We start from the raw sequence: 242,338 nt of genomic DNA on the forward strand, positions 1-242,338 counted from the left end.
GACCACGTAAACGGGCTCGCAGCCTGCACGTATCCCGGCATCGACGGGAGAAGAACCGCGCGACAGAGAGGACCGGCGAGAAGAAAAAGATAGCCCTGGCAACAGTGGCCACTCGTGCGTTCCTCCTCGTCTGCCGTTCGCGGCTCCCGCTGTCCCTCCCTGTTCCTCTCTATTTCCCTACGAGAGAGCACGGGGGCGGAGGAGAAGGACGAGGAGAGACATCCAAGAAGGGTGAGACCGAGCGAGATGCCGCGATAATTGGAAGAGGAAACCGCGGCGAAGGGAACCAGGAGAGACGGAGAACGAGCTGGGCGCAGGTGGAGGCGCTGCTCGATGGTTGGTGGGGGCTGGAGGTGGTGGTGGAGCCCCCTCAGGAGGTGGAGAAGGTGGAGGATGAGGCGGGGGAGTTGGAGGTGGTTACCATGGCTACCAGAAACCGCAGCCGCCGCCACCGACGATGCGAGAGGTGTCACTGACTCCTGGCAAAGCTACCACGCACTCATACACCTGTACGAATACAGCCGCAGACCCGGCTACCGGTACGCATCGCGAGATAATGCGTGTGAAGTACCTTCTCGGTGTGTCGCCGCTGCAACTGCCGTTTCCGTTGCCGTGCCCGCGTTACCGGCGAACCTGCCACGCGCTTTCGTTACAACGAATTTCGTCTTTGGCCCGTCAGACGAGCGATCCCCGATTAAATATCGGCCGATGTGTCGGGGGTGGTACTTGACACAATGTTCGAGGCTGGAATATTTCACGAGACTCCGGAGAATACGGAACATTGCCTGATGCATTTTTCGTATTAAATTCTTCGTATCGAAAGAGAGTTTCAACCGATTTCATCGGTTTCGGATGCTTCCCTCGAGAGAATCATGTTATCGATAAAGATTGCCAGCGCGCGACACGCGGCAAGAATTTTCACTCGCTGCGCGCGACACTCGGCGAATGGCCGAGCTCGCGTTGTGCGAGTGATCTAACAATCGATCGTCATAACCCGGACCCTCGAGAGGGAGAGAGGTCGACGTGACTTAAAAAGACCATCTCGACCAAGAGAGCGGCAAGAAACAAAAGATCCGTCTCTTAACTGCGGCCGTTCGTTCCGTTTCGTTCGCTGCCCCGGCCCGCCCACGTCCCTGTCCTCCTCTTTCTGCGACTCGCCCTCGGCAGGACGAGAATTAAATTAAGGCTTCTGAAAATAAACTCGGCGACATTCAATTGTTTCTCGCGGGGACCGAAACGACGCGTTACGAGACGGCGACGGCGAAACGGCGGTGTCGAGCCTCGTAAAAGATGAGAAACGATCCAGCAAGATGGCCGACGACGATGCCGGACGCTCGTTCGCTGGCCAACGTTTGCATCGAGGAGATGCTGGACCTCGGATCGCGATGAAGTATCGGGGTCCCGATCGAAGAGACGATTTAAACGGAGTAAGGAATGCGGCGACTGCGAAGGGAAGCGGGCTGAAAAGGAATCTCAAAATTTCTCGTGAAAGCCTGGCAGGAAAAGGAAGAAGTACTCGCTCGGGGGAAGCAGAGTGGTTACGCCAGCGGCGCGATGCTCTTTCTACGTCTTCGTCGCTTATCGTGTGTATAGTCCGATTCGCTTCGCGGTCTCCATGGGAACCCACGGAAAAACCTATCGATTCTCCCTTTGGACTCCTCTGAAAGAGAACTCTTTCAAGAATCCTTTGCCCTCCGCCCCCCTTACTCCTGGTTCTCCTCTTTCCATTCCTCTCTCATCTCTTCCGGATCTTTTTCATCTCCTCGTGCCGGGCGGAACATTTTCCACGGCCCGGTGAAGGCAACTTCTGCACTCCGCCGCTCGCCGGAGAAGGGAAAAGAATGGAAGAAGCAAAACGAAGGAAAGAAGAATGCAGAGGGGGCACGGCAACGCCGTTAAAAGAGGTTTATTTCGCTAATAAGGCTGGACTTGTGCCGTGCTTATTGAAACAATAAAGAATCAACCCCCGCCGTGGGCGGAAGGAGAAAACCCTCAAGATGGCGTACCTTCCTGGTCATGCCGTGGATATACCAGAAGTACGTGAGCTGGTTGCAGAGTGTCGGCTGATCAACTCCCGATGGATTTATCGCCGCGATATTGTGGTTCTCTTTCTCCTCTCGCTCGCCGCGTGTCTCGAGTTTTTATCGTATAGGTCGCCGCCATCTGTTTCCACACGGCGTCGGTGTCGAGGACACCCCGACAGCCCGTCGAGAGAGGGAATCCATGAATCGATGGTTGACGGAATCGCGATCAGAAGCGAACTCCTTGAACGATGGGAGTAAAGGAAACAGTTACGCGTCAGGTATCTAACAGAGTTTCGGTATTCGCCTTAAGGGCAGCTTTCAGCCGGCGTGGTCTATACGTGACCCAGTTTATCGACACGTAATTCGGGTTAGCAGTGAAAATGTCGGATTAGAATCACGAGGTCGCGAGTACACGGGTGCATGTCAGAGTTTGCGGTGCTCACGTCCCTAATATGCTGCGTTATCGCAAGATTTATCGGTTATCGGCTACGTGCACCGCCCCCGGCGCGGCCCGAACAGCCTTACCTCTACTTTTTCTCGCCATTTTCGTCACCGATGGGGATCCTGCTGCAGACGTCTATTACACGCGCCGCTCTTTAACATCAAATATTCCTCTCCAGGACGTTTTTCAAAGTCGCTTCGCTGTTAAAGCGTATCCTTTCCCCGCGCCACGCAATTCCCTCGCGTAACGACTTTCCGGGGACGCGCGGAAGAGGCGCTCTGTGAAAAAGTTCGAGCGTCAACCTACCGGTAATTTTTAACTCGGTCACGTCCCGACCGAGCGGAATCGTCAAGTTTTACGCCTGGCCCCCATGAATCCTTCCCTTATCGGGTCCCCGCCCCGCCCCGCCTCGCCACGCCACGGCGCGCCGTAACGACGGAACTTTCCTTTTGTGAGAACGGGACGAGCGGTTTCGCGGAAACGAGCTCCTCCGGCGAGGCAAGACACAGTCGGAGGATGGTGTGTCTCGTTGAGAATCGATAGAGCTCCCGCCTGCCTGCCGAGACTACCCCGCGAGACACGAATTCCCGGATTCCATGTCGCCACCCCTAAAAACCCCATCTACGTGAGCGCACTCGCCCTCTTCCGTCTCCCCCTCGATCCACCCCGTTCGGTGGCTGCTCCTCGAGGCACCGCATTACCTCTGGACGAGAGGACTCCGAGTATGGAAAGAGAGATCGACCGTGGCCAACGGAGGAGAACGGAAAGCGAGAGAGGAAGAGGGACGGGGAACCGAAGAGCACAGGGCAGATAGGGAAAACGGGGGAAGGAAAGGGCTGGAGAGAGCAACGCGCGAGGGCCGAGCACAATGGACCGCCTCGGAGATTCGGAAACGTCGGGACTCGGGATTCTGAATGGGAGACGAATGAGGAGTACGACCCCCGACTGGATCCCGGGACAATGCATCCGGGAAAACGAACGTTAACGTTGACGATAACGCGGTTTTCCGCGGAGATAGATGGTTTCTCGGGTCTCGTGGCGCGGGACGGTCGCCGTCCCTCGATTAACTTCATCTAAAGTGGAAGATTCTAAACGTCTTTTCACGTCAGACCTACCAGGCGAGTCGGAACGAGTCGCGTCAGATGTCGTCCTCTGCGGTGATTGATGCGATGAAAATGTTTTCATAAACAATGATTAAAATAGATGAGGATCAAAGTCACAGGTTAACAAAAATTTGTGTGCATTTTCTTTTTACAGAAACGCTGCGCTGATAAAATGCGTCTACCGGTGCTGAGCACATGGAAAACGCGTTACCAAAGGCGTCATCGACAGGGGATGCGACCCTTGTTTGGTTTCCCGTTGCAGGTCCATCCTCGATCGAGGTAAACGAGCCAATTACTTTGATAATGTGTTTGAACGAGTGTCATCGTTTGAACGCGGGGCTGCGCCCCTGAAGCTTCCCCGCTTGTTAGACAGCACAAAGTACAGTCCCCTAATTAGTACGGTGTACCAGCAATTTACGATGGATAATTGCGCTTTACGTCCTGTGTCTAGTGTCTCTCGAAAAACATAAGTACGACGCCGTTGTTGACGAAGAGAGGATGATCAATTATCATCGGACTGGTTAAACGCGAATGTAAATATCCTCAGTCCCGTGCAAAGAGGCTTGATCGAGCTTGAATCGATCCGATCGAAGTAATCGTCGATTATTCCTCGGACATCGCGCGTCGGGTCGCGCAGTCTTCGAAGCCTGTCGTCCCTGAAATTCACGATCCTCGCGATTCAGGGTGGTTCTCCGCCGTCGGGGTAGCCATACGCCGCGATATTATAGGGCGAAAACGGTAAATGGCCCTAATAATGCGAAATCTCGGTAGCCATAAATACGAGCGGACGATATCTGGTCGGTGATCTCGGTGGCATGTCCAGGAGCTGCGTTGCCGTGTCTCGCGGCGTTGATACCGGCTACCTGCCCCACAGGGTACTCACGTGAGTATCGTGGGTACTGGAAGTACTCACGTCAAGTATGCGCACGGCTTATCATAGTTCTCGCGACCAGTATATGGTCTTCCTGCTCTTTATGCGAATATACGTGTAGGACTCGCGATGTGCTCGCGCTTGTTTTCGATGAAAATACGCCCAGCCGGAGGGGACCGGCTGATACTGATTCTTTGATCTTTCTCGCGAACCGTTTCGTTCCATTTGGTATCGTTCCATGCGAAGTTACGAACGATTCGAGCTGGTCGGAACGTTTCCTCGTGGGCTGCACGGCGGAACCGATTCTCAAACACGAGCGCGGAGTCGGAGTCGGACTTGTAAACATGTCGCTCAAAGCCAGCCTTGTCACGACCAGCTTCCTACGCGGTGGCTCGCATTTCCATTCATTGTTATTCCATAATCTCTGATGAAACACGAGGCTGTCCCGTGTCGCGGAGACGGATGAAAAACGAACGTATTAACTGGTCGGCTCAAGGGTGAATAGATCGATGAACGGAAGGAAAGCGTACACATGGGGACGCGGATGGTTATTAAGAACCGGGCTGCGGCGCACGCATGAACAATCTTCTCGCGTTTGTGTTCGATCGGCTCGGAGATATTGTAATTGTTTTAACAATCAACGCTAATAGGCATTCTCGGTATCGCGACCACGCACCCGCAATTTATTTTGAACCGTGTGTAAATACTCGGCGGACGCTTTTGGTAAAATGATAATAGGTTCGATAGTAGATTCGATTATACGAACAGCGTCCGCGGCAGTCTAGATTCTTGCGTGCCTCATTTCAATTTTGCTCTAGAGTAGGCATACCCGACAATACAATGCTGCGTATATCGCAAATTCGTTTAGCAAAAGAAAAGGTTATGGATACATTTACACACGCTTGTTACATACTACCCAAGGCGATTTAAATCGCTCGATGCAACCTAGAGAAACCAGAAGGTTGAACACCCATACTCTAAACCGTACGCTTCCGTCGAGCTTGAAATAAATGTTCGATCGCTAATTCGTAACCCGTGTTTTGACGTATCAAGAATTTATCAGCGGCTTCGTCTTATAAATCGTGGAGCCCGACGCCGCAAAGAACGATGTTAAACACGACGTTATTTACGAGTGGTTCGGCAGTATTCCTCTTCGTGAGAGACAGCCGGGTCGGCGTGCGTGTCGTGGCAATTCTTTCCGCGGCCGAGGCAAAAATACGTTCGTGGGTTCTTTTATACCACCCTCCTCCGAAGACAATCTCGATGTCTCCGGTCGCGGTCGTGGCGTGTCGTGGTGGACATCACTCGGAGGGTGGAAAAAGGGGGTGGCCGGGAGAGTCTTGAAAGGGTGTAGCGTGTCCGGTATCTCGTGCTGGGATCGCGAGAGACATTTCGTCCCCCCGAGAAGTCAGTTCAGCTCCCACAAATGACCATCGCCGACCACCACCACCGTGTCCCAGTCGCCGCCACGTAGGCCCCGGCACGAAGCTACCCCTGTTCCGCCATCAAAACCCCCCTTTTCTTCCTGGTCGGTCGGCTTTCGTATCTTCTAGCCGCGCGTTGTGCAACCGCTCTAGCAGATGAAACGATAAACGAATTTATTATGCTCGAATGAACGAAAACGAGTGTCCTTGCCGGGTAAAACGTCGTCCGCGATTTACGGGGGCGGAGAGCGAAAAGGCCGCGGTTCGTTCCTGATGGTTCGATCTATCGGAATACACGGTGTTGCGTTCGTTCTTTATCGTTACCAAACGACGTCGGCTCTTACGAAGAGGGTCGATCGATGTTTATTACGGGAATGAGAAACGGTAACGCGAACGCGGGGGATCTCGGGACGAAGGTCCGCTACGAGTTGTTATGTCTGACGGGAACGACGAGGTTCTCCGGTTCGATAGCGTCTCGATACGCTGTGCACCTCGGTGACAAATACTCGGGCCTGTTCCGCTTTGTTCGCAGCTCGCATGGACGTTAAACCACGCGAGTTTGACGTTCCTTCTGCGCCCGGTTCGTTTAAACATTAAATATTTCCCTGATACCAAACGGCAGCTCCCTTTCGCTAATCGTATCGAAGATTGTATAACCACGCTTGGACTTTGATTCGATCAAGCTCCTACTGAACTCTATGATCTAAAAAACATCCATACTCATTCTACTCTATAATTGTAACCATTTCTTTTACTTATACTAAATTTCCCAAGTTTCCGTTCACAATAAACGAACAGGCCGCCATCTATCTTACCCCCTTAGCGACAAAGGAACAAATGAGACTAAGTAAACCAAACGATTTACAAATCATCCAACTAAAAACACACTTTTATCCTCTACATATTCATTAACATATACAATCCCCTAAACATAAATATTAAATTCACCTATATCGACTGATCTTCAATCCCACCCGATAACTCTGCACTTACCCACCCAGTGGATGACCAACGGTCAATAAAATCAAAACTACCAAAGAAACTTCCAATTACAAAAGCAATAGAGCCTCTCACATTAAATACCCATAACACACACAAAGATTCATTGACAGACATTAGTCAACCTAATATCAACGATCGGTGTGCCATGCGGCACGTCGTTCCCAAAGACCGCGCCAGGGTTCGCTGACTCGTCGGCTGCAATCGAGCTACCAGTCGCCATCTGGCGGCGCGTAGCCCGGCGAGCATAGAGTATCAGCGGTCGGGAGCAGGGATGCCAACGAGACGCGCGCATCCGCACGGCAGAACGTACGCGTAGTCGCGTCGTAAACAAGGGCTCGTTGCATCGTTTCCTCGTATTTGCGTGTGTACCGTGTCGCGTGTCCGTTTCAAGATCCGCGCGTCTCACGCGTGAACCCGGGCGCAGCTGAACGGAATCCGCGAGTCCCGGACATCGCGGGCCCACGATCGGCACGGTCCGCGACGATTTTTCCGGACGTTTCCACGGTAGTGTGAGTGCGCGGGTTGGCAAGCGTTGCTCGAGTGCAGTAGGGCTGCCATTTTCCGTGTGTTGCGGTGAACGGGAACGAGAAAGAGAGAGAGAGGCTGCGAACGAGCAAGCGAGAGGGAGCGAGAGAGACAGCCTGCCAGGGGGAGGGAGCGAAGGAGAAAGATAGATAGATAGACAGACGGACACGGACGTGTTCTCCGAGGGGGACGGTGAAGGTCCTGAACGCACGGATTTTCACGGTGTGCGAAGGACGCCAGGGATCCTCTAACGATTAATATACCCGTCGGGACTTGGACGTTTTTTTTTGTCGTGCCGTACGTCACAGTGGAACCAGACAAGATCCTGGCGAAGGTGGCAGGGCGAATCGCGGGAGCGCGCGTTCGAAACTGGACCGACCATCAAGGTTAGTTTCTTTTTTCCCTTTTGATTTCCTTCCTGGCCTGGCCTGGCTCAGCTGGGCCCAGCCTGGGACGCCACTCGGTGCGTCGCGATGGCACCAGGCCTCCGCTGTCATCCGTGTGAAATAATCGTCGGCCGATAACGATCCGCCGTACGGTTAGGCTAGCTGCAGGCTAGCGAGGCTTCATCGCGCGGGCATTCGTCATGATAGTACGCCGTGCATTGCATCAGAACACGGGCGTTTCAACTGCGTGCGTCCGCGTCTGGATAAAAATTCATCGCGAGCCGAGTCGAGAGGCGTGCTCGAATGCACTTCGAATTACACGCGACGCGACTGGTATTCTGTTTCGCCCCTGGTTTTCCGCTGAACGAGCAGTGTACCCGTCCAGCTCCGCGGGCGAGCGTTCCCGTTTTGTTCCGTCGACGCGGGGCCGTTGTTCATTGGCCGACCACGCGCGACGCGAGACCCGTAAGGACGAAAATGGTGATCGAAAACGGGAAATGACGTCAATCCGTGCCCCGGGCATTATCGCATCGGGAATCAGCTGATCGTTTCTTATTCCGGTTCTGGGCTCTTGGCGTACGCTGCTCGTTCCCGTCGATGGCACTTATTGCCGAAGCGCGTCGAGTAATGGCACTTTTTACGAGTAATCGAAACGAAATTGTAGCGGCAAGGAGTCATTGATTTCCTGAATGTCGCGCCATGCGTCACGTCTTTAAATAGAATCGCGCGCAGAAAATTAATTCGTCTTTCTTCGGGCCGAATGGGATGCACTGTCACCGGCGTGTTGACAGTGCGTTATACTTGTTGCGGTGTCGTGTGTCGTCTGCACGATCTTGCAACGTGAAAAATTGTTCTGTTTTTTAGGTCGCACGTTAGATGGTACCCTTGGGAAAATGGTAACGCGGGCGTGCGGAAACTAGCCCTTTGCACTCGGGAGGTGACTCTCAGCCACCGTTTGATTCGATGACAAATTACAAAGTGTTATATATAATATTAAGTTTTCTATAATGCATCAACACGTAAAATATTTATATGAAGTAGCTTTGTCTCTTAATTTATGTACGTTTTCTCATTAGTTCATTTCAAATAATGTCGTCTATGTTTCATCGGAAAGTGTCGAGTGTTTCTAGTGAAAAGCTTCCGAGTGCAAAAGGTCAAACTTTGTATAATGCCTCGATACGTGAAGTATTGGAATAAAATAGCTTTGTTCCTCAATGCATTGTTGATTTCTCTTCGGGTTAGTCTCAAAGAATATCGTTTTCGCCCGGTTAAAAATTGTTAAATATTTCCAGTAAGCAACTTCCGAGTGCAAAGGGCTAGATCAAAGGATAATACAGACGTTTTAGTAACCGGAGTTCTCGAATTTTCCCGAATTTTACTATTAACATACAACGATCACACATAGAATTTCATCAGATTCGTCTACTTCAAGTGTTAATCCATTTCGCACACGACTGACTCATTCGAAAAAATATCCGTACACGTAACTCGCAGCTTCGTTATCAACCTAAAACGAAGTATGCATACACGTGCCGTTATCCTTGAAGTTGTCGAAGATACGGGATCGCGTGGGCAGTCCGTTGAATGCAGAAACGCGAGTAACGATCGTCACGACGGTCGAAAAATTGTAATGAACCGCCGGCGTCGACGGTAACGGGAACGCGTCGAAACGCGTTTTTACAAAACAACGCGTACGGTTACACAACGTCCGCGATGGTAACGTAATCTCGCGCCGGGGGCTCCCGCCGTTGGCAAATTCGATTGCCCCGAAATCCGCGCGATCGGCGGTTCCGCTTAAAATCTCGTCGGTTTTAATGCGATCCGACCGGACGATCGGCTAATACGCGTCTGTCCTGGAAATCGCGCGGCTCGCAGCCGGCGGCGTCGGTCGCGACGCGCGTTGCGCTTCGCGCCCGCTATCTTGTCTCGTTTCATTTTGTTTTCCCGTTTTGCTTTCTTCCCGAGCGAAGCGTGCGCGCGTTTTTCTCCCCCCGCGATAGATTACGACCTCGTTCGCGGGGAATAAATGCTAAGCCGATGCAAACGGCGTATTCTCTCTCTTGTTTCTCTTTTTCCCCCCGTCCCCTCCGTTCGTTTTTTCCCCCGCTCGCACGCTACTTTTTACCGTCCGAGCACGACTTCGCCGGCGCGCGAAGCGGTTGCGTACAATTCACGAAGTTTTTCCGCCGGCATCCTTGATGCACCTCGTTATGCAACCGGACTGGTATCCACCTATCCGCGGTCGCAGCCCGTTTCCCCGCTGATTCCGAACGCGATAGAAATACCCGAGCCGTGACTCGGACGTACCGATTATCCGGCGACATTAAACGAGCGGCGCTGGTCCGGAGGGAACGTCGAAATTACGGGTGGAGCGGTTTCTCCCCGAGAAATTCTCCGGTTGCGCGATGCAGCGTGAAACGTTCGAAAAATTAAACGCGGAGCTAATCCGCGGTTTCGGCGCGCGTTACAGCCACGGTTTTCCCGAGATCGGCGGCCGCTCGTAAAGCGCGCCCGTTCGCAATACGCTCTCGCGCGAAGGAACAACGCGCGTCGGTTTTTATCAGCGGCGGATAAAGATTTTACGACCTTTCGAATTCCCCCGGAGATTTCTCCGTGACGCGATAAGCGGTTGCCCCGGAGGAGCAGCTCGCTTGCGCGCGGCAGAATTTCGCCGGGGATCGGCGGCCGAGCGAAACAACGGGAGATAACCGGTCACAATGCAGAAAAGCAATCAAATATCAATTTCGCGTCGGTGGGAGGGGTATCGGTCGGCGACGAGCGTCGAAATGGGACGATCGCGTTCCAATTTACGGGGAACGGTTTCAATTATGGAAACGATCTTGAAACGTCGCGCACGCGTGTACAGAAGAGAGAAAGAAAAGGAAAAAAAAAAGGAAACTGCGCGAATTATCGGCGAGGGCCACCAGCCGGGCTACGTTTCAGCAATTAATCCGCAATAACCGTGAAACGGTGTAATCGGCTTTCGCAAGAAGTATTCCATCCGGCGGCTCGTAAACAACCGTTACCGGGCCCGCGTTGTTGTTACCGTTTCGCGTCGGACTCCTGCGCGAGCCATTCCGGCCGGTCGCGATCGGTCTCCGCTTATTTTTGCCGATTAGATCCGACCGATTTCCAACTTTCCGTCGGTCGGAACGCCGCTCGGAGCCGATGGCTCGCGCGTAACGAGAAATGGTAATCGTATTATTACACTCGTACCCGGTCGTTTCTCGGTTGCCTTATACGCGGATTTCACGTTAATCGGCCGCGTGTCTTGTTCGAATAATCACTCCGCTTCCTGATCCACGACTTCCTGCTGTGACTGGATTTATTATACAAGACCGCTTTTGTTACTCTCGCGGCAGACAGAGCCGTGCCGCCTAGCCGCGAAGGTTTCTCCGGTGACCGGTCGGTCTTTTACTCGGTCGAATTAACGTCCCGCGGCTCCCACTTGCCCGGCCTTGGTAATTAGAAATCGAACGTGGGCGGCGGGCGCGGGTTTTATGTACCCGTGGAGAGCGTTTCAAGAACGGACGTGTCCCAGCGCCCAGCTGGGGACGCTAATAATAAACTTTTCATGCGAGTTCCCAGTTCCGTGACAGTTCCCGATCGCTTCGGAAAACGGTCGTTCCTCCGGGAAGCGCGTGCGGTCGTGATAACGCGGAAAGTTATTTTAACGAGATTCGATGGGAACGCGCGACCCCGTGGCCGGTCCCACGAACGGTGGCCGTGTCAGTCGGTTTTTCTAATTTAACCGAGCAGCGGGGAACTGAATTTGTGGTTCCGACGGTTGGACCGTTCTACGGGCAGATTGCAGCGGCGCGTAACCGATGCAACTCTATGCAATGCAGCTCGGATCTCACGGGCAAGCCGAAGCGGCCCCGCGCCGCCGCGGAATAACTTACGATTTAAAACTCATAAGGTTGCGTTTGCAGCGCGTTTACCAGTCCCTGCAGCCCCGCGGCTGCTTCATCTCTCCCCGGTGGAAACTTGGAGGGCGAGAGCGTGCTCCGCTTAAGGATCCTTCGGGGTAACGTCCCGCGGTGAACGAAATAGCCTCGCGCGTGATCCGGCGCACTCATTTTCCGGCCTTCGATCCCGCAGTTTCGTCTTCAGCCGGGAATCGCGGCTCTGCGCGTTTAACGGAATCGTTTAACGAGTGGAATTCGAGGGAAACGCGCGATTATCGCGGACAAAGTCGACTTTGACTTTGTCGCTCGGTGCACGCTCCACTCGGCTCGCTTCTCTCGCTATTCCTTCCTCCCACTTTCTTTCTCTGCAACGCGATCTCGGCATTCAATTGCAAACGGCGCGCGTTTCTCCCGCGACTGCTCTTCCATTATACTTTGTAGGTCTCGCGTTTCGTTCGCCGGTCCCGTTGATTATTTCATAGTTTCACCGTTGCATCGGAATGCATCCGCCAATCAGTGGCTCCGACGTCCACCACCCACCCGGCCCCGCCGCTCGCTATCGTCGGCTCTTCCTTCACAGACGACTATCGGCCGCTAGCCTGGACCGTGTCTGTAAGCGTCCCCGTTCGTACAGGCGCGCGCGCGCGTGTTCCGTTCGGAGGGAACGGGTCAATGGCTCGGCGGCTGTGTCACAGGAACGATAAGAATCGAACGTGAACTTCGGATGAAGGAAACTTTGTCACGTGTCGTAGATGCTCGCTCGCTCGCTCGCTCGTCGCTTGTCCCTGAAATTCAAAACTGCTGCCCGCCGTTAGTTCGGAATTCGTGAACCGTAGTTGTCCCCTGCCCGCTCACTCGCTTGTTCGCTTGCCGCCGGAGTCTGACGACGACGACGACGAGGAAGTGCAGCAAACTTTTCCGTCGGATCGAAGTAGTTTCCCAAACAGAAATTACACGTTTACGGATCGACCTCCCGTCGCGAGCATCCCCCGGCCGTCTTCGCGAATCCGAGGGAACTCGAAATGAAACCGGAATAACGAGCATCCGCGGATCGCGCGGTTTCTTCGCGAAAAAGCTCGTATCGATCTTCCGGTTCGTCGTGCCGCTCGTCTCACGGTACAGTCGCGCGGAACTTAGCGCGGCAAGATTTCTCACGTATCATTAGGTTCCACGGCGCGGCGATAAACTGATAAACCTTTGCTCCGTCATGCATTATCCTGTCTACTTTGCCCGGGTAATGCACGATCGTGAGCCCTCCCCTCGCCCTCCCGGCGGCAGCTACTACCTACGGAAGACACCGAACCGGCGACCTATTACCTCGACAGACTCTGAAAATAGGGGAATTACCCCTTTTCACGAGATAACAGGTCCGCGTGCCGTTACCCGGAGACCGTTTTCAAACTCTTTCTCGTTTCACGTCGAATAAATTTAATCGTCTCTTTCAATCTCCGCGAGCGGGATTCATGCATCCGAACGCCGTGAACCTGGAAACTGTAATTTAATTAGCGCGATAGAACGGCGAGAAGTTTTCGGGGCACAGGGAAACTCTGGATTCGGTTTCCATTAAGAGTTCCCCTCGAAGAATTACACGTTTTTACCAGCTGCACGCTTACTCTGTTCCGAATATGATACAGTTTTGTGGACGCTCGTGCGACCACTCGACAAAGATCATCCTGTACGGCGGAGAAACGATACAAGTGCTTCTACTGCGTTTTCCGTAAACCTTTTTCCTCGTTCGTGGAGCAGTGTCGAGTATAGAAGCGACAGCAGAAAACGAGTAGCACTTTGTACAAAGGCCGTGCCACTGAAAATGGCGTCTCCTTCTTCGGGCGAATGCATTTCCCGTTGAGTGGTGGCGTCGCCGGTCGGCGAGGTGTGTCTGTGTGTGTGTGTGTGTGTGTTGCACTGACCACGTTCAAAATCGTGTACACGGGATCCGTGCCCTGGACAAACGCGAACGAATTTCGGTGGACCGATGTAGAATACGGTTTCGAAGTCGTCGTACTTCCCTGGAAATTGTTTTATCGTTATTCGATCCGGGAGTTCTGCGAAAAATACTGATTAATTTATCAGTGGTTGTTAGAAGTTCTTACGTGCGCAAATCACCTTTGTGAATTGAGGAAAACTTGCTGGAGTAAGGCGATAAGCATCATTATATAGCGCATTATAAGCAAAACGTGTTCCCGGTTCAGGGTACTCGACAATGTTTCTACGATATTTCAAGTTTTAAGTGGCTGATATCGTCGTACTCCTTCGGTGGGATGGGTGGAACGATGGTTTTTCATATATTCCGGGTATATCTGAAATGATGCTCAGTTTCAAAGGATTTTAAAATATCAATGGCCACTCTTCTAAGAATTCATCTTAATGCAAATGTTCCGATACCCTTAAGAGTCCGTTAAGAATGCCAAAGGTTCGACATTCCAAGTGTTACGGGAATGCAGAGTGCTAAAATTTGTCACGAGTTGGAGAAAACGTAAGGTTTTAAATGCATACAGAACGTAATACACACAGACGTGTGTTAACATCGAAAACAGCTATAGATCAAAAGACTTTTAAAAGTTCAGCGACGTCCAATCTTTCCTCCGAGCTTTCTCATTTGCGAAAATGTATGGGATCCACGCATCGTAGGCGGGCACTTGTTTTAACCCAATTGCCTTGACCGAGATACATATGTTCGATGTTACATAAGCGAAACGATCGCCGGCGAATGTCGCGTGCACGCGGTGTATCGGCAGAAGCTGTAATTCACGTTTGTATGACACAAACGTGGAAAACAGATGGCGAACGGTTTCCATGCTCGTACCGCGGCTCGTTACAATCGATCAGAGTTCCGCCCCTCGCTAATTCGCTCGCTTGTCTCCTCGAAGGTGGCATTTCGTTCTTCGTTCGTAAACCCGTTTCTTTTCCACCTCCGCGTGGCTTCGTTCCGACGCCGAGGTGTCCAGCGCGCGCGAACTGCGGCGACCTCAGAAAAGAATATTATGAAACGGCCGGCAAGACGTAAACGTGCAATTATGCGGTTGAAATATTCATAGGGAACGGCCGACGATGGCTGTGTGTACATCAACGGCACAACAGAGACGCGGTGGAAAAAAAGATAGCGTTCCATTCGATACGGCGGCCGTCGTCCACGCCATCCGCGCGCGTATTCGTTACTCCTGCGGCTTTTTATATCGCGCTGTTAAGGTGAAACATTGCAACGATTTAGTTGCGTACGTACACAAGCCATTCTCTATTCCGACTCCGTTTTACGACACGCCGTAATTTTTTAATTCCGGCACGCTTTTACGACGCGGAATATAAACGCGCGATTAAAGAGGCGCGGCTTGTTACAAAACGGCTCGCGTTTATGAGTTTAACGAGCGCAATGACGGGTCGCGCCCGCGTTCGCGCGACCGGCGCCGATTTTTCGAGGAGGGCGTCGTCCGCTCGGCGAGGGCACGCGGTTTCGAGTCGAACGGAACGCGCGGACCGGGACCGCGACGCGTACGAAAGGGTTCGTCGCTTGGGAAACGGCGCGGCTGCGTTCGAATACCGGTGACGGTCGCGTACAGAATGCGCGATAGAGATGCACAGAATTCTTCGATATACCCATGCGCGTTTACTATTCGCCGGCGTGCTGAATAGTAACGCGTAAACCGCCGGCGGAGTTTTCTCACGGTGCACGAGCTTCAGGTGTTCCGATACTTTTCACGACAACAAAATATCAAATTATACGGGAAGAAACTAAATACTCGGCGCGTTTGTTGCCCCTCGACGCGGCCCCCGCGGCGGCGGCCAGTTAATTAACTAATAACGGTGGCATTTACGATATCCTTACAACCGCGGGTACTTTATGGAAATGCGCAGTCGACGCGGCTACCGCGTTTCCTTAATTGAATCTCGAAACGATGCTCACGGAGGCGTTACGATCGATTCTTTCGTTGCCTCGATCGAGGAGCTTCTTAACCTCCTGTCTCGTAATACCTTCAGAGTCGCGACGATGATTTCGAACAGAAATTGGGAAGAGTAAACGTCGTGCCGTTCCTTTGAGTTAAAATTGAATGTCAGTTTCCTATTATCGATTATTAATCTTCGCATCAAATGGAAACATGAGAACAGCATGGGATTCTCTGGTATGTCTGATGAAATATTAAGAAGGAAACAGTACCAACTATTACATTTCACTACTTTACCTTTACTTCTGGCGGTTGTAAGGGAGTTGTTAGGTCAGGGGGTTAATAGGACCGACGTCGAAGTTGTCACCGACGCTTCCAGCGAATTTATTATTTATCCGAAGAGTTTCGCGCGGAACTAGGTAACGCACGGTGACAGTATTCCGCTTGATTTCGATTAGGGTCAAATTATCCCCACCTGGCCAGGTTTCGCAACCGGCGTTTCACCCTACCGGTCGAGAATTACGATCGACCTCGTGAAAAAAAAGTCCGAGCATGTTACGCTCGGTGTTGCGATCCCGGTGAGCGCGGCTAAACAGTCTTTACACTCTCGTCAGCGGCACGAGACAAATCATATTGAACGCGCCGCGCGGCTCGCGTCCGCCGCCAAGTGGCGGTGAATGGGGAATGGGTCTATGCTACAACGTGTTTACAAATACTCGGTGCCGGTGCAAATGCGCCGGTTTAATCGGGAAATCCTTGATTACTCCGCTGCTTCCTGGTCGGCCTTTCGTTTTTCTAAAGTTCAATCAGGCAGCCGTAGCTCGCGGAAAGGTTCAGGCGCCCCCGTTTCTCTTGCCCGTTTCTTTCATGCGCCAGCAGTCGCCGGCTACCGTGAGCATCGAGCATGCTTGGCAGCAACGGACGCCGGTCGACGTTATTGGCAAGCAGCTCGCGAACCTAGGAGAAGAAGCTGTCAGCTTCCATCGCTGAATGCCTGCTGTCACGCAACGAACATCTTCGACGCGCTGATCACTCGTTCCCTCATCGAGCTCCGAGAGCACGCGCCCGGTAGAATGCAACACTATCGCGAATTATAATGCTCTCTCGGGTACGCCGATCCCAGCGTCTACTGGATACTCCGAAAAGTTAGTTTTACGGATACTTTTACTTTCGAACGTGCGCGCGGCTTAACGACTCGCCGGGGCAAACACACGAAGACGCGGGGCCCATTAGCGTTTCGTTTCGGAATCGTGTACGAAAGCCGCGCGTTTATTTGTTCGGCGTTGCTCCACCGCGTGTCTGTCGAAATGTCACGCGTGCCGCGTTTACGTATCGCCGTATTAACCGCCCGCATTGCTTTCGACGCGAGCGAAACTGGGGGGAAAGAGAAACGGGCGAATATCGTGGGCGAGACACCGCGCCGGAAAGAAACTTGTCAGCATCAACGTCTCGGCGCACAATGTTATCGACCGCAGGAGTGGCCGATACCACCTATATCCCGGCGTTATTTTTTCGTTTTTGCCGCCTGCATTGTGTCACCGTGCTTTATCGAATCGCCGCTTCGCCAGATAGGGCGCATAGTTTCTAGTGTCCGGCACTGGTGGTCGTTCGAATTTCAGGAAGCCGACCAACGCCTCTCGGTCGTCTCTCTTCTTCCTCTCAAATGCACCGAGGAGCTGGCCACTCGCCGCCGCTGATTCTGCGTCGATTACACTCGTCCTCCGAATTACACCCGTGTCCCCGTTTCTCGAGACGCTTGTTCGCTAGGAGAAAAAGATTCCTTAAGGGAAAAATATCTTCCCTCGTTAACAAGCTACCGACCGACCGGCTGGCCGATGGAGCAGAAGGAAACGGTCGAGCGTCGGAGTAAGCGAAGGAGGTCGATTTCCATTCGATAAGGACGCGGTTCAAGGCTGGACTGTCGCGCAATTAGAGTACACGCCGCGGTACCCTGGATCCGGAGCTATTTATGCACCATCCGTCCGCTAATTCCAGTCGGGATACTTGACCGGTGCTGCTGCGATCGGGGAATCTTGGGTTCCGTTCGCGTGGAACGGCCCCGTATTATTATTGCAGAGCTTATCGAGCGCCGGCACGGTCCGCGGCTCTACGTCCTATGAAATATAAATTCGAAACGACACGATTCCCGCGGAATGCCATTTACCATTGTAACAGTCGTGTTATTGGGTCCACGAGGTACAATGAACCCCGGCCGCGGTAGCTTACATCCAGGTGCGCGGTGTCCAGTTTCGAAGCGATTTAAACACCTGTATGTAGATCGTTCGTATCACTTCTGCACGCGCTCGAGTCTCTTATTATACGCGCCGATTTACCGCCTCGGCGTTTTATGGGGCAAACCGAATTTTGTTGAAATTTCTGTTCCGTCGGAACGTTGTTTCGATTATCTGCTTTGGATTTTGGCCAGTGCTGATTCGCCGGGGAACCGGTCGAGCGAGATTGTATATTAAATCATACTGATAGTATTAGAGTTCGCATCATTTGAAAGTTTGGAAATTTAATTATTCGAAGGTTCAACTAGTTGGAAATTCAATTATTCGAAGGTTTAACTAGTTGGAAATTTAATTATTTGAAAATTTAACTATTCGAGAACTTGACAATTTGAAAGTTTTAAAATTCTTTGTTCCCGCTTCGTAACGAGAATCACTTCGACCGTAAGTATAACTCGACGAGACACGGTTTGCCGATCAGCGTGTCAAAGGTGGCGAATTTCAACCGGGCCGGTCTAAAATTAATCGATCGCCCTCGCCTTGACCGAGCCTCCTTATCGCTAGCCGTACACAGCCATAATGAAACTGCACGTGCGCTTCTTTTCATGCAAATAGCGGTCGCTTTAACGAGCGTTCGTGGTCAGCGGCGATTCGCCATTGTTTCGTCCCCGTGATCTCGCATCGATTCAGCCGCCGATAGAAATGTTGCCGTTTATCGTTTTTCCATGACGAGGAACGATCGCGCCGCTAATAGACTCTCGAGGCGAGTCGGTCGTAAGCAACGGTTTTATACGACTGTGGATGGAGTTGTCAGATGGATCTTATTAACGACAGAAGATGGAGGGATTGATAACGCGAGACCTGAATACTTAGGCCGACTCTTTTAAAAAACGCCGGAGCGCGTGTGCGCGCGTGCCTGAATACGCGTTGCCCCGCTATTGCGTTTCTCTGTGCAAGCCCCAAAGACACTTTACGGTTCATTTACCCTGGCTGCGCGTCTACCTGAAACGCCGCGCGGAGCTTCGGAACCGTTTCGAGGAGGTTTCCTTTCTCGTCCATTCGAGCGACGCGGATCAAAAGATCGATGCCGGGGGCCGGATAGAAAGCAATTTTTAATCGAGGTAGAATCCGCGGATTGAAAGACTTCCCTTCCGCCCAGGGAAAAAATATTGATAGTTAATCAATCCCGGACGGGAAGGTCTTACCGACGATGTCTGACGTGGCCGGGAACGATCGGACTACGATCCTCTGTTCCCGATCTGGAAATTATAAATCGACTCGGAGCTCCGCGCGGTTAGATCCCGCTCGAGTGTTTGTCCATTAAATCGACGAGACGGAAACAAACCGTCGCGTTAATTCCTGTCGGCGAAACGGTGGACGCGGATCGCTCGAGCGGCTCGTCGTTCGTTAACACGTCGATTCTCCGCGCGGCAATTAGAATAAACATTCGTTCGTGTCCCGCCTAGTTCCGCAACGAGCTCCGGCAGGCCAAACTCCGCGTAAACTTAAAACCGGTTTCAAAAGTATCTACCCGTCGAAAGGCTCGCCGGGAACGATACAGTTTCGAGTGCGAGTCACCGAAACCGTTCTCCCGGGCCCGCCCGGTTCCTTTCCTCCTCCGTTGAAAAACGAATCGAAAGCGATCGCGAAAGGTCACGTTTAATTTTACTCGGATCGATACGTCGCCGTCGTGTTCTCAGTTTTTAACGCGTCACCGGCGCACGCGGTAAATCAGAAACGGATAAGCCGTACATCGGGGATCGTTCGATTGTCGGCCACGCGGAACGCTCACGTACGTATCCGCGAGCGCGTGTATGCGTTCCATCGGTTTTCGTGAATTTTTTACGAGTTACGCGCGGTCGTTCCGAGCGCCGAAAAAAATCGAAGCGGGCGAGGATAGCTTTACGAGCGGCCATTATTTCGCGAACTTTCGATCATAAATGTTCGGCCGCTCGTCGGAGGAGTCAGAGGTGATAGTCAATCGATGCTGATGTATTATCGAGCGAACAACTACCGGCGATCGCCACGGCGATCGTAAAGCAGTCAAGTACGAACCCATAATAGCGAGTACTAGTCATCATCCCGGTGAACGCGGCATTAATTTTCATTGCTACGAGACCTTGGCTGCCACCATGCCTTTCGTCGTTGTCGTCTCATTGGCTCGCTGTGTCACGCGATATTAAATTTCTGTCGTTCTTGCCCCTCAAGGAAAATGGATCTAATTATCCGACATAGTCGCCCGACAATTTTGCAATGTTGTCTATCGCCGGAGACGCGGCCAAGGAGGCGAACGCTCGGAAAATATTCACGGCGCGAACGCAGATATTCGCGGCCGAGCCCAGAAACGATCGCGGTTAATTCCTGTTTCCCGTGCGAGCCGTGGCTTGATGCTGCCCGAAGCCAGAGCCGGCCGGTCGAACAGTTTTTCCGGCGCTCATTAGGAAAATACCCTTAAATTCCACGCGTGGATCGCCGAGGACCGAAGCAGCGCTTCCGTTAATGATCTCCCGACTTTGGTCTCTTTGCTGAGGCGCGCGGACTGGAGCAGCGTCTCGTCGCTCGCTCGAAAGGAAAGAGCCCCGACGCGGCGCTCCGCCCGGATGCCAACGGACGCACCGTCAAAACAGGAGCGGGACGTGACCCGGAAATAGAAACATTCCCCGCGAATATCGGATTATGTCGCGCGGGAACGACCGGTGAACGTACGCCGCTTGGCATTAACCGTACCGCGACCGGTCGACTGACTGGTTTCAAAATTCGAATTCTGCGGTTTCCCTGGTTCACATAATCGTACGTCAGTTCCTGTATCGTCCTGTGTTAATTAGTTTCCCAGCGTTTCTTTCTCCTCTTATTTCAGTTTCCACGGCGAGAGATCTACCGTGTAAATTATGTACCTTCAGTTTACGATCACTCATTTGACTGGTTACGGTAGGAACAGGTACACACAAAGTGTAGCGTTAAGCCGCGTTCGTTGCGCGTTTCGTAACGATCCCTCTCTCGCTGACATTTGACGTATCCAGTATAAATAAACGATTGTGCTGCGCTTCCAGTGCAAATAACCGTTTAATAAATGCCACGTCTGTACGCACCTGCGGCGTCGAAACTCGACATTTGTTTCGCGCGCGCTTCGCCGCGAATGGACTCCATTCGGGGAGAGCCGATCTGCCCCCGAGGGTGCGAGCGGAGAAAGAGAATCGGTCGTGCGTAGGAATTCCTATGAAGGGGAGAATCGAAGGCACAAATGTCACGCCTAATTGCCGCGCTCACGTTTCGTGCGACCGACGTATGGTCGTTGGAACACCGGTGATCAGCGCGGAACGTTGGATCCTGGATTTTCCCGGGTCGGTTCTCGCGGATTCTCTGTACACGCTCGTGGATCACGCGATATCGAGATCGCGATCGCTCGTTTGTTGCAGACGGCACGATTCGGTTTGACGGGAAACACGATACGGTTCCATTCCGGCGTGTACTTTTTCTCGCCGGCGAACAGCGGGGAGCAGCTTTTGAGCGAGAACGCGCGGCTGGATTCGTAGAATTAGAGGCAACGCTTGGCGCGCCGGTTTAATACCGCGGATAGAGCGTTATTCCGGCTGCCGGCCGGTCGATTAAATTAATTGAATTCGTCGCTCGCGGCTTCAGGTGCAACTGCACGGCTTCGAAACTGGTCGGCCGGGCCCGACTTAACGGTGCAAGCGAGCGAGGGCAGAGAACCTTTGCTCGGTGCGCGCACTCGGAATACGTATCGGCTTCTTCAGCCGTGAAACTCCTAGGCGATGTCCTTCTACTTGATTGTCCTCGTCGTGGCGTCGACCTTCGTCAAACTCGACTGCAATCACTCTGGAAAGATCTTGTTCTTCCAAGCTTTTGTCTCGGAGCAGGCGGAGATCAACGGACGAACCGGCTCCCGGTGCTCGCCTCAATGGAACCGGCGCGACGTCGCCCGATATTCCGTTTAATCCCGCCGAAACCGCTGCCGCCGCTTCGCCTCTTTAATTCTGGATTACGCGGCGAGTAATTAACAGCGGACGGACAGGACGATCCCAGTCACGAGATTCGTAATTGCCTTTCGTTCACCGCGGTTCGCGAGCTCCGCTGGAACGGCGTCCTCCTTTTTTCCATGCTTCGCTCGGTGGAAGAGACACGTAGGTTTGGCGAACTCATTATCGACCGGCCTTTGAACTTTCCTCGCCGCGAGACGACGCCCGCGACCGGTCCACGCGAGCCGACCCAGCGTCCCATTCATTCATCCATCCGAAACGAGATTTATCTTCTGTCCGGTGTTTCGGTTACATACACACAGGGGACGCGAAATCTCGTTTATCTCGATAAACCGGGTCACCGGTTCGGCCCGAATGACCTAATAACATTACGCGACGTCCATATTTCTGGCACGCGAGCGAACTCGTGACGGACGGGTTCGCGGCGTTCAAGAAACTGCCCAGGAGTACAGGCACGAATGGCTTTTCCCTTTATTCCCGAAATAACCGTCGGCAGTCGATACGGGCTGCATAGGCGGGCGGGAGCGTGTCTGCGGAACCCGGCCACGGGGATATTGAATTTGTATCGACAGACACCCATCGACGATCGACCGACCCCGAACCAGTGGAAGTCTCCGGCTTCCGTCGAGCGGTGCCCATCTACAGCGAAAAAATTGCTGTCCTCTCGCCGCGATTCTATCGATAAAGCTATCCGAAAGAGTCCGTACGACTGACGAAAAATTTTCGAAAAGCACGAAGCCGAATATCGCGAGGTTTTCCTTGTTTTCTCGCGTGACGTGTGGGAATCACGAATTTTTCTAGCAAAACGATCGCGCGATATCGCCAAATTCCGGTTACTCTCGCCTCGTTTCTAAGTTCGTACGGTTCCGACGTCGTTATAGTACGTTCCTCGTCCGAGGCAATCTCCGTAGAGGATTTTTCCATCTTTATTTAGACACTCGAGTAGCTGCAACGACGGCTGAGCGGCCCGGGAAAGGCGTCGGAAGGAAAAAGTCCATTCGAAATCCTGTGTACAAACAAGGACGCCGGCGGTAACGAGCCCGACGAGGAAGTTTCCACATCGCGGATGGTAGAGGCGCCTCAAGCGGCGCCTGCCTGCGAGTCAATCGGGCTCGGAGCGTAGCTTCGGCGACCACCGAATTCAGTTCACGGTGTTGACTGCTGCTTCGTGCATCGCGCGTTCCCTCCTCGCGCTTCGTGGTCAAGGTGGACTCGTTGTCACGTGGGTGGTTTGTTCGAGCAGCGAAGCTGCGTTCGCCCGCCGGAGACGCGACACTGTGTGCATCGGTTCGTTTCGTCCGCGGGCACGAGCGATGCGCGCGTGGTGCGAGCAGTTGTTTCCTCGTTCCACCTGTCCTCGCGCGTCGCCGATTCGTTAACCGGTCGCGTGTGAACACCTGCGTGCCGGCTCGAACGCGTTTACGGTTCCGTTGTGAATCCCGAGCGGAGTTCCCCGACAGGATCCTCCGCTCCTTGGAAAGTTTTCGAAGATACCTGTTCGGAGGACACCTGCTGAAGCGGTCGTACAGGAAATTTGCTTCGGGTAAGCTTTTTTCGTGAGGTTGATCGCGATTTTCGACGACGATCGCAGCTTTCGCGGATAGGTCGACAGGACAACGCGTTTCCAATGGTTCGCCGGATCGTTGGAAAAGTTTCATTTGAAATCGACGCTCGATGTTCAATGGAAAAGATCGATAGAAGCGCGACTCCAGTGAAGCGAGGTGTTCCAAGCGGCACGGCCGTGTGACCAGGTTATTTAATTTGCAATTTGTTTCGCGAGTGACGCTAATGCATCGAATAAATAAGCCGGCCGTCCAGGTGCGTCGTGGAAACTTTCAGCCGCTCCGCTTCCGCCCCGGCGCCGTGTATCCGTCCGGGGCCACTTTCGCGGAAAATTTTCCCCCGAGAAAAATCCCTGTCGCGCTGAAATTTAGGCGACCCGGTCGCGCCCGCCCTCGTGAATAATCATAGAGTTTGAAAGGTCCGTTTTTCGCGTCCCGCCGTCGGCCGTCCCCACGGAAAATCCCGGCTTTCTTCGCGAGGACAATGAAGCCCTGCAGAAATGATTTCCCCCGACTTACATAATTTTCTTCGACAACTTCTTTCTTTGACTCGCAAATCCGTTCGGTTTGAATATTTAGCGAGGCTCCGGGTCCCTTTTTCATTGAAAACCCGGCCCACCCTCCCTTTCCTGCGCCCTCGGACGAGATCCACGGGAAAATGCGCGCGCGAACCGTAAGAACCGCGCTGGCGTTCCACGGAAAACAAAATATTTATTTGCACGGCGGAGAGTCGGAAGTTTTTCCGTCGTTCGAACGCAGCTTCCTCGGTCATCCTTTTTCCCGGCGTCCGGCTTACGTAAGGGGTTGGACACCGGCGATGAAACGTCGAAGCTTTGCCCCTATTGTTTTGCCGGGGCATCCAGCGGCAGAAGACCGGGCGAGCGTTTTCCTCGGCGAGCCCGTATTTGTTCGCTCGCGTGCAGCGACGTACTTACAGCTCGCGCGGAACAGTAATGAGAATTTATCGGTAAATTCGTGAAACAGCGAGAGGTGAACTCTAATGAATTGCTTCGTTATTAACACCGATACACCGGCCGGAGCTGGCGTCGACTGCGCTGGCGCTTGCGCTTCCGTTCCCCTCGTCCCCCCAACCTCATTCCTCTCTTTCTCCCTTTCTTTCGGCGTGTATATATACATTATGCTCCGTTCCATCCAACGCAACGGCTAATTTCTTTCTTTCCGCCGGGTTTCCTCGGCAATTGGAAGTACCGGGCGGTTTCCCCGTTTCCCGTTGGCCCGCGTTCAGAACTCGTTTTTAATAATGCCCCTTGTTTTTGCCGGGCCACCCATTAAATCAGTCTTAGCACACTGTTGAGCGCTAACGGTGTCTCGTTTCGTCGACTCGCGCCTCCTGATTTCGTCCTCGTTTTCTTCTCGCGCTTTTTTGCCCGGCTTTCCCGCGTTCCGTCGCGACGCTTCCGCGTCACATTTTCGCGACCGCGATTTCTCGACGGTTTTTCTAACGGCCTAGCATAGTGCAAACCGTAGGCTACTACCGGCGACGCATCGCTTCGAGTCGTATAATAACAATATTCAATAGCTTCGATAACTGGATAGCAGTATAGCCTAAGAATTCTGGTACAAAATAATTGATGACTCTTCCTTTTTATCTTTGCTACAAAAGAACAAGTGACGCACAACACGGCAGTTCTCCGTAGCAATCGACGTGTTCGTTAAATCGATAATCACTAGCTCCGGCTTTAGTTTCGACCAACTTCGATCGATAAACATTGGGAGTCCGATTCTTCGGATCCCAGTAGGAAAAGCGTTAAGAAATAGGAAAGCGATCGAGCATCGACGACGACGTCTTCGGGCGCGATGAAAAATTCACGGGCTTCCAACCGGCTCCGCGCACAGTTCGACCCGGCAGTTGACTGTCGATTGCGACCGATCATTTCGCGGCCTTCGACGTATCGAGGAAATTACGTATACCGGGAACGCGCGTTTCGATCGACCTCTTCTCTCTCTCTCTCTCTCCCTCTCTTTCCCTCTCTCTCCCTCTCTCCGGCTGTCTAGCCCGAAACGATCCGAGCGAATGGACGCAGTCAGCGGTATCTTGCCGGAGCCATTAACAAACGTTGTCTACGCTGACATGTGACGCGAGCGACGCGATATCTAGGCAAGATAACGCGCCTCCCGAACTCACCCGCCGGTTATTGGCTCCGGTCGTCCCGAGTCCCGGCAGAAATTTCACGACTCCGAAGATCCCCGCAGCGAAGATCGAGGTCGCAGCACAATTAGCGCGAGGTGACCGAAAAGAGTCGCGCGTCGGTCATCGAACGAGGCGGCAGAGGGGGAGCGATTAGGCGGAAATGTTTATCGTCGAGCGTTACGTAAGCTCCATTGAAACTGGAAAACTACGGCGAACGGCGAGAGGAGGATAAACGAGCAGACACTTCGGTGATCGCCGCCGCCGATACCGTTGCTCGGGATGATAAACACTTGAGCATGTTTTCAACCGGCGCGTAGAGAAACACGATCCGCGAGTCGCCGCCGGGAGACGCGAAAACCTTGTCCCGCGATAATCGCCCGGGGGCTCTAATAAGCGGCAATGAGCGACACGGCGCGAACAGAGTTACGATCGATCGGGTACACGCGCCGCGGTATCGAGAGGAGCGGAACGAGAAATCCGTGGTCGCCGGGATACAGTTAACAAAAAGAGGAGAGAATCGTGGAAGGAAGAAGGAGAGCTGGCTAGAAGGAAACGTGGAAAGAAGTTGTAACGACCGCGCGCGGCGCGTGCTGCCATTAATCACGGGCAACAAACGTTTTAACTCTGCCCGTTCATAGAGTAAATCTACGAGGAAGAAGCGCTCGCTCGCTCGCGCGAGCCGGGGGAGTTTCTCCGCTTGCGGCCGGTTGTATCCCCGATGCTTTATTGCCGTTCGGTAAAGTGGAAAGGCCGAGTTTCAGCGCGGGCCGAGCCGTTAAACCGGCGGAAGGAGTTACGAGCTCTCCGGGGCAGTCGCCGCCGCGGGCGACTACGCGCGTAATACACGCTTCTCGCCTGCTCCGCGGGCCCAAGACCCGTTCCGTGAATCCTTCGAACCGTTTCGCCGGCCCGGTGACAACGTTGTAAAATTTTTACGTCGACGAAAGTCATTCTCCGCGAACCTTCCGGCTTTACGAACCACGCCAGCGGCACGGAACTTCGAAATTCATCGGTTCCCAGACGTTGCGCGCTGCCGCGAGCTGTTTCCGCGGAAACAGCGCCGTGCCCGTCGGTCGATCGATGAAAAATTCACGGCCGATCGGGCGGACGATAAAGGAAAATTACGAACAAACGAGTCGTCGGTCGATCGTGGCTGTTCTCTCGCACGCTGTCCGTCTCTCTTTCCCTACCCTTCTCTCTCTTTCTCTCTCTCTCTCTCCCTCTCTCTCTCTCTCTCTCTCTCTCTTTGGATGAGAGATTAAATCAGCCAGAGCTCTCGACGTACGAGGCAATTAATTTTCAAGAGTGGAATTGATCGCACTAATTTCGGAGAAAGGCGTGCTCGAGGGTGTATGAAGAGCCATTCGTCGCGCGGGAAATTCTTCGAGCCTTCGCGAGTGATTATTTACGAGCCGCGGGTTATAAAAATCACCTAAACGTGTGAATTAGGGCGGAAGAACGATTGCCTGCGGTTCGTGTTTAAACTGAAACACCTTTCCCGAAACGCTCGGCTTCCCCGAATAGACTGTCACCACGTTCTACCGAGGAGTCGCGATTGCGTAGGCAATTTCGAGGTTACAGCCAATCCGATCGTCCGTCGCAGCGGCGGAACAACATCGCGCAGCTTCCTTCGAGTGGAAATAATCAGCCGTCGAGCGAGGCGAACAGAGTACACAGGAGAGTACCAAGTAATGACGAGTTGTAACGAGGGGAGGATCGAAAGATCCTAGACCGCGCGGAGAAAGCGAAAGGAAGGAGAGAATAGGCGTGCAGTTGCCAGCCGCCGCGTTCGAACGGTTCGTAAATTACCCGCTGGTTACGTCGCCGCTCGTCGGGTTCTCCTCGTTCTACTACGGGAGCCGCGTACAGGTACTTCCTCGCGTCGTCCTGCGGAAAATGCACACGCGTCGGGGGCTGGCTGTCCGCTGCGAAGATCTTATCGATGCGAACCGACGTTTTCATTAGCGAAGATCAAGTTCCCTTTCTCCGCGACCCGCTTGCAACTGATATTCGATCAATTCCCGCTACTTCTCTAATTGGTAATAAGTATTCCGCTGCTCAGCCGACTCGACGAAAGGAATATTTTGTTCGCCGACAGGTGGCGTATCGCTTGTGACAATGTCGATAACGCAATGAAACGCAGGAGGACGTCGTAGGAAAATATGTCTTATTTAAGAGGAAACTGGAAACTTCGCGTTTTATAACGAGCTCAAACGGAATATTCTACGACTGTTTATTCAGTAGTTACGGAGGTTCGGATATCGACGAGATTTCCATGATAATGTAGTGACTCTTCAATTTCGCGAAGTACCGCGTGTTCGTTATATTTAAAAATTAGCTTTCATTGCTACTTTCATTGCTACTTGTCTCTCAAAAAATTTAATGAACTACCAAACACAGTAATCCTGCGCATTCAATGTCAAATGCTTAATTTATATCCAACTATTAATATTCTATTACTAACGAACTTTCCCATGGTAACTGACACATCGAGCTAATCATTTTCCGAAATATCGCGACGCTCCACGTCAGGAGCGCCGTATTAGGCGCCGTCAGCAAACACCGTAAACATAAAAATGGCGTTCGAGTTAAGGTCGATCTCTAGAAGAAGCGCCAATCAAAGCGTCAAACACACTTAACTGCAAGCACAGCCTCGAAGGCGCGCGGCGAAAGAATTCCCTCGAGTTCGTGGGACACCGATTCGATTCCGTCGATATCACTTTTACCGCGAACACAGTCGGCCCTTCGATCGCCGGGCCAGGATTGAATTTCACGTGGAACGCTGTGTACGCGTAAATGCCGGAGCGCGACGCTCGCGCGTCCCGCCACGGGAATCGCATAGATAACTGCATCTCGCCACGAACCATTAGCCTGACCCCTTTCACGTTCGATAACGATATACGAGCTCGAACGCGGAATATTGTACAACCGCGCGGGAGCGTGCAGCCGGCAACCTGAAAACTGTTAGTCGCCTGTACGCGTGACGCGGCGCTGGTTTCGCGGGCCACTCGCCGGGAAAATATACCGAGCGGACCGTAAATTCTAATGAACACCGACGCGGACGATTACGAACGATCGCGCGAGGACCGGCCGACCGATCGAATTTCGGTTCGCGGCTCGATGACTCCCGATGACGGCGAAAACTCCGGGAATTCCGGCGGATATCTCTCTCTCTCTCTGCGCCTGTCCGCCCGCCGGTCGCTCGTTCTTTCATTACATCCCGGTAATGACTTTATGAAAACGGCCGAGCCATGCGCGCGCCTGCTTGTTCGTACCTCGTTCACCTTTATTTAAACGATGAATAATGACGTCGCGTGTAGCCGGCCGCGTTACACTTCCTGGACACGTATCGTTTGAATCGTTTGAATTATGGCGCATCGCTCGCGTCGCATTCAACTAATTTCTTCCGGCTTCGCCGTTGTCGATTCGAGGTTGATCGGACTGGACGTCGCGTTCGGTTCACGCGCACTTCGCGCCGCGTGTCTGCCCGTTCGCAGCTGCTTTTTCAGCTCCGCGTTTCGCGTGACCCTCGGTCTCTCGTTAACGGTGTCCACGATGGGAAGTATAATCGATAGCACCACCGAGCGATGGAATTGATTGTTCGGTACTTTTTCTATATCTCTTCTCGCTTGTATTCCAGTTAGGGTACTGTTGAACTATATAATAAACTTCCAAAATAGCGTCTGCATCTTTTAAGCATTGTAACTGAGAGAATCCAGGATTGGTCACGCTGATCCATCCATCAGTTCTGACGTTAACACCGTTCCTTCTGTTCAATCCTGGTCAACCTGTCACCGAGATTGATATTCTTCCTGTTTCCAGTCAACATTCTTCTCCTGTTTTTTTGTTGTAGCCATAGCAAAAGGCACGGGCGTAGAGCTCTACCTATTTGTGAGTCTAAAGGCGGTACCGTTAAGTACATCGCGTTCAAGGTTGATCGTTTCGCTCGTTCCCCTCGAGCTTCCCGGTGCTCTCCCGTGGCTTATGAATTCTATCACGGAAAAAGTGTGGGTTAAAGGGCGGGATAACGATTTTCGGGCACGGCGGATGTAACCGGACTCTCGTAGCCCGGTTCGAGGAGCGTCACGATCGCGGGATATGTTGGCCATAACGCGGCAGCGTGTATGCACGGGAGTCAGCTGTTTAGCAACGGAGGATCGTGTACTCTGTAGCCGAGGCAATTCGCTCGTAATAACGGAAGCTACTCCGGTCCGTAGCTGGTTAATCGGATGCCGCCAGGAACACCGACTTCGTTGTCGTACCGGGGAACACGTACGCTTGTTTACGATGCGCGATTCGTATGGAAATTTGATTTCGCTTTTCCAAACCCGGCGTCACGTCGTTAACTTCCTCCTCGACGAGATTGTTTGTTTATCTATGTCCTTACGCGTCTTGGGCCAATTTTCGGCGAGCTAACGCTGGGAGCGCTAAGCAACCTAATTAATATCATTACGCTCTCCTATGGAAACTTCGAGATTTCGAAATATTCAAATCGTTATTTTGACAAGACAGCGAAATCTTCGGTTGCGAGTCAATTTGCCTGCCGCTGGGTCGGTTACGTTTGCAATTTCTCGAAGAAGCGTCTGCAACCTTCCCCGTAATTGTAACAGAAGGACTCGGGAACAAGTCACTTTGACTCGCCCGGTGATTCCACTGTCAAAGAAGCTGTCCGCAGCACGAACAGACAAAACGGAGACCCTGCCATCCCCTGTCTCCTCCGAAGTAATATTCGCTCGAGCGTTGTTTCGTGCCAGAAGTTCGCCGAACGTCGCAGCCTTCCTTTCTAACCTCTCCGCCGTGAGCGGGTATATTGCCCGTCTCGAAAAGCGGGCGAACAAGAGCGAAGTAATCAGGCATTACCATAAGCCGGATAGTCACGACGACGCCGCTCCTAACAAAGCGTCGCTCGCCGTGATTCGCGCGATGATGCCGACGCGAGCTCGTCTTGCGTTTCACCGAGTTCCACGGATTCCGTTCGCCGATCGGCCCGATCCGGCGGACGAAAGAACGAGCGCCGACGATTTGTCCCGTTTAATTGGCCTATGGTCGGGATAATTAATTGCCCCGCGGGTCCCTGGAACGGTACCTAGCAATTAGCCGCGCGGCGATGCTATCTGGAATAACGTGCTCCGTAAGAAGAGTCTTCCGGACGAAGGACACAGTCTTGTTCCTCCGAACAACGCTGCTCCGGCCAGGAACCGTGTTCCGAACCGGGCTAGGCCGGCGTGCAGGCTCGGGGACCTCCTCCCCCGCCCGCGCCGCGAACAATTAATTTCGCTGTAGAAGGCTGCGTCTTTCCAGAAATTGAATTACGCTATCCGTAGAACAAGTTAATTGCATTATTTCTAGCCGAAGCGGTGCCCGTGGCTTACGTAAACGCACCGGCGCACCTCAGACTCGCTCCTAAACGCCGTATCGACGCCTGCTTCGTACACTCTTCCCGCTCCGTTCTTCAACTTCCTCTCACGCCGTCTCCGTTTCCCTGGGATCGCGTCTCATCTCGTTTCAGCGAAATTGAAATTTATTCATCGCAGACAACAGCGAGTCTTGATATTCCCGACGTCGCCGGCGAGCTCGCTGCGACCCGGACACCCGTTACATTTTTTCGAAAGCGCGACCGTTGCGTGGAATACAAATGGCTCGCGAGCGTCCGTGAAATATGGCGCGATGACTCGGAACCGAGTGGTTTTCGTTTTCTCGGCGGTCGATCGCGTGGCTACGGAACTAAATTATAAACGTTGAGAATCAGTTTGGTTGCTTAGACAGTAAATGTACGGTGAATATTGTATGATTGCGGCATCGGGGACCTCTTCAAAATTGCAATATCGTCATCGTCGTCATTTCACTGACGGATTCCTTTGAATACGCTATGGGCTCAGCGACCAGCCGCATTTGAATCGTGTAACGTGATCCGACTATTAATGAACTAGACGATTTCAACGTCACTTTCTTTTCTATATCCGAATCTTCAATCGTTTATTATATAAGCAATAGTGATGGTAATTCTATTGTGTTCTGTGTCGTTCTAATATAACAAACATGTGAAACACGCTGGTAAAAGTTTCATTCATCGGAAGTCAAAAATAGAAAGTTCGATTTTCGGATTAAAGGTCTCAAGCTCGTCACGAGCCATTAACGTTGCGACACGCTTCGACTCTCTCTTCTTCCTTCACTCGCGTTGTCCTCGTCCATGTCCGCCATGCTAAAATCTTCGTCTCTCGGGGTCGATCCGATTCCACCTGTTCATAACTGCAACATCTCCCATTGAGTGTCGCAGTTATTCAATGTTCATTGTACTCGGATGATTTTCCCTTTGTTTGTAGAGAAAAGATTTCATTGGTCGCTTCACGGTCGTCGATCGACGGTCACACGAAACGGAAGACAGCGTAGTAAACGCTGACACCGTGGACGGTTCACGGCAACTTTTCCCCAGCAAGTTCTCCGCGGTTTTTCCTCCGCTCCAGTGAAAAATAACGGGAGGGATCGGTGCTTTCCGACGGCCGGAATCGATCGTTTCCGGCCGCGGGAACTTCTTTCCGCCTCTCCGCCGACCGCTGCTCTTTCCCTTCTGCCCTCTGTAATTTTACGCAATTTTTCTGATCGAGTTATCCCGACGTTCCGAATCCCCGTGCCCGCCGATTCCATGTTTTCGAGCGGCCGGCCGCGGCGCCTCTCGTGCGCGCGATTCCCGGCCATTTTTCGGGTAACTCGGTTACCGGAGGAAAAGAGAAGCGTTCTGCCGGTTCCATTAAGCCAGCGGCTGACGTCGCCGGAGAAGAGAGCGAAAGGGAGCGACAGAGATGGCAGAAGAAAATCGATTACGGGGCTTCGCGACGCGTCCAGTCTGAAAGCTTTGTGCCTTGTACGATAAATCCTCCTCTCGCGGAGGCAGATATTGCGTTAGCCTCCCTCTGACCGGAAGCGGATTTTCACTTTTAAATGCCACGGTCCCGCGGCCGCCGCCGATTCGCCCGGGAAAATCCGACCGCGACAGGCGGTCGTCCGGCGTACGGCTGTTCGTCGGTGTAATCGTTAGACAATTTAACACGTTATTAACCGTTCGCCGAATCGAACGAAGGAGCGGCAAGGCGTGGCCGCTTTTTTGCGCGGGGCAAGATGGATGGTCGCCTAGCCGTTCGGAACGCAAACACGCTAATAATCCCGCTCTTTATTGCGCGCGCGATCGCGGAAACTGCGACGGAGGAGAAGGCGAAAGGAGAATGGAAATGAATGGCAGCGGGATCCGGTCCCGCAAATATTTGAGGGGCGATGTACAAGCGCGAACCGCCCGGAGCTCTCCCGAAATTGGAACGGGACGGAGCCTCGCGAGCGGACAACGGTAACGGAGCGCGGCGCGGTTAAATAAACCACGAGGAAATTTTGTTCGGTATTTCGCTAATAGCGCAAACTTGTCCCGCGGGCCAACAAAATTATACGGAGACGGCTCCTTTGTGTGTACCCGGACTTCCGAGACGGGAACGGCGCGCGCGCGCTCCGATTTAAAGCTGGATCAAGCTTCAAACGCGGCGACACAGGAATGGCTTATGTAATCATCGAATTACAACGGTATAACCGAGATGGCACGGGACAAAGGGCTGCTATTACTTTATCATAACACTCGTAGAACTCTTTCCCTTTTTCTATTCTTCCGTGCACGTGGTAATACCTTAAAGAAATTCGGAATAAATTCGAGTGGCGACAGATTCGAATCTTGTCGAATAAGGTATCCTCTAATTTTAAAACATCTCGAAAGCCTCTGAGTCTTTGAATCTGAAATTTCAAGGGTTCGATCGCCTGTCGCTGTCCGTGCTCGACGATTCGAGTGAATGAAAGTGGGCGTCGGTTCCCTAAACGAAGAAAAAAGGTAATTAAGAACGCCCCCGTCGGATTCAGGTTGCAGGCAGGCGTACGCAACGGCGGACACTCGATCCCCAAGCGACGCAGTTACCGATACCGCGATACTAATGAACGGAAGAGAGCGTCTCGCGTTTCCACGCGCGACACGCGCATGGTAGGGCGGTCACGAGCGCGCGCGCGGAGCAGTGCCACTTATCCCTGAAATGGAATTGTTTGCACCGACTTGCGGACCGTGTTGTCGCGCAGCTGTATCGCGATTGAATTGCCTGGTCGCCGGTGAGCGCCGGCGACGCTGTACGACCGCAATTTACCACTTTAGCTTTCCTATCGGATGACCTCTGGCCGCCGCTCGTCACAAGGCGGAAGTGCGTGTCGCGTAGCCTGGCATTTTTCAACGTGATCGGCCGATCTATAAATACGAGCACCCATCGGCGCGCGGACGCGACGCTCTCCCTTAAAAGGGGCGAATCTTCGATCGAATCGATAGTTGCTCGCGCTCCGCCGTGTCGGGAGAAGAATTTCCTTCGATCGTCGCTAGTCGAGTTCGATTCGATCCATCGCGAAAACGAACTTCGCCCCGGAAACTTTTTCCCGCTCCCTCCGCTCGTAATCTGCCGTGCATCTACCGTGTTATGGCGCACTTCGCATCGTGGCCCCGATTGTTCCGTCGCGGCAACACGACGATTGTTTATTCCCCTTAACTCTTGACTTTTCAGCGTTTCTCATCGCGAGCGGGATTCCTGTGCAATTTACATCGGCACAATACACCTTTACATAACGAGTACCCGACGCCGACACGTAAATACAATACGCTTTTTGCATAAGTACAATACGGCTGTTTACATAAGCGTAATGCTGCGCGTGCGTGCGTGCGTGCGGTCGGCTCCGCGTACGCGCGCTCCTCGAGATCGTAAATAAATCGCGAGTTATACGTCTAATACGCGGTTTCGCTTGATACGAGGAGCGGCGCGTTCGTCGCGCGATACGCTCTCCCCGCCCTCTTATTATCCGAACACGCGGGAGTCGTTCCATCGATCAATCGATAAGGCCCGCTCATCTATTTCGAGCGAACGTGAGGCGTTCCGAAGGAGGTGCGGCGGACTACGATTATTTCGTTACGAACGTCAATTAAATCCAATACTAACACTACCATTGATAAAATAGCGGTTTTTTATACAAATTGTAACAATAGATCGTTTGAAGTTTCTATATATTCATTACAGCACACCAAAGAACAACTACACGTAAGAAAAGCATGCGCAAAACATTTCCGATTCCATGAAGCGAACAAAGTTAACTCTAGTCTACGAACTTCTGGATCGTCGGTTCGATGAATGCGAAGCTCGAGCAGATGATCCCCTAATTATCCAGCGCAGCTTATTAAACGTCTCCGTTAAACAAAGTCCACGGGAATCGATTGAAAGCGCCGTCGAGGCGTGTGTTCGGGTCCCCCGCGTCTCCCCCCCGGCGTTAGTTAAAATTCAGGAAAGGGCACCGCCTATCGATTGCCGGATGCCAAGGGAAAATGGCACGGCGATTCACGGTTGCGTGGCTCGTGGAACGAAACAATTTCACCGATCGGATTATGGCGTCCCTATTATATGTCGGTGTAAAACGCGGCACCCGGTCGGCGTCAGCTTTCCAAGATACGTGACGAGAGAGTGTAAACGGCGAAAGAGAGATAGGCGCTCGCGGTCCTCGGGATTAAGTAATCCCTACAGCGCTCTCGGGTCGCCGCCGATAGAAAACACGGGGAGCAGCCGGAATCGATAGAAAGGGACGGAAACCGCTTCCGAAACTCGGTGAATATCGATGTCCCGCAGTCGGATTTCTTCGGCGATCCGATTCACCGAAAACCCGGTCCGTTCAGCGCGGAAGGCGAGGCGGAACGGGCGGGCTTCCCCGAGGCAGGCGCTCCTTTTAAGAAAATCAAATCGCAAATCCCGGGCCGCTCGTGGAAGGGGGCCGAACGGAATCCTTATAAATGGAGAGTGAGCAGCTCAGGCTAACTTCTGTACACTGTATTATCTTCCGCGTACGCGTGCACACACGCCGGGGATGCTTTGGCCCGGTATTACGCCGGAACAGATAATAGACTACTTTGGACATTTGCCATCGAGCGGTTAGGCGACTTTCCGCGGAGGCAATCGGGAATCGTGCCATCCGAGTACGGAACGACAGGTTCTCCGATCGTTGCTGTCGAGTATTCCGGTAATACGGGGACTACGGTGATACCTCGATTAACGCTCGAAATGTGTTTCCAGGGGAGAGCGTTGAACGAAACGGTTAAATGAAGTCGTCGCGTGACGTACTTACCGGGAACAAGGAAACTCGCGGCCAAGTGTGAAGAGATTTTACGTCGGTTCTAAGAGTTAGGTAATTTTCTATTAACTCGACAGCCAATTTTCGATTGTGAGAACCGCGTTGTATGCAGTCGTCTATTATTTAAAGCTTGTATAGAGAGAAGAACCGCGTCAGATGTATGTTGATTCAGGTGAAACGATCTTCTATCGGATCTATTTTATATACACCGACTCCGTTCGAATCAGGATTCCGCTCGATTCGAAACCATCCGCGGCACGTATCGAAACTGCGAATTGAACGCGCTCGTGAATTTTCCTAATTCCCGGCGAAGTGACCGAACGATCCCAGCCGATCGCGGCGTTAAACGTCGCGGTCACGCTCGTTGCACACGTCGATGCACATTGTGCCGGCGCACAGGTGTAACCGCCGAGATTTTCATCTACGTTCGCGGCACGTAGCAGGTTCGCGAGCTCGCTACGAAAACCCTATCCTTGGCCTCCACGGCTCGGTCGCCTCTTCCTCTCGTCGCGATGCGGTGCACGCGCTCGCGTATGCACCGCTTCGTTTCCCATGCACGCGTCCCGCGCCGGTGCCGCGCACCTTCGCCCGCCTTCGAGGCTCGTTCCCGATCGAATTTACCGCCTTTACTCGCGCCGTTACGCTCTCGACGAAAGTTTCTCCCCTTTTCCGCCGTTCCCCATCTCGCTTCCCGCGTTTCATCCCTGGTTCCGGGCTTTAATAATCTGTTTGCGTCCGGGGCTCGCCGTATTTCCGAACACGAGACTATCGTTACCCAATTCTTCCGTTCGATACGCTTTTTACGCGTTGCCTCGCTCGCTGCTCGACCTAGGAAGAATTCCAAATAGTTCTTCCGTAGTCCACAATATTCCAAGACTATTCTTTTCTTCCTCGAATCGATTAACCGTTTCTATTTTAACCACGTTCTCCGCCACTCCATTCAGCGACGTCCTTTTCAATTGCAGTATTCATCTGAATCCAGTAGACGCCCCAATTAAGACACTGCAGAAGTGAAACTTCAAAGACTGCGATATTCTGCAGCTCTAAATAACGATATTCATACCATAAATCTCATTTTCTTCACGTGAACTGTACGAATTAAATAATCGGTAAGTTCAACTTCCTGCTCGCAAGATTCGCTCGCAGAACTTCCTTATCCCCACACGATTTTCCCCGCCCCCGTCGAGTTTCACCGCCCCTCCGCCGGTGTTCCCCTAGGCGTCCGATCGGTTTACGACAAGATTCGAAGCCCGAGGCACCGGCTACGCGCCTCTGGGATCGTTCCGAATGTGAAATTATTGGATAACGCGTATTTATCCCCGCTTCGTAGCTTCCGCGCGCCTATTATCCCGAGGATGGTAATAATATACCGGGGAAAACGCGCGGACTGGCTTCTTCGAACCGATACGACTCGAACGGGATTTAGCCGGAGCCTCGCTTCAGGGGGATAATATTTCCTACCAGCGATTCCCTTACGTTTCTTCTGACCGTGATAATAATCGTCCGCCAGGAGAACACGCCTCTCGGCGTCGATATCACGGTTCCACCGTTGGAAACACAGAATCCGCTCGTCCGTCCAGGGACGTTGATTCGGGACAGCGTTCCTCTATGATCCCATCGGACGTGTTTATGACCGGCAGTTTTCGCGTCCGAGCTCCGCTCGTCAAGGTTACCGACGCCTCTCCTCCATTTTTACTGCCGCGTCCGAAACTTTTTCCGCCGCGCGCGTTACATTGTCGCCGCTTTTCCCCTGACCCATATTTCACCCGGCGAAATATCCGCGTTCCTGCCGGATAGCCGTCACCTTTCTCTTCCCTCCGCGATTTTTATCCGTGCTTGTTTACCGCTTCGCAACAGCCGCGCGCCGGTACGCGCGAGCTGAAAACCCGCCGCTCCCGATACGAAGCCGGCGACGCACGGGTTTCGCTCCTCGCTGTTTTTTTAGACGATCCACCGTGACCCGTCGCGCGTGACCAGCCCCGCCGGCTCGTATATCTTCGCCGAATGAATTTTATTCCAGCGGAACGGCGCGTCCGCCTTTCGATCACGCGCGCCGCTGATTAATCGCGTCGGTTACCCGCTTAATTCCGCCGTCAAATATTTATCGTTTACACGGCTGATTATAATACGTGCCTCGACGACGTGATTACGCCGCGCACACTGCCGCGAGCACGGGCGTAGCACTGGCTCCGCCGGGCAATCGCTGTAAATTATTTATGTCTCCTAATAGAAATTTAGGAACACTCGGAATTCGAAGGTTTCCTTTCTATCGTGCTCGCGCGGATACCCGAATTTGTTTGGCATTTTCTGAATTTCAATTTCCTTAGTTTTATCCGTTGGCACTCCAAGAGTTTTCTAGCAACAATACTCAAACTAGCTTAACGAGGAATCGTGCACAAATTAAAGAAAGAGACTGGTTTATTTTAATATTCCATATATTAATGCATCATAGGGAACTTAGCATTAAATGTTACACCTCATAATTTCGCTAGAACAAATCGCGTGGCGACTGAGAGGCGTCAATAGAGTGCAAAGGGTTGAACACAAGAATCATCTCCATAATCACGGCAGGTGAAGTGAAACTTTTAAATTGGTTCATTCCGACTCCTCCGCGCGATAGAAGCACAATGCTAATCGTCTACAACAACGATCGAAGTTCGGGCAAACCAATTTCACCCTTCCCCCCGAAAATATCCGCGCAAAATAAACGGGGCGACGGTCTTGGAACAGAGTTCCGCGCGACCATCCGCGGCGTGCGCGATATTAATCTCCCTTTCGCAATTTCCCCGGCGATTCGTCGATTTTAATAAAACGCGCGCCGCGTCGGGTTTCATCGAATTTTATCGGGACTTGGCTCGGATTCGGAGGACGGCCGCGCCGTTCCAGATGGCGATCGTGAAAGCGGCGAGCGCGAAACTTTCCGATCGCGTTGCTCACAGGAATTTCGCCGGGCCGCGACGACGAGGAGAGCTCGTCCGCGTGACGGAAAAACGAGAATAATATTTCCCGTGGAGCGATCGTAGGATCGGCATTACCGTTCACTCGTCGCGTCGCGTCGCGCCGCGCCGAGGCGTTCCGTCAATTTACTCCATGGTCGATTCGTTCGAACGCACGCGATGTTTCATGTTTTACGGCGAGCGGATACGGCCGGCCCGCTACGCGAACTATGTGCTTCATTCGCCTCGGTCGTCTCCCATGCACCGGGTGTCCGACTTCCACGCGATAACCGAAGGACCAGCTCGAAAGACGTCTGAGAAATTTGAACCCTTCGGCCGGCGAAGACCTCTGACCGGTTCCAGTCACGTAAAACTTCATATTCATGAATAATAAAATAAAATTTTAGACAAATTTCATGCAATAATAAATTTTTATGGGAACAGTAAATTTGATTTACTGTTTACAATCACGCGTTGCTTTGCACTGTCTGCTCCGTGGAAATTAATTTCGAAGGGTTAACTTTTTACTATACAGAGATTGGTGGTAGAGATCTTTAACTCAGAAACATTTTGCAAGCATATCAGTTTTTAAGGTAAACGAAAATTTTAGGAGAAACAGGGAATTCTCGTAAATCGTCAATGGCTAAATGAATTGCATGGATTTGGTCGTGAAGAACATGATGCGACAAAGGGTTAAGTGGTTTCACTGTGTCCGAAGGGCAGCGAGGATCCATAGATTCGCGTGGGGACGGCTGACCACGTTGTCGCGGTCGCAGGAAACCGTGGGAGTTGTTATAGTTTGGCGGCGCGTCACCGGAAGGATAACATTCCGCTCTGTCGAAGACTAAACAGTTGAAGTCATCGGCGTCAGCCCCGAGGCATGAGCCGGAGTGAAGCGGAGCATCTCCGGAGTATGGGAATATAAAACGCCGAATGGGTTTTCGTGATATTCGCGACGCGACGTGATCTTGTGTAATCACGCCGACTACTTCCTGCATTGACTCTGTTTATCTATACGTTCGAAATGCTATTAGAGAAAATAAAGAGAAAAAAGCACGCTCAGACTCAGGTTTCCCTATACAAAACGAGCACGCCACTCGAAAATGATCAACAACAGTAAATCGGACTGACTTTTCAATTTTTCCACTAGAAACTATAACCGTGCATTTATTAAAAATTCAATTAACCCATATTGCAGTTTGGACATCACTAACTCAATTTCTCCAACTTCTCAAAGCACCTGTATCTTAGCAATTCTAACGAAAAAAATCACGAATGGCTCATTTTCATCCATTCATTAGTTCCACTGTCAAACAAACGAAACAGTGCTGAAAAACTAAGAAAACAATTAGGTCAGAAATACTCGTGGAACTCGGGGTTACGATAAAGTCGGAGAGTGACGTCGAGAATATTCCAGCGGCATCGCGAAAAAATACCACTATTGTAATAACGGTCGATGAATCATCGCGATCCTCGGAACACCGACGCCCCTCGCCGCGCGACGCAAGGTGCAAGACGGGGACGCGCCGGAAGTGAGAGAATAGATAAGAGGATAAGAAGGGGGCCGGAAGAGGCGGCGTAGTGGGGCTTCCTTTCTCGTTGCTTCCTCGGCCCGGCCACCGACAAAGCGTCCAGGTGCCGTGAAACGTATTCCCCGGGCCCCTTGTTCCTCGGGACGCGAACGCGAACGCGGACGAGTGCGTTTTCACCTTCGCGAGCGGACCGTTCCCGAAAAGACGACGGACCGAGACCGAAATGCCCGAGCGAACGGCGCAGCGGCGGGATCCGGGACAAATGTTTGAGGAAAAGTTGGCTGCGCGACGTTACACGTGTATCGATGGGGGGACACGGGGCGCGCGAACCGCTCGGGAGCGGTGTTATAGTTACCCAGGCTAATCCCGGGGCTGCTCAGGCTTAACCTGAAAACTTGTACTCGCTTAATCCCCCGGGCGCATGAATTCTTGGCTTCGGCGGAACGGCTGCTCGGTCGGTTGTTCCAGTTTAATCGGCGGCTCATCAGATACACCGGGAACGAAGTCGTGCCGTCGAAATTAATGATCTCCGGGACGACCGTCGCGAATTCCGTACCCGTTTTCCGATACTGCCGAGATTAGAGGCCGCGCGCACGCGAAGAGGACTCGAAGCGGGAGGCCCGCCTCGTTCGAGCGTTCGCGTTTCCCCCGGTTTCGCCCTGTTCCTCGCTTTTACACGCCGTTTTCGCGATATCACGCCGAAGAGCTTTCCGGTACGCTTTGCATCTTCGCCGAGGCCCTCGTCCGCAGGACAGCGTTGTTAACCCCATCTTTCGGAACCGCGCTCGCGGAAAATTTCACGAGCACTCCAGCTTTTCCTTGAATTTCGCCCTGCCCGCCGCACTCCTTTTTACGGCGCGAGCTTTTCTTTGTCACCGCGTAGCTTGAAATTCTAGGAGGAGCCGGGCGCTGCCAGCACCGGCCTTGATGAGAAGCCTTTCCTCCCTCGCTCGGGGTCGCTGGCTCACGGAGGAGCCGTAAAAAAATACGAGCCCGCAAGCGGCCGTGCAGAGGAACGGAGAGAAAAGTACGAACTAAATGCTTCGCGACCCGGCCCCGTAGCGAGCCGCGATGAGAAACGTAGCAATAATACGGAGCAGCTCAGCCGCTTTATCGAAGCTACGGCTGCTCGCGTTTCGCCCGAACGAAATGCACCTGGCGGACTGTACGTCGGTTATTATTTGCGATTAATTCACTCGTTAATTCGATTGTCGAACCGCGAGCATCGCGGTGCAACGTTTAATTCCGAGTGTCTGCGGTCTGCTCGCTTGTTTTTCGCGAGTGCGCTTGTTTCCCGCATCCGATTGTCGACTCTGATCGCTGCAAATCCGGAACTATCGCGATAGTTCTCGGTGACGCAGCTTCCGTACAGAACACTGGAGCTAGCGATCAAAGTGAATTCCTCGATAGAAACTCTCTGTTGAGATTTCTAGTGACTTGACATTCAATTTCCGTATTTCTATATCAATATCTTCGGTGACTTCTCCGCAGAAGCATCGGTTATCCTTTCAATGCTCGCAAAATGACTCTGAAACGTACCGTTTCAATCTATTCCACGGTTCCAGCGTTAAAGACGACGCATCGATCAAAGCGGATCTTGGATTTATGAGTTGTAACATGCACATTCGCCGATAATTCGTTTCCTGCTCGAAGAAACGGAGTTCGCGTCCCCATCGACGCTTAACGATGCACGAGTTGGCAATTGTCTCGTTGCCGTTCAACGAGCCGCGAGGGTTCCGTATTGCTTTCAAGGCCGCGCGGAAGCCAAACGATGCACACGCGCGACCGACCAATCGACCGATCGTACTCGGAAGGGAAATCGGACTCCGGATTCGGTCGAACGACGACGCCGTGTCGCGTCGTCGCGGCCAGCTCGTCCGGAAAACACGGGACAATGCGCGATACAGGGCCCGTGAAGCTACTTTGTCGCACAATGGCGGGCCGGCGTTGTCCGTGGATCGCCGAGGGAGCACCGCCACCTCGAGCAGTCCATTTGCCGCGGCGTATTTGCAGAGGGTTGCAGCTGAAAGGGCATCCCCGCTGTCTTTTCTTTTGTGCCTCGCCCGTGTCTTCGTTCCTCGGACCCTTTTCACGGCGAAATTGGACGAACGCCGCGCAAGAAAGTCGTCGAGGGAAAGTGGTCGTCTCTCGAAGTCCCGCCGCCGCCGCCGCCGCCGCCGCCGCCGCCGCCGCCGCCTTCGGCTTCAACGCTCCGACGGTCGCTTACGTTTTTCATCGTTGAAATTCAATAAATGCTTCCGCGCCGCGCTGATCACCTTCGTTGTTATCCTTCGCATCCAGCGGCGGCAGCTTCGTCGCGTTTTTCATCGTTGAAAATTCAATTCCCTTCGTTCGGCCGCCTCGGACTCCTCGTTTCCTCGATCTTTCGTTCTCGGCTCGTAACTGACGGAATACGGCGACGACGAAGTCGCTGGAAGCATTTCAACCCCTTGCCTTATGATTTATTTCTTAACTACGATCGATACAACTACTTTATCGTATCATTCGTTAGGAAAGGATAAAATTCTCGTGTTTATTCTATCTCTGAAGTATTCCGATGGATAAGAGAAAAAAATTATTTAATTCATATTTTTTAAAAATCAGTAACATTTAGGTTTCTCGGATCCGTCGTGAGTCAAAGGGTTGACCCTTTGCATTTGAGGTGTGTACGTCACTTGACTCGGTATACCGAAATCATAAGTTACACGGAACGTTAAGCTTTGCGTAATGCACGAATGCATGGAATATTGAAATAAAATAGGTTTACGGAGAAACGTTCCAGCGCAAAGGGTTGAAATCGTGGTTAGCTCTTCTGATTAATGCAACCGACGAGGTTCAGGCAGAGACCCACGAAAATTTCAATTCCGGATTTTCCCTTTGACGATCGTCACTGCGTTTCTGAATCAATTAACGTCGGTTAACTCGACGTCGAAAGCGCGCAGCGCTGAAGCTTCGTTGCCCGCTGCTCGTTAAGGGTCAATATTCCTAACACGATTTCACCGGCATCTTCGTCACGTATCTCTTTATTATTCCCTCGGCGCGCTCCAGCAATATCCGCCGCGATGTTTCACAACCGTTCATACTATTTCAATATAGGCCAGGTTCACGCGGCGCGGACCGATGCCAACTCTTACGAATCGAGGCTGAGGTCGCTCCACACGAGTTCCACTGTTCTCCATGCAGATCTCTCGGCGTCTCTTCCTTCTGCCTCCATCCTTGGGCAGGCCGACTGTTTTATTAGCTCGGAGGACACATCCGGGTAGCTAATCCAAGTTCTCCGACGGCCACCGAGCAAATTCTAAATAGTACCAGCGAAAAGGTCAAAGGGGGACCATTCTTCCGGGAGAGGACCTCGGTCGTTACGCGATCGTTGACTTCGGATCTATCGGATAACAATTCAGGATGCGGTTGTATCCGTCTAGTCATCTAAGTCTAGTCTCGTTTTAGTTCTCGTGGGCAATGACATAGTACAGTTTATATATATATTCATTCAGACACGTTACACTTTCAACGTCCAACGTGCCCGAACGGCGACTGCGAAACGTTGGGACATACTCGAGTCGATAGTTGTAATTCATTGCGACCAGACTTTCTCAATCCTCGGGCGACTGTAAGGTTTAGGCTAGAAAACCCGTCTTTGCTAAGTGTAACATGGAAGCCAACGATAATTCTCTTGGAATCGAAATATCCCCGGGCTGAGATCAATAGGATGTTTAATACGTTGAATGCTATGAGGATCACCGGTGACCCCCAACCAAATCCAGTTACTATAGTTCATTCAATTAAACGGCGATTATTTGAAAACATTTGTATATTACAAACAATGCTGCCTAATGCGGCGACATTGAGCAAGATGAGCGTGAAGTAATAATAAATGATTTAATATTATATCTTTTCCATTTTGTGTATTTCGCTCTAGGAAATTGGCGTTCAACGTGTTAAATTGAAACGCGACGTCTCTGAGTAGATGGTATTATAAGCACGCGTTTACCCGGATGTTCTAGACTATGCAAAATCTGATCGACTCGCAGCAAAAGCGTCTCCGTCGGATCGGTGTTCAAGGTCCGCGAAGATGTTCACGGTCGGTTAGTCGTCTAGGCTCGGCGCGCGGAGGCTCTAGCTGGTAGCCGACAATTGCCAAGGATAGTGAAAGCCGCGCGGCGGCAGTGTTGCACGGCGGACGGTCAACAACGGAGCGCTGCTTCCTGTTTCGCTGGTACGATCTGCTCGCCGTTAAATCCGTCCACGTATTATACAATGAAGGAGCCGGTTTCACTTTGACGTAATCGATGCCCTGTTACCTCCTCGATTGTGTCATGCGTCTGCCTTTCCACGCACGTGTACTTACGTACGCGGTACGTGCGTGTTTATCCACGGCGAAAGGGGGAAGACAGCGTGTGTGTGTGTGTGTGTGTGTATGTGTTTGTACGTGCGTGTGTCGCGGAATCGAAAAAAGGAGAAGGAAGAAAGGAACTCTGCCGATCGATTGCGCCGGTAGCTCGGGCAAGCGCGCGTGTCGCGTTTAAAGGGAATCAGTAGCCCCGCCGATGATTTTATAGTAATTAGCCGGCTCGCCTATGCGAGCGTTGTATAATTACTCTGCCCGCTAATCGACCGGATAAACGGATATCGTTGTACGGCTTAATTATCGAATAATACGGTCTAAATTTGCCTGGGGAAAATAACGATGCCGGTTTAGGAGACGGCTCGCGACAGAGCTCGTTACATTAACGGGACTATAATTGATAATTTGCCGGGACGTTTTTCGAAATTTAACGCCGCCGCTTGCCACGGGAATCTCGAGTACTTCGCGCGCCTCCTTTATGAGAAAGTTTGGTAGAAGCAACTATTAATTATTTGATATCACGATTCCTGCGTTACAGTATTATATAATTACTTACGTTATCGTTACGCTAAATTTTTACACTATTATCTGATTACTTAGGTTATCATTACGCTACTGAACTTTTACACTATTATCTAATTACTTACGCTATTATTACACTGATTTGTATTCTCTTATTATCATGATATTAAGTTCTTTACTCGACGTCAATTATCTTACGTATTGTAATTCTTCTCAAACGATCCCTTAACGATTATCGACGATCATCGTTAACGTGTAAACACCATGGATCTCTCGAAAAGGAAACATAGTTGGCTTCACCGTAGAAAAATATTCCGCGCTGCGATCGCAGCGATGACGTACAGGGACGGCATCTTCTTTTGACTGTCGCAAGACGTCGACGAGCATCGCTCGCGACTCGCCCGCGAAGCGTATCCAACGGCAAAGAGAAACGGTCTCGTTCCTTTTTCTTATTACCGTAGTTTAAATGTCCCGCATTTCCCGACAGCTTCTCCCCCGCGCGCGATTTTCTACGTCGTTTCCTCTTTCGCTCGCTCTGACGGGTTTTTCCATCAAATTAGCCACTTTTAATCGGTCTGCCCTGTGTGCAACCCGTCCCCGCGCTCTTAGCCATATTTATGCATGTGCTCTCGATGCAACGGCCGCGCGTAACCGCGCGCACGACCGTTCTCCGCCTCGTCGAATCGATATCGCTCGTAGCCCAGTTTACCGACAGTGTCGGGGAAGGCTTTAAGCGAGATTCTACGGTTTCCACGCGAGCCCGGGCTGGCTCGTGCCAGCTGTGGCCGATTTTCGCGGCCGCGACGCCTTTGCCGCCGGAAATTTCACCCTGTCGCTCTCTCCGTTAACCTTTTGAACCTTACAGGTTCTAATATGCATCGATCGAAAGTCACTGTTGCACGCCACGGATACATACGAACTACTCGCTTGCCAAGATTAATAGCGAAATGCGAAGTGGAACAATTACACGAAACTTTGTACGCGAGAAGCTAATAAAATTACAGTACCGCGATTCGAAAACTTCTGATAATTAGAGGATATTCTCGGTTGTACACGTATTACAATCATAGTTGTAAGTATATGAGATCGATATTAGTTTCTGGCATTATTCAGTGACCAAACTGTATAACAGTTATCACCCAAATCAGTCGACAAGATCCATCAATTCTTCAAACGATAAATCAAGGAAAAAGGTGTTTCATCATCATCATTGGAGTTTTCAGCGCCGAAAGTGTTACGGGCGGCGCGAATTCCGCGTTTATCGGTGACCCGCTTATCGCGCCGCGGAAACGCTGTCGTCGTCGTTCCTCGGCCGAAAAAAATGGCCAAGATTCTTGCCCGTCCGACGCTGAATCCGCCCTTTCCGCGGCCTCCCCCGCGCGCCCCGTATGCCAGGGACAAGAAAGAAATTTGCGATAGCGGGGACTCGGTTAATTTTCGAGTTGAACGCCGCGCGGCCCGGCCAGACAGTTTCGTCGAATCAGCCAAATTCGCCCCGGAGGCGAGAGCCGGTCGTCGTATTAGCGGAATAAAGTGCATCCTGCCAACGGCAGCCACCGGTTTCGTCGTCGCGCGCGACTGTATTCGTGCCAGACGTCGCGCCGGCTTCTTTTATCCGAGACTTGAGAGCGCGCGCTGCTCGGCAGCGCTAATCGATCGCGATATCATTTTTTTCAACGTCCACCGGATATCGGACGCATTGAAAAATGCAGATCCGCCGGCGACCGGGACACTCGGAACAGGACTTTTTGACCCTTCACCCTTTGATCTGTAGTTCCTTTCATAACTGGGCTTGTTGGAATCACTTTGCCATTGATTGTTAACTCTTTGCACTCGGAAGCCTTTGACTAGAAATAGTTAGAAAGTTCCAGTGAATCGTACGCGACGTTCTTTCAGGCGAAATGAATCATAGAGCATGTTTAAGGTAAGAAACGAAGTTATTCTTTCTATTTCACGTGTTTATGGATTACGCGGAGTTTAATATTGTCTGTAAGACCTCATAGTTCTGGTATGGAAAATCGAATGGTGAGAATCACCTCTTGAGTGCAAAGGGTTAACATTCAGGGGAATTATATTATTTATAATATAATTTATAGGGATTCTATTAAAAGTACATCATCGAGAATAGAAAAACAGTATTCAGTTCAAAGTCGCACGAGCGACATTTATCTTTTGACATCAAACTCGCACGTGTTTAGGTGGCCGATTTTTCAGGAAGTTTAATGGTATTCCAGCTTATTACTCTTTCACGTTCGATTCTTCTTTACTCAACTTCCGGTTCACTTTCTCACGCTTCGAAATGAAACTTTGATCAAGCGTTAAAAGAAAAGAAAGATCGGTCTTCGAGTGATTATTTCGCGAGACTCGTTAACGAGGGGCGACCCGCGAGCGTTTTACTCGCGTGCAATTTCATGCGCGCGAAGAGCAGAGACAATTCCCCGCGGCTCGCGGAGCCGCTTCGCGCCGGCATTATATCGGACTATCTAGCGCCTCGGACACTCCGTTTAACGACACCGGCGGGACTGTTTATCTCTCGGTTTTAATGAAACCGGTCGCCGCCGTGCGGTCGAGTTTTCGCGGAGCCCGCCGCGCCGGTGGCCAGTTCCGGCGTATTTCAGGGAACGGTGTCGCGCGACGAAATTTTCCTGGCGTAACGCTCGGATTTCTGCGGGGAAACCGAGTCCAATTACTCAGCGGATTTCGATTTCGTCCTGCGCGTCCGTTCGATGCGGTCCGATTCGCTCGTCCGACGGACGAGAGATAGCGAATCGATCGATGCTCTCGCCCGGAAAGAAAGTTTACTAAAATGGACTCGGCGGCGTCGAGACTTAGCGCGGTGAATCTAATTACGGTCAAACCGCAATTAACCGAGTATTCTTTCGCGACCCGGATCGCGCGCAGCCCCAATTAAATTGACTCCCAATCAATCGGTTTATTAAATACCCGAGAACATTTACCCTGAAACGTTGCTAACACGCTTTCAAGAATTTCCTCTCGTGTCTCCATTTATCCCCATTCATCGGCCAATTAAATCGGATAATCGATGTTTCACAGTAATTAGTTTCTAATGCGCGGAGAATAATACGATCTCTCGTGGATCGAGAGCGAACCGGCGGGGCTCCGTCCCTCGTTCATCCGACGTCGAGCCAGTCGATCCGGGCTCTTCCGTAAAACGTCGAGCAATCATCGGGAAAGATATTTTCCCCGGCATTGTAGTTCGCGAAACGTATTCCGATCGGCGTCGCGGCATCGAAATCCGGCCGAGCGCGCGGAGAGTGGATCGGGAGAGGCAATAAACGCGAGAGTGTCTGCCTTGGCATCGTCTGGAAGTCGGCCGCCTCTTTTTGGCACGGCTTCGCAACGAGCCTCCGTACGTGCCTCGAACGTGCAGCTTCCTCAAGGTCACGTTACATGTAATAATTCAGGTGAATGTGGGTTTGCGTAATCGCGGTTGCCCGGCCGGGAAGAGAGGAAGAGAGAGAGACAGAGGGAGATAAACAGCGCAGCCGTCAACGGAGAATGCGCTCGTTGCGAACCGCGGAAAATTATCCGCGTCGTCCTCGTTTACTTTCGAACGACCGACAATGGGACTCGCGCGTCATGGCTGGTCGATGACAAATAATTTCGACGGGACTAAGTTGACTCGTCCGTTCTCGACCGTTGGAATTTAAAACACCGCTGGAATGTTTGCCAGGCGCGTCGACGTTTTTTCTTCTGTTTCCCCGTGTCGCAACGATCGCTTCGAAGAAGAGGCGCTAATGAGCCGAGCAAACGATCCTCGGTAGCCGCTGAATTTTGACGCGTTCGGGGAGCGTTCGAAGAAGAAACGCGGACGACGCTGTCTTCTAATCGAACAAATACGATCACAAAGAGACCGGAGAACGGAGAAAGAGGAACGAGGGCGGGAATGAGCCGTTCGCGGTGACGCAAAAGCGTTCCCGGTGTTTCCCGCGAGCGTGCCGCGAAATCCAACGGCGTCGTCGAGTGTTTGTCCCGTTTTAATTTACACCCCGGCCCGGCACTCGTGGATTTTTATTTTTCGGCGGGGGTATTAATTAATGGGGTTTCGTCGCACAAAGGGCAGAGCGGCGGGCGCAAATTTGCATTGGTCGCGAGCGCGTGCTTCGCCCCTGTATCACCCGCTAACGAGCGCACATCACTGGATATATCTTTCGGGCGTTCATTATAAAAAGCGATACAACGAGGCCGGCTTGTTCTCGCGAGCACTCGTTCACCCATTTATAATTCCCCGCGAGCTGTACTCTTTCTACCGGCCGCCTCCTCTGCCCCCGCCCCCGTCGTTTTCACCTTTTTCCGTTCCAGCCGGCCGGTGTCGCTTTTTGTCGCAGCGGCCAGCACCGCCGGTGGTTTTCCCGGTGACTAGTGATGGACGTTTGAACCCCAGTTTCGGGGCAATTCGGTGGCTTTAAATAGGACACGATCCGAAATTCAAATTCGGAACGGCAGGTGCTCGAACCGATTTCATTTAACAACGGGAATACTTCGTTTTAAGAGCCGCGGTCGAGATTCCTGCGGAAATCCCTCTCGCCTGTAAGATAACGACACGTGCGCTTTAAATAAACTATTCAGAAACGCCAACATTCTTTATCCACCGATTCTGAAGCCTCCCTCCGTCCGAACTTCAAAACTCCCGACTCGACAAAGAAGCGCAACGTTTCGAATGCTCAAAACATTCCTGGCCTCCGAAAGACCCGAAGATTCCGACGTTTCGAGCGACTCACCCCCGCGGCGAGGACTTCGGGACTTCCGAGCGAGCCGAGTGCCGAAGCGCATCGTGTCCCATTGGAAACGGCAGGAATTTTTCGCCCGGAATACCCGTTCGAAGCGATTCGAACTCCCGGGTACGTCGCCGGCGGTGATCCGGCCGCGGAATTCCCATCGCGGCGTGTCGCGTCGGCCAAAAGCGAACGAGCGCGAGTCGTCGCGCGATAATTATGCAATTCCTGCTGGAAGTTCCCGCGAGTTGAAGCAACGAGGTCGCCGCCGGGAATCGGGATAAGTTTCTTGCATTGTTCCGGCGAACGAGCGCCCCCGTCCGAGCGGCCGGGGCTCTGGCTTTTATTGTGTTTGCGCGATGTCTGTCGTGTCTCGAGAAGCGGGAGAGAGAGAGAGAGTGAGAGAGAGAGAGAGAGAGAGCAGTGGTGGATCCTGGTGGCTCGTAAATTTCACGGAGCTCCGGATAGTTACATTTCCTCCGGCGCGCGGACGAGCCTGGTCGGGTCGGTCGGTCGGGCCGGGTCGTGTCGGTACAGAGCGAGAGAGAGAGGGAGAGAGAGAGACAAAGAGAGAGGCCGGGTCGATAAGTCTAATAACGAACTGGCGTAAAAAGAAAATAAAGCAGCGCGGAGAGGAGCGAGATGCTTCTAAAGTTTTCCGCTTTATCCCGCTACTTTAATGCCCGCGCTCATAGATACGCCGGCACCGTTTCATTTGCATGCGGAGCACTTTTCACGGCGGCGAGAGCGAGCCGGATAGAAGGGCGGGGGAGGAAAAAAGGGCTACGGTGCGTAGCCAGGCGAGCCAGCGCAACCCTGAACAGAGGAGCGGATCGCGGCCGCCCGGAACGCGTTTATTTCCGCCGGTGCTTCCCCTTACGAGAAGCTATCGGATACTTTGGCGCAATTAAGATAATTACGCGACGGTGCGCGCGCATAAATTCGGCGCGCTAATAAATATTCACGCGGAACCACGGGGTTCAAGGGGGATGTTTGTTCCCCCGTTGTTTCGGCGATTCCGAAACGCGGCTCGCGGAAGTTCGCTAGCGAGTCTCTTCTGCTCCCTTAGAGCGAGATTAAACGGTTGTCGCGACGGGGCTGCGGAAATATTTATTTTCCTGATGGGAGAATAACGGTCGCGGAAGTTTCATAACGTTGCCCGGCTGCCGGAAATTTAATAACAATCACTCGCGACTATCTGTCGCCGTGTTCCAGGCGAGTCGTCCCGTGTTCGCTTTCCTGTCCGCGTTGTCTCAGCTGTGACGCGAGGAGTTTTGGAAAGGCGTTCCTCGAGATTGTATGATTTCCCGTTGAATGGACCTGCAGCTGCGAAAGAACCTGTGGAAGCTTCGTTTATATCGCGACGGAGTATTCTTCGGTTCGCAGCGGAGCCGTGATAATCGCGCGATTAGGCATTTGGATTTTAAGCGGAATCAGTGAGTCGTATGATTTGCATCGTTAATCGATTACCAGCCGTAGCTCTGCGCGCCGCTTCATTAACGCTTCCAGTACGAAACTGTAACGGAACGTCGCCGTTCCGCCGCGAAGCGTCCTAAACCCTGAAAAATGCGCGTAAGCTATTTACCCCTCTCGAAAGGGCTGCTCGCTTCCCAGAGACCGTGAAACCGCGAAACTCGCGCGGCGAATGCCTCACTCCATTCGTAAACGTCGCGCATAAATATTCAGTCGGCACACGTCGTTACCTCGACCCAGTGGCGCCCGTTCGCGCAGAAGTTCGCGGATGCAACCTGCTGCTGCCGCGCCGCTCGCTCGCTCGCATCCGCGGTATGCAAATCGCGCGGCGGATCTTCGCTAAGTGGCACCGACAACGCGGCAAAAGTTCCAAGTTTGTTGCCTTTAAATCAACCGGCGGCGCAAAGCGACTCGGCGAGAAGAGACAAACGGAGCAGCGGCGCGTTATTATTGGCCGGCCAGCGATTTTCCTGCTTTCAAGGATGCCGTGTAATCATCGAAGGAACGGGGACGGCTCTTATCGGTTTTCCGAGCGGCCGTCGCGCGAACGAGCCAATGAAAATTCAGATTCCAGCTCTCTCCGCAGAGGGAGAGCCGGTTTACCGGCAGTTTCTTTGACGTCGACCGCGTCCGGAGCGGATTTCTCCGAAGAATCGCGACTTCTCGCCGCTCGACGCTTCGCCGTTTCGTCGCCTTTATCGACACCGCGGACATCGTTATCTGTTTCCCTGCGCGAAGTCGACTACCTTGGCGCGTTTTATCGTTATCGATGCACGAACTTCCAGTTTCGCGTTATCAGAAGTCGAAACACCTGGTTCGCATTGACCTTCTAATCATTTTTACATCAAGCTCTCCTTCCTCGACGAATTATCGATACGCTGGTTGAATTTAACGCGGTTGCGTCATTACGGTTACAAGCCCGACCGTGATTACAACGCGCGTGATACGCGGACTCGCTAATTAACCGTGTAATCGCGGAGGAAACCTAGGAAAAACCATCCGCAAGGCCTGTTTCAGTGTTTCGCCGAGACACGACCATTCCACTTGCGCAATACGTCTTCTCGTGCGCGTGTGTGCACGTAAAGGGATAATAATCTCGTCGGGCAGTACCATCCAAGGCGCATCGTGCGCGGTCTCGGTGCTAGCTCTGTTCGACGCGAAACGTTCCGTGAAAATTCGTTCAACTTTCGAGTGCTTCGCGTTAACGATCTCTCGGGAGGAACCTCTGCCTGTCCGCGCGCGATTAACATTTTCATAAGCGCTGCTGCGTCGAGGATAAAAGATTTTTATTTGTAGAATGGAACGTCGCTAGCGAATGTGCAGTAACGATCAATTTATTGGTAGCTCTTCGATGTAGGAGAAATAACAATAAGATGAAGCTGAGAACAATGCAGCGGAAATAGATAAGAGGGTACAAACAATTTAGTTATTCAAACACCAAGAAATCCGTATGAACTGTCTTTATTCTCCAGTTCTCAAGAGTCACGCATAAAGCTGAATTCCCTGCAAAGATTTCAAGTACTCCAAACGATCATCGCGCAAGATCAAACACCTCGCGAGTAACTTGTGAAAACGATTCATCGCGAAAACCTGCGATTCTCGAACGAACGTTACAACGGTTACAACGTTCCTCGATGTTTCTCGCGAGAGATAACGGAGAGGATTGGCTCGTTTGGCTCGAAATAATTAAAAGTGCACGCTCCGTCCGGACGTCTATCGGCGGACTTTAATTATCTGTGTTTGCTCGACCCGGCGAGACCTCTCGCTTCCCTTAGGAAGCTCGGCGTGGGATCGTCGATCGGAAATGTTAATCGAGAGTTCTGGGAAGCGAAAAGGGTACGGGCCGGGAAGCGAAGAAGAGGGTAAGGACGTCGGACGTCGCGACGGAGGAAAAGAAGTGGCTCGCTCGGACGTATTTCGCGAGCGATTAGGATAATGGAAGGGGAACTCGATCAAAGAACGGTTAACGTCAGATGAAAGAATTTAATTCACTTGGTTCGGCCCGCTTCCGGTGCCGCTCCGCGGCCGCCGCTACCCGACCTAACATCTCTATTATCTTCTGCCATCCACGCTGAAATATTGGACAAATCCTCTCAGGGCTTTGCCGGGATTATTGGAAGCGGCGAACGATACTCTGTATCGTCGGTGTACCGGCACATATTCAACCTTTAAAAACCGTAGATAAATTTAAGCCGCCGCCCGTCCGGCACTGTGCTCTGTTACCGACGGTACGTTCACGGTAAAAGGATAATAAACCGGGGCAGGGAAGCGGGCGGAGATACAGAGAGCCCCGGGATCCGGGCCGAACGAAAGAGCAGACGTCCCGATAACGCGCACAATAAATGAATCCCCGATAAATGCACCGAGTGATCGGGAAAAGAGAGGACGGAATAACTCGCGGGCAGTTGTTACGCGTTCCGCGTTTTTCCAGAGCACCGTGTGCATTGTTACCTCGAAAAAAAGGGAGGATCGGTTTCTTTTCTATTTCGGCTTTTATACCGTCGCGCGCGACAACGCGCGAGCGGAGAACGGAACAAGCCGACGTTCGTTATTCGTCGTTTAACGCGTTAGGAAGGAGCGTTTTTTAAATTCCCAACTGTTTCCATGAAAAATTAAGTTACGCGTAGACTTTGAATATTGGGAAAGGAACTGCAACGATCTGTCAGTTAAGGGAATAATTAACCTTAGCGATCGAATGGAACAAACCCGGACGATAATAAAAGTTTCATAAGAAAGTATAGAAAAATTCATTTCACTTTTCGCTAGTGTGAAATTATTCGCCTGTAGCTTTCGATTTGAAATACGGAATCTCGTCGTTATTACCATGGAATCCCATCGTGTAGAGTTAAACGTACATCGAAACGCAACGAGTCACGTCGAACAGAGGGGAAGGTTCATCGTCGATGAACAGTTCGAATTCCAGACGGTAAAAAGCGCGCGTTCCGAGCAGCCGATCGCTGTTTCCGTTACGTTGAATTTAATATTCCCGCGATGCTCGTTGGACCGGACGGCGAACGAACAAACGGAGCAGTAGCACGCGGCGATGAGAGCCGCGAGGAGCCCGGGAACAATGGCGTTCGAAACGATTCGGCGGAGTGCTGAAATTTTCGTCGGGTCTCGGCGGCGCTCTCGAATCGGAACGGCATCAGTTTCCCCATTGATCCGGCGACCTTGCTTTCAACGGGTTGCGTCACGTCGCCGCGATTGCATCGTCGTCCCCGCGTTTCGTCCCGGCCGAAGGAACACGCTCGCTCGAACCCGTTTCAGGCCGATTTCAGGTACACGATTTCGCGATTCAGGCCGCCGTCGCGGCTCTTCTTACGCGGAATACGAAATGCCGGGAACGAAAGGCGGCGGGCGCGCGCTGCAACGCTCGCTCGCTCGCCCGCTCGCGCGCCGTTCACGGGCATAGCCGGGATCTTGCGAAATTCTTAAATAAACCAGCCAGCGAAAACAAACGAGAGGCAAAGAAGCGAGCGTGTGGGAGTCGTGGAACGCCTCGGGCGTGCGTTCTTTCTCTTCTCGCCGTCTCCGTTCGTCGGACGTCGTTTCGACTCGCGTTTCAATCGTTCTCGATCTTCCCGAGCATCCATATAAAACTCGATCATACCCTCGGACCGTTCAGAGAAATCGGACTGTTTTCGACGTTGTTTGCCGCGGAAGATTCCCGATTGTTTGAAAAAGGAAAAACCGACGGGGGAACCTGTTCCTCGCGATCGATCCGCTTTCCACACGGATTTTCTGCACTCCTCGCTCTACCTTGCTTCTGCTGCTCGCCTAATATTAACTGTACACTCGGAATCCTGTTTCAATGGTAGAAACGCGCGGACCGGCGGTAATTCTCTCGCAACGGTCTCAAATTCGAAACGAGACCGCGTTTGAACCGACGAAAACCGTGCAGTCGGAACGGCGCTATGAAAATTGGATCGAAAAGACTCGGAGAACCCAGCAGAGTTAACGCGAAGATGAAAGAGCCGATAAGGAATTCGCGGAGGTTACAGATAAGCTCGCGCCGTTCGAACCTCCTTCGGTCGCGCTGAGTCCGCTGGGACCCGCTCGCTCGCTCGCTTTATCCCATTCCGATGTTTGCTCCCGAGAAATCACCGGCGACAACGCTGCTCGACGGAAACGGATGATCCCCGCGCGTTGCCGCGGCCTCTTTTCTCTCGCGTCACGCTCGATTCCCGAACGGTCGCCGTTCGACGGTGTCCCCGTGTTTTTCGAGGAAAATCGAACGTCGACGGCCGGGGAACGAGACCGCGTTGAATTTTTAACGATCGGAGCGTGGTCAGAGAACTCGCGTTCGGTCTCCTTGTTTCGCCTCGGCCGCTTTCCGCTATCTCGGGAATGGACTCGATGTCCTTCTCAAAGAACTTGGATTCCCGGTGGTCCCCGATAGCACTGCGGAGAATTCTTGAGCTTCCGGCCACCGGATACACCGCGAAACTCCCCTTTTTCCGATCTGCTACCTCCGCTCGCCAGCTAGAACTTGCGAAACAAGTTCCCATCGACAAAGCCGAGCAATTCCTATTGTTTCCCGCGGCACCGCTCCAACGCTGCACGCTCGTCCTTCCGAATTCTCGTTTCCGTTCTTACGAAAGACACCGCACTCGACGGAGAACCCGACTGTTCGCCGTCGACGCCGTTTAACCCCTTCGCTGATGACGAGTGTACTATTTATTATAAAGTATAGCATCAAAGCGCATCATTGCACAATGTTCGCCACATTAATCCGTTTCCCCTCGAGTTACGGCTTCGTAAACGTTCATCGCGAGCGATGCAATCAACGAGACGCTTTACGTACCCACTTGGAATGAGAACACGTCGCTAATACGATTCCCCGTTGAAGAGAGCAGTTTCGAAATATTTGACGTATACAGAGCTTACGATACGATTCAGATAATTCGTACAACGTCGATTCGCTCGGTAAGCGTGAGTTTAAAAAATTCCGCCCAAGCGTTGCCAATGAAAATCCGATTATTCGGATTCCAGTAGGTTACGCGTTGAACGCTATCTATCCAGCCCCAGTGATCGCGTTCCGCTGTCTTCCCGTAATGGCCCGTCTTTCCACGCGCCAGCGTTTTTCCGTTGTTTCCCCTTTCGCTGGCGAGGGCTCGCGTTTCCGCCCCTGTGCACCTTGGCTCGTGTAACCGCGCTCGACAGGTATACGCGCCGTGTCGATGGCGTGTAGGGGCGTCGAGGTGGTTGACCCAGCGCGACGGACAGGAAACGAGCGGAAGAAAAGGAATACGAGCGGCCGGGGAACGGGGGACCAAGGTTGCGCGGCGTTCGACGTTCCCGCTCGTACAGGGGACACCTCGGTGACAGGTAGCTTCGAAATCTTCTCGCGTCGAGCCGTGATCCGGAATCATCGTCGGGACGGATCGCGACGTTTTAAAGAGGCTGCCGGAGAACGACGTTATTTTCCGGGCTGAATATCCTATTGACGCGACGGTATCCTTTTACTCGTAGCTGGCGACCCGCGCACTCTTTCACGGCTTAAGAACTTTTTCTCGCGAGCGCGACCAAGATTACCCCCTCGATCTGCCACGGCAAAAGCTGAAACGAGCGGTCCAACGAGAAGAAGAGGGAGGAGGTGGAAGAGGAGGCGGAAGAAGAAGAAGAAGAAGAAGAAGAAGAAGAAGAAGAAGAAGAAGCCTGATTGCTCCATCCATCCGGGGAGTCACGAAGTGCGACACGAGTCTCATTCAGCGCAACCCGGAGAGCTCGGTGTCCCGTCCCCTGCTCTACCCTGCATCCTCAAATTGCGTTTTCAACGGCCGATTACCCGGGTATCTTCTGCTTCCTTCTTCGACGCAGACTCCTTTATCAAGATCTCGGAGCGAAACGGGACGACGCGACGCGACGCGTCCCGGTTGCGTCGTGTTTTCTTTCCGCCACTTTAGCGTCTTGCCTGCTGCATCCCCGTCGCGAACAGCGACAATACTCTGTATGTCTTAGGACATGTAATTGGATGACACGCGGAGACACGACCGTTGTATGATCGAGCGACATCGAGAGCGCGACGGAGTCCATACGCAACCGTACGATGCAACGATAATGTTTGCTGACTTCGTACTTCCGAAGTCAAGGATTTATTGTAATCGCTCGCGCCGTACGTGCAGTGAAAGGAAAAACAAGCTGATTTCAATAATAAACATAGCGACCGATAAACACCGTGTTATCGTGCGAGCGTTTTCGCTGCCACTGGTTTCGGCGATCTTCTCAGTTCCATTCTGTAAAGCAGTTTCACAGAGCGTACAGTTTTTAGCTAATTGCGGCCACGTTCGCCAGCGAGATCGTCGATCTCCGCAACGCCGGTAGCAGCGAAAGCGTAAGATATCGGAATGCTCGCGGGGAACGATTGACCCAAAGGATCAGCTCCTGATATATCCTATCCCGACGGGACGTCACTGCAATTCCGATCGGAAACGTACCGGAGACTTACGAGGTTCTTACGTGCCGCGAACGAAGCACGTTCCACGACATAAAACGTCGCGGTCGATTTCCGGATCGCGCCCGTTCGCCACCAAACCGTCCGCCCACGTTTCAGCCCCGGTTCGGCCGGCCAAGCCGCAATCAGCGGCATGACGATGCACATGACGACCGCGCGTGTGCGTGTGCGTCTGCGTGCGAGTATCTCGGTGTATGCCGACTGATTGCACCTGTAATTAGGACTCGGTCGACGGTGCCCGGCAGAAATGGAAATTCCGCGGGAATTTGCCGCGGCAACAACGTTCGCGTGCGCGTCACGCGTTTCGGCTCCGATAGAATTTATCAGCGGAAGCGAACGTCGATGCAATATTAATCGCGACGTTAACGCGCATTAAGGATAAGCGTGTGCCCGTTCGGCGCCGATTATTATTTTCAATTAAACCTGCCCGCGTCCCGACCCCACGATCGCGTCGCTTCGATTCCCAATTTTCCGGATCCCGTGTAAACCGCTCGCCGATGCCAGAGTTCGTCCAATAGCGTTTAACTATTCATAAAGCCGTGTACCTCGTTCCCTTTGCCCCGAGATATTCGAAAATAGAAACTCGCTGAAGAATTTCAGTCGAACGAGAAGAATTCGAACCACTTTCGTGCGAATATTCCTTCGATTTGACACGAATTTCGTTTCCGTCTCGAGTAATGAATAATTTACGGTTACTTCTAATCCCGTTTATCCTACGAAAGGATAAGTAATATTATATTCAAGCGCCATAATTCTCGCGGCAGTCGTCGCGTTAACCGTCTCCCTTTGGAGAGCTACCCGGTGGTGGTTTCGGCTTGATTGAGAGCGGCGCGAAGTCTCGGAGCGTCTGGAAATTGGAGAATTCGTATTCAAAGGCCAGAATTCGGTCGGTTTGCATATCTACGATGCAGCTCGTGCGTGTCTCTCGAACTTGATCGAACGGGGCTTCCCATCGTCGCGGCTGAATAATTTCGTCGATCCCGGTAAACGCGGTCCGACGAGATTCCTATTTGTGTTCTTACTCACTCGGTGTCTCGAGGCTGCGCGACTGGTAGCCGGCGAGGATTATGCGACGCGAACGGTATTGTCGATTCCAGATAGCGGAATCTGTTTCGCGATACGATTAATAAACAGGACGTTGATCGATGCCTGGCTGATAAGATTAATTCCGCGATGGAAGAAGCCGATTAGGACGGCAGGAATGGAGGTTAGGGGATTCGACTGTCTGCCGGAGATAGGCTCTCGAAACCGGATCGCTTCATTGGGATGTACCTTTCCGGACAGGTGTTAATGAATTCAAATTAGGAAGGTGTGGCCGGTGTTGCAGCTATTGTTCGACGAACGGACGAGGTTTGTTTACGACGACCGCTTCGCCGTGATGTTTGCACGGCGGCAAAACTGTTCGCTTTCGATAGATTCTGAACAACATTCGTTCGAGTTGTTCGGGAAAAATTGTTAAAAACGTTTGAACATGTCCACCTTGGACAGGATTCTCTCTTATCGACGCTTGTTATCAACTTTCCTCGCCAACCAGTGACCACTGTCCGATATCAGTCGTTTCATAGAAACTGTTCCATTCGCATTTACTGTTGCATTGACTGTAAGACCGTGATCATAACGAGTTTTTGGTTATTTCTGTTTCAGGTAAGGGTCAACTCTCTGGATACTTGCGTAGAGAGCGCGGCGGATATCGGCGCCCTTCTCCGGGAGAAGGTAACGTAGATGTTGGAATTATCAGCACTCAGCTATCGATCGAATTTTTTAGCGGTCCTTAATATCATGCCGTATTACTGGCAACGGTTTCCAAACGCGATTACAGCAATCTCTTTCAAACGAATCGATAATAAATTCGTTTGAACCGTTACGGCGACTTCCAGAATGCGAATGGATGAAGTTCGTTTCTTAAAATATCGCTTCCGATCTCGCGTTTCCGATTATCGTTCGTATTGTTATTTTTAACGAGGTACTGTCTATCATAGTACGAATGCAAAAATTTATATGAAACTGCGCAACCGAGTAATCTCAGTTTCCTGGCGCGTCGCTGCGACCGGCGAGTAACTGCTTCAAAATGTTTTTGGAACCGCTGCCTTACCGACGGAGCAGGACAGGAAGTCGGCAGCTGCACGATTCGTCCTCGGATGGCGCCACCAAATCCGGCGGTGACCGCGGCGCGCGTTCGTTATCGACCTCCGCGGTACACGTGGTTCCAGTTTCGTCGACCCTCGACACGCGCTTCCGCCACCCGCGCCCGCCGCGTTCACGCAGGCGCTCACGTGGCCTGCGTGTCGGTTAGCAACCGGGCGGCACGTTAGATTGCATTTCCGGTACGTGCCTCTGCCAGGTACCGGAACTCGCAAACTCGAATTTCCCGAACCAATACCTTCTGCCTGGGTAATCCAGCGCGCCGCGTTTCCCTGGAATTCATTCGCGAATTGAACGGAACACGAAAGCTCTTCCCCGCAAAAACCTGAATCCCTGTAGTTTGAATCAGTCGCGACAGAAACTGAGATTAGATAATATAGAAACACGAAAATCTAATCATCGTTCGCTTGACATTCATCCCCTGAATCCACGGATGGAAATCATTGAACTCCACTTCTTTGGATTCTTCCGAATTGTGTACGCTTAAACGATCCTTTACGCGCGCAATGTTATCAGGTGTTATTACTTCGCGGAAGTTAATCACTTTGGCGGATGAGCAGCTCGTTTATGAAAGTTCCGCGGCGAGCGCACGATTACTAAGTTCCGTGTACGCCCGGGGTTCACGCCCACCGCGATTTCCCCTGCCGCCGTCTCACCGGTCGAAATTTCGAGTCTGCGGGACGAGGCGCGCACGGGAAACGCGAGAGGGAATTAAACGCGTTAAATTCTTAATACCGTTCGTAGTCGGCTAGGAAAAGAGGGCGATAGGGTTGCGCACGAGCCAATCCGGGGGGCAAGTTCGTCCTGGGGGAGCACGTTCCGCTCCACCCTCCTCGTTGACGATTCTGTTTCACTGCATTTCTCTCGCTCTCCCTCTTTCTCCCGAACCCGCCGCCGCCTTCTCCCTTTCTCCTGAGCGCGCCGTATCCTTCCGTCTCGCTCGGTCGATCGACGAGCACGCCATGTGACGCTCAGCTGTGTGTTAAATCCCGAAATTATTGCGGGGTCGAGTCGACTCGAGCGCGAGTCGATTACTCCGTAGCCCCGTTACATAAAGCCTCGGTCTGCGGGGGGAGCACCGCGGATCGACAGGGGTGGCCACGTGGTGACGAGAAAAAAAATCGGTAGCCCCGGCCGATTGTCAGTCGCACTGAGCCGGTTCCAGCTCCCGTCGAGCATATTCGATCGATTCGTGACGCAGAAACGCGCAACGAAATTAGCACGAGCCGGCTGACTCTAGAATCGTTACGAACGCGCGCGTGCAACGAAGTATTCGAATCGCTTCGAGTAGGATTCGGTACTCTTCGGCTTTTATGTCGCTGCACTGGCGGACTATCTGTATCAGCGACACTTCGAATTCCAGACTTTCTCGATAACTGGAAGTCAGAAACTACCACATGCTATTCGAAGTAATTCGAGTTTTACTTAGAGACTGTATAACTGAGATTCAAGTGTCTATCACTATTACAGTATACGATGCACGCGGGAGAGCTGTGCCAGATAACGCTGGGAACCCAGTTCCGATAGATTATCGCGCGACCGAAGATTTCGCTGCGAATTGCAGCTGCTCCGTCGAAAGAGCAGCTAAAAGCCTCGACAGAAGACAAAGAGAGCGATGGAGAAAGAGACCATCGTTGTCGAGCTGGTCTTTTCGGTGCGCTCCGGGACCAGCAGCCAAGAGAAGAGAAACCGAATAAAATTCGCGCACTTTGAACCGCTGGGAAAGCGTCGTCGACCGGTAACTTGACCCGAAACGCGGTGAATACGTGTGCACGGTGTGTCGCACGCACACGCGCGCGCCGATTAACATTTTTCGGGCTCGCTTTCGAGGCTCGCGTGGGTGTCCCGATGCAACGGGGTTACTAAAAATAGCGCGACTTGCGCGCTGGTAAAAGCTCGGTATCGCCGCGGCACTCGTGGCCTCCTTTCGCGGCCCGCTTCTGTGCTCGTTTTTGGTCCCGCAGTTTTTCGAGTCGGAGGCACCCTTGCCGCGCGAGCCGGCGCACGACTCTCGGAACCGCCGCGGCAAAGGAATTCCGATCGCGGGAATATCCGAGAATAACCGCGGCACCTTCTTCGTCTTCTTCTTCTTCTTCTTCTTCTTCTTCTCCTTCTTCTTCTTCTTCTTCTTCTTCTTCTTCTTCTTCTTCTTCTGTTGCGCCGGGAACAGGTGAGTTGCGCAACGCCGTTGGTTCCCGCGTTCGACGATCGAACGAGCGCGAGAAACGACCGCGTTACGTTAACGCGTCGGCCGTCACGTGGCCACCGGGTGGCCAGCTTTTTCGAATCGCCTGAGAACGAGGTGAACGAGCGGCTGCTCCCAGATTCACACTATTTCTGTGCAGGTGTTTTTAATGCTTCCATTTATCACTAACCCTAACCCAGATTCGACTTCAAGTGTTTACGCGAAGCAACACTAGGCGGACGGCAGAGGTTGTCGGAAAAATCCGCATTCGCCGGGAACGATTGCAACGTGACGAGGTCGAGTGGAAATCTGTGGCAGCGCGGGTAACCAGATAGTGTGAGAACCGAGACATTTGATAATTAATAATCGTTTCTAATGCCACTTATCTCTGTTACCGAGAAATAACTGATATCGCGAGGAAAGAACGTGGACGTTCGACATTCTTCAGCCAGCCAACGTGTTAATTCGTTCGACGCGTAAGCTCCGTGAAAATCCGTTTGGCCCTGACCTTTGATTATACCGGTCCCGAAGCTTCGCGCCGCGAGCATCCGGTGAAACTCGTAACGCCCGCGGTAAACGCCGATAAATATTCTCGCCGTGAGTATCCCGAAATTTATGACCGCGGGGTTGCCTTCCGCTCCGTCGCGTCTTGGAACGATTTTATTTCGCTCCGATGATCCATCGCCGAGATCGTTCCGCGGTATCGGTATCTCTCGAAGCGGCGGGGACCGTCGAAAATTGTTCACCCGCCTGGTGCAACGAGCGAAGATCGCCGAGCGTGCTTTACGAGCGTGTATCGCGGAAGCGCGAGCCGAGGAGCGCCGAGAGACGCTTCCAGCGAGGAATAATCGTCTCTCCCGTCGGGAGATAAGCGCAGAAACGTCGCCGTCGTCGGGGCACGATAAAAGCGGGCCGTTATCGCGACGAAGACGAAGAAGTGGAAAATTAACGAAACGGTGCCCGACGTCCGCCGCGAACGCGAGCGCCGCGAAGACTCCGCGGAGCGCAAATACCCCGGGAGAATCATATTGTCACGCCGCTCGTATCTCTCTCTAGCGGCGAGGAATGTCGCTCGGCCGCGGTCTCGTACTACCTGATAAATGATCGCGCCCGTGGAATATTAAGACTCTCCGGGCCGGCTACAGCGATACAAGCGACGCGAACAAATGTTCTCGCTCGCGTAGCTACACGAAAAGAAAACCAGTCATAGTTTCGCGCTGATAAATCGCCCGCGCTCCGACTATCGGGTTCCTTTGTGGATCGAGTCCACAAATTGCTCCGAGATTTACTAGGTGGCCGGTCGGATCGCGTCGGAAGGCGATATCGGCTATCCGTCGTTCCGCGCGCGCCCGGTTTTACGGGCGCGCGCTGATGTGTCGCGCCAATGGGAACCGACAAACGTTCCCCGGTTACGCCATCGGTTCCCGCCGGTTTTTTCCGAAATTTCTTTCGCGCCGTGACACCGCCTCGTAGAAATTCCATCGGCTCGGGAATTCGATCGCGAAAAGATACTCGCCTCGGCGAACGTGTTCCGTTCGAAAGATCGGTTCTCGGTAATTTTCCGGGACCGGTCCGTCATGAGAGGGCAGCGGAACGTAAAGAGGAGAAAAGAAAAGCTGCGCGATGGGACGGCGGGCGGGGAGGGCACAGAAACAGGCAGAGGGAGGAGGGGAGGAGCGAGACAGAGGGACCGGTCTCCCAGCGGGAAGACGGAGAGAGAGCGAGGCTCGTCCGAGCGGACAGGCAGGAATCGGCGATCGCTCGGAGCGTCTCCTTGGCTCCGGTCAGTGGCTGGCTACGGCCAACTTTTCTTCACCTTGCGGGCGAATGACCGTTACGTTTTTTCGCTCCAAGGCTGGACGTATCCTTTCGTCGGGGGCCTATCTCCCTTCTCGTTTTCGCGCTCCGCAGCCTTTGCCTTCCACTCGGTTCCCCCGCGGAACAAAGCTCCGCCCGAACTCGCGTTTTCTACGCGTTCTCCCTTTCGTTTCCACCACCACCGCAGCCGGAGTCTTCCTCCTCCTCCTCCTCCTCCTCCTCCGCCGCCTCTTTCTCCTCCTCGTCCCTTTGTTTCACCTTCGTTGCCGCGTTTTTCGATATCATACGCGCCGAATGTTTTCAACTCGGACGCGAGCTCCACCTCCCCGGTTTAATGAATTCCCCGTGCAAGGACCGACGAACGTTCTCGAAGGGCGAGGTCGCGGAACAAAGCGCGCGGGCATGAGATCGACCGTCGAACTTTCGATTACGGTTCGCCCGTGCTCCGTGCTCTCGAGGCTGCCGCTTCGGAGAACCGTCGCCGGTCTCGCCATCTTGCACCGAGGCGCTACGTCGTTGCCGGCGTCGTCGATTGTCATCCAGATTCGATCGTCTCGGGACTGAAAGCGTCGGTTGCGCCATTGAACGGGGTGCTGCGGCTCCAAGGCCACCTCTGGAGAGCAAGTTAAACACTGCTGGATTCCTGGGTCTCGTGGGAGACCATGTGCGCAGTGATGGGCGCTCGAATCTCGGCTTCGAAACCGTCCGAAACCCCCCTGCGCTAGGAAAACTCGATTAGACGAACCTCTCGGAAGCTCGTGTTTTGAAGGTTCCGAGTGAGGTCTCGGAAGTCTTGGAAAGATTCGGAGTCTCGTCGTTCGCATTGTCGTCCAAGTTTCGTGAAGAACGGTCATAGCTGCAACATGCAGAGTGCACCGCCGACGACTTCTCTCAACACAGAATTCTGCAAAACAATGAAGAAAGTTTATATTTATACCGTATCTTTCTTCGTCACTTTCTTCTCGGAACGACTAACTCCCGAAAACAATCGTGTCGGATGGAGCGCCGAGTATTAATTCGGTCCACGACGTTCTCCATCGGCGAATGATTCACTCGACCGACATCGTGACGCGGAGGGCAGTTCCCGCGCGGGACAGTCATCGATTCCAACGAATTTCACGTAGTCGAGCAAGCGTTCCCGCAGCGTTCGGCGCATTCCTCGCGATCCGTGTGGCCAGCGATTCGTTAGCGGCGACAGCCAGTATCGCAATCAGGGAACTCGCGGCGAGGCGACGATCCGCTCGTCGAAAAACATCGCTCCACCGGCGGGACAGCCGTTCGAGCTGGTCGACGACGCTTCTCGTATTATCTCGTGCGTGGCGTTACAATTAATAATGCATGCGATACGGCGGTCGACCGGCTGCGTGCGAACGGCAACGGAACGGGGCGGGAGGGGAGGGAACGGGACAGAGACAGAGAAGCGAGCGGTAAATTTGTACCTGTGCCGATCGTCGAAGAAGGTGATTCATCGCCAGCTTGCCGTGGATGATGAATGAAAATGTGCATGCGCTTACGCGAAATATACGCGGCACGTATGCGTCCGTTCGGACGACGCGCAACGGTGAACGAACCCGTGAGAAAAAAAGAATCGATAGCGAAGTCGCGGCTCCCGAGCAACGGGCGTCTATCGGCCGTGTTGTTTCGTTAATTAACGCGTGCGCCCTCTCCTCCCCGGTGACCCGGCACGACGCTTTATCGAGGAATCGCTGTTTCGCCGGTCCGACCGGAGCGCACCGCGAACACCGTGGAAAACTTGGGGGAAGAAACGCGAAGGAAGACACGCCGGCGTCAATTGATCGATAACGCATTAACGGTATAACTGTACCCACGCTCTGTCAGCTTAATTAGCTAATTGAGACTAGGAACAGCGGCGATCGGCGAGCCACCGGCGGCCGCGGGGTGGCGTGGCGTGGGTACTTTCGAATGACCGCGATACATGAAAAATTCAATCACGATACGCATTTGCTAATGATCCCGGGCCGTGCCCGTTGCGCCACGACCCGGCGATTCATCGTTTTTTCAATTAGCTGATTGAAACGCGCGCGTAAACGGCTAAGGTAACGTCCCGCTGAATCGCGGCTAAACATTTCGCCGGCTGTCTCGAGGCCGGCCGCGCCGTTCCCACTCGCCCCGCGCCCTAATTGGACGTCGCGGCGAGGACAAAACCGTTTTCGTGCGATCGGCCGACCAACGCGGGACACGAGTACAGCGGAATTCTATTATCGTTTCCACATTCGCGGAGCGATTAACGGCGATAACGTCGTGTTTATCGGTCGCTGCGTTTCAAACTGGTCGAACGGTTCGATCTTTGCGTCGATTGCGTCGATTCGGTGGTCGTAAAAGTGCGAAATCGGGTCGGTTTATCGTCTAAGGGAATAATCTTGCGAGTTTCGGTGTACACGAGATGTAATGCTTTATATAGTATTCGTTAGGGAGAACTGTTCTCTGTCGCAATTCCATTCTGCGCGAATAAGAATCCACGGTCTGATCGCGTTGCTTGCTTTTCGTGTTTGTTTTCTTTCCAGAAACACAAAGGACTCGCTCTCCTCTGGAAGAACTCCGTTCCGTGTTACGCCGGTCATAAAGTCTGCGGCGCGAAACCCGAGTTCCGGCGTTTCGGCGCGGATACGCGCATCGTCGGGCTCCGGATCAGATATTTTCGCTGGTTTTCGGCGCGACGTCGCGTGCGCAGGACCCCTTAAAGGCACGGGCTCGCGTGACGGGGACGGATCCGTCTGCGAACGACCGACGGATATCTGCTGGCCTCTCGCGTGTCACGCTTCGAGACTCGCATTCGTCAAAAATGCAGATCGTCTCCTTGCGCCCAGCCGAAAAATCATTCCGTGCAATTTCGCCTGGCGAGACTTAACGCGAACCCGCGAGGCTGTCGAGTTGTTTTTTTTTTTTCGAGACGACGATAATTGGGGAGGGCAGGTTCGGTTACGTTCAAGAGCGTCTTCGACGGGTAAAATAAAATTGGAGCCGCTCCAAATGTCCGATTGTTACGGCGGCCCTCGTTTTTGGAAGCGCGCCACGCTCGTGATATTCCGTATTAAAAAGTCAAGCCGCGAGAAAGTGTAAGAGATGAAAGTTAGGCGGACGAGGTGGAAGAGACGACGAACGTCTAAGAGACTGAATGTGTAAATGATGAATGACCAATTAACCGATGTTCTAAAGCTCTAAATATCCAAACGACTAATCACCAAATGACTTCAGTGTTCTAAATATCCAAATGACCAAATCTCTAAAGTTCTAAATATCCAAATCACCGATCTCCAAAGTTCTGAACATCGAAATAATCGAATCTGGAAGTTCTGAATATCCAAATGACTAAATCTCCAAATGACCGAATCTCCAAAGGTCTAAACATCAAAATAACCGAATCTCCGAAGTTCTGAATATCCAAATGACTAAATCTCCAAATGACCGAATCTCAAAAGGTCTAAACATCGAAACAACCGAATCTCCGAAGTTCTGAATATCCAAATGGCTAAATCTCCAAATGACCGAATCTCCAAAGGACCGAATCTCCAAAGGTCTAAACATGCAAATAATGGAATCTCCAAAGTTCCAAGCGACCAAAGGACCAAACCACCAAATCTCCAATCGCCCAAACGACTGCATCTCCAAATTCCCAAGTGACCAAATAATCCAAACAGCGAATAATCAAACGTTCAAATTTCCAAATCTCCAACAGCCCAAGTCTACAAACATCGTTATTCATCGCAGCATCGATCACCGCACCTCCAACTTCAAAAGTTCCGTTCATGCAAAAAGACAAACGGTACCGCGCCATTTGGAGCGCGGAACACCCCCGGAAACGGTACTAGGCCGTAGGCCGTCTAGATTGGACGTAGCCGCGCGAAATTGCTGAATGCACGAAATGAAAGTATCACAGCTGACGGGTTGGGGTGGAAAGGCAGCGGCAGCGCGTGCGGGGCGGGAGGATGGCCGGCGCGAGGGGAATAGAAAGAGACAAAGGGAGAAAGAGGGAGAAAGCGCGCAGAGTCGGAGGGTGGTTTCGCCGAGGGTGCTCTCTCGGCCGGTTTTTCATAACCGGCGGAAGAGAAGGGTTGCGCAGACAATGGATCTTCATCTAAATTGTAAATCGTACGTTGTAAAATTGTAAATGATCATTAGTACGCGCGCTCGTCGATGCCGCGCCACGATTTATATTAGCTTTTCGACAGCGCCGGCCTCTTTTGCATACGACGCGCCCCGCGTTACGCCATTCGACTCGCTTTCAACGGCGCCTCCAGCGTGCGACGCGCAACGTTCGAGTATCGTGCACGATCGCGCTCGCCGTTCGCCGATTCGTTTCCATCAGCGTTTCATTCGCAGCGTGGCTCGACCACCGTTCCGACGCAACTTGGGAATCTGTTCCGACTTCGAAGCGGCGAAAGAAGAGCGAAACTTCGAAATCGGATCGGTGGGACCGGCGTCTCGGTTCGGAATCGAGTCGGATGAAGATAGCTGCGACCCGTTTCTCGCCGCGGCGAGACGACCAAGCCGGAACGAAGAAGCCGAAGAAAATCGGAGAGGTTGCTCGGCGGATTTGCATTTTGATAAGGAATCTCCCGGAAAGTTTCCTTCTCGGAGCAGCTCGGCCGTCCTCCGGCCGTCGCCTCGCGCGCGACAGATAAGGGAGGAGGTCCTTTTACCTCGCCACCGTCTCCCGTCTTGTTACTCCTACCTCATTACGCCGCGTTAGCTTATTATTCGAGGCGTTGGCCGAGATGCAGGCGCCGGGAAATCGCGTTTCCCCGAAGCGCGTCGATTAAGAAGGAAAGAATCGGTTCGTTCTCCCATGGACTCGTTCGAGCTTCATCTCCCTCGCACGGAGCGTTTCATCCCCGCGATGCCGCTGACAGCTGGTGGACGCGTTTCTTCTGTCTCCGGTGGCTGCGTCTTCCACGCCGGGAGCACCTGCTCTATTTTGTTCAATTTAATTAGCTGGTCGCCTCCCGAGGCGCGGAAAAACTCGCGCTGTTCACCGGGTGTCAATTAACCGCTCTGCCGGGAACGATAAACTCCGGCGACGGCGTCGGAATAAAAAATTCAGAAGCAAAGTTTCCCCGGGACGGCTCCCGGGTTTAATCGGGAGAATTAATTCTGTTCTTTCGCGCTTGTCTTTCTTCCCGGCCTTCTTCTCCCGCGTCGTTTCCCGGGGAGAGGAACTTTGATCGTGCAACTTCGGCGTACGAGCGTCGGCGGACGGTCGCTCGATGGTCGGGGGCAATGCATAGTCGATCATCTCTGACGTTGCTCGATTAAACGAAGTATATCGATAAATACGAAATTAAACGCAGAAGTTACCTATCTCGCGTCGTCGAATCCAACGATTTCCCAAGCGAAACGGAGGAATCCTGAAGTCCTCGTTGATCGCCGATTCGCGCGTGGCTGTGGCGGAATACCGCGGAAAGTCACAAACGCTCGAAACTCGCGCGGAAAAGGGACTCCGCGTCACACGGGACATCGATTCTTTTCAGTTTTACAAGAGACGGATGCAAAGAGTATCGATTCGCGGGCGAACGGCAAGGGTGGACCGACGACCCTCGTTTAGATTCGAGTAATTATCGAGCTCCGCTCCGCGGGCGGAAGCCCGTATCCCGTCGACGTGGTATATCCTGAAATCGCTGAACGCTCGAACAACGAGCCGCTCGAGCCCGGTCGCGCGATGCAGGGGGAGAGAACGGGAATAATCGCGGGAAGGTTCTTAAAAAAGCGCGGCGGCCAATTAAGTGTATTGCCGGAGCCGCGGCAAATTAGCAAGCCACCCTTGCAACCGTAATAACGAGAAAGCTCGGATCAAAGTGTTATACTTAACGAATGCCAGCTGACCCCCGCTCGAACCTTTAACCCCGTCGCTCGATTTTTACGCGTGCGTGTTCCGACCGGCTAGGCGCGACCCACGCGACCGTGCCCTCTTCCCGATCGATGGCTAAAAAAACGCTGTTGCAAACAACCCCCGAGAGTACATCCTCTCTTCCGCTGCTTCTCTCTCTCTCTCTTTCGCTCTCCGTCTCGCTCCGCGCCGCTGGATCCTGCATCCAGCCTTCGCTCTCCCGATTCCTTCCACGATCCGCCATTTATATTAATGAACGGAATCGCTCGGGTTTTTCTGCTCGTGCACCCTTCGCGCGCGCATCGATCGAGAGAGGAACGACGAGAAGAGGGACAACACGCGGGACCGCCGCGCTGCTCGGCGTTCCAGGCGCGCCCCTGTATTTATTCGGGATGAGAACGCGGAAAATGCGAGCAGGAAGCGATGACTTTTCGAAATAAGGAGTCCCGTTCACGAGGGTTGGCAGCCTAGCGCTTTCGGTCGATCGAAACAGGAACGTTTTCGAAATCTTCGGGCGAGCTCGAAGAATCCGGCGACGAATCTCAGTTGTTTGGAGCATTCCGCCTCTGTACTCGACTGAGATAAGAACGCGACAAGACAGGGACGACTTCTAAGAACTGGAAAACAGCGATTCGAGTCGCTTCGGCATTAAAACTGGAACTATTTGGAACCGTTGGATTCTGGAGCGATCCGATGGTGGGTCGGGAAACTCGAAAGATCGTTAAGTCAAAGAATAATTCATAGATCGTTTTCTGATCAATATTCGAGCAATAGAAATACTCGAATATTAACCCCTTACACTCTGAACAGCTTTTAATATGACCAATTTTAATTACAATCGTATAAACGCGCTGTGAAAAGATCCTATTGTCATTAAAAAGAAACTTATCTCACGATGTCGCAGCGGCAACAGAGCGTAAAGGGTTAATAACAAGAGTAAATAATCGAATTCTTGTCACAAGAATCCAGAAAAATTTCCCATACGACGAATGCGATGGATCTTTATTCCGATCCGATTCGCTCTGCGATTCGCCTCTGTCTGCCCTATATATTACAGATAATCGATTAATTTCCTCCGTCCTCCATCGATCACCTGGTTTCCGAGTCACCGAGCTCGAGGAAGATATTTCCGAGAGGACAGTCGCTCGACGGCCACCTCGCGCCGCGCCACGCCGGGATTTTCGCCGGCTCGAAATTTCGAGCGATGGTATCGCGGCTCACCCGGTACGCCCTTCGGGAAATATATACGATCCTGGGCGTCCGTCACTTTGAAAAATGACGTCGCTCTCTCGACTCTCCTGGCCCGGAGGGCGAGGAAAGGGAGAAAAAGCGAGCACGGAAACAATGCTCCGATGCGGCGCGGCTCGCCGAGCGGATCGTGAAGGGCGGAAGAGAGGAGATCACGGAGGAACGCCGGTCCGGAGAGAGACGGGGCTACTTTGCATCGGGCCACTCACCCTTGCCGGTGCTTCGCGCACCGTCTCGCCCACCCTTTCATCCTCGTGGCTTATTTTCGAGAGGGGAAGCCTCGATATTCGAGTTTGTCATCCTCGACGCGAGCGGGATCGACCCCGAGCCTCATCCGGAATATTTCAGCTGAACAGAGAACTTTCGAACTGGACGCGGATCTGAGAAACTAAACGAGAGTAGGATCAGATGGCCTAATTTCATTTAGATCAGCGGATATCTGTGTTTCCCATTGCTTCTAACGCGTACCGGTACTTTGTGCGTATCTACTTTTACCGTAACCGGTCGAATAACTGGTTGCAAAGTAAAAGTGCGCAAGTTGGATGATGGATTCTTAGTGGAAACAGACGGGGAAGGAAAGAGAATTGGAAAGATATTTTATCGAGTAATGTGAGGATTGGTGTAGGGTTAAACGAAAGAAAGTGTAGAATTTTAGATCGAATTTTAAAGTCGGTCACTTGATCGATCGCGATGTTGAATTGTAATGTTGAATCTTTCATAGAGGTTGTTTAATTTTTATATATGTATATGTGTGTATATTTCGTTAGGTATCAATGATATCCACGATGTTACTTTAAAAACAGTAAATCTCTTACTCGACTTCCGAACTTTTTCTGCAAATACGAAGCTCGCGTATCACTGAACAAACCAATATCAAAGTATTTCGCGTTCTTACTTTAAAACAGTCCTACCTAACGATACCATGAGTTTCACATGTGTATTTTCCGATCTCGATAAAAACTTCAGTATTCCCCGTTACTTCCGTATTTTCGCGTTTGGTACCGAACTTTTTTCCAGGGCTAATCCTTTTTGTAAACACGCGGGACAAGGCAGAACTCCGAACATTGTTGAACCATTACGGATGCAACGAAAAATCTTCAATAATCGAGTTAATTACCGCGGAACGTCCGTTTCTCCTTCGCAGCCTGATTGTCCGTGGTACGACGTTATTTCCTTCGTTAAATATTCCGTTTCCGCTCTACCAAACGGTCGCGTACACAGAGAGAGAGAGAGAGAGGGGGGAAGAGAGAACCGTGGCCGCCGCCGCGCCGCGAATAACGCGACGTCCGGCGTATCGATTTTTCTTGCGGCAATGCCACAGACCGTCGCGATTTTTGCATACGCACCCCCGTCGGTCCCCGTCGGTGGCGAGCGATGAACGAGAGCGGCCCGAATAAAAACGGCGATACGATAACGCTGTGTTCCCGTGTTTTCGTCATTCTGGTTAACAGGCTCTCGGGGCGAAAAACGGTTTTCGTTCGATTCGTCGAGCGTAAAACGCGCCGAGAGGGAACGGGAACTGTCCGACAGGACCGAAGGGAGAGGGTTTCACCTATTGCTGTATGATTTGGGCCTGATGGATATTACAGGCCGTCGTTTTCCCTTTAATAAAGCCTCTTTATACGGGTAATAGCCTTTTCTCGCGAATAAACGAGTCGCTCGCGGATTAAAACGATTAGCTCCTCTTGAATATTTTCAAATGCCACATTCGAAATGCAAGTTGCCGTCGAAACACTTAAATAAATTCAACCTATTTCGTAACAGCTTAGATGAGTTTGCTATTAGCGAAAGGAAGCTGTTCATTAACGAAGAAGTCAACGAGAAGGTGCACACCCGAGCACCGGCGAGATAATTTTTCATCCGTGCATCGAACGGATAACCGGCAAGAAGCAGGCGGACCCGGTTCACGATTTAGTTATTTTTCTTTCGGTGCAGGTTGCTCCTTAATGGAGGAACAGCGTTCGATTTTCCGCGCGAATGGGCCGACTCTTAAATATTCAATCCATCGTGTTCGCCGGACCCTTCTCAATCCCTTTCTCGGACCCTTTTTTCTCCGCTTTTTTCGCCCGTTCCTTCGTCTCGGTTTCTAAGAAGAAAAACGTTGCATCGACTGCGGATGAATGGACAATTTTGATAGACGGGAAGATAGAAATCGGACGTTTCCGATACATAAATAGATAAATAACCGATTTTAGGCTTGGCGTAAGTCGGCTTTCCTAGACCAACATTCCAAAGTTTCCGCCCGTGTTTCGTAACTCTTTCCTCGCCTGCGGAGTAAACAATTACCAACGCGTAGAATGATGTCCCATGAAGAACTTCCGTCGACAACCAGGTTAAAAATTTACCGACGTCTGCGATTGTCTTTCCTGCATGCAGGAGCTCTTGCACAGCCGCCCGAGCACCTTCCCATAAATCTTTCATCGAGCGGAGTCCCGCGCCGCTCGAAATTAGCCGCGGCCGGTGTTTCAGCTTCGATTTGCATGCGGAAAGTCCCGACGGGGGCGGCGATTGGCGCGGGACGAAAAACGAGAACGACGAGAGGCTCTCCTCGGCGAGAGGATTCTCTTGTCGCGATATCGTTTTGATCGAATCGAGGCTTCCCTTCTCCCACGGCGAGCTTTGGGGTGGTTCTTTCACAAGGGTTGCGCGAAAAGGAAAAAAACTCGAAAGAGGAGGGTGGGAAAAGAGAGGAACGAAAGGGAGACGAGAGAGACGGGAGGAGCGAGAGCTCCTTTTTTCCATCTTGTTCGCTTACTCGCCGAGTCCTCGCGCGGGACCGACTTTAATCGATATTACCGTCCGTGGAAATTGGATCTTCGCGGAGCAGAAATAATTACCGAAGAGTTCGGTGCCGTCTCGCGACCGGCGGCGGCGGCGGCGGCGGCGGCGGCGGCGCGAAGGATGAAAGACTCCAGAAGGAAATTGTGATTTCATTTGCCTTTAAATGACGGACAGTTTCAGGCGAAAGAGATCGTCGCGCCGGCAGGGAGTCAAAGGGAGGTTCTTCGAGAACTCTTTCAATCCCGCTCCTCTTCTTAACGCGGACGCTTCTGTATTTCATTCTCTCCTCGCTCGTTCCTCCCTTGACATCGATATCGCCCGCCGTCGTCGCACCGACGTCTCCTTATTATTAAATAAATCCAATGAACTTTTCGAGTAGGGCGGTGCCTGACGAGTCTCCTCCGCGAGAGCGCCCGCCGCGGCCTTTCATCCCGGACTCAGCCGCCGCGCCGAAGATTAAAGTCTTTAATTTCTCCAGCATCCACCCGAGAGCGTGTCCCCTTCGCCTCCGCCCGCGCCCGCCGCGTTCCGAGATCAGAATTCCACGCAAGAACCGGGACAAACGCGAAGTGTCAAAGCCAGGAAACGCGTCCTTCCCGGGACGGCGCGGCGCGAATCTCGCCGGCAGCAGGCAGCGCGCGCCTAAAAACAATCGGGCAGAGCTGAAAGGACAGAGCCAGCCAGCCGGTGGCGTTGGCGCGGCAACCGAACAGTAGTCGTCGGAGATCCACCTCGTATCTGGGTGGATCTTGCGTGCGAATGTCCTTGCCGAAAGGGGATGAGCGCGCGGTCGGGCGAGAGCGAGAAGGCGAAACCGAGCGGAAGCGTGGGCGAGACAGAGGCAGAACCGACGACCGCGCGAGACGAGGGAGGGCGACGCGGCGCGGCGGCGGCGGCGGATCGATAGGGGTGGTTTTCAACGGCGCGCATGCGATTTGCCGAGCCAATGGTTGCGCGAGGGTAGTTTCGACGAGCCGAGCCGTCCTTGGGCGAAGGAGGCGGCGGAGCGCGCGTCGCCCAGGGCCGTCCACGGAGGCACCCTCCGATCAAAACTTTCCCTTCTGGATCTGATTTTTTGCTAACCCTCCTCATCCCTGTTTTTCGTATTTGTTTTCGTCTTGGTCTCCGGCCAAGTTTCACGCGTCGAAACCTATTAACTTCGAAGTTTCTCGATAGAAATACATTTTCCGGCGACGTATCGGCGACACTTTCGAAACCAATGAGAGAATGGATATTCAGAAACGAATCTCTGTCGTTTCAGTGTTTCGTATCGATGAGTTATATGAAACTTAATACTGTATATAAGAATTTATACGATAATTCTGGTATATCGGAACTCATAGAGACTGATAGTACCTTTTGAGATCAAAGGGGTAATAGGAACATCGACGAACGTTGCCAAGACCGCTCGATCTACACGAAAATTCGTCGAACTTACTCGAGGGTCGAGCTGTTCGCAGCGGTCTCGCATTCTTCGGGACCCGTGCACGCCTGTTTGCGCCGCGAGAGGTTTTACCGCGTTCGGATGCGTGCTTCCCAATGTCAGACAAGAACACGGGAGCGAGTTTGCAAGGATATCACGTATCCGCGCGACGCGGAGCATGCAGATTTCCGCGTGCATCCCCGCCTTTGTTATTCGTGTTCGCGCGATGCCGGCCGTTGCTGGCTCGTAAAACCGGCGGGGTAACGGCGGTGCTTTCGCAAATTCTGTCTTCACCTTGAAACGGTCTCGCCTCGGAATTCGCCGGTGATTGCTTCGAGGCGGAGCCGTATAAATTATCGAAATTATTATTTCCCGATTACTTCGATCGCCCGTTGTCCCGAAAAGAGAGGACCTTGCTCCGCCATCGCTTCGCGCGGAGCGAGCCGCGGATCGAGGGTGAAAGACCTCCGACGCGAAGCGAGGGAGGTCGGCGAGCGCTGCCAGGCCGTGCCGTTCGCGTTATCGTCGCGTCGCCGGTGGTGTGTAATTGCCCAGCGATCGCCGGTTAACTCGGTTTACGGGGGAAAAGAAATCCTGGCGCGGTTCAAAGGCGAAAACCGGAACGACGGGGCGCGCGCTGGCCCGTCGATGCGCTTGAATATTGATAAGGGAACGCGCAATGCGATCGAGGAGTTCTCCGGCGGCCGCGCGGAGGGGCCACGGGTTATGCACGAGCGTGGAACATTATCGTATTATCGTCGTTGCCATAGAATTCTGGCGCACGTTTCTAAACCCTGCCGCCGCTGCATGGAAACGGGCCGTTTGATCCTATCGCTTTGCGTTCGCGTTATCTAACGTATCGATATTTAACGAGTGGCTCTCAAAGGCATCGTGGCTGCCATCGCGGCTGTTCACCGGGCGCAATCCACGGTCCCATGAAACGATTTCCCCTTCGGACCGCTCCGTTAAGCCGTTCGTAATTAAAGATGAAGGGGGAGAGGGAGCACACGAGAGCGGTATCGGCGATTATCGTTATAGACTGTTGAAAAAGCTCGTCGGACAACCACTTATCTTCGATTTTCCTGCGAGCCGGTGTGTACACCTCGGACGCGTCGTTACGTCTTGTTCCTGGGAAAAAGAGGTTGGCGGGTAACGCGTTTAACCCTCGAACAAGCGAGATGGCTGCGATTGGTCAGACCTGCGCTACGATAGTTCCGCGTCAATTTTCTTCTGAACTATAAACCGTAAATCTATTCTGTCTATGAAACTTGGCCAAACTTTAAGGATCGCATTGAGTACTAGAATTCTGAACATTCTGTATATGATGATTTCATTGTTCCAAATTTCAGAGATTAAACACTACTGCGCCATTGATACTAAACATTCCCACTCGACATCGGTTTCCTTATTGTAATCGTTTTCGACAGCTCCGGAAGCTCGGTTATCATCGGCGATCAACGTGTCTGTCATCGTGCCGAAGGCTCGTATCATTGGCTGCGCGCGCGAAAGTTGTTGTAGCCGTGTAAACTTTTATTAAAGAAGCAGAATACCGGGGAAACAAATTATCGGCTCTAAGCGTCCGGGAACGAGGCGCGACGGGTCGCGTTAACGAGGGTAAACGTGGAAATTTATTTACCGAGCAGCGGAATCACCTCCGATAATTAACGGTTACCGGCTTCTCGATTTTACCCGCGGCAGTAATTGAAAATTGCCCGCGTTCCGCGCGTCTCTCTCTCTCTCTCTCTCTCTCTCTCTCTCTCTCTCTCTCTCTCTCTCTCTCTCTCTCTCTCGCCCGTCTTGCGACACGATGAAAGGCCGCCCCGCGATCGGGACGATCGGCGGGCCTCGCTATCGGTCGCCGCGATCTTCGCTCGTTACCAATTAGTACTCGTTGTAACGGCTGATTATGCGTCTCGCTGGAGCACCGCGCCATCGACTCCGGTAATAAACGGGAGGGGGAAACGGGATTTCTCGGATGCTCCGTGAACGAGACGCGATCGATCGATGAAGGATGAAGGTCGTCCCGAGACGTCCTCTCGGGATAGTAAGTCCTTCTTCTCTCTATTGCTCGACTTTCCTGTCGAGAACCCATCGCTCGACCGACATTTACCGCTTGTCGTAGATATTGAGGCATGGAGAGACTCCATCAGCTGCTAAAACTTGATGGGTTACGATGAGGACGAACTCTATTGAAATGTGTTACAAGAAAAGTGAATCTGAACTGAGATTCCTTTGTATTCAGAGGAACGCAAGAAGTCGGATTTTTTAAATGAAACACTGAGACGACTGACACTATAATTTGACCTCACTATTGAAATCTTTGCAATAAAATCATTTACATTAGAATGAAAGGATGCATCGAAGGTATCCTTTATAAATCAAGCTAACGAAATATACGATTTTCCGTAGAAACTCTAGTTCGCCATTACCGTCCAGCACGTAATCGAAAAAACTTCGCACTCGGGTGATATAACGAGCCGGTCGCAACTTCGTCGCGTGAACGCGTCTCTCGAAAGGCAAGCCCGTAAATCGTGTCCGTATAAACTAGTCACGATGGTCAGCGGATTCGTGACGGCATCGGCCGGTCTGCACCTGTACGGCCGAGGGCGCGAGGGGGTCAAGGGGGGCAGGTGTAAACGACCCACGCGACCGTTCACCCTTCCCGCCAGCCCTCGCGGTGAAATTTCCGCAGTGGCAGGTGCGTTGCGCGTCCCGGCCGAGATAACGCGGAATCGGCCGGTTGACGGGCCCGCGATTGAAATTCCGCGGCCGGTTCACGCTCATTAGCGGGGCCTGACTGCCGCGAATCGGCGCGCCTAAACGCGTATCGGATTGCGCCCGGTCGATTGGAAATTATCGCGAAATTCATCGGCGTCGTTGGGAGTTCCGGCGAGAGAGCGTGCACGCGGGGAAAAAATGGAATCGATACCTATTAGAGGCCAGTCCACGGAATCGTAATAGCTCCCGACGATGAGAAGTTCGCCAACGGCGGGGAATAAAAGAGGAGTCGTCGCCGAGAGGCCGACTCGTCGATTTCGCCAACGATCCCGAGGCTCTCTCGCAATTACCGCGGTCACGAGGATGACCAACGCTAAATTTTCAAGCGGCGCCGATAGCCGAAGACATTAGCGGGCCGTCGCGATCTCTCCGCTGACATTTAGACGTTGCTAAATGGTTTACCGTCGAGAGAGGCGAGCGGTTCTGCTCGAGGAAACTTCGAATCGGCCTTTTGCCAACGGTAACGCTCCGCGTTTCAGAACAACCGCAGTCGAACGAAATTGTGTATTACGTATCGAGATCGACGATTAAAATGCAATTTTCTATTCGCCTTCGATCCGGACTCGCCGAAATCACCTCGGTCTCGATGACAGAGAACAACTCCTAATCGAATCATCGCGACCGATAATCACATTCCACCCGACTCGGCGCGAACCGTCATCGTCCCAGAGGAATCGCGCGTCCAAGTTGAAACTATCTCACGATCGTTTTACAATTCCATCGAGCAGCCAGTCGTATCGCGCAGCGAGCACCGAAGCATCCGTTTCATCGTGGAAAATCTAAGAAACGCGTTCCAAAGAAACTGAACCGGCACTGAAATCCACTGATCCGAAACCCGTCCGTCCGTCCCAGGCATCCTGGGAAGAAGCTCCCGCCACGGGGTCGCCGGCTTCCGCGGTCGCGATCTCCACTGTTTCTCCGCGAAGCCGCGCGAAAAACGAGGATGCTCGTTAAATTGTTAATCGCCGCGGTAAGGAGAGTCCGCGGGACGATAGGCGGCGGCCCCGCGTGTGTGCCGCGCCAGCGGGAAAAACTCCGCTCGCCGCGTCATTCGAGCGAGCCGCGCGGTTAACGAGCGGAGACGGGTTGTGCCCGGTCGCCGACGGAGACGGTTCTCTCGGTGGCCGTTGTCCGGCGTTTCTTTTTGCGCGCAGCCTCGCCTTCCCCGCGCCGTACGACACCGGCGACGGTGCACGGGACGGACCGCGCGACGTGCGCGCGCGCAGCTCAGTTTGAAATTCGTGGCGCGCCGCGCCGCGCGGATCCTCCTCGGGGGCTGTGCGTTCCTTCCTCTCCCGGCTTTCGTTCCACGTCCGTTCGTTCGTTGGGTTCGTTCGCCGGCATCGCTCTCGCCCGCCCGGCTCCGCTCGTCCGCGAGTCGATCTAAGGTCGGTGGCTCGCGTCGCGTCGCACGCGAAAAGGGAGTGTCTCGCCGGCGATCCTCGCGGAACGGAATCTCACGACCGTCCAGCCTTCAGGATGGTGTTTCTCGGCCCGGTGACGGGTGTCGCCGCGAACCAGTCGTCTGCTACTCGACAGGCCGCCCCTGTTCTTCCCTGATCCTCCCCGGAGTGTATCCGAGAGACTGGCCACCGGAGGGAACTCGTTTGCACAGGACCCGAAGCGTTACAAGTGCCGCGGTGGTTCGTGCGCGTTTAGTATCAGCGAGAGCCCTCTCCGAGGACTCCGTACGGACGAACAAACAGTGGTTAGGGGATTCTCGGGAGAACCGTAACCTCTCGATGACCGCCACCCGAGACGCGCCTGTTTCGCGAGTGTAGAGGCTCACAGTGTCCAGCCTCGAATCCTCTAACGAGCAGAGGCCTAACTCGCTCGAAGACGATCGTCCGGTGAATCCCGAGCTAGGCGCGGCGTTGTCGAGATGACTGGACGCTTCGGGAGCCGGTAGTCCGTGGTTGGCAGGGATGTCCCCGTGACATGTTACCCCGTGACCTTTGCTGGCGCGACTACAACGTCCTCCGCGGAGAGGGTCGTCCCCTGGCGCACGGATCCGGCGAGGAGAGCTGCCGACCGGTGTCCCTTCATCCACGTGGGCTGGAATACCGACTGCTGCCAGTGGTGCAGCTCAAGCCCGACTTCGGGATCCCGTATGTGCTCTGCTGGCGCGTGCCGAGCGCGATCCACAGGATCCAGATACCGTTTCAGCACCACCGCCAGCACTACCATCACCATCACCATCATCATCATCATCACTACCACCGGCAGTACCATCGTCAACGACGCCGCCGACACTTTCAGTCGAGCACGCCCCGAAGACACCCGGCCGTCGTTGCGCCGTTCTCGGTCTCGTCGGCGAGGTTCCCTTCGCCGTACGGCTGCACTTTGCGGCGCGGAGATCTTCCCGCCCTGCCTGGTATGGAAACAAGGTGAGCCCGGAATAGTTTCGCTGGCCCGAAGCATCCCGTGGATGCGCGAACCGCCCTTTGATTATCGCTGCCGAAATTGTCGCGCCCTCTCTCGCTCGCTCTTTACGTCCCCGTCGCCGTCCGTCTTTCTATCTCCGCCGAGAGAGTGCCTCTCAGATATTTCATTGCCGTGATTGGGATGCGCGGCGGCGCTCGGGAACTTTGGAAATCTCCTTTCATCCCAGATACCCCGCCTGGAAGCCTCGTAAAGCTTCCATTCACGCGTCTCCAATTATCTTTCGAGTATTCATCAGATCCGGAACTCGCCGCGTCGTTTCGTCGGATTTTTACGGTTATTCTTAGCTCCGTGGAACCTCGCGCGAGAAGGAATTATCCGTTTCACCCGTTCGTTTTTCGTCCTGTTCGACGAAACAGGAGAGATCGATACTCCCGCGACCGACGGAAGAGTGAAACGAAGGTCGTTTCTGATTGGCTAGGCAGCTGGGTGAAGGCGAGATGCAGTTTCGCCTACTGCCGTCTCTCCTTTTTATCCGTCAGGCTCGATCTTCCATCGTCGTCCCGTCTTCGTCTTACCTTCCATCGATCCTTTCTTTCCCTGAATCGTACCACGGCGACGATTATAGTGTGCCCAACAGGACGTAGCAAACGTAAACAGAAGCGTGCTCTTTCTCTCGAATCGTTCCTAACGCGTTGTCCTTTGGCTTCGGTTCGTCTGTTCCTTATTACACGTCAAGGTACTAAGGACGTTTCGATAGTAAACAATCATTAGAAGACTGTAATTTAAACCACCATACTAGTAAATCTGAATAATACCTTCCTCTTTCTCTTCAATTCTTCATAACGAACTCATACAAACTAAAGAATCATTACTATTCGATCATCGTTTACCGTTCCAAATGCCTGTTACGCTTTAAAGGACTTTCAGTAAAGAAAGTTCACCGTATATTTACAAGTCCTCTGTCAGCGCGTCGACCAAGTTTAGGGTACGCCGATAGACACCTTTCTCGGGCCCTTCCAAGACCGACGCTGGATCACTTCCAGTCCCCACAGTTACGGGCACACCCTTGTCCTCCCGTGACACCGAGGCAGCAACATTTCGTCGTCACCTCGTCGCGCGAAATTCGAAACCGAACAGGTGTTGGCACAATGGCGGAGTCGAGTCGCCGATTAACATATAACCCGGAGCCGACGTTCGCGTCGGACGGACTCCTCGGCCGCCGGCCCGTCTCCCTTTAAATCTCTTACTGTAATTCCATCCTCCTCAGCTTCTCCTCCGCGTCTCCAGCCGGTGGGGCAAGATGCGCACAAAGTTCCACGAAAATTCGTCGCTGCCACATGCCGCGACACAAGCTTCGTCTAACGAACCAAAAAACTGAGTCGACGACGCCCGCTGCGCTCGCCCGCCGCTGTCGACACAGGTTTCTTCGCCGTCGCTCCGACGGTCCCCCGCTGCTCCGGACACTGAACTTTGCGCCGGGCACAACAGTTTCTAACCGACGCCGGACTCGAAAAGCCGGCCGATCCTTCCCAGACGGTCCTTCGCGTTGCGATCCGACCGGAATATTAATCGGCCGGTTTCGTCTTCGACTTCTACGGGGCATAAATAATATTCCTGTTGGAATACGTTTCGCAAACGGCGGTTGAATGCTAATGTCGAATCCGTCGCGATGGATTTTTTAAGTAACGCTCGTTTGATTCCATAGAAATCCATGGATTCGCGTAAATTTATCGAATACTCGCGTGGACGATACTAAAAGCGCTTTCTTAATACTAGATTCACGCGCGTTTATTATACAGTTTATTCTATTGTTTCTAAGAAGCTACGTGTTCGTTTATATATGGAGAAAATCGTAGCTTCAAGATTGAAGGATTAAGAAATCAACTTAAACTGTTCCTGAGTAACGTTTAACCCTTTGCGGACGGATGTCGCTATTTCGGTGAGATGAAATGTTCAGATTTGGAAGACTGAGTCATGCAAATATGATCTAATTAGTCGAACATTAAGAGATCAGCACGTTGTTTTCTTACTTTCTATCAATTAAGCAATTGATATTTAATGTAGCTTGATATGTTGAAGATTTTGTATGTTTCGACGAATCTTCGTCCGCAAAGGGTTAAAACATCCGTCAAATTGGGTTCCGCAAATCCAGTGTTAAGAAACCAAGCATTCCTTCTATTTTCATCGGTAACCTCCACGTTTCCAATCGTGTTCACCTAACATACACAATACCAAAGCAACGTCTTCGTTGCAGACTAATTCCACGTGGAAATGCCTTTCACCTCCCACGCATTTTCAAATTTACTAGGCGATAGTACGTACGCTTCGCGTCGGTATCGAAACGAGATTTCAAGAAAGACCCCTTTCCTTTCTCGACGGATAGTTGTTCGCCGCGTCAGCCCATGAGCAACGAAAAATTGGAAAAATCCAGAGGAAAAAGGATTCCGCTGACCGTTCACGGTAAACCATTTTGAGCAGCTGAGCTGGCATCAGCCGCGGGAGCCCTCCCCGAAGCTATCGGCGATTTCTTCTCTAGTTTTTATGTCCGTCGTCCCGCGGGCTAGCCGCGGGACTCGACGAATCCCCGGACAGAAGCGTCGTTCGTACGTTTCCCGATGTTATGACCGGCCGGCCCGTCTTTACGCGAGGATCGAGCAATCCTGGCGATCTCGCGAGCGACGGGGCCTCGATCATTCATATAACGCGAGCGTGCGGTGCACAATTTGTTCCTTCGATCGCAGCACGGCCCTCCTGTAATCGAACCCGCAAACGGCAACGCGATTCCTTGTCATCAGCGTGATGAAAAATGCAAGCGCAGAACGTCGGCTGCCGTTCCGCCGTCGCGCTCGACGACAAACTTGTTATTTGCCTGTTAAAAATGGACGAGTTACGGGCCCGGTTCGGAGTCACGGTACGCGCGGCTCGGCAATTTGTCAGGCGTATTAAGCGTTGTATCCGCGGCGGGGCCGGTGTCGCACGGAACGCGCCGGGGAATATTCAATTAACGCCGTGTGGCGGCGGACACCTGCCGATTCCTCGACTTTTCTTCTTTGAATGCCATAATAGTCTTCCCGACGGTTTTCAGCACGGTCTCGTTGCGAACCGACGCGTCTCACCGGCGAAGTTGCACCTCGCGAGCGTTTCTTCTCACGATCGTCGATTCACCCGCGATCCTGCAACGATTTTTTCCGGTTCGCGAGTAAATCGTGTGGAATGTAGAGTGTCGGGGATACGTGGGTCTTCGACCTCGCGATCCTCGGTTTTCGAGAACCGTAAAAGATTCCGCGTGTCGGGGAATCTTGCGTTACGAGCGGAGGATTTATACGATTAGATACAGTTTTATCTCGCGATCTAAGCGAGCCGTGGCCAACCGAGATTCACGAGGTTCCGCTGCGCGTGGTTCTCGGAGGGCGGCGCACTGGCGGCGAAGGAAACTCTAATTTTTCAGGGACGCGTTCGTGTGCCAGGGAAAAAGGGTCGCCCGCTATCGTCGCAGCTGAAATTGCAGCGTTCACGAAAGCAGGCAGGCGTTATCGATCCCCGGCCGTGTTGCACGTACGCGGCCGCCTAACGTGCCCGCGTACGTGGTCGTTATCGCCCTCTTAAAGCAAACGACGCTTTATCTGGATAAACGGTGAATAAAAGGGACAAAGAAAAACTAACGCGGTATCGGCCCTGTATGAAAGCCACGGAGATTCCTGGACTTAACGTCCCTTCTCAGCGGGATAGGTTTACCCTTATTACGGGTTCAGAATAGTCGGCCAAATGAATCGCGTGCCACGAGAATTTTTTCTCTCTCCGCTTTGAATTATTCAGCCCCTGACCGTGCACCCTCTGTCCTCCGAGTCTCGTTTCCGACGCCGCATATTTCCGACTGAAGGTAACGGTTAAACAAACGGGATAACAAGGAAATTGTCATATCGCGGCTCGAAAGAGTTTGCGAGATTCAGCGACTTGATACTTGGAAATTTAAAGGAGCCCGGTTGCTCTGGATTATTTACATCGACAGCTTCCGGCTAATTGACCGTCGTTAAAGTTTCAAATGAAATTTCACCGAAGAACTACGACGACGTCAAGGTAACTCGGAAACCAGTTACGAATAAACACGGATCGTTAAGAGTGACTCTACCGTCAGCTGTTTATGCTTTGGAACTGCTAAAGAGGAAAGGAACCGCTCGGCGGTGGCCGCAGTGGAACAGGACCGTCCTGATCGGACGAAGATGGCGCGCGCCGTAAAAATGGCGAGCGCACCGGGCACCGTTGCCTCGAAATTGATCTCTCCCGAACGACACGCAAATGAGTGCTCCGATTTCGTTGCCGAAGCTGCCTTCGCTCTTCCTTTTTCCCTCTAAGTGGCCGGAGTCGCAAACGATCGAGCGGTTTCGGTGGCGGAGATCGGTATTACGATTATTAATGAAACGGCTCCCGCTCCGCCGACTGGTTTTTCCAGTTTTGTCCTCGCAGACAATCGCTCCGGCGCGTTTGCGAGCCGAGCCGAGCCGAGCCGGGTAAGATCGCGGCCTCGATCGCTTGTAAACTATTCGAGAAATGATCTCAGCATCGTGAGAACGGCGCCGCGCGGGGATCCCGATAAATCGTGCGCGCAGGTGTTGCGCCGTCCTTTTTTCACTCCCGCCCGACTATCGACGTTGACTTTGAGTAACTGCGAGCGATCGCAGCACGCGACGGATAGTAGCCGCGGCAACGCCGGCAGCCCCGAGGTCTCCTAACGTTCCGATCTCGCCGGAGATCGCGGCCTTTTGCCGCGGCTACCGAGAGAGCTGACCGAGGAACGATCGGCGAAAGGCTCGTCGGTGTCGTTACGTTTGATCGCAGGCATTCGTGACGTCACCAGGCGATTTTCGATTGCGGGTACCGTTACTCGCGGGCCCGGACGCTTGGCGACCCGCTCGCGACATTCGAATAATCCTACGTTCGAGGTAACCGTTGAAGAATTTTCGCCTCGCGACTTCTCTGTCTCCCTTGGTGGGAACAGATCGACGAGCGTGGAACTGAATATCTAACTTTGTAGTATTCTAATTTCATATTTCTCTATCTTTCCGATGAGGAAAATTATCGAACCCGAAATTCGAAGAACTATGAAACTTATATACATACATATATAGATGTTCTTTCAAGTCTATAAAACTTATCAAAACGTTCAAACTTTATTTCGTAGTTCTGCAAGGGGTGGTTTTACCTCTCAAAAGTGAAATTCGCCGCAAACAAAATTGCAATGTATCAGGCTTGACTTGTGCTACGTACAGAAAGTTTTATAATTTTTGGAATTTCCGGTTTGGATAACATCCTTTGTAAGTAAAATTACTTCGAAACAGAAAGAATTTCGATTTCATTCGGGTATTCGGCGAGATTATCCGCTCAAGATGCTTGAAACGCTCAAGCGATTCCGTTGCCTCGGAACGCGGGTCTTTCATCCGCGTCGCGTTCGCCCGGAGCAGCTCGTTTTCGCTTATCAAGCGGGTACGGGGCTCGCATCAGCTCTGTTTTTGCGCGTCACAGTCCCGCGCACCTGCGGAACTTATTTGGAATTACGCGTTTCCGGCGAGCGCCTCATGCTCGGCCTTTCCCCGTGCGCGGCGCAGCGGTCTCGGTCTCGTGTTCCCGAGGAAATAATTATTTACGGCGATTGCTCAATGTTTCGAGCACGAGCTAAATACGGTCGTAACAGTATCATAGCGGTCAACGGAACGCGACCGAGCAACGCGTTTGAAAATGCAGGTAACCCCCGTGTAACACGGTCGTTGGGTTTACAAGAGTGCCGTGTTACGCGAATTCCTGTTGTACGATGCGAAGAGCTGATACAGAAGTCAGGGTTGGGTTTCAAGAGTGAACAAAACCATGCCATTTTGATTTTATAACCAGGCGAATTACGTTTACGGAAACCGCAATCGATCGAACGTACATTATTCGTTGATTCTCGGCAATTTCCTTGAATTCTCGAAGTATGTTCGTACAAAAGCTCGTCATAAAACTGTCGTGTTACCTAATGAAACGCATTACTGGAATATCCGTTCGTCTTCCTCGGCAGGAAGATAGAGAAATCCGTTCGCAAAGGAAAAGCGTCCCAGTGCCGAGTGGAAATTCGATTCCGGCGATAACGCGCGACGTATTTACAACGTTACAACGGAATAATTCGCGCGTTAATTCCCGTCCGCGTCGAAACACGCGCGGCTTACTACCGGATGAGATTACCAAACAAAATCGCGGCCGGTGCACGTGCACCGGCATGACGGTCCGCGATCAAAGCGTCGTGCCAATTTGCGTCACGTGTGATTTAGTCGCGTGCTGGCCTGACTCGCGCGAAACGGAACCAGCGGATCAGTAGGTAAAACGAACCCCCTTCAAAGACTCCTCGCGAGTCGCGGTCGCCGCAGTTGCGTCGCGATCGAGATCCTCTCTTTTAACCCGTCCGCCGATCCAATTATAGTTTTCCCGCCCCGCGATAAATTACAGCCGGCGCATTGGGTCGAACAGGTTCGAAAAATGAGTTGTCCGCAGGCTGAGATGATTAACTCCGCTTTTGGAGCGTTCTCAAAGCTCAGCGCCGACACAGTCGTTTAATTCTGTACACACGTAATAACATCAGACTTTCCTTTGATTGGTCTGAAAGTCTCTGTTGCAATTTTCGATGAGACTTAAAGAACAATCGTGCTTAATCGTTGAATTAGAATTCATTACACTCTGCGTTTCTACCAAGTTCAGTTAATTGTAACATTTCGACTCGACCGTTTGAACCTTTTTAATTAACGCAACAACTGTTCCCGTGACGGAGTTAATCATTTTAACAAATGAAGCGCTCTTCGTCCACCGCAGCAGAGATTTTCACCGGGGATTACCTTGTCGGTAACGTCTCTTATTTATCGCGTTCGATCGAATCGAGGGAGAGAGAACAAGGGAGAGATAGAGAAAGAGGGGAATAACGGTGCTCCTTGGTTGGATGTACCAGCGGTTTCCAGTAAATTAATGTTTTATCGCGAGCGTGCGAGGGGCGACAGCGAACAGATGTTCTAGGAAAATGGTCGAAACGCGTAAAATCGTTCGGTCGATAGCGTGGTCTGGTCGGAGCGGAACACGCTCGCGCGACGATGTACACGCCACGAGCGAAAAAAAAACACCAGTCGGATAACGATACCGCCGGAACGGTAAATTTTTAGTCAAAACTATGCGACGTCGGGCAACTGCAACCTGCACGGCTCTGCTGGGTGCCGAGGGTTATCATTCCAACATACCCTCCCCATTTCTTCGTTTACCACTGGAACCACAAAAAAATCAAATTGACCTCATCTAATTTCAAAAAACACATATACAATAACCTCCATTCTCTTAAACTTCAATCAACCTACCACCAAACCTTATCGAATAAATTCTTAAAGTACAATCTAGAATCATCTCGATCCATTTGCTAGCTCTAACATTCGAATCTATCTGAGTCGTATACCTTGTAATCACGTTCGATCTTGGATCCATCGAAGGGAACGACACCATCCGACAAATCTCAATCGCGACCTCTAACGAAACTCGGATCCCCCGAATGAGAACCCCTGCATTAAAGCAGACGGGTCGCGACGTTGCCGCGCCTCGTAGCTCTCTCACTCTCCTATCGACCGGGCGGCGTTGCCAGCTCCTTTTCCATGCCTTTATCGCCCCTTTCCACGCAGCCCTCCACTCGCCTCCCTTCCTCCCTTTTCTGCCTCTCTTCCGTCTTTGTCCTGCCACTCCCTGCGATCTCCCTCCCTCCGCAGCCGCGCCGTATTTTCTCTCTTTATCCACACTTCGAGCTACGAACCATCGGAATCTACGCTCTTCTCCACTCGCCTCGTCCCTCTGTCTTTATTTATTTTTCCTTTCCCTCCCATTCCCTACCGTGCCCTTCTCCCCTTCTTTCTCTATCCTCCCGGCCGTTCCCCGCCCCCTCGGCCCCTCCTCGCGCGCGCTCGTCTCATTCACTCCCTGCCGTCGATCCTCGTCCTACCTCTTTCTGCCCAGCTGTTTAACCTTCTTCCTAGGACACATGCCGCGCGGTTAGGTGCAACGTCACCTTTATCGTACCTGCCCCTTCTCAACCTCGTCTCGTCTTGTCTCGTCTCGTCCCGTCTTCCCTCTTTCACTCGATCTCTCTCTTTCTCTCTCTTCCCTCCTTCGCAATTACCCGATAAGGGCAATCCGGCCACGAAGGGCTCGATCGGCTCGACCTCGATCCTCTTTCCCTCATCGAGGGATTTTACCCGTTGACACGTTCGCTGCCATTGGAACAAAGGTACAGCCGTCTTGTGTGCCACTGATTCATACTCTTAGGAACTTCGGAACTCGAATCGAAACGAAAGTCTTCCCTTTCTGCCTACGATCTTCCGATCTTTCCAAAGGGAGCATCAGCCTTTGACATTCTAACTGTGGCGATTAACTCGAAGATGAATGTCTCATTTCGTCGGGTCTGTACAGCTTGGAATAGTGTATAGTTTCTTATTCGCTAGTTTTTAGTATTGATAAGGTTCTAACTAATTTAGTTTTATGGGGGAAATCTCCAGTGCCCCTGGAAATCCTCGTGTACGGGCTGCTAGCCAATACTTCTTTGTCGTGCCGTTGACTCTAGACGTTCAATGCTACGTCGACAATGCTCCCTCGCCGGCGTCGAACGCGTCGAATCTAGTCGCTCGAAACTCCGTCTCCGAGTGGCCGACGAACGACGTCCCGAGGTTTGGCGCGGCCCTCGGAAGAAGTCGGACAAGAGCTCACGGGCTCCGCTCGTCCAGCTCGATTTTTCAAAGCGAGGCTCGACGCTACGCTCGACACCAGGCCAGCCAGCCCCTGCATTAAAGTCAGCCATGAAAGAAATATGAAACGGATGACCGGCAATCCCGAGGTCAGCTCGGTCAATAACTTCGTTATACGGGCCAGTTAAAGGCATTTGCCTCTATTCCGCTGCGAGCATTGCCTCCGTACGCGACGGTGTGCCTCTCCGCGATGTCGTATGAATTATTTAAACCGCCTCGAAACACTGCTTATCTCTGGATATCGAGCGCGAACCATCGCCGAGCAGCGATTTCGGAAATCCTGTTCCTCCGCGAGCGTTCGTTTCGTAAGAACAGCCGGAACGCCGGCTAGGTTAGGTTCACAGGGCCGCGATGGAAGCTAAAACAGTTACGATCATAGTGGCGATAAAACGTCCATCCTGCGTTGATAACGCAACCGCGATTGTCGCATGGTCGTTCAATCTCTCACCACAGAAATAAAAATTAACGTTGCGCGATTGCTCTGTACGTTGCTTCGAGTAAACGCCTTACAAAGTAAAATCGTACCTATTTCACCAAGTACTCTAACCTCGTTACTTTTCAGTGTCCCCTAAAAGACAATACAAAGTTTCCAAATAAAACAACGAGTTCACGAAGAACCAATATAACGCAGCATAGCAAAATCGTCCATCAAACATCATTCACAAATCCGACGAGACTTTTTAGCTAACCCAATTCCAGCTTCCACGCCGAGCCACTCCAATCAAGCCTCGCAGCGCCGCAGACGTGCCCTAACTCGAAATAAATCGTAGCCGAAGGAGAATCGGCCTGTAGGCACGTTTTCCATGGGTCCGAGCCCGGTCTTCGAGTTGGTCCCCCTTTCGATTCGCGTTGGTCTCCGGAACATAAACGATATCTTTCACGGATCTCGCGACGTGACTCATCGTGTATATCAGCGGTAGGTGGAGGTCGAAGGGCAGCCCGGATCTGGGACGACTTCGGCGCGCCGGCCGGGCCCCGTTGCGCCGTAGAAGAGAAACTTCGGAAGACGACGCGCGGGGTCTGTCTCCCGCCGTTAAAACGCCACCGCGGCGGACGACGGTGGCCCGGACAGCCGATCCCGCCGCTTTCGAATAATATCTGCCTGCCGGCCGGCCAGAAAAGAACTTGCCAGATAATTATCTCGGCGTATATTCCGAAGATGTTCGCTCGTTATCCGCTTTGGCACGGTTATTCGGCCCGTCGATCGTAGATTACGCGTAACCGGCGACGACCGCGGCGACGCGGCCGTCTACTACCGGCGCATAGGAATCGCTCGTTTACGTTCCCGCGGTTTTTCGGCGCGGGGATAGACGCGCTAACGAGCTACCCAAATCGCATACCCCGCATAACGAACGCGCGATCATATCTCGGACGACGAAACCGGCAAAGGTCGCGTGTCCGTTTTCAGCGGTCTCTCCTACATACTCGCCGGCGTTTTTCTGATGCCCGCCGCGGATACGCGAGGGTGATTGAATGCAGATTCGAGTTTTATCGGTCGATAGAAAGTTGCGTTTCGATCGTGGCACGAGTATTGCTCTTACGGCGGAGCTTAGATTGAAACGCTTCATCCCGATACAAGTTATCGCTTGAGTATAATTTTCATCCGGTTTATCGTCTTCGAAGCGTTCGGATCTAGAGTTGTAAGGAATGGCTGGTAACCACATCGCGCGAGAAGCGAGATTACATTCGAAAATAAGCTCGACGAAAGTCGAGGCTTACGAGGGTTCGCGGCGAATCCGAATCCGCGAGGTTTCCCCGTGGAAAAGGCTGGCTCGCGTTCATTCGCGGGACTCGTATATCGATTTCCGCGGATGTAACAACCCGTTTCTGGCACGAGCCGTGCCCCGCCGGCAGCGGCCGAACTCGCGCGGGCGCGTGCATGAGTAGGGTTTCATTATCGAGCGGCAGCGGCGCTTCCACCATTATTATGACACTTGGAATAAAAATCCTCGAGAGCTCGGCAAAGTTGGCCCATAAAGAGCACGTCTCGGAGCTTTAAAATTCAAATCTCCGGCCTCTTCTTTCCCCGGTGAATCGAACCGTCCCCCGGCCGCCCCCCGCCTTTTCCTCGCGCGCGATTACGAGCCGCGGAAGGAAGGCGCACAGGTGCCGGTTCCGAAGCGGAAAGAGGAAGGAAAGGTGACTCGGCGCGATCTTCGTCCGCGAGCAGCGGGAATTCTCCGTCGAATCGGCTCCGCGAAGCGTCGAATTAGTTTCCTTTCGGATCGGACGATTCGAGGTTCGCTCGTCGAAGCGAATTCTATGACGAGTAGATCCTCGGAGGATCCGGGAAGAAGCGTTGAAGAACACGTGAAACCGATGCGGGTAATGAAACTTTCTTCCTAGTTCGTAGAGATGAGACTAGGTGGAGGGCAGTCGATCTCGATAACCGGTAGAGAAAAACCGTGTAAACACGAAGAGATACGGTCGGATCCGTTCCTCCGGCTCGCGGGAACGAAATCGGTCCCGCGCGAGAAGAAAAATTACAGTCGCGCGCGTGGGTGGATAAGGCTCCGCCGAAAGCGGAGAAAGGTCAGTGGACCGTCATCATCGACGAGTTTACCTACAGCGAAGCGAGCCGTGGCTGCGGACCCCTCCGCTCGCAGTGCAGCCAGACGGGATAATGTCCTGTAATGAAGATTAATCTCGTCTAGCGAGCACCGGGCATTCCGGTATTCATAAATCAATCGCGTCCGTCCGATTATCATCCGAATCCGACTGGATATCTTCGTCGACGACGCCGCGCGGAACCGGCCGGTCCCAGGACCGCCGCGGAGATCGAATTATCGACAATAGGTGCGACCAGGAGTGCGCTCGGAGACCGAACAAATGTCCGTCGGTCCGGGAATCCCGAATCGGCTGGGAATTATTCGTAATCCGACACGCCCCGGCACGGCTAATCGGTCGCCAGGGCCGAGATCCACGAATTAGGGGAGATCTGTTGATCCAGTACCCTTTAATACTCCCGCGTCGCAGAGGAAATCGTTCGAAAACCTTCGCATATGTTCGCTTTCCAGTGGAAACCCGGAATTACTCGAATTTGCTAATCCGGCCGCAGTTCTGGCTTAGCCTCCGGCAACGCGATTCTTCTCTATTATGCTCAGCAGATTTTCCGATGACGCATCAGTTTATTGGGCGATCGTTTTCCGCGGCAGTTCCGCCGCGAGCAGACGCGGAACGAACGGAAGCCGTTCCGTGCTCGAGGCCACGGTGGAAATCCGCGGAGCTTGCGATCGCCGAAGGAAATGCGCGTGCCTCGACGCATCCGATTGCTCGGGTAGTATCGGACGCGTTTATCAGTTCGATGGTCGTTCGTCCGGCACGTTTATCGCCTGTTCCGTTGCGTCCACGCGAACGGTGACTGGCGAACCGCCTTCGTCTTCCCTTTCCTCGTACGCTTTTGAGAGTTTAACGTCGACGGAACCACCGTCGGCCACGGAAAGCGGTCGGCTCGTTATCTCGGTGACTCTTATTCGCAGTTACTCGCGGCTTATGATAATGAACGGGACGAATATACCCGCGGATCCCCTTTACGGGCGGAGGATCTCGACCGCTTAACTGATTTCAACCGGATAGCTCTCGCGAACGACCTCTTGGCCTATCCGCCGCTCGCGTGCGCGCACACGCGAACCCCGCGGATGGCGGACAGAGACGAGCGAAGCGCAGGGACGAAGACGGAAGGGCGCTTTATGAAACGGTGCCATTTTTTCTGTAATCCGCCGTTCTTCGAGCCTCCTCCTCCGCGGGAACAGAGTCATTCATTCGACCGCGTGCATCATCGGCGACGGCTTTGCGTCGCGTGGCAGCGAAATAACAGCGGACGAGTGGCTAAGGTACATTCTCGAGACTCGAGGGACAATGGGGTTGGTTTTAATCCGTGACATCCGGAGATGGTTCAATTAACACTGCCGTTAACGGGTTAAGCCGTGTTAGTCACTGATGACCGATGTTTTTCTGAATTGAAAATTATTGTTAAGATAACCGATGCCGGATGAAAACGTTTAATTAACTGAGTTGATGATAGTGTAACGCAGATTGTGATGCTACATGATTAATAGTTCCTGATTCTCTTTGCAAAGTGTAACTCTATGGGAAAACGGTAAAGACTTGGAGCTTAACGTGTTTGCTTAGTGAAGTGTGTAAGTTGATAATGAGAATATAAATGAGGATGTTAATGTAATAACGGTATACGTAGATAATTGACACTGGAGGTATCGAGTATTTAAAATGATTCGCGTGGTTCTTACGTCACTACGTTTCGGCACATTCGTTGGATTATGTAAATGAACGACCAGTGACTCGTGGTGTCGATCGATCGCCCGATGATAATTGCTTCGAGATCGTCTCGAGTCTTCGTGATCCAGTGGACCTTTCTCATTTTATGAGCGTGTCTGTCGACACCGAGTAATATCTTTCCGAGCGTCTTTCATCTGGTAACGGAGGACATCGAAATGGTCATCGCTGTGGACTATGGACGCGTACATGCGTTCGACTTTCTTAATCTCATACGTGCCGTGGTGACAGTTGTGTGTGTGTGTGTGTGTGTGTGTGTGTGTGATTGATATACGTGTTCCCTAACATTGTTCAATCCGGCGAAACTGAGTAATTACAGTTACGATTTAATCACAGCTTAATTATATCAATTAACCCTTTCCACTCCAGTGGCCACTTTCAGTGACCACTTGGTTCAGCGCATACAAAATTATAAAATTGAATATTTAATGTTGAGCTTCGTATAATTCATCAGTACGTGGAATATTGACTAAAAAACATGTCTGCATCTCATCAGAGAATGTTTAATATCTCTAGTGAAACACTTTGAAGTGCAAAGTGTTTGCAAAGTGTTTCAACTACTGATATACAGCAGCTTGGTTCCTTTGTTCACGTGTGTGCTCATTAGTTAGATACAAAGAATGTCCACATCTCAGAAAAATGTTTAACATTTCTAGTGAACTTTTGGAGTGCAAAGGGTTGACATAATCCATCGATCTTCGGAAGAAACCAATATTCTACACGGAACCTTTCTGCTGAGTGTTCAGCACTCAGAGTTAACTTCCTCGCAGATCTACCGAAATAATGAAATCGCGAGAGTCGCATCATCGTCCGCAGCAGATTCGCCCGGAGGAGTCCGAGTGTCCGGTCTTTCAACCAGCGATCGATTCTCGCGTGCTCTCCGAGCTCGCCTCTCCAAATTTGGCACGGCGGCAAGGTCGATCGAGCGCGTTATAAAAAAAAGAGCACATGCAGCCGGATCGGAGGGGGAGGAAAAAAGCGAGCGCGAAAGTGAAATCGAAAAATCGACGGAGATCTCCATGGCGCGCGCGATCGTGAGCGACGGGGATTTCGTTCGGCGCGCGTGACAGGTGAAACGCGGCTATTAATAATCGTCATTATTTATCCGTCAATATTTGATTAACTTAACCAACGTTTGCCGGCGATGTCTCGCGCGCGAATAAACGGCGAATATCGAGGACGCAACGGGCACTCCCGTCTCTGCGGTGAATTTCGCGCGTTATGAATTTTCATCGGGCGCCGGGAGTTTTCGTTGCGGCCCCGGCTCCCGGCGAATTAAAGGGAAGCTTCGATTAAAGGACGCGCCGCCTGCGATTTTTACCGTTCCACGGGATTCGCCTCTCCGCGCTCATCCCTTTGAACTTTAAATCCACGCGTAATAATGAGACTCGCGGCGAAAACTGAGATTATTAGATCGACGATTAATTTCGCTCGTTGCGTGGATCGAAGCGAGCAGCTGTCTCTCCGCCATTAATGCGCGCTTCGTCTTCAAAGTAAATCACCGCTCGCTCTTTCGTTTCCCGCGGATGATTTATAACAAAATTAGTCGGTCGAGTCCGGCGAGCAAAGAGAATCGCACGACGGAGAGTTAAAGGAACACGACTGGAGTCTCGCGCTCCCTCGTCAACCCAATGACCGCAAACACTCCGGTCCATTTAATATGATAATCGGCGATGCGCGAACGCGAGATCGAGAGAGGTTCGTCCTGTCCTGAGAACATGGAAACCGGTTCTCCATCCTTGGGGCGAGTGCCGGTGGCGGTGGTTCAATGGAAACGGAGCGAGAAAACGGAGGGATTTGTCGCCGGGAAATTACCGGCGTGCAGTTCGGTGCTCGTGGCAGCACTATTCGACTTTCCCGGTGCCATCTTTGAACGTCCGCCCTCGAACATCGCGGTATACACCTTCCCATCGGTCCACGTTCGAGAGAAACGGCGATCGACGCGAGTGGATCGCCGTGGAATCAGTATTTCGATTCGAAGCGAAATAATTCCGCGACGAATGATTTTCGGAATTGCAACGGCCGCCACGGGGGAATTTCAGGATATCCCATGGAGGATTATTCCGCAGCGCGCCGGAACGCACAATGGCGGGCTCGTAAATCGTGGAACGGCCGCGGCGGTGGACGCTCGATTAAATCCGTTCGCGCGGTCGATTCGCGCGGTGACAATTTAAAAATTTATGATCGTTACTTTCTAATTACGGCCGGATGCCGTCCGGTGCCTGGCATCGGAACCGTTCGCTGTATATCTTCGTTGGCTCGAACGCCTCTGCATCGGCGTTGCCTCGTTAATTGGGAAGTTAATTCTCCGCGGCGACGCTCGCCCGAGCACGCCCTCCCCGGACGAGCGGCGCGAAACGACGCCGCCGCCGCCGCCGCCGCCGCGCGATGCGACGGACGAACGCTCGCATATTAATTACGGCCGAGGAGAGGTTGCGGCGAACGTAATCGCGCGCGCTACTCACCTTGGCATTTGTCTCGAAATGGATACGCGTGTCGAACAATGGTCGCCGCTAATAAGTCGCCGACTAATAAGTAATAAACGGTTACTCAGCCTTTCGTCATCCTCCGCGTTAACACCTTGCGCCACCTGACACAGTGATACGCGTTTCGAGTGCGAGTCGCCGCGGAGGTTTATCTTCTTGCGCGGTTTTTGCTGGACGCTCCGAGTCGCCGAGCTATCCTCGTTGCAGAGAACAATCGATAGTTCGCTGTTGAGGATACTATTCGCGAATAGCGACGAACGGAATATTAGAAACCTCATTTGCGTGTCGTTCCGTTGGAAATGCTTGGCAACGGAGAGAGATACATAGGAAACGTACGTGAAGCTGATTCGCAACGCGAGCTGAAAAGGATAAGGAAATAAGAGGTCTAATGGGAATAATGTACTTTGATTATAATTTATTGAAATATTTCTGCCAATGTTAATTATATTAACTTAAAATATATTTATCGATTATTATTTCGTATACGTCATCGTTTTTAGACTTCAGTTCGCCGATCGTTCAACGCTGCTCCGAGTCGCGCGAATAATGAAATTCTAGCTCGTCCTTACGAGCGAATTATTCCGATTGTTCGTTGCTTATCGCGGAATTCCATTGTGAGTCTGGATTAGGTGTGTTTCTACCGTCTTCCTAGTAATCCATTCATGTTGCGAGCCGATAGACCCGGAACTATCAATGGACAAACGCTGCACCGAGCGCCGCGACCGTCGTATCGTTGAAACCGATGGGAATCCATTCACGTTACACGTTCTCCGCGCGAGGAATACCAAGAAGTCAGGAGAATGTAACACCTTCGGTTCTCGCCGGCAATTCGCGTCGATCATCATTAAAAATAAATTGCTGGAACGCCGGTAAAAGGAGAACGGCCGTGTCGTAGGATGCGCGTGTTTCGGTGACGCGCTCCCCGACAATTAGGCTAATACCTGCCGAAATTGCCGGTCTGTCGGTCCTCGGGGCGACAGCGTCCATCAGTCGTTTAATCGACGCCTCCTTGCGACCCGAAATCGACCGGTCTCCTTTTACGTCCTCGAAGACACTGCGATGCCTCGCGAATGTAGCCGCATCCTCGCCAATTTGGAATGAGAACGGAGCCAAAGTCGAACTTCTTTGTACTCCGTTTCCTTACAAGAATTACACACACGTTTCGATAGTTCAGCTGTAACTAACAGAAAAGGTGTAAGAGGGCAGGTGTGAACGTAGCGTAATGTAAGGAAGGCAAGTGTGAACGTGGCGTGAAGATGGACAAGTAAGAACAGAGTGAAGATGACTGATGACCATAACGAGCGGCAAGTTCGAAGAGGAATCTCGAAAAGGAAAATTGCGAGAAAGGCCTAATGTAGAAAGAACGCTCACGGTTCGGCTAAGATCAGCTTCCGGTTCGCAAGTGGCAAAAGATCCACACGTTCGTGTCATCAGTCAACGGAATGCCAAATGTCGATGTAACCGCGTTGAAATTAAAACCCTTACGAAGAAAGGAACCTCTTCCCAGAAAATGTCCACAAACTGAAACAGCGAGTGCGTCTCAAATTTCAACAATTTCCATGTCTCAATAACAAAGTTTCAAAACATTCATGGATACGCAACAGTAGAGAACGATTTTCCAAAGCATCCATACGGACACCTTTCTCCAGGAACGCCAACGAATTCACCGTCCGGCCGTCATCGTTGCCATGCTTCCAGCAATCTCTCTTTTTTCGTTGAGCTCCGGACGAAAACTCGCTTGCATAATTCGCCTCGCATGGCAGGCTCGCGCGTACAGCTCGCGGGTTGCGAAACGCGGCGGGGAGAGAGAAAAAAAAGGAGGCGCGGGGAAAGAGACCGCCGCACGCACCGCGGAGGAAGAAAAGAAGAAGCGTGGAGGAATCCGCGTTGCCGAAGAAACGCGGTCACGGTGCTGTAGGACAATAGTTCGTTACGGGCCGGCGGGAACGGGCGAAAACCGGGGAGGAAGAGAGTCGGAAGAGAGAAGGACGGAGCGAGCCGCGCGGCGGCGGCGGTGGCGGCGGCGGCGGCTCTTTTTCGCGAGCCGTCGCCATCTTGGAAACGTTCTCCCCCGGCGTTCGCGGACAAGGGCGTGGGCGTGCAGACCCGGGAATTTAATACTCTCGAAATGTCAAACGTCGAAGACTAAAATGTCGCCGGGAACGTGCCGTGCGCCGTTCCGCGCCGATTTTTTTCGCTCTCCTTCCCGCACGCGGCTTCATGGACACGCCGGCCAGCGACGCCACGCTTTCCAGTCGCAAATTCGCGTGATGGCGGTCTGCCTTTCCCGCGCGGTGGAATCGGAGTCCTTTCCCGATCGAAAATTCGAAGCGATTCCACGGAGATCGAGCGCTGTGCAATTCACTCGAAATCCCAGAGTACATTATGCGCGTTCCGCCGCGCCAGAATCATCGGCGGCCGCTCGTACATTTAACAGCCGGTAAACATCGCCGAAAATCAACGGTCGTTAATCGATCGCGCCGATTCGCTGATTCCGGGGGTATTCCCGTCGACGCGGATTGTTCGGATTTCCTCGTGTAATTCGAGCGATGGAACCGCTGGATTTATGGATCGAAATGGTCGTGATGTTTTCATTTATTTCTCTTCTGTTTACGTATCTATTCATCTATCTGTCTATTTATCTATCTAATGCGCAATTACTTCCGAACCAATAATTACCGAGCGAACTAAAAACCACAGTCGCAACTCGAAGAAAACCAGAATAGCCATACTCAGAGTTTCCGCGGAAAAATTTGAATAAATCAGCTCTACTCGGTAGTTCTGTCGTTAAAGGGATGAGATACGCGTCGATCGAGAAAACGATCGACGGAATCCCGCGACGACGGGACGCGCGAGCGGTTTTTCGAGCGATTCCCAGGGAATCCGATATCCTCGGCGCATCGAGCAGAACAGAACGAGCCTCGTCGTCATCGGCGTCGCCGTCGTCGTTGTCGTCGTCGTCGCACGACAAAAACATCGAACGTGAAACCGCAGAGAGCTGGACGCACGTGTTCCGGTTAACGTGTCTCGCATATGTTCGCCGCGAACGCTCGAAAGAAGCGGAACGCTCCACGCTCGGCGGCCGTCCACGTTCTCGCCGCTCGTCGCGATCCGTTCGATCGTGTACGATTGCACTCCAGACCGCGGTGCGTTCCGTCCTCGAGTGGCCGGCGATACGCGCGGACGTATCGATGCCTCGGCCGACTAGTCCCCGCAAGTACCAGGCAATTAAAGAAACGTTTCCCTTCTTTTGTTCCAGGTAAGCAGCGCGCCTACGATATTCGCCTCACGACCCTTTGTTCCGTAAGTACGTGACTCGACTCGCCATCTCGGCGCGTAATATTTTCGCCGGGCATCCCCGGCGAATTCGAACGGCCGAAAGAGGACCTGGGAACTCGCTTCGATTTCCAAAGTCCCTCGATCACCGTTTTCTGTTAACACATTGCCTGGCTAATTTTCAGGAAACTGAATTGTGATGGCAATTTTCACTGGGGTCAACTTGTATCGCTATACACAGAAAAACTCAGATATATTGTTATGTAATATATTTTAAATAGATAATCAATTTGAATGAAATTTTATATTCTTTTCAATGCTGTGGTAATTAGTGAAGTTGCTTAGTTAAGTGTCTTTATGTAAGAACGAGATTTCTCGTTACCGGTACGCAGTGTGTTAACCCTTTGCACTCGGAAGTTCTTCACTAGAAATATTTTAACATTTTCTAACGAGGTAAAGACGACATTTTGTGAAACTAACTCGAAGAAGAATCACATATGCATTGTGGAACAAAGCTATTTTATGTCAATATTTCTCAAATTGATACATTATACGGAGTATAATATTAAATATTAAATTTTGTAGTTTTACTGCATTGGTGAGTGAGAGTCACCGTTCGAGTGCAAAGGATTAAATTCGTTTTTGGGAGAATACAGGTTAATTGCGACACTTGATCAGCAGATGATATGTTTAGTGATTGTGTAGGTTGTTTGGTAGATAAAAGCAATTGAAAGAATATTGATAACGGAGGAATAGGGAAGTGTTACAGTTAATCATCTGCACTCGGAAGATTTTCATTAGAAATATTTAAGACTTTCTGACGATACATAAGCGACATGCTTTTAAAATCAGATACTGTTAGCTTGAAAAATTTGGTTTCTATATACTAAATGTTATTCACAATAATTGCAGCAAAAGCTTAGGCCTGACGTAAACGAATTCCAATTCAGCAATTACATCTTCCGTTAATCGTACATTGTATAAACATGATTATTCTTGATTGAGTTCAGTCCAATTCATTATTCTCATGGTTTCAATACACTCTTAGAAATACTCGTTTACGCAACATTCCGCCGTAACCAGAGGGTTAAGGAACAAGGCTATTGTATTTCAATATCTCGTTACGCAATATGACGTCAGCTCTTCCAATGCAAAGGGTGGACGTCATTATCGCCGGGAATCACGAATAAGAAACGAAGGTTGAAAACGAATGAAAAATTCAATCGAAATACGATCCCGATAGATTTCGATCGCGTTGGGAACGCGCGAGGGGCGCAGCTTTTCGGCAAATCGGTTTCATTTCGGGACGAGCGCGGAAGGTCTGGAAATTAAACCCGACGCGACGCGGCCCTCGGAACGGTAAACACCGCGTACGGTCGCGTCGGCGGGAGAGAGATTCGGCGGATAGCGGAGTCACAGCCAATTAATCGGTCTCCGGTATCAATTTATCGGTTAACCGCGAGTCCTGTTTCCGCGCGGATGAACCCTTTTCGCAGCCGGCCGCGAGGTCCTTTGCCCGTGCGCCCCCCCGGTGAAGGGTCGGCGAAGGGTTGCCAGCCAGCCGGAGGGCAGACAGGCGAGGGGCGGGGTCGCGATCACGAAATAGGTTCAATCTATGCATCTCTCGCAGCGGCCCGGGAATCGTTGGCTGCTGCCGCTTGCGCCGGTGACGTCACGCGTGGGCAAGTCTGCTCACGAGACCAGCTGTTTTCGACATCTGCGACTGTGCTCTCGCCACCTACAGCGCCGCGCGAAAGTTTCCGGCTGGCTAGCACCGCTTTCCACGAATTTTTTGCGCGCTCGAAGGAGGAAGCTTCTTTACCCTTACCCTTCGCGGACGGATGTCGGCATTTCGGTGAGATCAACCGTTCAGATTTGGAAGACCGAGTCGTGGAGAAATGATCTAATTAGTGGAACAGTGAGAGATCAGCGCGTAGTTTTCTTTGTTTCTATTAATTAAGCAGTTGATGTAATTTAGCTTCATTCGTTGGAGGTTTTGTATGTTTCGAAGAATTTTTCGCAGAGGGTTAACCCTTCGAAAATCTACTTCGACTAACTCTTTTGTCAGGACATTCTCTTTTTTCTGGTAAATGTATAGCTGATACTATTATTTTGATAAGTATTCTTTAGTTGCTATTAACATTCAATCGGGATGTTTCCCAAAATTGCTGAATATAAACGCAGAGAGAGTCAAACGAACGAGTTCATTCCGGTAGAAAGTAAATCCGCGAAGCCGTGGATTATAAAATCCAGCGCATTCGATTTTTGCAGTTGACAGCTAACGGGAGTGCGGTTCTCAAAGCGGACAGAAGAGCTTCCGACCGGAAGCTCTCTCGAAAGCCATCGCGAAACTGACGCGACTCAGCTGTACGCACCGCGCCTCGTCGGAACGGACGCACCGACGCGCCGTTTGTTTCTCCGCCGCGCGGGGAATAAAAACTACCAGTCATAAGCACGCGCCGGGTCGGCGCTTCCGATTCGAGGCGGCTGGATGAAGAGGAAAAGCGGAAACAATTAAACGGCTCGCAGCCCCGCGAGACTCCATATGGCCGGCATAAAACGCGAGGCAACATCGTAATTAACGACGGGATAATTACACGGGGACGGGGAACTCCGCGAGAACCGCCGGAACACGCTCGATCGTCCGCGCTTACGCGTTTCCTTCTGTTCGCGTGTCGCCCGCGGCCACCTTGACGACCGTGTCGTCCGACGTCGGAATTGAATTCTCATTCCGTCGATGGAACGCGATTCGAGGCGCGCTCCGTCGAGCAGCTTATTTTCCCCGTCGAATTTCGCGGATACCGTTTTGCTCGGATCGAAGCGGTCGGGGAGGAAAGTTCGTCGGGAAGTTCGAAGGTCGGCGGAATCGAATTCACGGTGGCTGGCCCCGAACACCGGTAACAGGAGAGACGAACAGAAATTTCACCGGCGCGGCGTTCAACGAGAAACGCGATTTTTCCGGGAACTCCGCGAGTTGGAGAGGACCGGAGTGTAGTCGACCGGCGTAAATTAAGCATTCCGTTTCAATTATTTCGCGCGATTATTCGGCCCGCGCGCAGAACGTCGGCGGAAAGTTTCGCCCGCGGGATCCGCTTTTCTTCGGCTCCCGGCGCCGCCTTAACGAAGTCGCCCAAGTTTCGCCGCGGCCCAAAGAGCCCGGAGAAGAGGGCTGATTGCATTTTTCATCGGCTCGACGCTCGCGTTCCCGCGAGCGGCTGTCTCGGACATCGAACGATTCGAGAGTTATTAATTCGTCCGGCGGAGATTCTGATTGCGACTTCGCTAGAGAATTATTCACGGGGGAGTTTTTCGAGCTTGGTCGCTGGCCACTCTCGAGAGTTTTCCGGAAGGCGCAATTAACACTAGAGGTAGATGCCTGGTAAATGGAATGATTTATTTCGAACTTCTGCGAGCTAGGAAAGTCGATTGAGATTCGGAGCAACTCGTATCGTATTTATTCACCCGTGGAACTCTAGCCTCCAATATTGCACCAGTTATAATATTTTAATGAATCTGAAAGAAACTACCCTAAAATTATTAGATTTTCCACACATCCAAATTTTGTACTGAGGAGGAAACTAAAAGATCGAACGAATTTTATAGCATTTTTCATTTTCACTAGACATACTATAAAAATTAGCAGTTGCTGATAAATACAAAACCATCTGGGCTGAGTTAATATGCCGCGATAGCAGTTTCATGATTTCGACAGTTTCAGGGTAGAAATTTTCTGATGGTTGATTTATCCGATGGTTGTAATGTTTAGTCTTTTTCCTAATTTCAAAAGCTTCCTCAAAAAGCTTCATTTTTGGTTTCTGTAAGACACATTCGCGACAAAATCTCGTGAGAGACAGTCCAAACCGTGGTTCCTAGGATCGCTGCATCAGCGAATGCCAAGGAAAACAGTCATCACGGCCTATTAAACGAGTGGGATTAGCCGCGCCGCGATTTTCCAGGACGAAACGGAAGGCACGAGCAGAGAAGCTTCCTCGGATGTCGACCAGGTTTCGCCGTGAGCTCGATTTTCCGCTTCGTTTAGCGACATCTGAAGCACTTTCGGTTCGGTCGGCGCGTTCCGCCCGACGAGGGTGCATCAACCCTGGATAAACGGACCGGCAAGCCGTGTAGCTTGGCTTCCGAAGAAAACACCGTGTTTCCCTCGCGCTCGGGGCCATCGAAAATATTTGCGGAGCTAGCGTGAACTTCGATGCGCGCGGATGTAGATGAAGACGATAGCGTTGCCGAAGTCGCCCGATCGATTTGAGTATCTCGGTTAGAAGACAGTTGACCAGCTGCTAGCGATCAGTGGATCACTAGGTTCAAAACAGAGTAAGAGCTCTTGTTACGGTGCGTCGAATCGAATGCGAACTTCAACGAGATAGACAACATTCCAGCAGAGGATTTTATTAAACAATTTCTCACTTCGATCTATATGCAATAAACGATGATGTCTATGAAACTAAGAAATCTACTCCGAGTATACAGTGTGACTATCCTGCATCAGACTTCTTTTAACTACCACATCCATTTACTTGCATGGATGTCATCTTTCTAAACTTTGCGCCAGTTCTTTCTCTATCAATAGTTTTGTACACTATTATCTACTCCACCGTAATCGCGCAGAGGAAAACTACCACAGGCCAAATCATAGCGCATTTGTTAACCCTTTGCGGACGAACGTCGATATTTCAGCGAATTGAAATTTTTGTATTTGGAAGATTAAGTCGCGAACAAGTTATTTAACACTAGAACTACCGAGCATTTAATACGATTAATATGCAATTCCTATAAAAATTGTAGCAGTAGATTATTTTCAGTTTCTTCAGGCATTCATTGTACTCAAATGAAACTATTTTCAAAATCATTTCGAATATTCAATGCTTCGAAGACATCAAAAATCGAACATTTGTACGATAGTTCTAGTGTTAATTAGTCGAACAGCAAGTAATCGGCGCGTACCTCTCTATTATTTAAGCAACGTATATCTTCATCTGCTGAAGATTTTCTATACTTTAAAGAATCCTCCGCAAAGGGTTAACTCTGCTTCAGACCTTGGTCGACATCTGAAAGGTCGATCGCAGAATTCGCCAGATTCACTGAATTCTCGATCTTCCGTTGACAAAGCCATCGACCACTAATCTTCAACGCGTAACAGCCGTAATGTTCATCAGGAACAGGAAACAGCGAAAAAACGAGAGCGTGATGGCTCTCCGAGCCGAGCGACGCGTTAATTCCACGGAGTTAGCGTCGACTCGGGGTCGTAATCTACGCGGGCCGGTTGCCGCCATATAACAGGATTAATATCCACGGACACGGCCGAGGGGCGAGGCCTGCCCGGCTGTGCGAACAACGTTCTATCGCCGGAATCGTCTGTCCCGGTACAATGGTGCATCGGGCGGCCGTGACGCAGGGGTTGGAGCCGTCCGGGGATGACGCGCGGCGGCCATCGCGTGGAACCTTGAACAGCGGTCGCTTCGCTGTCGCTGCGTGACGCGATCCCCGGGCACACGATCCTGCGGCGAAGGATTTGGCATTGGAAGTTTTCACGGTGATTACCGCGTGCTTTTGAAGGTTCGATCATGCGACACGTTTAACGCGTGACCGTGCACTCGTAACCTCTGTATCGCTCCAGTTGTCAATCGATAATCGTCGATGTTGTTGTTACCATTGATACTTACAATTATTACGATAATATCCTTAATTTCGAGACCGATTGCACGCCGTGTGTGATGATAATGAGCGTGTATCAGTTATTCTGAGTAAAGTAGTCGCCGAGATAAGGCTTTTTTTGAATTAATAGTATCTGCAAGGTATAGAGAAACAAAATAAACGTACCGACAATAAGAAAATTGAGTTTTTATGACTATCGTCTAGAGATTTGAAAAAAATTAATTGGGAGAGCCCGTGACAGAATTTCGCTCCTGGGAACCGTGTTCGAAAAAAATCGTCGTATCGGATGGGTTAAGCTGTTAACCGCGGAATTTAATTTCAAAAATTTCCGATAATGCAAGTGTATACTCGTTGAACGCAGGACAAATGCATCTATAATATTCTAACGAGAAACTAATGCGGAACGAAGAATTATATGTTTATCTGAAAAAATGAATAATTTGGCATTGAAAGAAGCAGTATCATTTTATGATGACGTGTATACTCGTCGAACAGAGTTAACTGGTTAACGGGGCAGAGGTGTTTCTAATTCTAATAATTATAATTCTAGTAATTCTAATAATTTAATTTATTTAACCCTAATCGTACGACGTGTTCTTATAACGAATCATACCACGTGACTCTCAGTCACTTATGAGAATGAAAGGAATGATTGAAATGTTATTGTCTTTGTTTATAGAGCCCAAATTTTGGCCCAACAAAACATTTGGAAATGCAATATGAAATAATCAAGAAATTTAAGTAAAAAGTTCAAATGTGACTCAAAGTCACATGCGATGAGAGTTAAGCACCGTTGGGCCCAGTAAGTAAAAATGCAATTCCGCGTGTATTAATGGTTAATACGGTGATAATAACAATTATTATTAAATCAGAGGACGATGAGAATGGTAACGACGATAAGCGTTGAATCGTTAACTCTTTAATTTTGGAATTAACGTTCGCCCGATTAAACGCGCTTCTCGTTTCAAGCGAAAAATGCGTTCTTATCTCTCAGGAATTTCCTTGCAGCGATCAGCAGCCGCGGTTATCGCTGGTCAAAAGCAGGAGTTGCTCCTTTTCCGGCGACCGGCATAATTAATGGGTGGTCCGAAGCGGAATCGTCGATTAATTTGCAGGGAACTCGACTTTCGACTGAAAAATTTATCGCCGCCTTTATTAGCCATTCCAGTCTGGACCGTCCCGCCTCGTCGGTGGGTCTGCGCGCGCCGATTTCGGAGTTGTTGAATTTTCGAACTTTTCCCGATTGAAATGCCGCTCGGGCTTCCGCGGGAAAGCCATGGAAACCGGTAAACAAACAGCATCTCGTTCGTCCGTCGGAAGTGTACGTTATCGATCGTCGCCGCTGATTCTCGGCGCGGCTTTGAACGCGTCGTCGGCTGTGCAGCGATCGGAATTGTTCGTCGTATTTCGCGAATGATTGATTCGCCAAGTCCAAGCGTAATCGTGATTGGCCGAGGTCTTCGCTGTTTCACCGTCGAGAAATCGTCATGTATTATCGGTACCGAACTTCAGATTTGCATACAAATGCAAATATGTAAGAATATAATTGTAGCAATAGAATTACGATAGGACATGTTAAGTCTCGCGAATGAAAATTTCAATACAGACACTTACATCATTATCTATCTCAATTCATCTTATATCATTCAGTCTCCCTAACAAAACTAAATCAATCGATCATTAAACTCAACGATTATCCCTTCTCGATTAACCCTTTGACGAATGTCGGTTTGCTGAGATCAAACCTTCATGTTTGGAATACCGAGTTGCAAACAAACGACTTAACTATTCGAACAGCAAGAAATCAGTACACAGTTTCCTTATTCTTCACGATTTAAGTATTCAGCCTTCAATTTAGCAGGATCTGCGCAAGGTTTCATGTACTAAAAACAATTTTCGTTCGCGAAGGGTTAAACTCCTCAACCGCGACGAACAGCTCGAAAATCCTCGGGACAAGCCCGAAACGATACGTTCGCCGAACGGGTGAAACCCGTCGCGCAAAAATCGTCTCCGCGGGCGGTTCCGCCGAAATAACTTTCGGCAGATGCTCGACACGTGTTCTCCACTTAGCGCGTTTAGCGGCTGTATCTCTGCCGGTCTAAGCGGCTTCGGCCGAACACCCGGAACCGTCGGGGCTCGAATAAAAACGACGAAACGGAGAAACAAACGGGGGAACAACGCGAATCCGGGAAAAACCGACGCATCGATTTCACCGCGACAAAAGCGGCGCGCGCGGGGCGAGCCGAGGGAGGTTCGAGCAGCGCGCGGCACACACAGGAGTGGAGCGCGTCAGCTCGAAATATTTAAAACGCGAAACGGGCCGTAAAGGGCGGAGGGAGGAAAGTTAAAAAAAAAACAGAGAAGGAGAGAAAGAGAAATAAAAGGAGCTCTCTTGCGCAACGAGCGGCGTTGCCTCTCTTCCAGAGGGGTGAGCCCTATTCGTACGCGTAGTACTACGTCTAATTGCGAAGCCGGCATACTTTCCTCGTGGCTCGCTTGCTCGTTATCCGTCGCAGCGACGGCGTCCCGCGGAATATGATTGTTGTCGTTCCGCCGGAGGAAAGGAAGAGAAAGGAAGGGGAGTTCGGCGCGGGCCACCCCGTTCACGGCGTGCGCGCGGTTCCGCCGAAAGCTTTTCGGGGATCCTCTCGACGCGAGAGCAGCGCAGGGAGAAGAGAGAGTATCGGAACGATAACCACCGGTTTGTATTGATCCCCGCGGGGGCGAGAGAGAGACCCACGAAGAGGGCGAGTTCGAAACATCCACCCTCGTCACTGCCGCGCACCCCGAATCCAGACCCGACCTAACCTATGCGTCCCGATGTATACTCCGTGCGCCTCGTAAAAAGTCGAGCCCTACTCTAGGGGGTCGCTTTAACTTTGATTTGTTAAGGTGTATCAGGCTTTGTCTTCGGATGGCGTAGTGCTGTTCTCCGATGTCTGATTGGTTGGATTCGGTTCTAATTATAGGATTCGCATGATTGATCGGATCGTAACAAAGTGATGTCCTACGATATTGTGACTAGCTTCTTAGTAATTGATGTTTGGAGGGTTGAATAGGTTTTCGGGGTTTTTGGTTTGTAATTGGTGGACTTATGGGGTGGTTCGCGTGGAATTGTTGCTTTAAGTTTCGAAGAATGTAATTTTTAAGAGGCCTTGGAAGTTAGTCAAAATACTAAGATCTATCGTCGAACAATGGGATTCGTTACCCTTTGCGGACGAATGTCATTTTGCATAAATCAAACTTCCATGTTCAGAATACCAAGTTACGAACGAATGATTTAACTCGGTATAGTTTTCTTATTCTCTATTATTTAAGCATTCAACATCTAAATTCGCTTAACCAGGTTAATCGATCCACAGGCAAAGCCAGATCCCGACACCATTTCCGCAATTTTCTTCCGAATTTCGGCGGGGAACCGCTTAAACACGATCCCCCGGCGAAACGGAGAACACCCGTGCGCGGTTGGATCCGTTAATAAAGCCCACGTACGCCGGACATTCGAAACCCAGCAAGAATTTAATCCATCAGCTGTCCGCAACGCATCGAACCCGGTTCGCGGCTACGAATTTTTTTTTCCCCCATTTTCCCTCGGTTTCCCGTTGCGACGAGCATGCACGCGGCGCGGCTCTCGCGATTTCACGGAGTTAATTACGGCCGAATAAATGCTCTACAATCGGAACACGGCACATTTCCAAGCGTGTTTCAATTTCAGCCAGGAAGTCTCGCTTCGCCGCCATATGGCGCTCTCCAACGTGTCGTCCGACATCGTCCAGCAGCAATTTTTTTTTCCTACTTTCCCTCCCTCCCTCCCCCTCTCTCTCCCTCTCTCGATGGTGCACGCCTATGCAAACGACCGGCCGGAGCGTGTTTCGTCGTTGGGATTGTCGATCGCGTCGAAGCGCCCCTTGGCAACGATCGCGAGCGAGGGGGCCATCCGCAGAAAGTGCTGGCTGAAAGCTGGGCCCCCCTTCTCGCCCCAGCCAACCCCGTTCGTCGGTGCGCCGCCCGACGGCCGACACAACGTACTCTGTCTCCCGCGCCCCATCATAATCCGCCATTGATTTCCTTTCGCCGCGAATCCGTACGGTGGACCGTCCGTACAATCGTTTCCCTTTCGACGCTCTAATTAATCCCATTCATCGTAATTATTCTCTCGTGTTCGACGTCGAACGGGCTGTCGTTCGAGTGTCGGCTCGCCGTTCCGCGGATCCGTGAGCGAGTCGTTTGTTGGTTGCTTGCACCGACGTGATAGTCGAATTTTATGTTAGGAAATTCCGAAGCCTTCCTTCGAATTTGAGGACGAACGTCGTCATTTTGTGACATCAAGCTTCCATATTTATACGAAGTTGTAAATAATTGATTTCTTCAAGTAACAAGTGGTTAGTGATTAGTGTTCTTTTTCTCTGGAATTTAGGACTTCGATGTATAATTTCCCTTGGAATATTTTCAATACGAAAAATTCCGCGAATAGTTAACACTGAAACTACCAGACGGGTCAAATGACCCTGATGTCTTCTTTTTGCAATTATTAGAAAGGTAACAAATGTTTCTCTGAGAAATTATTAAAGTCATTTAGCACTACGCAAACTGAATTGTGAATCAATTATAGTCTGAACATACTCTTGGAGTTTCTATAGCGAAATTTTAAGAAGACAATTGAACTGCTCGGTAGTTTTAGTGTTACAGCTTTGTATGTCGGACGATGTAGATATTTGAAAACTGTATAGTTTAAATAGTTGCGAATAGAATACGCGAGATCTTTAATATTTTGTAATTATAAATTACACCCTCCGAGTCAGAAGTCTGAATTGAAACCTTTTTCCACTAGAGACGACACTTCAGTGTCTTCAACGGCTAATGAATACATTGTACGCCCCGCAGAGTTGAAAGGGTTAATATAAACGTTTCCACATCACGAGAAAATCGTGATACGCTCTCGCAACTTTGTTTCATCCCTCTCTCCCTGTTTCCACTCTTTTTCCCCTCTTTTTACTCTCGTTCCCCGTTCCGGTGGGTCCTCGACCGGCGACCAGTTCGATTACACTCGAAACGCGCGTTCCCCGGCTGCACGGAATTTTTGACCGTCCTCTCGCAAAAGTTATTCAAGCGTAATCCACCGTTCGCTCGGATCGATACGAGTCCGCGGGGCTGAAAGGTTGAAAATTTGTTAGAGTCCGTCGAACGGTTACAACCGCCCCTCGGTTTTCGCTTTCGCAGGGCAAATTGCTCCTATTTCGTCGGCCGTGGCCCGCGATAACTTCGTTCCCTGTTATCGGCGCCGCGTCCCGGTCAAATTGCCGCGGCTGTAACGAATTAATAACGTCAGCGGAACAATCGTCGCACAGCGCGGGCCAGACGTTTCCGTCGATCCACGGCGAGATCGGTTTGTTTTTGCCCATTGTCCCGCGATACGCGGCGTATCGTTCGCCGTTCGAACTGAAAAATTCAGCGGGCGAAATCGCCGGTCGGTCTGATGTTTTCGTCATTCGCAAACCTATATTTATCTGAGGTTTTCGAGAGCGAGCTCTCGGTGCCAAAGTTTTCCCAACGTTTCCCCGTCGATGCGAGCACGCGCGTCGAAGTTCCGACTAACAACGATTACGTATCTGCGATCACTCTACCGTGTAATTAAAAAGTATCCGATGACACTGAACCGTTACCCCTTCGGAAACGAAGATTCCTCGAATTAGAACCTCTCGCGCAACAATTCCGATTACACGTCGGACTCTTAACGCAAAACGGAGCACGGTTCGATCGTTCGTTCGATTGTACCCTTTTCCATTGTACAAAGCTCGTAGCTTTTCACTTTAATCGGCAACCTCGCAACATTTACGTTGAAAAGGTGAAAAACGACAACCGTTCAAAGATATCAACGACGCAGCTCGACCCGAGTCTCTTCTCGTGCAGAGAAGAGGAACTTCGATTGCCGATCGACGGCTCGGCCCGCGTTCGGTCGTGTTTCGGTGGCGGAACGCCTCTCGAAATCAGCTCGCCGGGATAAACAAAGAGGAGAATGATCCATTCGCGGTAACGAGGCAGGTTTTTCTGCGTATCTGTTGGGAATCAACGGCGAAACGAAATAAAACCGACCGAAGGAAGGAACGAATCGAAAGAGGGATGTAGAGCGATGGGGCGGTGGAGGGGGGACGGGAGGGGGATTTTACAGCTAATCTCCGATGCTGCCGACCGTCTGTGAAAAGGTATTAATCCCTTGCACCGTCGGTGGCGCATTCAGTTACGTGTTTGCAGGCAGGTACACCTCTCTCGTTCACTTACCCTCATACAAATAAAACGTACGCGCGCGCTCGCTCGCTCGGTTGGCTCGAGGCACGCACACACGCGCGCACGCTAGACGGCTGCGTTATTTGCACGTGTACCGGCGGTACCGTCGGCGAAAAACTACGTTCGGCCCTCGTCCCTTTTTCTCATCGAGGGGCTCTCTCGCGCAGTCGTTACAGGTTTTTTTAAAGCTCGTTTAACCGAAGCGGCTCGCTCCCGCGACGACCGGTTCCTCCTTTCGTCCGCCACGCATCCGAGAGATGTTCTCGCGAGTACCGAACGCGACGCGCGAGTGACAGTTCGCTTCTTGCACGATAACCTCTGTCCAGATGAAAATGGATACTCAGAGCCGCAGGTAAGACTCGCGTTTCCTCGGTTTCGAGGTTCTCTCGATGTTCTCTGTATCGCTCTGTTGTCGATCGATCAGCTGAATTTCTTGCATTGGAATCAGACTCGATTGCATTACGAGGTTTCGACGGTAGGCTTTCGAAGGTAGATTCTTGAAATTGTTGGTTTCGATGTGACGTTTCTTATGTGTCGATGTTCCATGCTATTGTTTCGAAATAAATTGCTTTTGAGTAGCGTACTCGATTCCTTGGTTAACTGGAACTTTCAACGCCATGATACGACGATATGAGGTATATCTGACAGCTGGAAGAACTGTTTCGAAGTTATAAATGGGTAACAAGATGACGCGAACGATAATGGCAACCTGTCGAAGACGTTTCCTCGAGGAAAAAGTAGATCCACGAGTAATTGCGGCCGGGGGCTGTCCCTTTTCGAGAGATAAGAAGCCACGTGGCTGCTCGTCCGCAGTCTTCCACCCGTTATCGCGGCCGCAACGCCCGCCCGCTCATTAACTTCGTGTAATTAGTCGTGTCCGCTTATCATCGCGGTCTCGTTCCGCGGACACGCCGCTCGTCGCCGCTGTCATTGTTGCCTGTCGGCCAATTATCGACGCGAATTAGCGATCGCCGTTAATTAAAAGCCGGGCAGCTGGCCGGCGCAGGCCACTTTCGGCGCCCGGGGAAAACATGCTTGGAAATCAGGCGAACCGACAAGGAAAACGGGCCACCGTGACGGGAGTAATTGCAATTAACGCAATTAGGTGAACGAACGGTACCCGAAATCGAGCGAGCCTCTGGCGCCGTGTCTTTCGGCGAAATACAAGGTGGAACCGGAAAGTTCGCGTAATTTGCGGGCCGCAATTCGAGCGGCTTCAAATTCTGAAATTCATAAATACCATTCCGTGTTGTTCGTTCCGCGAACTCAAGATTCTTCGACCATGTTGATTATCTGATCAATTAATCGAATTCTCGTTCGACGAAAACATGTTTCTCTCCAAAGATCCTCAATAATTTCGAGAAGTTCCCCAGAATTCATTCAGTTTAATACATCAAAAGAGAAATGAACCGTAGCAATCAAGTCTCAACTCGTATATTTTCAAACGAAAGGTACCTTCAGCGAACTGCTCTTGAAATTCAATAAAGAGCATAATGAACATTCAGTAGAGTTTCAGAATTATCAACAGAAAACGACATTTCGAAACCTGAAATTTTAGAATCACACCTATCGCTGTCCGCCAATTTTGCGTAGCGACTTTTTGCTCGCGGCTTGTGCGAGCCTCGTTTTCGCAGGGCCATTCGCGTTGCGCTGTCCCGTTGCATATTTATGTAAGCCGCGCGCGTTTCCGAAACGCACATAAAACGTACACGGTCGACGGAAGATGGAGTCGCAGTAAATTCGAATATTCGGCTGTATTCCGGCTGAAATTTCGCTGTACGTACCGCGCGATACTTTATGCGCCGGTCGTGTGCAGTATTGTGCGATTTGCTCGATGACACGACATTGTTCTCCGTCCCTTCCATTACCCGGCGACCCTAGCCAGCTCGTGCGCGGCTCGTTGTTCCCTTTCTTCCACTGTGTTGTCCCTTTTCCTCCTTTTTCCTCCTTTTTCGCTCTTCCGACTCCGTAATACCCATCCCTCTCGCTGCGAAAGGAGACTCGTCGATTCGCAGATAGCGAGGAGCGCCCGCCATGGGAGCCATAACGCCGCTCTCCGTGTTCCCGTCCCGCGATCTACGACGAAAAACTCGAGCCCGATACCATATTTCCCATAAGAGTTGTAGAACCAACGATGCTCCTCGATATCCGAGGACATTGTCGATGGATCGACTGATACAACCAATCGAAACCCAAGAAAGAAAGCCACCTTCCATACCGAGAAAGGAAGATACCGCGAAGTAGCCTTTTACTCCGTAATTGCCAGGAATTGTTCTACTTTCTATCCAATGTAACAAACCGTGTTTCTGCAAAATTGTTCGAGACACTGCGGCGTACCGAAGAATTTTGGTTCGAATTCAACAACTGTGTCAACTGCCTGTGTCCACTTTCTATAAATCTTCCTTGAAAGCGATCTTAAAACAGATCTGCGCGATCTGTAGAATGATCCCAGTATAACAATGCATAAAGTGGAACGACAAATAGAGGTTTCCGTGATTTCAGCTTGAGATCACGATCATCTGAGACGACATTCCAAAACAGGTGGCTAATAACCATCAACACCTCACACGTCAAGCTCCACGAAAACCTTAACCGTCTTTTCATAAAGCCATTCTTTTACAGCAAGTAAGAACAATTAATCATTTCGCCCTACAATCCATACGTTACACTCTTATCAGCTTACTCACGTTATTAAACATTCCATTCGGTTATCTTATGTTACGATTGTTTTCGAGTAATTCAGAAACACACCAAAGACTAACATGGCGCTTAACATATTAACCCTTTGCGGACGAACGTCTTCGTATTTAAATAACTAAGTCGTGGACGAATGATTTGATTACTCGAACAGCAAGATATACGTAGTTTCCTCTTTTTACATTAATTAAGCAATTAAGTAATTCAGCTTCATCTGCAGGTTTCGTATATTTTACAAAATCCTCGTCCGCAAAGGGTTAATCCACTAGCTGACCTAGGTCACGAAAGACCCGAGTCCTTAACCCACGCGAATCGGATTGATCAGCGTCCTGAATTATCTCTCGTAATTACGATCGCGGCGGAGTGGGGGGAGGAATGAAACGACAGGCGGTCGGCTCGCGGGGACACGCGAGCTCTCGGAGTGAGAATGACGCGGAGAGGCCTAATCGACCTTATTATTCGCTGAACAATGAACAATTGCGTATAAGCGTAGAAATAATCGACGGTAGGTTGACGAAACCTCGTGTGTCATTCGAGGACGCGAACCGGCAACCGTCAGGTTCTCCTCTCGCCCTCCCCCCGCGCCCTCCCCTCGCCGGTTTTTCTCGTTCTCGGATACCGGCGGCCTCGTAAACGCTTTCTTTTATCGCTCCCCCCGGCTTTATCGCCGTCGGCGCGACCGTAACAATGCGAAGCGGCTCGCGGAAATATCGCGCGCTGATGAAATCTTCCTTCGAGGGGGAGGATTCGCGGTCAGACGGAAAGAGGGTGGGCCACGGAAGAAACCGAACGGGCTCGAGGACGCCGCAGGAAACCCTCCTCGCGCGGTGAACCTCGGTGAATAAGCGGCGGAATATTTTCCTAACCCGCTCTCCCGGTATTGCAGCGAACGAGGTATTCAAATATTTAAACACGAAAATATACATGGGAGGCAGCCGCATGAATTATGCATAAGACGTGTCCACCACCACCACCACCTTAGACTCCTCGCCCTTTCTCTTTCCCTCCTTCTCCGGAGACCTTTCTCTCGTTACCGTGTCCTTCCTTCCTCTCCCGCTTTCGAGCCTCTTCACGAACTTTGCCTTCTACCTGTGGCTTCCCGCCTTTCTCCCCTTTCCCTCTTTCTTCGAACTGGGAAACACGGATTTTCACGACGGGGAACTGTGATATTTGGCTACGGAAGCGAGATCGGTAATGGCGCTTGATTGTCGGACGTTTCGATCGCGTTGATTGGGTTTAGTCGGTATACTTCGTGGGTGTATTGTGTTGAACGTTTTTGTAGGGGTTGATGCAATGTTAGGGTTAGTTTGTAGTTTTATTTGTCTCGATGTTTCAATGATTAGATTGAGTATGTAAGAATGAATGTATACCTTGTGTTTTCTGTAGGTTGTCTTTGTAGTTGTATAGAAAGGTCTACGTGTGAATGAAGCGTTACGTTTATGTGTGGAAGGAGTCTCGGAATAAATCCAGACGCTATCATCAAATCGTCAAAGTGTGAAACCGTTCCCGACGCTTTTCATCGTGGATAATTGTCCCTGCTTTTTCCGCATTTCTGTTCGGGAATGACTCGTATCCGATTCCGTGGAATCAGCGATGTATCGAGATCGGCGGACGGGGTTATTATAAACTAGACACGCGTTTCCGGTGAAAGCCCGTCAATCCTCCAGTATATCCGATCGGTAAACAGCGGAAAATATCCTCGTTAGCGCGGCGTTCTCGAGGTGTAATCGCGCGGCCGGATCGCGTCAGCATTTTTCCTCGGATAAATCGATCGACCACCCGGAGCCCCGAACCGTTTAGGAAAGCGAGATATCTAATTGAACTAGTTCTCGCGTGGAGGACGATAATTCGCCGCGCGGCGGCTCTGTCTTCGCGATATCGGCGCTAGGTATCAAGGACAGCGGTCCGCTCGGCGAATTAACCCCTTGTCTTACGGTTCCTTTCTCGACTGTCGCCTGCAAGGCTTTGTCAGGCTTCGTGATTCAGTGGTGGAGGCATATGAACAGCTTTTTCTGTTAAATTTGGTTTGTGAAAGTGGAGAGTTTGAATATTTGAAGAATTCGAGGATTTGAGAATTTTAATGTTAGAATATTTGAGAACTCGAGAATTTTAAATTTCATTATTTGAGTATTCAAGAATTAGAGATATTGAGAATTTAAATGTCTGAATATTTGAGGCTTCGAGAATTTCAAAATTTCATTATTTGAATATTTGAGGCTTCGAGAATTTGAAAATTTCATTATTTGAATATTCGAGAATTCGAGATATTGAGAATTTAAATATTTGAATCTTTGAATATTTGAGAATTCGGGAATTTGAAAATTTCAGTATTTGAATATTTGAATATTTGAGAATCCGGGAATTTAAAAATTTCAATATTTCAATATTTCAATATTTGAGAATTTGAAGATTTAAATATTTGAGACTTTGAAAATTTGAAAATTTCATTATTTGAATATTCGAGAATTCGAGATATTGAGAATTTAAATATTTGAATACTTGAATATTTGAGAATTCGGGAATTTGAAAATTTCACTACTCGAATACTCGAGAATTTGAAGATTGAAATATTTGAATACTTGAGCGCTTTTACACGAGCAATATTCAATTCCAAGTTGGCAGAGAAAGGCAGTTCTCACGTTCCATAAATTCAACTTCAAAGCTTCAGTGCCAAAACCACTCATCACGAGGCGAAGGGTTAATTACAAGTTAGAGTCGCTCGTCACCGAAAACCCTCTCGCCAGCAGCGGCTCGCGCTCTCGTCGCGCGTTTTTTCGCTGAGAGCAAGACAAGGCATCCACCCACGTCCAGGCGTCTCGTCTACGAAACCGCCGCGCGGTTACGCACAATACCGAAGAATCGTGCCGGTGCACCGCGCGCGGCCATCTAGCGCGGTATATAATGATCGCCGTTGCTAGCCTCGATGATGTAACCGTTCGCAAGGTTTCCCCCGCTTTCTGTTGCTCCACGCCGCGCTCCTCTCGGCCGATCTCTGCTCGATTTAGCGCACCCACGCTCCCGTTTTCTGTAATTGTTCCGCGGAACGGCGCGTCGTATCGCAACGTTCTCCGGAGAAAGTTCAAAGTTTACCGGTCTCGGCCGGTTGGCCAATTCCGAGCGTGTCCGAAAGCGTCAGGCGCGTAGTCTCGCCTCGCTCGGGGCGTAAAGTGTGCAAGCGTGAAAGCCCAGAAGCCCGCCAGAGGCTTCTAAGCCCGCGGAGAACGGGTAGTCTGGCTTATCGAGGTCTTCTCCGCGTTCGAATGGTGTAAATCACTCGAAGAGGGTCACCGACGAGTGGAAAATGAAGCAAGATCTCGCGCGCGGCCCTAAAACGGCGACGAAAGAATTCTTTGTCGAAAGAGTACGAGACTTTAGAGATAATAGCGTTCTATGAAAGAATCTAGAGAGAGATCCTAGATATCAGGCGTGACGAAGATGAAACAAAGTCTTTCGAAGCGTTAACATATATCTTAAAAACTATCGCGTGATTTATTACTAAACAGGAATTTATAATTCATTTTACACACGTGCCAAACTAATTTCTATCCAATGCAATTCTATCTTCAATCCTTCCTATCATATTTTCGATGAATCTCACATTTCATCACTGCTTCCCCATTTTCCCTCAACGCGTAAAAGCGATAGAGAGATACAAGAACGGCGAACCCACCCAGAAATTAAACTGTTTCTTAATATTCCGAGGTTGCAGAGCGGCGAGCCTCCATCTTCCGGCGCGCGATCGGCGATACCGTCGCGCGCGATGAAACGGCTCGATGAAACGCGATTACACCGGAGGCGAGCAATTTTCCCCGCGATTTTTTTCCCCCGATCCGGCGACGCTCTCGGAATTATCCTCCTTATTGATGTCTCTATTAGCCCCGACAATACGACGGAGATTGGCCGGTGCCCCGTCGGCCGTAGTTTCCTTCGTCCGTTAATACTCGATTAAGCGCGAGCACCCACGTTTCCCATCCTCTCTTTGTCTTTCGTTTATTTTGTCACGCTCGTGGCACACTTACTCTCTCTCTCTCTCTTTCTCTGTATTCCTCCACGCCGCTCCGCGATATAAAAGTTCGAGACGTATTGACGTCTTCTTTCCCATCTTTCCCTGTTTTCCAGTCGCTCGACGCAGAGAGATTTCCTCGGGTTCCTCCCCCTCTGAACATACGTCGGGAGGATATTGTTTCGTCCGTTCCACCGAGTTCCCGATCGCTCGCCAGTTGATTAAGCCCGCCCACGCGCCTTCTTTCTCCAGTGTCTTCGAGTTTTTCTCGTTCGCGCTGCGCCCCGCCGGTGGTGGGTGACGCTCGCCCGTGCCCGATCTACCGCAAGTGTCCCCGTTACACCGCCGTGCCGCGGGAATTACCGTATCGCTTCTTCTTCTTCGACGTCAGCCGCACTTTTTGCGTCCTTTTCCCCTTTCGATTCCTTGCTCTCCGCTCGACGCGCGTTTCCGTTCTCTCCGCGACGCGCGGCTGGCCTCGCTTCGACCGTAATGGCCGTTGTTTGAAAATTCCGGCGGTAGATATACATCGACGAGTTCTGACGGGTTTTGCGCGTGTTTGGCAAATTGATTCTTTTCTTTTGAAATAATGCGGTTTTACTGCAGCGTGTGCAACGGACGCTCCTTTCTTCGGTTTACTTAGGTTTGGCTTAGCCGGCGAACGGTCGAAGATTATTTTTTTATAATCGCGGAGCCTCTTGCATCAAATCAATAATAATTAACTCTAAAACTACTGTATCAGTTGAAATGACCGGTTTCGATCTTTTTGTTCCGTAATCATTAATATTAGAAGCATTGAATGTTCGAAGTGATCTTGAAATAGTTTCATCTGAATACTACAATGAATGAAGAAACCGTAGGTAATCTATTGTCACATTCGTCATGGAGATTACATGTTAATCGTATTAACTCGGTAGTTCCAGTGTTAAGATAATGTAGCCAATGATTACTTCATTCTGCGGATATCGAACGATATCGCCATCGTCTGTCTCGATTTCATTAAAATGTTTGACATCGATCGTAATTTCAAAGATCTTATAAATTCAGAGTAATTGAACTGATAAGAGTACACATTGATAAGACAGCTGAATGAAACACTGCCAACAACAATCTAAGCCTTAAAATTTCGCTGTCGAGAGAATCGACAGCCGTAGTCCGCGCAGTTTTACTATTTCCACAAGAGAAAGTCCGCCGTTTCTCGATCCGAATTGAGGATTTCCATTGGCGCGTTCGCCGTTAGAAAGTGGTCCTGACGGGTGACGAGTTCGGCGATCGATCGGTGAACAAACAGATTCGAGGTCGCGGAGATAGGATGGTCCCGGGACCTGTCGTTCCACGGATCGACAGAGTCCAAGCTGAAAACCTCCCAAACGTCATAACCGCGTCAAATGCCAAGGTTCTTCGAAAGGGACGTTCCGAAGGTATTATTTCGTGATCGCAACGGTGTTACGTAATCGACGTAGCTTGTGAAATATTGTCGATATTTCCGCGTCGTCTAATAAGACATAGAATCATTAATAACAGAATCGTACTACATTATACTTATTTCCTCTGTAACATACTATTTCAATGATCACACCGTATCCTTAACACAATTGTAGCTTATCTTCTAATCGTGACTAACATAATAATCTTATTATAATAAACACTTCCACAAAATAAAATAGTCGACGAAATACGTATACAACGTATTCAGAAACCGATTCCGTCCGCAGCGATCGTATTCGACAAGTGTGTCACGGTTAAGAAAAAATCGTTGCATCCGAACGAAATTCCTGAAAAGATCGGCCTCGGCAGGGGACACGCCGCGAGTCCTCTGGGAAGAGAGAACAGCGACGGATCGTTTAGCTCGTAGCGCGATTCGATATCTCGGCCGTTAATTGTACGGCCGCTAATTGAATCGGACACCCGGTCGCGAGATAGCGTGGCGGAGCGAACGAGAAAAACCTGTTTGCCACTTGCCCGGCTTCCTGCGTGTCCGTGCGCGTCTACATAATACGCCGGTTACTTTTATTGCCGATCGCGAAAATGCGTGCGGCCCCTCGATCGGATCGCGTCCCTTATCTCCGTTACGACCGCGCTCTTACAAATCGCGTTTCTCGATCGTCCCCCGGCCGACCGGTCTTCCTTCGTTCAATTAGACGCGCCGTGCTTTCGTAGAAAGTTGGCAACTGGGTCGTCGCGTTCGATCGATGATTACCGTGTGATCGGCACGAACAAATAGCACGTAGATATCGGAAACGGATGCTTAAGCGACTTTTGCCACCTCGAGCGCTTAACAAGTGGTTCTGCTATTCCAACTTTCGGCTGATAATATAATCGCGTCGCTATCTCCGTAGATTCCTCCGTCGCTTGGTTCTACATAGAAAAATTGGGAAATGTTGTATACACTATCAGGCTTTGCCTAATGCATCGAAATATTGATAAATAATCAAATAATGTATTCTATATTTCACCTACAGGATATTTCTAACGAAACACTTCCGAGTGCAAACGATGACGATTGATACTGAACCTAGCTATCAGTTAAATTGACTTTGAGACTCCTCTATAGAAATTTAGAGACTGCAGTTGATTTACAATTCAGTTCGCCTATAGCTAAATTAACTTTAATCATTTCTCATAGACATCTATTATCTTCTTAACACTAGGTTTACGGAACGCGCCAGATGGACGCATATTGGATTTTAGAAATATGATTTTGTAAATGTTTACCCCAATTACCTACTATCAAATTTCCAGTTTCCATAATCTAAATAAACGAGCATCAATTTTAGGAATAATAGAATGAAGTGTACAATAAATGCCCGTAAACCTAATGTTAACAATAATGAAGAAATCAGGGGTACGTCATTTTAACCTGTAGTTTTAGTGTTAACCCTTATTACTTACCCTGATCAACTCCTGAGTAACCTATGTTTGCCGCGTGTATCGTGTGCAGTTATAAAAACCACTTTGCGTGATGCATTAACGAGCAGGTCGAAGTCTCTGCGAGGATCATTAAACCCATTGGCGAAGGGAAGGGTGCGAGACAAAGGTTTATACGGGAATCAAGCTGAAATTAGGTTCGGAAACGCGGAGACAATCCAAGGACGGTTGAAAGTTCGAGGGACAGCCCTCCGTCGGGATGACGGTCAATAACCGACAAAGAGAGACCCTCGGTCAGCAGTGGCGACGGTCAAGCTGTCCCTTTAATAGCGGCGTTCCCCGTTTCCCGCGACCCTTTCACGAGCGTCGCCTCGGCCGAGCCCCTTTAAGGGAAATTCCCTTAAAGGTGTTCCCGCGCCGCCGTTATGTAAGACACGCGAGCGAGCCGAGGCTCGCCTCCCGCGGCGACGACCGATGCAAATGCCGGCAACGAGTACGGTGCACGTCCCATTAATAATGCATTAAATAAACCGAAGATTTGTCGAAGCCGCGCGACACGCGGTGCGTGGCTCGAAAGCGAAACGCGCCTCGACTACGCTCGCTTCGCGTCCCGCGAAATCTCCGAGCTTCTGGAAAAGGATGCGAGCGAAATAAAGAGTTTCGCCGTGTTTTTCGACGCGTGAGCATTTTTTTCAATATTCGACGGTGCGTCTGCGGGGACGATGGGCGATAAGCGAATGGAATTTTGTTGAGTTTCGGAGACGTGGAAATGTTAGGTGAGAGCTGGGTGAGAGTTTGAAAATTTGAGAATTTACAGTTTTGGAAGTTTGGTAGTTCGGGTGTTTGTACGTTTGAACGTTTGAATGTCTGAATGTTTAAACATTCAAATGCTTGGACACATGGAAATATTTGGTTTGAATATTTCAGGGTTCGAAGATTTGTGAATTTACAGTTTTGAAAGTTTGGTAGTTGGAATATATGAATGTCTGGATGTTTGAACATTTGAACGTTTGAATATCTGAATGTTTTAACGTTCGAATACTTGGATACATGGAAATATTTTACTTGAATATTCGAGAGTTCGAAGATTCGAGAATTTACAGTTTTGAAAGTTTGATAGTTCGAATATATGAATGTCTGGATGTTTGAACATTTGAACATTTGAATATCCGAATGCTTGAACATTCAAATGCTCGAATACTTGAGAATGTTAATATCTGAACATTCGAGAGTTCGAAAATTCGAAAATTCACAGTTTCGAAAGTTTTAAAGTTCGATAGCTCGAATATTCGAATGTCTGGACGTTTCGCATTAGAAAACTTAAACATTCGAACATTCGAATACTCCAGAGTTCGAAAATTTGAAAGTTTCCACAATTTTTTCGATCGTGCAAACTCTCGACGAGACTTCTCTCGTCTGTCCGCAATAACCTCGATTCCTTCCTCGGATTTTTCGAATTTCCTAGACCCGTAGAGCCGGTGGTTCGATGAAAAAGCGCATCGGCTCGGAAACGCCGGCGCGATGCAGAGCGACCTCCCCCGACGCCGCGGCTCGGATTAATTAATCTTTGTCGCCGGCGTATCGAGCGCGCCGCGCGTAGCACGGTACAAGGGTGCCGGAGCCGTTATTAAACCCGAAGAGCAATATGGAGTGGAATAATACGATAATGAGGCCGCGACGTCACGGGGATGAAAATCGGCGACCTTGTTCGCATTCCCTCTATCTTCTCGCCTCTCTTTCGTCGAGCTCTCCTTCTAATCGAGGGAAGAGTGATCATCGAGTGGCCAGCGGCTTGCGAAACGAGAAGCGACTCGCGCGCCGTTCCGATCGCCGCGAAGGGAAAAAGGATACCGCTGGCACGTGTCCAAAGGCAGCGGCCGGGAAATTGTTTCCGGCACCCACGCGCGACACGAGAAGCGACTCGGTAATTTCTACGGTGTGTCCCAGTTTGCCTAAGGTGACGCCGCGGATCTACGGTCCCCACCCACGGCGAGCCTAATATCGTTGGACGAGGGCCCGGAATATCGCCGCGAAGCGAAATCTGCTTTACCGAAACTTCGTTGCACGTTATGTCCTTGCCCTTGTTCCACAGGCGCGGCTTTCATCTCTCGTTCCGCTCTTTTTTCGCGAAAACGTTCCGATGTTCGTGCCACGCTCAGTGAATAACTCCTTTTCAGCAGTTGCGAACGGAATGACACGAGAAGAAGAGACAGTCCCAATAAGAGGAGAGAGCGAATTGTCGAATCCCATTACGAAATGTCCGTCCACAGTCACGCAATTGATTTCAACTTATTAACCACTTTATCCTGTCATCCTCTCGTTCCAATGGCTCCTGTCAACGCAGTATTCATTTGCGAAAAATCCTTTCCACGGCAATTGGCGACAGTTCTATCAGGACATCTAGCTTAAACGCAGCGACAAATCATTAGAAAACTTAGTCTGTTCAAGTTATTAACCAGTTTATCCTCTTATCCTCACTCCAATGGCCGCTGTCAACGCAGTATCATTTGCGAAAAATGCTTTCCACGGCAATTGGCGATAGTTCTATCAGGACATCTAGCTTGAACCTCATGAAAAATCATTAGGAATCTTAGTCTATTGACTTCAGCTTATTAACTAGTTTATCCTCTTTCCAATGGTAGCCGCTGTCAACGCAGTATCCATTTGCTGCGAATGCTTGTCGAAGCAACTTAAGATAGTTCACTATCAGAGAGACGCCTAGCGAAAACCTTACGACGAACCACGAGAAAACTTAGCCTATATCTATTGTTTCTCAGTTGTCCTCAGCATCGGCGCTAAACGATAACGACGACTTCGTTATAAAATCGATTGACACACCGCCGCGCTCGTCGAGGTCGCTCTCGCCGTCGGTTGTTACCCCGGGAATTCCATTCTGCGCTGTACCTCTGAAATTGAGTTTCGTTTCAGCCTCGCGCCACCCTGCTCGCCTCGAACGTATACATTTTTTCCTCCGTTCCCCGCGTCACGTTCGACGGCGAACGATTTCCTACGCGGCCGCTGAAACTTCCCGTCGTCGGCCGCGGACCCTCGATTCGTTCCGGCTTCCCGCGAAGTGGTTATCGTAATATCGGACGACGAGTTCAGGCGTCGAAAGTCGCTGGGAAACTCATCAACCCCGTTTGTAGATTTCCCAGCCTTCGAGGGCTGTCGAATTGCTCCGTTCCCGAGCTCCCGGCGATCGTGTCTCTCGTTTTCCCCTTTTTCCGCTCGCCTCCGTGATTTTTCGACCGAAACGTCGGACCTCTCGACGTGTACGGCACTCCGCGCGGAATTGTAATGTTAGTTTTAACTGAATTCCAGTGGTGTCCTGGGGATAAAGGAAATCCTCGTGTTTCCACGATGGTAGAAGCCAGTTTTTAGTAAATCTTTCGCGATTTACTAAAAACGGCGAATTCAGCTCGAGATATAATTAGAAAAACTACAAAACCGTCAACAGTTCTTGTATAATCTATCTTCGCTACAGAATGAATAGACAATAGAACAAAATTCACTCGCCAATCAACTCGTTAATTCACTCAAGTGATCCCCGTTATTCCATCGCGTAAAAATACCGATACCCAACATCATTCCAACAAAACCTCTATTCATCGACGCACCTATTCCTCTTACCTCGATTGCACAAAATATCACCGACGTTTCAAAAGATCGTAAACACTCCGAAGTTAAAGACTGTCGAGCGTTACTGGGTTAAGAGACAAGGGCCGCAAACACGAAAACCAGCTAATGGCCCGTCGATCGATCACCTGCACCGAGAAGTCTCACAATAGGCTTCCAAGAAGCGCGCCGTTAAGCGAATCCATGCCCGAAATTCTCCGAGGAACCTGTCCGTTCCCAGTATCGCGTTTCCACTCAGCTCTGCGCCAATTATTTACGTCATCCCCGGTTAAACGGGAACGACGCGCACGGGAAAGGGTCGGTGAACCGTTCGCAAGCGAGGAAAGCTGCTACCTGTGCGCGGCTGATGCGCACCGCGCGGACAGTTCCCGGTCGCCGGGCCGGTTCGTCGGATAGACGCGACCTCGTCGAAACAAAAGTTGCCTTTTGCCGTTCCAGGGGGGTAACGCGTTTACGTGGCGGCCCGGGGGGGGGGGGGGGGCTTTCCTACGGTCGCGTCTAACCGGTCGGGAACCGGTTCGACCGGTTCCGCCGAAAAACCGTCCGAACCGTTCCACGCCGGTCGCCGCTCGCGTTCACGGGGTGCGAGCTTTCGGGGATAGGGTTGAGGCTTCATGGGAAACGCGGTTAACCGTCTCCTCCGTCGCTCGAGCGTGTCCCTTCCGCGACGAGGCCGGCGCTCATCCTTCGTTCGAGGCGGTTTCCGAAGAGCCGGCCGGCTTCGCCGCTAATTAACGATAATAACTCGGCTGGGTCACGAGTGGCCGGGGTCAGTTACGCTGGCCAGCTTTCACTCGCTGCGACCGGAGATATCTCGCCGTGTACAGCCTAGAACAATGGGGTACATTCTTGCGGGCCTGGCTTTCCAGCGTAAGCTGTGTGTCCTGCCGGAAGAAATGTCCTCGGGGTCGAGTGTCACGTTGATAGGCAGTCACGGATTACAGCCGAAAGTCAGTGAGAGTAGGACGACTCTCGGGAGCTCTGAATCCTGGGGAATTCTGGCAGGTCTAATGGACATCTTCGAATTTAACAAGGGGACATTTGTGATTCAGTTTGTCAAGAGTGGACTAGTGGCTCGTCTTATTTAGATGGCAAATGTAACAGCGTTTTAGTAAGACGCTGATTAATGCTAGAGGTTCTTTCATTAATCTAGACGCGAGCTGACACCTTTCTCTGATCGAAGCAGATTCCATTAGCAAATAATCGAACCTATCGCGGATCGAGCGTTCCGTCGGAGCAGCGCTCGGCCCTTCCGGGTCTCGGGTTCCGAGATCGATCTCTCGCGTCGGCCTCGGGAGACTTCGCTCGAGAGACACTTTCGAGGCGGCAGAAAAGTGGTCGGAAAAGCGTGAGAATATTTATAGCATTGACTCATTACCGAGCGCGGCGCGCGGTGTCGCGAGCGCGTTGCAAGTGCACCAGCCAATGAATGAGCCACGGTGCAAGGACGCGCTCGGCTCGCAACGAATCGAACGTGCCCCAGACTCTCCGCTCTCTTTCCCTCCGTCGTGTCGCGCCTATTTTTTTTTTTCTCTCCTCTCGGGCTCCGTTAATGACAAATTAAGGCGATCGCCGCCTCTTACTCGCGACCCATATCGCCGCGGCGGAACGAATCGAGCGTGGTTTAATCTCGCGTGAAACATTCCGCCCGGAAAACGGTCCGCCGCGCCGGTCGCGTGATCTTCGGCTGTCGCGGCGATCCTTCTGTTCCGCCGCGTTCGATTCGCTCGACGGAGGGAACAGCTCCGATTCTCGAGGGCGCGCGGGGCGCGGGACACGAAACGGCCGGGGATCCTACGGTTGGCCGCCCACGAAACGCTCGTTCACGGTAAACAGAATGCGTGTACGCCGATCGACGACTGGTCGGTTGGGTATGCGACGTGACATGGTTGGCGGCTTGGTATTTAGGAAAGGCCAATCGACCAATGTCACAAGCCGTTCGAAAGGCGTTGGGAATCAATAAGGCGCGCACAGGTGATCGGGGAGGGCCGATCCGATCCGATCCGATCGTTTCCACCGCGGCCGGCCGCGCCGGTCTCTCTCTCGGATCGGCGGCGACAAAGGTTGACGATTGCGGCGCGGGAACGATTGTGTCCCGCGACCAAGGACCGTTATAAATACCGATCGAGCCGGCCGAGGCAGAAAACCCGCGGAGAACGGGAAAATTCAGTGGAAACGCGTTGGAAATTCTAGGCCGGGCTGTGCCTGCCTGCCTGCCTGCCTGCGAGAACGCGGCCGACGCTGCGGGGTCGGGCTTTATTGTTCTTCTGGTTTCTGGCGAACGTTCCGGGCAACGTTGCGGCCGCCCACGATTATCCGAGCGGCGCTAAATTTATCAGTTACCGTGCTATTCTAAATCGGTGGTTGCCGCGGAAATTCCGAATCGACGCGCCGATCGAACGGAGCCGAGATACGTCTGCATCGAGGCCGCGCCGAGAGATAAGAGAGCGTTCATTGGACCGATGAGATATTTGTCGTGTAATTTACTTTTACGAAGATTCGAAGATTAATCAATTACTAAATGTTTCATGCGTTTCGATCGAACGCTTTGGAAAGCTCGTTTCTACGCGTTGCAGTTCTCGCGGCTCTATAAATAGACTCGCTCAAGCCTTTTCACTCTGTTTCTCAAACCGTGATTCTCATTAAAAGCGTTCCGATTGTCTAGAATTTTCAAACGTTGCAGAATCTCCGATTCGAAGAATTAGAGTCCGTAAGTTACGGAATCTCGGATTTCGAGAATGCAAGCTCGAGTCCGCTTCTAGCGGAGGGCTTCTGTGAGTCACAGTTCAGAGGGCGAGGAAGGTCGAGGGGAACGGTTAAATGAGGAAAATCGCGAGCTGAGTCGATCGAGAAGCCTCCAGACTCGGAACAAAGGGACGAGCCGAATTCCCGTTCCGAACCGATGACTGCGCCGCGAGTCGCGTTGCGTCCTCCGGGTTCTCGTAAAATTGAGCAACGCGCCGTGCAGAATCTGGCTCGGCTCCCGGAACCGTCGGTCGCGCAATCGCGCGTTGTTTATCGGCGAAAATTCAAGGCTTCTCGCGGCGCGCATCCTTCCGCGTGCGTAAATCAACTTCCCGGCAGATTACAAAAGGCCCGAAACAGCTCGGCCGAATTCGAGCGCCGCGAAAACTGACGTCGCGAACGTCCTCGCGACGCTTCCAGCTCGCGTAACCGCTCGCGGAAACTTCTCCCTCCGCGGAACATTCGCGGAATTACCGTGGAAATTCGCGCGAGTTTCCAAAATATCGCCGAACAAAGAGAACGGGTAAACCGACGCGGTTGTATCCTGATGCGCGTTCATTCCAATTTCCGAGTCTATTCGGCGCGCCTCTGTTTCCGACATTCCGAAAGTCCAGTGACAACACCGCGAGAACGCCGCTGCGGAAAATGGAATTGATAATTCGAGGAAATGAATGTTAAACATCGTTCTACTGGAATAATCCGTGGACTCGATTAACGCAGCGATTTGTGAATCTAGGGTGCATCTCGAGGAAAATTCTTTTATACTATCTTAACACTTAGCCAACCGAATTCGGAGATCTCAACTTTTCTCTTAGCAATATATTGCCTTTTATTCTGTTTATCTTTTTTGTTGCTTAGTAAGTCTTCAGTTGAGATTATTTGCAATTCATCAAATACGGTTCTCGTTTCTACAAAACAAAGTTTTTAACCGAATTAACTGAATCAGTTCAATTGAAGATCATGGAGAATATCCTGGAGAATATCAGTTCAATTGAAGATCATTCTAAATATCTTGTAAAATATTCTCGCTTGAGTTCTAACCTCTCTTAATTCTTCGATCAGGCTATTGTTAATTATCATCTGTCCCATTAATTTCTATCTAATTCGTAGAAAGCATCTGCATAATAAAACTCGCGATTTTGTAAAATCAAAGACTCTCCCACGATCAGAAGGTCAACCCTTTGCGGACGAATGTCGACATTTCGGCGAGATGAAATGGATTTGGAAGATTGCAAACAAATGATTCAGTTACTTGAACAGCAGGAGATCGGTACATAGTTTCTTTTCTAATCGCTTGAGCGACTGATGCATCATTTAGCTTCATCTGCCGAAGTATATTCAAACATTCTTCGTCCGCAAAGGGTTAATATCGCGTAGCAGCGAGTTCACCGGTGCTCGATGACCAAGATCGACCGATCGCCGTCTCGATCTCCCCCCGAAGGCCGCGACCACGGGCGGGTGCGCTCGATCCTGCCGCGAGGAGAGCGCGTTTTCGCGCGGAATCGCGCTTTTTACGGAGGTGGACTGGCTGATTTTGCAAGAGCGCGCGCGCAGACTTACTTGGCGTCGCCGGATAATATAGGCACGCTCACACGCCGTTGCCGTTGGGCAACTTCTAATCGTGTTAACGACACAAGGACACCGGGAGCACGTCTCGCGCGTTTGTAAACGCTTGTAAACCTTCCACGATAAACCGGGGTGGCGGCCGCGCCGGCCGCGTGCTCGCATGCAAATCGCGCGCGACCGCGCCGAGCCTACTAATTCGTCCGGTTCGGGAACGCGGAGCGCCGCATTCGTGATACGTACCGGGAATTAATAATCGAATTAACAGACGAAACCGACCTGTTCCCACCTCTCTCTCTCCTCCCTTCGTTAGCCGTTGGGAAAGTAGAGAACACACCGGGGCGCGGGGGAGGCGCGGGGTAGCCCGAGTCCCTGAACTTTTGCTCCCACGATCGGTAGCTCGATGACGATCCCTTGACACATGACGTTCTCGAGTCTTCAAGTACGTGTTTGCTAATCGACGTGAAAGTGATCGCGGTTGCTGCTAGGATTAACCTTGGACGGGGAACTGGGATCCATCTGTTGACTCTGTTCCATTTGCGATGCCACCTCTCGTTCCTTCGTTTCGTTCTTCGTGCTAGATTCCCTTTTAACCCCCTCGTTCGGCGGTCTTCTGTCGAAAATGTGGAAATGTCGACGCTCGATGGTCGTTATTGAATTGTACTGTGTTTGGTGCATGTTCTATATTGACTTCTTTAGTCCCTTCGTCTCTTTGTAAAAGATACCATCGATGTCTGAGTCCCTCGGAAGCCAATATTAAGTGCAGAAGGGAATCATTAAGAAAATTAATGGCTTCTAGAATTATACAACTTGTTCGGAAGCTGTAGAGCTGTCTGACTTAGAAGACAAGTGAATCTTTTAATATCTAAAGAATAGAAATAGAAAGTCGACTTAACCGTCGATTTATCTAAAAAGCTTCGGAACGCGAAGGGTCGATTAATCACGTTCGTTGCTCGATGCCAGATGATTCAGACAATCGTCTCGGATATTTGAATTCAACGGCGACGCGCTGAGAGCTCGCGACAACGGTAGTCTGCGATCGGCCGAGGCAAGGCTGTCGAACGTCCTTAGACCGATGAATCGGCGCTCGATCGCGGATGCACAGCTGGAAGCGATCGCCTCGCCTCCGTCACTTTCCAGAGCAACCTTTCAGTTGTTCGCCGCGGCCGGTATAAACATATACGCCGAGCCGGCTGAAAATTTCACGGCAGCCGAAGCGTGCCCACGCGCGGAACGTGCGAAGGTATATCTGACCTGCTTGTAACGGCCACCGTCACGGACCATTAAGGATAGGAAACCAGCGTTAGATCGGCGCTAACAAATCGTTATTTCGTCCGGCTCGGTCTCGCGTGTTGCACGGGACCCAGGAGAGCTAGTTTGCCTGGCGGCTCGAAACCCGCAGAGAGACGGCTCCGAATCGAGGCTGTTCCTAAATCTCTGTATCGACCGCGTTCGTCGAGGCGGTCTCTAACGCCGGAACTACCGTAACAATCGAAATGACTGGTTTCGATTGTTTTCTTTCGGAATTATTGATACCTTAACCCTTTGAACTCTGTAGGCTCCAATATTGCACCAGTTCTAATATTGAATATTTTAATGAATCTTAAAGAATCACCCTGAAATTATTCGATTTTCCACGCATCCAAATTTTGTACTAACAAGGAAAGTAAAAGATTGAAGAAATATTGTAGCATTTCTATTTTCGCTGGGAATACTATAAAAATTAGTTGCAGTTGCTGATTGATTGATTGAAAATAAATAGCTTCACTTGAATACTGTAACGAGAAATCTCGTTTTTATATAAAGATTCTTAGCTATGTAACTTTGATAATTACCACAGCATTTAAGGAAATATTAAATTTGATTAGAACTAATTGTCCATTTAAAATATATCACATAACAATACGATACCTGAGCTTTTTTATAGATAGTGATATAAGTGGATCTCACTGGAAATCCGCACAATTTAATTTTCTGATAATTAGCCTTAGATAATTAGGGTTAGTCTGGCAGAAGTTTTGGAACGATGGCATTGTGCAAAATAATAACAAACCAGAATTGACTGTCAGACTTCCTTCTATGATTTTATTCGTTCCATGTAGGACAGAGAAAATTCTTTTGTAAGTACACGAAAGATTGTCTCGAAAAAAGTTTAAATGACGTAGCAGTCAAAGGTTTGATTATTATAATTATCGGCGAGCACTGTCGATCGTTGGCCAATGGTTCACTAAAATCACCGTTCGAATCAACGGGACAGAGGAAACGTTCACCGGTTCGCGCGACAGTTCGCAGAAGGATTAAGAAATTCATAGTCGAGCGTGTTACCTAACGAACTCAGCGTGTACAGGACGGTAGATACCTTCTCCCAAGTCGAGGGGACTTGAGGATCCTTGAGCGTTTCCACGGGAACGACGGAAATCTCGAGGAAACTTGTCCTTAACCACTTGCGCTGGAAGTGAATTCAGAAATTTGGCAAAGTCTGCGATGAATATTGTTTTTACCTATTCTACGCTGATATGTACACTTATTTTGTTTGTTAATCTAATAGGCGTAATGCAACAAGATTATTAACACTTTGACTGCCACGTCACCCGAATTCGGGTGACATATTTTACAGAAAGGACATTAATTTCTTTCGTTATCGAACGAACCGAATTTTGTTGGATATATGAGACATAAGAAAGATAGTGGAGCAGTTATTAAGAATCTTGATTTCTTAGTTTCTGGTTAATGGAGAAAACTGTTTCGAGTGCATGGGAGTTTTGATAAATGGTTACGTGGCAGTCAAAGTGTTAACGTGTGAAAGACATCATTAAGAATTTTCGGATATAAACGTCTCGACGTGCGTGGCACGTCTTCGCAGCGCAAGTGGTTAACACTAGATTTACGGGCATTTATTGTACACTTCATTCTATTATTCCTAAAAGAATCGATGCTCGTTTATTTAGATTGTGGAAACTGGAGATTCGATAGTAGGTAATTGGGGCACATGTTAGTGTGATCGCATCAATCAAAATCGGGGTAAACGTTTACAAAATAATATTTCTAACATCCAATATGCGTCAATTTGACGTGTTCCGTAAACCTAGTCTTAAAAAGGACTGCATTCGATAAGTCTAACCAAGAAAATTTTTTTGTCATTTCGTGGTAAACAGTTGCGTCGAAAAATTCCCGACCAGATCGATTTTGGAATCTTCGATAGAACGAGTTTAAAGGAATTTTAATTAATTCAATATTTAAACTATTTTGTTTCCATTGTTGTCTTATAGAATAACTTTGCCGTTCGAACGTTTATTAGTATTACTTATTATTTATTTCTTAAGAAATATGTATAATATGTAGCAATTTTGCGTTTGTAATATTGAATATCTGCAGGAGTGAGTAAATAACGAGTTCAGGTAGAATAAATAGAATAAACTGTTTAATTATCAAGGTTTTCCAATGTAACGCCGTCAAACAATTGGAAATCAAGCACGCGTGAACTTGTCGAGCCCCCCGCGCCACTGCCCCACCGGTGTACCCCGTTCCTTGACCCTAAGTCAGGTAAGACAATAAAATCATGGGAGGTATAGCGGTACAAACAGATGTTCATTTAGTCCACAGTGGTCGGCTATTGTCGTGACGCCGTTCGAAATACATTTAACACGTTCGCTACCTGCGTTTGTTCCAGCGACGATCTTTTCGATTGTAGTATTTTATTCTATCCAGCAAATCTTCGAAACGAAAACATTTAGCTTCTAAACGTGATACCGTATCGTACAACGTTCAATGATAATACCTGTAGGATTAATTTCATTCCCTACACATGAAATATAGAAATATAATTGCAATACTCCCTGTATTTACCTTAATGGGTTCGTTGCGAGCTATTAAGGTAAATATAAGGAGTATTAGAAAGGTCTGACCGTTTTCTAGTAGAAATAAAGTAATATACCCTGAGTATGTTTATTAATATTTGCCGATCGGTATAATTTCGTCATTAATGACCTCTCTTCGGGCTGATGGCAATTCGTGGATTCCATTTCTGTAGAATGACTAATCTTCGGAAAGCCAAGATGACGATATCGGACGGAATGTCAATGCCACTTTCTCGAAGAGAACTATTGCATCGTAAATATTATTGATACGAGATGAAAAATACAATACGTATATAAAGAGAATATTTATTAACAGGTTCCAATACGAAATTCAGTGAAGATCGAGAAAGTAGAAAACATCGGGCTATTTCAACGCTAAAACTACGGATCGGTTAAATGGTATTGATATTCCTCTATGCAAACTTCAAGAGTACACCCATCGAGACTTCAATTATTTCCAGTTCTGTTCGCATATTGCTAAATCCATTTCTTTAATAATTCAGAGATACAACTGTTGTCTCAATAATTGCGAAATGGAGAAATCAGGAAACTATCATTTTGCCCCGCACTAGTTTTACCATTAACGCACCGTTATTCAGTGAATAGATTCCTCGTTAAGTTAGTTTTAAAAAATGTCATTTATATTTCATAAAAATAAATTGAATGTTTCTAGTGACAAATTTTTCGAGTGCAATTGGTTAAAATATACTCTACGCGCATTCGTCCTGTGTTCGACGAGTACACGCTCCAATTTTTTATTTTATAGCGCGCAGGAGAGGTTTTTCCAACTAAATTTCAACAGTTAACAGTTCCGTGCCACGGAAATTATTTTATTGTTTACGGAAATTATAGTATTGATTTTTCAAGTAAAATAATAATTATATTCAGGTATTCCATGATTCTTTTGTAATTTGACGTTGTTTCCTTATGTGTTCACTGCTTTGTATACCACTATCCGTGACTATCCATTAAAAATATTTTCTTACAAAAATCCGCGTGTACCATAGGTGGTACACGTGGCACAGAACTATTTACTTCACTAAGCTCATGTACCATTTTACTATCGACAATTGGAACAAATGCAAAATTGTCCATTCTACTTCAACTGGAAATTTTATTCGAAGATAATACAATGATAACAGCAAAACAGTTTGCTTCGATCCGTCAGTGATGAATAACATCGATTGTTATTAAATTAGTCTAGAAATCTTCTACGGCAAGGGGTTAACTGGCTAATGAGATCAGGTCACCCCGAACAGCGATCTCACCCCGTACCGACACTCGTCGAGCGAAATTCAAAAAGCGAAGTGAACCGATCCGGCCAATGGGGGAACGGGTCACGTCCGAGCGCGCGAATCGGCGGCTCTTTAATTTTAGAAACGCGTTACGACGCCGGGTGACCGGCGCGTGTTTACAATCGCTCCCTTCACTCGGCGAGAAACTCGCCGCGGAGGAGGAAGCGGAGAGGCGGCACCTCGAGCGCAAATTCGGCGACGTCTCGCGAACGGACGGACGGACGCGGCGGCTCTCGGGCTATCGAACCCACGAGGCCTTAACCTTTACGGGATCGTCCGGAATAACTTTCAGAGGTGTTTGTTTCTAGACCACGGGCCTCCCCGCGTCTAGACACCAACTGGTCCGGCCTACGAGCGTATTTATGCGCACCGGTGTGTCGCCGCGCCGTCGTCTCGCCGTGCTCCGACCTTCTCGGATGCGCTTCTCCCGCCGGGACGGCTACCGCGTTCGCCGATCGCGCGGAACCTCCGATATTTGCATAGAGCGGCATTCCTCGCGTCGATCGACGTTCCGGACGCGTCAAGCGAAATCGATAAAAAGAGGCTTCGCTGAGGTTTCTTTCTCCGAGAATTGGCTTTGTCGTTAACACGTTAAGAAAATTTTAAGCGTTTCCTAGAGTTTGTATTTTGTGGCAAAGGAAAATGGGAGCAATTATTAATTGTTTATACAATGTTTGCGTTATAGTATTGTCAACTTAGTTCCGTTGGTAAACATTTTTGTTTCACATCGATGTCTTGTATGTTACGATTGTTTTTAGTCATTCAGAAGCGAAAGTCTCCAATGACTGACATGGCGCTTAACGTGTTAACCGTTCGACTGGCAATATTTGTATATTGCCAAAACATGGCAGTCTATCAGTTCGTAGAATCAAAGTTTATTCGTCTTCCTTGCAGTTATCTATTTTTATTGTCATAACCTGCTTAGGAATGGAAGAATAGTCGCAGTATTTAGAATTTCTTTTAATGTGAAAATAGGAGAGCGTCGTTCAGTTTCTGAAACGAAAGCGTACGTTTTTCGAGTTTTTGGAAAGACACTCGAATGTTAATGGTTAGGTATCATAGTTAAGATATATTATTAGGTTACGTTACTAAACATTTGAACTTCATGTCGATTTTCTTATAATTGTTTCCTAGCAATTCGAACGCTCCGGTCACCGTTGATACGGTGTCGGTCACCGTGTTAATGATTGATCAGAAAAAACAAAGGATTCGCTACTTGTTTTGCGTCCGCGTCTACTCCGAAGGTGAATAATCGATAATAGATAAGCAATATTTGTTTTGGAGTCGAAGGAATCGAATGACATTTAGATTCGCCTCGTGTTGTCTTCGCCGCGAGGCGAGGGATTCAGAGGAATCGGTAATCCAGAATTGTCTCGAGCCAATTTCATTCTCCCGTTGAAACGGATTTTTAGGAAATTCGATTCTCCGCTGGCACAGTTACTCTAGGATCTCTTGGAGGTTCGTCTCCTCGGTTCGAATGCAACGCAGACGTCGCGGCCGGCGTCGTAGACGGCCGAGGAACGGGTCAGAGAGGCTTGCGCATTATCGTCGCAGAATTGCGATTGCAAAATGAAGAATGGAACAGGCCTACCGTGTCCCCATTGTGCGGTGCCCTCGCGTCGTCCCGTCTCTCTTTCGAAAAAGCCTGTTTTTCCACGGACCTTCGCCGTCGTCGCGCTCTCTCTCCCTCTTTCGCGCGCGCGTTTTCTTCCTCTCGTTGAAATGCAAAAGTTTCGCGACTACAAAAGGGGTACGGGAATTAAAAAAGAGTGCACCGGTGAAAGGACGACGGATGATCCGCCGGTTGCTACTCGAGAACACGCTAAGACTCGCCGCTGTCTGCGCCGGCTGTTCCCGGGCTTGTGCCTAGCAGCTTCGCGCTGCTTTGAATCACAATGGAATCCGCTGTTTGCTTAGTTTAGCTTCGTCCGTCTGCTCGAGAACGGGCCGCGCAATGAATTTATGATTGGGCGCGATCGAGGAGGAAGTGTCCTTCGGGTAACTGCGCTCTTTCGCGGTAATTGTAACTGGAGATTAGGTTTATACTGAGTACAGCGCGGCTCTGTGTTCCTCGAGTTTGAGTAAAAGCGACTCGATTGCGCGGAACTCGGTGAGAACTGTTCGTTGTTCATCGTGGACTATCGGAAGACAAACTAGCTCTGCTGAAAACTAGCTGAGAATGAAATCTTGTTAACATAATATATCAGTACTCGAGTTTCTCGCTTCGTAACGTTGAATCTGAAGTTTTGGCAAGAGGAGATTGTCAGGTTTGAAATGATAATAGATCAGAATCGATGGTAGAATTTAATAACATGGGAACATAAAATGTAATTATTTATTAACCCTAAAACGAACAGACGTTCTGAGAAATTATCAGATTTAACAATGCACAAACTGAATTGTAAATCAATGAAAGTCTCGATAGATGGAATTTTCGAGTTTCTATAGAGAAACTTCGAAAGTCAGTTTAACTGCTCGGTAGTTTTAGTGTTAATACGACGAGAGTTTTCGGGATAATTTAGAAACTTGTTGCATAGATTCGACGATCTTCCAGCGATCGTATCGGAATCGTCGGAGCGGTTTCCAGCGAGCCACCCAGTGTGCACCGTCACCTGTGCGTCTCCGTACGAGAATCCGTTCGCGGGAGAACGTTCCTTTCGTTCGTGTTCGCCGCGCGTTCGTGGAACCTTTCATATTCCGGCTTATTGTCGCGTCCGCCATAAATACGCGGTCTCCTAGGCAAATGACTCACGAGCGGCAGCCACGGCTTCCTTCCTTCGCGCTCGTAATCGCGTCTCTATCGCGAACGGTTTCCACGGGTTGCACAAGCCGAGCAAACTTCGCCTCGCGCGTGCACCGAGGACGATGCACAGCGGTCTAGCGCGTGTAATCGGGTGATAAAAAGTCCGAAAGTGAAGGTAAAAGAGTACAGCTATCAACGAACGTTCCTTAGGAAACGCGCGTTATTGAAACCCACGTCGACGTCCGATACTGCGTACACATTCTTACGGTATTTGACGAATACACCTGCTTGTTCTAAGTTACGAGCGTCATTAGAGAATTTTTAAATGAAATCCCTCGTCGGAGCGTTACAAAACTTTCGATGCAATAAATCCATTATGGCGAGAGGTTCGATATAATGCGAAACTAATCGTTTTTACGGCGGGTACACTTGTTAAGTGCCATTAAAGGGATACGCAATAAGGAAATGCTGAATTACATGTACAACTGTAACAATGAGCGACGAGTATTTCAAACGTAATCCTACCGTGAAACGATGATAATCCCATCGACTCGATTCCGGTCGTTCAATCTAGAATTCGAAAGTGCGCTGACAATGCGATTTTATTCGGCAATGAAAATGATTCTAGCGGTATCTTCGTCTCAAAGGGACGCTGCCGGCGCAATCGATTGCCCGCAATAAAGCGTAATCCTTCCCTAGTTCGGTTTTATTGGCCCGGCGGGCCCGATCGACGGTGAGAAACACGGAAATTCATAAACCTCGCGAACTCACGTGTCTTTTGTTTGGTCTGTTGCAGGTAAGAGCCGAAGGGACACCGATATTCCCGAAATAAGTCGATCCCGACCGTGGTCGGCACCGTAAACCCTTTCCCGTCGGCGGGGAAGGCTGCGAAATTGCTCGGCTGCGATACCCGATCGCGCTACCTGCGCGGGAGGTAGGTACGATACGGCGCACAGCGCGGCCGCCTGTGGGCAACGATAAAAATTTCACTATTCACGTAACGAAAGTTGTAATTATTTGAAAATTGATTTTTGATATGATGTAATCTTTGTAAAAGATATCAGTGTGCCAAGTGTGCTCATAATTATGTGTTCTAAGTCAAAATGAGAGAAATTAATTTGTCAGTAGTTACTCCACGTCACATTATTTCAAACTAAATTATATAATATTATATAATATTTAGGCCACTGTCATAATTAACCCTTTGAACTCTGTAGGCTCCAGTATCGCACCAGTTACAATATTAAATATTTTAATGAATCTCAAAGAAACCACCCTAAAGTTATTCGATTTTCCGCACATCCAAGTTTTCTGCTAAGAAGGAGAATAAAATATTAATTGCAGCAAATTTTCTGCTATAAAAATTAATTGCAGTTGCTGATAGATTACAAAACAACCTGTATTGCTAAGGGTTAAGAGCACAAGTAGCTATACAAAATGATTTTCATTTCAAAAGCACAAATCGCAGATCAGTTCCGTTTCTCCATTTATACAACGTTGAAATCGAAGCGCAAAGGGCCCATTGTCATCGGAGAAACTTCACAGTATCCCCATAATGGAAAAAGCAATATAACCACCGTATGCTTCGCTCTATACTTTACAACTTTCGTCTGAAGCATTTGTTTGTATCGCGTGTACTTTCAAAGTGATGGAGTTTTGTCCAGAAAACGGCAGTCTCGCCGCACTGTGCGCCGAACCGATACTCGGGGCGCGCGGGGCGCACGGTGAAACTTTAACGAATCACGGCCGGTGTACAATTTTGACCCTTTGTTGGCTCGATCCTCGATGTGCGCGACGCCGATGGCGCGGCGCGGCGCGGCGAGCGACGGGTTCGAAACTTTCGTTTAATATTTATGAAAGTTCGCCGGGGATCTTTATTCATTGGCATTTATGCTTCGAAGACCACCACCGCGCATCAAGGTTGCAAGCCTGAAGTTCCGCTCGCTCTTCGCCGGGTTCATCCGCGAAAAGAATGCCGGGCAACTTTCTGCGAACTTCGGCGACGGGATTGTTTTATCGTTGATTAATTGCCGCGAGATCGTTCCGGCCTGATTATTGATTTACGGTCCGTGGACGAGTGCGTGATTCGACGACGCGTTGCTCTACTGTCCAATGTTTTCTCTAGACCACAATAAAGGAAGACATTGTCGATTATGATAATTATTTGAAGAAATCTCCGTGAGTTTCTTCGTTAACTCTTTGCACTCCAGAAATACTTCACTCGAAATGCTCGTTTGCTAATGGGATACGGACGATATATCGAGGAACAAGGCTATTTTATTTCAATGTCATATTGATGCTTTGAACGAAGTTTAACCCTTTGCACTCGGAAGCTTTTCACTAGAATTATTCAGCATTTTCCTATGAAATATGGACGACATTCTTTGAATTTAACTAATGAGAACACACGCGTAAACTAAGGAACCAAGCTATTTTATTTTGATATTTCACGTACCGTTGCAGCATATAAAGCTTAATATTCTATATAAGACCTTTTAAGTTTATTATATCGAATCACGTGGTGAATGAGAGTCACCTTTCGAGTGCAAAAGGTTAATATTAGAACTACCGTACCAGTCGAAACGACTGCTTCCGGTTTCCTCGTTTCGCAGTTATTGACATCTCGGAAGTGTCAAATATTTGAAATGGTTTCGAAAATAGCTTCACTTGAATACTACAAAAATATCCGAGGAAACTGAAAATAACCTATTGTTACAATTTTCATAGGGATTACATATTAATCCTTTGCACTCGAGAGGTGACTCTGTCAACACTTGATTTGATGTAAAAGTGTAAGGTCATATATAATATTAAGCTTTGTATAACGCATCGATATGTGACATTGGAATAAAATGGCTTTGTTTCTTTATGTATGTTTTCTCATCGATTGATTTCAAATAACGTCGTCTATATCTTACCGGAAAACGTTGAATATTTCTAGTCGAAAGTTTTCGAGTGCAAAGGGTTAATAGTATTAAAAACTCTACAATTTTGCCGTATTAAATCAATTATCCAAGAGGCGCCTCCGAGTGCAAAGGGTTAACGAAGTTCGACACTTCGGAGTGTCCAGAGTATTGCTAGCATACTTCCATATTTCTCGCAGTTAGAAAACGAACTGGCAAGAAGGTTCTTGCAGGCAACACGGTGATCTAAACGACTGTTGTAAGTTTAGTCTCCTCAGATTGATACTTGTATTGTTTTTCTACGAGTGCATAAAGTGACGTGGTCTATTTCGCCGGTGGTATTCAACGAAATATTCCCAGGTGCGCGGAGAACGTTGATTGTCCTCTTTCTTTCCCACCGGGACCTGTCGCGTTGGTTGCGCGCAGGTTGCAGTCCCGCCCGTAACTCGTCCGCGAGCGAGCGAGCGCTACGGATCCACTTCACGCATCGATAACACCGCTTCCTTGAACTTTCGTTTCTCGCTGGCCGACGCAACGGTGGTCGCTCTTCATTGTAAAACCGCGCGCAGAAGGCTCGAGCTGCCGAGCAAGGCGAAGCTTAAAATAGACGGGTCCTAACTCGATCAAATAGTTCCGAATGGAATTCTATTAATACGGGTTAGCCCGAGTACGAGGCGGACGGGGTTTCTTATTACCATTCGAAATCACTGACACGGGACTCCATTGAAATCGAGACTCGAATCGGCAAGTGCCCGATCCGATTTTCAACGGCGCAAAGAGCCAGCTTAAAATTCCAGGTACGGGGGTAATAAAGTGGATACCCTAAGGTAGCCTTGGATTAGACCTAGCTCGAGGAAAGCCGAAAGACGGAGCCTAAAACGAACAGATTCGAATCCCGACGATTTCGAACGTGTCTCCGACACGGATTACCGAACCAGCGAAGTTTCTCGTTTAACACGTTGCGTACCGGTAACGAGAAATCTCGTTTTTATATAAAGGCACTTAGCTATGCAACTTCGCTAATTACAGCACTGAAATAAATATAAAATTTCATTAGAATCGATTATCTATTCAAAATATATTACATAACAATATACCTGAGTTTTTCCATGTATACTCATATAAGTTGACCTCACTGAAAATCCCATCACAATTCAATTTTCCGAAAATTAGCCGGTACGCAATGTGACATTCGAAACGACTGGAACGCGTTGCATGAAAACCGAAACCGTTCGCGAGTGCTCCGACGTTCATCGGTGCGAGCGCCACTTCGCTCTCGAGTCAGCTTAAAATTTCAGGTGTCAGGGTGATAAGGTTCACACCCCAGAACTGGGGGACCGGTAGAAAAGAGAGCGGCCCGGGTAGGGTTGCCGATGCAACGTTTTCAGAAAATCCTGACGAGGTCGCGGAGGTGGATCGATCGGCTGCGAGGTCGTCGAAAGGTGGGGCCTCCGGAGGAACGGTCATGAATGGCTGGCTCCGCCGACACGCACACTCGCCCGTCGCCGCTGCCGTCGTCGTCGTCGTCGCCGTCGTCGTCGTCGTACACGGTGAAACGAAAAAAAGCCGGCACCGCCGTTCCCCCGGGAAAAAGGCGCGAATTATCATCGGGCCGGGATCTTGGCCGCGGACGCGAAGGTCGTCGAAGTTTCTCCTCGTTCGCGCGACGATCGTATTACGCGGCCTCGCGTTAAACGCCTCGTAATTTTTAATTAGAATGCCTGGGACAGAGGTATCGCGACCTCAGCTGTGCCAGCGGCGAGCAACCAGCTCGGCGCGGCGCGGCGCGGCGCAGCAGCTTGTGCCTGCCTCTTCGCCAGGGCCCTTTGAAGTCCCGATGCAATTAGGCGGTTTTAAAGCTGCTGCTCCGCCGCGCCCCTCCGCCCCTCGGGCCGCTCGTATTAATAAATTTCTGCTTTATTTACTTCCGCCGCTGCGTCTCGCCGGCCGGCGTAAAGACGTCGGTGCACCGGTTGTTTATCGCGGGAGCATCAATGAGCGGAGGAGCTTAACGCGAAAGCGACGGAACAAAGAGGAAACGGGGGAGAAAAGCCACGCGAGATTCACGCGTCCCTGTGTCGGAGATCTTAGGCGCGTTGCTGACGCGATGCCTAAAAATGCCGATCCGTGGATGACTTTCCTTGTCTCAACCCGTTTAACTTGCATCGCGTTCATCGATGAATACGCGTCGAATTGATGAACTCTGCAAAACAAGAATAAGAGTAATTCCAATGTAGTAAAGAAAAACTAATCCAGTGTTTTGGCTCAAATCCGATCATTCCAAGCTAATGTCCCATCTAATCTGCATGGAACATCGAATTTTCGGGTCGCAAAGTATATTGGATTTTCGACTCCCGGCCACAAAGAATATTAGATTTTCGGCTCTAGCCGGCGAAGAATATTAGATTTTCGATTCCGGCCTGCAGGGAATATTAAGTTCTCGATCCCGGTTCACCCCGGCACAAAGGTTACTCGGTTATCGTATGCATGCTTATTGAATTGTGCGCAAACTTCCGCGCGAGCGTGCCGGCGAGTGTAATTTTCACGTGGCTGCTCGTAACGGCTCGGAAGACGAAACCGGGAGTCTTGGTTCGGGACGCCAGACGTTCCCCGCGAAAGAGGGGCCCCTCCTTACGAAGCGTTCACCCGGTAGAACGGGTCGGTGGCTTGTTTCGCGCGGTGTGACCGTGCGCAGACCGCGTATATCCTCGCTCCATTATTAATATCAGTGAGCCGCGGGGCGGAGGGGTGCGCGTGCACTCGGCCACGTGTGGGTGCCCGCGAATGCGTATCGGCGTGTGAACGCTTCGGCGTGCACGGCCTGTAAACAATCGCGTCGCGCCGCGTCGAGTCGTGTCCGTCGCATCCCCGGCGATTATCCCAATTTCGGACGGAGAGAGACAACCTTTCCCCCCCGGTCGGACAGCAGACGTCCTTTCTCCCGCCGGTTCGCGCGGCGAGAGGCCAAAGGGGCCGCGGATTGAATTTCTAATTGCGACCGCTCGGGGAAGGGAACGGAGCGGTTAACAGCGGTTAATGAATACCGTGCCGCGGAAAACTAGATTGATCTTTGATCCGCGAATGATCCCCGGGAGGAGCGAAATTTCGCAGTTAGCCGGCTCGGCCAAATGCCACGCTAAATGTCATCGATCCCGCTGATTTTCTTGGTTTTCCATGGTTTCTGCGCGGGCGGCGTCGCTCGGGCCCGGGCTTCGACGGCCGCTGAAAGGTTTCAGCCTGGAACGAACGATAATCGAGGCTTTTTGTATCGCGAGTGAGGAGTTCTTGCATCTCCTTTGCGCAATTACATCGATTGCTTTATAGTACGATCGAAGGATCTGTTCTCGAAAGAATCAGCGAGTAGTTTCGGTGAGAAGCAAGTTTCCAGAGCTACAATGAATACATTGTGTAAGTCTACGATGAGCGTCGTCTGTAGTCAAGATAGTAAGCTGGAAATCCTGGTAAACTGTCGATCAAGCTCCTGAATCCAATTTCGTCCTCCCAACGTCCTCTGGTTCCCCGGTTGATTTCTCGTTGGACTGATCTCTGGAACGACGTCGAGCCAGAAAAATGAAGAACCACCGGAGTATCCCGCTCCCCGATGGCACCGCAGCCCTTGTTTCGCGAGAAAAGCAGCCGCAAAGGAACGGAGGCCGTTTCCCAACTCGCGTAGGCGACCAGCCAGAACTATGTTCCTTCGTGCCACCGCAAAATATCGTAGGTTGATCAATTTGTCAGCGGGTTAATCTGCCTTTTCCATCAAACTTCAAGGTTCTCGGACGCGGAGTCCTTTCTCCTGGATATTACGAAGTCACGAGTCCCTCGCGATTTTCCAGCATATGCCGGCTCCGTTCCGCGCTTTGATCTTCGGGCCGGTGCTCCCGAATCGAGCGGATCCCGCGCGAACGCCGTCCCGCGGACAATCGGAGCCGCCGCACGATCGTGCTCGCGACGTCGAGCGGATTCCCGCTCGGAGCCGACGATTTCGAGTTCCCGGAGTGCGTATAAACAAAGCGCGTCGCCCCCCCTTGCGCATTAATTATTATTATCTAGACCAACGACGCAATAAGCCGTAGACCAGGACACCGTGCCTACCCGTGGCCCGGAATGCGACCAACGAAAGCAAGGTTGATCCCAAGGAGATTGCGAATGATAATTCCTGATCGATTATACGCACACGCCCCAGTTTCCTCGGCGCGCGAGCCCGCATTTTTTCGACACTTCTTTTCGTTCCCCGGCCGAGTGAAAGTCCTGTTTCGCGCGACATTTTTCACGTGCCGCTGCTCGGCTGCTCGGCTGCGCTCGCGCGCGCGAGCCCGCTCGTTCTCGGGGCCCGCCGGTCCCCTATCTCGATCGCGATCTGCCTGTTTCCATATCGCGTGCCCGCGGTCGCGAGCACGCGCGCCAGCGAGCGAAACGCCGCGAGCGTGCAGTGATAGAGACGGTTGACCCTACGACGGTTGATGCCTTTGAGGATTCCGTGAGCACCGGTGTATGCACTTCGGGGTGTTTACAGTGTTATTTATCAATTTCTTGTTTAACCCTTAGCACTCCAGGTTGTTTTGCTATGTATCAACATCTGCGACTGATTTATAATTTTATGATTTTATTATTATTTTATAATTTTGTTGCGTTCAATCACTCGCTCTCGAGTGGCAGGGTTGACCTTATAGATACAGTTAGTGAAAGTTATAAGCTACGAAATTACATTTAGAGATTCAATGACTTGTTCCAGCTTCATTTGTTTCAATAGTTTCTTTAGATTCTTTAGAACTCTGTAGGCTCCAATATTGCACCAGTTATAATATTAAATATTTTAATGAATCTTAAAGAAACTACCCTACAATTATTACATTTTTCACACGTCCAAATTTTGCACTAACAAGGAAGATAAAAGATCTAAGAAATGCATTTTTCATTTTTGTTAGGAATACTATAAAAACTAGTTGCAGTTGCTGATAGATTGCAAAACCATCTGGAGTGCTAAGGGTTAAATCAACCCCTTGTCCTACTCGATAATTCCCAACTGCTCGGGCCACAATAAACAAGAAGGTCGAAAGATTCTCAACAAATTTTCAATTCTTTTAGGGAATCATAACCTAAACGTGTGAACGTAACTAAGAATTACACGTAAGTGAAGTAAGGAAATCAAGAACAGCTGAACCAGAAGTCAGACTCGTGCTTATTGTTTTTGGACCAAATTTCTTACCGCGTCTCATTCGTTGTTGTAGGGCAAGGGGTTGGGGGGCGTGGACGATACTCGAAGAGGAGCTCCTCGAGGTAAACGAAGCCGATCGCGTCGAATCGCGACACGATCCGGCGCAGTCGCGTTTCAGGGTCCATTAACTCCCCGCGATCCGACGTCGGACCGTCTTCCCGTGTTTTCCGTCGTGGCTCCGCTCGTTTTTCCGATTTTCGAAATGCCAGCTCGCCAGCTGTATAGCGGGATATACTAGCGAGCAGTATCTTTCTTGTCGGTTTTACGACCTCGTAAAGGGACTTGTTAATACTCCGACTGTGGTATCAATTATTCCGATAAATTCCTATTACCCGGCGAGCGCGCGGCGAGGAAGCGAGAGGTGGAGCTGAATAATGGTGCGCGCCCAAGTTGTTTTTCGCGAGGAGGAGGAAGAAGGGAGCAGGAAGAAAAAGGAATTCCGCGACAGGACGCGGCGAATTCCTGGCCAATCGTTTGCCCCGCGCGGACAGAAATAAATTCGCGGGCAGGTTGCAGGGGAGCGCGTGGACGAGGCGTGTCGCGAGACAACTAAATTCAGCTTCCCGTCAAAAGGAGAGAGGAGTCCCGTGGACAGTGCTCGCGCCGCAGCCAGGGAGCAGGCTGATGACCTGCGCTGAACCTATGCTTTCTTTCGAAACTCCGTTCATCGAGGTCTGACACGTTGACCGAGGTCGATGACAGTGGCAGTTGAATTACTTGAAAACAATTGCAAGAAAACTGACGTCGAATTAATATGCTGAGTAACACGAGTGACTAAATAATAGTGTAACTTAAGAACTGGAAATCATTAGTAACTAATTCTAATATTTGCCTCTAACACAATAACTAACGTTATACGAAACGCTCTAAATTCTCGTGATTAACGTGTTAACACGAAGGAGTTCCATCATCTCCATTAAAGAAATCAAGTGACAATCGTGTTAACTTCCCAAGTCTCGAGTTTACAACACTGTCCCAAGAGATAGCTACTATAGACGAATCTATACTACTGCATAAAATCCCACAAACTACTAGTCTCCACAGTGGTTATTCCCGTTTTCACTAAATAAAGTCACAGCCTAACATCAGAAACCACGCAAAGAAACCAGAAGTAACCAACAATTGAGAGCGATGTTATCGGCGCTCGAAAGCGTTTAAGGGTTAAAGCTCGCTAGGTACAACGCACGCTTTCAGCCGCGTTTCTCTCGGTCCCCGTCTCGATCCAGCGGCCAGCTAATAACGGTACAAAACGCGGAAGCGATTGGCACGCGACTCGGCTTATCTCTTCTCGCTCGCTCGTTCGCTCGTTGGCTGGCCGCTTGCGAAACGACCCCACTGTCGTCCCGCCGCCGCCGCCGCCGCGACATTCTCCCGTGGAACTTTTTGGCCGGAAACGCGTTCTCTCTCTCTCGACGCTTTCGTGCGTTCGCGCCGGCACTCCCGGAACGGACACAATGGCCGCGGTTTTCGCCTTTCTCGCGGCGAACTCTCTTTCCCCGGCCGAAGTAATCGGTTTATTATGATCGCCGGGAACGCGTTCGGTGTCGCGTGGTCACGCAGCGCTGGCCAGCGCGAAACGGCGCGCGGCTCTCCGCCGCTCGCCGGGCACCGGTGATTACCGGCGACGCCCGGGAGAGTTGTAAATTATCGGCTGCCGGCCGGCGAACAATCGAGTATTCGATTATCCGGATGAATTATAAGGACACGGTCGCGCGCGCGCGCCGACGCGATCCGGCCGTAACAAAGTATCGGCGATAAGTCAAAGCGGCCGGCAGCCGGCCGCAAGCGCGCGCGCGCGCTCAATTTGTCGCGAGCGACACGCGAGTCGAGCAAAAACGCGGCGCCGGTTTGATCGGGGAACGTTCGGCGTCGCGTTCAACGCAGCGGCGTCTCTCGGCTGTCCGTAGTAACGCGCTCGCCTCGGATAATTGAAAACTTGAGTAATACGGAAGGGTTAATGGGCGTTCATAAATCGTTGCGACGCAATCGCGAAAACCGTGTTGATGTTATTATATCGCGCGGTTAGTTTTAATCGATCCGGCGCATTTCGTGGATTCGAAGAATGCGGTTTTCCCTTTTTCGCCGGCGCGGTTGGGCCTCGTAAAAATGAAGTATCGGCTAATCGGTCGCCGGCCCTTGCGAAACGAGACCGCCGTTTTCAGGATCCGGCGTCGCGCAACGTTCCGCCGCGGAAAGCTGGGGAACGTCTCGTCGACGGAACGACGGGACCGTTCTCCGGTGAGCCCGCGCCCCGCGGTACCTGCCCGCGCGCCGCAATCGTTCCGCAGGAACGCGCGAAACGCCGTTCTCTCCGCTTGATATTAATTGACACGCAATTAAGCGGCCGTTAAACGACGCCTCGTCGTATTTTATCACGGGCTGCTTATGATTTACGAGCGGTTGACCTATGCGTGGACGGCGTGCACGCGTGAGTCTGGTGAACGCGCCGCGACCCACCTCTGGTAGCACCATTTCTCGATCTTTTAGGCCCTCGGAGCGGTTTCCTCACAGTTTTCCTCGATCTCTTGATCTTCTGGCTCTTGAGCCACCTTCTCGATCTTTCAGTGTTCTACGCTTTCATAGGATTTTTCTCAATTTCCCAATTTTCTTGGCTCTCGTGGCATCTATCTCAGTTTCCCAATTCTCTTTGCTCTCATGGGATTGCTCTCAGTTTCCCAATTCTCTTGGCTCTCATAGAATTTTCTCAATTTTCCAGTTTTCTTGGCTCTTATAGTCGATTCCTTGATCTTCTGACTTTCAAAATCCCCAATGTCTTCTCGATTTCTCGATGTTCCAGGCTCTTACAGTTTAGAGTCCTCATTTCGAGACTCTCAGAGTCTCCTCGAACTACCGATTTTCCAGCTCTTACACTCTTTTCCTCGATCTCTCGAGCTTCTTGCTCTAGGAATCCTTTCCTCGATCTCCCAGTTTCCTAGACTCTCAGACCATTGTCCCCGATCTTTCGATCTTTCGATGTTTTCGACGCCCGGGGCCTTTTCCTCGCACTTTTCCAGCTCTCTCGAGACGCTTCCAAACGGTCGGGCGCTCGCTGGCCCGTCTCGATCACGGTTCCACGGTCACAGCTGACTACCGGACGACGCTGGGTCCTTCCACGTTGCGGTTTCCAGAGAAATCGGTCCTCTGTGCAGCACAGCGGATGAACGGGCACGCCCCGGGGGACACGGGGCCGCTTGCGGTCGCAGCTGAAAGCGCATCCTGCGACTGACTTCTGTCCCGCGCTTTCCCCCCGCGCTTTGCTCCAGCTCCCGCGGCTAGGCGACTCTAATGACCGATCTCTGGACCGCTCGATCCTCCGAGGAAACTGACCCGTGACCAGAAACCACCCTGCGCTCGCGAATCCCACCGAAACGGATGCTCGTTTGTTCGCCCTCTCATTACTGACTCCGCTGGCTCCTTTGAAGCGCGGTGGCAATTTGTTTATTTACATCTCATGAATGATACCAAGCAAGAAACACAAGAAACTCAACATACAAAATACACAATATATATACATACATATAAAATATATTAAAACAAAGCGGAGCGCGTTCCATAGAAGTTCAAGAACCGAAAGGACTTCAAGGGGATGATCCTCGCTGAACGAAAGGCGGAACGTCGTTCGATTTAATATTCCCGATTCTTCCGGGACACGTCCGATCTTACTCCTCGAGCGGACTCGACTCGCTGGAAGGCTGCTACAACCAGCAGGAATCGATAGGAGGTTGTTAAGGGGTCCGGGTTCTTTGATCGCGCCTGACAGTCGACAAAGAGCGCGCGCGCCTTTCCGACTGATTAATCGGAGTAACCGCGGACGATCCTCCGCGGCGTCGTTTATTTAGCCCCGTCTGATCCAGGGAATTTTCCAATTTCCCCTTTCCCTGGTAACCCCGCGGCGGGCGCCGCCGCCGCCGGACGAGAGACACTCGTCGCTCTCCCGCCCGCGCGCGGGAGGAGGCTCGATCTTCGTTTTTCCGCGGCCGCCCTCGGCGGCTGAACGAAACTCTTTGTTAAAGTCCACCGCGTGTTTTTTTCAATAACACTTCGCCGACCCCTCCGCTTAACGCGCTTTTTCACCTCGGAGCCCTCGAACGCGCGCAAAGGCGTCGCTGCGCCCGCGTAAGCTAGTCTTTAATGCGTCTGCCTGCCCCGCCGCCGCAGGTTCGATGAACTTTTCTCGGGGAACTTTAAAGGTGAGCGTCCCGTTTCGTCTCGTCTGGCCTCGTCCCTCCTCCCCGCCCCTCCTCTCTCTCTCTTCGCCGCTCTTCCCTCCACGCCTTCTCTCGCCGCTTGACTTTTCGACCGATGGACACGCGAGAATCGCTCGACCAATTACCACGTACTCGGGGATGCGCGTTCGATCTGTCCCGCTCTCGCCGGCTTCGCCTCTTAATTGCCCGCCGCTTAATTGTTCCGCGGTTCCCCGCGGAACGGGTTCCGTCGGAGACGTTTCTCGCCTCGTTAGAAAACTGGCGACTGAGGGCGTCGGAGGATAACGCGCATTCGAATGTTTAGCGCCGAGCACTTGCACCGACTTTGGACTTCTCTGCAGAAGCTGTAAGCGTGTTTATTCAGATTTCTGTTGAGCTGTTTAGATAGTATCAGCTTATTTGATCATTTCTAGGAGAATTTCTATCTTTTCAGTGATTCTAAGAGGAAATCGAAAGGTCGCGTTGGTACTTCTGGTAATTCTAGTGTTAAAATTGTGCAACCGTTAGCTTCTTGGAGTTTGTAGAAAATAGAGTGAATCGTCGATCAAAGTTCAATTGAATAGCATTTTGTACATCGTTTCGTACGTGACCTTGTATTTACTGTTTTATCCGACACCTGTACCACGACGAACAGCGTTCGTATCGATTCCGACGCGCGGAACCGAATCTAGTTAACATCTCTCTCGTTACGCGTGAGTCTATTTCGGTGACTCGAAGCTCGTGGATTTATTTAGGTATCGCCGCGAGAGAAAATTCACGAATCTCGCGCCTCACCTCCCGAATTTCCCAACCGAGAGCGGATCGATTCTCGACTCCCGAAACCCGCGTTCCTTGAGTCCGGTTTATATTTACTCTAGTGTCAAGATGACGGCTGGGGTTGAAACGATTTCCAACCTTTCATCGGGGGACGACGAGTCAACGCGTCACCCGAGTTTATTTTCACGATTGCTCTTCCTTTTCGCGTTCGTCTGATATATAATTGTCCTCCATCGAACTACGATGTTCGTAGCGATACGAACCAATATCGAACAGTTGCCCTAAAACGACGAGCTCTAGTTTCCTCATTCCTAAATTATCGATATCTCAAAAATACCAAACATCTCCGATAATTTCATGAATTAATAATTTCACTTGAATAATAAACATACGTCGACGCCAAACGAAATTTGCCACAGCATCGTTACAACTGTAATAATTACTCATCACTCTAAATCTCAGTCCAAATGTTAATTGCATTCACTCGAGTACGAAAACAGTTAACGCTAGACTAGTAGCTTCAAAATTTCTCTATAAACTCAATTGTCATGAAGATTCCAATTGCTCAAAATTCAATGTGCGTGTTACTAAGTCACTGTCTACACTAACTCCTCAAGGATTCGTCTATCTCCGATAATTGCAAAAAGAAGTAATCACGAATGGGTGATCTTAAGTCGTCCAGCAGCATCAGCGCTGGAAGGTTAACGCGTGCACAAGGTGCAATCCCGGAAAGGCTGCGCCAGGAGTCGCAGCTGTGCGCCAGGTACGCGTCCCGAAAAGTTGAGAGCGTGGGTGCTTTCTCGCTCGCTCGCGCGCATGCTCTTCTTCCAGAGTTTCTCGACAGATGTTCCCGATGATCTCCGGTTCTCCGGTGCCACGCTCGTTACCTCCTCTCAGCACCGACAGCCAGCAACCTGAAAAGGGCCTGTTCGTGGGCGCAACAATGGACCGTCACGATTTCCAGCCGGTACCGGCGCTCCTCTCGCGCTTCCCGACGCCATTTATCGTCGCCCCTACACGGTAGCCCCGCTGCGTCTTCCTTTCTGCCCTTTTTTCTCGTTAGCCCTCCTTTTTTCAACGGGAAATACGCAAACAGAGCTTAGACGATTTTCCCCCCGTGCCGAGCGGACCTAGGAGACTTCCCCGCTTCGCCATAAATCGTTTGCCTGTTCGCCGATTCATCGATGAGTAAAAAGATACCTATTCCGACGGGGGCGGATCGTGGCAACGAGGAGCGCCTTGTAGCGGGACCGCTCGACTGGCTGTTGATTTTCCTCGGGAGAAACTTGAGAGACGTCGGGTTTACTTTTACTCGATGTCTTCCTCGAAGATTCCTTCGTCGAGCGTCCCGGGGTATCTCTGCGGTTCGGGTTATCGGTAGAATTTCGAAAGTAACTCCTCGCGGTGTTTATCTTTTTCCCCGGCGCCCCTTCCCCTGGATTTCCCGGGGCACTCGTTCCTGATTGCTATTTTACAGCCGGGGAGCTGGAAGAATAATCGACGCCCGTTACACAGTCATCCGCAGGTATTTAATGGGAAGGATTTGACGGACGGAGGTTTTTAACCCTTTGTACTCGAGAGGTAACTTGATCATTGAATTTTGCGCAATGTATGTGTGAAATATTGGAATAGCTTTGTTTCTTAGTTTGTGTCTCAATAGGAAGATTCGAAGTGTCGGAATGTTGAATATTTCTAATGAACAGTTTTCGACTGCAGGGTTCAAATATTCTAAACATGAAAATTTAATGTCGTTGATATAACATTGATCCTTGGGGATTTAACACTATCACCAGACAGGTCAAGACAATCTATTCCTAAGTTCTTTTTTACAATTGTTAAGAGTATGACAGATACTTCTCTGAAAAATTATTCAGTAAATTGATTCAATACCCCGAGGACTAAATTGTAAATCAATTATAGTTTCAACAGATACTCTGAGTTTCCACAGAGGATTTTCTAATAGTTAACACATTGTTGATTGGCAATTTTACACGGAAGCAATCCAATGTCATCATTATTCCGGTAATTAAATATGAAAGTGAGACAATTTAAATGAACTTCAATAATGAATTGAAACTTTGGACGTATCTTTATAACTTCGAATATTTTACTTCTGTAATATTCTATATTCTGTTGACCGGTCAACAATGTGTTAACTCTTTGCACTCGAAAGGTGCCTCTTAGTCACCACTCGATTGGTGCATCAAAATTGTAAAATTTCGTATTTTACATTAAGTATTGAGTAATCTGCCGATACGTAAACTGTGGAAATAAAATACCATTGTTCCCTTTATTTTGTGACTAGATCCCTCGTTAAGTTAGTTTAAAAAAATGTCATCTATACCTCATAAAAATAAATTGAATATTTCTAGTGACAAATTTTTCGAGGGTTAACTGTTCGGTAGTTACAGTATTAACCCTTTCTACTCAAGAAGCGACTCCCAATTGCCTAATGACTTGATACAGAAAAATTAGAAACTTTCATATTTACCATTGGAATATTTGAAAGAAAATAGCTGTCACCTAATTCACGTATGATTTCTAGTTAACTTCATTTCAAAGGATCCTGTCTACATCAGATTAGAAAGTCCAGAATACTTCAAGTGAAAAACCGTCGAGTGCAACGGGTTAAGATCGCGCAGATCGAGATCGACTCGTTCGACGCGTAGGCATCGTAACCAGGATTTAAAAGCGGCGATCGGTAGTCCTCTGCCAGCGGACAAGCCGCCGTGGTTCCTCTAAGAACGAGTTACGATATCGCATTTTCTCCGGCGAGCCCCTTAGCGGCCGGACCACTCCTTTCCCCCTTCTGAGGACGCGTTTACATAAACGCGCCGTCTAACGAACGTAATCGGGGACAGGTGCGCGACGGTAGTCCACTCCTGTCAGCCGCTGTCACCGATAGATCCGGCGATTCGACGGGAATAATGAATTCGACGAGCGGCCGGGGTCAAGTGGCGGCGGACAGGAAACCAGTTTCGTCCGTGGTCCGGCTCGCGCCGCGCCGATCGCGAGAACTGGATCAAGAAGGTAGGGGGAACAATGGCCGGATCGATGATTCGCCTCGATCGCCGGGTTTTTATCTTATCCGAGGGGCCGCTCCTTCGCCGCGGACGTTTTCCGGGAGCATTTACATAAGCAAACCTATCCCGGCGAGAGTGACAGGTGCGCATAGTAATTGCCGGCGAGGGGACTCGTCACGGGTAACTCTTGTTCGGAAGTTCGCTGCGCGGAGAGCGGCGCGTTGTCCGTCGCACGAAAGTGCTTATCAAAATGTCACGGAAAGAATTCCGTTGATGGAATGGAAACCGGGGAGCCGAGATCCTCCGCGACTGCAGCGGTCCCGAGACCGCCTTGCATCCGACAGACTCGACGGAATTCGGTTCGTTCAGCGCGCCGAGGAAACGAACTTCCAAATTTATACGGGAACTTCCGAGTAATCGAGCCGAAAGTTTCGCTTTTGCTGATTAACCGCCCGCCTCGCAGCGTCGGGCTCGTGACGAACATTTCGAACGGAGGTTACCGAACGTTAACACACCGTGTACCGGCTAATTTGGAAACTGAATTGTGCGATGGCATTCTCAGTGAGGTCAATTTATATCACTGTACATAGAAATACTCGGATATATTGTTATGTAATATATTTTAACACTAGGTTTGCGGACGTTTATCGTCCGGTTTATTCTATTGTTCCTAGGAAGATTGATGTTCGACCGTTTAGATCTTGGAAATTAGGGATTTATTGCATCAACCAAAACCGACATAAACGTTTGCCGAGTAATGTTTATAGAATTCACTATGCGTCAAATTGACGCACTCCGTAAACATAGTGTTAAATAGACAATCGATTCGAATCTTACATTTCTTACAATGTTGTAATTAGCGAAGATGCATGGCTAAGTGTCTGTACATAAAAACGAGATTTCTCGTTACCAGCGCGCAGTGTTAACCGTCGTCGTAGTCAACTGAGTTGAAATGAAGTATGTTCTGATTGATGAATCGTAGAATTCTTCTTTCTTTCTAACGAATTTATTATGGAACGGTTGTAGCGAGCACAGTGAAAGAAGCCCGTACGAAGCGGGATCGAGTCGCGTTAATTAGGAGGTCCGAGCGAGAAGATCCGCCGTGAAATATAAAAATATATGTCAAGGGTGTGCCTTGGATTCCGCGATTCGCTGGCTCCGTTGCGGACGAGCGCCGAATCTCGAGGCTTTTCACGGCGATCCGATGCGCGGCGGAGCCGAGCAATCGAAGACGATTCTGCGAGCCGCGAGGCTCTCCTCTCGCGCGATGAATGTTCATCGTCCGTGAATAGATAGGCAGCGAGCGAGCGGGCGCTCACGCGGTCACACGTGTACTGGAGGAGAGCCGATGAACAAAGAAGAGTGGCTGAAAGAAGTCGGCGAAATCGTGGCCGGGCGAAATAGAAACTGCACGGACGGGAAACCGAAGGCGCCGTGAATGGGAATTATTCAAGCTAGCCGCTCAATGAAACGTGTTTCTTTCAAATTCTCCTCTCTCCGTCTCGCCGGCGGTCCGCGCCTCTCCTTCCCGCGGCGCAGTTTCGAGCACTTTGTTGCTAGGTCGTGCGTGCCGGAGTTTCGAGCCGTTTAAGAGCGCCGATTGGGATCTTCCGAACGATCTCAATGGCGTTTAAAAATAGAGTACCGCCGGAGTAATGCCTCGCGATCGGGATCGCGCGCTTAATTCGACGCTTTATTAACAGCGGAACCACCGGACGACCCGCTCCTCGCTCCTTTCGCGGTTGTTGAAAAGATACTCGTCCGATCAATCGATGTAGCAACACAAACCGACGCTCGCGTTAATCTTAATAATTACACTTGCATAGTTCCTAGGAAAGTTTCATACCGATCATTGCTCGGTGAACTTAGTGTTACTAGTCTACTCCAGTTGTTATCAATTTTTAAAAATATCTCCTCCGCGTCTTCTAATTAAATATCATCGAGGGAACGCAGGTTAGACCTAAATACGAGAACCGACGCTCGCGTTAATCTGTACCTTAATAATTACACTTGCATAGTTCCTAGGAAAGGTTCGATACCGATCATTGCTCGGTGAACTTAGTGTTACTAGTCTACTCCAGTTGTTATCAATTTTTAAAAATATCTCCTCCGCGTCTTCTAATTAAATATCATCGAGGGAACGCAGGTTAGACCTAAATACGAGAACCTAAACGATTGAAAAATCTAGGTCAGAAGACTGAACTCGCCGTTTGAGGGTTAGTAGGCTCCCATTGCTTTCGATTTTCTTAGAACTCCGTCCGACCGGAATATTTCTTTCGAAATGCCGGTGGACGCTCGGAAAGCGCCGCGCCGCAGCGCTGCGGCGCACGATTTTTCGAAAGTGGCTTTCGCGTCCGGCGAGGACGAGTCGCAGGTTCGAGTCGAAAGCAGCCTGTCTGGCAATGGGTCTCGGTGGAAGGCTGCGGCCGCCGTCTCTCGATGAAAGGAAGGAGCCTGTTCCACGTCCCTGAAGGTCTTCCTCGTCGGCCTCGGCTTCACGAAGCAAGTCACTCGACCGACCAGGCCGGCCAACCCAGGCCCGTCCTTTTCTCACGGCCGTGGATCGGCGGTCGACATACCTAAACCTTCCATCAACAGCTGGCCAATCCCTCGGGGAACCAGCTGCGCTTCCTGCCGACGACAAGAGTCATCCCGAATACGCTCCTCTATCTATCCACGCGGCTCCGCTCGGATCGCATGGGCCGCGAGTAGTCTAGGATCCTCTTCCGTTCGAGATCGAGTGCCACCGAGCAGCCGGAAAAGACTATCGAACCTCTCGAAATTGCAAAGTGCCTTTATTTCCCTGCCTTCTCCCGTCTTCAGGTCTAGATTTCGCTTTGGAACGATGGACCTGCGATCCGGAGTTAGACCGATGCTACCGATTGAGTCAAAGTGACTCTAAATTGTTCTTTCGCAGTTATCGAGGGAGCTTCTTTGGGAAATTAGCGATGGAGTTGATTAAAACATCTGCGAGTCGATTGAAATCTTGATAGACACAGTGTAGGAGTTTTTATAGTTTCTATGAGATTCGAAAATTGAGAATTAACCCCTTGCCCTACGATTTATTTTTCAACTATGACGCAGCTACTTTGCCATTAATAATTTATTAGAGAGACAAATTTTAAGTATATTCTATGCCTATGTGTGCTTTAAATTATAATAATTGATAACAAAAGGATATTTCATTTGTATTCACAATAATTGACTAATATTTGTTAAGTTCTGTTTACAACCTTCACTACGAATCTCTGACGTTATTATAAGGCAAAGGGTTAAGAGTATCGTTGATTAGCTTCGCGAAATATCCTCGTCTATAGCGAGGTCGTGGGAGTAGTATGGTTTCAGTCGTTGAAACTTTAGTGAATGAGACTTTCCATAAGTGATTCCTGGGAATTATTATTATCTTCGCGCTCGGGGAAGTGGAGCAAAGAAATAAGGCAACGCGCGGTAATTCGCAACGCTCGTTAGTCAATTATTGAACGCAATGATCGAAATAAAAGGCTGGAGGTAAACGGTTCGGTTATAAAAGGGAAGCGTGTATTTCCAGCTTGCTCCGCCGTAAGCGTTCCCTTAGAAAGACGTCGGACGCGTCGACGGTTAGACGATTGCCACTCGACCGTTCCACGATGTTTCCTGAATCACGCTCGAATTCTATTTTTGCAACGCTGCTCCCCGTCCTCTTACTTTTCCCCGTCGCCACAGTTCGCGAACGGCAAAGGTTGCCCGCGACACGCGATGTCCGTTAATTCCGCGATTGTCCGGCCGGCAATTAAACGCTCCGCGGAGAGAAGCGGAGTCTTGAGCCGGGCCTCGCGCGGTTAATCGAAAACTTCATCAGCGTCGCCGCCAGCCGCTGGGCTAATGATCGTAATTGCATCTGCCACGGTGCGGCCTGCGAGATTAGACAGGGATTTCACTTTTTCAGCGGGTCGTAAAACGCGGCCGACCGGCGCCCACCTTCACCGTGGGCCGGTGAAATGTGCATCGAGTTCATACTTCGAGCGGTTTTCCATTTCTTGGCGGCAATAGAATCATGTCAATACTATCGACGCCGGGTTTACGCGTCAATTTCACGCATAATGAATTTTCTGAGTATTTCGTGAATATTCGCGTCAGTTCTGACCGATGCGTCCTAACTGTCTACGTTTAACACGTTGACTGCCACGAATACAGTGATTTCTTTGGCAAAGATTAAAACGAAGAACTATTAATTAACCCTTAGCACTCCAGATGGTTTTGTAATTTTTATAGTATCCCTAGCGAAAATCAAAAATGCTATAACATTTAGATCTTTTATTTTCCGTAGTGCAACATTTGGATGTGTGTAAAATCTAATAATTGTAGGGTAGTTTCTTTAAGATTCATTAAAATATATAATATCATTCCTGGTGCAGTATTGGAGCCTAGAGTTCAAAGGGTTAATTCGTCACAATTCTTACGTTACATTGTCTAGTTATTAACGTTACCAAACATTTGTATTCCACATTAGTTGTCTTGTAAGTCATAATTATTCTCTCGTAATTTCGATGCTCCGCTCATCAGTGACCCCGTGGCGGTCAGCGTGTTAAATTTCTAATTTCCAAGATCCAATCACGATTGTCAATCTTTCTAGAATAAATAAACCCAGTTAAACACGTTTGCTAACGTTTCCAACAACCACGGCAATCGAGACCTCGGAAAATTTCGTTCGCCGCTTATCACGCGTGGAAAGTCGGTTCTCTCGTTTCTCCTTTTTCCCGCGCCTTTCTTTCCCCTTCGTCGGAATGGATGGACGTTCCAATTAGGATAATGGATGAACGTCGGTAGAAAAATGATAATTGCGTTTCTTGCGTACCGTTCTTGCCCGCCGCGAGCGGGACGCGGCAGCGTCTCGAAAAATGGCGCCGGAAAGAAGATCCTCGCGCGGCTTTTTTCCCGTTCCGAGTTTCGTCCGCGCGAGCGTGTACTTCGGAAAATTAGAAAGCCAGCCGGGCTGTCGTCACGAGGTCGACATAAAGGAAAACAGGGGATTCCCGAGCTCACGTGTCCCTCGTAAAGCGCGGAAACTCCGAATTGGCCTGCCTCGGCAGCCAAATCGAGCGATTTTCTTCGAGAATCACGTTCCAAGGGAACACCTCCGGTGTCCTCGATATGCGGGCGAGACAAAGAGCGGCGTGTAAATTACACGGACGCTCGGGATGGGGACGGGAGACATCGATCCGGAAGGGAAACCGTCCGACGAGCTTCCTTTCCCGACGTTCTTTTCATATTAATTCTTTCTTCGTTCTTTTCTTCAGGATTAGCGTTCATTTATCACGGGAACTAACGAGCGGTTGCATCTTTAAGAATGAATCATTTCGAGTATTTCATTTCCGTGCGGGAACTATGGGATCGAATTCGTCGAGATTTTAGCTGATTTATATCGCCGTTCGCGTGGCGCTGCATTAATTCACCCGGGAGTACTTCAAAACAGCGGTTATATCGGTACAATAAATTTCCAAGGGGAAATCGTTAACGTCGTTTCGATCCATTCGGCGGTTCCAGTAATGACGAGTGGCTCGGGAATCGACGTCGACGAAATATTCGCTCGCGAAGGAACTCGGCTCCCGGCCCTCTTTCGAGTCCGCCGTCGAAGGCAATTTGTTCGGCCGAGACTTTTCTACTGTGCGCCTTTAAAAAATTGCTTCCGGAGATACAGAGACCTCTATTGTGGCACGGTGGTCGAGGCGGAGCCACTAAAAGCTGCGGTTACGCGTTCATCTTCCACGCCAGCTGATGGGGTACGGAGTCGTCGGGGCCCGTCGAAAAATCAGCTGTCCATGGCCGTCCATTATCCTCGGGTAACCGACGGAAAACCAGACAGAAAGTCTGTCAATATCTCCTCTGACGGTGTAGTGGCACCTCGATTAACGTTCGAACTGTGTTTTCAAAAGACACCATTAAATGAGGTCATCTTAGCAAATAGTAAACGAGGACACAGAAAACGTCCAGCTAAGAATACTCTTAACTTTTACATTGTCTTGATGTCGATTCTTCAACGATAAGAACGTTATATCGATACGTGGGACATCTAAAACTTCGGAACTTAAATTCAGAGTTGTTTAAAGCTCGATGAGTTCCACAGCTAAAATTCACCAACTTACATTGAATCAGTGTTAATCAAAACGACGTTAAAAGCTCACTGTACCTCCTCTTTAACTTCAGAACCTACAAATGCCACGAATTGCCTTGAATTTTTGAACCTACGAAAGATCTTTCATTCCCCAATCCAAAATTCGAAGCAATTCGCCGAATCTGTAAGTTTGAAAATGAAAGAGGAGGTACATTGAATCAACGTTAATCGAAACAACGTTAAACAAAGTCGCCCACTACCTCATCTTTAATTTCCAAAGCCACAAATTCGAAGCAACTCGAATCCGCAATTCGAACGCACGACTCGACCTGCGTCCAACGTTCCCGATTTAATGCAGCGTCGCTCGGACGAACCTGAGCAGGGTCCCAGGAATAATACCCAGCGGTCCCGCGGTAATCGCGTCTGGGAAAATATTTATCGTGAATAATAACCGCGATGCACCCGACAATCAAAATGGCTCCCTCGTGGTCGCGCAGCGTTCCCCGGCTCTTTTCTCCTCGCTCTCCGCGACGCCAGGTATCGCCGGTTCTTTATGAAGAGGTCAACACAAAACGCGGCATGTGAATCCTCGAACGGAAGTCGATGGTCGTTGAAGCCTTCTCAATAGGCGACGACCTCTTACCTGAAAGGAGGCGACCTCCCCGGTACCTGCGCAGGGACCCGGGGCGAAGGACGAAGATTCGCTTCCGTTTCGTTCGCAGGGGCCGCGCGCGCGCGATGGGTTATCGCGGCGAATCGCGGGAGAGGAAGCTGCCCGGCGCGAAAATTAGCGTCCACCGTCCTGGAAACAGTCGAATTGCTGGCAGACACGCGACCGACCGAGAGATACCGAGTGTCGTCGTCGGTATCGCCTGTCACGATACGTTCGTTCGTTCGTTGGTTCGTTCGTTCGCTGCATGTCTCGTCGGGATCGTTCCTCTCGCGGACGATTTTAATAAGAACACGGCGAGAGAACGCGTTAGCCTTGGTGGCCGATGGCAGACATCCGCCGAACACTTTTCTCAACCGTGGTTTGCGACTACTTGCACTCGGTCGGATCGAGTTACCGATGCACCGATTTGTCCCGCGCTTGTCTTTCCTCGAAGAATCTGACGAAACTTCGCACGGAGGATAGAGCTTGCTCGCGGGACGGAGATTTGAAAGGTAGACGTTGAAAGAGATTGGGATTCGCAAGGAGTTCGTCGTGATTAGAGGATGAAACTTAGTTGAGAATACAGTTCGGTAGCTCCGGAGAGACATTGCTTCCATCGGAAGCATTAGAATTCAAATCCTTACGATCAGGTGTTAACTCGCAATACGACTTCTTCCGACTTCGACGGAACTGTCCATACTTGAAACAAGCAAATTCTAAACCGTAAATCACTACAATTAATAACAAGAATATCGAGCTCTTGAATAAATCAACTGAATTCCCTTAAAGTCTCCGACACAATATGCAAGTTATGGAAGAAACATTCGTAATATTAATCCGCCAGCCCTGCAACTCCAGCGATTACGAAAGCTGTCTTTACCTAGTTGTTTACGGTAGGGAAGAGGTTCCCGATGATCCCAGAAACTTTTACAGCGACTGTACGCTCGCGCCTCGAGGAGGTATAACATCTACCTAGGCGAGTGGAGCAGAAAGGGAAGAAGAAAGGTAAAGGGCAGGTGCGACTGTACCTAGCTACACACGCCGGTGTGTTCCGCCGGTAGATGTACGCCCCTGGCGCGCGGAGAGGAGAGGCGAAGGAAGGCTATATCCAATTATTAAAATTAGAGGCTCCGTCGCCTTCGGTGAAACACCACGGAAACCGATCTCCGTCTCTCCCTCTGTTGCCTCTTCCTCTCGTTGCAGTTCGCCCGATCCCTCGCCGACTTTCATCCCCCTTTTTTCCCTCCGTCGTGGCCTCGCGCATCATCCTCGCATCCTCCGCGATCCTCGATCGACCGGGGAGGGGGAGAAGCCAGCAGCGGCGGCCGCCCGGTTCGTTTTTCATCGTTTTTCGCGACCCCGGGCACCGTGAAAAGGATGACGCTTTTCAGGAAACAGGCCGCCCCATTCGGGCCGCCACTTTTGTTCCACTTTTCCTTCGCCTTTTTGTCAACCGACCGACGAAGATCGATACGGCCGAGGTCCCCCTCGCCGTTCCCCTGCGCTTCGTTTCCACCCCGTGGCACCCGGGGAAGCTTGTTGCCTTCGGAGAAACGCCAGATACGTCTCCGAGGAACGGTCCTCCTGAAAAAACGAGCTCGTCGCCTTCGGGACGGTCCCTTTCGGACCTGAAATACGGCAGAACGGACTCCGAAGAGGCTGGTGCATCATCCGGCAACTTCATTCTTCGGCGTCGAGACGCTCGGAAGATTGAAACGAACCTTCCGGGAATCCCGTCCGAGATGAGACGGCGGTCGTTGTCACTTTCCTCCCGCGAAACGAGCTTTAGAAAGCGAAAAGTCGCAGCGCCGCGTCGCAGGAGGGGATCTGCGAGCGAGATCGAGGACCCCGAAACTGGACGAGCCCGCGTCGAGGATCTCGGCCCACCCTCTTCCGATATCCTCGCGATCTCCGGCGATGCCCACCTTGACCTCTCGCTACCCGGTGGTCCCCGAAGTTCCTTGGTGGCCCGAGCGCCACGTAACTCGTCTATCTCGGACTTCGATCGTGGAATCATTTTCTGCCGGAATCCTCTGCCCCGCCCTGCTCCATTTTCACCCGGTATGCAATCTGGATGATCGCATATTCAGAACACCGCGCGCCGGAACACCTTGTCCCTGGCACATGCGACGCGGTGATAATTAACCCTCGGACGGTCGGTCGTCCGGCTGTCACGCTGGAAGTTGGGTCGTTTGCGATCTATTCTAAGACGCTCGTAACGTCTACTTTCAATTAAACCTCGCGGAAACTGCCCTCGCATGATTCAATTACGTTGGACTCCAATACAGTCGAAACTACTTCCAGTCTGCAGTCCTGAATACCAAACATCAACGTGACATTCGCAGCTCAACCCATCGACCCAAGATGAGTTTCATTTCCACTTTGCTGTCAATTTATCTAGCCACCACTCAAATCCGCCACGACCTGCGAACAAATGAAATTGCAGTCGAATCGCTCCGAATTGGTTCAAATTAACGATTACTCCGCATCACTGACTGTGCGGGTAGAATTCCGCCGGTTAATGAGTTAATACGCGGGCGCAGCAGCTCCGGCCAAGATTTTCGCCGCGTACCGATGCACCGTTGCGCCGGTCGCCCCTTCCGCACGTGTGCGCGTCCCCGGGACATGCACTCTCGGCGGTGCACGTCTCGTGCTGCGCTCTCGGTATGGTCAATGTCGTCCTTCTCCCTCCCCGCCCACCTCCGCCGCCCTCCGCCATTTGTCTCCGTTGCACGCGCGCACCTACATGCACGAACCCGAACCGGGCCTCGTCTCCTCGCCGCGTCCTCTCGCTCGCAGCCCTCTCCCTCTGTCCAGCCGGTGCATCCGTCGCGACCTCTCCGTCAGGGAGCATCGAGCGGGAGGCTCGTCCGACGCCCGAGAACGCGAGCCTGCCGCGGAGCCATTGTCTCGTCTGGCCGCTATTTATCAGGCCAACTTACGATTCTATCGTTCGCAAATGAATCCGGGTGGCGCGCCGCTTTTTGCGCCGGCGATCGAGCACCGGGACCCGTTTTTCCTTTCGCTTCACGGTAATCGCGATTGCTCGTTTCCCTGCCTCGACACTCTGCGACTCGGTCGTCTGTGGAGGACTCGTCTGAGAGTTGTGTTCGTTGGATCCTCTTAGTGAACTAGGAGTCGTGTTTAACCAGTTAAACGATGCATATGCGTACTGTAGGATCAACCAAGTGTCCTTGACTTGGATCATTCGGAACCTTAGTTATCCGCGAATTCAATGGTTTAGAGTTTTCAACCCTTAACTACTGAGTTTCAGACTTTATACATCATCGGTAAGCGATATCACTATAAATGAAATCTTAACCATTTCTATGGGACTACACGGAATCACCGGAAATCGGTTAACTCTCATTTGTCGTTTGATTGAATACACCGAAATTATGAACACTGAAATTCAATATTCAATTTTATATCACATATCAATGAACCGTAGATAAATCAGTTCCAACCCTTAATTCATATTAAATTATCCTTTATGTTATTTACTAACAGTGTTACCAACATTTCAACAGAGGATAATAAACATTTATAACGAAACCCATTCTCGAGTGCAAAGGGTTGAACGTTCCTCGAAGAATCCTCTGGAGCCTCGGCGCTCGATTCGCTGGCTGTGCGATTATATCAGACAGCCGAGGTACCACTATCGATTGCCCAATTAAACGAGATAATCAATGCTCCGCCGTACACGCGTTTCCATACGCGAGCCTCCAATTTCTCGTTCCGACGTTCATCGATCAGGAACGCGGCGGAATGGTCGCGGTACGTAGGAAGCCCGGCGCTGTTCCTCGTTCCGGCGTCGGACGAGGCGGTCGGCCGTACGTACGCATCAACCACACCTCGCTCGGCGGCGTGGTCATTGTCCCGTCAGTGCGCTATCTATCGTGGCCAGGCCCAGGCAATGCGCGATGTATAAATGGATCTAGGTGGCTGCCATCGCGTACCAACGGGTCGTCTCTCGCGAGGGACGACCGTAGAAAGAAGAAAGAGGCGAAGCCGGAGGGACGCCGAGAGGAACGGAGGACGAAGACGGAGGGACGGAGAGACGCTGAGGTTGCCTCTCCTCGCTCGTTCTCCCTCCCTCCGGCTGGGCCTGACAAAAGCCGACCTTCGAGCTGACATTCACTTCACATCCGAGCTTCTCTTTCTCCCTCCGTCCCTCTTCCTCTTCTTCTCCGCTTCCCGCTTTCCCTCCGTCCCTTTTCACCTCGGTCTCTCTTCCTTCTCGCTGGACCCGAGATAGCCTCCTCTCGCAGAGAGGACTGGACCCGACCGACCGACCAACCGACCGACCGACCGACCGACCGACCGACCGACCGACCGTCCGAGCACAAAGACCCGTCATTCCAGCCAACTCGCGTGTCCTTCCTCTCCTCGCCGACGTGGAAACAAAGTTCAGCCGAGGAGAACCGTCCGCAACGAGCTGGCCGCGAGCCGGCCGCGAGCTTGCGGCGCTACGAACCCGCTGACCCACGATCTCATCGCTCGCTTCCGTTCCTCGACCGGTGTGCACCGTGAATTCCGATCGCTGGCGTTCCTAAGGGTAGCGTCTAGTTTTTCACCTGTTACGGAAGGTGGCTGCGCAGGAAGAAATTATGACCGGCGAAAGCAGAAGCTTCACGATGATCATAGGATCGATATTGTACCTTTCATTACGAAGTTACAGGAATTCAATCAGGATGGTTAAGTGTAATTCGAATTTCCAATAATCGCGAAGATCGGTCTACCGATAAGTTGAACAATTCAATTGGAAGAAATGATCTCGATAGTCGAGCTCTCTGGTGATCATCTAGCTCCAGGATCGTCGAGGAACTTCCGGGAAAGCCTCCTGGCGTTGCAGTCTCTCGAATTCACGCGGTTCCGGCGAGAAGCTCGGCAAAGGGACAGAAGGAACGCGTGTCGCGTAGCGAGAGCAAGAAATCTTTGGTTCCTAACGGCGCGACGCGCTCTTTTCTCTGCGTTTTTTGTTCTTCCCCTTTCTTCGGTGCCCTCTGCCTGAGGGGACGAACGGGGACCGCTAAAAGGAACATCTCCGCTTGTATTTCCCAGCGGGAAAGGGAGCACCGTTCGAGCACGAGGCGGGCGGATGCGAGTATCGCTTACCCGCCGCATCGCGCCGGATGCGCGCACGCATCGGGATCGGTAGGAAGAGGGAAGCGAGCGAAAGGAAGAAAAAACCGGGGAACGGGAATCGAAGGAAATCGGGAAGTCGTGGGGTAACGGTGACCCAGAAATCCACGGGCGGGCGGGGTACGGTCCGCGCGACGGGGCGATCGGTTCGGTTTTCGGCCGCAGGAAACTCTCGAATTCCTCCTTCCGAACAGGTTTGCGACCGCGTCATTAAATTTCGACGACGGATCGAGGCGCCAAGACCGCCGGGGATACAACGCCGGCTTGTGTTTTCACGAAATTCGTAACCGATCGAAGAAATCCCCGTAATCCTTACTGCACACCGTGCAGTTAATCCTCTGAGAGGATAACAAGAGGCTCCGATTACGTTCGTATTATCGGAAGATTAGCGAGGCGAGACCGCAGCGTAATTGTTGAACTCCTCGCCGGCTCCCTATCGGGGATTTCAGGTCTTCCCCGATCGGTCGCGTTCCCAGGCGATGGCTTCGCGAAAATTTGAATACGCCACGGGCTTCCGCGGCTTTCCGATACAATTTCGACGGTTCTCAGCCTGCCTCGTCTCGCAATTATTCCAATCGTTCCGTCGCAACGGTTTAATTTTTCAAGTGTCGAATCTCTCACGAAATGCTCAAGATTCAAACTTTCTCTCCATAATTCCTGTCGAATCTTCAATTTTCTTACGAACTTTCCAATTCTTCCGGTATACGTTTTATAATATCTTTCTCAATCTCCCGTCAGTGATTTCTTGAAATCTCGCATTTCCCGGCGTTTCCCGAAATCTTCCCGAATTCCCCACGGAACGAAAACCGCAGCGGAGCCGCGAAGCCAGGACGCCTCGCCTATTTGTAATTACGGTCTCGCGCGATCTGCATACAATGCGCCGGCGTGTCGCTCGAGTTGGCAACGAAGTTCCACCGATGACCTTCCTCTTCTTCCTTCCCCGGCGCGCTCGCCTTTTTCTCCCGGCGCGGCGAACAGCTCGTTCCGGCAATCTACTCTCGCTTCGAAATTCCGCGGCTCCGGCCCGCTGCATTCCCGTCCGATGCTCGCTCGCCGGCGCGTCCGCCCGGTGACACACGATCAAAGGGATATCCCTGCGGCGGGTCGAGTTTTCGGGCTCGAATTTTCGAAAATCCCAGGGTCGAGGGCCATCGAAGGTCCACTCGTGACCCTGTCTTCGGCGTTCTCTATAAAACCAGCCTCGCCCGTTCCGTCCTTCTTGTTCTTCTTTCCTCGGAACACTGCGCTGCTCGCGAATCTCCTTTGTTCTCCGGTGTGCAAGAGCCCGAGGAAAGTTTCGAAGAAGCGTGGAAGTTCGGCGACTCACGGTACCTTTGGTCCACCCGGTTGAACTTCGAGGCCTGCTCCTAACGGTCCTTCCACGCTCAACGTTCGGATGCTGGAACTACTGAGCAAGTCGGAATGATCCATTTCTGATTTCTTCTTTCTGCAATTGTTAGGTAACAGATGTTTCTCTGAGAAATTATTAGACACTGAATGATACGCAAACTGAATTGCGAATTAATTGAAGTCTCGATACAGAGAATTGAGGAAATTAATGTTTCGGCTTGTGAAACTATTATACGTATTAGAAGCTATAGAGAAGGGCTTTCTGATCTAGGAAAAACGAAGAATGAGTAAATCCTTGGATAACTGAAGTGAATATTATTCATTCCATTAAAATTTACGAAAATCAGGAAACAAAAAATCTTGCATTGACTTCTGAGCGACTGATGGAGCAGATTTCTTATTTTCTCTTTTGTTATATACATATTTCATAGTCGAGTTATAGAAAATAGTGATTCCTTGTTTTTAACCTTTGCACTCGAGAGGTGCCTCTCACTCACCAATTGATTTCATACAGTAAAACTATAAAATTTGATACTTAACATTAAACTTCGTGCAATGCATCAGTTTGAGAAATATTCAAACAAAACAGCTTTGTCCCTCGATAGAAGTGTGATTTCTCGTCGAGTTAGTTTTACAAAATATCCTCTCTATCTCATCAGAAGACGTTAAAAAAAATTTATATATCACTATAAATGAAATCTTAACCATTTCTATGGGACTACACGGAATCACCCGAAATCGGTTAACTCTACTCAAGAGGCGACTCTCATTCATCGTTTGATTCAATACACCGAAGTTATACATTGAAATTCAATTTAAATATTTAGAAATATCTAATGAAGAACTTCCGAATGCAAAGGGTTAATTCATTGTGTTTCGTTCGGAACGTCTTCTGTGCTCCACGAGAGTTTCAGTTTAACAAGATTACGGCGGAATCGAGAGAAACGCGACGAGGGAAGCGTAGTTAGGCGTATATTCAGGGAATTATCGGCAATCTTGGGTGCACCTTTGCAGGTGTCGATAGACGGAGGAAGAAACGAAGTAGATAAAGCACGGTCGTGCTCCTCTGGGAGAGTTTTCGGGCGCGGATAGAATGTTGCGTGAAAGCCTGCGGGCAGGTAGATGCTACTCCGAAATCTACTTTGAATCTCAGGTCAGGGATGTTGTATTCAGGTGAGAGAGCAGCCTCCCCTTCTTTGTCGAGCAAGTTTGCCCGCCGTCCAAGTTAAATACCTGACCGAACGAGGCGCGCGATCGGCTCACCCCACTCTATCCTATTTAAGGTTCAATTTACGGCGTCGACGGTTACGTGAACGAGCTTCGAAAGCTCGAAGCTTCCCGAAAATTCGCACCTTCGACCATTCCAATCCAAAATTTTCGCTTCACTTTCAAAAGAATTCTGTTAACTTCAATTTCGAAGTCGAAGCTTCCACCAAACGTTCGATAAAACTCGAATATCCGAGTATCAAACTCAACATCTTCGAACATGAACAATTGAAATATTCGAATCTCAGACTAGAACTTTCCATCGAATCCCGAAAGCAATTCAAACACGGATTTCCATAATTTCGAGATCTTCGTTTAACCTAATACCACGTGTTTTTAACAAACCATACGATGTGACTCTCAGTCACTTAAGAATAGAAGGAATGATTAGAATGTTTTCGTTTATAGGAGCCAAATTTTAAAAACTTTTGGAAATACAGTATGAAATAATAAAATTTAAGTAAAAAGTTCAAATGTGACTCGAAGTCGCGGTTCGATTAGGCTTAACGGTGGTTCCCCCGACAAAGCCGCGGTGTCCACGGAAGATCCGCGTGTCCCGGAAAAATGAGACCGTTCTACGGTCGCAAAGTCCGCGCGTACGTTCGTTCGGGTCGGAATTACCCGGTAAAAAGCGAGAACGCGCTCGGGGCCGTGTATATCGGGTTTTCCCGGCGCACAAAAGCGTCGGACGGTTTCTAGCGCATACATACGCGGCCGACAGAGGCGGTCGTTTCGCACGCATCCGTCATTGACCCCGAAAATACGTTCGGTTATTCCGTAAAATTTATACAGAATTCACGGGCAGAGACGACGGTCGCGCGTATAAACGCGCGCGCGGGCCGCGACGTGTGCGTCGACAAAAGTTTAAAGGGGATGCGCCGTGCGCCGGCCGAAAAGAAGCGCACTCGAAACGGTGCCGTGATCTCTCGCGGCAGCCGGTTACGGTACTCGAGTTTCAAGGGGAATTTAATTATCCCGCGCTTTTGATGCCATTATTTTGCACGATATTACGCCGTAATTATCCGCCGCTCGTCTCAATGGGTCGTGGATTAAAATCTCAGGGACTTCTCGGTTTTCTTTTTCTCCTCCGCCTCTCTTCCTCCTTTTTCCATTCCGTTCCTCCTCTTTCCCATTATTTTTTCCCTCCCGTTTTGTTCCCGCTCCTCTCCGGACGGTTTGCTCGCGTTCGAGCGCCGCGGTTTTACGCTTCTCGTTTCACCGGAGATTCGATCATTCCTCTCTCGCAATCGGCGCCCTTGAACGCGCGTTCGATCCGTCGACGAGCGGACGCGGCCGTCACCGATATTTCTCATCCTCCTTTCGGACCATTCGAATTCGTCGGAAAAGACGCGAGCCCCCTTCCTCCACGGCTCCTTTGTTCGACCGCGGAATTGCCGAATCGGTCATTCGAGTCATGCGCTCTCGGATTTCGGAGTCCGGAGACATCTCGTGAAACGGTGGACGCGATCAACGGTCCACGACTTGCGATTTCCATCGCCTCGACTCAACTTTATCCGATAAAACCCTTATTGCCCAAAAAGAAAAGAGACAGTAACATCTACAATCATCACAATATCTACCCACAACCGTAGAATCATTACAAAATTAATCAACCTACACCAAAGAAATCCCAAACTTCAATCATCTAACACCCTCTCAAACTCCACAAATCAAGCCACACTCGAATAATCAACACGCACGATCACAAGCAAAGCTCCCCGAGAGCTAATGAAACGAATTCCATCCGATTCCACAGCAGTTCGAGGAACCGTCACGCGGAAGGTGTCTCGCAGCGTCCCGTTCACCGCTGGCCACGATTTTTCCCCGCAGATAGAACCGTCGATATCAATCTCGCGTGGTTAGGCACACCTGAAATTCTGTTCGACGCGGGCGCAGGAGGAAGGAGAGAGACGGAGCGAGCCCACGGACCGCCTCCCCGCCCCTCGCGCGCTCGCGCGCGCGCCGCGACGAGCTCCTTTCACCTTTCCCTTCACCGTCCACCCAGGCATTTGTCATTCCGTTCGGTCCTCCGGGTGTCCGACTTCCTTTTACCTGGTACCTCGGTCCCCGAAAAAGGGCCGTTCTCCCCGGGCCTGGCCTTGAACCTCTCCCCGCCGCCGCTCGTCCCGCCTACGAGGGTTCCGCTTGGAATCCGCGTGCCGGATTTTTATTCCGTAGAAACCGAGGCCTCGCTCTCTTCTCCCTTTCGTCAGCGAAGAGAGACCCGCGGCGTCGACCTCGGCCGGAGAAAGGGAGAGAAATGCGCCGCGGCTTTATGACGTATTATTACGTCGTACTTCCTGAAGGTGAACGCGCAACGATCGGCGCCGATCGCCGGAGAAACGCGGGGACCGCGTCCTGCTAATGGATATTTAAAAGGAAACGGCCGCGGAGCTGGTTCCTGCAGCATCTCGGGTTTCCTTCGACGCGCTGCCGGTTTCGAGACCCGTTCCTTTTGGAAACGATTCTTTCGACTTCTGGCTTTCCCTCTCTTGTCTTTCGTCTTTGTATAGTCGAGTTACGTGGAATAGTCGTCGTTACCGCTACTGAGTATTCAACGCGGACCACTGTCGACGCTTCGGCGAGATGAAGTGTTTATACTCGGAAGACAAAGTCGGAAACGAAGGATTTAATTACTTAAACAGCTAAGGACCAGCCCGAACTTTCCATTTTTTCTAGTGATTAATACATCGTACGCCGGATAAATTTCAGCTAGTAAAAACGCGAGCGTCGGTGATTATACTGATACATTTTTAAACATCAATCAAGTCGAAATTTCTAACTTGCGAAAAGAATAAGTACTAAAATGTTATATGAACGTAGAATTAGCAATTAAACGGTAGACTAACAATCCCGCATTATCGCGGGGTCGACGCGCAATGTGTTAAGCAATTGATAGATAATTTCGCTTCGTCTGTCGAAGGTTTCGTACATTTCACAGAAATCGTTCGCATAGAGTTAATATGATTCATACGTGATACGCAGTGTTAACATACTGTTAACCGGCAGTTTTACGCAGAAGCTATGTCACCGGTTATTATTCTGCAAATACGAAAGTGAAACAACCTGAATAAGCTTCAATATATCTTTACTGTATGTAATGAATTCAAACGAAACATCGGGCATATCTTTTAAATAAATACTAACATTTTGCTGTTGCATTCTACACTGCTCTGCGCTTCAAAAATTGAAACAGCCAATACCAGTTCGGACACGAGTGAACTCGCGACCGGTCAACAACGTAAGTTAGGTGAAACGAATAACTTAGCAACAGATTTTGAACACCAGACAGGTCTACTCAGTCCAACATCGAAGTGAGAGAATTAAAACCTCTTTGTCTTGATACGATAGTTTAGGTTGTCACGGTGATAAATCAATATTCATTGTCCAAAACGTTTCCCATGGCAGTTTTCCTTCGTAAAGTAATTATACTCGAATGTTACCTGCAACGCTTAACATTACGTTTCCTCGTATCCTCCGATTCTTTTCACGGACGCGCGGCTAAAGGCTGAAGGCGTCTAGGTAGCCGTAGACACCCCATTGTACTCGCACACTTTATTGTGTCCAGAACATGTGTACTAAAAGCGCTTCGGAGCAGGTATATGGGTAGTTTATAGTACACCTCGCCGGTTCTGATTCCCATAGGCCGCTCGGAGCGGCCGGCGTCCACGCGGAAAGGGTTAAGACGGTCGAAGCACACCGGCTCGAGGTGGACGGGAACGGTTTCGTCGAATTTCGGCGGTCGGAACGGCGCGATAGGCTTCCGCAGGGCACCAGACGCGCTCGTGTCGGGCTGATTCAACGTCGGAACAGTTGGTTACATGGGAGAGGGACGGCCGGCGAGGGCAGCGCGGTGTTGCGTACGTGTGTCTAATATCAGATCCCAACGAGGAGGCTGCGGGGACCGATCCTTCATGCCGCGTGGAAGCCTCCGCGCGCGGGTATCTTTAATGAATCTCCTGTTATCGATTTCTCGGGGATGCCGGACGACCCGTCGCGAAAACCGCTTGCCCTCTCCCCCGGCTCCGCCGCCCGCCGGCGCGGCTAAAACTCGACACCGGAGGAGTCTCTTTTGTTCTTGCGGTGCCAGCGTCACGGGGACCGCGTAATCTCGTTTTTAATGCCGGATTCTCGCGTGCGACTCGAAATCTCCGGTTTCTCGGGGAAATCGTCGGAGCACGTTCCCCGTGATTCCAAACGGGCTTATCAATGGATGTAACGTCCGCGAAAGTATTCGGTAGGATTATTGAAAGGAGAAATTTAGAGTTTGATATTTCGAGCGTTGTCAGGTTGATTCGAGGTAGCTAAAGATACTTTAAGATTGGCAGGTTCATTGAACGTCGCGAAGGAAGTGAATGAGATTTAAAAAGAGTGGATGCATTAAAGTCGGTTTTAATAGAGACTTCTTTTATTTTCAGTGGAATTAGTTTAGAGGTTCGTTTTATTTTCGTTCGCTCGTTCGTGATTCGGTCCGACGGAGAGATCGACGAACTTGCGCGGACGTTTCCCGTTTTTGGTTCGACGGAGATTCGAATGCATCCCGTCGAGCGATAAAAGCGGGGAGGACAGGGCGACGTCGAAGAATCGTCGGTGATTCTCGGCGGATAGAATCGGACGGCAAATTGTGCGGCACTTCGCGGCGGTTCGCTCTCTTGTGCCGTCGATCGCGCGCGAGCAGGTACACATTTTTCCGGGGTTAATTCGACGGCCGACTGCCTGGGTTCAGGGAGCGGTCCGCGAAACCCCACTGCACGAGGGAGAACCCTCGTATCCCTTCGACCTATCGCTGTTCCACTCTTATTCGCGTTCCCTTTCCTTCTATCCAGCTCGTTCCCCCCCGGGTAAACGTTTCAGCACTGGGTAGGCTTAAACATTGGCGTAGGGGCCGGGGGCCGGCCGTGTTCGTGCACACGGAACACTCGGGTTTCCTCCGAAACGCGTTTATACAACTGCCGTTTCAGATCCGGGAAATTAATACAGGATAATGCTGTTCCATACGAATTATTTGTGCTTATCGAGTAGTACGCAGTATGGGCGATACGAGGAGCTGCTAGATTCTTGGGAATTTTGCAAATACTCGCTGACTCGATGGTTTCTCTTTTTTTCATCTATGCTTGTTACAGTAATACGTAACAAAGAATTCTCCTCTCAAACATGCTAGCAAGCTTCAATCTATTCATCTATGCTCGTTCGTTGCAGTAATACATAACAAACAAATTAAAGAATTCTATAGCATCTACAATAATTTACACTACAGATATATAACTAATCTTCCAACCAGCACGAAGCTTCAATCTATTCATCTATGCTCGTTTGTTACAATACGTAACAAATTAAAGAATTCTATAACATCTACAATAATTTACACTACAGATATATAACTAGTCTCCCAACCATGCCAACGATCTTCAATCTATTCATCTATGCTCGTTCGTCGCAATAATGCATAACGAACAAATTAAAGAATTCTATAAGATGTACAATGATTTACACCACAACTACGTAATCTCCCAAGCATCAACGCTCCATCAGAACCGAGAGCACTCCCGATCATCAATGAAATCACCGAAACGTACGGCGGCGGAGGCACCGAGAATTCCGTATGGTACGCCGATGCGTGTGGTCGGGCGAACGGTCGTTCTCGGGGCGCTCGTGGCGGTCGGTACGCGACTGGGAACCCGCCGCCTTTTTCTCCCCCCACCACTGGGCGGCGCTCCATGCGCGTCGGAGTCGGCGAGCGGGCTCGGGCTCAGTCTTCGTTGGATCGTCGCCGAGTGTGTGTCGTAGGTTCGTGCGCTCGTTCGCCTCCTTGTGCGTCGATTCGGCGTGGGTTTTTTCGGTTCGCCTCGCCTCGTTTCTCCAACCCCCGGTTTCTCGCTCGCCCTCCGTCCACCCCCCACCCCCGTTTCTAATTTTTCATTTCTTTTTGTTTTCCTTCGTTCTCGACGTGAACCGCGCGCGTTTCCCCGAGTCTCTCTCGCGCCACGGGAGAAAGGGAGCAACAGCAGCAGCAGCATCATCAGCATCATCAAGAGGGACAGGCGAGAGAAAGAGAAAGCGTGAAAGGGGTTGACGGCGAGGAGGGTTAGAAGAAGTTCTCCTATATGTTTCGTGCGAGTGTTACGAGCTGCTCGTCGCGCGGCGGTTCGGACCAGTGGTGAAACACGGCCGCGAACAACGAGGGTACCAGGAAGAAGACGACGAAGAGGAGGAGGAGGAGGTGGTGGAGGAGCGATAATACGAGGAACGTTGTGTGCTGTAGTAGTGCGTGCGCGGAGTGTGCAATATTTTGTTGGTTACTCGCGCCAAGGCTGCATGGACCGGGGACATCACGCGAGCAAACACGAGAGGCATCGTGACACGTTCGCCGTATACGTCGCGCGAGATATGGATTGGGCGGTGAAGGCTCGCCGAACGTAAGTCCCCCTGGCACTCTAACATTTACACACCGCACCGCCCCGGCGTCCCTTACGTTTGGACCGCCCGTTCTATATCCTAAGCCATTCCGCGGTCTCGATATTCCGCGGGTCCCTAACGGCAGGTCCTGGGAGCCTCTTTGCACCAGCCGGAAGCGTTCCGCGCAACAACGCTCCGTCATCGGGTGACACATTGATTCGTCATTGCCGTGTCTCCGCTTCGAAAGAGTGAGGTGTGCGGGATGGCTTGTGATATGTGCGTATCGCGACAGTGCTCTCGACTAGAAAACAGCTGCGTCTTGTCCTGTGAACCACCCTCTACGTATTCCGCCCCGCGACCATTCCGCGTTCTCTAGTGCAGGCCGTAGAGTCTTCCTCCGAGGTCATTGGAAGCGATTGGTTCAGAATGTAAGCATTAGTTTATCATTATCGTGTTTCTCTGTAACGGAGCAAGGTGCGCGAAGGGTTGTGGTACTTTGTGCGTCCGACCAGTGTTGTGCTGAATCCCGTCGGTGGTGTTTGGGAAGCAACGGTCCTTTCGGAGCAGCGCTCGTAACGGTGGAATGAGTACAGTGGGTCTGGAAGGAGCTGGCAAAGTGTAAAATGGTTGCTGCTTGGCTTTCAGGGAGCTGTGATTCGTAAATGATCCCTCGAATTGCTACCTTTCTCAGTGCTCGGTCGGAGGGGTGATCCTGTGCAGGGGTAGCTAAGTCCATGAAACGCGACTGAAGTCTTTGGGTTGTTTCCGTTGGGTATAAACGGTTTTTAAAGTTTAAAGAGATGGAGAGACTCGCCACGGCTCGATCGAACCGGCTGCGGCAGAAGCCGAAGCGAAGCACCGCGGCGCCGACTCTCGCGGAATCGAACCGACGGCGTTCGGGAACGAGTTTGCTTTCGCGACTTGTCACACTCGCTCGTGTCTCGAGGTCAGTGTTGTTTGCCCAGTCGTCTCGTCGCGGCGTGTATAAATAAGGCAACCATCCGTCAGCCGCTCGATACGCGACGAATAAACGAGCAGCGCCTCGCGAGTCGTTGGCGTGTTATCCCAGCCCGGCCCCGTGGGAAATACGCTCGGCCAGCGGCCGGATTCGCGCCGCGAATTCACCGCACCGTGAACGCGCGTTCCGCGGAAGCGCGCCACCCGCTCGAAACCCGCGTTGCTGGTTCAATTTCAAGTTCCCTCGTGTACACCGACTCTCGCAGGATGTTCCTTTCCTTCTCGAAATTAGCTTATTCGACGGACTTCGGGGTTTTTTCTTGGCGCAGGCTACGCTCGCCGCGTTTCAACGGGCCGCGTGGGATATTCTGGCTTTCGAAATGATCGTTGTTTCGATACTTGCGGTTTCGTCTTCGTAGATTTGGACTTCCGTTGATGCTTTAGTGCCACGTGTACGTATGGTACACGAGAATCTCTGAGAGAATATTTTTAAGGACACTGGTCACGGATAGTGATATAGAAATCAGCGAGAACATAAAGGAACAGTATCAAAATATATAAAAATAACTTAATACTTTATTGAAAAAATCGAGTTCCTAAGTAAAATATAATTAAAATTTCCGTGTTAATTTGCTGCGCGTTGTTGCGTGATATTCTGATTTTCGATTTTGAGGAACTAAGTTCTTCGGGGTTTTTTCTAGACTTTGGCTTCAGATGTATTGTCGTAATGACTGTCGCAGGATATTTTACTTCTATTTGTTTTTACTTCAAAGATTAAACTTCTGTTTCGCTGTTCCCGTAAGATATTCTGTACTCCGAAACCAGATACCCCAGTGCTCGTCGCCTTTCTTCTATATCTGTGCATCACTCGTCGCATTATCTATAAGTGTTCCATCTTCCAAAACATACGCCGTTGAGACGCTCATTTCCGTTCTCCCAGGTTCAGCCTCGTTATCGCGTTATCTCGCAGCGCTCCGAAAACCCACCGCGATTTAAACGTCGCAGCCGCTTCTTCATTGTCCCTCGAGCGAGTACGGTGTCACTCGTCGACACCATTCACTAATGGTCTATTAAACTCAGCCTTGCCCGGCGCAGACAGCCAAATGTGCCTCGCAACGTTGACGGGCGGGTCTCTTGTTGTGCAGGGATATTTTTAGTGAACCAGGGTTAAAACGTACTCCTTTCCGCCGGTGAAACCGTTTGGCTTAACATCTGTGTAACGTCTATCAGAATTTAATCTGTCTCCCCTTAATCCCTCGTTCTCTGCCCCCAATCGAATCCAGCTCCATCTTTAAATGCACGTCGCATCGGTTCTCGCAAGAAATCCGCGTTCTCACCGAGAGCTCGCCAGGAAACCCTTACGCTCGGTTCTAAATCGACGCGTAACGCGTACCGGTGTGTCCCCTATCGATGGTAATCCGATCTATCCACGCACACACGCCGCGTACGCGTACGACCGCTCGGATCGCGGCCGCGGCTATCGAGCCTCCTTTCTCTCATTCATTATTCCCTTTAATTCCCAGCGTCGTCGTCGTCGTCGTCGTCGTCGGCGTTGCGTAACCCCCTCGCAACTCGCCGACAATGTCGCCGCGGCCGAAGGACGCAACCAGCGAAGAGGCGCGTCCGTCCGCGAACAGGGCGAACATTGTTCCCTCGCGGCGGAACGACGCCGGGGAGAGCGAGAGGAGACGGTGTATCCCGGTTCCCGCGGACACGGGTGGCCGTTAAGCCGGCTCCGGGCATCGCGGAACAGCTGCGCGTTGTTTAACGACACAACACCGGCGAGCCCCGCGCGCCTGATAAACGTCAGGAGCATGTGCGCGATGGGGAGGTGGGATAAACCGTGGAATAACACGCTTAGACGAGTCGTAGACCGCGAAGGCGGAGCTAGAGCGAACGCGGTGCAGTCGAGTTGTGCGCCTGCCGAGTCGATATCTCGCTCGGATTTCCGTTGCAGTGATCGTCGGACGAACACGCGTCGAAATCGACGTTTCCCAGTGAATTTCGCGAGGGGAAGCCGAGAGGAAGCGCGGTTGGTGAAGTGTGCCTCCCCGTAAATGACAAGATGTGTCGGATCATTTGGACCGGATGCTTTCTTCTGCGATCGACTAGTCTCCCGGGGAACTCTTTCTGCCTCCAACGTTCTCCTCGCGTCTCGGTTCCTCGGCTTTCCGCGGAAAGATCGGAGATTCCCGAGATACGGGAACCGCCGTTGAAGCTTTTCTCCGCGCGGAATGGATTGCCAGCGTGGAAATTTACGGGCGAAGGGTGTCGATACCTGGGATAGGTTCTGGAGGGAGGATCGCGAGGAATGGAGGCTTTTGTCGCGAGCGCGGGGGCAGATTCCGCCGCGGCGGTTCCCGGCGGCGTTGCGCCGTGAAAGAAATCAATGAATCGCCCCCGTCTTTCGCCGTGTAAATTTTCCGTGGCCGGTTCAATCGCGGGAAGAGCAAGTTCTCCCGGCCGACAGAGGATTGGCCGCCCGTAAAGGTACAAGGGAGAGAGAACGGAGCACTGACGAGTGACGAGGGCTTGCCGGGTGGAACGACCTCCGCGTTCGGTCAGTGGCGTACCCATTGCCGCGCGCGGACCCTCCATTTTGCCGGCGGACCTCGGGACGATTCGACGGAATCGTTCGTTTCGGAACGATTCGCGGGTTCCACCGTGCTTCATGTTTCTCGCGATTGTGGCACGCTTCGCGTGTCGGAAACCGCGATTGCGGCGTGTTCCGTTGATATTGCGCAACTCTTTATAATCGCAGCGCTTTGTTCTGTTCGTACCAGCGCGGAGTTCGAACCGGAATTTTGAATCCTAGGAATTCAAAGCTGAAACTTTGGGTGGGTTCGAAACAGGAGATTCGGAAATTTCTTGGATAACAATATTCTGAGTGATGTATCCTTGATTCCAACCGAAGAGACTCATCTGTAGAGTTGTTCTTCCTGTGATAGATTGGTTTTCGTTTGATCATCGAAATTAAGAATCGCTGCCGGAAACAGTAAGGACACCGAGGACGCGCCATCTTGTCGCTGTTCGCACCCGACACGAAAGAACCGCGATCGTGTTCCCCCTGGTCGCGACCGGATTTCTGCGACGAGCCCTCGAACAGCGAAATGGGGAACGGAGGAGAGCCGAGGGGACGTTCGATCGAGAGGCTTCAGAATTCACGGTTCCCGGGCTCGGATTCGTGTTCCTCGTGACTCGGAAGTGGCGAGCCGAGGGGCGAAAATTCGCGGCCGGGCTCTCGATATCGAACCGTCCACTTTGTATTCAGCGAAGGGACTTCCTGAATATGATAATACTCGGCCGAGAACGGTAATATTCGGCGAGCCCGCCGACAGGACAATGGTCCTCGAGGTACAAGCGTGACTGGCATAACGCGATCTCCCGACTAACAGATCCATTTCCTCGAAGAAGCTCCGACCGCTCGAATTGACGGGTTATCGCTTATTCTGACCGCGAGCCGAGTCGCCTTTGTTCGCCGAACGGCTAGAAGACTGCAGATCTCGCGGTCCTTCCCGACGTAACTTTCGAAATTTCGAAATCTCGCGGCTGAAGCGACGTGCGATTGAAAAAGGCGGCGGATCTGAATACGGAAAGTGTCCGAACACTACGTTTCGGCAGTTTTCCTAGTGCAGCTTCGAACGTCTGTAAATCTCGCGGTTGAAACGTCGGGGAATCACAATAGGCGGTAGTTCCGAACATCGGGAGCATTGCGATTCCGCATTGTTCTCGCTGCAACGTTCGAACTATCGCGGTTGAAGCGTTAGGGTATCTAGAAAGGCGGGAAATTTGAATACGATAGCGAGTGTTTCCTCCTCGAAGGGCCTGCGCGATGTTTACCTAGGAGAACGCACCTGCGTGCACCTGTTCCCCCGCCGAGGCAGCGGTGCGTCGCTTTCCTTCGGCGTTCCTTGCAAAACATTCGAATCGTTTAGATAATTGTGCTCGTGCCTCGTTCGGCTTCGCTCGGCAATTATAATCGATGGACGTTCCATCATCCGAGCGTGAATTGCGTAACGCTTCTTGCGTCTGTTCCATGCGCGGAGTGTCTCGGCGATCGCAATCCTGCATTCTTGAAAACTTTTTTCCGAACGGTACAAAAACTGCGATTAAAATCCTTGGTCTTTGAATTCAACGTTGTGGAATGGAGAATGCCTGGAAACACCGCGAACCGTTCGCGCTATTCATGAGAAGCACAACGAGGAATACCGTATTATCGCGCGGTGCGAGATATCGGTGCCTCATCTTCCGTTCCGACGCGAAGCGCTCGTCGGCGAACGTGGAAAATCGACGCGAGAAGTGGCAAAAGTGAGCAAAGAACGAGACGATGGAACGGCGTCCTATCTGGCGTCCTGCGCGAATTTTATTAGGATTCGCCTGTCCTTTGCCGTGAAATTCGCGCCACAGCCAGAGGGGGTGTATCGTTACCGTGCCTCCCCTTCGACCGGTGCTTCGCGAAGACCTCTCGTCTCGAAATACACACCCGGTCGGTCGGTGGCGTGCGCGTTACACCACGTGTTGTGTGGCACTGTTCTTTGGTAACGGAAGACCCGTCGAACACAGGGCCAACGGAGGGAAGAGAATTCCGTTTCCTTTCCCTTAACCGTTTTATTGCCAAACAACGCGATCGCGCTTCTACCTAAAATTGCCAGCTGATCGGTTCATAGAACCAAATGAAGTTCATTTACTCTTCCTTCGAATTCTTCATTTTTATTCTCACCGTAGTCTGCATAGAAATGGAAAACGGTACGATCGTACTATTTAGAATTCTCTTATGTGGAATTACATAAGCGTAATTCAGTTCCCGAGCGAAATTGATTTTCCTTTCGCGAAGACACCAGCGCTAAAACAGTTAAGGCAACTCTGCATCCCAGCATACGCGGCAAAATGGCGATAGCCGTACACTTTGGTGCTGCAATCAATATAAGGCATATAGACGTCGCCGCGAGCGATGGGTTCGAGTCTTCCGAGGATTCGTGGTACGTGTGCTCGATATAATAAGTAACAATGGCTACATGTTTCTGTGTATGAAGACTTCAATAGAATCACCGAGCTAAATTGACTGTAGTCAATTTATTGAGATTTCAGTTGTGTCGGTTGTATCATAGTTCATTACCTAATCAACTATCTGAACAATTTCTCACCGATGTCTCCTCGACGATCTGTAACGAAGGAATCTGGCAGTTCTAGTGTCAATCCCGGAATTCCGGAATTCAGCAAGGAACGCAGAGCGACAAGTGCTCTCCGGTTTTCCAGAAAACATCGACGCTCCGCCGGCTCCGCGCGTCCTAAATTCGCGACCGGCCACTTCTGCCTCGCCTCAAAGCGACGAAATTAATTGAACCAGCTCGCAGCTGGCGAATATTCCGCTCCACTCGAACGTTGCTTGCTTGTAGCTCCGACTTCCGAGTGGATCCGCGATTGGAGGACCCATCGGAGTGCTTCGGAACCAAAGACTCCGGGCGCGAACTTTCTCTGTTTTCAAAAGGACTCGATCGGTGAATCTCTCCGCGAAAATACTCTCCTTTCTCAGTAGCGTGTTCCGTTATCGCGCCGCGAAAAATCGGCGTGTCGTGTCCGGAACGCGTTTTCCTCTCGCGCGTTACGTGTGGGAGCTGCAAACGGAGCGGCGGGATTCGTGTGAAAAGCACGGCCGCCGGGGCAACGAAAGAAACGGCGGGCGACAATTCTCGCCCCTGGTGACTTTCTCTTTTCCTTTGTCACGGAACGAGATCGAGCGGCGTAAAACAAGGCGCGTCGAACATATGGTTCGAGCGGAGTGTAACGTCGACACACGAGCTCTCGGACCACAGCTGCGTTAGCTTATCTCTCTCCCGTGGAACTGTGTAGGGTGTCTCGTTCGGCTTCGATCCCGCGCGTTCTGTCGCCCTCGTCCGATCCTAACACTTTCGCGGCGCGTTTCGGTGCTCCAATATTCGGAAGATCCGTCGAGACTCCAGTCGGAGTAGCCCGAATAATCTAGCCGGAGGGGAACGTCGTCGCGTTACGACGAAATCGAGGCGAACTCCGCGATCGTTGCCGAATCGATCGCGAGTTTCGGATCAGCCCGCGGTGATCCGGAATTTCTGAACAATCGTGTCTCTCGGTTGCGACTCGAACTCTGGCGACGGTTGACGGTGGTGTCCGAAGCTCGCTGAATTCGATGGAAGCGGAACGGTCGCCGAGCGGCGTTTCGTCGTGACGCGGCGCGATACGGAACGGAACGAAACGGAACGTACCAGTAGAAGTCTATATGTCTTGTCTTTTTTTTTCTTTCAGACTGGACCGTTTCGTAGCGAGCAAAAATGAAGACACGAGGTACAAACCCCTTAGCCTAAACGGACGTACGTTTGCTCTTTTATCGTTTCGCCGCGCGCCGGTGGCGGATTAACGTTTCGCGCGGGATCGGAGATCGTCTGCGAGATCTGTCGTTCGCTCTTCCCCTTTGTCGCTCGTACGGACCTTGGACAAGTAGAAAAGTAAACGAAGAATTCATTGTATTGCGACGTGTCGACGCGGAATTGGTTTCTTACGTTAGAGTCCTTCTGTCACGAAGGGACGCGACGCATCTAAAATTGTTCGACTCGAACTCGCTGCGAATCACTGTTCGTCGTTGCCCATTCAAACTCGAAGCTGACCGTTGCGATTTTACCAAGAACGGACAGCTGGAACGTTCACGGACGCGATCGAAAAGAAATTCGGTCACGTTCGTAGACGCAACGCTCCGCTCTCGGAATCGTGCCTGGAATGCGCGAGTCGCCTCGCACGGTGGTCTCCCTTCTCGATTCCGAAGCGAAAACTTAACCCTTCGCGCTCTGCACGCTTCGCTACTGTTGCATATAGTATTAAGTATTCCAACGAACAAATTCGAAGGCACCGCCTCGAGAGTATCGCAACGTTCGCTGTACGCAAACCCTGTTCTAATAAGCGACACATGGAAATTAAGGGACTTAACACTATATTCTTGAATTCTCGCTAGGTACTAAAAAAATGGCCGCTTCATAGATTACATCGACTGGAGTGCTAAGGGTTAACTGCTTGAGTTGCAATTTAACCTCTTTAATTTTGCAATACTAACGAGACGATCTTCGATAGAGTAACAACTGTATCTATCATAGTAACTACATAGCATAACATCAACGTTCAATATACATTTCATTCATAAACCGTGGAGAACCGTTGAGGGATCTGTTAAATTTACATCCCGAGATCGAGAAATCAAGCGGTTAAAGAAATTCCCGTGAACGTCGCGCGTCGAACTCCCGCGAAAATCGGGAACTTTCGAGATTCGAACTTCCCGGTCTCGAATTTCCGCGTTCCCGCGGGACTGGGTCCTCCGCGACGCGTCGTAACTCGGCGAAACTGAATTCGCGGCGCGTTCCCCGGCGAGCCCCGCCGGCGAATCTCGGTCAGAGCGCAGTTAGCCTCTATCTCCGCGGATGATTCCCATCGAGCGGCAGGAAATCGAAGTTAGAAGGAAGCGGCCGCGATTAGACGAAAGGAGCGCGAGGTATCGAGCGGCGGAGGAAGCGGTGAGAGAGGACGATGCGGCGGCCGGGTGGGCGTCGGTTTATATTTATGCGCGAAAATAGCGGCGCTAACGGCGTCGCTCGCGTCGAACAGGCTTAGTCGAAGCCGGGCGCGCTCTTAGACCGTGTCGTCATCGGGCAGCAGCTGTTTTCATTCAGCCTCGCCCTTCTTAGTTGGCGACTTCCTTCGCAGCACTTTTAATTAACGTGCACGAGGCACGCTCTCCTCCGACTCCCACCCTCCTCCCCGTCCGCCGGCGTCGTTTAACTCTCTTTTTCGCTCTTCCTCCACTTTGTTTCTTTCCCCCCGCCGCCCCGCTCTCGACGCGCGTCCACGAACCTTCTTTTTTCGACCGACACTCCCTTTCTCCCATTCTCGCCCCTCCGCCCCTCGTTCTACGCGTCGCGCGATCCTCTTCCTCCTTTTTCACGCCCGCAGCTCGAGACGTTCCTCGCGGAGCGTTAACGACCGCAGCCGAGCGAGCGCTCGCCGGATTTTCGAAACCGTTGCGCAATTTCCCTCGAGAGACGCGCGGCCGGTCGCTCTCCGATTTTCCCGCGGGAACAACTGCCGCGCAGGCTTGCCCCCGAGACTCTTCTGCGGCGGCGGAGCTGAACGCAGCCTCTTCTTGCCCGGAGACAAAGGATTTCGCAAAGCGCAAACACCTCGACGCCGCGGCAAAGTGGAGAACCCTGTTACCGCTCGGGCCGGCCTTGAACGAAGCTAATTATTTACCGAAGGCTGGCGCGCGCACGCACGCACGCTCGATCGCAGAGTCAACACGCCGCGTACAAAATATTGAACTTAGCTCTCGCGCAATCGCGACGACACGCGGCGAAGGAAGGACTCCCTCGCTCTACACGCTTTTCCTCTTCGCGAGGTTGATTGTTCCGGGAACGGTCGTAAAGCCGGCGAACCATCCCCCGCGTCGCGAGGCGCGCGGGCACCGTTTCCAGAGCGGAATCCCGCGGAATGCGGGGAAAGACATCGCGAGGCTCCTCGATAAAACGCGAGTTTCATTCAACTTTTTCCTCGCCGGTTAAATGGCGTGCGCCTCCCTCCCTCCCGCTTTTTCCCTCGCGCCTGTATCCTCCTCGTAACGGCTGGACCGGTTATTAATGACATAATTCCTGACACAATATCCTACATCGCGAGCAGCGTTCGTTAAGGCCTCGGCCCGGCGGCCGCCGGTTAATTAAAGTCAGCCCCTCGGTCCTGGGGTCCGCGTTAATTGCGCGCCACTCCGGGAACCGAAGCGTCGGGTCGCCTCGCGTCTCTCCCGTCGCCGTCGTCTCGCCGAGAGAGCCGGCTAATTTAATTAACGTCCGCAACGACCACCTTTTTTTCAGCCTTTCCCGAGGATTTCCCAGGTAATGGGGGGAGACACGCGCGCCCCGATGCCTTCCGGAGTTCCGTCTGGCTTCCCGGGGACGTGTCCTGCGCGCGCGTTCCGCTTCTTTCGGCATCGACCCGCGGCTTCGCGGGTTCCTCCGGCTCTCCTCTCGCTCTCTGGCCTCTCGCCGCCGGTTCTCCTCGGGTTCCCGTGCGCCCGTTTCCGGCGGTTCGCCGCGAATCGACGATCCGTGGACCGTTCGCGAGGAGTGCCCTCTCGAGGGAGCGCGTTCGCCGAAGTGTCTGCTCGTTTGCGAGCCACGGGCGAAAGACGCGGGCCTCGGAGCCGTTATCTCGCGAGCTTTACGGCCAATGAGGGACCCCGAAGCGCATTCCTAACGAGCCCTAATTGGAAGCCTGGACCCTCTCGGCCCCGTCCGTTTAGAAGCCTCGAGAACCTGCCTCTGAAGTGGCCTCTGCCTTCGCGCTGACTTCTCTCTCCAGCTCCCTCTCTCTGCATTTCTATCTTCTGCTCTCTTCCTGTTTCTCATCTTGTTTTTCATCTTGCTCGTCAGTGTCTCCTTTTTCCTCTGCTTCCACCTCTGCCTCCGCTTCTTCTTCCGTTTCTTTTTTCGGCGTTCCGCGCCGCGGAGGATCATCGGGCCGCGCGCTCGCGCCCGATTTTCCGCGAATAGATTTTACGTAACGGCCGGGACGTGTTCGGAACGCTCCGACCTTACCTCGAGCCGCGAGATTTATCGATCCATTGGCGCCGAAAGCCGGTCTTCCGGTTCGGAACAAATGGCGGCAATTCCCGGCGAATTTAAATACAATCGCGGACGGTGGCAAACGAACGACGCGCCGGCGATCAATTCACCGCGTCTCGTTTTGCTCTCGCAAACGCCACCGACTCGCCGGCCACTTGTCCGTTCTTTCGACGGTTTCTTGGGCTCTTCTCGGTTGACCCAGTCTGGGGCACGGATGCACCCGACCGGCTAGAGCGTCCGCGTCGAAGCGGGAATATCGACTGAACTGGTTTCCCAGAGTGCTGGGAGAGTCTGGAGGCTGAGAGCGAGCCGACGCGAGCGGGAGATGAGGCTGAACATGATCTTTTACCGGACGCTTCCTCTTTCTTCGACTTACTGACCGCTATAAGGGAAATCGTCGAATTATTCCGTGTGATCAAGCAAACCCGACGAAACGTAAACTGGGAAATCAACGTTTTTACAGTGGCTCTATCAAGTTTCCACCTCGTAGCTAAGAAATTCGGTTTATTCCACGCGTCAGAGAGAAAAATCGTTCTAACGTTTGTACTGTAAGTCGTATCTCCAGAATTCAGGTGATACGCTGATCAAGGTATCAAAAATTTCTATCCTAAACTATTCAATTCGAACTTCCATCGCTTTGGAAGCTTCAGTATCGTTTTAGTAACTACAAACCAAAGTTTCCAATTACTAATCGCAATTACGTCTCGCAATTAAGGATTACAGCCAACAGCACTAAAAACTGTCAATACTCTACACTAGAACTACCGAGTATTTAAACCGACTATCCATCATTTCTTTGTAAGAGCCACAAGTGTGTAGTCGTTTAGCTAAGTGTAGTATTACTAAATTAGTTGCCGCGATAATTTCTCACGAGTATCTGTTCAATAATTATAAAAAATTAGGAACGGGTCATTCTGACCCATCTGTAGTTCCACTGTTAAGAACTGCACAGTTCCCAGCCACAGCGATCAACACAGTCCACACTCCGCGCCGATCCTATCGATATCTGCCAGCGCGTGGTACGAATCAACACCTTGCGTCGTACGGTACACGAAAGCCGAGTACACACCGTGCATCACGCGTGATTCACCGGACGCCGTGCGCGTTAGAGAAATCCCCGCGCGGATAAGAGATCACCCCGAGGCTGGCCAAGCTGGGAATTTCGGAAGAGCCGCGCGACCCACTTGCGCGCGGCGGTATTTTTCTCGTTCCCCTCCTCGGGAGAACGATCCCCGAGCGCGGCGGAGGGTTTTTAAGCATTCAGAGCGCGCGCCGAGCGCCAAAGGGCGCGAGAGAGAGAGGTTTTTTCGTAAGCGACGATAAATATATTTCCAAACGCACACGAAACGGCGTGGAACGCCACCGCCGGCTGACCCATTTGTGAAACCCGCGCGTACTCGCGTTGCCACACACCTCTTGCCGCGTGCGCGCTGCGCTCGGCTCTTGCGACAGCGCACGAATCGCGCGGGGCCGGGAAGGGCAGGGCCGTGCGTCGCGTTTTTTCCCTTTTCCTGTTCGCCGGTCGCGGGCGAACGCTTCGGAGCCGGCGACAGCGAAACCAGAGCGATCCGGAGCGACGTTTATTTACGTCCGTCGGCCGAGCGATACACGCTTTCCTCCGATACCAACCGGCTACGCGTAGCGGCCGGCGAGGAGTTGGCTGAACGCTCGCGAGCCGAGCGTACAGCGCTCGAAAGTTTGCGGTCAGGTTTCGCGAATTCATGCCATATGGATGACATCGAAGGGTATGGCTAGAAAATACTTTTGTTTTTTAAACACTCGCGTCGAGAATGCAATGTGGCGAATTACTTGTTTCTAAAGAAAAGTATAAAGAATAGATGTTACAGTAACTTCTCAAGACATATGTTCTTTATATGATATAATAGTTTTTAAAGTCTTTATTGCGTAAGAGGAGTTCCACGAGAGTTCGAGGGCTACTGTATATAAAATTCGTTTTGTTATTCTTCAGTTTCTTGGAGACCGATACTCGAGCCCTTCGTCTGTCAGTGTGATTACCCCTTGCTTTATAACAGAAGATTACAGTGAAGATTTCGAGCAAAATTTAACAAGCATGAATATTACTCGACTCTTTTGACTTGGAGTTAAACATTATTCTTCTATCAGCGATAATCGTCCGTTAGAGCAAACGTAGACATGGAATATGCCTGTAATTCTCTTTTTCCAGTGAATTATTAACGACCGAGCGATTATATCGATCACGGTGGAAATAGATCGTAAAGCAAGGGGTTAACTGCACGGAATGAAAACGAGAGAAGTTCGATGGGATTATATGTACGAAGGAATAATCGTGTTAAGAGCGGAATTTGAGGATACTCGAAAAGCGGAGTTAATTAGCTCGCTAATTTTCCAATGCCCGAACAATCGACCGCGAGCTTATGAAAATCCATCGGTCACGGGGAAAAGGCAGAAGAGACGCGTCGCGTTCGCGCCACGGAAAAAACACGGGCGGCGAATTACACGAGAGGCCGATACGCGTTTTATCGGCGTATATATCGCGCTCGATAAAACCGTTTACAGCGAGGGCTCTGACCGATACCCGCGCCTCTGCGTTCGTTGCGCCACCGAATCGTACAAAGGCCTTTGTAGTCGCTCGCCAGCGGAGAACCGAGAGGAGTCTTCGTTTTCGCGGCGCTATCGGCCGGCCGAATTCAGCCCGGAGACCGTCCCTTGATTAATCCCGCACTTTCGTTCCGCGGGAGTCCTTGTCTCGAGACACTCGACCGGAATATTTCCGTTTCGCCGCGGTCGAACCGCGAACGCTAAATCTTCGGAATCTCCGGATTCTGGCATGCCTCCCAAATACATTCTTATTAATATGAACTACGATGTTGCGAGTCGACTAACTTAGATTGCGAAGCGACCGTACGCTTCCGCGAAATTGAATTCTCAACCGTTTACAAAGTCTGACGGGCAAAATGTCGTTGACGACGTCTCTGAACTTTTCATACTGGAAATCCTCCGCGATCAACGTGTACTTTATTCCTCTGTACTTCAATATTCTCGCCAATCAAACGTCCAACACCGTCGTAGGCTGTTTGCGAACCGGCTGTTCGATTCGAAATCGAATTTTCAACCGTTTACGAACTCTCGGGAGCAGAATAGTCTCCGAACTCTTCAAGCTCGAAATTCTCTACGATCAACATTCACTTTATTCCTCTGTACTTCAACATTCTCGCCAATCAAACGTCGAACACCATCGCGCGAAGTATTGCACGCGAGCTGACCCAGAAAGCCGAAGATCGTCGTTCGATTACAATAGCCGGCCCACTGATAACGCGAGAGCCAGTGGAACATCCCGGCCGGCGAGCGGAGCGCCTCGCATCAGCCCGCGCGCCCGCCCCTCCTCGCACGAAATCTCTTTCCGTTTCCGAAGATTGCCGGGCGGAATAAACAGACTCGTTCTTGGAGGAAGTCGGTCGTCGACGGAGGCAAACGTCGATACTCGGCGAGGAGCCGCGTGCGCGGGAGCGTATTGCGCAAGGCGATCGTCCGCGCTTCGCAAATTGACATTTTCCGTGCGAGCTCCGGCTTTTCTGCACGCCCGGGGTATACGCGTTCGCGGCGGAGCTGTCGGATCAACTCGAACAGCTGGGACAGCGCGATTATCGTAGCTGCGTAGCGAACCGGAGAAAGTTATATCGGATCCTGGAAAATTTGAAAATCGGGCGGGTCATGGATATGCTTTGTCTTAACACTTTGCACTCTGAGACATTCCCACGGTAGTTGAAAGTGGGAAATGTTAAGTTGTAATTGCATTAGGCTTGATATCTCCTTTGCCAAGACAAATTACAGTTGTGAATGCAATGATCTTTAGAGTAGTTTAACCCTAATCACCACGATGAGTCATTGAACTTTTTACTTCAATTTTTTGATTATTTCATATTGCATTTCCAAAAGTTGGGCTAAAATTTGGGCCCTATAAACAAAAACAACATTTTAATCATTCCTTTCATTCTCATAAGTGACTGAGAGTCACATCGTGATATGATTCGTTATAGAAGCACGTGGTACGATTAGGGTTAAGTTTTATCATTAAAATATTTCGTATTATAAACATATTATATCATACAGGAGTCTATGGAGTATAAAGGATTAAAATGTATCCTGTAACGTTTGCATTCTTTGTTAGACGTTTCATTTTAAATATAGACATACATTAACCAACTGTGTTCGACGAGTGTACACGTCATCGCAAAGCTTGACACGATACTAATCCTTCCAGCGATGAATTCTTTATTTTTTCACATAAACATGTAATTCTTTGTTCCGCTTTGATCTTTCATTAAAATATACTACGTGCATTCGTCCTGCGTTCGACGAGTACACGCTACATTTTATTTTATTTCGCAGAACGAGAGGTTTTTTCAACTAAATTCCACAATTAACGCGTCGAATGCCAGGAAAATTTCGGTCATATTTTACTTATGAACTGTATCGATATTTTAAATAAAATATTAAGTTATATTCAAGTTTTAATTTCATATATTTTGATACCGTTTCTCGATGTTTTCGATGCTTTGTATACAGCTATTCTTGACCATGTGTCCCTTAAAAATATTTTCTTACAAAAATTAACGTGTACCACATGCGGTACACGCGGCATTGAACGTGTTAACTGATTAAAGTGACATCTATCAACAATCGTTTCTACGTTCCTCTATTCTAAACTCTAAAAAGAAACAGCATTCGTCGGCCGCGTGTTTCTCCGCGAATCCATCGAGAAAACAGGCCGCGAAGGTCGCGGGAACGCAGAACAAGTTTCGCGAAAAGCGAACGCGCATTTTCCAGAATGAACAGGTGTCCCTTCGTGGCGCGAGCCGCGTTTCCCAGGCGAGTGGCTTGGCCATTTCCAGAGAAGATTTCGCGTCGGTGAAAGACGCTGCTCGGTGGGGGGGGGAGGACATTCCAGCCTACGTTCCGAACACGATCGCGCCGGAACGAACTTATCAGGAACGCGTTTCGTCACCGATCCGCCTGTTTCTTTCGCCAGCTGCTGGCCGCCTGCTTGAGCAACGTTTCCTCGAGCACGGGGGAAGATACGAGGTCCACTTTTCCAAGGAAACGACACTCCGCTACAACTCCGCGCGGCCTGCTTCGATGCCGGTTACACTCGACTTGTTTTTTAAGACCTCCGCACGTTGTACACACGGTTACAAACATCGACACCTGGATTGCACGATACGTTTCTCAATGTACAGATCGATGCCGATGATAGTGCAACTCGCGTTCGAAGCAATCGGAAGTTTTGGTTTAACCCTGTGCGCTCGAGAGACGCTCACCTCATTTCATTCTGTAAAACTATAGAATTTGGCAATTAACCCTCTGCGGACGAATGTCACTTTGCCGATATCTGACGTTCATGTTTGTAATATTAATTTGAGAGCAAATGATTCAACTGCTCGAACAGTAAGAAATCAGTACATAGTTTCCTTATTCTATATTATTCAGGCGTTCGACGTGTGATTTGGCAGAATCGAAGGCTAATATTATATCTTCCACAACGCATCGATTTGAGAAATATTGAAGTAACAGCTTCGTTCCACAATGTACGATTTCTCCTCGAGTTCCACAAAATATCTATCTCATCAGAAAATCAAACATTTCCAGCAAAATTCCGAGTGCTAATATCCTACCGAATCTAGTTCCTACGAAACAAAGTCTCATCGAACGCTACAATAAGACGCTCAGAAACGCTCGAATATGATACGAACCGGAATAATTCATGATGCACAGAATCCTCGTCTCGTTTCCAAAATGATCGATCAAATTTCGCACTCGCGCGGCCGCGTTGAGAATCACTGTCCCGCAGGATTAATTGGTTCCCGCAATACCCGGGACACGAGCGAAACTCGTTAATCGAGCCGAAATATTCGAGCGACGGGGATCCGGTGGCGGGCATTAGAAAATGTTTCGATCACAAAGAGAGCCCGGCCAACCAGCGAACCAGCCGCAGTCGCAGCAGCAGCAGCAGCAGACCCCTTTGTCGCCGTTGGAGAAGGCTCGAACGTGCCTGCACGGGCCATTTCGTCGTTTTTCTCCGTCCCTCTCGCGCCGCGCGCCGTTGCCTTTTATGATTCCTTTTTATTTATCGTCGAACCCGAAGGTCTGGTTCACAATGGTCCCGTACGCGGTATGCGGGCCCTCTCTCTTCCTCTCTATCGCCGTCCCTGTCCCTCTTTGCGGAGTTCGCCGTGCTCCGTGGACCGTTCCGCCCTCTCCGTCTTCGTGGCTCTTTCTTCCCCGCGCCGGAGGGACGAGGAGAGCCGAGGGACCAATGAAAAATCGACGGGAGGGATGGCCCCTCCTCGTGAAATCGTTTTTCTGGGCTCTCCTGGCCGTTACGGAGAGCCGGGAAGAGGGACCGAACGACGATGGATGCCTATCTTCCCCCGAATTAGCATCCGGCGACCTTTTCATCGGGCTCCCTCGCCGATCTCCTCGAGGGATCTACGATCGATGGCCACGGATCGCGCCGCGAGCCCGTATCGTTCGTAAATTGCCGGCCGAACGGGTCCGCTTTCCCTCTTCGTGCTTGATTTTCGAGTTACCGTTGATGGTCCATCGTGGCCTCGCGAAAGACGTCGGCTTCCGTTGATTGGACAGAGAGGGAGAGGATCGTTACTCAACGGGCCTGGAATTTAACACGTGGCCACTGTGACCGTTTCTGAATCGATTGTAAACGATTGCAGATGATCGATGTCGATGCTCGATGAGGAGAGTGAATAGATTATGTCACGTGAAAACTGGTACCGTATTAACTATTTGAGAAACTGAATGACGATTTTCTATTTTTACAAAAACATTTTCACTAGTGCGATTGCTGCATTTTTCCAGTTTCGGGCGGGTAAAAGAAAGATAAATAATTAGAAGGAAAAGATAAATAAGCTTCATCTGATTCTACGAACCAATAGACTGGCGCTTTTGAACGTACAGAGAAACGCCATCACGTCGCTTGGGATTGAAACGGTCAACACTCGGTTTACGGAGCGCGTCAAACTGACGCATATTGGATTTTAGAAATATTATTTTGTAAATGTTCATGCCGATTTTGATTGATGCGATCACAGTGACGTGTACCCCAATTACCTACTATCGAATCTCCAGTTTCCACAATCTAAATAAACGAGCATCGATTCTTTTAGGAATAATAGAATGAAGTGTACAATAAATGCCCGTAAACCTAGTGTCAACGACTGTTTATAGTAGTACTTATTTTTATTAGAGAAAATGAGAATTAGAAGGAATAAATATAAATAAGCTTCATCTGATTCTACGAGCCGATAGACTGGCACTTTTGAACAATGTAACAGAAGCGCCATCGCGCCGCTTCAGACTGAAACGGTTAACGACTTTACAGTAATACTTATTTTTACTAGAAAAAGTGAGTACGTGAGAAGCTCGAGATTCTCGTCGACGAATGAACTTATTTTCTAGACACATTTAAACATCCTCCGAATGTATTCAAATGTTCCCAACGAATCGCCGAGTCGAACAGGCGTTCCGATGGCAGAATATCGAGCAAAACACTCACATTCTCCGCCGAAAGTGCTCCGTCAAAAAGAAACTCGCGAGTTTTTCGTAACCCGCTCCGCGGCGATCCGTCCGACGGGTTTCCTTTTCGAATCGGCTGTCCAGCCGAAGGCATCTTTCACTTCGCAGCCGAAGCAGCCTCGGCGTCGTCGGCGGGCTTTCGCAAATGCGCCTGGGCCGGCTCGCGCCGTCGTGTCTCATCGATTTTCAGCCTCGTGCCCGCGACCGGTTGGTGGTCCTCTCCCGTGCAATTAGTGAAAGGAGAGCCAGCGGCCCGTGTTTCGACACCTTGTCGACAAAATGCTGGAAGAGGAGCAGCGGCAGCTTGGCACCGCGCGGTTTACGAGCTGTCCCCATCATTTCCTCGCCTCGCACTTGAAACTCGATCCTCCGCGATGCGCGGCGATCTCTCGGTATCCGCCGAACGAACGATTTCGACACTCGATCGGCGCCGAGTAACAGCCACGCGAGTTTCAGCGGTGATTACTCGACCGCCACGTCACCCGAATTCGGATGACACCATGCTTTTACGCAAACTTGAGCGTTACTGTTTATTTGTCAACTGCGATCGACGTGGCTACTTAGCTGTCGATGATTCATTGGAAAAGGAAAATTCTAGATATATTCTATCAGTGTTTTAGAAGTATAATCGATGAAGATTCATCCGAATTCAGGAGAATTGAGTAACATTCATGAGTTCTATTTAATATCTTCATCAGTCTGACACGATATGATAGAGCAAGATTTTCTTCGTAGAAAATTCTAGATATATTCTGTATCAGTGTTTAAGAAGTACAATCGATGACAGAAGATTCATCCAAATTCAGGAGAATTGAATAACATTCATGAATTCTATTTAATATCTTCATCAGTCTGACACGATACGATAGAGCAAGATTTTCCCGATCGAACGAACCTAATTTTATCGGATGTACGAGGCAATGGAGATACTGGAACGATCGTTCCGAGGAATCTCGACACTAGTTTCCGTTTTATTAAGAAAACCGTCTGCTTGCCAGTCGGAGTGTTACAGTCGGACGGTTTAAAAGAGCCCGGCGGGCGCGCTCGCTCCTCCGATCGTACCTGAAAATTATCCGGCTCGGATCTTCGCGCAGCGTGACGCTCGTCCGTACGCTCCGCTCGCGAAACAATAAGATTCGAAAGGGAAACTGACGAACGAGGACACCGCGATCTCGTAATTTTCAGCCTCCCCCGCGCCGCCCCACGCCGCGGGGACCGTCTCGAACGGAAAGATCGTACCGCCATAAGGAGAGCCGCGGCCCGGTCGTCCCGATCCAGCGGGTCGCGTTTGTATTGCAATCGATGATCGTCTTGACTCATTCCCGGGGAATGTCGGCCGGCGTTTCGAACGTCGCGCGATCGACGTCGGAGATAAATCAAAATCTATCCTACAAGCGTGGACACGTCTCGCGTGGAATATACTTCTGATCTATGAGGATACGATCGTTTTGTCGTGTCCTCTGGTACAACAATCGCCGAGTTTGGTGTAGAGAGAAGCGTGCTTCTAGAGTCTATGCAATCTATAGCTCGATGAATAATAATAACAGTAACCTCATTGGAAGAAGTCCTTTGAAAAACGAACAAACACGGAGCTAACAGTGACGCAACGGAATTAGATATAACGAAAGCATGTTTGTTATCACTGTTCCTCGAAATCACTTAGCAATGAACTCTTCTACGATCCGCTAAGTAATTATCGCTAAAACTACCAAGCATTTAACACTAGAACTACCGAGCATTTAATACGGTTGATATGTAATCTCTATAAAAATTGCAACAATAGACTATTCTCAGTTTCTTCAGGCATTCATTATAGTACTAAAGTGAAACCATTTATTTCCAAAATCATTTCAAATATTCAATGCTTTTAAGGTATTAATAACTGCGAAATAAACAAATCGAAACCAGTCATTTTGACTGGAACAGTAGTTCTAGTGTTAATATGAGTGATACATAATCCATATAAAAATTCACTCTTTCCATCTTCAGGCATTCGGTACAGAATTCAAGTGAAATTCTAAAATCATAAATATCCAATGCTTCCAAGATATCAATCGTTGCGAAAACCGAAATTTAGTCCCAGTGTTAACAGTAATATAAATCTAGCAAACATCAAAGGCAATCGCCTGGATATAGTTAACCGCGCTGCAAATGAATTGAGAAATTTGGCAAAGTCTGCGATGAATTTTGTTTTCACCTATCTTATTCTGTTCGTTAACCATTCATAGAGTGATACATTTCAAAGTAATCTAACAGGCGTAACGCAACAAGATTACCAACGTCCGAAAGACGTCATTGAGAATTTCGAGATAGAAACGTCTTAACGTGCGCGGCGCGTCTTTCCAGCGCAAGTGGTTAAAAGGCAAGATCGCTGGAAAGACGACGTCAGAGATGCCTCATCCTGGCCTGTCCCAGCGAGCAGCGCAGAAAGGGTCCAGATGAGCCGCCGCGCAGGTCCCAGACAAAGAGGACAAAGGCCCAGATCTGGCCGCGCCTGCGGTGCTGGCCGCCGCCACGAAAGAATTTCACCACACTGAAACGGGCCCGCGGAACACGCTGAACGCGTAGCGCGTGTTCGCGATAAAGACGGCTGCACGCGTCCCCCGTATCCGTGCGCGCCGCCCCGTCCATGGAATACTTTCACTGGTTTCACGGCCAGCAGACACGTTTACACGATGCTAATAATACCCGGCGCGCTGCTCGCCTGTGCTCGCCCGTGCTCGCCGTTCGCCGGTACCATTTACTTCTCCGGTTCTCCAAGTTCCTCGCCGCGCGCGCCGTGTTCCTTCCCTCCCGTCCGGTGTCGACGAACTTCCCGGACGACGAAACCGATCCCGACACTTCGCGATCTTGACCTCCGACGCTCTGCGGCGAGCCGCGCTTCGCCCGAAGCGCGCCCGCGATTCCCCGAAGTCGTCTAAAATATTCAACGGCCGCTTGGCACGCCTTCTCTATCGCGGCTTAGGCGTTTTATTTCGGATGGCGGAGTTGTTCCGCGTTTCCGCGCGAAAGCGAGAGCACTGCGACCGTGACCTTTGATCGCGGAGAAGAGCGTGACCGCTCTGTTGTCGATCGCCGATGGAAGCTCTACGTGCATCGTGTTTCGCGGATTTCTCGGGGGTTCTGCTGGTTTTTGGGTTCCGGAGAATTGCGCGAGGATTTCATAGATTCTGGACGAAAGTTTTTGTGTTATGAAATTTTGAGACGGCACTGGTGATTTTTAACTTTGGGACAGAGAATTGCGCGAGGATTTCATAGATTGTAGATGAAAGTTTTTGTGTTATGAAATTTTGAGAGGGTAGTACTGGTGATTTTTAGGTTCGCGACAGAGAATTGCGCGATGATTTGATAGGTTCTAACTGAAAGTCTGTGTGCTATACAATTTTCGGAGGGTACTGGTGACTTTTAGGTTTGAGACAGAGAATTGCTTGAGGATTTGATAGATTCCAGTTGAAAGTTTGTGTTATGAAATTTTGGGACGTTATTAGTGATTTTTAGCTTTGGGACAGAGAATTGCGTGAGGATTTGATAGACTCTAGATGAAAGTTTGTGTTATGAAATTTTCGGAGGGCACTGGTGATTTTCAGCTTTCGAAGAAAGAGCTCGTCGGATAAAGGTTCTAAGTGAAACTTTCTTGTGTTCTGAAATTTTGGGAGACTACTGGTGATTTTTAGCGTTGCAACGAAGAGCTCGTTAGGTACAGATTCTAGGTGTGTAATTGATCCGTAGTTGGAAACGATCGCGAGCACATTTTTCGGGTTCGCGAACGGGGCATAATAATTGGCGCATGCGACCAGGAAGAGGAGGGTGAGTCTCTCGCCATTGTTGTCCTGGTAGCAGGATGCGTCAGCGACACGTCGCGGCTGCACATCCGCCGGAAGAAGCTCCTCTCTGTCTTCGATGAGGTTGCATTCAGGAACGAGCGTCCGCATTATCGATACCTCGGGCCCCCCTCCTCCCCGCTCCTCCCGTTCACCTTTCTTTTTTAATCGGCCAAGTTCCTGAATTTCACTCCCCCGGGATAAACGATAGCCCCCGGGCAGACTTTAATGGACAATCCACGGTAATGTCTTTTTTAAAGTCGCCGCCGAGGCGACGGAGGCAGCGGAACGAACGCGTACCTGATCTCGCCGGCGACTTCACCCTCGGCGAACTTTCGTAATTTCAATTCCTCGGACGCCGCCGAGCCGTTCCTTCCCGGCGCGGCTCGCGAAACTTTCCTTTAAACGAACTTCTGTCCTCCCGCGCGGCGGGGGCTCGCTCGATCGCTCGGAACATCTGTCCCTTATCGCGATCCCGGCGTCAAAGATCGCCGTTGTTCGCCGCGCAGGGAGTGCCGGTGCGATTTTTGATATCCCTCGACCTTCCTCGAATCTCGCTCCGATTCTCAGGACCACGATGCACTCGAAAATCTCGGTCTCAAAGCCGAACCACGGACAACCCGTGCAATCCGTGAAATCACGATCCGATAAACTTCGATAGCGCCTCAATTAACCGGTTCCCTATCTCCCCGGATCGTCCACATCTCGATTACCCGCGAACTCAACAATCTAGATCCTTAAATCGCACCTCGGAATATAAACGATTGCATTATACGATCTCGATCGCTTTTCCTCCAGCTGCCGTCGATCGCCCGATTAAATCAACTAATCAAAATTCTATTATACCCTCTTTCGATCGTAAATCCGACGCTCCCGTAATTTCCAGTACTGCGAGCGACGGACACGAGACCCTCCGCCCCCGTACAGCCCCAAAATTTCACCGTCCGCACCGAAAATTCGCGACCCCGAGGCGACCCTTTGTCGTTCGGTACCGAACCATCGGGCGTTCGCGATTTCGCCGAAACGAACCTTCTAACGAGGTATTCACGGGCACGTGCTGTTCGTCGCTGCTCATTAAATTAGGTAACAATGAGAGTGGACGAAGAAGCGGTCGCGTTCGTTCTCCATCGTCTCGTTTGGCCAGCCTCTCGCTCTCTTTCTCCCGCGTTCTCTCTCTTCCTCTCTCCGGCCTGCACGGCCGCGCTCCTCTCCCTACCGCCGGTGGCACTCCTCTCTTTTCCGTTGTCGGTGATTGCGTAGTGGGGTGCCAAGGATGTGTGTGGAAGCCAAGGCGCACACGGTGGGGTCGGGTACCAGACAAGGTCACGGCTACCAACCGCTAGTTTCTTCTCCGTCCCTCTCCCTGCCCGTCCCGTTCACCTTCTCTCTCTCTCTCTCTCTCTCTCTCCTCTCCTCGCCTCTCCTCTTTCACCGCCGTGTGCGTCGGGCAGCCATCTTGGGGAATGCGTAGCGTCATCGAATGCACGGGGAATAACAATAAATTATCTCTTCTCGGTCGCCTCTCACCTTCCACCACCTCCGGTGGATCGTTCGCAGTTTCCTCCCTTCGCTCGGGACGTTTCGAGCGTTCCTCCGTTTCTTTTCCCCTCGAGTCGCTCCGCGCGCTGCTCGCTTCTGGCGCGCGTGTCCCGATCAACGACGCTTTGTTCCAGCGAATCCGCGTTAATCCTTCGGGAACGAGTGTCGTCTCGACATGGGTCTCGTATTTGGGATAGCTCGCTGACGGGTCACTTAATTGTTCGGATAATAGGAAATCGGCGTGTGGTTCTGTTTCTTTAAGGGTTCTGTTCGTTGGTCTTCTAATTGAAGAGTTCGATAGAATCTTCCGCGATGCAAAGTTGCAAGTTTCATCGAGTAACGCGATGGATACCTCTATTTCTGTTTCTTATCAGCTCCGTAATCGTCTAATTTAAGAGTTCCAAATGTAGTCTAGATTCTGCCGAAGGTTAGAATCCAGGGGAATTTCAGGCGAATCAAATCTTCGGGAAGATTCAGTTGATCGATGGAGCATACTGCTAACAAGGTTTTTCCAGCCAGATCGAGTAAGGGAAAGTACCGGATTCGATCAGAGTCCCAGGATAATCGGCGTTAGAGTGTGTTCCTGGAGGCCGGGGCGGTTCTTTCGGATTTTCCCGGCGACCCTTCGAAAAGATGCTCTTTGAGAATCTTGGTACGGTCGTTTGAGAGATCCCTGTTGCATTTACGACGGGGCCCCCCTTCCCCCGGCGCGGCGCTCCCTTATTTCCATCCCTCCTGGATAGGGGACACGATATAGTCTGCGATAATCTCGTCGAGAAACAAATTCCGAAGGGACACGTCCGTGGGAAGAGATAAACCTACGGCGAGTAACGGCTGTAAGGCAGGTCCTTCCGTCGTTATCGACGATCTCCGGGTCCTGACTGCTTCGGGAATAATCCTCGGGACCCCGACCCATTTTTCCCGGCTTCCCTGAGAAACCGTCTGGTCCGCGGTAACCGTTGTCCTGGATCTTTCGAAGGACTCGATTGATGGGCGAGCGAACTCCACGCTTTTGTAGGCAGATCAATGTCCTGAGGTTTTATCGTCTCTCGACCCGTTTCTTAGAAAGATCGCGGCTTCCAGCGTAGAAAAGATCCGTATAAACAATAACAATGCCGTTTCCTAATCTTTACTGTGTACGCAATCATCTGAACTATAGGAAACAATAGGTTGAAGCGGACTTTTCGGGCTCGGTTGCGATCGATCGTTAAAAGATGCGTCGCAGCGGTATGCAGGGAGAAAAATAAATCTCGTACCTTAACGATCATCCCGATCTCGAAGGAACGCTCGACGTGGTTAGCGCGCGGGCTCACGGGCGAGGGTGCCGGTGGCACCTTAATCCAAGGGGGGGAGGCGGACAGCGACAGAGAGACACGGAGGGAGAGGGAGAGAGAGAGAATACAATGGTGATTGTCTCGAAACGTTTACAGCCTAATTATGTGAACACGGGCCCCGGCCATGGAGTGGAGTAACAATGCTATAACTCGTAACAATGTACGATTGTTCATTGTCTGCCCGTGCCCCTTCGCTTTTCTTCGCGTGTGTGCACGCGCAGCCTCCTAACCCCGTGCAGCGTCGCGCAACCGCCTTCGGCTTCCCTTTTTTACGCGGATCGAACGAGTTTTTACGCGAAACGCCGGGAACAGCTCCCTCTGAACATCCTCTAAAGGAACTCGGCCCATTTCTTCGGGCGCTCGGGGCTTCCTAGAATCGTCGAACGTTTCGAGTTCGAGATTTCTTCGAGGGAGCCGCGGACACGGTGGAATCTTGCTCGTCGCGGGGCAAAAATCGAGCCGCGAGCGAGGAGAGAGATAAGCGACGGTGCGACTCGTTTCCCGTGATCGAATGGTAACTTTGAAGGTTAGACATTCGTGGAAGAGGCGATAGCTGATTGGTAAATTGTATTTCATCTGTAATAGGGAGAACCTCGACGCGGGTGTGCACGATAAGTCGTGGAAGTATCGAACAGCTATTCGCATTTGGCGAATGATACGTTGATTGGTTCTTATTAAACGTTATTCAATATTATTATTATACATTCTCGAAACATAGTTTCTGTTTACAAGTTCTACAATTCATAAGCAGCTTCAGAATGTGCACTAAGGTTCTATGCAATCAGCAAGCCTGCAATAATCAAAATTCTACTATATTCCTTTAGATGCTTCATCAGTCTTCCAAATTTAGTTCCCAAGCTCCAAAATGCTAATTCATGTTTAAAATTCTCAATGCAAAGAAACGAGACTGCGAATCATTGAAATAATCAAGATCGCAACGATCAAGATTCTAATCTAATCCCGTTTCTCAGCTTCCTCGCCAGTCCTCCAGTTTTACAGCTCGAGCTCCGAAATTCCCAGTCGAAGTTAGAATCCTCGATGAAAAGGAAGAGAGGGGAAACGTCCAACCCCTCGCACATGTTCGGCCTCGAACTTTCCGTAGGTGACTCGTCTCGCAGCTTCTCCTCCTTTCTTCGCCGAGGCACGGCCGTTTGGTCGGTCTGTCGGTCGGTCGGTCGGTCGGTCGGACCAGCAACATCCGGTCTGTGGTTCCAAGGCCACGCAAGATCACAGAAATCGGGTCGTTGAACCGGGCCGATGCGAGTTGCGCCGCGATCGACCGGCCAGGCGCCAGCTCCAGATAAACGCACGTGCTCTCGGCTGCGTCGTTGGCGTTCGATAAGCGGAGATAACGCCGCGGGTTAGGTTCGTCCCTCTGCGCTGCCAGTGTCGCCTTTCTCCCCGATCGCTCTCTTCTGGTCCTCCTCGCGGGAGAACGTTGCTTCCTACTTAAATTCGAGAGAAAGCGCGTCCTCTTATGGCTCCGTTCTTGAAGAATAATCGGTTTTTTAAACGTTAACGTCGCGTAGCAGCGCGAATCGTTTTAAATCGAAGTGATTCGAACCCTGTTACCTTCTTCGAACCTTGTTTGACCCTCATTTCGTTCAGAATACTTTTGAATTTGGGTATGTTACAAGAAAATCGTGATTGTTCTATTTATTTAGTTTTTGACGAAAACTGAGATCGTAGATTTACACTGAAAATAGAGCCGGATTAAACGAAGATTAATTTTCGAGAAAGATCAATTTGTCGCGAAGATCAATTTTCTTTTTATCTCCGTCCGCCTCGGTTCCGCGCGACGCTATCGCTCCATTTCACGGCACCGTTTCGCGGGCAACGTGTATCGTTCCATTTCCTACGAGGCGATTAACTCGCGTGTCGCGTGATCCCTGCTCGTTACGAGCTCCGCTCCGCTCGTCGCTGTTCCCGGCAAAAGGAACGTTACCTAAGCGAAGGACATTTTCTCGCCGTGAACTTTGCCTTCCGGCCGCGAGTGGCGGGAGCCACGTTTCCACGGAAATGCGCCGTTGGCTATCGGATCCGCGTTTCCATGCGATCCCCTCCTGTCATGGGAATATATGCTAATTCCGTTTCGCCGGTCCGCTCGCGGTGGAAATCTTTCGTAACGATGTCATTGGAAATTATTCCGTCGACATTGGACGTGTGTCATTACCATCGTTGCTTCTAAATATTTATCAAGCAACGTCGAAAACACGGGGAACAACACTGTCGTCTAAATCGAGTTCAACGTTAAAACAAATCTGCAGCCGAAAATTCTCGAAGCAATTAAAAACCTTCCGCATTGAATAAAATTAACACAAACTACCTGTATCAAAATCACCCATTCCTGATTTCTTCCTTTTGCAACGATTAAAATATAGACGTTTCTGAGAAATTATTACAGAAATTGATTTAGCAATACGCAAAGTGAATTTTGAACCACCTCAATATATGCATCCTTTTTCTATAGAGAAATTCCGTAAAGTCAGTAGTTTTAGCGTTGACCATCGAACTGAATGCTAAAAAATAAGAGAACCTTTCGTCACTCGAACAATTACAATTCCATTCTCCGGCAGCTTTCGCTGTAACATAACTTTCAATGTTAAAAGGTCAACGCGTCGATCGATCGAATATATTTCGAGCTATCTCCGTGGCATCGTCTCCAAAGGTCCGGCCGCTCGTCATAAACCAGACCGAGCAGGCGTTCCTCGGCATCTCGGATTCCGCTCGGCCGAGAGCTTAATTTCAAGCAGCCCGACAAAAAAGGCATCTGGAACGAGAAAAGTTTCGCGCGAGTTATCCTCCGCCAAGGACACCGTCTTCGGGAACCAGTCCCTCGGCGAAAAAGCCAAGCGGTTGCTCATCGAGCGCGTGCACGCGTCGCGCGTGTGGGGAAATCTGTGAGCGGGAGAAACAAGCCGCCTTTCGTTTTCCCTCCGTCGAGTCCTTGAGGAAATCTCCCGATGCGTTTCGTTCGATTTCGTCGCCGCGCGACCGCCCCCTCCCCGCGTCCTTCGCCGCGTCGCCCGACGATCCGACGAAAATCGAAGGAGAATATTGCCCGCGGAGAACGCCGGCCCTCCGTGGAAAAGCTGAATCACGCTGCTCCGGTTTCTGCGACGCGTTTCGATGAATAACAGGCATTCCCCGCACGCACGGGAACTGCTGAATCGGCTGCGTGACCGTTTCATGGAGCCGCTCTCTCCTGGAAAAGTTTCCCCTCGCACCGGCGCTTTCCGTTCGATGGAAAATTTTCAAAGATTCCACTCCCCCTAGGAAATTCTGAAGTATCAGTGGTTACTGAGCTACCTGGAAACTGGAGATCTTGAGCTTCGGTTGCAATCTCTGGAAACGGATGCGTGTTCCAGGAACAAGCTCGAATATTCGCGGGAACGTCGCAAGGAAATGTTTAATCAAACTCGACGCGGATATCCCATGGAATTTTCTGCGTTTATCGAGTTCCTCGAGACAGTCTCTTAGCGTTCAGATGAAATCCGAAAAACAGGTTCGAGAAACACGTTCGAAGTGCTCGGCAGAGAATTCGAAACGAACGTTTCGTTGCGACGTACGTACTTCGTTGAATCATCTTCCCTCCATTTACCAAGTTCCTCAACACAGTGGCTGCGTAAGACTCGCCAGAGATAACTACAAGCTACCTAGTCTCGTAACATACAATCATAAACTCTGATCAAAAAATCAGAACGTCTATTGGACAAACACGCAGACACTGCGAGAACTCAAGAAAGAGCCAGCGTTAAAACACACTTTCCTAATTGCCACTTGCAATTGCAGGCAAAACGAGGACGCGTCTAAGAAACGCACTGAGTATCCCCGAGAAAAATCTTATCGAACCGCGCCGCGACATCCACGATCCCCCAATCTCGCTCGTTAATCGGATTCCCGAAGCGAGACTCCTCGATGACCGCTCGAAACCCGAAAGAATAAACGTACACGTGTCCGGGGGACGCGTTCCAGCTAAAATCCGCCTCGAAAACAGCTGCGTCCCGAGCGTTGAGGAGAGATCACATTTGCATGCGGCTTAATACGCTGCCTGGAAAAGCCTAACGAGCGGCCGGTGTCCGCGGTGTCCACGGCGGAGCGGTTGAAAAAGGACGCGCGCTTGTATATTTGATAATGGCGCGCGTTCCGGGGAGGACTCCGCTCGATCGCGAACCAGTTTATGCCTCGAGGATGACTCGGAGTACAGCGAGCGAGCGAGCGGCGCTTATGAATGCCCGGGAAGCGTACCAACGAGAGAATGTTATACGGCCGGTAGACGCAGAAATTGCTCCAATTGCTCGTCTTCGGTCTAAGAGCAGCAGCAGCACCTGCGCGGTATCTTCTTCCTGTTGCTATCGTTTGTCTTCTGGCGACCGTGGTCGTTTATCTGCAACACGATCCGCGTGCACGTGCAACGGCGTAAACGCGGCGAGCGAGAGAGCATCGGCGGTGTCCGGCCCGAGCGCGAGCGGACAGCGCTCGATATTAAAAGGCGGAACATAGCCGGCGCGATTCCAGTTTCTCCTCCGTTTCTCTTGTTTGTTTTTTTTTCTTTTCTTTTCTGTCTCTTTCCCAGTCGTCATGGAAATGAGCGTCGCTATTGGATCGCAGCGGGCACTCGCGCGTACACGGTCCCGCTCGCGGTTCTCTTGTTGGGCGCAGGAATCCCGCCGCTATTAAGAAATCCTTGTTACTAATGTCCAACCTCCGCGCGGCCGGCTGAAATACGCGTCGGCGATTTTTCCGTTACAGTTGTTTAACCTCTGGCTACGCGCCTCGCGCCGATCCAATAACGATGCCGGTTTATTGCGCCCGATAGAATCGGACCGCGCCGATAAGCGTCACAAGGGAGTAACGCGCTACTGGCAATTAGGGCTGGCATCGTCGTGTGCGCGAGTCGACGCGGAGAGTCGCTGGGAATTAGCGAGACCGAGGTGGAGCGGTTAACCCTTTTGGCGGGGGGAGGTTTGCTTAGGAATGCTCCGCGCGGCTCGAAAGTTGCGTCGTTTTAGTGATTGGATTATTTGGAAAAGGTTTCTTTAGTATTTGGGTCATTTCGTGTGCGTTTGGGTCAAATCAGTTTCCTTAATTTCTCGAACAAGTATCTTCTCGGTTATAAGAGGAAACATTAGGAATGGGCCATTTCGACCCATCTGTTAATTCTGATGTGAACGCAACTTCAAACTTCAACCTTTTCACTGCTAGCAAACTTAACGCATTGTAAATTCTACACTAATTAGCAAAGTTATAGCTAAGTGTCTTCATATGAAAACGAGACGTCTCGATACCAGTATGCAATGTGTTAACCCTTAGCACTCTAGTTTGTTTTCTAATCTCTCAGCAACTGCAACTTTTATAGTATTCCTACCGAAAGATTTACTATGAAGGAGAGACCATATTCTGTGAAACTAATTTCAATACTCTAAACTTTATTTGAATATTTCTCAAATTGATGCGTTGTACAATGTATAATATTAAATATCAGATTTTACAGTTTCACTGTGTCAAACCAAATGGTGGCTGAGTCCTCCCGAGTGCAAAGGGTTAGAAATGCTATAACATTTCTTCGATCTTCTATTTTCCTTGTTAACAAAATTCGGATATGTGGAAGATCGAATAATCTTAGGGTAGTTTCTTCAAGATTCATTAAAATATTATAACTGGTGTAATATTGGAGCCCACAGAGTTCAAAGGGTTAACAAACATTTAAACTCCTATCGAAGAAACACTCGAAAAACGATCTCTCCAGGATCATCCGAACCGCGTATCGATGCGAACGGTTAAAATGCATTTCCTTCAAAACAATCAAACGATTCATTTGCAATTTTCTTGCCGCACGCGTACACGCGTGTATAATGTTCGAAGAGTTAAAAATATCTTCGGACGATCGCGTCGCCGATCGTCCGCGCTGCACGTGCACGCGCCACTCGACTCGCTTGCAGCCGAGGCTGCAGTTTGACCCGCGTAACCCGTCCTTAAATGCGTTTCCAAGAGACGGGGCGGGGACGGCGGCGATGATCTCACTTTCTCGAGAGCACGGGGAACAGCGAACCGATTTAAAGTCGCTGCGGACGCGAGGCGCCGCGAGTCTCTGTAAAAAGTCAAGTGCACGCTCCGAAGACCTGGAAACCTTCTAGACATCTCCGGAGCGTCTTCTTTCCGTCTCGAAACTTCGAGGCTTCTGGATTCACCGCTCTCTAGCTCGAAACTGTTCCCGGTTGTTCTCGAGAAGATCCTTCAGAAGTCGATACTGGATTAAACTGGAATTCAATCTTCGCGCAAGTTACTATCTGCGATCGTTGGTTTCGATTGTAAACAGAGAAGTACTGAAGATTATACAAGATAATTCATTATCGAACCAACTATTACACTCGAATCGGTAAATACTTACTCAGGTTCAGTTCTGATGGACAGTCACTCGTAATTATTCATTCTAAACACTCTTAATCGTCAAGGTAACGACAAGCTCGTCCCTCTTAACCCTTTGAACTCTGTTCCAGTATTTTTCACACATCCAAATATTGCACTAAGAAGGAAAATAAAAGACCTAAGAAATGTTATAGCATTTTTCATTTTCGCTAGGGATGCTATAGAAATTAGCAGTTGCTGATAGATTACAAAACCATTTGGAGTGCTACGGGTTAAACCAACAATCATAAGGAACACCCCAGTGAACGACTTTCGATATTCTCACTCTCGCATGAATACTTTCAACGCTAGTAAACTACCAGAAGTTAAAATGATCCATTCATAATTTCATCTTTCTGCAATTATTGAAGAGGTAACAGATGTTGCTCCGAGAAACTGTCGAATCGTTTCAGCAATACTGAATTTTAAATCAATTCTAACAAATGCACTCCTGGAGTTTCTATAGAGGAATTTCAAGAAGTCGATTTAGCTGGCGGGCAGTTCGCGTTAATGCCTTCCTAGGAAAACACGAAATCGTCGGTGCTTTTGGTGGAACGATCGAACGGCTTCGTCGAAGTCTGAGAATCGTCGTGCCGGCACAAAAGGGTTGACGAGGTAATTGAAACGAGCCGAAAAAAGAAAGATGGAGCCGCCGGAGGACCGGGCAACGGCGGCGGCAGCCGCTCCCGGGGGTGCGACTCGCCGAGTGGGAATGATCTCGGCGGGCCGCCGCGCTCGGCGGAAGAGAGAAAAAAAGAAAAAGTCGACCGCGAGAGCAGCTGAGAGCCGCTATTATTGCCCCCGATATATATATTTGACTTCGATCGGGTCGCGAAACGCCGAACCATTGTCTCGAGCCACGACACAGCGGGGCGTGGCCCGGCCCGGCCCGGCCCGGACGACAAATGAATCGAAATCATTCGCGAGCGGGATCGACCTGCTCGACGCCGCGTCGCCAACGGTCTGCCGAGCAAAATGAGAATTTAGTTGGTAGTTTTGCCCGTTGCGATCGCTCCGCTGCGCGCTGAATTACGCGTTTTGCGAACGGAGACCGGTGGAGTTTATGGGACGAGAATGGGAACGTGATAAGGGATCGGGAAACTTTGTCCATGGAGCTACGGAATTGATTAAACTTTTACGGTTTATTGAATTAAACATTTCTTAATGCGCTCGTGTTGAACATGACATGTTCTCTATTCTGAGAATGGAATTTTTTTAATGAAACAAAATTTTCCGAATTTTGCAAATGGAATTGTGGAGATTCCCTGAATGGAATTCTGCGTGGTTCCCGGAATGAAGCTTCGAGATTTTGAAGACAGTAGTTTATACGCTTTCAAAATGAAACTCTCTGTGTCCTCGGAACGAAATTTCCCAGATTTCTAAAATGAAACTTCAAGATTTCGAAAACACAAGTTTCTATACATTCAAAATGAAACTCTATTCCCTCGGAACGAAATTTCCCAAATTTTGAAAATGAAATAGTATAAATTCCCTGAATGTATCCACATTCCCAGAATGAAACTTCGAGATTTTGAAGACACTAGATTCTAGGTTTTCAAAATGAAACTCTCTGTGTCCTCGGAACGAAATTTCCCAGATTTCTAAAATGAAACTTCAAGATTTCGAAAACACAAGTTTCTATACTTTCAAACTGAAACTCTATTCCCTCGGAACGAAATTTCCCAAATTTCGAAAATGAAATAATATAACTTCCCGAATGTATCCACATTCCCAGAATGAAACGTCAACATTCAGAAGATCCGACACCCCCGTTTCAAAAACGACATTTCCCCGTATTCTCAGAGCGACCCTAAACGCGGGCAACGAAAGGAGAACGCGACGCCGATAAAATAGCTAAACCGAATCCCCCGGATTCCCTTTCAAAGCGGCGACGCCGAGGAGCGGGATTTAATAATGCAAATTGCCTGAAACGAAATTGCAAATGAAACGCTGCATTAACGCAACACCGGCGCTTAATGAGTTAAAGATCCTCCGCGGCGTCGCTTTCGCGGAAACGGTTGAACGGGGCGCGACGTCTGACCAGGGGCGTCCGCATCCACTCGTATTCCGCTGTTGCATCGGCCGCACACTTTTACTTCGGGATCCGCCGGCGGCCACGCAATTATCCATTCGGTCCCGCCGGTTTCCAAACGGTATCGGCAACACCTTATCTCCGGCACAATTCCGCGGTCCGATTAATCCTCCGGTGTACTCCGGAATATATCTTCGCATCTAATCCCTCCGATCTCCGTTTATCCTCCGTTCCACCCCTAATCCAGCCCGCAGACCGGTGACCCCATTATTCGCGATCGACTCCAGTCCCGCGGCTACGGCGCGCCGGAAAAAAGGGAGACCATTGAAACGTCCGAATCATATTTCTCGAGGCGGCCGTTGCATCAGCCCTTTCGCGTGAGCCAGACCTTTCGAGCCGGCCGGCGCGCGCAGATCGAAATAAAGCGATAAACCCGGGCCCCCCGATCTTAGTACTCTCGAGTCGCGATCGGCCCGGAGAGGCATTGTTTCGACGCTTCTCGGGGAGGGTGTGGTTCCAGGCGGCGAAATCCTTAAAAGGTCGCGCCGCGAAAACGCGCGCAGCTCTGCGGGCGAAGGGGAGCGGAACGGAACGGAGCCGGTGGTTCCGTCGACAAAAGGAGTCGCGAGCCTCGGCCACGGGGTTTCCGTCGGGCCCGTGGCCGCTTTGTCGAGGCAGCTGGCGAACAGGTGTGTCGGCTGGCAGGCCTTAGCCGTCAGCTGTTCCGCTTCTAAGCCACGGCGCGACGCTAAGCTGCGGCGCGCGGAACGGCCGTTACACGCGCGCTCCTCGCTGGTTCACGCAAACCGACGCTGCGCCTCGAGGAACCGGCCGTGTCGACGGTCCTCCTCGCATGCTAATGCTTCGCTTGGCGTCCAGATATCGTGTAGGTTTCGAATTGTATTCGGAATCGTTGGAATTGTCATTTGGAAGTCAGATTTTGAAGCTTGAAACTTTCGAGGCTTCGAGTGCTGGTTTCGTTCAGAGGGAAACGGTGTGAACTGAAGTTAACATTTTTGTATGAATCTTGATTGATCTGCGATGAGGGAAAGTGATACAAGAGGATATTGCATTCGGATTCTTAAGATCTACAGCATTCGCGATTCTTCGTTGACTTTACGTCTTTCGTTAACTTCTTGCGCTGGAGAGACGTGCACGTTTCTGTTTCAAAATGGTCAACGGTGTCTTTTACACGTTGATGATCTCGTTGCATACGCATATTAGATTGTTTCGAAATGTATCACTCTATAAAATGATTAACAAACGAAATGTGCACATCTGCGTAAAATAGGTAGAAACAAAAATCATCAGACTTTGTCGAATCTCTAAATTCGTTTCCAGCGCAAGTGGTTAAGATTTTAGTTCCCACAGAAGCGCCTTCGAATTCTCGAAGGTCAAGGTGTTCTGAAGTTCTTCCGCTTCGTCTCCGATTTTCCGTCTTCCATTCGACGTCGAGAATCGAGTAACAGACGTCCGTCACCGTAGGTAGACCGGGGTTTGTTAAATTCCTCGGTGATCCGACCGCTGGTTCCCTTTAAGGACGAAGCGCAGCAGGTGAACGCGCATTGTTGCTAGCGCAGAAATCCTATGCCATGCCTCCTAATCTCATTAGCATTATTTAATCTGCCGTTGCGCGCCGACGAGAATGATATTTCCATACAAAGCTCCATACGAGACATCGTCCGGGCCGAGGTAGTTTCGGGTTCGGTTTTAATGGCAACAAATAGCCGGCTGTCCGTGGATCATTACGCGAGATCTATAGCCCGGCTCGCTCGACCGTGCGTCTCCGGGCGTCGCTCTCCTCGCGAACAACGAGGCGCAGTAATGGATCGGCGTTTCGGTATCATTGAGCGCAATTGACAACTGCTGACCGGCGTCGTTCGGTTGGCAACTGGTTAGGCGCGCGACGGCTGGCGGTGCCGTGCGCGCCGCGGCCGGCCGTGTCCGCGATTTACGCTCGTCCCCGCCGATGTTTGATCGATCCGGCTCGTTACGTTTCCACGCCGATAACCGGCCGCCTTATCCCGCGAGAAACGCGACTGAAAACACCCCCCGCCCGACCGCCCTCGCGTGACCGGCGATAATATTATGATCGAGACCCCATCGCGCGGAAACCTAGCGTCTCTCCCCCGTCAGACAGTTGCCTCGAGTAATTTCCTCGCGGAGCGATTGATAAAACTCGGTTCCGCGTGGAATACTGAAAAATTACATACTCCCTTCCCGGTACGCTGTAGGAAGCGATTAGCTTCTGTTCCGATCTCGTTTACAGCGAATCAAGGAACGATCGATCGGTTGTTAAAGATACAGTCAGCAACGCGTCCCGAAATTTTCATCGATATCGCTTGCTACGACCGACGCAGCGCTTCGACGTTCGAACTTCAAGCAGAAGTGACCTCTGCGAAACCAAAGACCGGCGAGACAATGCCTACACTTGCGCGACGGGCCCCGGAAAACCTGTTAATCCATTGGAAAACAGGTGAAACGCGCCCCAATTCGCTGGAATACGAGACCGGCAGGGAGCTGCGGCGCCGCTGGATTTTTCCCGGAGCATTTTTGTCAGTCTAGTTTCGCGGCGGGGAGGGGTTACCACGGTGTTTCCCTCTTCCACCCTCTGTCTGTCATTCTCCGTCCCGTCCCGGCTGGCGTTCTCCCTCTCCGTCTGCCTCTGTTCCCCTCGTCTGTGGGTGTCGTTGTTAGTGGAAGCCAGAGGGGTTCGGGAGGACGGGGACGCCGGTGGATTTGGGGGTTGGTCTCGTGTCGAGGTGGGGCAAAGGTGACCCCCGCGGATCAATACGGCTGCCGGTTGGGCGCCTCCACCATGCCCGACCGGTGCTCTCTCTCTCTCGTGTTTCCTCTCGAAATCGAATGTCATTCGATCCAGACGCCTCGAGAAAATCATCTCTGGCCGAGGCACCCTCCGCTCTCTCGTAAAAAAGAGATTCGAGCAGACGCCTCGGCCCGTGGCCTCCCTGCAACACGGTTAACTGGAATTGGCCGACACCCTCTTGCGGGAAAACGTTCGATTGAAATCGTTGGCGGCGGATGCTGCGGGAATAATCGGCAGTCGCGTTGGAAACGGAGATCGAATGGAATATTGGGCATCGACGGAGCAATCGATTCTTTCGAACCGGACTCTGTCTTCGGATTAATATCCTGTTTCGTACGAGCACAGTGCTCCTCGCTGCCAGCACGGCCATTCCGTTGTGCTGATAGTTTATTTAATCAAGTACTTTCTACCGAGCACGCCATTGTAACGCTGAAACCACCGGACCGCTCACTATGACCAGCTACCGAGAAGACAAAGAGCTTTCCTCGGAAGTCGTTCAACAAATTAATTCATTCCTACGTACGCCTCGACCAAAGTCTCGTAAAATCCGGAGAAACGTACTTTCGTTCTCGTAAGAAAATAGAAACCGATGCAGCTGTCTCATCGCGCAACGAACCTATTATATAAATCGAATCCGCGGATTTTTCGCTTGTACTCGAGAAACTTCGTAGTAACGTTCGGTTTACGAACTTCTGTTGTATAGTTTATTCCGATGTCTCTGGAAAGATTGATGTTCGTTCATTTAGATCTTGGAAATTGAAGGTTTAGAGGTAGACGTTTAGGATTCTCGTAACTGAATCACTCGAAATCGACGCAAACGTCGACCAAATACTGCTCGTAAAATTTAATACCCGTGAAATCGACGTCGTTTCATCAACTTCCCGTGTTGAAAATGTATTCGAGCAGCAGACCAGATAGGATTCACGTTGCCCGCAGTCTCCCGGTTGCGGATCCGACGCAACGATCAATGAAAAGTACTTTCTTCTCGACTCTTAGCCTCATTGTTCCCCCGCCGGAGGCGGCGGTTACGCGGACCCGTTTTCCGGCGCGTTTTCACGACACGCGAAAGTAGCTCGGCTCGGGCGACCGTAACGGCGGCCGCTTTAAGCCGGCCGATGGACGACGATGATGCAACGAAGACGCCGGCGAGATTACACGACCACTTTCTCCCATTCCGAGGAAGCGCGTAATATTGTTCGGGATTAGAGCCGGCCGCCTCTGACGGGGATAAACCGCCATTAACCGGTTAACTGTGGGAGCTTCAAAAATCTCCCGGGGCGTGCGATGAAGTCAACCGATGACGACCGTGCGCCTGGAACGCGGGACAAATGCACTTGACCTTTCGCGCGCGGGGATTTTCGAAAATATTCGAAACCTTCGACGGGACGAGATAAATTATGCATCGAAATCCTGCGGGCGGGGAGAGAGACAGCTGTGAATCGATCTTTTGTTAGTCGAATAATGAGATTATACGTTGGTAACGAATATGGATGTTCGGTGTGATCGAAATACTGTCGTTGAAGAGTCAATGGGTATTAATATAAACTGAAATGAAAGGAACTCGTGCTCATTTGACGAAGTAAGCGATTTATTGTTGAAGTTTGTTATATTAGAATTATATGGAATTGCCATATTTAACCGTTTGAGTGCTGAGGAGCGCTGTAGCGCTCTTTTGTGCCAAAATTGAGAGCGCGGAGGTGCTTCTGTTTATCAGTATCAATTACAATTTCCTTACTATGCTTTTCAAGAAATAAATCAAAGTAAATTTATTTGAATAAATGTTATTTTTTGATATTTTCTTGTAATAACACAATATTTGCGATCTCGTTAGATAAGTACTGTTATTAACTTTTTTGCATACACACCGAATCACTTTGGTAAATATCCACAAAAGTAGCTTAGCATCCAAACGGTTAAATGACTGTCGTTAAAGGGTCAGTAGGTATTAATATAAACTAAAGCGAAATAAAAGGAACTCATTTGACGAAGTAAGCGATTCATCGTTGAAGTTTCTTATATTAGAATTATACGGAATTAGCGTTATTTAAATGACGAGTGTACTCGTCAAACACAGTTAACCGGTTAATGGACGAGTGTTTCGCGAGCGAGATAGCAAACAGCCGTAACGGCGCGTTGCGTTCGCGTTCGAAGCGAAGGGCAGGCGTGCGTCTTGCCGACTCCTTCGTAGCGGCAAATTAAATTCGAGGTTTCTCGAGCGCGTTTCCGGTTCCGCGGGAACCGACGAACGTACCCGGCACCGCGCGCGTTCGGTTCTATGCTGATTAATCGCGCTCGTTGCGACGCGACTCGTCTAATCGAGTTCGGCTCGAACGGAGACGTAAAAATCGTCGTGAATCTTCTCCTTTGGAACGTTCAACGCTGCTACAATTGAGTGTAGTCGCCAGAATTCTTAACCGAGCGAATCGACAATGGAATCCACGATTTTCAGACGTTTTACGAAATAGGTCTTGAAAATTGCAGCTTTAACCCTTTGCACTCAAAAAGTGTTTCACTAGAAGTACTCTAGAAATACACAGTAAAGAGCAAAGTTTTTTTATATTTCACATATCGATCCATTGTACGAAGCTCAATATTAAATATTCAATATTCAATTTTATACTATATTAAATCAAGTGGTCACTGCGAGTGGCAATTGTGCGAAAGGTCAATAACAGAATTTGGATATTCAATAATCGCGTCGATAGAAATTAATCGAAGCTTGCATCGAGTAAAGTTCATATCATCCGTCAAACTTGATATCCTTAATTCGTAAAAATTAATCGAACAAATTTTCAAATTGTCAACTAACCGTATGACGCGAATCGTTCCGCGATTTTTAACTCTTTGCCTTACATACTTAGCTTCGTTGCAGTTTCATAGACACAATTGTAGAGAAAATTGTATTACAAAATTAAGAAAATTATTTTGCTCACGATACGGCAGATTTGTAAAACAATCATTTCCACTGAAGGGGTTAGTCATGCATCTCTATAATTCCTCCCGACCGAAAAGCCCGAAAGAGAATTTTCCACCGGTTCCTGCTAATCTCGAGCATAACCGAACCCGACCGGATCCAGGATGTGCCAGTGTCCGGTATTCGCGGCCGGAAGCGAACCGTGGCGAACGGATACGAGCGAGTCACGGGTGGTGTTCGCGCGAGTTACGTCACGAGGTCGACGGAAGTGACCAGCTGGAAAAATTGGAGCGACCTCGGCGCCGGTAACAGCCGCGTTTTGTTTTCCCTCCGCTCTTTCTTCCTCCTCCCGCGAATCCTTGTCGTTCGTGTCCCGTTTCTCGTCTTCGAGCGTGCGACCGGCGAGGGAAGCGACTACGAGACCTGACACGCGTCGTCGGTTCGTTCAGGATTCGTTTCTCGTCAGTCGTGTTCGATGAAGGAGGACAGAGCGAGATCGAGTTGGGATTCACGGCGTGAACACGCGCGTTACGAACAATCGACGCGTCGACGTCGATGTAAGCTCTTCGCTTATTTGGTAGTGAAATTTGAGCCTTTGCACTCCGAGCAATTTTTCATACGACCTTCCAGCAACTCCGAATCATTTTCATTCCTTCGAATCGCAAGCTCGATCGTTACGCCGTCGAAGAGTGCTTGTCGGTTCGTAGAATAGGTGAAGCTTACTTATTTCTTCTAATTATTCATCTCGATTTTATTATCCGCTTACAACTGGAACAATATGATGATCGCACTATTTCAAATTTGCTTTCGCAAGAATAGAAAAGTGTAGTTCAGTTGAATTGAAATGAGTTTTTGCAAAACCAGTGGGACATAGCAGGTTATTATGAACTACCAGCTACTTAGGAGTGTTTACAATAATAATAAGTTACAAATTTATCTTAGAATGTCGCAATAGCGACAACGGAGGGTTAATTTTTCTAGAATTATTGAATGTATCGATAAGTAAACGAATTTTTCACGGCGATTCTCGCTATCCGCCAAAGCAGTTCACTTAATTTACCGATTGGATAATCAGGTGGTGGTAATTACACAGCGTCAACGTGTTAAGTAACGTTTGATCGAGTCGAGAACGCAACGAGACCTGACACTGTGTGTCGAGCCTAATGCTCCTGATTCTCAGCATCGAGAACGATTCGAAGTTGATTCCTGCGTTGCCCCCTCTGTCGACTGTCTATTAATCGCAGCTGTCGCGGTAGTTAACCTTTAATTCGATACGAGGAATTCGGTTCGTCATCGAGGTAGATTTCCGAGAGGGGCAGAATCAGCGCTGATTGCAACTGTGGCGCAGCATCGGAATGGGGAACTTCATTCCGCAAGCGGACTTCTCGAAATCAGGCATTTCCGGAAGCCGCCGGCAGATAAACGGCCGTTTCTCACCGTTATCGGCCGTCACCGCGTTCCGCAATCCTCGAAGTTCATGGTAAAGCTACGCTCGGCCCCTTTTATCGCGAACTCGCGGTTTCTCTGTGCATATTAATCAACGTCGCGCAGTTTGCGGCAAGTTTTCAGAATATTTCCTGACTGCCTCAGTAATTTAAGAATCTTCAGGATCGATCAGAAATTAGCTGTGTCAATCTTTCGTTAAATTCCAGAGAGTTAGCTTTTCGTTAAGTTTGGAAGAGTTGCATGAATCTTTCGTTAGATTTAAAAAAGTTTTGTCAATCTCTGGTCCAATTCGAAAGAGTTACGTTAGTTTTTCGTCAAGATTGAAAGAGTTGTATCAACCGTTTACATTCAAGGAAGTTCCGTCAACTTCTCATTCAACTCAAAAGAGTTACGTTAGTTTTTTGTTAAGTTCGTAAGAGCTGCATTAATCTTTCGTTACATTCAAAAACGTTTCGTTAATCTCCGGTCCAATTGGAAAGGGTTACGTTAGTTTTTCGTCAAGATTGAAAGAGTTGTATCAACCTTCCGTTACATTCAAAGAAGTTCCGTGAACCTCTCATTCAATTCAAAAGAGTTCCGCCCAGCTCTCGTCGGATTCAAGCATCCGTTGAAATTCCGAATTTCAGTTACCTTCCACGTTCCACGGACGCGGCTCCGATTCTCGACCGATTCCATGAAAAATACAAAAGGCAACGTGCGCGAGACGTTTCTCCCGGCGCGACCTAGCCTCGTTTCCCCGGCGCTGTTTATGCGCCACATCAACCACGTGCTGCGAAACCGAACGACCGTGAACACGGTGCGCCACAAATTTATTACGATATTATTAGACTCGGTCGTGTCGTCGATAAATATCGACGGCGCACAACACGACACGACACAGCGCGGCACGACACAACCCGGCCAGAATTCGACCGCGCGAATTTACCCCGATATTCCCAGCATGCCCGCCGGGTGCCACGTAATCCCGGTCTTCCACGATCGTCGAATATTTTCCGCCCCTAACCGTTATCAACTCGAGACACAGGGTTCACAGGTGAGCATAGTTCCCAAGTTCCACGGCATAACTTCGCCACTCGATCGTCGAACAAACCTAAACACAGACCGTTCGCTGCAGACTCCCTCGGAACTGTAGAAGAATCAGTCGCGAATCAGAAATTGAATCCGATCGAATCGAGGCGAGACGAGCACGATACACCAGGTTCCCGGTCTTCCGGCCTCGTTATCGAAACCACACTCGAATCCTCTCCGGTTCGATCCACTTAATTACGATCACGGGACAATCCCGTTATCCCGGACCTCCGACCCCAAGACACATCCCTTACACGTCGAAGCACCGACCGCGGCAAAGAGAATCGCGAGAGAGAGCGAAAAGTAACACTGTACCGAGAAATCGATCGTCCAGCGGTGAACGAGGACAAATGAAACTAACCAGGTTTTCCCACTGTGTGTTCGCATTGCAGGTACAAAGCGAATCATTGCGTGAGCGGGGGCGGTAGCCGCGGAAACGGCGCGACTGGCGGTACCGGAGGCGGTCTAGGTAGCGGAGGCGGAGGCCGCGGGGGCGGCGGGGGTGGCAGCCCCGGCAGGGGCGGCGGCGGAGGAGGAGGAGGCGGCGGAGGAGGAGGCGGAGGAGGCGGCGGCGTTGGAGGCGGAGGAGGAGGCGGCGGGGGAGGAATAGACGGTGGCGCGGTGCCCGCTGCACCACCGACCACCGGCCGTCACCACCACCACCACCACCACCACCATCATCACCATCATCACCACCTCGTCACCACGATCACCACGACCACCACCACTACCACCACCGTCGGCACCAGGCACCACAAGTACAAGCTGCCCGCTGGCAAGCTGTGCAACGAACACCGCCACCACTCGCATCATCACCGGCATCACCCACACCATCGCTCCCACCATCGGGGCATGAACATGGGCCAAAAAATTTCAGGTTAGGAACGAGAGACTCGGTTGTCGCGCTGGATTTTATCTGATGTGCCCTTAGTCGGTCGACCGGAGCTTCGACCGATGAGGTGATTGCCTTAGCTCCAGACCTCGTGGCTTGGTCATTATTTGGGTGTAAGTCGTATAAGGGTGTTAGGGTAATTGAGTTTCATTCTTGTTAGACTTGTTCTTTGTGATGCATTGAGTATAGTTAGGTGTCACCTAGGTCAACCTGTTCCTCAGCCTATGGAGCTCTTTGGATGATTAAAGCTGCTAATTTCAATGTAATGTTTTCTGTTTACAATGTCATCCTTTTCGTAGAATCTTTTGGATAAATTGATGGGAGACTGGTAGTTGTACAGAGGTTGTCGACGCTTGACCTGGGTGACAGGTCCGGACGCTCTTAGAGGATACGGTTTTGATGATCCCACTCTCCGGAGATGCTAAAGACAGCAATGACGACCGCTACGACTGACGGGGACAGTTCAAAGGGTGGATTTGCGCGGGAACGCAGGGTACCCCGGCGAGGTGTCAGTGGACCGGTTTCCACGCTGGGAAGCTAACGTTCCGGGGATGTTTGTCGACGTTCGGGTTCGAGTTTCAAGCGCGCGCGCCCAGTCATCCCGAGAGTTTGTAGCTTTGTACGGCGTAGCGGAGGAATGTTCGACTAACTGCGATGCAGGGGAGTCGGCGAGGAAGTGCGTCGTAATCGCGATGGAATCTTGGCCAAGGGGATTAGCGGTCTCTTGTTGTGCCTTTGCGAATATTTGGGCGGATTGCTCGGACTGCTTGGATCAACGTGCAAGCGGTTTAGTAGGTTAACCCTTTGTGCAGCGAGATATGCGAGCCTCGTTTCTCGTCGGTACCGCTAACTTCGTATCGATTCGAATATTCCGGAAATCTGGACGCGCTCGCTTCGCAAGGGTCTTTTAAGAAACGCGTTCGGTTCGCAATACTGTAGACGCTGTTGATTCACAACACAATTCCATGTAAATTCCAGGTAAATTCCATGGAATTCACGTTACTCTACATTTAGTACAACAGGTTATTAGATCGCGTAGATTCCACTCGCGACACAAAATCATCCTTAACCTCTTCTGGAAATGAATTCAAAGATTCAAAGTCTCGTGAAGAGTTTCGTTCTTATCTATTTTAAAATATGTATACAATTTTGTTTATTTTATAGTGATACATTTGAGAATAATCTAGTATGCGTAACGCGACAAGGCTCGATATGTGTAACATCATTTTCAAGCAAAAATATCTCGGAGTTCGTGGTACGTCTTTCCAGCAAGAGGTTAAAGCAACCGAGGAAAGAAAGCAGCCGGTGACACGAAAACGACGGTTTCGAGTTCGTTAGCAACGAGCGAGCTCGTCGAAGCAGCCACGCTGCGAGAGGAAGTTTCGGCGTCGCCTATCGCGCCGGGCTTTGACCAGGGTCAAGGCCTCTGACCGCTCTCGATTTTACCTACCTGCTCAGGTAGAGGCCTCGAACAGGTCCTTCGGGCCGAGAGACTCTATCCATTCCGGCGAGAAACCAGCCTCGAAGCGTATCGGGTTGAAGCGAAAGTTCTCCACCCGTTCCCCGTTGTTGCGTACCGCGGCGCAGCCACGAATTTACATAAGTGAAAAACTATTAATCACCGATACAATTAACCTTTCCATAAATCCGGCCGACCGGCCGGCCCATAGAAACCGACGGGGCACTGGCTACGGTTTAAAAAGTGAAAGGAAAAAGAAAGGAACGGGGGAACCGCTCGGTGTTCCTCCGACCCGTCGGAACCGCAGGTTTCTCCGTTCTATTTCATCGCGGGGAATTTATTTTGAAACGGACCCACCGCTTCCGGCTAGATATTCATCTGTCTCCCTTTCATCTCGCCAGGACTTGTGGTTCTCTCTAATCTCGTGGAAGATTAATCCCTCAGCGGCTTTCCTCGCTGGAAACGATCATCGTTCTCCGTTGAAACGTCGGCGATACGTTGCGAAGCTTCGTTGCTTAGCAAAGTCGTCGTATAACAAAGTCGCGCGGAACGAAACACGAAAAATAGAGGTGTTCGCGGAGAGGCATACGCGCGAAGCGTTCGGTGTAATAGGTCGCTAATTATCTGCGTTACGCGGCCCGTCCGGCGTAGCGTAACAAGTTCCCCAGCTAATTAGTTACCGGGAGGCCAGTGATTCTCATGAAAATGCTCGCAAGAATCCATCGGTCGAACTCTGGGAACGCGACAGACCGACGCCGCGATTGACCCCTGAACCGGCGACACACAGGAGTACAATGAATCCACGATGAGCATTGAACATCATCGATTTCTCACACCTTCGGTAATACGACACACAGGAGTCAATGAATTTACGATGAGCATTAAACATCGATTTCTCACACCTTCGTTAATACGGAAAGCTTCGGTAACGATCGGACAAGTTCACGTTCGCAAGCGAACGGGAACAATACGATACACAATTAGAGCAACACTTCGAGAGAGCTCGACGATCAAAGGATTAATCATCCCCATTGATCGAGGCCTCGCTGCGTTTCCCTCGGCCTTCCCCGGAAATCCGTCCGCGTCCCTTCGGACGGTCGTCTTTTCGGGAAATTTGTCGATTCGCGTCCGCGCCCCGTGAAATTTACGAGTGCCCCGGTATCGTTGCCCGACGCGGGGAAAAAACGTCGAGTCTCGTCGGAGGAAAGGTGCGCCGCAGCTCTCTTTCTCCTTCGGACGCGCAGAAACGCCGAAAAAAAGCCCGGCGACGCGTCGAACCCGAAGGAGACCCTGCGGGTCGGCCGACCGGATACACAGAGGGCCGTGAAAGGGCCTTTCTATTAGTGCCCCTCGGCTTTTCGGGCACGGGGAGACCCTTTGAAATCCTCCACGGACCTTTCCAGAACCCTCGTTTCGGAACCCTCGAAACGGCGCTGTCGGGAACAGCTGCCAGAGCAAATAAACCAGCATCCAGAGGATATCGCTCCGTGTTCGACCCTAGCCGGGCGAGACAGGACGAGCGAGAGAGAGAGAGAGAGAGGAGGGCCGGGGAAGAGGGTGAACGAGCGAAGCAAGCTTCGAAAACCTTCGGCGAGGCCTGCTGTGCCCGCCGGAGGACGGGACGGACCCTTCATTATTTTTCTTCCACTCTTTTTTCCTCGTTCCTCGGCAAATCTCCCCGGTCCCGACGCGCCGCTGGCAGGTATCCGGCCGCAGGATGAATCCCGCAGACGCGTCTTGAATTATTAACGACCGTGTGGAAATCCGCTGCGAACGAAACACCGAGCCGCGCTGCGTCTAGGGTAGCAGGACCTCGCCGAACTTCGGGATCTCGTCGGTGCGGGGTGATTTAAACGTTGAACCATCGACGAGAGTTGATAGACTCGTGGAGGATGCTTGTCGTTGACGTGTTGACCGGCGAATCGGTATCCGAAGCTTGTCCAAGGGGTTCCGTTAACGCTGATACTACCGAACGTTTCAGATTAGCAGTTTGTACGGGCTGTCGGAGGCTATTGATTTGACAACGATAGTATGAAGTTTGATGTTTAACCCTTTGTGGACGAATGACGTTTTGGTGGAATGAAATGTTCCTGTTTCGAAGAATCGGAAATAAATGATTTAATTATTCAAACGAGATTAGCACGTAGTTTCTGTTTTTTTGATTATTTGAGCAGTTGATGTATCATTTAGCTTCGTCTGCTGAAGATTTTGTGTATTTCAAAGAATCTTCGTCCGCAAAGGGTTGATATTAGACTTTGTATAAAGAAAATGGCTTTCTGCCGATTTCTCATGAAAAATTGAGTGTTTCCAGTGAAAACTTCTGGATAGAGAGTTACCCCTATGAAAAATGTAAGGGATTGTTTTCAGTTTCTCCGGATATTCATTATAATATTCGAGTGAGACTATTTTCACGATTTCGAGTATTCAATGCGTTTAAGATATCAATCGCGAAACAAACGAATCGAAACCGGTTATTTAATTGGTACCTAGTTCTAGCGTTAATGAAACGAGAAGTAGAGTCGAGATTTGTTACAGAGATCGCTGTCTTATCTTTCAGGATTCCGTTCGTTCGATGCGTCGACATTTCGGAGATGAAATGTTCATACTTGCAAGACTAAGTCGCGAACAAATGATTCGATTACTTTAACGCGTAGCAATGCGCGTGCAATCAGCATGTAGTTTCCCTGTTTTTTATTGACACTTTGAGTGCCACGTCACCCAAATACAGGTGACACCATTTTTAACGTAATCTTGAACATTTTCTTGGTATCGAACGAAGTGTTATTGAACGTCTGAGATATAAGGAAACTAGTAAAATAATCGTTACGAAGAATCTTACCTAGTTTTTGCTTTATTACGAAAATCATTTCGATTGCATGGGAATTTTCATCGTTATTTACTTGGCAGTCATTGATACATAACCTAGCTTCATCTGCCGAAGCTTCCTACGTTCCAAAGAATCTTCCGCAAAGGGTTAAATCCATACAATAGGCAATATATATTAACTTAGCTATTATCCGAAATGAAGCTTACGTTGACTGCCACGAAAACCTTCAGAGTTTTATGCCTTTTATGCTTACATTACACTATTATCTAGTAATTTATGAAATATTTCTATTCAACATCAGTTATCTAACAAATTGTAATCATTGTCAAGTAATTTACAAGCTCCGGTCACCGGTGACCAACGCGGCAGTCAACGTTAACCGTTTGAGTGCCCGTCAAAAATTCAACTGCGCTCTTTCGCATAAATGCTAAACGGTTCCCGATTATTCTATTTCCGAGATGTCGAGTTAACAATGAGTAACTGAAATGGGAGCAGATAAACGGGCACAATTTGATTCCACGAACCCGCAGACTGACTGGCACTGAAACGTAAAATCCGAGAATCGCGGTTCGCTGGAAGGTTTCGCCGAACACGAGCGTGTTCTCCGGTGAAGTTATCTCGCGAGCCGCGATTACGCGAGACGACGGGGGTAATGGAAGCGTGTCGGGCCCTCACTGACCAAGCTGATCTTTTCCGCAGGCGGCGTGAAGAGCGTGGCGCGCGAGAACGGAGCTGGAACGGGCGGCGACCGAGTCGCCGTTGAAAACGGCGGCGGCGGCGGCGGCACCGTCCCGTACAAACCGGTGGTGCCCAGGGAGCTGGCGCAAGATTTCTCGAGGCCGGCACGCCTCGATGTCCTCCTCGACATGCCGCCCGCCTCGCGGGAGACGCAAATCCATCACAGTTGGAACGCTGACGACCGTAGTCTGAACATATTCGTCAAGGTACGTGTCCACGGCCGAGACCATCGGATTCTCGACCGACGATGCATTAACGTGTTTTGATGCATTTACGCTGCATTCCGATCCCCCCACCGTGCGCATCGAGTTTTCAACCCCTTGTCTTACGATTTACTTCTCCACGATCGATACGCTGCTTAACAGTCCTTTGTCGAGTCAGACTCGACGTTCTATTTTATTGCAACCTCTACCTGTTTTAACGATTTTTTCTATATTTATTTGTAGTAAATTGTACCATTTAAAGGTAACATTTCAATCCCAAATATTTTTGAATAAATAGAGCGTCATTAAGCTGTAATTGAATGAACTAACGTCGACGTGAACCTCAAAGTGAGAAACCAAAAGCACTTCGGACAGCAAAGGGTTGACCCGTTGGGTACACATTTATTTGAAAATTTTTTTGCACTTGAGTACATTTAATTTTGCGGGCAATTAAACGCAGTAGATTTTATTTAAGGATTAATTTATTTCGTATTATTCGTTATATATGCTCCGACATAATATTGAAATAATTTTAGGCAGTTAGTATCACAAAATACTCTTGAAACAAATAAACTCTGGTTGTAATAAATAGCAAATTGTTAATTATTTTCATCTAATTTTTCACGAGAAGATTCACTGTCACTTGATAAGCCTCTTGCACGTCTTCTACGTCTTGGAAAAATTTCACTATCGTTATCACTTTCGAGTTCGATATATTCTTCGTCATTTATAATTTGAAATTCCCCTTTATCACTTGAAGGATCATTAAAAAATTCATCAGATTGCTCGAGATCACTACTTCCATTAAAACTATCGCTATCACTTTGATAAAATATATTCCCTATTTCTGCCATTATGGGGTTGTGTATCCCAAACAAGGTTCACCAAAATACTGAAATTATTTGTTCTGTTAATAATCATCAAATAAACCAGAATGAATACGTTCTGATACGTCAAATGTAGCTAAAGGGTTAACCAGTTAACTGTGGAATTTAGTAGAGTATATTTTAATGAAAGATCGAAACGAAACAAAGAATTACATGTTTATGTGAAAATATAAAGAATTCATCGCTGAAAAAATTAGTATCATGTCAAGCTTTACGATGACGTGTATACTCGTCAAACACAGTTAACTGGTTAACACATTGTTGACCGGTCACGAGTTAACTCGTGTTTGCTATTTAATATTTATAAGTTTGATATTTAATATTTCTAGTGACCTTCCGAAGTTTCAACTCAGAATTATTTTCCAAGCTTACTTGTATACTCTGAATTGACTTTTCGACTTTTCCAATAATGATAAAATTAACAGTAGGAAATGTCTGAAATTCAATTAGAAAAATTATTCAACTGAGAGAATAGTAAGTTAAAACTTCAAAGGGTGTTGAAAGATACCTTTGGTAGATGTGTTAATGATTTATTAAAAGAAACAAAATTATAGGCATATCTTATATCAATATTTGCTTCAAAGTATAATAATTGATACCAGGAGAAGAATATTTAATTTTAATTCAAAAGGATTGAGCAAACGTCCATGCTAGTTCAATTCTCTTTGAAATCTGCGTCACGTGTCTGACACGTTATTGTAAGGCAAGGGGTTAACGCGCCGTTCTCCGTTCGTTTCGGAGACCTACGAATAGGGGATTCCCTCCGTGTATCATGTAAGATTAATCCTCGTTTCTGTCGCGATGTCAGACGAAAAGATGGGTAAGATCGTGTCAGGATTGATATTATTCCAAACTCTGGGCTCTGAGCTGTGTTGGCTCGACGGTGTCGAGCTGAGTTTCGAATTGAGGGACTGGTCTAGTCTGTGGAATTTGATGTTTAAGTGGTTCTCGACTTTGGACCTTTGGTATTTCGGATTGTTGAACTTTCTGTTGTTGGGAATATAGAAATTTTATGATCTGAAAGTTTCAATGTTTGGAAGTTTGGGAATATCAAGGTTTATAGCTTGAGAGTTTCGACGTTTCAAAGTTTGGGAATATGAAAATTTCATAGCTTGAAAATCTCAACATTTGAAAGCTTGGAAATCTAAAAATTCCAAAATTTCGAAACCTGGAAATATGAAAGTATAGTTTTCAAATCCCAGCATTTGAAAGCTTGGAAACCTAGAAATTCCAAAATTTCAAACCTTAAAGATATGAAAATGTCATAGTTAAAAAATTCCAGCATTCGAAAGCTTGCAAACCTAGAAATTCAAAAATTTCAAAGCTTAAAATTATGAAAATATAGTTTAACGATCCCAGTATTTGAAAGCTTGGATATCTAAAAATTCCACAATTTCGAAGCTCGAATACATGGGAATGGCATAGTTCCAAAGTTCTAACGCTTGAACCTTCGAAACCATGGAATTTCCGAAACATGAAGCTGAAAATTTCGAAATTTCTAGTTTCATCTAGAAATAGAAGTTCCCTAATCCTCCCGGTTCATTAACCTCTTAGGCACGACGCGCCACTATAGTGGCTTTCGCGGATGTCATCTTTCTGACAAACCCCGTGCTTTTTTTCGAAGTTTCTATATTCGACGTACACAAAATAAGTCGTTTATTCATCTGGCAGCGCTAATTTACTTCAGTACTTTTCACGTTATCAGTAACAATCATCAGAATCTGAGTAGTTCTGCGAGTTCTTAAAAATACTGTGGTGAATACTGTGGACCGGTGGTCCACGCCGGGTCGAACGCGTTAATCATCAAAAACTTCACTCCAATGTACTCGCGTAAAGAACAGCATTGTCCGTTACATTGTAGTGCTGTATCCTTTACTCGTAATTCATGTCGAACTCTGCCATACATAGAAGCACTCCCCTTGCAAAATTCAACGTTGCCTAAGAGGTTAAGCGATGCGCGGCCTCCCTAGCGCCGACAGGGGCGCAGTTTTTGGAATAAGATCGTCGAAAAGCTCGCGACCGTCGCGGTTCTGATTGGTTCGCTTTCGGTTCCCCGCAGGATGAGGACAAGTTGACGTTTCACCGACACCCCGTGGCGCAGAGCACAGACTGCATCAGGGGGAAGGTGGGTTACACGAAGGGTATGCACGTGTGGGAGCTGTACTGGAGCACGAGGCAACGGGGCACGCACGCCGTGGTCGGCGTCGCGACGGCGGACGCGCCTCTCCACAGTGTCGGCTACCATAGTCTCGTGGGCAACAGCGAGCTCAGCTGGGGCTGGGATCTGGGCAGGAATAGGCTCCTCCACGACTCGAAGAACAACGGCGGCGTCACGTACCCAGCCCTCCTCAAACCCGACGAGACGTTCATCGTTCCTGACAAATTCCTCGGTGAGTTCCAATCGAATCAACTGTTGAAGCACACCTGCGAATGAAACTGATGAACGCTCGACATAGTAGCACAAACGGTTAACGTTAAAACTAGAGAAATCAAAATGATCCTGATTGCTTCTTTGAGAATTATCAACACTAGATTTTAGAAATATTATTTTATAAATGTTTACGCCTATTTTGATTGATGCGATCACACTGACGTGTACCCAGTTTCCACAATCTAAATAAACGAGTATCGATTCTTTTAGGAATAATATAATGAAGTGTACCATAACTCGTTGGATCCAAATAAAATTCTACATGAAACGTGTCTATTGTATCTTCCAGTGGTCCTGGACATGGATGAAGGTACGTTAGCATTCGTCGTAGACGGCCAGTACCTTGGAATCGCGTTTAGAGGCCTTAAAGGCAGGAAGCTGCATCCTATCGTGTCCGCCGTATGGGGACACTGCGAGATCACGATGAAGTACATTGGTGGACTTGATCGTAAGTATACTCGAAACCAGTTTCGCCAGTGCGGAATAATAAAGCTGACAGATAACGATTGCTCCGAAAATAATCGATCGTCTGTCATCTTCATTATTTAACCTATTGCGATCCGAAGTGTCATGGGTCTTGTGAAATCTACCTGGACCTAGGATCGCAAATGGCGTCTAGCCTAGCTAGCCTGTAATCCTGGAGTTCATTGGTGATCTTTGAACGTTGCTATTTCAGCTGAACCTCTGCCCCTCATGGACCTGTGTCGAAGAGTAATCCGTCAACGGATCGGCAAGCACAGACTAGAAGAGAAAGTTCAGATGCTGAACCTGCCGCAGGCAATGAAAACTTATCTCCTCTACCGCGACGGGAGATAACAATCGAGTGGCGCCAGTGAAAACGTCACCACGATTACGACTGTGAACACCACCGCGCTAGGTTGCCACCACGACCTACAGGGGAACATCGTGCCGAGACGACCATGGTGGTCGTCATCGTCTTCCTCGTCACGTTCATCGTCATCCTCCTCTTCATCCTCCTCTTCGTCGTACTCATTCCGTTGGCCCCGTTCGAATTACCGCCTGTGTCATCGTTCTCCGAAGAAGAAACAAGAAGAGATAAACGAGCCACGAGATATCCGGACAAGACGCGCGCCCACGCGAGAACAGCATCCGGGGACTAGCTAAACTTATTAATTTAGGTGATATTTGTTGTTTTGTGTTATGTCGACACGATCAAAATCGTGATTCAAGTGTTTATTGATTGTTATGACGACCGGCGAACAATGCGCGGCCTGCTGCGTGTATCCCTCTGTTTTCTTTTTTTGTCTTTCTTTCTTTCTTTCTTTTCTTTTTTTCCTTTTTTTTTGTAATTTTAGATTTCTAGCCTTTCGCATCTCGTTCGGCGCTGCTGTCTCTTTTGTTCCTTTCTTTTCCCCTGTTCCGTCTTTCCTCAGATTTTACGTTCTCTCCGCCGCGTCGTTGAAACGTTCCGCGTGGAAAATCACGGCCGCGAGGGGAAGGGAAGAAGAGAAGAAAGGGGAAGGCACTAAAAGACCAGGAGACACTTCTCCGGAATCGCTTGGAATCACGGAGAACCTATACAGCGCTTACACACTGTTGGCCAGTAAAAAAAAAAATGTTAGGCTTAGTCGAGTCTGGAGGCTGACGCGGATGAACTTTCGATTATTAGTCAACGAATAACGTGGATAGCGGGCTCGTTGCGGTCCGGCCACGTGTGCAGCTCGAAGAGACAAGGACCTTCTCGCAGCGATTGAAGAGACGACCGACGTAACCATCGAAGGATCAGACTACGCACGGAAGCAGCAGGACGATCCTGTTGTCGAGGCGAGCCACCGCGAATCGTGGGAACTGTGTACAGCGAGAAACCAAGCCAGCCGCTCGAACAGCCACCTTCCAATAGACTCATTTTTCAAGTATTTTCTAAGCATGCTAGGTCTAATAAAGTATAGTGGTGTGCGTGAACCGTGGAAGGACACGAAAGAGAGAGAGAACGGGTAAAGATGATGATGCTGGTGGTGATGATGATGACGATGATGGTGATGATGATGATGATGATGGTGATGATGATGATAATGATGATGATGATGATGATGATGATGGTGATGGTGATGATGATGATGATGATGATGATGATGATGATGGTGATGATGATGATGATGATGACGATGACGATGATGATTGCGGATAACGAGGACGATGATGATGACGATGATGATTGCGGATAACGAGGACGATGATGATGATGATAAAATTTATGACGATTCGTTGAGTAACACGCCTTCGATTTGCTGTGTTCTTTCTTTCTTTCTTTCTTTGCCCAAGGAACCAAGCTTACGTCGCGGTCAGAAATTCCTTCCGAGTGGCGTTCGATGATCGTATACGTGGTGTACACAGAACAGAAAATTAATCGGTGAAAAAAAGGGAACGCGCTTGGTTATATCGAATAAGAGACAGCGACGAATAAAAGGAATACGCGCTAGAGAGAAAGAGAGAGAGAGAGAAGCTAAATTACCTCGTTTAATTGAAGTAATTAACGATTAGGAAACGCGCGTCTAGCTAACGTTTAAGGCGAGCGATCGAGCACGGGCATTGGCAGAAACGATTGTTCCAAATACGAATTAAAACTGTCGAAACCGCGAGCTGCCGCGAGCGCAACGATATTTACGATATGCGTATGCGTGTATGTGTGTGTGTTATTTTGACACGAATCACGGCGACTATCCAAATGAACCACGACGAACTACGATGAAGATGACGTTTATGATGATGAATGGGGATGATGGGTGGCGATGACGGTAATGACGAAGATGATGACGACGCCCACGACGTTTATGATGATGATGATGATGATGATGATGATGATGATGATGATGTTCATGATGTTCATGATGATGATAATGATGATGTTGATGATAATGATAACGATGATGATGATTATGATGGTGATGATGATGATTATGATGATGATGATGATGATGATGATGATGATGATGATGATGATGATGATAATGATGATGATAGTAAACGATTAATACCGGGCGTGCTGCTACCTATACTATTAGCATGACAAATTATGACTGGTCCCTAGTAACTCTTTACTCTTACGTTTGTCGCTTAGGTTTAATGATAATGCCGTTACCGGCGATGTCGATTTGTACATAGGGTATAATTATAATAATGATAATAATAATAATAATATCTATCGGTACGACGATATGAATGTATATGCGGATGGTGATTGTATCCAGGACGGTAAGAACGCGAACCGAGTGCGAGAAAAAACTAGACGAGACGAAAAACGGTTAAACAAAAACAACAAAAAAAAAAGAAACACCGATACAAAGAGTTCTATGTCGCGAGCGCAGAGGTGTAAAACCGAGAAAAAAAAATGTCAAAAAAATTTATTCAGTCGATGTTGCTTTCGTTCGTCACCGTAGTTGGTCGTTTCGTTGTTTCGCTCTCCTCCGCCCAGGGTTTAGGGAAGAATCGAGGCATAGTTTCTTACTGGCACCACGCATCGTTGTTCATTCTCCTCGATGACGGAGTTCCCGGGTAATTCTAACAGGAAACGCGTCTTCCAAAATTGTTCGCGATCGGACTCGGTCTTGCCCCTGTTTCGACCTTTTAATTTTTTACGTCCGTTTCCTTTTTAACACGTGTAATCAGTGACACCACACCGAGCAGGTGTGTCGATTTTAACAGTAGAACCACCGGACCGGTCGAAACGACTCATTTTACTTCATTCTTTTAAAATCGTGAAACTTTTTAACAAATTAATTTATTTCAACCTGTATTACATTACGAATTTCCCGAAATTAATATTAATTTGCTTGGTAGTTCTAACGTCGACCAGCAGAGAAAGAAAGCCGTTCCGAAAAGACACGCACGACCGCCACTGCGTCAGACGAAACCATACGCACACCTTGCCACCGCTGTCGATTGGACAGTATTCGCCTTCGCATCTTTTCAGGCCCGTACACACCGTGAAACATGCTTCAACCCCTGCATCAATGTTGACAATACCTTTCACACGCATAATTCGAGCACTCGCGATGTCTTGTTTCAAAGACAGTTCTCGCATAAAGCAATACTACCGGAAAAGAGCATGTACATTCAACAAAGTTATCTTTATTCTTAATAAAAGCGTATCGCTCTCGATAATATCTCGAAGACACTCTCACCGTTTAAGCTGCTTCTAAATCGTAACGTAGTAAGAACCTGTCGCGCAACCCGATACTCGAGCGACGCCTCGCAACATGTCTCACGTTGTGTACGCGGCTTCACCCCGAGATTCCCCGCTCGAGGCGAGCTCGGAGAGAAGAATGAATAAAGATTCGCGGTGAAAGGAAGAAAACGCGCGAGACAAACGAGTCGCGGATAGCAGAAGGAGAGTGCGCGGGAGAGAAAGGGACAGAGAAAGATACCAGCGAACGAACGCCGCGAGGACAAGGTTCCCCTGAGCGTGCGGCGAGTGAAACGCGGCGGCGCGCAACGTGCTTCCTCCGCTCGTCGTCGACGATTCCCGAAGTTCGGCCGGCGCACGACGGCCCCGTTACCGCGGTCGCGTCACCCGTGGCGTCGTCCTCGTCGTGAACGAGAGAAACTTTTAGAGAGAGCCGCGCGTTTCGTTTGTAAGAAAGCAAAAAAAATGGAAAAAATAAGAGAGAATCGGAAAAAGGGATGCTCGCCCGCTGTTCTCGAGCTCGACGCGGACACGCACGTCGGAACGACGTGTCTCCGAACGACAGAGCGCACGAATAGTAAATAAATTGTATGCGAGACGGATACGTTAAGAAAGAGTGCGAGGGAGTGTGAAAGAGAGAGCGAGAGAGAGAAAGAGAAGAACACGAGGAAACTAGAAGCGAAACAGCCCGTCGACGCGCGTTCTTGAAACATAGAAGAAAAGAGAGAGAGAGAGACAAGAGGAAAACGTACGTTCCTCTCTAACGTCGTCTCTCGGTGTACCTAGAATCCTTCGCGTGGACTGTTTCACGAGAAATCGGAAGCGACTTCTTTTCCTTCATGTTTCTTTTTCTGTTTCATCTGTTTTAAACAAATTTTCTTCTGTTTCCCTCCGCCCCCCCATTGTTTTCTGTTTTCCTTTATTATTATTTTTTTTTTGGATCGCGGTGCGCGTGTCACGTTCCGAGCATGAGACAGGACAAAACGAAGTAATAGCGTTTAAAAATATTGTACATATTATGATTAATTAATGATTAATATTAATATTATTATTATTATTGTATCGACTCGATAGTTTAATTGATTAATCGATTATATCGTGTTAGTCGGCATAATTGTGGATTCAGTTTTTGTACGGTGTAGTAGGAAGATTTATGAGAACGAGAAATACCGAGAGAGAAAGAGGGAGAGAGAGAGAGAGAGAGAGAGAGTGAGAGTGTGAGAGTGAGAGAAGAGATGATGGGGTATAGCAGGGAACGATAGAGGATTGATGCAAGCGATCGATCGATCGACGGTGTATTTTGAACGCGGGACACGGCGGGCCGGGGCGGACGATGGATCCAGAATCGATTTTCGATCCCGGGACGCGCCCAGTACTTCCTATTATTTAAAATCGCATCGACGATTCACCGAAAGATGATGGATTTCACCCGAATAAAGCAAAGTATACAAGTAAAGAAACGTGTTTTTATACCGGCGCGCGATCGCGTTCCATCCTGCGGGTCTCGAAAGCGGTCTCCGTCTCTTGGCTCGCTCGTTTCAGCATTTCTCTGTTTCCTTCATTTTTCACGGTCACTCTCGTCGCGAACGCTTCGCTCTGGTCTTTATTTCAGTTTATCGTTGCCATTCGAAGAAACGACATTGCCTTTCGCGTTCGCGCGAGAACGTTTGTTTTTGTTTCCCCTGTTGTTTCCTTTTTTATCGGGTCGACGTTCGAACCTCCCTGGTCGAACCTGTTTCTTTTAACCGGACGACGTTTCGCGCGGACTCGAAACGAGCGCGTCGTTCCGAAAGTTCGGCGCAAGAGTTCCCGGCCTTGATCGGTTTCATTGTAATCTCGGTACAGATTCATTCGACGAGAGTCCGTCGGATCGACGGAGTTTTTAATTATTTTTACAACGGTCGATTTGCAGCTGCCGAAGAGGATCGGTCGATCGATCGCGTTTAATTAGAGGACACTCGACGATCACCGCGAGCGACCGCGTTCGATTCGTTCGCGACGAACGGTCGATTCCAGAGAATCCGACGGGAAGAGGGAACAGGGAACTCGGAGCGTGGGTATTTCGAGGTGTTTCCCGTGAATTGCCTGCCGCCTGCCTGTGCAAACACTACGTTGCCTCGACAAATGTGTCTAATTTATTGACGATGCGATAATGAGCAGGACCTTTAAGCCGCGTGCGTGCAAGTGATAACTGAAAGAACGATGCTGTGTGTGTGTGTGTGTGTGTGTGTGTGTGTGTGTGTGTGTGTGTGTGTGTGTGTGTGTGTGTGTGTGTGTGTGTGTGTGTGTGTGTGTGCGTGCGTGCGTATGCGTGTGTGCGTGTGCGTGTGCGTGCTATGTAACGTACGCATGTGCGGGTGCTTGTTGCGCGTGTACATGGTTCGAAGGGGGTGAGTGCGAAAGAATCGAGCAAACAAAGGGTGAATGCCGGAGAGAACGAGCGAGAGAGAAAAAGGCGGACGAACAAAGAACGCGAGCGCATCTGGCACCGAACGGTCTTCGACGGAGTTTCGCTCGTTTTCGGAGGACCGCCGGAAACCAGTCGTTCTTTTGCCCGAAATTTTTATTTAGCGAATTCCTTAGCGAGCAATTGACGAGCGGCGGATCGGGGGGTGGAGCGTTTAACATTTCGAACCTTGTCTCGCGCACGAAACATAGGAAAGTTGTTGAAAGTCCGGCGTCGGGCTCGTCGCTTGGAACGTTCGTTGAATTTTGTTCACTTCGTTTTGTAAATACCGAGAGCTGCTTTCGTTGGAAGAATCGCGGAAGCTGACCTCTTCGATCGTTGACGTATGGTTGTTTCGTATTGCAATTCATCCGCAGAACATGCGTGAATCGGGGGTTTACTAAATTATAGGATTTAGGAGGTTCACGAATTTAATAGATCACCGGATTTGGGAATTTTAAGAAATCCACTGAATTTAGGAAATTGACGAATTTACGAATTCACTGAATCGCCGGATTTGGGAATTAGAAATTCATTGAATTTCGGAAATTTACGGATTCGCTGGATCACCGAATTTCGGGAATCCGCAAATTCACGAATTCACCGTGTCGTCGAATTTCGGAAATTCACGGATTTGCTAAATCGACAAGTTTACGAATTTACTGGAACGTCGGTGAGATTCCCCGAAACATGGAACGAAGACGGTCAATCGGACGAGGTAATTCAGCGATGAAAACGAACGCTCTTGATCCTGTGCGTGAGTGAATTTGAAGATGCAATCGGGTCGTCGGGGGTTAAAAATAATTCTCGAACACGGCGCGGGGGTTGGCAGTGTTGAACGCGGACACGTCGACAGATCATTCCCGGTGCAAGCATGCGACCGCGTCCCGGCCGACGTTCTTTTCTCATGTGTTTTTTTTTTCCTTAAGCCTGGACTATTTGCAACGAGCGATCTCACGTCTATTTAAGCATAAGTTTACCGAGTTTAGCGTGGTATTGCTGTATAGCGGCGAGTGAACGCGAAGAATTTATAAATATGTAATGCCTTAATGTTATAACGATAATACTATGGATAGCGTTACTTGTATAATTAGTTGTGACGCGAGAGAGAGAAAGAAAAAAAGAGAGAGAGAAAGAGAGAGAGAGTGAGAGTGAAAGAAAGAAAGAGTGAGAGAAAAAGTGAGAAAGAAAGATTGTTTCCCGACGATTATTTCAGAACAGCAAGGAAACGGGAAACTCGGAGCGAACAACAGAAAGAAAAAGTGGGGAAAATCCGATAAATTAGGAGAGGGGGCGGAGTGAGAGGGAGAGTGAGAGAGAGAGAGAAAGAGGGAGAGAAAGTGAGAGAGCAAAAGAGAGGAATGAGAGAGCGAGAGAAAGCGAGAGAGCAAAAGGGAGGAACGAGAGAATGAAAAATGTGACAAGACGACGCAAACATACACAAAGAAAAAAAGGGTGTGCAGTACGCGCGGCCGTTTGTCTCCATTCTGTTCGTGATTTGATATTTTTTTATAATTCCGACGACGAGAAAGAACGATTGGAGAGAAAGAGAGGTAGAGAGTATAAATGGAGCGTGTATAGAGCGGACTGCTATCTAAAATAGTTCAGGCTAGATGTCGATGTTTGTAGCGGATAAAGAACAAAAAAAAACACAACACAGCATATTGTAATTAAAATTAAAAGTCATTAATATCGACCGCTTTTTCATTCGTCCATCAGCTCGGTCTTTCGTCCTGCCCTGTTTCAGTCTCTGTCACATAGGTTCCAATGCAAATTTATATTCTAATCCTAACTGAATCGTAATCATAATTATCGTCAATTATCACCATCAACGATTTCGATCAATTTCAATTCATCCGATTTCCGAATGTCTGTTACAACCCAACGTCCTCTATTATCGAAATCCTCCAGTTAGAGAACTACCTGATTAAAGGAACAGCTCTTTGCCTCTGAACTTTCTCTTTTCCTTCACTCTCTCTCGAATTTTCGTTATTCGCCGAGCACTTCCCGCCTCTCCGAGGACACCCGTTCCTCGCAGTCCCTGTACAGCACATCGCAATCCTCGTCACGAATCCCAGCCTCGCCGGCGTCCTGCACCAGACGGTCCCAACCGGAAGTGGGTTTCAGGGATTTCCCCACGCTGCGTCTGAAACGATGCGAATCGCCGACGGCGCCTCCCGTAAATACAGGATCAAAGGGGATTCGATCGGTTTCGAACGTTCGCGGAGATCGTTTGGCACTCACGTCAGGTACTTGGCGAGTATCTTGCCCACGGCGCCGAACGTTCTCGTCAGTTTCCGATTCTCGATGCAGACCGTCCTCTGTATGCAACGCACTCTGGCATCGTCCGTCAGAACGTCCTTTTGATCTGTATTCTGAAACAGGCGGACCACGCGGTTACTTCCCTTGGAAACCGGAAGCTGCTCTTGATCCTCGGTAAGTCCCATAGAAAGTTCATCCTCTACAGCCTACACATGAAACTTGGATGACGATGGAAGTGTAAATAATCTAAGTTGTACGATGTACTAGAAGATTATTAGAAACACTCAGAATTTGACTGATTAATAGAAAGTACGAGAACATTCTCTCCATTCCTTACCGCAGAGTCAAAGTCATAGGAAGCGTACAGATCTCTCTTCTCCCTAGCGGACAGAACGTCCGTCAACACGTCCCGTCGTTTCACGGAGGCCATCGTGTTCTGTATTATAGCGAACAGCAGCATCAGCCCAATGAAAGTGACGATCAGTAGCTGCTTCGACGACGATCCGACGGGATATTCCATGGAGTGAGCCACCGGGTACACGTAATTCGGGTGATCGTACACGTACGGCAGATCGCTGCGGTGATTGACGAAAGTCCTCGGCGGAGCTGAAGTTTATAATAGAACCAAGAATCAGCCGCTTCTCTGATCTGTATCTTTGATCCTCGGGATAATTCAGGGAACGCGGAGGATTACCAGGAAGATAATTGTTCGGATACGCCGGCAGCGGCCGCGCGAAGGCCTCCGAAGCGTGCGTCACGTCCGTTCGAGGAAAGACTTCGAGTCTGGCTGGTGATTCGGAGTCGTTTCCGGTCGACGGGAACATCATGGTTTTGACATCCTGCCCGGTCGTCGTAACCGCGAACGCTACGATCGACAGTGCCTTCGTTGCCAGAAGGAACAACGTCGCCTTTCCGTTCAGTACTCTCATCGTTGGTACTTTCGTCGGTTCGACGATTCACCGTGTGCAACTCTGACCGTTTTATTTATGCTTGTATATACGTTTGCTTATCGATTTACTTGTGCTTCGTACTCGCGTGTACTTGAACTTTATAGTTTTCATTCGTCGCAGACTATCCGGGATTGACAGAACTATAACGCAGCACTGAAGGTTCGACTGGCTGCGCCTAGATCTTAAGAAGCTCAACAGAAAAGCGCGTTCGTGACGCGCAGCGCGTCGATTCGATCCGGACGAGCCGGCGAAGAAACTGCTGGCAATTTTGGAAATTGCGCCGATCATTCGGCTCGCTGAGCCGTCCCGCGGTGAAAATGTCCCGTTCCATTCTCCGCGCGGCCCGTAAACCACTCCCTAATGGCCGCGCGCCGAGTTCACCGCGAATCTTCCGCCGCTCCTCAGCGCGGCACGTCATTTCACGCGCGAGGAAAAAACCTCGCGTGGACTCGTCGCTGGGAGATCCAGTCGACTTTCTCTTCGGTACTTTTCCGAAAGGCGAAGGGAATTTCGTGCTTTTAACGGGTGACCTTTTTCAGCCGTTTTCTGGATAAAATTCGATAACCCTTCGCACTCGAAACTTTTTCTCATTGGTATTACCAGAAATTCCAAGCAATTTTAATAGAAAAAGAATATTAAAGGTCATAGATGTATTTCATTGTTTTTTATCGATTATAGATATAAATGTTATAACATATTTAATAATAAAGTTTCACAGTTTGTAATGGTAAATTTTAAATGCTCCGGAGCCCTCGAGTTCAAAGAGTTATGAATGATGGAAAACAATGCTTCGCACGAAAGTTGTGAGGTATAGAGGGAAACATACGGAAATTATTTTTTTGTTACATTTAAGGGAATGTTATGAAGTTTTTCCAATGATGATAGATACTTTGTTCGATTCTAACGTTATGTACATAGAAAAGCGGAATATATTTGCACAAAATTGTTAGTTTTGAGATAAAATCAGTTTGTATAGTAGGACTAGTAGTAACACATTGATAATCTTCAATTTTCGTTACCCGAATTTCAGGGTTTCGTCCACAGCCACGCTGTTAAATGCGAGCCATTCATTTGGTGAAGTGGTTGGCTCCGCAAACATGGAAAAATTCGATTGCACGACACAGGCAATCATTGCACTGTTTTAGTAAAACTCGCTAGTCACCTTCATAGATATCTATCCGACAATCGGAAAAATTTGTCCAATCATCAATTGATTGGTGAAAAACAGGATCCAGTATAAAAATGAAATACAAAAACTTTCAAAGAAGATAGTAAATTTTGAAAGTGACTATTATCGAGAGAAACGTCTTAAAAATTCACACTGGATGATATTCTCGCAACCAGCATAAAGAATCTCCCATAAATCAAGCAAAGCTTATCCCAATATTCCATATACCCAGACACAATACAAGATTCCCTATCAACTATCAATCCTTCGACCGCCAGTTATAAATCGAATAAAACTGAGAAGACGTTATATCACAATCTATAATCTAAGTTACAAATAAACAGAAAACATGAAAAATTCCACATTTATCGCCATTAAAAACAAAGAATCGCTCGACACTTCAGACAAATTTCCAGCCACTCTAAGGGTTAACTTCCATAATTACTGCTAATCAAACGGTAACAGTTGCCCGTCGAGCGCAAAAGGTTAAACATCGAGCATTCCCGTCGGCCAATACACAGACTAGCAAAAGTGTAGACACAGCAGCCTTCAGCCATTTATTCACCGAAACATCGGTCCATTCGGACACGCGTCCAGCAGCCTCGACGATCGCGTCGAGACGCGAAAATTCTCCGCCCCCGCGTGTGTACCCGAGAACAAAGGGTCGCCCGATTTCCAGCGCGCGCTCGAAAAAAGAGGGAAAACCGTGTTTGATGTAAATGTTCGAACAACGGCCTGGCTAGGGGCGGTGGCGGGGGTTGGGCAAATCGGTTGGTTAGGCCGGCTGCTGGATCCAAGGGGTTGCTATGGCGATGGGACGGTGGCCGCCGGTAACGAGGGGCGGCGGAGGGCTGTTGCCTGGAGGGTTCGTCTGTCTGGAGCCCTTCTAAAGGGGATGACGTTCTTCGCTCTGTCTATCTGTCTGTCTGGCTGGCTGGCCGCTCGTTTTGCTGCCAGTCAGCTGTTTTGTCGCGGCTCGCGTTTCCTCGACTGTCTCCTCACTGGGCCGGGTCAACCTGTTCTTCGTTCTGTTTCGAAAGTTCGTTAGCCCCTCGATGGGCGTTCGATCGCGAATCCCTTCGCGAGTCACTCGCTCGAACTTATCTCTTTTAGCGGCAGCAAATCGTTTTGGTTCATTCGAGTTTCCTTTGAAGTTGCGTTCTCGTAGATTGTGTCGTGTATTTTGAGTATATTGTAGGTTAACACGATCGCCGCACGATTTGAGAGAGCAAAATACACAGAATGGAAAAAATGCAATATCAGATCATTTGACTGAATTGGATTATCGTTGCACGTTCATCGAACTGAATGTCGCCATATTAGATAACATTATTTATAATATAGAAATGTTTGCGAATCATCGTTTAATTGAGGGAATTATAGTAATTCGATCTGCTTGTTATGTATATAGCAGGTCTTGAAAATTAGTGGCGATTATTACTGGAGATTAAAATGATTACTGGTATTGCAAGAATAACGTGTATAAAGGTTGAAGGCTACATTTTCTTGTATGAGTTTTGTGTTGTTTTATCCGAGTGTCATGATTATTAAGGTGAATAGTAGTCAATTAGTGAATGTAGCAATTAGTAGTCGAGGAAGTTTATAGGAGGTAAGGGTTGAACAAGATTTTCTGGAATACTGTTTTCATTTGGATCACTTTTCGACCGGAACTTCACGACACCCTTAACGGTCGGCGTCGCGGTTGGTTAAAATAAAGTTCGGCAACTCCCACGGCAGTCTTGAAACAATTGAGTTCTATGCCCGGTTCCACTAGAAAAGTATTACGTCCCCGGGAGATTAATGGGACGCGATCCTCGGGGACTCGCCGGAACTTTCGAGGAGAGTAATAGCGATCTTTCTCACTTCTCGACGTCGCTGTTGCGGCTGGACCGCAGTCTCAGCCCTATGAAAATTACATTTGACTAGTGACTTCGTTTCCTCGATCAACTTACAGACAATCTCGTTTTTCATTAGCATAATATCAGGTTTATTCGAGTTTGTATGATTTACTTTGATCATTTGTGCTGTTGCGATGGACCGACACTGATGCTTCGAACATTCATCTAGATTGATATTTCGAACGACGGAGAAGATAAACAATAAGTCTATCAAGGGAAAAATGCGGAGGAATAATTAATACACCTTTTGAAATTCTTATAAATCAATATTCTGTTGAAAATCAATTAACTCACGTTCCGACAAATTCTACCATAACCTCACTTTAACAACTTTATTCTTAACCACCTTTTATCTTCTAATTAATAGTCCCTGTCAACGCAGTATCCACTCGCAATAAAGATTTAAAATCACTTGGTTCGCTGTAACAAAATTATAAAGTCTTATAGACGACGTTAAATATTGACATGAAACAGCTTCATCCCTTAATGCACGCATTCCCCATTAGTACATTTATATATACATCTCAAAGAATGTTTACATCTCATCGAAAAATATTATAGATAACCAATTCGTATGAAGTTTAATATTTTTCAAATATTGTCATAATCAGCGAAGTTGTACAGCTAAGTGTCTTCATATAAAAACGAGATTTCACACATTTTAACATTTTCCAATGAGTGATACGCGACATTTTTAGACGAACTGAATGATAGAACATACAAGTTAAGCAACAAAGTTGTTTCTATATTTCACTTGTTTATGAATTGTAGGCTCCAATATTGCACCAGTTATAATATTAAACATTTCAATGAATCTTAAAGAAACTACCCTAAAATTATTAGATCCTCCACACATCCAAATTTTGTAAAGAAGGAAAATAAAAGATCGAAGAAATGTTATAGCATTCCTCATTTTCGCTAGGAAAACTATAAAAATTAGTTGCAGTTGCTGATAGATTACAGAGTTCAAAGGGTTAACACTAAAACTACCGAGCAGATAAATTGACGTTTTGAAATTCGTGTATAGAAGCTATAAAAGTGCATCTATTGGAACTGTGGCGATATCACATCAGTTTGCGCATTACTAAACTAATTTCTTTAATAATTTCTCAGAAAAACAATCTTTTGTAATAATTGCAAAAAGGAATCACGGTCATTTGGACCCATCTGGTAGTTTTAGCGTTAATATTGCGCGAGGGATTTTATAATTTTGGTATATCGAGTCGAATGCTGAGCGAGAGTCACCTCCCGAGTGCAAAGGGTTAAAATAGTAAACGCCGATAGTTCCACTATAAAATGGACACCCAGTTTCACCAGGAACTCCGGTCTCGCCGACATGCCAGGCCACTTCTAACAGCGACTTCTCGCAACGTAGGTTCTACCCTAGATGCGACGCGTTTCCCTTAAGCAGCGAGGCGTGCATTATCCTTGGGATCGCCGGCGCTTCTTTTAAACGGGCTCGGTAAAATGGAACGTCTATGTACCCTGGATTATAAATAGCCACTTTGCGGTACACTTTTTTTTTATAGACCGGAGATGACACGCAGCCCCGCGTGCCCCGACGAGACATTCTGCTGGACCATCGGGGACAGCTGACTCTTTTCTCTTTCACCCCATCGCGAGGATCTGCGACTCGTTTAAATTGTTCACGGATTAATCCGTTAACTTCGTTCTGAATATCCTCAGTTGTCACTGTAATCATTGGTCTAATTGATTCGAATAACTAATCTAACATCTTTCAACTTCGAAGAAATTGATCATGAAGATCAACCCCTATTTCATCGAACCTTCGTTCCCTAGAATCACCTCGATTAGTCGCAATATTTGTAACATTCGACATTTCGTCTCTAAAGAAAATTAAATTAGTCTTATTGCAAAACCATAATGAACGCTGCAAGATTAAGGTAACATGTTCGTAAGAATTTTGAGCTGCAAGAATAGAAAAAATGCAAGTTCAGTTCTTCGATAGTTAAAGTGCAGTTTGAAAAAGTTAAGGCTATATAGAATTGAATGCATAAAAATGTGGCTTATAAATATGAACGTTATAGCATCCAAGTCATTTGGCATCAATGAAGATGAATGCTATAGCACTCACGTCCGCGAACGTGTTAAGATTCTTTCCTCTAATATTGACTCGCGTTAACCGCTGCCTTATATCAGTCTCGAGACGAAGATTCCAAATAGAGTCCAAGAATATTACTCGATCTTATTCAATCCTAATTGAATATTACTCTCGTGTTATACTATAGTACAATTACCATACTCTTCTCCCAATAATTACCCAATAGTAAACTTTGTATCCATCGGTCGACAAAGAAACCATAAATCAACGGATTAGTCGCTTCATCGAGCGATTCACGCGAAACGCGACTACTAATCTCGCACCTTCTACCTTCCGAACTCTATTCCACACATTAACTCTTTGAGGTTAGGTGGGTTAAAAAGTGCCCCTTGCTTTACTTACCTTTCTATGCGTGGTGGAATATATTTTAACCTCGAAAAGTTGTAGTTACCGATAGTCATACAGTTTCAACATTAAATATTAGATTTCATAATTTTACTGCGTATTCTGCGTTTTATTCTCATTCATTGAATTGTGCATCAATTCTTATTATCTGATTAACCAGTTCTTCAATTTCAGGGTAGTTTCTTTGATTCGTTAAAATATTTGATATTATAACCGGTGCAGCAGTGGAGCCTACTGAGTTCAAAGGGTTAAGAGTAAACGAAACATTCACTTTGTCTAAAGAGAATTGTATATGCGTTGACAATGTCAACCGGTGCTACATTCACAAATGTAAACTAACCTTTAGCAGTCTACAAAATTTTTTATTCTGAACGTCTATTATTTTCCGAGGACACCTTGACGATACTGTTTGGCGCAGAATTAACCTTTAGCACTGCAGGTTGCTTTGTAATCTATCAGCAACTGCAACTAATTTTTATGGTATCCCCAGTGAAAATGAAAAATGCTATAACATTCCTTCGATCTATTTTCCTACTCAGTACAAAATCTGGACATGTGGAAAATCTAATAATTTCAGGGTAGCTTCTTTGATTCGTTAAAATATTTGATATTACAACCGGTGCAATAGTAGATCCTGCAGAGTTCAAAGGGTTAAGTCGTTCCCCGAGCCTGCAGCAGACGCGGCGGCGTCGAAAAGATCATCGAGATGAATCTCCGCCGGTTTATTGCGAACAATAAAACTCCCTCTATCTCCGTCCGGTGTCTCCTTTTTTTCTCCTTTCGCTAGAGGCGGCCACGTATCGGGGTCACATCGATAGACACGCCGCCGCGTGAGCGAGCCGCGCGCGGTTTCGCGCGAACGCGACGCTAGGCGAGCCGCGGCGAGGCGAGGCGAGGCGAGGCGGACATTTATATTTTTAGCCGGCTTTTTGCAGCGACGCCCTACGGATCGGACACCTTGCTCGCCCCGGCGTAGCGTCTCTCTTTCTTCTCTATCTCTTTTTTTTCCCTCCCCGCCTCTTTTCTTTTTTTATATCACGGTCCAATCGAAACCGGCCAGCCCGCAATCAGAGCTTCGTTAGGTGTCCTTTATGCGAGGGCCGACAGCGACGCAGTTCGACGCCACCCCCGCGAATCCGGGGTCGCCGTCGGATCCGTTTCGCGAACGAAAATGCCTCTCGTTGTTCCAGCTGCGAGTACATAATTCCGTTTCGTTTATTCGTCCTCGACGAATTGGGTCACGCGTGGCTCGGTGTAACGCAGCTTTATAACCGGTCCGACTGAATTTTAAGAATTCCGCGGAATGGAATGAAACGACGCCGATGCGAACGCAGTCGGCCCTTTAACGACACGGTTAACCGGCTCGCTGTTGCTCGATATCGTTTTATTAACACGCTCCCTGCCGCGTGGGGCGTGTACGTTCTTCATTTTTTTCAATTCTTCATTTTACAATGATAATACCAAATTTCGTTCAAGCCGTTTGGTATTATCATTGTAAAATGGAGAATTTTTTAAAAATTCCTTATGCAGTCAATTATGGGCATCTTAATATTGCTGATGCGCTCATTTGATCGTGGCGTGGTGGACAATTTTTTTTACTGCGATTTGTTTTAACGTTAAAAATGCGGTTCCCAATCGGCAAGAAACTATACTGTAAAAGTTGCAACATTCTGGAATAATCGTGTGGATACACCACATTTATGTTTGCCATGTTTTAACAAAGTTCACCGTAGTATCCCTTCCTGATCATGTACAAACTTGTCACATAAATATAATATTAAATATATTTCAACTAAAATGTTTTATTTTAAACTAATATAGACATCATAAAGAGATATTATGTGCGAGGATGCGACTCGCTCGATAGTTCTACCAGGTACTTGTTAAACTAATTCCTAGAAAAATTAATTTATTGGTTTGTTCTGTTATGAGAGTTATAGAACGATCACTGATGTGACTGTATTAATTAATGAGTTACAATTTCTAAAAGAAGATATACAGATTAAATACTACTTTTAACTTTACAATCTACTAATCACTAAAATTAATAACAACCAACTTAATATATATATCATAATAACATCATACTTTACTATTAACTCGTGTTAATTGACAGATTATAAAGTTAAGAGAACCGTCGCATTTAATCTAGAGCAAGTCCGTTCTCATTCGAAGATTATAAGTATCCAACAACTGCGATCGGCTCCCGGATAAGTCCGAACGGTATTAAAGGGCACGATAAAGAGGTCGAGCTTCGACACACATTTCGCGCGATACAGATACGATTCCGCGTTCCGTAAATATCGCGTGAGATTCCACGTTTCGGTTGTCTTTTTTCGTCCCGACGCGAAAGTTCGCCGTGCGAGCCGGCGTGGATCGCAAGGGCGCAGTTACTGGGCGCGTGAATTAATGGACAATCCGTGTTCGCCGCGTCTCGCGCGGATCGACGGAGTGTTGGCCCCTGCGCTCGTTAAACCTCGGACACAAGAAACACCGAGGCTTTTTGCGGAACCA

The 242,338-nt window shown here is 49.9% G+C and overlaps 2 protein-coding genes and 1 long non-coding RNA gene across 7 annotated transcripts; 2 read left to right on the top strand and 1 right to left on the bottom strand.

Moving 5' to 3' along the window:
- The first annotated feature begins 79,217 nt into the window (after positions 1-79,217).
- On the top strand, positions 79,218-225,317 carry LOC116430708 (protein gustavus). Of its 5 annotated transcripts, none has more exons than XM_076372332.1 (7): positions 79,218-80,290; positions 180,742-180,780; positions 215,445-215,929; positions 220,930-221,174; positions 224,118-224,448; positions 224,779-224,937; positions 225,166-225,317. In XM_076372332.1, exons 1-7 carry the CDS (start codon positions 79,842-79,844, stop codon positions 225,303-225,305), a joined length of 1,848 nt encoding a protein of 615 aa, XP_076228447.1. In that variant the 5' UTR covers positions 79,218-79,841; the 3' UTR covers positions 225,306-225,317. The 5 variants fall into 5 exon arrangements, with proteins under 5 accessions (XP_076228447.1, XP_076228448.1, XP_076228449.1 ...); XM_076372334.1 differs by lacking the exon at positions 79,218-80,290 and adding an exon at positions 173,267-173,525; XM_076372333.1 differs by lacking the exon at positions 180,742-180,780.
- On the top strand, positions 94,338-137,410 carry LOC143175107 (uncharacterized). The gene is made up of 3 exons (XR_012999748.1): positions 94,338-94,443; positions 99,119-99,162; positions 137,294-137,410. It is a non-coding gene; the product is annotated as an uncharacterized LOC143175107 (long non-coding RNA).
- Positions 225,318-232,982: 7,665 nt separating the features above from the next.
- On the bottom strand, positions 232,983-234,296 carry LOC116430709 (uncharacterized). Its single transcript, XM_076372338.1, has 4 exons — positions 234,036-234,296; positions 233,679-233,947; positions 233,324-233,454; positions 232,983-233,225 (listed from the first exon to the last, which is right to left on the bottom strand). The coding sequence occupies exons 1-4, from the start codon at positions 234,268-234,270 to the stop codon at positions 233,069-233,071; spliced, it is 792 nt and encodes a 263-aa protein (XP_076228453.1). The 5' UTR covers positions 234,271-234,296; the 3' UTR covers positions 232,983-233,068.
- Between the last annotated feature and the right edge of the window lie 8,042 nt (positions 234,297-242,338).

This window comes from Nomia melanderi, chromosome 11, assembly GCF_051020985.1.
Source record: "Nomia melanderi isolate GNS246 chromosome 11, iyNomMela1, whole genome shotgun sequence".
NCBI lineage: Eukaryota > Metazoa > Arthropoda > Insecta > Hymenoptera > Halictidae > Nomia > Nomia melanderi.

Excerpts from the sequence above, each read along its gene's own strand:
- LOC116430708 (XM_076372332.1), top strand. The coding sequence starts at position 79,842 with ATGTTACCCCGTGACCTTTGCTGGCGCGACTACAACGTCCTCCGCGGA. Across the intron at positions 180,781-215,444 it reads AGCAAAAATGAAGACACGAG|GTACAAAGCGAATCATTGCG; the intron begins GTACAAACCCCT and ends TTCGCATTGCAG. Across the intron at positions 224,938-225,165 it reads GTACATTGGTGGACTTGATC|CTGAACCTCTGCCCCTCATG; the intron begins GTAAGTATACTC and ends TTGCTATTTCAG.
- LOC116430709 (XM_076372338.1), bottom strand. The coding sequence starts at position 234,270 with ATGAGAGTACTGAACGGAAAGGCGACGTTGTTCCTTCTGGCAACGAAG. Across the intron at positions 233,455-233,678 it reads CCTATGACTTTGACTCTGCG|AATACAGATCAAAAGGACGT; the intron begins GTAAGGAATGGA and ends CGCCTGTTTCAG. Across the intron at positions 233,226-233,323 it reads ATACTCGCCAAGTACCTGAC|ACGCAGCGTGGGGAAATCCC; the intron begins GTGAGTGCCAAA and ends GCATCGTTTCAG.